The 214,803-nt window shown below is 38.0% G+C and overlaps 2 protein-coding genes and 1 long non-coding RNA gene across 20 annotated transcripts; 2 read left to right on the top strand and 1 right to left on the bottom strand.

The window, feature by feature from the left end:
• Positions 1-103,566: 103,566 nt before the first annotated feature.
• Positions 103,567-146,266, bottom strand: ARL6IP6 (ARF like GTPase 6 interacting protein 6). Of its 5 annotated transcripts, none has more exons than XR_012421109.1 (5): positions 145,862-146,266; positions 144,922-145,003; positions 143,986-144,039; positions 129,917-130,049; positions 103,567-104,576 (listed from the first exon to the last, which is right to left on the bottom strand). XR_012421109.1 is itself a non-coding variant. In XM_005573195.4 (4 exons), exons 1-4 carry the CDS (start codon positions 146,259-146,261, stop codon positions 104,483-104,485), a joined length of 681 nt encoding a protein of 226 aa, XP_005573252.3. In that variant the 5' UTR covers positions 146,262-146,266; the 3' UTR covers positions 103,567-104,482. The 5 variants fall into 5 exon arrangements, 2 of the variants coding, with proteins under 2 accessions (XP_005573252.3, XP_045224192.1); XR_010579870.1 differs by lacking the exon at positions 144,922-145,003 and adding an exon at positions 130,406-130,523; XM_005573195.4 differs by lacking the exon at positions 144,922-145,003.
• Positions 146,267-147,072: 806 nt separating this feature from the next.
• Positions 147,073-211,499, top strand: PRPF40A (pre-mRNA processing factor 40 homolog A). Of its 14 annotated transcripts, none has more exons than XM_065525493.2 (27): positions 147,452-147,531; positions 148,755-148,886; positions 150,229-150,308; positions 171,687-171,767; positions 173,216-173,246; positions 175,288-175,304; positions 184,672-184,782; positions 186,240-186,360; positions 186,609-186,662; positions 188,249-188,273; positions 188,948-189,322; positions 191,996-192,104; positions 192,651-192,715; positions 193,063-193,227; positions 194,261-194,369; positions 195,254-195,404; positions 196,347-196,480; positions 202,559-202,673; positions 202,843-202,934; positions 203,038-203,154; positions 203,668-203,805; positions 204,142-204,237; positions 207,479-207,565; positions 207,666-207,762; positions 207,848-207,909; positions 208,829-208,960; positions 210,430-211,499. In XM_065525493.2, exons 3-27 carry the CDS (start codon positions 150,261-150,263, stop codon positions 210,520-210,522), a joined length of 2,625 nt encoding a protein of 874 aa, XP_065381565.1. In that variant the 5' UTR covers positions 147,452-147,531; positions 148,755-148,886; positions 150,229-150,260; the 3' UTR covers positions 210,523-211,499. The 14 variants fall into 14 exon arrangements, with proteins under 14 accessions (XP_005573258.2, XP_005573257.3, XP_005573254.3 ...); XM_065525492.2 differs by having other exon boundaries at positions 147,452-147,657; XM_065525491.2 differs by having other exon boundaries at positions 147,452-147,657; positions 202,831-202,934.
• A 124-nt stretch (positions 211,500-211,623) lies between these two features.
• Positions 211,624-212,870, top strand: LOC141408175 (uncharacterized). The gene is made up of 2 exons (XR_012421111.1): positions 211,624-211,753; positions 212,685-212,870. It is a non-coding gene; the product is annotated as an uncharacterized lncRNA (long non-coding RNA).
• The last annotated feature ends 1,933 nt before the right edge of the window (positions 212,871-214,803 follow it).

Here is a 214,803-nt window from a genome sequence, read left to right as displayed (position 1 = left end):
TGTAGTAACAGAAGCAGAAAACGTGGCAAAGAATTAAAGTAAAATATGATAGGGGAAATACAGAATGAAAGAAAGAACAAGAATCTCAAACTTGGCAGTGGTATAGGAAAGAAAAAAAACTTCCCCCCCAAAAAAATGAACTGCAAAGCAATTCTTAAATAAATTGGTGGTCTGAATCACACTATCAGTGTGAGCCAAAAATCCTCAGGCAGAGAATTTTAAGGAAAGGACAAAAGAGACACTGCAGAGATGGAATTTACACAATTTGGCAGACAACTGGATGTGGTGAGGGATGAAGGAGATAACGAGGTCAAGAGACCAAGCATTTGATCCTCAAGGACTGGGATAACGACAGCATCTGTGGCAGGCAGAAGAAGCCAGGAGGAGATGCTAGTTTGGGAAGGAATATGAGTATACTATTGTAAAGTCGCACTTTAACCTTCTATTGGTACATCCAAATGAAGTTTTATAACAGAAAAAAATGAAAATACAGATTCACAGTTTAGGATTAGATTATTTGAAAAAGTCAAATCCTATATGCTGTGCTGTTGTTTTTGCTGCTGGATACAAACGCATGGGAAAAGCTGTACAACAATGCTTTCCACCCCTGCTCCCGAGAAATAGCAGATAGTGTAAACTAGATGTTAGGGAGAAGAATTTTCAAGTTTTACTCCATACGTATTTATATCGTTTGAATTTTTATAATGATGTTTTCAGGTATGTAATTTTAAAAGCTTTGACTGTAAATATTTGACACTGGAAACATCATGGAGATATCATTGGCGTAAAGGTGATAGTAGCAGATGCAGGAAAGGATGTAGTTGGACAAAAACACAAATACAAAGATGCGAAATAGGTGGTCTAAGGATTGAACCTGGCAACATATTCTTAGAGAATGAGAGGAAGCCAAGGCCACAAAAAGAGGAAAACGTTTGTTTAAAAGGTAAGTAAAGGCCGGGCGCAGTGGCTCATGCCTGTAATCCCAGCACTTTGGGAGGTCGAGGTGGGTGGATCACGAGGTCAGGAGATCGAGACCATCCTGGCTAACACAGTGAAACCCCGCCTCTACTAAAAATACAAAAAATTAGCTGGGCATGGTGGCGGGCACCTGTAGTCACAGCTACCTGGGAGGCGGAGGCAAGATAATGGTGTGAACCCGGGAGGCGGAGCTTGCAGTGAGCCAAGATCACGCCACTGCACTCCAGCCTGGGTGACAGAGCAAGACTCCGTCTCAAAAAAAAAACAGAAACAAGTAAGTGAAAAGCCAATAATATAAACATACATAAAATAAAAGAGAAGTTAGTGGAGGAAGATAAACAGAAACAAATTATTATGTGCTAGATAATGTGTTAGTAACTATATATATAATATATATATAGTATATATAGTAGACATAACAGAGAGAATTGCCATTTATTGAGGATTTGTTATAAATCAGAAACACATTGATAATTTTACAGAAATAATTTTATTTTACCCTCCAAGGTAGCCTAAAGGTATGTATAAAAGTCCTCTTTTTGGAGATGCGGAAACTGAGGCTCAGAGAGGTTAATTTAAAATCTCACAGCTAGTTTAACTGAAGAGCCCAAGTTCAAAGCCAGTTCTGAATTCAGAGACTTTGGTCAGAGTTCTGACCACCTTCTTTTACCCAGTAAGGAGGAGGAGAGTGTCAAGTGATACAGTGATTTAATGAAGATGACAACTAATAGAAAGGGATTATACCAGTGTTTAGAAAATATCTACTGATTTTTTTGAGATCAGCATTTCAGTGAGTGAAAGAAATGAATGCCAAATGCAAGAAATTAAAATGCAACAAAAACCTTGGTAGTTATAGGAGTAAGCATAATTTTTGACATGTCATGAAAGACAGGATTATTTCTTATTGAATAAATAAGAGAGGTGGCACAGGTAATGGAGTAATGTCCTGGAAGTGGCACAGCCAAGACCAAAGATGCAAGTCCCAGTCTTGGAAAGATACCACATCCTGAGAGAAAGGGGTTTATTTTTAAAAAAGAAAGAGAAAAAAAGAAAAGAAAGAGAAAAAAGAGAAAGAGAGAGAGAGAGAGAGATAGCCTCAGTGTAATGAACTGAGAGAGATTCTACTGAGAGGCTTCAACCAAATGTAGATATCATAGGGTTGGGGGTTTGAGATTCTACAGAACAAATTGAAAACCAACAAAATGCAATCAAAAGCTTGTTGAGCAGCAGAATGGATCTTAAAAATTGCATGGATTTTATAGATACATTTTTCCATATTTTGAGCTTTATTTGGCAATATGCAATAGTCCAGTTTTCTAGGAAGTAGCCTAGGGTAGTTAAAAAGTTCATCACTATAAAATGGATAGTGGAGCCAGAGATCGCGTAGAGAACTGAAGTTTATCCAGCCTTACATCAAGCTCTGGTTCTGCACCTGCTACCTTGTAGCCTTGGGAATGTTATGTTATCTCTAAGCTTCAAATCCTTAATCAAGATAATAACAGCACCTATTCCCATAATTTGCTTTGAGGAATAAATTTTTACATAGCACAGTATTTAGCACATTCCAAGTTCACAATACATAATATTAAGTAATAAGGCAACTGAGAAAAGTAAATCAAAGCACTGAAACAAAAGGTGAGGGAAAAAAGCTAGTTAAGAATGGGTACAAACATAAAATTTGATAAAAGAGATAAGACCTAGTAGTGTTTCATAAATCAGGAGGGTGTTTGATAAATCAGTAGGGTAACTACAGGTTACAATAATCTGTTATGTATTTCAATATAGCTTGAAGAGAATAATTTGAATGTCTCTAGCATAAGTAAAACACCAATATTTAAGACAACACAAACATTTTTAAAAACACAAATATTTAAGATGATGAATAGCCCAATTATACTGATTTGATCCTTACAAATTATAAATATAAACATAAATATAAATACATTAAGCTTACATTTACTCCCAAAATATATATGTCTATTATGTATCAATTTTAAAAATAAAAAAAGGAGGGTTAAAGCAAAAGAAACTTCAGAAATTGAGGTCTTGCAGGCAAAACAATTTTGACCAATTAAGTGTAAGTTCAAACCAGGTAATCAAGCAATTTTAAAAATTAGAGGCCACTGGAACTGAGGCATCTGGGAATCCGGGAAAGAAATAGAAAGATATTCCCAACGAAGGTGTCTCAGGATGGACAGTGAAGAAGACAGAGAGTTTCATAGGCAATGCATGAAATTATTAATAATGGTAGGAGAATGTCTGTGTATTGTTTATACATGACTGATACAAGGAATAAGGTATAAAAGAACTTCAAAATAAGACATTGTTAATCAAGAGCAAAGAAAATGTATGCAACTCTCTGAGAATAAAATGTGGGAAAAGCATTGTCAAGAATCGTGAGTCATGTGCACACATTATTTATACTTTAAAAAGAAGTAAAAGAGAAAAAGTTAAGAAAGACAAGACCTAGAAAAGGCCATAAATAGAAGAGACAGGCTGGAGAGATTATGGGTGGAAAGGATTGTGTTCTATTTAGAGTCTGACGGTCTGCTTTCACATTGCTGTGTCAAAAAAAAAAGGGAGGGAGGGAGGGAGGGAGGAGGGAGGAAGGGAGGGAGGGTGGGAGGGAGGGAGGGAAGGAAGGAAAGAAGGAAGGAAGGAAGGAAGGAAGGAAGGAAGGAAGGAAGGAAGGAAGGAAGGAAGGAAGGAAGGAAGGAAGGAAGGAAGGAAGGAAGGAAGGAGTGGTGTCAATTCAGATCCTATTTGTACCTGGTGCTGGGCTGGATGAAGACTGGCTCGACTATCCCACCCTGCCCTACTCTCACGGTCCACAGACAGAGCCCTACATTCAGTCCCTTTCCAGACTCTCAGAGGGGTGTGTAGCAAATATGGTCACGGGGTTGCATAGTTTTGTAAAATTTGCAAAAGAAAGTATTTACCACAGTTAAGATCACTGTCTCTTTCCACTCTGGTTTGCTTGTCTGCACACTTATCCTCACATGGACTGGGATGCAGTTGCCAAAGTTGATCAGGGGATCCAGCTCAGGGGAAATTGAGTCAGAGACTCATTTGGTTGGGGCTTAGCAGATATGTGTTCATGGCTCAGAGTCATTTCCACAGGCCATGATGGCATAGGAGTGATATGCAGGGGTTCTCCTCCCGCCCACTGTACTGGCTGTCTTGGCAACACCACACAAAATCCTGGCATCACACATCAATCTCATTACAAATGTGCCCTAGATGCCTGCACATCTAGATGTATGCAGTAGTGGGGAAGATATAAACTTGGAAATGGATGGAGCCAGAAAATAGTCTGTGGAAAATTCTTCCAATCACCGGATGTGTAAAACTAAGTAGAGGACTTAATTTTCATTCCTATCTTGTTAGAAATATACTAACTATAAACAGCACATACGATTATAACTCTCATGCATATATATTTAGATATTTATTATATTTCATATGTATTTTTGATGGGAATCTTGTGAAATAGAATTTTCAGAATTCATCTGCTCTTAAAACACAAACCTACAGTAGGCTTACAAACCAGGAGTAATCTGTGAGTCAGAGGTTATACATCCCAATTATTAACACTGAAAAAAATTAATTTCCATCAACCATGCTAGAAATTTTCACAACCAAGTGAAATTTTCTATTCTTTCTATAGAAAGTAATACTATAAAATCTTAATCAAAAGAAAAAATAATCAAAGATTTCTCATCAAAAATATGAGGGGTCTTCAAACTGTTTGCAGAAAATGCATATTATGAAAACACCATGCATGGATTTAAATTTTTTGCATCAAAATAAACATACCAACTTGTTATCACCTCTCTGCACAGGATCTAGTTTGTGGCACCAAGGATAAGCCATCAGTTTGAAAGGAGTCCCTATCAGAGCAACATGAATGCTGCTAAAATTGAAGCAAGAACAAAAATCTAATTTATAGTCAAGACTGGGTGGAACAATGGTGAAAAGTTTTTGATTTATGAAAAGTTCAGGAGAACCATGCCTGAAAGAAACCAGAAGTTTACAAGTAGATAACTTATTTTAAGAAGGGACAAGACAACGTTGAAAATGAAGCCTGAAGCAGCAACCATCCACATCAATTTCAAGGAAAAAATTCATATTGTTCGTGCCCTAATTGAAGAGGACCAATGGTTAACAGCACAAACAATAGCCAACACCATAGACATCTCAGTTGGTTCCGTTTACGTAATTCTGACTGAAAAAATTAAGTAGAGCAAACTTTCCACTCAATGGCTGCCAAAACCATTGCACCCAGATCTACAGACAAGAGCGGAGCTTTCAATGGAATTTTTTAATAAGTAGGATCAAGATCCTGAAGAATTTCTTCAAAGTATTGTGACAGAAGATGAAGCATGGCTTTGCCAATACAATCCTGAAGACAAAGCACAATCAAAGCAATGGCTACCAAAAAGTGGAAGTGGTCCAATCCACGCAAAAGCAAATTGATCAAGAGGAAAGTTCATGGAAACCATGTCTTGAGATCTTTTGCTTTTGGACTCTCTAGAGGACCAAAGGATGATAATATTTGGCCATTATGAGAGTAGTTTGAGATAGTCATCGCTTTAGCAGAAAAACACCCAGGAAAACTTTATCAGGGAGTCTTCCACCATGACAATGCTTCTGCTCATTTCTCTTATCAAACATAGCCAATATTGCAAAAGTTTTGATAGCAAATCATTAGGCATTCATCTTACAGACCTGATTTGACTCCTTCTGACTGGTTTTTGTTTCCTAATCTTAAAGGGGTATCCATTTTTCTTCAGTTAATAATGTAAAACAAACTGCATTGACATGGTTAAATTCTCAGGATCCTCAGTTCTTTATAGATGGACTAAATGAAAAAAAATGGACTAAATGGCTGGTGTCATTACTTACAAAAGTGTCTTGACCTTGATGGAGCTTATGTTGAGAAATAAAGTTCACATCTTTTATTTGCAGCTCTTAATTCCATTTTTCCTCAGACTTTTTCAACTCCCCTCATGTGTAGGAAAAGACATATTTTAGAGGCGTATCAGACAGTTAATAAAAAATATAATGTAACTTTTGTGAGTAAAAGATGAATCTTGAAGGGTCTGAGATTTTACCCTATTTGCAAATAGGAAATTGGCCTAGCACAGTTTCATGGATACTGGCAGAAGACATAACCTCCTAGGTCAGAGACAATGGCCTTTATTACTCACAGTGATAACAGTAGCCAGAGTGTTATCATTTCTTTTCTTGTGTCACTTTGGGTGACCCAACTTCCCCAGAGGGATGTGAAAAGGGCTAGAGAACACCTGCGCATGCAGTGAGTTGAATTATAGGAGAGGGACCCTGAGCTTCAGGAAGTCAAATATTTTATAATGTGCAATAAGTCATCAGGGCAGTAAAATGCCTGCCCTTTGCTCTGAAGTAAAAATTCATCTCTACCTTCCCAAACTGTAAGCAAATTTGCCCTTTTCCTTGCAGGCAGATACTGTCTTTATTGCTGTTTTTCAAGGCTGTCTGCTATACAAACATCCTTGAAAAAAAAACAAAAATCTGAAACAAAGGCAGCCAGTGCCACTACTCACCAGATACACAGAAATGCAAGAGACCCATGGAGAGTTATCTCCTGACAAAGAGACAATCTTCCAAGATTATCTTTTATAATGTCAGGAGATAACTCTCCATGAGTCTCTATTTTCCAATCTTCTCCCATTAGACAAAGATGGAAAAGAAATATTATTAGAGGAAAAAAGCTTTCCATTAGCGCAAGGAGATTAAAATAGCGTTACCATTTTTGTACAAGTTTAACCTTGTTTAAATGACAATCCCTTCTAGAGATTGTTATTTCTCTAGGCTAGCAGGCTAGAACTTGGAGCTTGATATTGTTTGGATGTTTGTCCCCTCCAAATCTCATGTTGAAATGCGACCCCCAGTGTTTGAGGTGGGGCCTAGTGGGAGGTTTTGGGTCATAGTGACCAACTCCTCATGAATAGCTAGGTGCCCTCCCTCCAGTAATGAGTGGTAATGTGTTCACATGAGATCTGATTGTTTAAAAGAGTGTGGCACCCTCCCCCCCATGTGCTGCCTCTCTTATCTTGTGACATGCCTGCTCCCCTTCCCTTCCACATAACTAAAAGCTTCCTGAGGCCTCACCAGAAGCCAAGCAGATGCTGGTGCCATGCTTGTACAACCTACACAACTGTAAGCTGAATAAACTTTTCTTTATAAATTGCCCAGCCTCAGGTATTAAACAGCAACACATAATGTCCTAACACAGGGATTATCCAGCTCTTTGGGGATTTGTACTCTCCGTGGCTCCCCTCCCACACTCATCCTCCCCTGTGGGACCCAGGGTTTTTCAGTGTCCCTGTTTATCGGTGACTGTCATCATAAATCATGCAGCTTCTAATTGTAGAAAAGTTACTTGCTACTTACAGAATTATGGCATTGTCATGACTCCCTTCCGTTATCTGTTCATTTGTGTATTAAACTGCCCCAAGCTGTGCTCTTAGCCTCTCAGAAGAAACACCATTTCCTGGAAACTTCCAAAACTGACACGGAAATTGTTTCTCTGAGAGTTAAAGGATTAGAACTAAGTTATGTATATTTCTTCATGCAGTGTAAAATGAGGAATAGTGAAAAATCAGAAAAAGAAACCTTTATTATAAATCTGAAAAATCACATATTAAAAGCAACCCGCCAGCATCTCCTCTGATCATACACAACCTTAAAAATGATTCCACAGCAACTTTGTAAATAATTATTCTCATGTGAGCCCATAACTTCGCAAGGCACAGCAGTATTTTTCTGTGTGCACAATATGCAGAAAATCCCTGAAGAAGTGAAGGTTTAGTCACAAATCCATATTTAATCTGTCTTGAGAAGAAGTCTGGATTTTTATGATCATCTGCTCTTAAGCACTGAAGGGGCCCAATGTCTGAAAGAATGACAGTGGCTGTTTGCTGCTGTTGTTTTCTGTTTTACCAGCTTTATCGTGGTGGGATTCACAAATAAAAATTGTATATATTTATGGCATTCAATGTGATGTTTTGATGTACTAAATATGGACATCAATATACATTATACACAAATCATAAAGTGATTACCACTATCAAGGTAATTAACATATTTATCACCTCAACTCACATAATTGTCTTCCTTTTTTATGGTCAGAACATTTAAGATCTACTCTCTTGGCAAATTTCAAGTATTCAATATAGTATTCTTAGCTATAGAAGAGTGGCAGTGTTTCACTTTTTATCTGGAATAACACTTTCAACTCTCGTTCTCTTTTTTACCCTTCCAAAAAGAAAATAAGAATGAAAGATAAGCATTATTCTCCCCTTTAGAGAGGGACAATGTCCGTGTTATGCAAGGCAATAATAATGCTTACTGTTCCCACGGTCCTCTAAGCACTTCATATACATTCACTCAACCCTCACAACCTTAAAGTATATTCTACTGACACACAGGCAGGTCCTGGGTTCATGGAATCATGTGTGTGTGTACGTGTACACACGTGCATGCGCATGTGCCCACACATGCATAAACATGTGTCTTTGAGGAAGTAGAGCCAATATGACCACTTGTGGGCCATACACTTAGCTTCATTGAGCCCCTTTCTTCCTGTTCCATTAGCACCTCCAAGTCTCCTCTACCAGACCCAGGCCTGGATTCAGCTGCCTGAAAGAGCTATTATGCTTTCATTCCCTGACTGTCATTTCCAACTTCCCAGCCTTACACTCAGGCTGTCTTTCCCCATTTGCTTCCTCCAGAAAAATCTCATTCTCTCCTCTTCTGCATCAGTCTCCATTGGGCTGCTCCAGAGCATCTCAATTCCTGTCCAGAGAGCTGAGTCTTATCTCCTCCTTCAGAAAGGGAAACAGGCATCTTCCTCTTTGTCCTTGGAGTCCTAACAGAGCCCATGAAACAGTGCTGTATGTAGTGACCAGAATAGGGGCTGAGGAGCCTGTTTCACTTGCCCTTCCTTCAGAGTGTGAATTCCACCACTGATTAGGCTGAGGGGCGGGTGGGCGGTGAGACGAGGTACGGACAGAGGAAGAAGAAAGTTACCAAAATTAAACATGAGATAAACAAAACCCTACCTAGTTGTACAGATGGAAGACGCTGTTTCAGAAAGCTAGATAGTTGGTTCCTTCTTTGATTGTGCACTGCCACTGAGAAGTTTGAAGACTGCAAAAGGTGGTGTGGGACAAGGATGCAGGAACAATCAAAAGTGTGAAAAATTTTTAAATAGCTCTGCTCAGAGAGGACGAGGAGAGAAGATTCTGTTAGAGGCGCACAGTAAAACCAAAATTCTCAGACCTACAGGGTTGGGGCTCATGCCTCTAAAGTCACTTCAGCTGTTTGGAGAGGACAAAAGGAAAGAGAGAAGGGACAGAAAGCTGCAGAGGATAAGGTTTGACAGAGGAACCAAATGCTAGCATAAAGGGAGGGAGAGGCAGAAGGCACAGACCAAGGGAGTAAGAGAGCTGGGAGCTCAGGAGTCTCTCAATAGCTGAGTTGCTGTCTTCTCCTATGGCAATCAGAGCCTACAGGTTGGCCCCACCATTGAGCTCATGTTATTGAGCTGCTCCAGTTGCAGTGCTGCTAAAATCTCACTTCTGACTAATTTAACTCCTGTGAGTTTCCATGTCCAGCCAAAAGCTGGGTCATCTACTTCATTAACTACTGCTGGGCATCAGAAAACCCTGTTTGAGAAGTTGTGCCTGGCATGGCTGGGAAAGAGGTGGCAGACTTGGGCACAGACCTGATGCTGCCGCCTGCCAAGGGTGCTGGAGTCTGAAACATCCCAAAGGAGTCAAGGCTGGGTACCAGCCAGAAGCCTCAGTCCACAGTCTCCAGTCCCTGCTAGATCTACAACAACACCTGCAAGAATTGATAAAAAGTGAGAGTGACTCCACATTCTGCATCTGTTACAAGACTGACAGCTGCAGGCAGAGCTGCTCCTGCACCTAGGGGTTCCTCAAAAGTAGCCTCTAAACATCAAAGTTAAGGTTTTGGGTAAGCATCTGCATCATGCTATGCATGTAGGGGGCTGAGATCACATTCTACATAGTCTGGGAGTTCTCGACGATCTGCTAGAGGGTCTGTATTCCTGGGCCATTGAACATCCCTAACCACAGACTAACTGCGTTAATTGCAAAGGGGTTTGACACTGTCAAGTGCATCTGGCTGGCCCCCAATCTTCCAGTGCCCTCCCCACCAGACCCAGGAACCTGGGAGATATGGAGTGAGGGATTCCACAGGTTGCAACCTGAGGGATTCCACAGGCTGTAAACAATTCTGTTTGTAGAGGCTGGGAGGATGAGCTAAGTCCCTAGACAAGGAAAGGAAGGGATTGTTCCTGTTCAACACTAAACGTGGGCCCCTGTATGTCTGTATACATGCAGTAGAGAGCATTGCAGCCTCTGGGGGCACTCTCAAAGTTGCTCAGGCCCTGGTCTGGTTCTGCATTATCTCCTGCATTATGCTGGATTCCAAACAAGCTCCATCACCTGCCTCGTAAACTTGAGTTGGGGAATATAGTAGCTTATCTTGGGGTCCTTCCCCATCAGTTGCTGCATCTGGGTATTGGCCATGATCTGTGGCACATCGGGCCAGGGATAGACATCATGTCCTGGAGCAGAAGGCTTTCTAAGATCTGCAACAGCATCTCAAGTTTGGACATCAGCTGCCTCTGCATCTGCTGTAGCTCTATGAAGTTGGTAAAGCCCAAGTCGTGCCGCTGAGCCCCAGCATACCCCAAAAGCCAGAGAGTATGGATGTGGTAGCACTAAAGGGCCCCTCCCCAACCCCTAAAAAGGCACCTCCCTCCACACTGCTGTTCTGGCTTCTACCACCAGCATCTGAAGTGGTACAGCCAGAGGTGCAGGGCTTGCAGGATGGTGGGTAGTCATGGTGGAGGATTCTGAGGCAGGGTCTGGAGTTGAGGGGGAGGAAGCAGTAGCAGCAGCCACATCTTGAGCCTTTTGAGGGGTCTGGGTGAACAGATGGCTGGTGAGCCTGTCCTTGATCCCATGCTGGTTCAGTGTGTCCCCATCCTTGAGGGCCTTGTTTGCAAAGATCAGGATCAGCTGATCCTGCTGACCCTTAAACCTCCAGGAGATTTTTGTCTTTGCATTCTTTGAACCAAGGTTTGGTCAAAAAGCACAATTCCTTCTTGTCCTTGGGAGTCCTGGCAGTGATCCAAATGGGGAGCCTTCATCCCAGCCCTGCTCAGCTCTGGCATGCTGCCATGCTGCCTGCCAGCTCACCCTGGTTCCTCCTCTTTGCAAAGCCAGGATTTAAACCCAAAGTATTTTTTCACCCCTCAAACCCATGTTCCTTTCTGTTCTTTCATTTTAAATCAACAAATATTTATAGCTTATACCAGGCATTGTGCAAGACACTGGGGCAATAATGGTGAAAAAGATCAATCCTCCCTGCCTTCATAGAGCTGAGTCTCTGAGACAGACCAGCTACCTACTGGCAATTGCAACATAGTGTGATAAATGCTGCTATGACTAGAATGCAATGAGAGGAGACAGGAGGCACCTAACCCTGGACTGGGGAACTGTGGGAGGTTTCCAGAAGTCACAGAAGGTTTTACAAAGGAAACAACATCTGAGCACAAATCTGTATCCCTGCAGAAACCTGTAGAATGGGCAAGTGTTAGCCAAGAGGACAAAGGGTGAGAAAAAAAGTGTTCCAAGCTAAGGGAAGAGCATGTGGAAAGGCTCCAGGGCCAGGCAGAGTGGGTGACTCAGCATGACCAGGGCCCAGAGCAGAGAAGAACACTCAGTGATGTGCCTGGAGAGGTCTGAGTGGTCAGAATCATGAAGGGTCTTGTTGACTAGCTGAAGAAATTCATACTTAATTCCAAGAGCAGCAAGGAACCCCTGAAGAATTTTATGCAGAATAACATGATTCAATTTGTATACTAGGAACACCACTTGGGCTGTTTTGTAAGACCTAGTATCTGGAAGGAGAACCAGGCTGACTGAAGGAGAAGGCCAATTATGAGGTGATTGCAGAAATATAAGCAAGAAGGCAAGTGGCAGTCGGGAGCATGAGCAGTGGGTGGATTTGAAAGTGATTCCCAATGTATTTCAAAATTTGCAGGAGTTGGTAATTGGTAGGGCTGTCAGAGGAGGAAATGGATGACATGCAGATTTCTGGCTTGGAAACCTATTCAAAGAGGAAGGGAATATAAGAGAAACAGCAGGCTTCAGAGGGAAAATAATTATTTATGCTTAAGAAATGCTGAGCTGTATTTGCTCATGAGACACACAGGTGGACAAATTGCTTAAGCAGTTGGTAAGACTGGAGTTCAGAAAGTTCCAGGATAAGGATGTGGGATCAATCTTCACGTAAAGAGTAGTGAAAGCCCTTGGCCTGATGCTATCACCCAGAGAAAGTATGTAGGGTAAGAAGAAAAATAAGTCTGGGAGCGAGCTGTCTTTAAAGGTCAAAAAGAGAAAGCTCAAAGGAGTTTGAGAAAGACTGGCCTGAAGGCAGCAGGAAAGTCAAATGTGGGCACAGGGATCAGAAGAAAAAAAGGTTTCAAGGAGAAATGAGTGGCCATCATATCAAATGCTGCCAAGAGGACAGGTAGAAGACTACTGAGATTGTGTCCAGTGGATTTGCCAAAAAGAATGGATTTGTTCAGCATGGAAGAAGCTGCTAGAAGACAACTGCTCTCCCTGTCTTTCGTAAAGCATTGAAGATGTATGCTAATATCCTGGGCTTAGGAGGTGGGTGTGAGTGAAGGGAGAGAAGTGGAGTCTCTGGGAGCAATAGAAGAAGAGAGGAAGAGTTTTCAGATTAAAAAATAATTTAGAGAATAGAAGTTGGGAGACAGAACACAGGCACTGCCTTGAAGCAAGTTCATGGTGTAGTGACTAATATTGTCTAGGTTTGATTCACCGCTTCGCCACTTACAAGTGACGTGACCTTGGCCAGGTTGCTAAGCTTCTTAACTCAGTTTCCTCATTAGTAAAGCGAGGTTAGTATGAGGTTTAAATGAGTTATTCAGTGTAACAGTCTTAAACAATGCCTAGCATACGATAAGCATTTTGTGATAGCACTTCTTAATATTTTCTTATTTCCTGGGAACTATGTAAGTCTCAGAGTTCTTACGAAATCTTTGAGAATAGGGACCCTCAGTACCAACTGTAATCAGATTCCCTCCAATCTGACAAAAAGAGTGCTTAGAGATAGATTTACTTTGATCTAAAAAAGGAGGGAAGAGGCAGCAGTGACTGACTGTGTTACCACAGACTGTGAACACAGACCAGGTGCTATGGTCTGAATGTTTGTGTGCCCCCAGAATTTATACGCTGAGAGTGAACTCTTATGAATGGAATTAGGGCCCTCATAAAAGAGGTCCCAGAGAGCTGCCTTACCCCTTCCATCATGTAAGGACTCAAGGAAAAAATGGCCCTCAACAGACACCAAATCTACCTTGATGTTGGACTTCTCAGTCTCCAGATCCATGAGAAATAAGCCTGAGCTGTTTATAAGTGGCCCAGTTTATGATATTCTGTTATAGCAGTCTAAAGGGTCTAAGACACCAGAGATCAGAAAATACTGCCCACAGCCTGGTTTTGTAAACAACACAGCCATGCCAATTTCTTTACATGGTGTCTGTGGCTGCTTTCATGCATATGGTTGTTTTTTAGCAACACTGAGTAGCTGTAACAGAGACTGGAGGACATGAAAAGCCTAAAATATTTAGTATCTGGTCCTTGACAGAAAAAGTTGCCAACCCTTGACATTATACTTTCAAGTATTATGAAAGGACCTAGAGAAAAAAATTAATACTCTTGGGAATTTTAATTGATCTTAGGTTCAATATGAATTAATGTTATGATTTTGACTGCCAAGAAGTAAAATTTAACCAAGTTGAATTGCTAGAAATATAAGATCTAGAATGATAGATGAAGTAGCTGACCAAGCTGGTAATATTGTGCTGAGTTTGGAGCAGTACTATTACAATCTAGAGTAGCTCAGTCTGAAAAAACTTTCTGCAATGATGAATATGTTCTGTCTGCACCATATAATACAATAACTAGCCACTAGCCTGTGGCTGATATTGTTTGACTGAGGAACTGCATTTTTTTTTTTGAGAGACAGTTTCTCACTATGTTGCCCAGGCTGGTCTTAAACTTCCAGACTCAAGCAACCGTCCTGCTTCAGCTTCCCAATTAGCTGGGACTACAGGTGGGCACCACCATGACCAACTTTATTTAATTTTAATTAATTTAAACATAACTAGCTACATGTGACTATTGGCCACGATACAGGACACCATCAGTATGTAGATAGCATCAGATTTCTCAGCATCACAGAGGTAGCTGCATAATAAATAGAAAACAAATAATTCAATAAATCTGTTTAGTGGTTTATTACAGGTATACAAAAGTAAGATTCAATTGAAATTTAACAAGTAGACACCCACAAAACTTAAATACAAGGATATAAATGCCATAATGATAGATAAAAATATTAAGTGTCCACTGTATGTCAGCCTTTCAGGAATGTTCTTGACATTTACTATTTTATTAAACCCTTCGAGAAGTCAGCAAAGTAAATACCCTAAACTTCATATTTTTTTTAAAACTGAGCCATAAAAACACTAAGTAAATTGACCAAGGCAAGTGATAATTGAGCTAGCTTCAACCACAAATCTACCTAACTCCAAAACCAAAGGTTCCTTCTACATAACAAATTTCTAGGGAAGCCCAGAGAAAGACAGAGAGGATAAGTGATATTTGAGTTGATTTTTTTTTTTTTTTTTTTTTTTCGGAAACTCGCTCTGTCACCCAGGCTGGAGTGCAGTAGTGCAATCTTGGCTCATTTGCAACCTACGCCTCCCGAGTTCAAGCGATTCTCCTGCCTCAGCCTCCTGAGTACCTGGGATTACAGGTACCTGCTACCACGCCTGGCTAATTTTTGTATTTTTAGAGACAGGGTTTCACCATGTTGGCGAGGCTGGTCTTGAACTCCTGACCTCAGGTATCCACCTGCCTTGGCCTCCCAAAGTGCTGGGATTTTGAGTTGAATCTTGAAGAAAGGAGTTCTCCATAAAGATAAAAACAACAGAACAGTCTAGGCGAGGTGAAACAGCATGAGGAAAGATGTGGACCTGTGGAAGGGTACAAGAATTGGTGGCAGAGCATCAGGTCAGGATCTTCAATAGGTTACTTTTCATGTTCCTTCTATATGTGACACACTGCTACAATACTATTAATACTCATACACATTGTCCTAAGCATTGTAGAAGGTAAAATAAAATAAATGATCAAGACACAATCCCTGCTCATACATACAATTCAGTGGAGAAGGCTAACGATATACAACCAGCCTGGTTGAAATAATAGTGTTACAAATCGGCCCCAAGAGATCAGGGACTGGGCTTCTAATTAACTGGGGATCGTGATAAAGCCCTCATAGAATAGGTAAACTTTAAGTTTGTATTAAGTATCTGCTAGTATCTACTAGTGTCTCACTAGTAGAGATAGAAGGAAAACCAACCAGAATCATCAACGGAACTCTAATAAAATGAATCTGTGAAGACTCTAGGGATGTTTAAACTGAAAAAGGTCAGAATGATGGGACTTTCATCTTTTAACACTTGAAGGAATGTCACAGGGCAAAGGGATTAATCTTGCTGTAGGACACAAAATAGCAGAACTCAGACCAATGGAGGAAAACTCCAGAAGGCAGATTTTGGTTCAACAAAGGGAAATATTTGCTTACAGAGCACTTTGAAAATGGTATGGGTTGCCTCAGGATGACATCACCTCTAGAACAGTTCAAGGAAAGGCTAGATAAAGATGATGATCATATAGGTTGTCCAAAAATGCTGCTCTAGACTCCAAGTTGATATTCTGACCCTGACATTCTGAGATTCTAGCAAAGAGCTGGCATTAACATTCTGCTAGCTTTTCTTATCGTTCAACTTTGATCACTTTTCTGATCAGATGTCATTTTTTGTTTTTGGGGGGTTTTTTTTGAGAAGGAGTCTCACTCTGTCACTCAGGCTGGAGTGCAGTGGCACAATCTTGGCTCACTGCAACCTCTGCCTCCCGGGTTCAAGCGATTCTCCTGCCTCAGCCTCCCAAGTACCTGGGATCACAGGCATATGCCACCATACCTGGTTAATTTTTGCATTTTTAGTATAGACGGGGTTTCACCATGTTGGCCAGGCTGGTCTGATCAGTTCTTAAAATTGAGTTGAAACTTGTATTTTAGGGGGGAATAATTTAGACATACAATTAGTTATTCTGGGAAGAAATCCATTCTATTCTCCAAATTTATTATCCTGGCAAATCTCATTTTGATGCTAAACAAGAGTTGCCCTAACTTGAATGCTATCTTTGATGTCATAGATCATATACTACAGAAAGCAGCACCTAGAGTCTCTGGGCATCAGATCCAAAGTCCTGACCTTTCTTCTTAGGACAACCTCAGAACCCTAAACAAAATGTCTAATATGGTATGCACTTTCAAATAATAAATCCACATTCCTTTTCAAGTATTCTACAATTCTTCAGACTTTTCACTAGTCCATAATGCTAGGCTTCTCTCACGTTCCCACGCTCTTTCATTTGTCTCTGAGATCCATTCAACACCCTCTTCTATTCTGAATTACAGGAAACTGATCCATGCAACTATTTCCCAGGCTCCATTGACAACTGGCTTCTTCTTAGGTTTGGTCAATAGGAGGCACTGATAGAAAACTGGAAAACAAAGGATTAGAGAGTAGAAGGGGAAAAACAGGACATGTGAGTGTGTGTGCATGTGTGAGCATGTGTGTGTGTGCACGCACATATGTGTTAAAATATGTAACATAATATTCCCTTTATTATTTAGCTTTTCCAGTGCCTTTGAAAAATTCCCTGTAACTCTTAAACTACCTCTTTGGTTCCATTTTCCTTACTGGGCCTGACTGATACCATCCCATTCTCTATTTTAACAGAGATCTTATGTAATTCTAAAGTGTGGGTTCAAAAAGCAGGTGGAAATCATCAAAAGAAGCTGTATTAATTTAAAGAAAACCTGTTCTTATACTTGGTCTAAATCTTAAGTGACTGCTTTTGTGGCCTCCTTCTCTCCCCTTCACAATGTAGTTTCAAGTCCCTCTCCACATAGAAAATAGGCCATTGTGTCATCTTGTACTTGAACACTCATTATACTTCCAAGTGTCAGAGATTTCATTTTGGATTCTCTTATTAGACTTTAAATCCAATTAAATTAATATGAATTCTTCGATAACAAAATCTGTTTGGAAAATCACTCATGGAAATCCCTTTATCTCTTTTACTGTATTTTCTCTTCCTATTTTTTCTTCCTACCTATTGCCCTCTTCTCTTTTCCCCCACGGAAATAAAAGATATGATCAGAGCAACATTTAAACAGCCCACTAACATGACCTCTATCTTCCTTCATGTCATAAGAGGCAGATGTTGCCGTGGCAACTATGGAATAGACATTCGTGACTTCCTGGACTGCAATCTCCAAAAAGAACTGTCTTTGAGATATTATCCATTCTCAGGTGGAAGGCCTGATATTGTTTTATATAGAATTTTTTTTAATGTGAGACCCACATTTGAAGGACAACAATTATGGCTAGTCTTCAGGCCACAGGCATTTGTCAGACAGACACTATTCACCTGCAGACCATTTTGTGCTCAGTTGCTTCTCATTCTGCTAATGCTGAGATCATTCTACTGCCTCAAAATTGTGAATTGACAATCATCAATTGTTGAGCCTTTGATATGTAAAATGCTGAGAAATAGTGGCCAGTCCAAGGCCCTTCTCCCCAAATGGATGTTATTCTCTCATCATTTCCTCTTCTCTGGCATTGATTTTTTTCTGCATTATTTTTTCCACTTTATATTTTCCTAATACTAGACCCCTGTCTCCATGAACTCAACTTTCTGACCTGAATTGAAGTATAGTCATTCATTGGCTCCTGTGTCTAGCAGTTGTATACAGCAGGGAGAACTGAATACAGCCAAAGTCAAAGGTCACCAATTTTGGAAATGAAGAAACCAAGAAGAAAGAACAATTCATTTCCTGGCCGAGAAATTATAGCAGCTTCTACAATGGACATACCTGACCCCTCCTTCAAGACTGCTACTATTTCAGGACTCAGAAAGAAACAAGGCAGAAAGGGCAACATCTTTCTTAATGCAACACTGTTTTGGGGGTTGACCTCCCTAGCAGGTTATAAATCCTACATATACCATGTGGTGGACCCATATCCTGGCATCTGCTCAGCTCCTGTGTAATTTCTCATTCTTCCTTTAGTTCTAGACTGGGAGCTGAGAGATTACACTAGTGTGAACGAGCATTATTCTTTGTCTTCCACATATTCTATATCCTCTCATCTTTACAAAATCCCTATGATATAAATAGTGGTCTAATATTGTAGCCATATTACTAATAAGGGCAAGTAACTTGCCTAAGGCCCCTCAAGCAGAAAATGGCAGAGGCAGTATTTGAACACTGGTAGGGCTGATCCAAAGAAAGATTCTTTCATCTACACTTCATTGCATCCCCAAGAGAGAAACTTGGAAACACAATATGAAAAGAACCCATTCTAATTTCCCACTGACCTATAAGAAACACAAGTGAAGGGACAATCCATATTCACTTCAGTATCCCCCATACATTGCATATTGTAAATACTCAATAAGGATTTGTTGAAGGATGAATGAGTGTGTTAATTAATGCCCATCTCTCTCCTCTATCCTGCACCGGAATTACTGCCAAGACCTCTAAAATGGCCTTTTCACCTCTACTCTTAACCACCTCTAATCAATCTTCCATAGCCAACCTTGTACGTGAGGCCTGGAACATTTCCAGACATAACTAACCTGAGGACTATGTGACAATAACAACAATTAGGAAGGTAGAAAATTAGGGAAGAGTAGAAGCAGCGAAACTAATTTATATATGCAACTTTATCCCAAGCTATCCCTGTCTGAAAGAATCATTCCCAAACCCAATACTATGGCAACTCTTCTGAAATCATTAAATTTATTTGTTTTGTACAAGTTCAAAAGTTTTGAGATATAAAATTATTCCTGTTACACAGAGTGCACTAATGTGTTGTCAATTGGTCTTTCTCATGCCACTAATCAAAGAACTCAAGTATATATTTCAAGTATATATATATCTCCCATTTATAATGTTTAATATTAAAATAAGTTATAGTATGTATATAACATTAGCAGAAATCTAGTTATACTGAGTATAGACAACTTATAACAGTGGTAAAAGGGGCTTGCTGTGGTAACATCCAGGCTCTGAGACATTTTTTATGACTGACATTTTTAAGACCAATAATAAAAACTAGAAAATGTAATAAATGCAAATTCCTCAATTCCAAAGAAGGGAGAAAGAATATGTGATATCATGAAGGATTTATTACTACTAATTGGATAATAAATATCCTTTGGTCTTGATCAATATTTTAACATGGACATTTATATGGATAATGTTTATACTGAAGGTATTAACACAAGGCTTTTTTTCCTCTTAGTGCTCTGGTCTTTTGGATTTTTTTTTTCTTTTGGTGGGAAGGGAATATTGATTACAGCATTTAGTAGAATAGAGGGTACTGTTTTTGGGTTAGATGATTATTGTACTTGTGTGTTAAGAGTCTACTGTGTACCAGTCACTTTCCCAATACTATCACCATGACAGTTCTTAAAGGGAATTGTTCTGATCATCATCACAATTCCTAAAGGGAAGTACCATCACAGCTCTATGCCATAGATGCGGAAATCAAGGTTCAAGCAGAGTAAGTAATTTGCCCATGGTGCCAGAACTCATAAGGAAAGACTTGGAGCTCAATGTCTCTGACTCTAAGTCCCATGCCTGTCCCATTGCTATTCACTCTGCAATGCTGCCACTGCTCTGAATATAGAAGAGTGTGGTACCTGCTCAGGAAAATGTGTTTGGAGACAAAAGCCCTTTTGCCTCAGGGAATTGGGTTGCAGAAGCCCATTTTGCAAGTCCAAACAGCTTTTCAAGGAGGAAAAAAGCACTAAAGGTAAGACAAGCTATGTGACATAATTGCTTTATAAACACTACTTTTTTTATTTTCATGAATATGAACAAAAGAATGATGAAAGAGACCAAAAAGGTTCCCTTGAAACTAGGCACAATCAATGACCCTTTGTAATTAGATCTTGCTTGGACAGGAATGATTGGCACCAAGCTTGCCTTGGATAACTTTAAAACTAAGAAAGAATATGATGTCTTCTGATATGTCACTTTGCTTTGCTACAGTCCCCAGTTTTTTGGTCCAACAGCAATCTAGATGTTGCTGTGAAGGTATTTTGTGAATATGATTAAAGTCCATAACTAGTTTAAGCAAGAAAGAGTATCCTTGATACATGAGTGGGCTTGATTCAATCGAAAGGCCTAACAGCAGAACTGAGGCTTCTCTGAGAAAGAAGAAATTGCACCTGTGAACAGCAGCTTCACCCCCTTGCTAGAAAGTTTCATCCTGCAAATTCCTGACCTCCTGACTTACAGATTTCAGACTTGCCTAGCCAGACCCCAAAATCACTCAAGCCAATTCCTTGCGATAAATCTTTTAATATATATCTCCTGCAGGTCTCTTTCTCCTACTGAACCCTGATGATACAAGGGGATTCAGGGATTAGAGCACAGCAAAACTGAGTATAAAAAAAATTGTTTCCAAGGGGTCACTCATTTCATCATGAACAACTTTTAGGCTCTTCATGATAGGTGAGAGTAGTCTACAAAAGTCTAGGTAGGCAAAATATAGTTATATCACCACCACCCTCACTAATCTAGTTTTGATGAAAGTAAACCTCAGGTCAAATTGTGCCACATTATAAGCTTTGACTAAACAACATCAATTAGCAAAATACAGGCAAAACTTTTTACACAGTCTGTGCTGTAAACATAATGAACTTCAGTTCTCTGTCTTTTTAGGTGCTTCATCATCTTGCATGCAAGTTCACTCAAGGCAGATGTGATTCCAGTGGCACAGGATTTGGTTATCCCTATCATCAGTATCAGGCTACAGAACTCTCTAACCCAATGGCTGGACACAAACTGTGTAAAGATCAGCCTCAAGTACCATGCCCAGGGCTAAAAGGCTTGGCAGTTTTCTTATACCTTCTTCATGCAATAGTGGCAATTGTCTCTAAAATTGTCAAACAATCCTAAGCCCCACTAATTTTTCTTTTTTTTTTTTTTTTTTTTTTTTTTGAGACGGAGTCTCGCTCTGTCGCCCAGGCTGGAGTGCAGTGGCGCAATCTCGGCTCACTGCAAGCTCCGCCTCCCGGGTCCACGCCATTCTCCTGCCTCAGCCTCCCGAGTAGCTGGGACTACAGGCGCCCACAACCGCGCCCGGCTAATTTTTTGTATTTTTAGTAGAGACGGGGTTTCACCGTGGTCTCGATCTCCCGACCTTGTGATCCGCCCGCCTCGGCCTCCCAAAGTGCTGGGATTACAGGCGTGAGCCACCGCGCCCGGCCTAATTTTTCTAATTAGGGACTAATCAGTCAATCCATTATGCCTATTAACTAAATATTAACTCACCCTATGAAAACTGATTTCCAGCATTCATAACACTTGTTAGGAAAATGTCTCATGTTGACCAAAGGTAGTTGCAGTGCTTGCAGTAGCCATTTATGGAGTGGTCATTTCTATTAAATGTTAACTCAGTTCCCCTGCCCTTAGAACATAGCCCAAACTAACTTAAACCCAAAATCACATTACTATGCTAAAGTATTTTGTAGTAAATTGCAGACATCAAAACAAGTATTATAACCAAATATCTTTCGAAGCAAAAAAAACTAGGTTTTCTGTAAGTTATAATGCTGCTTTTGGTATTTTTCAGGTTGTAAAACACATTACTAACCATCAAGTTGGCACGATCTGGTTAAGCCTATATCTATGTCTAATTTATGTTTTTAATTACTGCTTCTGAACCTTGATAGGCTAAGATAAGCAAGGATAACCCAAATCTCTCCCTGAACAATTCAGATGGTCATTTTGGTGGAATTTTTCTTACATTATTAAGTTTGTGAACATTTAAATTTGTGCTTTTTGAGAGAATCCCTTAAAATAATAATTTTCATTTGGGCATATACAAACCACTTAAAATTATGTATTAAATTAGATTCATCTCACATTCTTAGAGAAATATACATATTTAGGATACTCAAAACATATAGTTAATGTGACAACCCTGACCAACAGAAACGGGAATTTCTAGAGAAAATGAAAGAAGTATGGGAGCATCCTTTTTGTTCTTAAGAGTGAAAGTGAGATGGATGAAAAAGGGTCAAGCTATACTACTGTGGGTACTGGCAATCTTCCCCTAAATCCTCCATCAAATGCCTCGTTTCTTATCTTTACAAAAGCAAACTTCACAACTGCAGAGTGGGGTTATTCATCAGGCAGAGAGCACAGAATGTGTTACATTTTGGCCAAATGTCTACAAAGCATAATGTTAAATCATGAGCTTCGACACTGTGTAGTCAAACAGCTGACCCTCCTCACTTTCTTTTCATCTGATCATCAAACACCTAATAGGGGCCTACCTGAGTGGGAAATTCCCTGGGGTTAATGACACAGACACTGCAGCCATTATTTTCACCAGGCTCAAGAACTGCAACCACAATATTCTGGGTAAATATGCAAAGGCCCTGAAGATTTGTTTGCTAATTTTTTTAGTTGACATTTTTTGAGCATCTGCTATTTGGCAAACTCAGAACTTATAGGTGGGAGTTCAAGCATGTATAAGACTAATTATAGCTACCCTCAAGGATTTCACAGTCAGTCGTGAAAGATAAGCACAAAATGGCATTAAACTAAATGAACAAGCACATTATATGTACATATACAAAGGGGGTGTTTGTGAATGTCAGGCAAAACAGGGCTGGTAAAAGTGACTTCTTTCCTAGTTTGGAGAATATGGCCCAAAGAATGCGACTTTCAGTGCCCACAGCCTGTAAAAAATGTGTCTTTGACACCCATTCATCTTTGTGGTCCCCTTTTGTCCCTCTCCTCCAACACTCAATGCCCTGAGGCCATCTCTCTGGCTTCCCAATGCATTAATCCAACCCATATCACCATTGCGTCAAAACCTCTAAGATCTTAGGGAAACTAACATCAACCAGTTAAAACAAATCTTCTTACACCAATTCTCATTGAAAAATGTTAGTGATGTGGCACGCTAATCCTCCCAGGAAATGAGGAAGCACCAAGGCAGAAGTATGTTTTAAAATCAATGGAAATACACTCAAGATTTGATTTAGGAAATATTGGTCACCCCATAATTTGAGAGTTTAACATAAATCTTGAGTACCAACAATTTAGTTTTTTCAAAAGCTTGATACACATCTCTCTTTATGTACACTAGATGTTGCATAAATTTATGTCAGGTTTCACATATAAACATTTTAATAGTTGTGTGTCTCTTTGTATATGGGGATGTGTGTGTGTGTGTATGCTTCCATAGTGTAATTATGTTGAAAATAAAGGTGGCATACCAAATAATACTAGATTTGCATTTAAGGGAAACAAAATTGAAAAACTGAATATACAAATAGACATATATAAAAATACAACTCTGACCCACAAATTGTAGCAACCAGCCCCGAAGCCAACTCATTATCTACAGGAACCAGCCCAAGAGGTTAAACTACTATCTATAAATCAGACTTGTAGGAAGTCAGACCACTATCTCTATCAACCAGTCCAGGAAGTCAAACAACAACTGCTGTAAACACTATTCACAATAGCAGAGACATGGAATCAACCTAAATGCCCATCAGTGATAGGCTGGATAAAGAAAAGGTGATATATATACACAATGGAATACTATGCAGTCATTAAAAGGAACAATATCATGTCCTTTGCAGGGACATGGATGGAGTGGGAGGCCATTATCCTCAGCAAACTAATGCAGAAACAGAGAACCAAACGTAACATGCTGTCATTTATAAGTGGGAGTTAAACGATGAGATCACATGGACACATAGAAGGGAACAACACACACTGGGGCCTATCAGAGCATGGAAGTTGGGAGGAGGGAGAGGATCAGGAAAAATTTCTAATGGGTACTAGGCTTAATACCTCGTGATGAAATAATCTGTATGACAAACCCACATGACACAAGTTTACCTATGTAATAAACCTGCACATGTACCCTGGAACTTAAAGTTTAAAAAGTTGATTTATGATATCTCATCTCCTTTTCTCCCAAGGTCTCTGTATAGAGAAAATAATTGAGCATATGGCCAGGTGCAGTGGTTCACACCTATAATCTTAGCACTTTGGGAGGCCTGTAATCCTAGCACTTTGGGAGGCCGAGATTGCTTGAGGCCAGGAGTTTGAGACCACCCTGGTCTGAGACCCCATCTCCATTAGAAAAAAAAATTTTTTTTGAGACAGAGGCTTACTCTGTTGCCCAGGCTGGAGTGCAGTGGCATGATCTCAGGTCGCTGCAACCTCCACCTCCCAGGATCAGGTGATTCTCCAGCCTTAGCCTCAAGTAGCTGGGATTACAGGCATCCACCACCATGCCCAGCTAACAGAAAAAAAAAAAAATTTTAATCAAATAATAATAATTGAGCATGTGTAAGAATTGTGTGCAAATTTAAAAAAACAAAAGGAAAGCACTACACAAAAAATAATAAAGAAATAACTGTTGTAAACAATGTCCCCTAAATAGCCAAGACTTGATTAGTAACAGATTAATCAAGTCTTGGTTAATAACTTCTCGATTTTTTGTCTCCACTTCCAACTTAGGACTAACCAGAGAAAGCCAAATATGCACCCCTAACCAGTCATATAGGATGCTCCACTTCTAGTTAACACACCTTCAGCTTCCCTACTCCAACAGCCTCCAATCAGGGCATACCCAAGTCCTCCTTTTTTTCTACTGTAAAGCTTTCCCACTTCTCTGCCTGCCTTGAAGCCAAACACAAGTGATGGTGGCTGACTCCTTTACTATAATAAGCTCTGAATAAATAGCCTTTGTGTTTTCTCATTTGGGTGGTCTTTGTTTATTTTCACAAAGTCTCCTAAAATAAATGTACTTAAATATGAAAAGGGTATTTAACATAAAATCTAATTAAATAATAGTATGGATGGTACATGAATATTACAAAAATTATCACAATGGTACATAAATGAGTGAAGTTTGGAAATACTGTATTCTCCACAAGGCCTGTGCTAGATGTGCTATGCACAAAATCTCGTACAGGAATGCTATGACAAGCATACACTAGGTGTTCTCCAACCTCAGGCTTTTGTACTGGCTGTTTTCTCAGCTTGGAATGATTCCTCGACATGCATAAGATATGCTTCCTCTCCTCTTCGGCTCTTTGCTCAAATGCCCTCTCCTTTCTCAGTATTTCTCTGACTAGTCTGGTTGGTTTGGTGTGGTGTGGTGTGGTGTGGTGTGGTGTGGTGTGGTGTGGTGTGGTGTGGTTTGGTTTGGTTTGGTTTGGTTTGAGACAGGGTCTCACTCTGATGCCCAGGCTGGAGTGTAATGGTACGATCACTCCTCACTGCAGCCTTGACCTCCAGGCTCAAGTGATCCTCCCACCTCAGCCTCTCGAGTAGCTGGGACTACAGGCAGGAGCCATCATGCTCAGTTAATTTTTTCACTTTTTGTAGAGACTGGATCTCACTATGTTGCCCAGGTTGTTTTCAAAACTATTTGACTATTGACTATTCTGTTTTCAAAAACGATACCCTCTATCCTGTCCTCCCTCCTACACTCACACAATCCTTTCCACCTTTCGTATTTTATTTTCCCTATAGAACTTACCACCAACAAACATACTGTTGTATTTTACTTCTTTATTGATGTGTTATCTCCCCCAATACTGCTACAATGTAATTCCCTAAGGACAGGGATTTTTTTCCCTTGTTTTTCTTTTCCACTCAATACCGAATCCTTAACACCTAAAATAATGCCTGGCACTAAGAAAGTCTTCAAAGATATTTACTAACGGAAGAAAAGAAGGAATATCATCAGTTTTGGAATGAGTAGAACCCAAGCTCAATTTCAGCTCTGTCACTTACTAGCTGTGCTAGACGTGGAGATGTGTCACCCAGACTCCCTTCTAGGGGTGACCCGTTGCCCCAGCTGTCAGCATTCAGGGTTTGCCTCAGCTGCAGAGTCACCTTACTGAGGACACACCCTGTAAAGGCAGCCAACAGCCAGTTGCTGACTGAGACGTTATTGATACAGGGGCATCGCAATTTACTCTGATCAACAGAATGTACTCGAGAGCTCCCCCTGGTGTTGGCTATAGCTGGTGGCGCCTGTGTCACATTTCACCTTCTTCCTCCGCCCAATCCTGCTTCCTACCTCTTTTCTTCCACAGGTGTTAATCCTTGATAAGTATCCTGTACACCAAATCCCATCTCAGCATTGCTGTGGGAAAATCAACCTGTAACACCAGCTAAGTTCCCAGAATCCAAGATGCAACATCAACTAAAACTTCAAGTTTCCTCAACTTCCCTCTTCCCCAAATCTTAGAGGTGCCTCTGAATGGTTATGACATGTAATTAGCAGCCAACTCAGGAGCAACTTGAACCTGTCAGGGCATCCACACTCTCCTGCAGATCTGTATGTGGGCAGGGCTGAAAAATGGTTCAATGTAGCACAAATTTCTGAGATGAGGCCTGGCATGCCCCAAGGATCCTGCCTTGGGGGGCTCTTAGCAAAGTTTTCTTTCCACCACAGTGAAATAAGGGATCTTTGTTCTGCTGTTATTTATCCTCCTTCTCCATTCCCACACTTCATAGAAACACGTTTGTTTTAATTCATTGTTCGTCTCCATGTCGTAGCCCCCAGAGGCACTCTAATGACTTTATAGCTAACACAACTCTGAGCCTGGATCAGGACTCTTCAAATAAACAATAGAAAATTGATAACAATAATTACAGCAACCAAACACTGGCTTTCCAATGTATTCCAACCATTAGTAATACCACAGACATCATGCTATTACACTGCAGTTAGTCATTTTCCCGTATCTAGTTAGCTACACTGAGCTGGGAGGCCAATTTCTAATGACCACTGAACGAGTACAGTATGCAAATGTTGTAGAATCCCAGTTCACGACTGTGTACCCAGTGCATAGCTGGAGCCGAACACTGAGATACTGGTGCTCAGAGATACAGAGGTGTGTTCAAGTTGGCCAAAGCAAGAAGGCAGGAGAGCAAGATGTCTCAATTTTGTTTTTGGTTTTTTGTTTTTGTTTTTGTTTTTTTTTTTGAGATGGAGTTTTATACTTGTTGCCCAGGCTGGAGTGCAGTGGCACGATCTCGGCTCACCGCAATCTTGGCCTCCTGGGTTCAAGCAGTTCTCCTGCCACAAGCCTCCCGAGTAGCTGGGATAACAGGCATGTGCCACCACGCCCAGCTAATTTTTGTATTTTTTTTAGTAGAGACAGGGTTTCTCCATGTTGGTCAGGCTGATCTCGAACTCCCGACCTCAGGTGATCCACCTGCCTTGGCCTCCCAAAGTGCTGGGATTACAGGCGTGAGCCACCGTGCCCGGCCTCAAATTTGTCTTAACAGAAAGATGAAACAAAGAGTTTTTATACAGCTAGAGAAAAGGGTGAAGAAGTTTCAGGGAACTAAGCATAAAAGTCTGTGTTTCCTCCGTCTCAGATAACACCTTGTACAGCCAGACTTCAGGGTGTCAGCAGCTGGTCGCAACATTTTTAAAGTCATACAATCCTCCTCCCAAAATTGTTTGTGACCCTGAAGTTATCTCCTGCTTGAAAAAGAAACAGTACACTGGCAATTTACAATTATATTGTGGGAACAAGGGATATTTGGCAAAAACTGAGCAGTTAACAAGTGCAAGCAGGCAAGGGCCTAATGAGAATTTTCATTATTTCAGCCACTAAAAATGCTGGGGTACTGAAATCTCAAGGGGTGCACTTACACATTCAGTACAGATTTCTGCCAGGTTCTGTTTAGGTTTAAGTCCAGGTTCAGTATTACCTAGGAGTAAGAGACTTAAATTCCTATTAATGAAACCTCTTAGATATAAAAAATAGCATAGAAAACATAATTTTCTCCATTCAAGGAGACGATTCGATTTTAAAATATCTAGTTAGCGGGTACTAAGCTAAATAGAGAAAGGAAAGTACATTTTTTCAATTAAAGTCAAATAATACAAGTGATGACTTTACAGATAAATTGATTACCTGACATATTATGACCTGTCTTGTCACTAAAGAGAAAAGATCTGAATAAATCACAAGGTCTAAACAAGTAAATCTCATAGCAGAAATTTTTTAAAAGAAAAAGAGGCTAAATTACCTGTAAACAAACATTGTGTCTTCTCAGAACTCTTTCTTTTTTTGTGCTTTGTATCAAGGTATTAATAGCAGCTTTGTATGTCCACGAACCTCTGAGCTAACACTGGTAAGTTTTCAGAAAACCCATTAGGTTAACCACAGTGTTAAGTATTCTATAAGTAAGAAATGGGAAACATTGTTTCCGTCATAAGTATGCACGTTTGGATGTAATCTGTGAGAGAGAGAGAGAGAGTACAGTATTGGGTAACAATGTAAAATGTATTTATTTCTCTGGGTCTTGATTTGTTTAAGTCTGAAAGCCACTACTCTAAATCAACTGGGAAAAACTACTCACCCTCACTCCTTTCCCTCCACACAGATATCAGCTCTCCTCCACAATTTCCAGGGGCAGCCAGCCTCTGTCCCAGCTGGGGACAGCCCAGTGGCAATTAATTTGCTGACATTAATGGGCAGAATAGTGTTCCCATGGCACTGTCATCACTCCTTGAGTTCCTTTATTCATTTCTGTCCCCAAGATAGAGAACCTCCTTTTCAGGCACAATTCAACTGCCAGCAGCTGCCTGCCCAACACAGCTCTAGTGTGGCACAGCCTTGCAGCACCAGCAGGGCGATGTAGCCATGAGCAGGATGTGACTTGACTGTCTAGGGCAGTGACTGAAAGGAATAGGACCCTGATCCACAAAAGACAAGTCGTGGCATCCTAGGACAAGTGACTCTTACATTCTGGAAGCTGTGAGATGACAACCTGGCACACAACAGCAAGAGGACAAAGGATTTAAGGAGTCTATAGTGATGCAAAAACACATACAAGCATCTGAAGAGCCACTCACCACCAGGAGGCACAAAAGACCTATTTAATCAAAATGCAGATTCAGAAAAAGCAAAGACTCTTTGTGTAGAAGTCATGGTAACATTCTAAATACTTAATTAAGACACAGATGGCCTGGTATGGTGGCTCACGCCTGTAATCCCAACACTTTGGGAAGCTGAGGAGGGTGGATTGCTTGAGGCCAGGAGTTTGAAACCAGCCTGGCCAACATGACAAAATCCCATCTCTACTAAAAATACAAAAATTAGCCAGATGTGGTGGTGTGTGCCTGTAGTACCAGCTACTCAGGAAGCTGAGGGAGGACAATTGCTTGAACTGAGGCGGATGTTGCAGTGAGCTGCTGAGATCACACCACTGCACTCCAGCCTAGGCCACAGAGTGAGACAGTCAAAAAGAAAAAAAAAGGCACAAATAAACTACAAAGAAGAGATCTTGAGGTCAATGGGAAAGGAGGAATACTGAATTTCCCATCCAGCTCCCTTTTATCACATGGGACTAATAATTTTCATTTTGTCAAAAAAAAAAAAAAAGGAATATAGTGCATTTGCAATGTAATCCATTTACTTTCAAAGCCTCAGAGTCTGTGCTTTTCAAACTGAGGACTCTAACCCATTATTGGGTCATGAAATCAATTAAGTATATTTTAATGAAAGAACAGAATTGAATCGAACAGGATAGAATAGAATAGAAAATATCAGAAGGTGTTGGGCATAGTATTGGAACACTGTTTCAGTCATAAGTATGCATGTATGGGTGTAATCTGTGAGTATGTGTGTGTGTATACAGTATTGGGTAACAATGTAAAATGTATTTATTTCTCTGGGTCTTGATTTTATTTTTTTAACTTTGAAAACCACTACTCTAAATCAATTTGGAAAAGCCAATAACCCTCACTCCTTTCCCTCCACACAGATATCAGAGGTTGGATTGCGTTGTCACCGTTCGCACACAGAGCCCATCAATAAGTGAATTGAGAGCCCCTTGTGGTTTGCACACCTCACAAGGGACAGTGGAGGAAAGGCCTGTGACCAAATCATTGGAAGACATGGTTCCCCATATTGACATGCTTATTTTAAGCATGTCAATTAAAATAAGAAAATAAAATTTCTGTAAGACACCAGACACTCCCCATGACACACCTGATACTTCAAATACATTAAATTACTCACTGTGTATCTAATATCTGTTTTGACACGAACTGCTCTTGTACAAATTGTATTTATCCTGTTTAATACACATAAATCCTCTAAATCCTATTTAATACACATAACAGCACACGTGGAACTGGGGCAATTATCAGGACTTTGTAAAGTTTGTCTGATTTTTAGCCATGTATCCATATGAAGAAAAAAATATCTGTATAAGTACTTCGACCAGAACAGAGCCTGGGTGCAGGGGCTCATGCCTATAATCCCAGCACTTTGGGAGCCTGAGACAGGAAGGCTGTTTGAGCCCAGGAGTTTGAGATTAGTTTGGGCAATGTAGCAGGAATCTGTCTCTACAAAAAATTTAAAAGTTAGGTGGGCATAGTGGCACACACCTGTATTACCAACTACTAGAGAGACTGAGATAAGATGATCACTTGAGCCCAGAAGTTTGAGGTTACAGTCAGGTACGATTGTGCCACTGCACTCCAGACTCCAGCCTGGGTGACAGAGACTCTGTCTTTAAAAATAAAATAAAATATGGCCGGGCGCGGTGGCTCAAGCCTGTAATCCCAGCACTTTGGGAGGCCGAGACGGGCGGATCACGAGGTCAGGAGATCGAGACCATCCTGGCTAACACGGTGAAACCCCGTCTCTACTAAAAAATACAAAAAACTAGCCGGGCGAGGTGGCGGGCGCCTGTAGTCCCAGCTACTCGGGAGGCTGAGGCAGGAGAATGGTCTAAACCCGGGAGGCGGAGCTTGCAGTGAGCTGAGATCCGGCCACTGCACCCCAGCCTGGGCGACAGAGCAAGACTCTGTCTCAAAAAAATAAATAAATAAATAAATAAATAAATAAATAAATAAATTAAAATAAAATAATAAATTAAAACACAAAGTTTTAAAAAGAATTCAGGGTCCACAAACTTGGATGGGGAAAAAAATAATCTTTATTTGCATGGATATCTGATTATTTAGCATGTGGCTTCACTCTGAAAGTAGGCAACAAACCACAGTAAAATTAAGAGTACTGTGACTTTGTCAACAACATAAATCATATATTTTCACAGTATATTACACATATTGTGGCTATCTGGAAATACTCTATTTGTTGCTACTTTAAAATTAGAGTACATATTAGAATTTATGCTACATCTTATTAATGTGTTAATTTAAAAGGACATGCATTGTAATCTCTTAATTTTGATAACTGCATTTCAGTGTAATTGGCTTCCTTTGTAATTTTAGGTATTTTATTTTATGTATTTTATAGCATTATTCTGAGGAGTCTAGAGGTTTTTCCAGCAACCAAAGGGGTCCATGGCATCAAAATGGTTAAGTGGTTGGCGAGGCAAAGAACAAAGCAGAAAGGAACGTAATTATCCAGAACAATCAGTCATAGAAGCTGAACTGGTGTAACTTATTGGTGCTATTTACACTGGAAACACTTGGCTGTCTGGAAGTTCTTAAGAACACCCCTAATTGTCCCTATTTGTAACCATGGGGGAGACCATGGGGAAGAAACCAATATTTAGAGTGACGTTAGCTATTTGAGACAGTTCTTGGCACTCACGCACTAGGAGAAGGGGCAAACATCCTAGAGAACAAGACTTGCATCCTGGTTGGCAAACATGCTCCCAAATTGCTACCTCTACAGGGCAACAGCCACAAACAGGGTAGCTATGATCAACCTGTAAAGTGAGCCAATACCTAGTGAACTGCAGTTTATATGGGACAGACCCAGAGGCTGCTAGAAACTCAGAGACTGGGGATTCCCTCGGCCACATGATGGGGACTATGCTTCATGTAGATTATTATTTAATTCTCTAAACCATCCTATAAGGAAGTGTCTATGATTAGAGCTTCTGTTTTCTGACTTTTCCCAGGCAAAATTTACTTAGCTGAATTTCCAGCATGAGTATAGTTTGCAAGAAATGCCCACAGCCATATGAAAAAGATACGCAATTTTTCTTTCTTTAAAAAATATTTTAACTTTTATTTTAGGTTCAGGGTGACATGTGCAGCTTTGTTATATAGGGAAACTCATGACTTGGGGGTTTTGTGCATAGATTATTTTGTCACTTGGGTCCTAACCATAGTACCCAACAGTTTTTTGGGTTTTTTTTTCCTAAACCTCTCCGTCCTCCCACCCTTCTCCCTCAAGTAGGCTCCAGTGTCTGATGTCTCCCTCATTCTGTCCATGTGTTCTCATTATTTAGCTCCCACTTATAAGTGAGAACATACAATATTTGCTTTTCTGTTTCTGCGTTAGTTTGCTAAGGATAGTGGCCTCCAGTTACATCCATGTTCCTGCAAAGGACATGATCTCATTCTTTTTATGGCTGCATAGTATTCCATGGTGTATATGTACTATATTTTCTTTATTCAGTCTACCATTGATGGACATTTAGGTTGATTCCATGTCTTTGCTATTGTGAACAGTGCTGCAATGAATATACAAGTGCATGTGTCTTTATAATAGAATGATTTCTATTCTTTTGGGTATATATCCAGTAATGGGATTGCTGGGTCAAATGGTAGTTCTGTTTTTAGTTCTTTGAGGAATCATCACGCTGCTTTCCACAATAGTTGAACTAATTTACACTCCCATCAGCAACGTATAAGCTTTCCCTTTTCTCTGCAACCCTGCCAGCATCTGTTTTTTTTGACTTTGTAATAATGGCCATTCCGAATGGTGTAACATAGTATCTCATTGTGGTTTTGATTTGCATTTATCAAATAAGTAGTTATACTGAGCATTTTTCATGTTTGTTAGTTGCATGTATGTCTTCTTTCAGAAAGTGTCTTTGTCCTTTGCCCACTTTTTAAGATTAAAAAAAAAATTTTTATTTTTATTTTAAGTTCTGGGGTTGCCCACTTTTTATTGGGGTTATTTCTTTTGTGCCTTTAAGTTACTTGTAGATTCTCGATATTAGACGTTTGTCAGATGTATAGTTTGCAAATATTTTATCCCATTATTTAGGTTGCCTGTTTACTCTGTTGCTAGTTTCTTTTGCTAGGTAGAAGTTCTTTAGTTTAATTAGATCCCATTGATCAATTTTTGCTATTGTTGCCATTGCTTTTGACATTTTTATCATGAAATCTTTGCCAGTTTCTATGTTCAAAATGGTATTTCCTAGGTTATCTTCTAGAGTTTGTATACTTTTAGGGGTTTACATTTAGGTCTTTAATCCATCTGGAGTTGATTTTTGTATAGCTTTTGGCTACAGGTGGGGATGATGAACTGATACACTCTGAAGATGAGTGGGACTTGTTTCATGATGAGCTGGAAGATTTTCATGACTTCAGTCTATAGCAACCTTGAGTGGCATGTGAACTGGTCTGTCAACCCAGACGGCAGCTGTCCCCTGTGGTGGTGTGGCAGTGCCTGTGTTCTCTCCTAGGCAGGCCTATCAACTCTAGGTGCTGTCATAAGAATTTTTACTCAGAGCCTGTCTTCTCAACCCCTCGCCTTTCCCCGAGGAGTGTGTTGTTTTCCCTTTTGAAAAAAGTTACAAAAATTAATCTTAAAGTTAGTTTTTTGTAACATGAAAAATTTTTTTTTTAAATCGAAATCATATCAAGTATCTTCTCAGACTACAGAATAAAACTAGAAATCAACTCCAAAAGGAACCCTCAAAACTATGCAAATACATGGAAATTAAGTAATCTGCTCTTGAATGATATCTGGGTTCACAATGAAATTAAGATGGAAATTTAAAAATTTTTTAAATTGCATGTTAATAATGAGACAAGTTATCAAAAATTTCTGGAATACAACAAAAGTAGTGTGAGGAGGAAAGTTTATAGCATTAAATGTCTACATCAAAAAGTCTAAAAGAACACAAATTGACAATCTAATGTCACAACTCAACGACCTGGAGAAACAAGAACAAACTAAACCTAACGCTGGAAGAAGGAAAGACATAACAAAGATCGAACAGAGCTAAATGAAATTCAAAGAAAAATAAATACAGAAGGTCTATAAAACAAAAAACTGGCTATTTGAAAAAATAAATAGAATCGATAGACCACCAGCTATATTAATCAAGAACAGAAGAGAAAAGACCCAAATAAGCTAATTTAGAAATGAAACTAGAAAGGCTGGGCATGGTGACTCACTTGCAATCCCAGCACTTTGGGAAGCCAAGGCAGGTGGATCATTTGAGGTCAGGAGTTAGAGATCAGCCTGGCAAACACAGTAAACCCTGTCTCTACTTAAAAAAATAATAATAATACAAAAATTAGCCAGGTGTGGTGGTACGTGCCTATAATCCCAGCTAATCCCAGCTATTTGGGAGGCTGACACATGAGAATTGCTTGAACCCAAGCAATTTCATTTAGTTCTGTTTCAGTGACCCAAAATCACACCACTGCACTCCAGCCTGGGTGACAGTGAGACTCTGAATAAAAAAAACAAAAACAAAACAACAACAACAAAAAACAAGCAACAAAGAAAATGAAACTGGAGACATTACATACAACTGACGCCATAGAAATACAAAGATCATTTGAAACCAGAAAAACCCAGAGAAAATGGACAAATTCCTGGAAACATACCACCCTCCTAGATTAAATCAAGAAGAAATAGAAACCTTCAAAAAACCAGTAACAAGCAGCAAGATTGAATCAGTAATTTTAAAATTGCCAATCAAAAAAAAAGCGCAGGACCAGATAGATTCACAGTTGAATTCTACCAGATATTCAAAGAAAAATTGGTATGAATCCTACTAAAACTATTCCAAAAGATTGAGAAAGAAGGATTCCTACCTAAATTATTCTATGAAGCTAGTATCACCCTATTACCAAAACCAGAAAAGGACACAAAAAAAGAAAACTACAGACCAATTTCCCTGATGAATACAGATGCAAAAAAAAATGTTCAACAAAATATTAGCTAACCCAATCCAACAGCACATCAAAAAGATAATTCACCACAATCAAGTGGATTTCATCCCAGGGATGCAGGGATGGTTTAACATACGCAAGTCAATAAATGTGATACATCATATGAACAGAATTAAAAAGAAAAACCATATGATCATCTCAATAGATGCAGAAAAAGCATTTGACAAAATTCAGCACCCCAGTATGATTAAAAACTCTCAACAAACTAGGCATAGAAGGGACCTACCTAAAAATAATAAAAGCCATATATGACAAACTCACAGCCAACATTATACTGAATGGGGAAAAGTTGAAAGCATTTCCCCTGAGAACAGGAGCAAGACAAGGATGTCCACTATCAACACTCCTATTCAACAGAGTTCTGGAATTACCAGCCAGAGCAATTAGGCAAAAAAAAGAAATAAAGGACATCCAAATTAGAAAAGAGGAAGTAAAACTATTGGTGTTTGTAGATGATATGATTGTATACCTAGAAAATCCTAAAGACTCCTCCAAAAGTCTTTTGTCTTATCTTAGATTTGATAAATGAATTAAATAAAGTCTCAGGTTTCAAAATCAGTATACACAAATTAGTAGCACTACTATCCACCAACAATGACCAAACTGAGAATCCAATCAAGAATTCATTCCCTTTTACAACAGCTGCAAAAAATAAAATAAAATACCTAGAAATATATTTAACCAAGGAGGTGAAAGGTCTCTACAAGGAGAACTACAAAATACTGCTGAAAGAAATCAAAGGTGACACAAACAAATGGAAACACATCCCATCCTCATGGGTTGGAAAAGTCAATATTGTGAAAAAGGCCATACTGTGCAAAAAAAAAATCTACAGATTGAATGCAATTTCCCTCAAAATATCAACATCATTTTTCACAGAATTAGAAAAAACAATTCTATAATTCATATGGAACCCAAAAAGAGCCCAAACAGCCAAAGCAGTCCTAAGCAAAAAAGAACAAATCTGAAGCCATCACATTACCAGACTTCAAATTATACTACAAGGCTATAGTTACCAAAACAGTATGATACTGGTATAAAAATGGGACATAGACCAATGGAACAGAACAGAGAACCCAGAAATAAAGCCAAATACTATGTATAGCCAACTGATCTTCAACAAAGCAAACAAAACATAAACTGGGGAATGGATACCCTATTTAATAAATGGTGGCTTGCCAATTTTCCCAGCACAATTTATTAAATAGGGTGTCCATTCCATCATGAAATACTACTGGGCCATTAAAAGGAACAAAATAATGGCCTTTGTGGCAACCTGGATGGAGCTGGATGCCATTATTCTAAGTGAAGTAACACAGGAGTGAAAAAAAACAAAAAGTGTATGTGCTCACTTATAAGGGTGAGCTAAGCTACGAGTATGCATAGGCATACAGAGCGATATAGTGGACTGTACAGACTCAGAAGTGGAAGAGTGGGGGGTGGCAGGGATTTTTTAAAAAATACACATTAGGTATGATGTACACTACTCAGGTGATGGGTACATTAAAATCTCAGAATTCACCACTGTGTAAGTCTTCCATGTAACCAAAACCACTGGTACCCCAAAAGCTATTGAAATAAAAATAAATAAATTGCTTTAAATTGTGGTTAATAAGACTTTCTCACTACATATCCTTACATTAAGCTTCCATTACTTCAAATAACCTAAGCAAATGTTTAACATCGTAGGAATTAAGAAACTGTCACAGGCTGGTGGGGAATACACACAGCCAGGAATTTTTGCGTGCTTGAATCACACTAATTGCATGCACCAGGGTTCAGGAAGGATGACAAATGAAAGAAGAGTAACTCCAAATGGAATATTCCAGCAGTCCACAGGTCTTAACTACTAGCACAAGCTGAGTCATGCAGGCTCACTTTCTCCTTTCAAGGCAGTGGGATTCTATCAGAACAGATACATCTACTTACTTACCAGGGATGCTGAGAAGACTGATCTGGATCAATTAATTCAGTGCTTTTGGAAAGTGCTATATTCTTGCTACATTATGAAAATTACCTAGAAATCACACTAATGATCTGATGTTGAATTCAGAAAATGAGAATGTCAACAAACAACATAAAAATGAAAGATACTCCTTTGTAAAATGTATCACATCCGTTTATTTTGTCAGGCAAACTTGGGTTCCTCTCATTTAGGACAGACTGCTTTGTGGCAAACTGGCAGAGTATATATTTTATGGTTAGCAATAAAATCTTATTAGTATAAAATCTCATTACAGCTAATGATCCTTAAATCTCTCTTTTGGAGCAGGTCTTGCTTTGAAGGGAGGTGGCGGGTAGATGAATGGATCAAGTGAGGAGAATTCAAAAGGTTAATCACATCAGCAGGCCCTGCCTGGTTCCCGGTCCCTGCAGCCACTCTCCTCAAATCTGCCACCACTGGACCCTTGACCTCAGGTCCCTTCTCTCTTCAGGTCAGTGGTTTTCAAACAGGGCCCCAGTGAGCAGCCTCAGCTGCATCTAGGAATTTGTTAGAAATGCAAATTCTCAGGTCCCACCACAGAGCCACAGAGTCACAAACTCTGAGGTTGGATCCCAGTAATCTGTTTTAACAAGCCCTCTAAGTGATTCTGATGCTCGTGGAAGTTTAAGAACTGCTGCTCTGCCACATCATCTTCTTATGTTTGACAGTTATCACAATTTAACTATCATGTTTCTTGATCTATTTACCGTTTATTATCTTCCACTCTGGCTACCTATTAGAAACACCTATGGAGCAATTTAAAAATCCCTATTCCCAAGATGAGAATGAGGCCTAATAAATACAAATGAGGACAAGGAACAAGTATCAGTACTTTTTTAACCTTTTTTTTTTTTTTTTTTTTTTTTTTTTTTTTTTTTTGAGACAGGGTCTTACTTTGTCACTGAGGCTGGAGTGGAGTGAAACAATCATAGCTCATATAACCTTGAACTCCCAGGTTCAAGTGATCCTCCCACCTCAGCCTCCCAAGTAACTGGAACTACAGGTGTGCACCACCACACCTGGCTATTTTTTGTCTTTTGTAGAAACAGGTTCTCGCTATGTTGCCCAGGCTGGTCTCAAACTTCTGACCTCAGGCAATCCTCCTGCCTCGGGCTCTGAATGGGCTGGGATTCCAGGCACTAGCAACTGTGCCCAGCCATCAGTATTTTCTCACTCTTCCTGCAGATTCCTAGGGGTGTAGCCATGAGTAGAAGTAGAACTACTGCCTAAAAGAGGCTTGACCTTCAGCCAACTGTAGGTAAGTGACCCTATCCTGCATGCAGGGACTCAGCTACACTGAGTTCTTAGAGACAGACTTTTGGGTCCCAGTTCTGACAACTAGACTACTGCCTTCTTCCTCCATCCAGGTCCCAGTCTGTGCCTCTATTCTGGGTAATGAGTTTCTGCTTATATCCCTGTCTTGGTAACTGACCATTGCTGTAGTCCTATGGGAAGAGGTACACTGTATGTAAAAGTAGACCGACTTTGAGGTCAAATACGTTGAATCCTGGCTCTGCCACTTACCAGCCATGTGACATTTGCTAAGATACTAAGGGAGAAAGAGTAAAATCACCTGAAGTCTCAACACCTTCAGATAACCACTATTAATATTTTATAACCAAACTTAATGCATCTCTTTGTACATGTCTATACAGGTATGTACATACACATGTATTAAGTTTCACATAAATGAAATTCTGCAACATGTGTTGTTTTTGTTAGTGTGGAAAACTCCCCTAGTCCTTCATTTTTCATCACTTCATCCTCTAAATTCCATTTCTTCCCTCTCCTCCAGCCAGGAAACTAGTGCAATTGTTAACAACCTAGTGTAATCTTTCATTGCTTTTCCAGGTTCACAGAACATTCATACACACATAAGGGTTTTCCCTCAATTTTTGGCTTTTTAATAGGAATATATATATATATATACACACACACACACACACAAACACACACACTCACTTTCTGGCATCTTTTATTTCATGCTTAAAAATACATTAGATGCTAGGTGCAGCGGCTCACACTTGTAATCCCAGCACTTTGGGAGGTGAAGGCAGGAGGAGTGCTTGAGTCCACGAGTTCAAGACCAGCCTGGGCAACAGACGGAGACCCTGTGTCTATTTTTTTTAAAAGTTTAAGATAGAAAAAAATGCATTATAGAACTCTTTCAAAGCAAAACTAGTATAAATCTGTACAGAACTAATACATTCTTTTTATTGGTTACATGCCGTTCCATCCTATGAATTGGCAAACTATATTAATAGGCATTAACTTATTTCCAGAAAAATATCACAATAAACATTCTTGGGGGTGGTATATACATACATGTCCTTACACACTGAAGCTTGATTTCTACTACAGTTCCTGGAGTAGGATTTCTGGGTCAAATCATGTGTTTAATTTGCTTATTGTGGATATTGCCAGATTATTTTCCAAAAAGGCTGTAACAACACCCAACACACATGTCCAGAAACAGTGCGTGACAGTGCCTTTTCCCACATCCCTGCCAGCAGTAAGTATTATCCATCTTTTTAAGTTTTTGCCAATTCAATAGATGGTTGAGAAAGGAGAACTCAGTATTTAATTTGCATTTTTCTTATTAGTACTAACGTTTAAAAACTGTTTTATATGTTCATTACTCATTTTGGATTTGCTCTTCTGTGAGTTACCTACTACAACTTTTGAAAGTTTTTCTATTAGAGAGTTTGCTATTTGTTTTCTATTTATAACAGTTCTTTGCCCATCATTGATATTTATTCTTTGTCTGTTTTATAGAATGCATATTTTTCCCAGTGTCTCATTTGTCCTGATTTTGTTTATGAAATTTTTATCCTATAATTTTGTAATGTAATCATACATGTCTATTTTTTATGGCTTTTGACCTCCATGTCTTGCTTAAAGGCCCTCCTTAATCTGGATTTCATTAATTTTCATCTAAGATTTTTATTTTAAAAAAAATTTTAAGTACTTGATGCAGCTATTATTTAGATTTATTATATAAAATAAGGTGTCTTATAGACACTATCAGTACTTCCCTTCCCCTATATCCTTCAGAATATTCCATGTGCCCTGGTAGATTTCTAGCTGCCAGTGTCTGAATCCCTAAGACCTGAAAGCTTTATATCAGACCTATGAAAGGCCATTAGTACCAAGCCCCACAGGTACATAGTACCAGGGAATTAGCAACATCACCATCATCACCAAGCAACCCTCCAAAATGAGTCTCCAGAATTGGAATAAAAATATCCAGTTCCTTGACTAGAGCCAGCTAAATAATTCGCAGGGCCCAGTGCAAAATGAAAATGTGAGGCCTGCCCTGGGAAAGTGGAAGTCAATACCTCTTTCCCATATACCCACTGCCCTAACCAGTGATAGATGAGCTACACTCAAGGGATTGCAACCTCTACATCAAGAGGCACTCAACCTAGATCAAGGGTGGGTGAAAGACTCTCACTAAATTGCCCACCAAAAGTTCCAATGATGCTGCTAACCCAAGGCAGAGACTCTCAAGCCCAAGTGCCACCACCGCACACCCAACACATTCACCCAGGCCCCTGCTAGTGGTAAAAAGAGACAGCAGAACATGCTCCCCCTTCTTATCCCACCCCAACCCATACAACCAGGTTACCACTATAGAGAGAGGGTGGCAGGCATTGCAGGGCAGCCTCTGAGCCCCCAGGTGGTAGAGAGCTAGCAGACAAGAAACTTCCAGAGGAGATAAGGAGGCAGCAGAGGTGGGGTCTGTGAGCTAAGACTGTAAGCCCCTGGGGTATGCTCTATTGTCCCAGCAGACTTCACTTACTAAAACACAAATTCAAAGATAAAGAATTAAAAATTTCAAGAGGCTACTAGAATATTAAATACCAACAGCAACACCCTTTTGTATATCAGCACAGTGACATTAAACTTACTGAAACAAACAAAAAAGGAGATACAACATATTAAAGCCTTTGGGAAGTAGCAAAAGGAACTCCAAAAGGGAAGTTTATAGTCATAAATGCCTACATTTAAAAAAATCTGAAATAAACAATCTAACCTTATACTGCAAGGAACTAGGAAAAGAAAAGCACACTAAACCCAAAGTTAACAGAAGAAAGGAAGTAATAAAGGTCATAGCAGAAATAGAGAATGTAAAAATTATAGAAAAATACAGCAAAACAATTGAGGTTTTTAATAAACAAAATGGACAAATCCTTAGCTAGACAAACTAAGAAAAAAAGGTTTAAGTAAATAAAATAAAAACTAAAAGTGGAGACATTATAATGAATACTTCAGAAATAAACAGTATCATAAGGGACTATTATGAATAACTATATGCCAAGAAATTGGATAACCTAGAGGAAATGGGTAAATTCCTAGAAACATACAACTTGCCAAAATTAAATCAAGATAAAATAGAAAGTCTGAACAGGCCAATAACAAATAAAGTGATTGAAATCATATTTAAAAGCCTCCAAAAAAAGAAGAACCCAGGAGCAGATGGCTTCACAGCTGAATTTTACCAAACATTCAAAAAAGAATGAATACCAATCCCTCTTAAACACTTACAAAAAATAGAATTAGAAAGAATGCTTCCAAACTCATTTTATGAGGCCAGCATCACCCTAATAATACCAAAGCCAGGCAAAGACACCACAAGAAAACTATAGAACAGGCCGGGCGCGGTGGCTCAAGCCTGTAATCCCAGCACTTTGGGAGGCCGAGACGGGCGGATCACGAGGTCAGGAGATCGAGACCATCCTGGCTAACACGGTGAAACCCCGTCTCTACTAAAAAATACAAAAAAACTAGCCGGGCGAGGTGGCGGGCGCCTGTAGTCCCAGCTACTCGGGAGGCTGAGGCAGGAGAATGGCGTGAACCCAGGAGGCGGAGCTTGCAGTGAGCCGAGATCGGGCCACTGCACTCCAGTATGGGCAAGAGTGCCAGACTCCGCCTCAAAAAAAAAAAAAAAAAAAAAGAAAGAAAACTATAGAACAATACCTCGGATGATCATAGATGCAAAAATCCTCAATAAAATACTAGCAAACTGGAGCCAACAACACATCAAAAAGATTATATATCCTGATCAAGTAAGATTTATCCCTAGGGTGCAAGGTTGATTTAACACATGCAAATAAACTAATGTGATACAGAACATTAACAAAATGAATGAGACAAACTACTTGATCATCTGAATAGATGCAAAAAAAGTATTGACAAAGTTCAGCATAATTTCATGATTAAAAACTCTCAACAAATAAGGTATAGAAAGAAATTTCCTCAACAAAATAAAAGCCATTTGTCCAAAACTCACAGCTAATCAAAGGGGAAAAACTGAATATTTAAGATCTTTCTTTAAGATCTGGTACAATGCAAGATTACTCACTTTTGCCACTTACATTCAACATTTTAGTGCTGGAAATACTAGCAAGGGCAATCAGACAAGAAAAAGAAATGAACGGGATTCGCATTGGAAAGGAAGAAGTAAAACTATCCATATTTACGGACAACATGATTCTATACATAGAAAACCCAAAAAGACTTCTCAAAAAATCTGTTGGAACCAATAAGTGAATTCAGTAAAGTTGCAGAGTACAAAATTAACATAGAAAAATTAATTACATTTCTTTACACCAATAACCTTATCCAAAAAAAGGAATTTTTTTTTAAATACCATTTACAACGCCATCAAAAACAATAAAATATGTAGGAATAAATTTAACCAAGGAGATGAAAGATCTCTACACTAAAAGCTATAAAACATAATGAAAGAAATCAAAGATACAAACAAATGGAAAGATATACCATGTTCATGAATTGGAAGAGTTGATATTATTAAAAGGTTCCCACTACCCAAAGCAATATACAGATTCAACACAATCCTTACCAAAATTCCAATGGTATTTTTGGTATTTTTCATGGAAGTAGAAAAAAAAATTCAAAAATTCATGGGGAAACACAAAAGATCCCAAATAGCCAAAGCAATCCTGAGAAAGGAAAACAAAGTTGTAGGTACCACATTTACTGACTTCAAATTACACTACAAAGCTACAGTATTCAAAACAGTATGGCACTGTCATAAAAACGCATAGAAAAATGGAACAGAAAAGCTCAAAAATAAATCCAAACACATACAGACAAAAAATTTTTGACAAGAGCACCAAGAAGACACAATGAGGAAAGGATAGTCTCTTTCACAAATGGTATTAGGGAAGCCGAATGTCCACATGCAAAAGAACAAAATTGGACCCTTATCTTACATCACACACAAAAATAAACTCAAAGGGAATTAAAGACATAAATATAAGACCTGACACCATAAAACTCCTGAAAGAAAACATTGGGGAAAATTTTAGATGGGACACCAAAAGCACAGGCAACAAAAGCAAAAACAAACAAATGGGACAACATCAAACTAAAACATTTCTACATGGTAAAGAAAACAATCAACAAAAAGAAAAGGCAGCCTAAAGATTGGGAGAAAATATTTGTTAACTATATATCTGGTAAGGGGTCAAAATCCAAAACATCTAAGGAACACACACAGCTCAATGGCAAAAAAAAAAAAAAAAAAAAAAAAAAAAAACATATAACACTATTTTAAAATGCTCTAATGACCTGAATAGACATTTCTCCAAAGAAAACATAAAAATGGCCAACAGGTATATGAAAAGACATTTAACATCATCCATCATTAAGGAAATGCAAATCAAAACCACAATGAAATATCACCTAATACCTGTTAGAATAACTATTATAAATTTAAAAAAAAAAAAAAAAGACAAGAGATAGCAAGTGTTGGCAAGGGTGTAGGATTTTTTTCTGAAATGCAAGGGTAATAAGTAATAACCCTTTCACAAGGTTAACAGGAGACTATGGGGAGATAATACGCGTGTTAGCTAAAAATCTTAGAAACACCATCCAAGGAATAAAAGGGGCGCCAATAAAAACTGCTGGACCTAGAGGTGTAAATGACATCATTATGTCTTCTATACACTTTTTTGCCTCTGATTCTCTGGGCACTAACCTCATTTTCTCTTAATATAGAAGAGCCTCCCTCGTCCACCTAGAAAACATAGCCACAGGCAGCTGAAGACTTAAATCATTTTTACTCAGCAACCCTAGTAAAAATAGAGATTATCTTACTCAAGAATTTCTAAATAAATCCCAGGAAAGACGTTTAATTGGCCCTTCAGGGATTGCACGTCCACCTTTCAAGAATCACTAACAACATGGGATATTGTTTAATGTGCCCATATCTGTGGCTTGGAGAGGTGAGGAAAAAGCGTGTGTATGAGAGGAACATTTCCCCAAAGGAAAGTTTCCAAGAAGGGAAAGAAACGGTCAAATAAAAAAAAAAAAAGATTTCCATTACACTTTGTAAAGCCCTTACCACCGTGCACAGATATATTAAGGACTTAATTCTAATTATCCATCTCATCATTACCACATATTGAAACTTCCTGATGCTATTGGATGCCATGTAATGCCTGTGGCTGCAGATTAAACTTCCCACAGTACCAAAGCTAGGGTTGTTCCCCTGCCCATGGCCAACTTGTCCCTGAGTCTGGTTCTGGTTCTGATTCCCTTTCAAACTGCTCCGACCCATGCAGCTGAGCCCAGCTGAAAGCATGTGCACTGTTTTTCAAACTGTGCATCTAACAAAAGACTAATATCAAGAATCTACAAGGAATTCAAATCAGCAAGAAAAAAGCAAACAATCCCATCAAAAAGTGGGCAAATGATATGAATAGACATTTCTCAAAAGAAGATATACAAATGGCCAAAAACATATGGAAAAGTGCTCAACATCACTAATCATCAGAGAAATGTAAATTAAAACCACCAATGAGATACCACCTTACCCCAGCCAGAATGGCCATTATTAGAAAACCAAAAAACAATAGATGTTTGTGTGGATGTGGGGAAAAGGGAATGCTTATACACTGCTGGTGGATGCAAGTTAGTACAGCCTCCAGGGAAAATAGTATGGAGATTTCTTAAAGAACAAAAAATTTATCTACCATTCAATCCAGAAATCCTACTGCTGGGTATCTACCCAAAGAAAAAGAAATCATTATATCAAAAAGACACCTGCAGACATATGTTTATCACAGCACAGTTGACAATTGCAAAGATACGAAACCAACCTAAGTACCAATCAACCAATGAGTGGATAAGGAAAATGTGGTACATATACAAAATGGAACTACTCAACTATAAAAAAGAATGAAATAATATCTCTTGCAGCAACTTGGATGGAGCTGGAGGCCAATATTCTAAATGAAGTAACTCAGAAATGGAAAAACAGACTGTATATTCTCACTTATAAGTAGGAGCTAAGCTGTGAGTACGCAAAGGCATACAGAGTGGTATAAAGGGTTTTGGAGACTCAGAAGTGGGGACGGTGGGAGGGGAATGAGGGATTTAAAAAACTACATATTAGGTATAATGTACACTACTGGGGTGATGGGTACACTAAAATCTCAGACTTAACTGCTCTATAATTCATCCACATAACCAAAAACCGCTTGTACCCCAAAAGCTATGGAAATTAAAAATACATATACTTTTTAAAAATAATAAAAAGTAAAAGAAAGCCTGTCCACTGTTTTTCAAATGCTGCAGGCAGTGTTTTTTTAAAAAGTTTCAAACACACTCTTCTCAAGGCTAAAGGGACATGATGACTAAATGCAATGTGGTATCCTAGATATATAGGAAAAAAAAAAAACAGTGTAAAAACTGTGAAATCTTCTCTTTTTTTTAAGTTCTGGGATACATGTGCAGAACGTGCAGGTTTGTTTCATAGGTATATACGTGCCATGGTGGTTTGCTGCACCCATCAACCTGTCACCTAGGTTTTAAGCCCACATGCATTAGGTATTTGTCCTAATGCTCTCCCTCCCCTTCCCCCCTGCCCCCGACACGCCCCAGTGTATGATGCTCCCTGTGTCCATGTGTTCTCATTGTTCAACTCCCACTTATGAGTGAGAACATGCAGTCTTTGGTTTTTTGTTCCTGTGTTAGTTTGCTGACAATGATAGCTTTCAGCCTCATCCATGTCCCTGCAAAGGACATGAACTCATTCTTTTTATGGCTGCATAGTATTCTATGGTGTATATGTGCCACATTTTCCTTATCCAATCTATCATTGATGGGCATTTGGGTTGGTTCCAATTCTTTGCTATTTTAAATAGTATTGCAATAAACATATATGTTCATGTCTCTTTATAGTAGAATGATTTGTAATCCTTTGGGTATATGCCCAGTAATGGGATTGCTGGGTCAAATGGTATTTCTGGCTCTAGATCCTTGAGGAACCATCACACTGTCTTCCACAATGGTTGAACTAATTTACACTCCCACCAATAGTGTAAAAGTAGAACTGTGAAATCTTAATGAAGACTATAGTTTGGTTAATAGTATACGAATGTTCATTTCTTAGTTTTGGTAAGTGTATCAAGGTTACACAAGAAATTAACATTAGAGGAAGCTCGGTGAAGTGTATACAGAAACACTCTGTACTATCTTTGCAACTCTTCTATAGACGTATTTTTATAGACATAAAATTATTTCAAAATAAAACATTTATTTAAAAATAAAAAAAGTTACTAATAATTCTCACCCTAATTCTACTCCAATTCATATTAGACTTAATTATTAAAATTAAATTTAATTCTATCCATGTTAGAATAACTGGTACTAGATTTGTCCTTCCACCATAAAGAATTAGAAAACTGAGCAGAAATAGAAAAAGCAGCTGTTTCAGATATTTAAAATAGGCAGCACAGGACTGAGATCATTGATTAAAAAGAAGCAAATAGGTAAGGATCATCCTGGCCTTCTAAAAGTACCTTTCAAATCATTACACAGAAAGGGAAAACCCAAGCAGATCATGGTGGTCATACCAAATTGCAAATTGCTAAGACAGAGTTTGAACTTAAGATAACCAACACAGCTGAAATATTAGGGACAGAGTACACTGTATAGTGGGGAGGAATGCAAACAAAGTGTCCCAGAAATCTCCATAGGAATCGTAGTCTGTTGCTGAATACAAACTCCATCACATCAGGGAAAGGGCTGCAGGGAAAGGACTGCAGGAAACTGACCCATTCCCAGAACTTACACAGGACTGAGGGACGATCAAGTCACATCAGCCAGAGTGGAAAAACCTTGCTGAACACCTGACATATAAATTAGAAGTTTCTGGAGAGTCATGACTGAGTGCCAAGGAAATCCAGCCCTAATGTAAAAGCTACTCAGACTTATCCTTAAAAAAAAAAAAAAAAAAAGACTAGAAAATATAATCTGCCAGCTAAAGTTCAACATTCTTTAAAGGAAGACAAAATTCAAACACTCAGCACTGACACTACAATGTCCAGGCTCCAATAAAAAATGACTGGAGATTTAAAAAAATAAAACAGTTATAACAAAGACACAAATCAGCAAATAATAACAAGCCTCATAATGGCGGAGATGATGGAATGCCAGACCAAGACATTAAAACAGTTATATAAACATACAAAAGGAGTTAGAGAAAAACATGAAAATAAGAAAAAAAAATAGAAGTTATTAAAAAGTAAATGGAGTATTTAAAGATGAAAAATATAATATCTGAAAAGAAAAATTCACTGAATGAGCTTAACAACAGATTAGATACTGTGGAAGAAAAAATCAGCAAACTTGGGTCCATAAAAATAGAAACTATTTGAAAGGAAGCATAGAGTAAAAAAAAATTTTTTTAATGAACAAAACCAGCTGTGCGCGGTGGCTCACGCCTGTAATCCCAGCACTTTAGAAGGCCGAGGCAGGCCGATCACCTGAGGTCGGGAGTTCCAGAGCAGCCTGACCAACATGGAGAAACCCTGTCTCTACTAAATATACAAAATTAGCCAGGCATGGTGGCGCCTGCTTGTAATCCCAGCTACTCGGGAGGCTGAGGCAGCAGAATCGCTTGAACCAGGAGGCAGAGGTTGCAGTGAGCCGAGATTGCACCATTGCACTCCAGCCTGGGCAACAAGAGCAAAACTCCATCTCAAAAAAAAAAAAAAAAAAACCAATGAACACAACCTCTATTACCTATGCGACAAAATCAAAGGGTCTAACAGGGATTTAATTAAAATCCCAGAATGGGGGAAGCAAAAGAGAGAGTAAAAGAAATATTTAATGACATAAGAAGCAAAAATTTTCCAATCTTGATGACAACTATAAATCCCCAGATCCAAGAAGCTCAATGAACTATCAGCAAAAACACAGTAAACCACATCAAGGCACACGATCATCACATTACTAAATCAAGGATGAACAGAGATTATTAAGAGTAGCTGGGGAGGAAAATAGGCATACAACATACAGAAACAAAGATAAGAGTTACAACAGGTTTTTCATCAGAAAATATGTGTGCTCCCACCTGGGCCACAGAGTGAGACCCTGTCTCTGAAAGTTTTTTTTTTAAACGACATTAAATAAAGACATTTTATTTTCATGTTGAAAAAAAATTCAGTCAGCTCCTGCACTACAGGAAGTATGCAGATAGTAGGAAAACAATATCCTATGGAAACACAGATGTACAAAGAACAATAAAGAGTGCTGGAAATGACTAATAAATAAATATAAAATTTAGTTTTCTCAGTTTTTCACTTTTTTCATTTTTATTTATTGATTTTGAGATAGTCTTCCTCTGTCACCCAGGCTGGAGTACAGTGGTACAGTCTTGGCTCACTGCAACATCCACCTCCCAAGTTCAAGTGATTCTCATGCCTCAGCCCCCTGAGTAGCTGGAATTATAGGCCAGCACCACCACGCCCAGCTAATTTTTGTATTTTTAGTAAAGAACAGGTTTTGCCATGTTGGCCAGGCTGGTCTCAAACTGCTGACCTCAAGTGATCCTCCCACCTCAGCCTCTCAAAGTATTGGGATTACAGGCGAGCCACCATTCCCAGCCTAGTTTTTCACTTTTAAAAAGGTTATTTGTTAACTTTAGTAGCAATAATAATAACAAGGTATTTGGGGATGTATAACACATAGAAGAAAAATGTAAAGAAACAATAATGGAAAGGATGGGAGAGGGAAAATCGAATTATACCTTTGTAAGATTCTTACATTATATATTAAGTGGCATAATATAATTCGAAGGTAAAATGTGACAAGGTGAAGTGGATACTATACATCTTAATTGCCACTAAAAATAATAGAAAAAATATAGCTAATACATTAGCTATAAATAGGGCAAATATAAAACAGTATCAAGATTATAGATTTAAACCCAGCTACATTGATAAGTATAATATATGTAAATGGCTAAACACTGCCTTAAAAGACAGATTGTCAGGCAGGATTTTGTAAAGCAGTATCTAATTATACATTATCTATAATAAACTTACTTTAAACATAAAAACATAGGTTCAACATAAAAAGATCATAAAAGAGATACCATTTTCTCCTAATCATAAGATAATTAAAGTGACCATATTAACTTTAGAAAATTAGGCTCCAGACACAAAATGTTACCAGAAATAAAGAGGGCTGTTTCATAATGATAAAACAGTTAATTTTTCAAAAAGACATAATAATCCTAACTTTCTTTGCACGTAATTACAGAATTTCAAAACACGTGGAGCAAAACTCACATAACTGAAAGGAGGAGCAAACTAATCTATAATTACAGCTGAAAAATCTCACCACTCCTCTCTCATAAGTGATAAAACAAGTAGGCAGAAAATCAGCAAGAATACAGAAAGCTTGAGCAAGACTGTCAATCAGCCTAACTTAATTGACAGCCATGGAACACTACATTCAACAACTGGAAAAAAGACTCTTTTTTTTTTTCCAGACTTCACCATTCATCCAAATGGCTATATATAGGCCATTATACAAATCCCAATAAGTTTTAAAAGATTGATATAATAAAAGTATGTTTCCTAACCATAGCAGAATTAAATGTAAAAACAGACTGGGTGAGGTAGGTCACACCTGTAATCCCAGCACTTTGGGAAGCCAAGGAGAACAAATCACTTGAGCTCAGGAGTTTGAGACCAGTATGGGCAACATGACAAAAACTCGTTTCTACAAAAAATATAAAAATTAGCCAGGCAACGTGGTGCGCGCCTGTAGTCCCAGCTACTCAGGAGGCTGAGGTTGGAGGCCTGCTTGAGCCCAGGAGGTTGAGGCTGCAGTGAGCTGAGACTGTACCACTGCACTTCAGCCTGGATGACACAGCAAGACTCTGTCTCAAAAATAAATTAATTAATTAATCTAAAAACAATGGTACATAAAACACCCAACAAACTAGGAATAGAAGGGAATTTTCTCAACATAATGAAGGGCATGTATGAAAAATCCACAGCGGACATTATACTCAATGATGGAAGACTAAAAGTTCCCCCAACTAAGATTACGAACTAGTGAAGAATTCCCACTGTCGTCAATTCTGTTCAATATTCTACAAAAGTCCTACCCAAAGAAATTAGCCAAATAAATAAATAAATAAAAGCCATCCAAATTGGAAATGAATAAATAAGATTATCTCTATGCTGTGGTCTGAAGGTTTATGTTCTCCCAAAATTCATGTTGAAATTCTAACCCCAAGGTGATGGTACTAGAAGGTGGGGCCATTAGGAGGTAATTTGTTCATGAGGATGATGCCCTTGTGAACCATAAAAGGGGCCTCCTTATAAAAGAGACCCCAGAGTTCTTCTCATCCCTTCCATCATGCAAGAATAGACAAGAAGGTACTGTTTGTGAACCAAAAAGAAGATCTTCACCAGACATCAAATCTGCTGGTGCCTTAATCTCAGACTTCCAAGTTTCCAGAACTGTGTTTTTGTTGTTTATAAGCTACCTACCTTACAGTATTTTATTATAGCAACCCAAACAGAATAAGACATCTTATATGTAGAAAATCTTAAAGACCCTATAAAAAACCTATCAGAGTTAATGAACATATTTATCAAAGTTGCAGAATGTGGTAATTAAAGAAGATCTAAATAAATAGAAAGACACATGGCCGGCCATGGTGGCTCACACCTGTAATTCCAGCACTTGGGGAGGCCAAGGAGCTCAAGACCAGCCTGGCCAACACAGTGAAAACTCATCTCTACTACAAATACAAAATTTAGCCAGTTGTGGTGGCTCACGCCTGTAGTCCCAGCTACTCGGGTGGCTGAGACACGAGAATCACCTGAACCTGGGAGGCAGAGGCTGTAGTGAGCCAAAATTATGCCACCACACTCAAGCCTGGGTGACAGAGCGAGACTCCATCTCTAAATAAATAAATAGAAAGACATTCATTCATGTTCATGGATTAGAAGACCTAATATAGTTAAGATGGTAATACTCCTCAAAGCAATCTACAAGTTCAGTGTAATCTCTATCGAAATCCTAATGGCCTTTTTGCAGAAATGGAAAAGCAGATCCTAAAATTCATATGGAATTTCAAGCGACTCGTAATAGCCAAAACAATTTTGAAAAAGAATAACAGAGTTGGAGAAGTAACACTTCTGAATTTCAAAACTTATTACAGAACTATAGTAATAATCAAAACAGTATGATGCTGGTACAAAGATAGATACATAGACCAATGGAATTGAATTAAGAGTCCAGAAATAAACCCATACCCATGTCAATAGATTTTCAACAGTGTCAAGACCATACAATAGGGAAAGAACAGCCTCTTCAACAAGAATAAAATATATGGTAAATCTTTGTGATGGTGGATTTGGCAATGGATTCTTAGATAAGGCACCAAAAGGACAACAAAAGAAAACAGATCAATGAACTTTGACAAAATTAGAAAACATTTCTGCATCCAGGGATACTATCAAGATAGTGAAAAGACAACCCACAGAGAGGGAGAAAACATTTACAAATTGTATATCTCACAAGGTTCTAGTATCCAAAATACATAAAGGACTCTTACAACTCAATGCAAAGAGACCAAAAACATTTTTTCAACAGGCAAAGAATACAAATAGATATTTTTCCTAAGAAGATATACAAATGGCCAACCAGCACATGAAAAGATGCTCAACATCATTAGTTAGTAGGGAAAATGCAAATCAAAACACAGTGAGATGCCACTCACTCAAATCCACTGGGATGGCTATAATTTTTAAAAATAGAAAATAAATATTAGCAAGGATGTGAAAAAAATTGGAACTCTCATACATTGCTGGTGGAAACATAAAAAAACAGTGTAGCCATTACGGAAAACAGTTTGGTGGTTCTTAACAAAGGTAATCATTGAATTATCATATGATCCAGCGATTCCACTGCTAGGTACATGCCCAAAATAATTGAAAACAGGTCTTCGAACAAAAACTTGTACATATATGTTCATAGCAGCCTTATTCACAATAGCCAAAAGTTGGAAATAACACGAATGTCCATCAACTGATGAATAGGTAAACAAAATATAGTATATTCATACAATAGAATATGATTCATTCATAAGAAGAAATGAAGTACTGATACATTCTACAACATACATAAGCCTCAAAAAACCTTATGCTAAATCACAGAAGCCAGACATAAAATGCTACATATTTTAGTACCCAATTTTCATATGAAATATCCAGAATAGACAAATCCATACAAACAGAAAAATATTAGTGGCTGTCAGAAGAAAGAATGTAGAGTGATTGCTTAAAGAGTACAGGCTTTCCCTTCAGGGTGATGAAAATATTTTGGAACTAAATAGAGGTGATAGTTGCACAACATTCTGCATGTACTTCAGATGCCAGTGAATTTTACATTTTAAAATGGTTAGTTTTATGTTACATGAGTCTTACCTCAATAATAAATCCATAGCAAAAAGTGGAAAAATCCCCAGTTATTTGGAAATTAAACAAAACATCTCTAAATAACTCTTGGGTCAAATAATTCAATAGGAAAATCAGAAGATATTTTAACAGAGTGATAGTAATATCAACATGTATGACATATTAAAATTTATGAGATACATCTATAACATTGCTTAGATTAATATTTATGATTTTAAGTGCTCATATTTAAAAATAAGAATCTAAACCAATGATCTAAGCTTCTCTCTTAATAAGCAAGGTAAGAATAATAATTAATAAAAAGAATATATTAAATCCAGAGTAAGGAGAATAAAGGAAATTACAAAGACAAGAATGGAACTCAATAAAATAAAAAGTGAAAAAATGGAGAAAATCAGTGAAATCTTAGCCTGGTTTTTCAGGGAAAAAAATCAATAAATTTATAAACCTCTAACTAGTCTAATAAAGAAAAAAAAGAGAAGACACAAATAACCATTAACTAAGAATGAAAGAAGGGACATTATTACAGATCCTACTAACATTTTTAAAGTACTAAGAGACTGTCACGAAAAACTTCATGCCAATAAATCTATTAGATGAAATGGACACATTTTGGGAAAGATGTCAGCAGACTGTATTTTTTAAAATTGTTTCAACAATAATTCTCATATCAAATGCTGTTTCAGAACCTTCCTCTGCCCCATTAAGAGATGAAGTCTGTATCTCATACCCTTGAAACTCAACAGGGTTTTGCAACTGTTTCTACTGCTAGAGGACCACAGGAGTGACACTATGTAACTTCAGAAACAAAATTATAAAAGGTAAAAACAGCTTCCAGCTGACTCTATCAAAATTTAAAAACTCTGCTCATCAAATCATTCCATTAATCAAACAAAAAGATAAACCACAAACTCAGAAAAAATATTCACAATACATATATTTGACAAAGGCCTTGTATCCAGAATATTTACAGAACTCTTACAACTCCGTAAGGAGGCAATCAACTCTAAAAAATGCGCAAAAGATTTTAACAAACACTACACAAAATAAGATATATAAATGACCAATAAGCACATGAAACAATGCCTACAAAAGGATATTGTATTATTCCATGTATATGAAGTTCTAGAAAAAACTAAAGTCATCTATAATTTCAGAAAACAGATGAGTTATCGCCTGAGGCCATGAGCAGAGTCATAATGGCAATTAACTAGAATATGGTGTAAGTAAACTTTTGCAGAGAATGAAAATTTTATATATCTTAAATTCAATATGTGTACATTTTAAAGTGATGCATTTTATATTAAATTTACCTCAGTAAAATTATTTGAAAATGTACATCATTAAAGTCATTTAAAATATTAATTTAGATATCTGATGTTGAATTTTAAAATCTAGTGAACTACTATGTTAAAATATAGCATTTACTACATATTAATAAAGGTTCACAATGTCCAAACTATTTTTTTCTTACTGCAAAGTCTGTATTTTCCCATAAAATGAAATGGAAAATAATTATCTACAAAGAAATTAAAGACTTTAATTGTGTCCCTGATTCTTCCTTTACGTAAAAAAATTGGCACACAACCTAAATTAGGAGTTGGGGAGGAAGTAACTTTCTGTTCCAAGCAGTGAGACATATTTGGTGTCTCCCCCTGACAGTGCAGTACTTTAGATCTCTGAGTAATTGAAGGACTGGCAGGCAGCACGGGTTTCCATTAGGTTCATGTGTCACAAACTTCTAATGCCACTTAAAATCCACTCCTTTCCTTCTTCCACTTTCTTAGAATCTTCCTAGTGGTGCTGACCACTGACATAAGCCAGCCTTACGTCAAGCCCAGCAATGTGAGAAAGCTGTGCACTGACTCAAGAACAGTGGCTTTGCATTATTTATGTTATTAAATGTAGAGGCAACCAAAAAGGGAATGTCACTAAACTTTTTTTATTTGAATATTGAAAGTATCAAGCATAGTGATTATAGTGTTTTAATAATAACAATTGCTAATTCTAATATGAAACTCATGAGGAAGGCATTATTCTAAGTACTTTATGTATGTTAACTCAGTAATTCTCACAATAACCATAGAAGGCAGATACACTCTTCTTATTCCTATTTTAGAGATGAGCAAACTGAGACACACAAAGATTAAGTAATTTTCCCAAGGTTATACAGCTAATAAATAGCATAGCTGAGATTTATACCCAGAAAATGTGGTCCAAAATCTGAGCCCTTAACCTCTACTGTACATTGCCTATCCAGTGATTGTCATACAAGCACTTGACATCTATTAAAAGCAAGGATCTGGATTCTGACCTGTATAATTTTAACCCTTTAAAAAAAGTGACAAGGTCTCATTGTGTTGCCTAGGCTGGCCTTGAAATCCTGGGTTCAAGCAATCTTCCTGTATAGCTGGGACTACAGGTGCGCACCACTCTACTTGGTTCTACTGTCTTGTATAATTTTGAGATGAGTTTTAGATCACTGTTCTGGCCCATTCCCTGTATTTAACTATGTATAAACAAATATATCTCTATGTCAGTACACACACAAACACATTTGGAAATATATACATATACTTTAGCTGACTTTACGTACATATATAATACATATAATCTTAAATGCAAATAGGTGTACATTTTAAAGTGATGCATTTTATTACGTTAAATTTACCTCAATAAAGCTATTTGAAAGTTTATATCATTAAAGTCATTTAAAATACTAATTTAGGTATTTGATGTTCAGTTTTTAAGATCTAATGAACTATTATAATGCTAACACATAGCATTTACTACATATTAATATATTTACCACATATTATATATATATATATATAACCCGAAAATATGGGAAGAAAAAGCATAAAGATAAAAGCTGATGACCACATAGAAGCCGCACATTGTAACAGATTTCTTCTTTCTCTCATCTCCTATAGTACTTTCTTCCTACCATGCTCATTGTACATCCACATACTGCATTTAGATTGTAGTTATTTGTGTATTTATCTTAATGCTTCTATTCCAGCATAAACTGAGACCATGTCTAAAGCACATATCTAATTCATTTCCTTTCATACAACAGCTGCTAATAAACATTTATTTTTGTTTCCTCTGACATTCATAGACCTGATATAGCAGACAGACACCTGAAAATAAAGCTCACTGCCAAAAACAGTCAGTATAGAAAGACAAATATGTGAGTACAAGAGTCCAAGGGCACAATTTTTACTCTATGATCATAGAATAGCAGAAAAGGCCAAAGTAGACCTTGACTTGCTCCCTCCTCTGCCATGAGCTGTGTGACCTTGGTGGGGTTACTCATCCTCTCTGAACCTCAGCATTTCTATCTAGTAAATGTGCTTTGACAGTTTTGGGGGGTTTTTTTGTTGTTGTTCGTTTTTGGTTTTTTGTTTGTTTTTGAGATGAAGTCTCACTCTTGTCACCCAGGCTGGAGTGCAATGGCATGATCTTGGCTCACTGCAACCTCCACCTCCCGGGTTCAAGCAATTCTCCTGCCTCAGCCTCCCAAGTAGCTGGGATTACAGGTGCCTGCCACCACGCCTGGCTAGTTTTTGTATTTTTAGTAGAGACAAGGTTTCACCACGTTGGCCAGACTGGTCGCGAACTCCTGACCTTGTGATCCACCCACCTCGGCCTCTCAAATGCTGGAATTACAGGCATAAGCCACTGCACCCAGCCCTGACAGTTTTAAATAAATAGGAGTATAAAAGTTTCAGCATAGAATAAGCACCTGATAAAGTCAGCCCTCCCACACCTCACTCCTTCATTTTATCCTTCTAGGGTAGGTGTCACAAATTAAATGCAAGTAAATGAGTTAAAATAACTTGAGAATAAGAGATAGTACAGAATGCCATTTAAGAATATAGACCCAATACTACTATATCTTCTAGTGAGAGAGGTGAAGCAGAAATCTGGAATTTTATGTAGAATCTCTCCATATTTAAATGTTGACAGAGAAATCAAAATTATTAAAACACCGTATATGCCAATGCTGTAAGGTCAAACAAAATTTGTCTCCTGTCCTGTGCCATCCAATAAACCACAGCTTTGCTGCCTTTACTTGTGGAGAAAGACAAAATACGCTAACAACTGCAATACAGCTTGAATTTAGGTACATGTAGATAAATACATCTCTATAGCTATACAAACACACTTTGTTGCATGCATACAGTTCTTGGGACATATTGTCAGAAGTCACGTACTTCATTTTCTTTCTTCAAACTGATTATTTCCCAACATGATGACATGAATTTAATTCCAGCAGGGGACGTTATCATATTAGGTTTCTCTTCCATTTACTTAGACAACAATTCTGCAACACAAGGTCAGAGTCATTCTGCCTTAGCCATTTTCCTGTGTTTGTAACAACTGCCTTTGTGCCCAGATGGTCTGAGTCATGGCCTTTGTCAACACACACGTGCTTTGCCATTTCTTTTGGCTCCTTTCTTCTTAATATTTGAAGTCATAAGGTAAGTGACAATTTTTAAAGGCTAATTAAGAACCTTTCTGCATATGTCCTACTTAATTAGCTTCTGTCAACCTTGATTATACTCATTTTTAAAATTATATTTTATTTATGTGTCTTCTGCTTGTATGAATAATGTGAAATAACAGAGGACAGCTATTGTTCTGAGACTTTCCAGTGAATCACTACTATATTGCAATAACAGAATGATCAAAATAATATAAAAGCTAACCTAGAGACTCTTTAATATGAATTTATTTCATACTGATAAACTCCTATAATTGCTGTGCATGTTTAAGAGTGGGAAGGTATTTTTCTTTGGCGTGATAGCTCCCAGTGACTACTTTGTAATTTCATAATTTGAAGGTGACCAATAAAGAGGCAAGGCTCTCAAATTCTAATGCTTCGCAAATTCTCGTGTGTATAAGACTTGCCTTTGGAACTTGTTAAAAATTCAGGTCCCCCGTACTCACCTGAACCTGTGTCGCCCTTATCCTGAATGAATCCTTATCTTATTCTCTCTGACCCTCAGTATTCTCATGTATAAAATGGGAAATCAATCTACACTAAAGGTAGTCCAGTGCAAAAGTCTTAGCACAATACCCAACCTAGAGTACCTACGTAGTCCCAAGATTCTGATTCTTTTTTTTTCTCTTGAAAACTTTTATGAAGTAAAAGATTCTGATTTAGTGAATCTGGTGCTGGCCCTGGCAATCTGTATTTTAAAAGCTGGGAGCTGTTTGCCCTGGTAATCCTGTTGCAGGTGGTCTAGGAACTCTGGGAATTAAGCATCTATTGAGAAATTCTTACCCTTGACTCTAGAGATTGCATCCGAGTCCTGGCTCTACATCAATTACCTGTGGAGTTTTTAAGACTATGAATTTCTAGGCTTTACTCCCAGACATTGTAACACTGCATGTCTGGCAAGGAGCTCAAGAATTATGAGAGCTTTTAAAATTCCACAAGTGACTCTGGTATTAGCCAGAGTTGGGAATCATTACTTAAAAGTCGTCAAATATTTTTGTCCATCTTCATAGTAGAAAAAAATTCAGCATGTATCTATAGGATATGAATATCTATTTGATATAGTTTGGACATGTGTCCCCTCTAAGTCTCATGCTGAACTGCAATCCCCAGTGTAGGAGGTGGGGCCTCGAGGAAGGTGATTGGATCATAGGGGCAGATTTCTCATAAATGGTTTAGCACCATCCTCTTGGTACTGTCCTTGTGAGAGTGATTTCTCATGAGATCTGGTCACTTAAAAGTGTGTAGCACTTCCCGCCACCCCCACCCTTTCTCCTCCTCCTGCTTCCACCATGTGAGATGCCTGCTTCCCCTTCACCTTCCACCATGATTGGAAGCTTTCTGAGGCCTCCCTAGAAACTGAGCAGATGCTTCCTGTACAGCATACAGAACCATGAGCCAGTTAAATCTCCTTTATCTATAATTCACCCAGTCTCAGGTATTTCTTTACAGCAATGCAAGAACAGCCTATTATTTATAAAATATTAGGATGGTGAAAAAGTAATTGCAGTTTGCCATTGAAAGTAATGAGGCATAGCTTCCAGGTTCCCATTAAAAGTAATGGCAAAACCACAGTTACTTTTGCATCAACCTGGCCGGGTGCGGTGGCTCAAGCCTATAATCCCAGCACTTTGGGAGGCCGAGGCAGGTGGATCACGAGGTCAGGAGATCGAGACTATCCTGGCTAATATGGTGAAACCCCGTCTCTACTAAAAATACAAAAAACTAGCAGGGCGTGGTGGCGGGCGCCTGTAGTCCCAGCTACTTGGGAGGGTGAGGCAGGAGAATGGCGTAAACCCGGGAGGCGGAGCTTGCAGTGAGCCGAGATCACGCCACTGCACTCCAGCCTGGGAGACACAGCGAGACTCCGTCTCAAAAAAAAAAAAAAAACTTTCGCACCAACCTAATATAAGCCATCTTTACTATATTATGTACTATAGATTTAGAAAACACACAAAAATGGAAAGTCTTAAAATATAAAACAAAAATAAACTTATTAAAAATTTTTTTGTTTCTAAATGGAATCAAAATCTCTCTTGTCAGTGAAAATATTATTCTTAATAAAATTCCAGAAGCTTAGTTCTTAAATGTTTGCTAACCTCATAAGATGACTTCATCATGCCTCTAGTTACACTCTCATGGCATAATATACACACTTTACATCTCAAAATAGTTCAAGGTACCATACATTTAATATGTAGCCATGTATTTGAAAACATGCATTATCACTTTTTTTTTTTTTTGAGATGGAATCTTGCTGTGCCGCCCAGGCTGGAGTGCAGTGGTGCCATCTGGCTCGCTGCAAGCTCTGCCTTCCGGGTTCACGCCATTCTCCTGCCTCAACCTCCTGAGTAGCTAGGACTACAGGCACCCGCCACCACACCCAGCTAATTTTTTTGTATTTTTAGTAGAGGTGGGGTTTCACCGTGTTAGCCAGGATGGTCTTGATCTCCTGACCTCATGATCCACCCACCTCGGCCTCCCAAAGTGCTGGGATTACAGGCGTGAGCCACCGCGCCTAGCCAGAAACACGCATTATTAATGATAGTGGATATAAAGTCGTATTTCAAAGACCTTTCTTGATCATTGTAAGCTTTTTGGCTGACTGCTTATTAGATCTCATTAGATTGTCATTGTTTGTATCTTGCAATGCACCCGATGAAGAGCCTGTACTAGGATTCAAAGAGGTGTTGACTCTGACATTTTCTTCTTGTCTCCTTGTGTTTGTATTATCAGTATTATTTCTAACTGGCAAGTTTTTTGCAGGAATCTTTTGGAGGCCATTATGATGCCTACCAGAGGGTCTTCTTAAGGTTCTATGAAATATTCAGACTCTTGGACCATCTTAGGCCACACTTGGCTTCAGATTCATTCAGATAGACATAGGCTAGGAATCACAGCCTGCCAGAGGACAGAGCTAGGCTTTGCTCTCCTGGAGTCCTCGAGCAGTCCTTGCGTCAGTTGCGGGGATGGCCTCTGTCCTCCCTGTGTGATAGCTCAGCTTCAAGAATATAACATCCTCCACAGTGGCTCATTTCAGAATCTGCCCTGGTAGCCAACATCTCATCCAACAACTCTGTATGCACAGCTTCCAGGTTCCCACGGAGACATACTCAGCTCCAAGAGTCACCACACTCAACCAAAAGCTGAGAACGTATTGTTCCTTGGGTCCAGTTGTAGCCTTTTACTCAGTCATTTTCACAATAAGCAATGTTGCCTAGCAACATATTTGACACATTACCTTTCTAGGCATTCTGAAGAAAGAGCTTGAAAGCTAACAAAAGGTCAAGTTTTTATGCAGAGGGAGAAAGAGTTTGATAACCCTTTATTCATACCAATTTTGTGGCGATTGGTTTAGTTAAAACCAGAAGCCATAGTCTTTAAATTCATTTAACTGGCACAGGTAGCATATGTCAGACTGCAGTTTTCTGAAAGCAAACAAACAAGTAAGAGTGTCACAGTCACTTAGCACCTTAATCCTTATGTCATTGTTCTCATCAGCATTACAATTCAATAACAAAAGGTGTAAATTTATTTTTCCTTTCTGCTCCAATTTCCTATAGAGCAGGGATCACGCCTATCTTGTTCATTGTTCTTGTTCACTATCCCCAGTGCCTAGCATTGTGCCCTGCACATAAGAACTCAATTAACATTATCAACATTATTACATTTATTAAAAATTACATTAATAATTTAACATTATTACATTTGTTAAAAATCATACATTAAGCACCTATTTTATCAGTCAACAGACAATGGAGAAGATAGATAGGATCCGAGACCTAACAAAGACTGTAGTCTAGCAGGCAAGACAGATATTCAATTTATTTTATTTTATTTTATTTTATTGAGACAGAGTCTCGCTCTGTCACCCACGCTGGAGTGCAGTGGCACGATCTCCGCTCACTGCAAGCTCCGCCTCCCGGGTTCACACCATTCTCCTGCCTCAGGCTCCCGAGTAGCTGGGACTACAGGTGCCCGCCACCACGCCCAGCTAATTTTTTTTGTATTGTTAGTGGAGACGGGATTTCACCGTGTTAGCCAGGATGGTCTCGATCTCCCGACCTCATGATCTGCCCTTCTCGGCCTCCCAAAGTGCTGGGATTACAGGCGTGAGCCACCACGCCCGGCCTAGGCAAGACAGATATTCAAAGGTTTGGAGTATAAACATACCCTCAAATCAAAGGAGACCAATGTCAAGAATCCCTCTCTTCTCCATAATGAAGGAGGTTGAAAATGACAAGTGTTGCACATTGATCTAAGCCAATTCATATAAATAATTACATCCATTAAATCAAATAATTTCAAATAGGCTAAACAGGGTGTTGTGAAAGCATATGACGAGGGCCCTAAAACCTAGTCTGGGGAGGTAGGAAGTCTTCCCTGAGAAGGACATTAAGACAGATCTAAGCAACCGGTTAGCCAGGCAAAGGGTGAGAGGTCTGGAGGTCTCAGGCAGAGGGAACAGCACGTTCAAAGACCTTAAGTCAGGAGCCTAAGGAAAAATACCAGAGAACAGAGTCTAGTGGGGCTGGAGCAGACATATGAGATAAGGCTGGAGAAAGAAGTAGGAAGTAGGTCTTGCAAGGCTCTGTAGAAAATTTTGAACTTTTCTTGGAGTTCAATGGAAGGTCCCTAAGAAGGGGAATTATCTGTTTTGACAGCAGTGCTTCCTGGCTCTAGTAACTAAATTACTTTGGAATAAACCACGTAAGCCTTTCCTTCTCCAAATGGTTTTTATTTGTTATTTGTTTTGCAGTTTTCTGAACCATAAAATATCTCTGTCCTTTGTAAATTACTGAGTGATTCTTCCTGAACCTTGTAATGTTTAGCTGGAGGCATTCTGATCCTTGTGTTCATCAGATTTTCCCTGAATCTAATCAAAAAGCCATAATTCAATGTCTGATTGTTCTCAGTAGGGTGTATTACCTTAAAATATTATTTACTCCTTTTGGTAGCAATTTTTTAATCAAATGTTAAAGTTACAGAAATTAAAACTATACTTATATATCAAAAGATCTAGAAAAAGTATCTTAGTACCAGGGAAGTAATACAAATGCCTATTAGGTTTGAGAAAAGAAAACTTACTTAACGTCAACACTAGAAAATATTAGAACATTCAGGTGTTTTATGTCATCAATGCTGTCTGTACACCCCTTGCTATGGTCTGCATATTTGTGTTGCTCCAAAATTTATATGTTGAGGTCCTAATCCTCAATGTGGTATTAGGAAGTGAGGCCACTGGGTGGTGATTAGGTCATGGGCGGAGCCCTCATGAATAGCATTAGTGCCTTTATAAAAGAGACCTCAGAGAGGTCTCTCATCCCTTCTACCATGTAAGGACGCAGCAAGAAGGCGCCATCTATGAACCAGAAAAAAACAGGCCCTTACCGGGCACGAAATCTGCCAGAGACCTGATCTTAGTGTTCCAGGGTCCAGAATTGTGAAGTCAAGAACTGTGAGAAATAAACTTCTGTTGCTTTTAACCAGTTTGATTTATAGTACTTTGTTACAGCAACCCAAATGTACTAGGACACCCTTTTCTCTCCAGGGAATCTGTACTAAATCTGGATTTAATTGTAACAAAATAAAGAAATTCTCTTTCTTATCATTGTAATTCTTCCCAAGGAAGATATTTTTTTAATTGGGAGAATATCTGTTAAACCATTTGTGTGAGTAGGAATGAGGGTGGGAAGTGTGAGACCCTTTGTCCAAGGAGTATGCTTGTAGGCAGTAGGTAGTTCCTCCTTTGCTACATCTGTTTTGCACTAAACCAGTGGTTTTAAATTCAATCTAACCCCATCAACTTCTTCTTAGGATAATTATTAGCTAATACTCCTTTAACATCAAGAAATTAAATTATTGGATATTTTCTATCCCCACACATTTCAAACAATTCAATAAAATTCCCTAAATGTACTATAAATAGAATTGCCAGATAAAATAGAAAGACATTATTCAGAACATATTTATACTAAAAATTTATTGATTATCTGAAATGCAAATTTTTTTTTTTTCTGAGACAGAGTCTTGCTCTGTCACCCAGGCTGGAGTGCAGTGGTATGATCTTGGCTCACTGCAACGTCAGCCTCTTGGGTTCAAGGGATTCTCCTGCCTCAGGCTTCAGAGTAGCTGGGATTACAGGTGCACGCCACCACACCCAGATAATTTTTGTATTTTTAGTAGAGACGGGATTTCACCTTGTTGGCCAGGCTGGTCACAAACCATGAACTCCTGACTTCAAGTGATAATCCCGCCTCAGCCTCCCAAAGTGCTGGGATTACAGGTGTGAGCCACCACACCCAGCCCCGAAATGCAAATTTAACTAGATTTCCTATCTTGTTATTTGCGAACCTTGTCAACCCTAAATATAGAGGAGAAATAAAATAAAAGCTATGTACAATAATATAATAGGCATTTGAATGTATAACTGCTCAGCCATGTGGCCCTAATGAGGTAGTCAGATGCTTATATCTACAATGGAGTCACCATGATTGTAATAGCTACAAATGCAGATGGATGTTGGTAGGTTTCATTAGCCACTCAAATACCATTAAGTGGTATGACCACTTCTGATACAATTTTCTGAAATAACCATTCTCAGAAAATTTTCAGACAAAATAAGCCACCACCTTCTTAATTTGCATAGCAGCTGAATTCCTAGAAAATCTAGTGTATAATAAAACCATGCCAACCACACAGAGACACATAAGTAAATATGTTCTAGGCCCAGAATAACCACAAACAGAATTTCTCTCTCACATGAATATCCAGCAGGATATTCAAGAAACATGGAGAACATGGCACAATTCTTGCTATGTGGGACTTTGCTACACATTGTAGGACATTAGCTTCTCTGGCTCCAGCTCATGAAAACCAGTAGTATCCTCCCTCTGTGGTAACAATCAAAAGAGCGCGGCCACAGATTTCCCCCAATGGGTGGTAGTAGTTTAATTGAAGATTTTAGTTTAAACCACACATAAAGGGAGAGTTTTCTAGGACAAATGAGGGAAGAGTTCAAAGAAAAAGAAAACTTTCTTCTTTTGATATGTCATGAAACCACTGGTCGGCCTGTAAAATCTTTGGTGGAACATTTGTTTCTGTTTCTGAGAACTTGGAGTGGGGAAGGAGAAATAGGCTCTGACACATATATTCCCTTTCCTCTTCTAGGACCTGTAACCCAGAGTATGAGGACAGGAGGACAGATAGGAAGGCAGAGGTCATGAGGAGACTCCTTTAAGTATTAGTGTTATGGACCGAATGTTTCTGTCCCTTCCAAAATTCATAGGTGAAGCCCTAACTCCCACTGTGATGGTATTTGGAGATGGGGCCCTTGGGAGGTAATGAGGTTCCAATGAGGTCATGAGGGTGGAGACCCATGATGGGATTAGTATCCCTACAGGAAGAGGAAGAGGCACCAGATGTATGTGTGTGTGTGTGTGTATGCACACCAAGGAAGCCTATGTGAGCACACAGAGAGAGAGTAGGCTCTACAAAGCCAGAAGAGGTCACACACCCAAATCTGACCACATTGGCACCCTGATCTCAGCCTCCAGAACTGTGAGAAAATAAGTGTCTGCTTTTCAAGTCATCCAGTTTATGGTATTTTGTTATAATAACCAGAGCATATGAAGACAATTAGGAGGGGTTCCCTACCCTGCTGTGGTTCTGCCAGGCAGTCCTGATAGCCTTGGATGATACAGCTGCTACTGAATAAACATTGTATATGGTTTTCTTGGAAGGGCATAAAACTTCACTCTGGCCCCCTCTGCCATGGAGGCCCCTTTTGAAATGACAGCTGAATGGGCCGGGCACAATGGCTCATGCCTGGAATTCCAACATTTTGTGGGGCCGAGGTTGGTGGATCACTTGAGGTCAAGAGTTCAAGACCAGCCTGGCCAACTTGGTGAAACCCCATCTCTACTAAAAATACAAACAATTATCTTGGCATGGTGGTAGGTGTCTGTAATCCCAGCTACTCAGGAGGCTGAGGCAGGAGAACAGTTTGAACCCAGGAGGTGGAAGTTGCAATGAGCCAAGATCGTGCCACTGTACTCCAGCCTGGGCGACAAAGTGAGACTCCACCTTTAAAAAAAAAAAAAAGAAAGAAAGAAAAAGAAAAAAGGAATGGCAGCTATGTCCAAAAAAAGGTCTCTCTTGGACCTTCTAGTGATACAATGTCCACCCCTTCTCTAGCATACAGCCTTGAACTCCTTCCCTTCCTGTAATTTTTGGATTCCTTCATGTGGAATCCTCTTCCACACCCTCCAAAGACCTTGGAAAATGGATGTCTTAGCAATTCTTCCCTTGCTCCCACTTGTCAGATACTATAGCATGTTTTTTTTTTTTCAGGCTTTGGAAGCATTTGTTACTCTACTGGCATCCCTGTTTCAGAAATCTCCAGGCCCTAGCTGGACACCTGTCTTTAAGTTCAAACATACCCCCAAATCACAAAGGACGAACATCAAGCATCCCTTCTTCTCCATGGTGGGGAGTGGGCTGAAAATGATGTGTCATACACTAGTCCAAGCCAATTCAGAACTTTTTGGAAGATATCTATAGCCCCCTGCAGTTAGAGGTAGATAAGGACTACATAGCTCCTTCCCCTCATCCTTGCTATCATGTGGTGTACTACGATAAATTTGCCTCCCATACTAGCAAGTACTGTAGAAGGTAGGCAAATAGTCCTACAACTCACAGGCTTCAAACAGTCTTACAACCTATAGGCTTAATAAAATTCTAGCTCTATGCTCAGTCGTGCTTGAAAGGATCTCTTGAATCAGACGCAATGATGTTCAGTTAGTCTTCTGGTCAGAATCAGGAAACAAAATCTTCCATTGGGAAACTGAAAACAGTCTCACAATTTCCTTGCAATCCTAAACCAAGAAGTCTATTCCAAATAGTGTAGGCACTTGAGTTCCCTAAATACTTATATACACTGTTAATGTAAGAGGGGAAATGCCTGTACAATATTTCTGGCCTATCCATGCATTTGAATAACACTGACTGCACTAATGAAAAATTTCTTATATTTGTGATGCTAATTAACAAAGATAACTGAAGCCAATGTCACCTTAGAAGAGTGGGCTTCTGATTAGTCATTCAAATGTTAACTACTTTGAGAGCATGCATTTCAATTAGGGTACTTTGAATATTAACTAACCACTTATAGAGTTTGTAGATTAAAACTAACATGCATACATCACACTCTCTGTAATAAAGTATATCAGACTAAATTTGAGATAGAGTAATCGGACAACCTGGTTATCCTTGGAGAGTCCCATTTTGCACTTATTATCCAGAGAAAATTATAGTGTCCCCTTTTACTCTCAAAGAAGCTAAGTTTGGGTGAAAACCGTGTAATCACCTCATAATAAAAGGGAATATCTAGGTTCACAGTACATTCTCCAGAAATTCTCTCTTCTTACAACTCTGAAGACATTCAAGTTATGCCTGTAGGTTATACTGCTCATCAAGCAACCTGTAGATAACAAAATTCAGACTCTAAGTCTGCTCCTAGATTCCCTAGCATTACTGTCTCTAAGGTGATAACCAAGTGTGGCAAAGGGGCCTGTCTCGAGGTGGGAAAAGGCAGAAAAGAGACATGATGACCTTTTGTCTTTGGAAATCACTGCCCTGCCATCAGGCAAGCAGAAGAAGGGGCAGAGTGTCCACCCCTGCATTTCAACCTTCTTTAGCCCAACAATCCTCATATTTTAGAGAGGAATATTTTGGTTTCCTCCAACAGCATCTTGCAGAGGCCTCAACATATACTAGGTGCTGAAGTGCTTATTGCATAATGACTCACTTGACTACGACACACCTTCCCATCATTCAGGAAATTCTTCCCATCATTCAGGAAAGAAAGAGGCCTTCATATTTTATTCTGTTAATCTCATAGTTGGCAGCTATGAGATTAACAGAAGACTCAGTTCTATACTTCACAGAATAGGATCTGACCTATGGAAAAGGAAAAGCAGTTGCAGTGCAGAATGAACCGTTAGCATGCAGTTACCAAGATTACACTTGGGTAAACCCTACTTCCCTGCATGCCCTGCAGAGAAGATAATCAGACTGAAAATGATTGATTAGTGAGAAACTAATTAGAGCAGAAACTTCTTTAACATATTCACTAAGCAGAAAATATGTTTAATCAGTGTGGGAAAATACAGCATACCATTGAAATAGATGTTCTCTTCACTCATTTCAACTAATTGAGTATAGAAGGAATGTTTCCTAAGTAATGTTAAAGAACAATTTTTTTTAAATAGTAAAACTGTGACTTTCACACAGATATAAAAATGAACACATGTTAAAAACTTCCTTTAACTCATCAATGAGAGAATTCATAAGATGTTATAATCAGTTAAAGAAGAATTCAAAAAAACAGACATTTATAGATAAGAAATCTCGAAATAAATGTGCAAATGGAGGCAAAACTAACTAAATTCCTCAGTGAGGGGAGGAAAGTCAATTAAATCCTCTACAGAATAGAGTTTGCAGGTCTATAGACAACTATTGTACATTGCTATCAGTTATGCACGCATTTCAGAATAGTAAAATAGCTCCCATAGAATCAGATTTGCCAGCATTTTAAATTTGAAACAGTTAGAAGGATCACCCTGCCCAAAGCACTAACAACTTGTCATGGGTGGCAATTTGGCCTTTACATCTCCTTCTAAAAGCCACATGGAGATGGGCTACATCAAGCATGTTTACCTTTGAGTAAAGCCCTGTTAAGATAATGAGCCTAATCAGTATGGCTTCCCAGTGAGCTCAGTGATCTATTCCATTTCATAACTATCTCCTAAAAATAAACTCTTGAATACTTACAAGAAGGTGTTTCATTGTTCCTATCCTGAGTATTGAATATCACTTGATGAGTCATCTTTATAAACATTTTCTTAATTTTAACCTTATGGCCTATTTTGTAGTGTTTAATGTTATACTCTCTCTCCAATTTATATTTTGTTTATATTTGTTTCAAACCAAGTTTATAGAAAACAGTTGGATCCAAATTATAAACCTTGTCTTCTCCGCTTCATCATCTCTCAATGTTACGAATTCTAAATAAAATCCCCTCAAAGATAAGTTTACTCCTTATTTTAAACAACCTTCAAGTGTTATTTTTCACTCAATTTTTATTCATTTGCTCTCAGACTACCCTTTATGTTATTTTGTTAGTATGTAATCACATTTTTTGGATATATTGATAAAACTTTACTATCAATACATTTTCAGTTATCATTCAATTGCAGTTTCTCAGTTTAATTCTCTTCAAATTATTTGAAACTAAAAGTATCTATTGGGATGCCTTAAAAGATGAAGAAAGTTAGGCACTGGTTTTTTAATATTTCTTCAGGTTATTTATCTCAAATCAAATCTTAGGTTTAATTGACTCACTGTGGGTACCAGCTAAATCTCAATATGGGAGGACAAATCCAGATGTTAGCACATGGAGAAAAAAAAGAAAATCCTATTTCTCTTAACAGAATTTCCTCCCTTTTTCCTCCCCCATCCTCACCATATATCTTTTTGGATGTTAATATAGTGATGCGCCACGTAACGAGATGTTTCAGTTATGACAGACTACATATATGATGGTGGTCTCATAAGATTATAATACCAAGGCCGGGCGCAGTGGCTCACACCTGTAATCCCAGCACTTTGGTAAGCCGAGGCGGGCCGATCATGAGGTCAGGAGTTCGAGACCAGCCTGGCCAACATGGTGAAACCCCATCTCTACTAAAAATACAAAAATCAGCCTGGCGTGGTGGCGCACACCTGTAATCCCAGCTACTCAGGAGGCTGAGGCAGGAGAAACGCTTGAACCCGGGAGGCAGAGGTTGCAGTGAGCTGAAATCGTGCCACTGCACTCCAGCCTTGGCGACAGAGGGACACTCCGTCTCAAAAAAACAATAATAAAAAATAAAAAAAGATTATAATACCGTATTTTTACTGTATTTTCTCTATGTTTAGAACTGTTTAAATACACAAATACCATTGTGTTACAATTGCCTATAGTACTCTGGTACCATGCTTTATGGGTGTGTAGCCTAGGAGTACTGGACTAAAGCTTCAAGGACAGGCTTGAGAAATAATAGATAGTCCCTGAACCTGAATTGATTTCTCAAGGGCATAAGGCTGGCTAGCTGTCATGCTTTGTTCTGCAAAATGAGGTATGGAAAGAGCTGAAGGACTCCAGAAGATAGATGAGGTTTTGAAGGCTATGGGAAAGATAAGGGTATGGGCATGAGGATCTGTCAACCAGAAAGCAACTCTGGGAATAGATCAGAGATGTAATATATTTTACTAAGCATTGCTGCAGTATATGTAATTTAAACTCCCTTCTCCATTCCCCATTAAATCTTCAGGAAAAATCGACAGTATTTTGGGGAGCTGGCCAGTTTTTGCTAACGTAACATCATGCTAAGAACAATTAGGTGAGCATGAGCAACAGCTGCCCATGAGTCTCAAGGTTTTATACCAGTAAGAAGCTAAACTCGGAGGGGACTCGCAGGAAGAGTGATACCCTGCAGACTTTTCTAAAATGCTGGCAAGCCTGACAGGATGCACTGATGTGCACCTGACGTCTATTTTGGGCTTTTGATCAGGTCCTTTGTCATATTCATTTTGCCTACTTAAGAAGATTTACAAGAGATTGATTCATGTCACTACCCAATAACTCTACACTCTACTGAATAATCACAGTGCTTCTGCCTCTTAAAAAAACTTTATAAATATTAATCCCCATATCACTCCCATAAATTCCACTTTGTAAATAAAAGAGAAGAGACAGCTGCTTCCCATTAATTATCATACCAGGAAACGGATTGGACCCTTTCTGAAGTGTTTAATTACAAAAACAGTTTTGACCTCTGGGGGTCAGGATTCCAAAAGCTGAAAAGCTGCAGAGGTCCAAGCCTTAAGGCATGGTCCTGGGTTCCATTTGGCATGTGGAATTATGAATGAGTTACGGGGTCTAGTCCTGCCTCAGGCACTTGTCTAGTTATGAAATCCTGGGGATGTTGTCTCACTTCTCTAGATGTCAGTCTGTTCCCAGACCAAACCGAGGGTCGGGCTGCTTATTCTGGTGGCCCAATAATGAGATGCAGGTGAACTGGGAAAGGAGGGAGTTTTTCTTTCTGTAACCGGTTATAGGGAGAAGGCCTGAAAAATATCACCAGACCAACCCAAAATTACAAAGTTTTCCAGAGCTTATACACCTTCTAAGTTATATGTCTATGTGTAAGTGTGCATTAACTTCTTTTAACCTATAACTAAGATCTGAATCCTGAAGACCTTCCTCTGGAGTCTCAGTAAATATACTTCATCTAAATGGGTTCAGGTGCTGGGGGGATTACCCTTGCCTCCTGTGAAATCATGGAGGTTTGGGGAGTTCCTTCAGACCCCTAATGAACTTGTTTGTGGAGGCCTGGAGAGTCTCTTCAGACCCCCCAATAAAACTTGTTTAATCCTAAATAGGTCCCGTTAAGATTTCCTTCATTATCTTGTCATACTTTAAGGCCTGGGCTAAAACTCTTGGTGGGCTTTTGTTACATTCCAGCCTTTGTATAAGGATACTGACTTCCTCAGCTTTTAATATTTAACTTAACTACTCGGTCAGTGCTGAAACAGTTGTTATGGAGGCCTGCATTCGTGAGACCTGGCCTAACACAAGTCGTCTCATCTTAAATGACCACATCAGATCAATCTCTGGGTCCCAAACGTAACCTGAGGAGATCCTGCAATCCAAGAGCCTCCCTCAAAGGGATGCTCCCTACACTCTCCTGCAGCAGCGACTTTCCTGTATATCGCTTTCCATTTCAGCTAGGCAACAAGGTGTAGAACAGTGAAACTCACTGAACTTCCTCTCACAGAGGGAAGTATTTTAATGCTTGAAGTGGGAGTGAGATTCTAAAGTGCACATTTAGGGAATTAGGAGTTTCCTCTGCATAACAGGAGAAAGAAAAGGGCAAGTTCCCCAGATAAAATTCACAGGAAGGGGACAGAAGCTCAGGGTCTGAATATTCTCAGGGAAAGGGAAGATAAAAAGGTAGAAGACTGTGATGGTTAAACAACTGAACCCCTAAGAGTCTGAGTCGCAAGCCCAGCTCTGCTTCTTACTACTTGTGTGATCTTGGGCCACTTACCCTCTCTGGGCCTTGGCTTCCTCATTTGTAAAATGAGAATAGTAATGATGTTAGCAGTGGAAGAGATCCAAGTTACCCCAAGTTACTGGCAGCATATCGTTTCGGTCCGTAGCCACTTCGGTCCTTGCCTCCTCAGCAGAAAGAATTTGACTGAAGGACATAAACAGAAAAAGAGACCAAGGAGGCCGGGCGCGGTGGCTCAAGCCTGTAATCCCAGCACTTTGGGAGGCCGAGACGGGCGGATCACGAGGTCAGGAGATCGAGACCATCCTGGCTAACACAGTGAAACCCCCTCTCTACTAACGAATACAAAAAAACTAGCCGGGCGAGGTGGCAGGCGCCTGTAGTCCCAGCTACTCGGGAGGCTGAGGTAGGAGAATGGCGGGAACCCGGGAGGCGGAGCTTGCAGTGAGCCGAGATCGCGCCACTGCACTCCAGCCTGAGCGACAGAGCAAGACTCTGTCTCAAAAAAAAAAAAAAAAAAAAGAGACCAAAGGAAGTTTCAGAGCAGAAAGAAAAAGGCCTTATAACAGGAAAAAAAGTAAGGTGAGCTTGAAAAAGACCTAAGCGGGCATGTGAAGGTTAAAGAGAGAATGTCAAGTGCCCCGTTTTAACTGTGAGCTCACCTCTTTTTCAAATGCAAAGCCCTCCTTACCCTTGGGAGGTGAGCACGCACAGTGTGCTTGGTGAGTTATATGCACGCCCATCTGAGGCTCTCTTTCGTTTTCCAGTAGTGTACCCAGAAGATCATACTTCACCATGTTTGTCTCTCAACACGCATGCCCACGAAGTTGCTTCTCCCTGAGGCCTGCATTCAATTAACATTTTGATGTTAACAGGTGCGGACCATCAGGAAATGGACTCTCCCTGGCACCGCCAAATTATTATTTTCAGAGAGAATCGCTGAACCATCACCTGACATTCCTAGTGGGTGTGAGGAGAGCCTTTTCCTGCCCAGCTCATGCCTAACTACCTGTAACAATGAATTTATCTAGTAGAAGGAATTTAATTAGTTAAAAAATACAAAGACCTTAATATGTGCCATATAAACCTCTCTGTACATAAACCTCCCTTTTGAGGCCAAACTTAAGTGAGGCCTGAGAGAATAAAATTTTGAAGACAAATTATAAATGTATTAGCTGAGAGGACACCCAAATAAGCCTTCTTTCTGTCTCCTCTGTGCAATCCTCTGTGGAGTCTACATAATTCACTCATGTTTTTGTGCATGCTTATTTTATGTTTGTTTTTAAAAACAACAGTTATTGTATCACTTCTGAATGTATAGGCCATATTTACTTCATCTTAACACATCTGCTTATGGAAAATTTCTTCATTAAAGATAAATATATAATAAAGTACAAGAGATGACAACTAAGACTAAGTTTCACAGGGTGTCTTTTGCTTTAAAAGTAAAAAATAAATAAATAAATTTTAAAAATTACATTTTAAAAGCCGTGAATAGGTCTGAGAAATGATTCCTACTAACTACATTCATAAAAAGCCAATTTAAGAATTACAAAGGCCAGTCTGGGCAACATGGCAGTGAAACGGGAAAAGTTCCCTTGTCCCCCTCGCAGGGTGTGTGGCTCGCTTCCCCAGAGCACCGCTGCTCCACCCTCTAAGGGAGCATACAGACAGGCAGGCTGTACGGCTCCGACCCCACGGCAGTGTCCAGGGGTGAATGTTTACAGCTGAAGCCCCAGTGAGCCTGTGTTACAGGGTGCTCTTTTAGTTTAGCTGTCTGTAGGTGGCTTGTGTTAACTAGCTCAATTACACCCCTGCCTTATCGCAAGGACAGAGGGCTTTCCACATCCCGGGGTTCTTGCCTTGGTGTACTGGAAGAATTGGATCACACGTGAGCTTGGAGAATGAGTGCAAGGTTTTATTGAGTGGAAGTAGCTCTCAGCAGATGGGGGAGCCAGAAGAGAGACGGTTTTCCCCTGGGCTCCCCTCCAACTTACCCAACCAAACTCCACCTCATTCCTCCAGTAGATGGCCTGCCTGCGTGCTGGTGTGCTCCTCCCAACGTCCTCTCCACATCCAGCTGCCTGCTAGGGTCTTCCGGTTTTTATAGGCACAGGATGGGGACGTAACCGGCCAGGGTGGTCTTGGGAAACACAACATTTGGCCAGAGAAACAAAAAATGTCTGTCCTCACCTAGGCCCATGGGCGCAGGTGTGGGGCGGCAGCGGATGGAGACCTAGCCAGGGACCACGCCCTCTCCCTTTCAATTAAAGGGATCATGCCCTTCCCTTCCCAGCACTTCCCTTCCGTATCAGCAGGACCTTTGCTTGTACAAAAAATACAAAGAATTAGCCGGGCATGGTGGCACACACCTGTAGTCCCAGCTACTTGGGAGGCTGAGGTAGGAGGATCGCTTGAGCCTCAGAGGCTGGGGCTGCAGTGAGCTGTGCTTGTGCCACTATACTCCAGCCTAGGTGATAGAGGGAGATGTTGTCTCAAAAAAAAAAAAAAAAAAAAATTACAAAGGGAAGTAAATCTGTTAGAAAAGCCAGCAGTCATATTCACAGGATCCAAGTACACTCAAAAAATCACATTAAAGATCAAAAACCAATATATTGATTGAGAGTCCAGAATTAAAGACAAGAAAACTGAATTACCAAAAGGGGTATTTTCAGCAAAGTACAGCAGCCTGCCTAGTGAACTGTTTTATAGGCTCAAAAAATATAATTTCTTTCTCCACTGGTTGTCAGAACATCCTGCTTCTCCCAAAACTATGCCAGAGACACAAGAATGTGTGCGCTTCCCTTTTTTTTTTTTTTTTTTGAGACAGAGTCTCCTTCTGTTGCCCAGGCTGGAGTGCAGTGGCACGATCTCGGCTCACTGCAAGCTCCGCCCCCCGGGTTCACGCCATTCTCCTGCCTCAGCCTCCGGAGTAGCTGGGACTACAGGCACCGGCCACCATGCCCGGCTAATTTTGTTTTTGTATTTTTAGTAGAGACAGGGTTTCACCGTGTTAGCCAGGATGGTCTCGATTTCCCGACCTCATGATCCGCCCACCTCAGTCTCCCAAAGTGCTGCGATTGCAGGGGTGAACCACCATACCGGCCACACTTCTTCGACTCTCAAGACTCCAGGTTAGAGGAGTATGGGGTAGAGGATACTAATTCACTGCAGTCAGAAATACTTGTATTTGAATCCTGACTCAGCTACTTACTAGCTTTGTGAATGGGCAAATATGTAACTATTCTGCCTCTCCATTTTTCATGCATAAAATGGGAGAGGCAGAGAAGCTACTTTACGTTTTTATTTTATTTTATTTATTTTTGAGATAGGGTCCCGCTTGGTCACCCAGGCTGGAGTGCAATAACATGATCACAGATCACTGCAGCCTCGGACTCCTGGGCCCAAGTTATCCTCCTACCTCAGCCTCCAGAAGAGAAGCTACGTTATAGGGACTGAATGAGACAATAAATGTAGTGCTTAGCACAGTGCATGGTACACATGTTAAAAAAAAAATGTTCGTTGCTATCAATCCACTGCACTCATATTATGACATATCCTTGGTTGTAATGAAATTAATTGTATTGTGGTCATTATTCTATTATTTACACTTGACTTTTCTTACTGGAATTTGGAAGACTCCTTAGTTCCTTGATGATCACTGGACAACATAAGTAGCTTATTTACAATTCATCTATCTCACCGAGATAACTTCAAAGAAGTGAACACTCTCATCAATTACACTTTTTTTTACTTTTGAGCTTCATTCTCTTTTAAAATTTAATTATTACATCATTTTTTCAGAACAGTCTTCTCTGACCGCCCCTTTTGTCTTTCTCAAGTCTTTTGGCTTCAGGAAGGCAAAATCATGATTTTTCTTGTTGCCATTTATCCTCAGTACTTAGCACAGTGCCAAGCACATAGTAGAGTCTCAGTATATTTTTTCAAGATGAAAATATAGGTGTATCGTTCTTTCCTGATTATATAAGTAGCCATCCCTTCCTACAAGTCACATATTGAATTTTTTATTTGGAGTATGCTTTTTTATTTCTAGGAAGTCTAATTTGTGATTTATTCAAAGCCTTTAAGTGTTCTAATTACTGCTTTGGTCAAGTTCTTGTCTATCTCATCCAGTACCTCTATGTCATTGGAGACCTATTCTGATTGATTATCCCCTTTATCTCTTTCCACTGTTAGGCCTGCTTTAGATATGCTGTGATTTTTTTTCCTCTGTCCATTGGGACTTTGGTATAACTGCTGATACCTTAAATGAGGACAGTCACAGTAAGTGGAAGGTCCTGTATAGCAACAGGCAGGTTTTCAGTCCTTCTTCAAAGCATAAGCATGAAACCATTTGCTCCCTATTCTCCACCCTCCACTACAATGCAGAGAGGAATCAGCCCACCACTTAGTTCCTCCTCCATTTCCTGGAGGCCAAGAAGAATGAGCACAATTCCATAACCAATGTTGACCTTTCCATTGAAGGTCAAGGACCTTTAAGGCCAACTGTCCCCAGGATCTCAACATACAGTATGCAATGCTAGTCTCCAGGCTCTCATTGGCCTCAGAAGTTAAAGAGCACCGTAACGTTTTCTAGCTGGCACCCTCTGGACCCCACGACCCCTGCCCTGGAAATAGCTAGGCTCAGGGAATTGGATAAGACAGAGTTAGAGGTTGATACGGTTTGCCTCTGTGTTTCCACCCAAATCTCATCTCAAAATGTAATCCCCACATGTCAAGGTAAGACCCGTAATCCACCTATGTTGAGGGAGAGAGGCTATTGGATCATGGGGGCGGTTTCCTTCATGCTGTTCTCATGATAGTGAGTGAGTTCTGATGGTTTTATAAGTGTTTGGAAGTTCCTCCTTCACTCTTCTCTTCCCTGCTGACTTGTGAAGAAGGTGCCTGCTTCCCCTTCCATAGTAATTGTAAGCTTCCTGAGGCCTCCTCAGCCAGGCAGAACTGTTAGTAAATTAAACCTTTTTCCTTTATAAATTACCCAGTCTCAGAAAGTTCTTTATAGCAGTGTGAAAACAGACTAATACAGTAAATTGGTACTACAGAGGGTGGGGCACTGCTATAAAGATACCAAAAATGTGGATGTGCCTCTGGAACTGGATAACAGGCAGAGGTTGGAACAGTTTGGAGGACTCAGAAGAAGACAGGAAGATGTGGGAAAGTTTGAAACTTCCTAGATACTTGTTGAATGGTTTTGACCAAAATGCTGATAGTGATATGGACAATGAAGTCCAGGTGGAAGTGGTCTAAGATGGAGGTGAGGAACTTATTGGGAGTAAAGGTCATTCTTGCTATGCTTTAGCAAAGAGAATGACCACATTGTGCCCCTACCCTAGAGATCTGTGAAACTTTGAACTTTTGAAAGATAATGTAGGGTATCTGGCAGAAGAAATTTTAAGCGGCAAAGCATTCAAGAGGAAGCAGAGCATAAAAGTTTGGAAAATATTCAGCCTGGCCATGAGATAGAAAATAAAAACAAATTTCGGGGAAGGAATTCAACCTGGCTGCAGAAATTTCCACAAGTAATGTGAAAGGAAAATAAATATTTGGGCCCCAAAATCACTAAGCTAAAGGGAAAAGTCAAACTGGGAACTGCTTGGGGCAAACCTGCCTCTGGTTCTATTTAAGTCATCCCTCTGCTCACTGAAATAGATGCATATCTGATTGCCTCCTTTGGAAAGACTAATCAGAAATGCAAAAGAATGCAACCATTTGTCTCTCACATACCTGTAATCTGGAAGCCCCCTCCCTGCTTCCAGTTGTCCTGCCTTTCTGGACAAAACCAATGTATACCTTACATATATAAATTGAAGTCTGATGTCTCCCTAAAATGTATAAAACCAAGCTATGCCCCAACCACATTAAGCACATGTTGTCATGTGCTGTGTTATGTCCTGAGGCTGTGTTATGGGTACATGTCCTCAACCTTGGCAAAATAAACTTTCTAAATTAACTGATACTTGTCTCAGATATCTGGAGTTCACAGTAATGAAGAGCTGAATGTTAATCGCCAAGATGATGGGGAAAGTGTCTCCAGAGCATGTCAGAGATCTTCATGGCACCCCCCATCATCACAGGTCTGGAGGCCTAGGAGGAAAAAGTGGTTTCTTGGGCCAGGCCCAGGACCCTCGCTGTTCTGTGCAGCCTTAGGACATAGCACCCTGTGTCCAGGCTACTTTGGCTCCAACCATGGCTAAAAGGAGCCAAGGTACACCTCCAGCCTTGCTTCTGAGGGTGCAAGTCCCAAGCCTTGACAGTTTCCACGTGGTGTTGGTTTTGCAGGTGCACAGAAGTCAAGAATTGAGGTTTGGGAACCTCTGCCTAAATTTCAGAGGAGGTATGGAAATGCCTGGATGCCCAGGCAGAAGTCTGCTGCAGGGGTGGAGTCCTCATGGAGAACCTCTGCCAGAGCAGTATAGAAGGCAGGGAAATGTGGGGTTGGAGCCCCCACACAGAGTCCCCACTAGGGCACTGCCTAGTGGAGCTGTGAGAAGAGGGTCACCATCCTGCAAACCCCAGAATGGTAGATCCACTGACAGCTTGCACCATGCACCTGGAAAAGCCACAGACACTCAGTGCCAGCCTGTGAAGGGAGCCAGGAGGAGTGAAGCTGTCCAAGACTGTGGGAGCCCATCTGTTGCATCAGTGTGACCTGGATGTGAGACATGGAATCAAAGGAGATCATTGTGGAGCTGTAAGATTTAATGACTGCCCTGTTTGAATTTGGACTTGCATGGGGCCTGTAGCCCCTTTGTTTTGGCCAATTTCTTCCATTTTAAATGGGAACATTTAGCCAATGCCTTTACCCCCATTGCATCTAGGAAGTAACTAACTTGCTTTTGGTTTTACAAGGTCATAGGCAGAACACACTTGACTTGTCTCAGCTGAAACTTTGGACTTGGACTTTTAAGTTAATGCTAGAATGAGTTAAGACTTTGGGGGACTGTTGGGAAGGCATGACTGGTTTTGAAATGTATAAAAGACATGAGATTTTGGAGGTACCAGGAGTGGAATGATATGGTTTGGCTCTGTATTCCTACCTAAATCTCATCTCAAAATGTAATCCCTTCATCTCAAGGGAGGGACCTGTAATCCTCACGTGTCAAGGGAGGGAGGTGATTGGATCAGGGGGCAGTTTCCTCCATGCTCTTCTCGTGATAGTGAGTGAGTTCTCACAAGATCTGATGGTTTTATAAGTGTTTGGAAGTTCCTCCTTTGCTCAACTCTTTCCTACTGTCTTGTGGAGAAGGTGACTACTTCCCCTTCCACAATGATTGCTAGGTTTCCTGAGGCTTCCCCAGCTATGTGGAACTGTGAGTCAATTAAACCTCTTTCCTTTATAAATTACCCAGTCTCAGGGAAGTATCTTTATAGCAGTGTGAAAGCAAACTAATGCAGAGGTCAATTTTAATTTTGAAGGGTGACATTTTCTTATATCTTAGCCAAATTCTGGACATTAACCGTATTTTATTTTACTGTTATTGTGACTGCAAACTTGCCAAAAATTAATTATTTTCATTTACTTTGTTATCTCAAGAACAAGGGAAAAGAAACTGTATAAGCTGGAATAAGAGAATAAGAAAGAAACCTTGCAAACTGTCTTTGTTTTCTATCACTAGGCATAAATTATTGCATCCACAACAACTAACTGTTGATGCTCTTGAGGAGAGAGACTTCTCTTTAGAGTCTAAATTATTACTTAGCACATATATTGCTCTAAAATTTTTGTTGAACAAATTAATAAATGAAAGAGTGGATGAATGAATAATGATACATTTAAGAACTAAGAAGACTTTGGTCATATTTATGCAATTGGCAGATAATTTTCAAAATTTGTTTTTAGTCTGAAAAGCTATTGCTCAAACAGTACCTTATGAGGAATCTTAGTAGGTAAAAGAGATTAATGACTCTAGTTGAAATGAGAACAGAGGTCCCAGACCCTCGGTTTTTGGGTGTCCCTGGCCCCTAAGAGGGCTTCCCAGAAACACCTTTATTCTGAGGATCACAACACTGCAGTATACAAACCAGTCTCTGGAATGATTGTTATACTTCTTTCTGCTATATTTACTTTCCGTATCAATCACACCAGTTGAACCACTGGGTTCAATGAACTGCATCAGTTATTGAGATGGATAAAATAAATGAATGGGCCATTACTTTTATGGCAGCCCAAGCCTGTCATTAAGATTAAATGGTTAAAAAGTTAGAAGACCTAATGTAAAATAGGGCAACAATTTAAAAAGAAGTTTAATGTATGACAAGATATCAATTACTATAATTTAACTAATTAGAATCCTTAATAAACCAAATTTTTACCCACTTATTTATTAGGAATGAGGCAGATGTTGAGGAGATGTGTTAAAAGCAGTCAAAAGTACTTACATATTGTGTCTAACTGTTCAGCACAGTGCTTAAAACTATGAAGGATACAAAGTTGTATAAATATATGGTCCTTAGACTTAACCTGCCTATAATTTAGCTGGGAACACATACTATTTTCAAGTTTCATCCATTTTGTAGCATGTATCAGTACTTTTTCACTTTTTACAACTTAATATTACTCAATTGTATGAATATAACATATTTTCTTTATCCAATTATCATTTACTAGGCATTTAAGTTGTTTCCATTTTGGCCTAGCACTCCAAAATTTTTAAGTCTCACAATAAATAACAACGTTGTCAAAAATAGAAAAGAGATGGAAACTTTCATGCATGACTAGTGAGAGGGAAAATTGACACTACCACTATGCTGAGCAAGTTGCAATACCTAGTAGAGAACATGCATATAATTTTGACTCATCAATTCCTCTTAGGAATGTACACCAAAGAAACCCTTGCACATGTGCACCAGATGCGCACAAGGACATTCCATGCAATGGCTTTTTTAATAAATAAAAAATTTGAAGCAATGAGGAAATGGATAAATGAGTTGTGGTACATTTATATAATGAAACAGTATGCAGCAGTTAAAATGGAAGACCTGGGAGTACATGTAACAACATAGATAAATCTCAAAAATACAATGTAGAGTTTTTTTAAAAAAAAAAAAAAAAAAGAAAAGCAAACTGAAAATAAAATTGGTGATTCAGAGCCTGTGAGAAGCAGATGCCAAGATGGGATTAGACATGCAAGAGATTTTATAAGGTTTAATGAATGAAAGGTAATACCTGTGAGGGAAAATAGGGCTGAAGCTCGAGGAGGCCAGTAGTTGTCAAACTATGCTGTAGATCTGACACTTGTAAAGCAGAGAGGGAAGGAGGAAAGCTCTGGTGGAAGGTTCTTAGGCTACAGTGCAATTCTAAGACAGTTTGGCAAAGAAGACAGGGCATCCTCAAGTCAATGTCACCTGTCACAGGAGTCTTTCAAAAATAGGCCCACTTGTCTTTCAAAAATAGGCCCACTTCAGTATTCCTGCCATGATCATCACTGGTTAAGCATAGCCCTCAGCAAATGTGGCCTCGATATGAATATGGTTATGGATTTCTGAGCATAGTAGCTGGGGTACTCAGTCAGTTATACTCTTCATAATCAGAGACCCAGAGGTATACTTTTATGGCTGCTACATGCTATAATATGATCCCATTTATATTTTAAAAACATACAAAATTATACTATGTATTTGCCAGGCTCATGCCTGTAATCCCAGCCAGCACTTTGGGAGGCCAAGGCAGGCGGATCACCTCAGGTCAGGAGTTCGAGACCAGCCTGTACAACATAGCAAAACCATGCCTCTACTAAAAATACAAAAATTAGCTGGGCATGGGGGCACATGCCTCTAGTCCCAGCTACTCAGGAGGTGGAGGCTGCAGTGAGCTGAGATCACACCATTGCACTTCAGCCTGAGCAACACAGTGAGACTGTGTCTCAAAAAAATAAAATTTATACTATGTATTATTTATAAATGCACACATATGAATTAAAAATGTAAAAAACAGCCAGGCATGGTGGTTTGTGCCTGAAGTCCCAGCTACTCAAGAGGCTAGGCTGGGAGGATCCCTTGACTCCAGCAGTTTCAGTCCAGCTTGGGCAAACATTGTGAGACCCCATCTCTTAAAAAAATAATACATTCATATTTATAACTGTATATACACACACATATATGAAACAGAAACAAAAGTACTCACAAACCTCAGAATTGTAGCTACTTCTGGACTAGGAGGAAGGGAATGAAATCAAGAGGAGAAATATTGGGATCTTCAACTGTTTCTGTAACATATATATATATATTTTTTTTGAAACTGAGTCTCAGTCTTACTGGTGCAATAACTCACTGCAATCTCCGCCTCCCAGGTTCAAGCGATTCTCCTGCCTCAGCTTCCCGAGTAGCTGGGATTACAGGCGTGTTCTACCACACCCAGCTAATTTTTGTATTTTTAGTACAGATGGGTTTTCACCATGTTGGCCAGGCTGCTCTCGAACTTCTGACCTCGGTGGTCCACCCACCTCGGCCTCCCAAAGTGCTGGGATTACAGGCATAAGCCACTGTGTCTGGCCAATATATTTCTTTAAACAAAAAAAGATTGGAAGCATAATATATGACAAATGTTAACATCTGTGTTGGGAATCCATAAAACTACTCTGAGGTTCAATGATTCATAAGGGTTCACAAAAGCTGTTATACTCATGGTTATGATTTATTACAGCAATAGGACACCTAATCAAAGCATCAAACATAATAAACATATAGGGCAAAGTCTAGGAGAGACCAGACACGTCCTTCCAGTTGGCCTCTTCCAGTGGAGTCATACAGAAAATGCTTAACTCTCCCAGAAACAGTGTGTAACAGAGTTCCCTTTGTCAACAAAGCCTTGGTGCCTAGGGGCACTCACATAGGCATAGAACAACCACATGATCAACCTTAACTATTCAGTCTCTAGCCTGCCTCCCCAGAAGTCAAACTGATACAGCCATAACACAGGTGAACACAAGCTAGCATTTATCATAAATCACATTGTTAGCATAAACGATTTGACATGGCCCAAAGCCCCTGGTATACAGATACTTTTATCAGGCAGAATATTCCACAAGTTTATAGGTTATCTCCCAGGAATCAATTAAGGGCCTGGCCTTTCTTTGGAATGTGCAGAGTTTAAACACCACAAGTCCTCTGAGTTAATCCTTTTTCAAAAATCTGGATGGCAGGAATTTATATTATTCTGTTTATTTTTCGTTGTTCAAAATACTTTATAATAAAAAAGAAAGGGAAGGAAGAAGGAAAGAAAGAGGAAGGCAGGCTGAATTTATTGATATGGGCTCATAAGAAGAGATTCTAGACTCAGTGAGTTTGCTTGAGGGGTTAGAAAGGGCTCTGACTGTTTGGTTGACTGAAACATGGACCAAAAGATGCCCTACACTAAATAAATTGAAATGCCAGAACTGCCTTGGTATATTGTACAGGAAGATAGCAAAAGGCTTAAGGGGATTGGAATGTCAGAGTGGATTTATCAAGTAAGACCTGCTCATTCACACTGGGAGGGTTCAGAGGAGAATTTTAATAATCCAGAGGCTATTATGACCCATTTTATGGCTACCAGCCAGCCTCTTTCCCTAGCCACTACTGTCATTGTCCAGTGGGCTCATGAAGAAAATGGCCATCCTGTCAGGGACGGAGATTATTCAGGGCTCAGCAGCATGGACTTCCACCCACCAAGGCTGACCTGGCTGCAGCCACTGCTGAGTATCCAACTCCTGCAGCAGAGAACAACACTGAGTCCCTAATATGGCACCATTCCCTGGAGGGACCCGCCAGCTGCCTGGTGGCAGATTGATTACATTGGACCGCTTCCATCACTAAAGGGACAGGCAATGTTTTGTTCTTACTGGAATAGATACTTACCTTGAATACAAATTTGCCGTCTCTGCACACAATGCTTTTGCCAAAACTACCATCCATGAACTTAGAGAATGCCTTAGCAGCATCATGGTATTCCACATAGCATTGCTTCTAACTAAGGAACTCATTTCACAGCAAATGAAATGTGGCAATGGGCTCATTCTCCTGAAATTCACCGATCTCACCATGTTTCCCCATCATCCTGAAGCACCTGAGGTGCTTGCTAAGGGCAAAGAGAATGTAAAATGGGTAGAGAAAAAGGTAGTTATATATCAGGTACAGCCATGTGACCACTTGCTGAAATGAGAACTGTAATAGTTACAAGTATTTCTTGCTTATTTTGTTATGAATATAATTGTGTATACATAAAGCAAACATTCCCTCTCATAACCCCATCATCTAATACAATATGCATTAATACTAGTGAACTTTACATCATTGTATTTAAGTTACAGGATATCAAGGAGGAGAGTGAACATCACCCAAAACAGTATGGAGATGCCATTAAAAATTAAAAATAGAACTACCATACAATCCAGCAATCCCACTTCTGAGTATATATCCAAAGGAAATGAAATCAGTATCTCAAAGAGATATCTGTACCCCTATGTTCACTGTAGAATTATTCACAATAGCCAAGATATGAAAACAACCTTGGTGTCTGATATGGTTTGGCTCTGTGTCCCCACCCAAATCTCACACCTAAATGTAATCCCCATAATCCCCACATGTGAAGGGAGGGACCTGGTGGAAGGTGATTGGACCATAGAGGTAGTTTATTCCATGCTGTTCTTGTGATAGTGAGTGAGTTCTCATGAGATCTGCTGGTTTTATAAGTGTTTGACAGTTCCTCCTACATACACTCACATTCTCTCCTACTGCCTTGTGATGAAGATGCCTGCTTCCCCTTTCTCCACGATTGTAATTTTCCTGAGGCCTCCCCAGCCATGTGGAACTGTGAGTCAATTAAACCTTCTTCATTAATAAATTACCCAGTCTCGGGTATTTCCTTATAGCAGTGTGAGAACAAACTAATACAGTGTCCATCAATGGATGAATTAATAAAGAAAATGTGTGTGTGTGTGTGTGTGTGTGTGTGTGTGTGTGTGTGTGTGATGGAATATTATTCAGTCACAAAAAAAGAAGAAAATCCTGCCATTTGCAGCAACATGGTGAACCTGGAGGACATTATGCTAAGTGAAATAAGCCACACACAAAAAGTGATGTATGATCTCACTTATATGTGGAATCTAAAAAAGTCCATCTCATAGAAACAGGATGTGGAACAGGGACTGGAGGAAATGGGAAGATACTGGTCAAAGTATATAAAGCTTTCTGTTATAAGAAGAATGAGTTCTGGGGACCTAAGATACAGCATGATGACTACAGTTAATAATACAGTATTGTTTATTGAAATTTGTGGAAAGAGAAAAATTTAAGCATTCTCAACCCTGCTCCCTGATACACACAAATAGGATAACTATGTGTGGTGATAGGCGTCTTGATTAATTTGATTGTAGTAATCATTACAACAATGTATATGTAAATCAAGCCATCATGTTGTATACCTTGACTATATGTAATTTTTATTTGTCAGTTATATCTCAATAAAGCTGAAAAAAGTTACACATAGGATAGGATACATGAGATTCTGTAAGGTAGAAGTAATCTTCCAGAAGTATAGGTTAACCTAACAGAAGTATAACCTTCCACCTAACAGAATTTAAAGAAGTGTTGTATTATTTTGAAGTTAAGTATGGTTTAAGGAGATGTGCATGGGTACCAAGTTGATGAAGGGTGGACTGTGAAGTCAGTGTTATACAGCAACTTGCCTAGGCTATAGTCCCAATTATTCAGACACTAATCTAGGTGTTGCTGTGAAGACATTTTGCAGATATGATTAACATCTACAAATCAGTTGACCACCAGTAAAGGAGATTACCTTTGATAATCTGGGTGGGCCTGATCCAATCAGTTGAAAGATAGAAGTGAGATTTCCCTGAGCAAGAAGAAATTCTACTGCATCAGCTGCTGCCCAAGAGTTTCCAGCTTGCCCCTCCTGACAGCATGCCTGTAGATTTGAACTTGCCTATAGATTTGAACGGCCCCAGAATGGCAAAGTCAATTATTTTCTGAGAGAAATGTTTGTTCTTAGGTTGCTACAAATTAGATTTATATGCCTCTATTGTAAATAAGTTAACCTTTTTTTTTTGTTTTTTTTTTTGTTTTTGTTTTTGTTTTTTTTTTGAGACGGAATCTCACTCCTCTCACAGGCTGGAGTGTAGTGGCGGGATCTCCGCTCACCGCAAGCTCCGCCCCCTGGGTTCACGCCCTTCTCCTGCCTCAGCCTCCCGAGTAGCTGGGACTACAGGCGCCCGCCACCAAACCTGGCTACTTTTTTGTATATTTAGTAGAGACGGGGTTTCACTGTGTCAGCCAGAATGGTCTCGATCTTCTGACCTCGTGATCCGTCCGTCTCGGCCTCCCAAAGTGCTGGGATTACAGGCGTGAGCCACCGCGCCAGGCCAAGAAGTTAACTTTTTTTTTTTTTTTTTTTTTTTTTTTGAGACGGAGTCTCGCTCTGCCGCCCAGGCTGGAGTGCAGTGGCCAGATCTCCGCTCACTGCAAGCTTCGCCTCCCGGGTTCACGCCATTCTCCTGCCTCAGCCTCCCGAGTAGCTGGGACTACAGGCGCCTGCCACCTCGCCCGGCTAGTTTTTTGTATTTTTTTAGTAGAGAGGGGGTTTCACCGTGTTAGCCAGGATGGTCTTGATCTCCTGACCTCGTGATCCGCCCGTCTCGGCCTCCCAAAGTGCTGGGATTACAGGCTTGAGCCACCGCGCCCGGCCGAAGTTAACTTTTTTAAAGTTTAGATTCACTATTTCGAACCAAAGCAGGGATACCAGGAAAGAGATATTAAATGTTATCTGTATATACGTATATTTTTCAACTTCTTTTACTACTGGGAAAGCAGGAAAACATCTTTGAATTTATTGGCAAAGACGTTTTAAAACATCTTGAGATTATTTCTCAGTTCCTTAAATTAACCTCTTTCTTTTACATCTTTTTAATTTCAAAACTACCAGAAAACTCCATGTCTACAGTCACTTATCACACTGTTCTTTAAAAAGAAAAGTTATATAAAAATGTGAAAGACTCCTCATGCTTGCTTCAACCCTCTCGCCATTTATAACTACTATTGTGTGTGAATGCTTTAAAAATTTTAAGTATGTTTATAAACACACACTATTTTAAATAAAATATTTTTTAAAACAAACAAACTACAAATATCTAAAAGCATTATAATGATAAAATTTCCAGGGTCATAAGTGTGTATCTGATGTACTCTTTGGAAGTTAGAGTCGTATCTATTGTAAGAATGTTCCATAAATTAGTCAACCACCTCCATATTGGTAGACTCAACCTGTTTTATTTATCTTTGTAATGTTCCCAAGTCCAGTGCCCACTACACAGTGGGCCCACAATAAATACCTGTCACCTGAAGGAAGATCAATGAATATGAGTGTGTTTTTTTCTGATAGCAGTGATCTTGTGCTAGATAGCATAAAACTGAACAAGTCCCATCTAAAACTGTCCAACGTTGCTTTAAAAGCTACTTTGACTCAGCTGTTCCGCCAGAACTACTGCTCCAACCTCATAAAAGCATTATAGAAATCAACTCTATCCCAAAAACATCAAAAATTTCATTGTTATTGAAAAATAACTTCCCTTTAAACACAAAACAGTAAGAAATAATAATGTAATGGGTAAGGAGAGAAGAACTGAGTTATGAATATGTTGCATGGTAGACTCAGAAATGACAAACAATGGGAGATAGTAAGAACTTTACTTTTATGTTGCAGCCCTTATTTAATAAAAGTTGTGCCTTCTATTTCTAATTCAAAAAGCAAGCAAGAGAAATAGCCGTATCTCTTAAAAAAAAGAAAAAAAATTAAAAAGAAAAAAAAGAAGAAAGAAAAGAAAAGGGCTGAGAGCGGCGGCTAACGCCTGCAATCCCAGCACTTTGGGAGGCTGAAGGGGGAAGGTTACTTGAGCCCAGGAGTTCAAGACCAGCCTGGCCAACATAGTGAAACCCTATCTCTACTAAAATGCAAAAATTAGCTGGGCATGATGGCAAGCTCCTGTGGTTCCAGCTACACAGGAGGCTGAGGCAGAAGGATCACCTGAGCCTGGGAGGCAGAGGTTGCAGTGAGCCAAGATTGCACCACTGCACTCCAGCCTGGGTAACAGAGCCAGACCCTGTCTCAAAAAACACAAAATTACAAAAGAAAGAAAGAAAAGAATATACTGCTGCTGGTGCTGGTTTTTGTTTTGTTTTGTTGTTTTTATTAATTTAGCCTATGCATCTCTTTTCCCCTGAGCTGTGATCCTCAGCAGCAGTGCTAACCTTGCCAGCCCATTGGATCATCTGCAGAGCCCTAAAATATATTTATACCTGGTCCCACCCTGAAAGATTCTGATTTACTGTGTCTGGGGCATGTCCTGGATATTGGACATTTTTTAAGCTCCCAGATGATTCTAACATACAGCCAAGGTTGGGAAGCACTCCTTTACAAAGGAAAGATAAAATGATGCTGCCAGCCCTCACAGGATTCCCTATCATATCACTAGTAGAAGAAAAGAAAGTGGTAAATGGAGGTTTCAGAGTGACAGGCTAGAAGGAGCATGAAAGAGAAGAAAAATAAATCTACATCACCCAGGAGGGAGCAGGTTGAAGCAAGCAGGGACACTCACAACACAGCTTCCTAGCAAACCTGGCCTATGGTGCTCTAATTGAGACACTGATTCTCTCTCTCTCTCTCTCTCTCTCTCTCTCTCTCTCTCTCTCTCTCTCTTTCTGTGTCTTATATTCCTCTCTCTCTATGGAATGAAAAGGAGGAATCATCATAATCCTGGAATTTTAGATCTTGGAATGGTAGTAGTCCTAGAGGTGTGCCATTCAGTTCTTTCTTCAAGATAGAACCTGTTGTGAGATTTGTAGTAAGTTAACTGGTTCCCACCAGCTAACTTGGAGATCAATCAGTAGCTGAGGCTACTCTTCCTGAGCTGCTCCTAGCTCATAATATTAAATACATCAGGGCAAGAGGTGAAGTCCAGAAGAAACCAGGTGCAAGCTTCCAGGTGTCCCCTCCCAGTAGAGTCCCATGAGGACACACTTAATTCTTCCAGCAATGATGTGTGACAACGTGTGAAATGTTGCCAAACAGGGAAACTTACCTGAGCCTTGAGATCCAGGGTTTTTATTGGGAATCAGTCACATAGGCTCCAGCCCTTCTCACCCCAGAACAAAGGCAGATATTCACCATAAATCACATCCTTGGTATGAACTTACCTTGTCAAATTGGTACAGCATGATCCAAAATTTCAGGCATACAAAAAGACTGCATTTCAGCCTTTGTTTCTGAGAGATTACACAGCATCTATATAATAAAGTATCCCAAGCACATTTCTTTCATCTGAATCCATATTGTCTTGACAGATACTTTATTATTCTTTTTAAATTTTTTATTTAATAATTCTTTTTATAGAGACAGGGTCTCACTTTTTTGCCCTGGCTGGTCTCAAACTCCTGGGCTCAAGCAATCCTCTGACCTTGACCTCCCAAAGTGCCGACATTACAGGTATGAGCCACCCTGTCCAGCTCAGATACTTTATTACTCTTAAAAAATTATTGGTGTCTTGCAATAATAGAGGTAAAAACATCTGAGGCCGGGCACGGTGGCTCAAGCCTGTAATCCCAGCACTTTGGGAGGCTGAGACGGGCGGATCACGAGGTCAGGAGATCGAGACCAGCCTGGCTAACACGGTGAAACCCCGTCTCTACTAAAAATACAAAAAACTAGCCAGGCGAGGTGGCGGGCGCCTGTAGTCCCAGCTATTTGGGAGGCTGAGGCAGGAGAATGGCGTAAACCTGGGAGGCAGAGCTTGTAGTGAGCTGAGATCCGGCCACTGCACTCCAGCCTGGGTGACAGAGCGAGACTCTGTCTCAAAAAAAAAAAAAAACAAAAAAAACAAACGGTATTGTATCAGACCCATGTATATAACACACAAGAATTTGTCTTTATTCTGTCTTTGACAAAGCCGGGATTATACAATACATTCTTTTTTAGCAACTTAGCTTTCACGTACAGCTAAATCATGGATGTTTCTTTTCGATACCTACAGATATACCTCATTCTTTTGAATGCTGTCTAGTATTCCACCGTGTAGATGAACAAAATCGGTTTAACCAGTCCTCTGCTGTGATCATTTAGGTTGTTTCCTGCTGTTTGCTATTAAAACAATTCTTCAATGAATACCCCTGAAAATGTGTATAAACAGAGCTATAGAATTTGATTATACGCAGCATGCAGGGTTTAATTTTTGTTACTTTCTTCTGACAGTAATAAAAGCAACTCTGATTGCTAGATAGGGGAGCCACCCGTTCTCTTATTGTTCCTAAGGTAACAGCATGTGCTAGACAATTTCATGTTCAGGATCTTATTTAATCCTCACAAGAATTATAAGTAACTAATTATTATTCCTAATTTTTAAAAATAATTTTTCTATTTATAGAATATACATTTACAGCAAATTTAGAAGATGTAGAAATCTGTAAAGAAGAAAATTAACATCACCTATAATTTAATGGCTCAGAGAAAACCTATATTTCAATGAATCTTCTTTTTATCTTCTTTCTTTTTTTTTTCCTTTTTTCTTTTTTTTTTTTTTTTTTGAGACGGAGTCTCACTCTGTCGCCCAGGCTGGAGTGCAGTGGCCGGATCTCAGCTCACTGCAAGCTCCGCCTCCCGGGTTTACGCCATTCTCCTGCCTCAGCTTCCCGAGTAGCTGGGACTACAGGTGCCTGCCACCTCGTCCGGCTAGTGTTTTTGTATTTTTTAGTAGAGACGGGGTTTCACCGTGTTAGCCAGGATGGTCTCGATCTCCTGACCTCGTGATCCGCCCGTCTTGGCCTCCCAAAGTGCTGGGATTACAGGCTTGAGCCACCGTGCCCGGCCTATATCTTCTTTCTATGCAGTTATTTTACATGGTTGAAATATAGCTTCATTCTGTATCTTTCTTTTATTTAATGTTATAACATTTCCTATATTATTCCTCTTGACAGCCATTTTTTAAAATGCTGTGCAGTATTCCATTGTGTTTCTATACTATGTATTGGTTTTTTAGTTCACTTTCATTATTTTCTACCACAATAAATTATATGCTATGAAGGATATATCTGGTATATAGAATTTTTTTGTGCTTTATATTATTTAGGATAAAGCCCTAGAAGTGAAGTTAGAAGATCAAAGCTCTTAACACATATTGCCAAACCAAAAGAAATTTTCATTAGTCATTCATTGAATTGTTCCTACAAAGCCTTCAGATATTTAACCAGGAAAGAGCATGTGCTAAACTATGGTTTATGACTCTTACATTCCCCTAGCTTCATGGTATCAACATCAGCCATTTGCTACACATTTTTTCCTTTTTCCTGTATTATAAAAAATATTCTTAATATAGGAGTACATGAATAAATATATTTTAAGAGACTTGCTATAGTTACTTTTAAAAATTTTCCTTTTATTTCTCAGTTCATATTGCATTGGGGGGCCTGGGAGAGCATATTCCTTATTATATTACCTAAATCATTAAGATTTTTTCTTTAAATACTAAGAAATTTCCAATTGCTTAAAATCTTCATTGTTGATTTGAGGTGTATCTGCCCGTTTTTGGTAGCAATAAGTTACCAAAATAAAATTTCTTTTCTAAGATTATTTTTCAGCTGGGCACAGTGGCTCATGCCTATAATCCCAACATTTTGGGAGGTCAAAGTGGGAGAACCACTTGAGCCTAGGGGTTTGAGACCAGCTCTGTCAACATAGCAAGACCCCATCTCCACAAAATAAAAAAAAATTAGCCAGGCGTGGTGACACACACCTGTAGTCCTAGCTACTCAGGAGGCTGAGGTGGGAGGATCAGTGGATCCTGGAGGTCGAGGCTGCAGTGAACTGTGGTCATGCCACTGCACTCTATTCTGGGTGACAGAGCAGGACCCTGTCTCAAAAAAAATAAGATTTTTTTTCTATGGAAAACTGCTTATTTTCTTTTATATGTATATGTTTATGGTACTAAAATAAGCTTTTTTTTTTCACTGACGTTATTTCTGAGACATTTCTACAAAATAAAAACTCAGTTCTTACTGGGAGACAGAGAAATAGGATCTACTAATAGTTTTGATTTATACCTGCCATGAGACTAAGCATAAAAATTTGTTTATCAAGAAAGGTTTTCAGGAAATTCACTCTAGTAGGTCTTTCAGTTTAAAATAATTTATTCTATTCTATTGATAGCGAGAAACAGGTAAAAAATTATTCTATCAATTATATAAAATGTTTCTTATTGGATGCCTACACTATACTTAAGTAGGACTCTTACTTTGTTTCTGTGAACCTAATTTGCTCAATTTGTATTTGCTCAATTTGAAAGTACAATTTTATATAAAAACTGCTCAATTTGAAATTTGCTCAATTTGAAAGTACAATTTTATATAAAAACTTATGTAGAATAAATGTCATGCACTTTATATTTTATATCAATAGGAACTTATAACATCCAACAGTGTAAGCACTACCTGTATTTAATGCAAAATGGAAAATTATGCTGTCATTCCACTTTTAGAGTCAGCGTACTAACTTTTGCTTTGGACAGCTTTGCATAGCACTAAGAATTATAACTGATTATAACTCACCTAGAAGTAGTAATTATTTTTTTGGTATCTAGCTCAAATACAGATTTTAAAAGTTTTATTTTTTAAAATATAAATTATGCTCACAGATTTTAAGATAGTAGTTTTTGCTTTTTGTTTTTTGTTTTTGTTTGAGATGGAGTCTCACTCTGTCACCCACGCTGGAGTGCAGTGGCATGATCTTGGCTCACTGCAACCTCTGCCCTCCGAGTTCAACGATTCTCTTGCCTCAGCCTCCTGAGTAGCCAGGATTACAGGCACCTGCCACCGCACCCAGCTAATTTTTTGTATTTTTAGTAGAGACGGGGTTTCACCATCTTGGCCAGGCTGTTCTTGAACTCCTGACATTGTGATCCACCTGCCTGGGCCTCCCAAAATGCTGGGGACTACAGGCATGGTGAGCCACTGTGCCTGGCTGGTAGGTTTTTTTTAAGGTTAAAATTTCAGCAGCAATGCGAACACCTACAAAAATTTCGGGGGCATCGGGATTTTGTTTTTAATATTAAACCGCTCTTAGGGATTCCTGTTTTCCCCTCCATATTACACTGAACTGAATATCCAGGTCCATTCTGGAGCTGACCCAAAGCCACCAAGTGGCTGGTCTTTAGTCTTCTCTAAAGAGAAGGAAAAGAAGAGTTCAGTGAGTCCAGAATGGGCCCAACTCCACAGTTAATTTCAATAAGTAAGTGTAAAACACAGTTGATTCCTGGGAATAGAGGGAGGGGCAAGGAGTACCATGCTGAAAGAAGTGTCAAGAAAACAGCGTTATTAAGTTTTGTTGGAAAGAAAAGGCTACTAGGGTAAATGTCGGAAACTAATCATTCATCCATTTCAGTGTTCTTCATAGTGGTAACACAAAACAATTCTTCATTACTTTCCAGAACTTTTTTCCTGTAACATTAATTTTATCTCTGAAACATTCTGCCTTCAAAAGCTGCAGCATTTATTATATAAACCTTTATCAGAACTATCTAGACTTTTATAATAACTCATTCTACCTCTAGATAGAAACTATATTTTGTGAGTTTGCAATGTGCTGAGAATTTTTTTCTTCTAAAACTATCACTTAGGAGCTCTGAGGACCCCTTATTATTATATTTTGGGAATATGTAATATTTTATATTGGGAATATATAATATTTGCACAAGCCTATTTTAATTCTACTTATGCCCTTTATGATTGAATAAACCACTAATTACTGTGGCCCACCCTCCACATCTGGCAGATACATACAGTTGACCCTCCAGAACCCGAAGATTCAACCACCTACCAATGGAAAATAGTCAAAAAGTTAAAAAAAAAAAAACTCAAATAGCAATACAACAATAAAAATAATACAAATAAAATATAGTATGACAACTATTTATATAGCATGACAACTATTTATATGGCATCTACACTGTGTTAGGTATTATAGGTAATCTAGAGATTATTTAAAGCCTATGGAAGGATATGCATAGGTTATATACAAATACTACACCATTTTTATAAGAGGAACTTGAGCATCCACAGATTTTGGTATCTGTGGGGTTGGGGTTGAGGTTGGGGGAGTGGAGTCCTGGAATTGAGAATTCTTAAATTTGGTAAATCTTTTCAGCAGGGATTTGAAATGTTTCTTTTTCTTGAGTACTGGAAGCCAGAACTTTAGTTCAAAGTTATGTATTTCAATTGTTTCTAATGCTTTCCCTGGTGGTTCCTGATATACAAATTTAGGGGCTTTTTTCCTCATTATGTTACCAGGGTTTGTCCACTCTCAAACATCTGTCATTTTCCTGCCCATTTGTATGACTTTCTGGGGTATTCTTATACAATTTTTCCAAATTCCAATAACTAGGAGAGTTTAGTGTCATTTGTAAATTTGGATGTTTGGTTGTGTACAACCTTTTCAGGTTATAAATAAAATTATCATTCTAAGCATTAGTTTTTAATGGACTTTCTCATATTGCTGGATATGTCTTTACACAGAGAAGTGACCTGTAATTTTTTATAATTTAGGCATTTATTCCAAGGACTCAGTATTTAAAAATACTTTACTGTGGAGACTTGCTCTGATATATTAATTTATAAAAATATGGATAAATCACATTATCTGTTCCTTAATCACATCACTTATCTGCTCAGTCCAATGAAATTGCAAATGGTCAGATCTTAAGAAAATCCAGAAATACACTTTATTTTTAAAACCATACTTATTACTTTTACTTTTTCGGTTTTTGTTTTTTTTTTTTTTTTGGAGATGGAGTCTCACTCTCTCACCTAGGCTGGAGTGCAGTTGGCTCACTGCAACCTCCACCTCCCAGGTTCAAGTGATTCTCATGCCTCAGCCTCCCAAGTAGCTGAGATTACAGGTGTGAGCCACCACGCCTGGCTAATTTTTGTACTTTTAGTAGAGACTGGGATTTCACCATGTTGGCCAGGCTGGTCTCAAACTCCTGACCTCAGGTGATCTACCCGCCTCAGCCTCCCAAACTGCTCGAATTACAGGCATGAGCCACTGCACCTGGTCCCTTTTTTGTGTTTTTGAAAAAAATTTAGTATTGTATAATGATATTTGTACTACCATAGGAAATACTTGCTTATGTGCTTGTAGTAAGTTTTCTTATTTTCTATTTGTGCATTTATAAGATGCTCAAAAAGTGAAGTCATATCTTCCAAAAATTTTTTTCACTTTTTCCTTATATGACTTTGTAATTGTATGCACAGACTAGTTCAGTAAATGTCATAAACAGTTACTGAGGGCCAGGCACAGTGGCAGTAACTCATGCCTGTCATTCCAACAATTTGGAAGATGGAAGCAGGAGGACCGCTTGAGCCCAGGAGTTCAAGACTAGCCTGGGCAACATAACAAAACCCTGTCTCTATAACAAAATTTAAAAATTGGCTGGGCATTGTGGTGCATGCCTGCAGTCCTAGCTACTCAGCAGGCGGAGGCGGGAGGATCACTCGAGCTTCACAGGTTGAGGCTGCAGTGAGCACTAACCGTACCACTACACTCCAGCCTGAGTGACAGAACAAGACTCCAGCTGAAAACAAACAAAAACAATTACTGAGCACTTGTTGTGTATAAGCTCCAGCCTAGGTATTATGCACATAAAAAAGGAGTCTAAAAGACTTTAAAAAGATGAGTCATTATAAAATAATAAGAGTAGATAGCATATTATAATTTTAAAAATTAGTGTTATAAGAAATGAGTCCAGATGGCACAAATCATGGTGAAACAAAGTTTTTTTTTCATGAGGCTTTGTGGATAGGTAGTGGTGGAGAGTTGAGATATAATGAATGTTTGGTTCTTGGTTTTAAACGTGGAAATCTAACTTTGGCTAGCTTTGGAAGAAAATAATTTTGTTATAAGGTTAGGGAATTGCTCACAGAATTGAAGGAAAGGCCAGAGAACCAGGATCATAAAATGACAGACACCAAGGAAAGGCTGGTAACAGAGATAACAGCTAAGGTTTTGCTTCAAAATAGTTTGATTAGGATTCAATTAGTAGCCCAACCGCTGGTAAAGACAGCTAGAAGCCATTGTCACTACCACTGAATGGTACAACTGTGACTGAATTCTCAACTTTTTGTCAGTTACTGTACCATTCATTCACAATTCAAAGACTTAGGCAGGAGAATAAAATTGGTGGCACCAAGGTTAAATACACTAGCAATCAAGTTGGGAGAAAGCAAATATCCACTATTTAGCCTTCTCTAATGCATCTTCAAGACTTGTCTCCCACAAACACTCATATAACAAGGAATTCTCTCAAAATAGAACTGGATTTTGGGGTTGAGTAGTCAAAAAATGATAAAATATCCAATAGAGTCCACTTGTTTGCCTGTCCAATATTGATATAGTTTGGCTGCATCCCCACCTAAGTCTCATCTTGAATTGTAGTTCCCATAATCCCCATGTGTCATGGGAAGGACCAAGTGAGAGGTAACTGAATCATGAGAGTGGTTCCCCCATGCTGTTCTTGTGATAGTGAGAGAGTTTTCATGAGATCTGATGGTTTTATCAGGGGCTTTCCCCTACTTTTGCTCTGCACTTCTTCTTGCTGCTGCCATGTGAAGAAAGATGTGTTTGCTTCCCCTTCCACCATGATTGTAAGTTTCCTGAGGCCTTCACAACCCTGCGGAACTATGAGTCAATTAAACTTCTTTCCTTTATAAATTACCCAGTTTCAGATATTTCTTCATAGTAGTGTGAGAACGGACTAATACAAATATACACAAACTTGCAGGCCGGGTGCAGTGACTCCCACCTGTAATCCTAGCACTTTGGGAAGCTGAGGTGGGCAGATCACTTGAGGTCAGGAGTTCAAGACCAGCCTGGCCAACATGGTGAAACCCCGTCCCTGCTAAAAATACAAAAATTAGCCAGGCATGGTGGCACACACTTGTAATCCCAGCTACTTGGGAGGCTGAGGTGAGAGGATTGCTTGAACCTGGGAGGCGGAGGTTGCAGTTAACTGAGATCATGCTGCTGCACTCCAGCCTGGGTGACAAAGTGAGACTTCATCATATATATATATATATGTATACACACACACATACACACACACACAAACACACACACACACACAAACTACTACTTCCCATGAGAACTCCTTCTCCAAAAAACTATTCCACCTTATATCATACAACAATTTCTTGTTCATTTGGCCCCTTCCTTATAGGAAGACAATCAAGAGCCTCATACGTTACTATTGTATTCAGTGCCATATCCAGGATCTCAGGAATTGTCCACTGCCCCCCTGTTCTATAGTAATTTCATCACAATATTCTGTAACCTTATGCCCTACATAAAGTTATAGAGTTAGCCAAATGTTTAAAATCCTACATACAATAATGGAAGAGATGAAGAAAAAAAGCAGGAACACACATGCCATAGGAAGGAAATGAGTAGAGGTTATGGTTCTTCATTTCTGAAATTGATAAGGCTCCAGTCTAGTATTTGACTTATTTTGTTCAATATTTATTCCATGTTCCCTTGGCTTTCAGCCAGAAATCTAATAAATATAGGGTTTTTTAAATCAAGTAGGCTAACCGAAACTTCATTCCTGAAGGATTTGAGCCTCTGCCAATGTCAGGTGTTGTAATCTTCCTCTAAGTAAACATGAGAGTCTAACATGGACGCAGCTTGGACCTTTGTCCATATTCCTTCTGGCTTCCACTGCATTGCAGTAACTGGATTTCCCATTGGTGGATGGATTATTAATCACTGCAATCAGTACCAGAATACTCATTTTGCCTATTGTCTAGTAATATAAGGAACTTTAAATGGCCAAATGTAGTTTCAGCTTCAGTTCAATAACAGCACTGTGTATAACCGTATAGAAGTATTTTTCCTTTGAGTACAAAAATAGGCTGCCTATGGAGATGGGAAGAAAATTTTTTATGGGTATGTTTTTGTGAGAATTCTTTGGCTAGAGGCTATATTACATGGGGAACTTTAATAACATACAAGGCCATAGTAGTTAAAAACCAGTGTCTTTGGCAGACCTTGCGAGGCAGAGGTCCGCAGGGTACTGGCAGAGAGAAACCTTGTTTAGCTAATAACTCTTTCCTTTTGAGAAACAGCTGTTTCTACTGGGGCATTTTCGAGAATAAACACCACATCTTAGAACTCCCAGTAACCCTGTGACCTCAGCTGTCCATTCTGGACCAGATGTTATCTGATTCACTTTTGTCATTAACATAGATGAGGGTTTTTCAACCTTAGCACTATTGATATTTTGGACTGAATTATTCTCTCTCCTGGGGAACTGTCCTCTCTGCTGGGGAACTGTAGAATCTTTAGCAATCTGGCCTGTTGACTAGTTGCCAGTAGCATCCCCCGATTGTAACAATCAAAAACATCTCAAAACATTGCTAAGTAATTAGCTACATTTCTATGTTTTGCCCTGGAAGGCAAAATTGCCCTTAGTTAAGAACCACTGACATAGATGCATCCTTTAATTTTCCTGAAGTCCTGAGCAAGTTGTATGATCAGATTCCCATCCTGCTTCCTACTGTCCTGCAGCCTCTTTTCATTCAGCCCCAGTCTGGCCTCATGAGGGTTTGGTATAGATAATTGACTGATGTTGAAACTCAAGCCCAATTTACAGATGATTCAGTGTAATATGTTACTACCAGCTAAAAATGAAGTGGCGGGGGGCATAAACCCCCACTCATAGGTGGCAGCAACGTGCAGTGAAAAAGAAAATTTTCCTAGGGAGTTCAATATGAATTTCAAGCAGTCCATATTGTTGTCTCCTTGGCTAGAAAAAATATGGTATGAAATAAGGATTATGTATATTCAAGGAGAGCAAACTAGTAGTTTGGCTGGATTGCCAGGGACTTGACAAAGGACTGTGCCAACTTAAGAAAGGTTGGGAAGAGATATATAGATGGATCTCTTTAAATGGACCCAGAATTGAGAATATTTCTGAGCTATGTGAATGCTAACAACAAAGCCTTCATTGTGAAAGAGGCTCTAAATAAGCAGGTGGACAGCATAACCTATACTGTAGATGGTCGTCTCAGTCAAGCCAATGCTTAATGGGAGCATAAAAGCTAGGATGGCGGGGTAGTTTTCAGATGGACCCACATTTTCAAAGGCTTTCCTGGCTGCTGCTGCCTTTCTATGTCTGCTGCCCCATTCCCACCCCACCATCTTCTCTACCTCTCCCTCTTTGTGGCATCATATCTTGGGGAATGAGCCAGCTACCTGATAGCCAATTAATTGCATTAGATGAGGTAGCACTTAGCAGTTTTGTCCCCACTGGTAGATATACTATGGTCTTAGATTTGCTTTCCCTGCCTCTGGCAGCCCTACTGTTTACTGCATAATTTATACATTATCATGGATTCCCACTGCATTGCTCAGGCCAAGGAACTTAATACCCTGAGGAGGTAAGACAATGTGCTCAATTGCTCACTTCCTTTTTTTTTGAGAGTCTCACTCTGTTGCCCAGGCTGGAGTGCAGTAGTGTGATCTCGGCTCACTGCAACTTCCACTTCCCAGGTTCAGATGATTCTGTCTCAGCCTTCCAAGTAGCTGGGATTACAGGCATGTACCACCACAACTGGTTTTTGTATCTTTAGTAGGGACGGAGTTTCACCATGTTGCCCAGGCTGCTGCTGAACTTTTGGCCTCAAGTAATCTGCCCACCTCAGCCTCCCAAAATGCTGGGATTACAGGTGTGAGCCACCACACCTGGCCACACTCAATTCTTATTTTGTTGACTTCTCTCTTATAATGCACCTTAAACACTGAAATAATCTATTCAATAGTTATTAAGCTAGCTGAGAGTTAACACTAAAATGGCATCTTTCTGGATGCAATGTATGTTTTTATCCAAGAGCTGATTTTTGCTCGTTTCTCCCATGCCCATATTACATGGGTTCAAGAACCAAGACATTGCCAGATGTTTCTATTACACCCAGTGACCCAATAATAAAGTTTTTGCTTTCTGTTCCTCTGACTCTGAACTCTGTTTTAAAGGTTTTAGTACTTAAGGAAGGAGTTCAAAAGGAAAACTGGTTCAGAAGAAATGGAAGTTCAAACTGCCATCTGGTAATTTTAGATTTTGTATGCCATGAATAATCATACAAAAAAGAGGGTCACTGTATTAGTTGGCGTGTTTTAACATTATAATACAAATGATGCCACAAAATAAACAAGGAAGAATATAGAAGGAAAATATATTTGTTCTTATACTGCCATATACAGTGGCAAAAGATGAACTAAGAGCTGAAATGTGTCAGAAATAAAGCTTTGGTCACCATATCAGGGAAGAAATTTAGCCAAGGTAGTAGCCAAAGGAAAGATAAAATAGAATACATGTGTATAGAAGGGAAGGTGTCATGACCAAGTGCTTAATTTTAATAAGATAGTAACTTCAATCTGTATTTTCTTGCTCTCGTATATAAAGTGTATTTTTAACCAATTTCCCATTTTTGTCCTTTTTAAAAATACTGTTCTAGTTCACATAAAAAAACAATGTCTTGTCTTAATAAGTATTAAAATGACTAAGTAATTTGTAGAATATCAGCAAGATAATGTGGCAAAACTAGAAGGGACACAATCTGAAGGTCCTGGCTTTGGTATTGGATATAGTATATAATGGCTACATTGTTACATATGAGTACTGTTGTAAGTTTAAGGGTGAAAAGAGAAGCTGACCAGCAGAGTGTACAGTGATTATTTCTATCTGTGGTTGTTCAATATCCATTCGACCATCCCAAAATAATTTCAGATGCTGCCTTCAACTAGAGAAGCCAAAGGAGTAGGCACACAGTCTAGTCTTGGCCAACTGGGCACTCTCTGCAAGGATCCATCTATATACATTATCCGGACCAGGATATCCCCACTATCAGACAGTCCCTTTGCTTCATTCTCCTTGACTCTCTGGCACTTTCTAGGTTCCTGCCCACCGGTCCTGATTCCCTTTTCCTTAGTCAGATGGTGTGATAGTTAATATTGTCGACTTCATTGAAGGATGCAAAAGTATTGTTCCCAAGTGTGTCTGTGAGAGTGTTGCCAAAGGAGATTAACATTTGAGTTGGTGCACTGGGAGACACAGACCCACCCGCAATGTGGGTGAGCACCATCCCCTCAACTGCCAGAGAGGCAATAATAAAGCAGGCAGAAGATGGGAGAAGTGGACTTGGTGAGTCTTCTGGCCTTCTTCTCTCTCCCATGCTGGGTGCTTCCTGCCCTCGAACATGACTCCAAGTTCTTCGGCTTTTGGACTCCTGGACTTACACCAGTGGTTCTCGGGCCATTGGCCACAGACTGCAGGCTGCACTGTTGGCTTCCCTTCCTTTGAGGTTTTGGGACTCGGACTGAACCAGTACTGGCTTCCTTGCTCAACTTGCATACGGCCTATTGTGGGACTTCACCTGTGGTTGTGTGAATCAATTCTTCTTAATAAACTCCCTTTCACGTATACGTATATCCTATTCTGTCCGTCTACAGAACCCTAATACAGATGGTTTCTGGCACTTGACATAATCAAGAGAATGGGCAGAAATGGGAAAATAGAAATCTTTTTAAATCTGACTTACCAGAAGTCTCTCAATCACACCTTTTCAAGGAAACTACTTTTCATTTTGGATATTGTCCCTGCTTCTTTGGTGTGAGTCTCCATTGATTGTATCCTTATCTTTCCTATTTCCAGTCTTTCTTATGTGTGTGGTGGGGGCGGGGGTGCTACTCTGCTGCTTCTGCTTTTTATTTGCATTCTTAGCTCTTTAGTTTTCAATCTTATGTCCTGATAAATGTACTTGAAGTTACAAATTACTTTTACAGTGTTTTCTCTAGGTCCTACAAATTCTGACATCTAGTATTTTCACTGTAGTTTAAGTATTTTGTTAAGTATTATTCTTCCCATTTGACAGGTAAGGAAACTGGGAAATGCTAAGATATTAAGTAACAGCTGTAGTTAAAACTCATTACGTTATATAACTAAAGAATCATATCTTGGTAACTACAGTAATATTCTTTCTGATAACACTTGAACAAGGTAGAACTGAATTTGGGGACATAATAAATTCTTGATGAAACAGCAAGATTAATAATAACTAGTTTAATTTATTCTAAAATGTCTTTTCAAGTCCCTGAGACTAATCACTAGCCACAACAATACTTACATGCTGTGGATCTTTCACAAGTAATTAAATGGAATGCTGTAAGCTACATATAAAGAGATGAGATCACCTGAGTCAGTTTCATAGTAGAGATGGATTCCAGCTGCTAGATAAGCTCATTTTGACTTGTTTTGTTGCAAATGACAAAAGCCAATGTTAACAGCAAAGGCCAAAAGAGACAAATTTATTGATTCATGTATCAAGAATGGCAGGATTGCCACCGGGCATCATGGACCAGGGTAATGCCATTAGCAATATCCCTATCAGCCTTATTCTTTCCCACTGAACCTGGCTGAACTACAGCTGCCAGCATTTCCGGGGCTTGTATTTTCCCAGCTTCGTCACATCTTAATTTCAAGTTGAAAAATCCTGGGAAGAGACTTACTTCATTTAAGTCATTTCTCTATTCTATTCATTGTAGCCAGGCAAAATGAGATTAGGATTAGCTCAGCCACAGTTAGGTAACTATCCTTCCCTCATCATTCTGGATGATTTATATTTGGACTCTATGTCAGACGGGAGAGAGGAGGGTCATTTTCCAAAAAAGGGGAGTAACAGTCCAGAAGAAATAGGATTCCACAAAAATATCTTACAGATACATATCTCTCTATATGTATCTATATTAATACATATTTTGTAGGTATATATAGTCATGTTTGGCTTAATGACAGGGATATATTCTGAAAAAAGTGTCATTAGGCAATTTCATCATTGTGTGAACATCAGAGTGTACTTACACAAACCTAGATGGTATAGCCTACTAGACACCTAGGCTATATGGTATAGCTTATTGTTCCTAGACTATAAGCCTGTACTGCATGTTACTGTACTGAAAATTGCAGGCAACTGTAACACGATGGTAAATATTTGTGTATCTAAACAGAGAAAAGGTATAGTAATAAAATGCAGTGTTATAATCTTACTGAGGAATTCACTGTCATAAGCACAGTTTGTTGTGACCAAAATGCTGTTATATGGCACATGACTGTCTAGGGTCTACGTATCTCTGGGGTCTACTGTTAATAACTTTCTTAGTCATTAGACACAAAGAATCTGGAGGGAGCCACTCACATTGGTGGTGGGTGGGAATACAGAGGGGTGGAGAAAAGATAAATTACTTGCATACATCTTTGCAATGAAAAGGCCCTTTGGAGTCAAAGGGTGAGGAGTTTAAGGGTGCAGGAAGGAAGGCAGGGAGTGAAAACAGATTCACTGCAACCACCACTCTGGTAGGAATACTTAAGCCATGGGATTGATATTTAGATACCCCCACACACACACACTTCAGATAATTTAAATTGGAGCAGTATTAGTCATTTGCAACCAAAGAGTTTTGAATAGTAAAAGAAATGCTAGACTTTTAGAAATCTTGTTTAGTCAGTAAGAACATTCAGTAGATAATAAGGGAACACACTGCACAAATTCATTCCCACTTAGCCTGAATAAGCAGTCTGACTACACAATGCTTTCTTATTGTAAGTTTTCCTATGGCCAGGGAAAACAGCTTTGGAAATAGCCCATCTTTCTAAAATTGAGGTAACTTTCTAAATATCAAAGGTGTTTAATAACAGAGGGGAAAAATTAAGGCTTCATTACTTAGAAAACAAAATATCACAATTACAGAAGCGCATTTAAAGAGGAAAATTATAAAATTATATGAACTATATGTAGTTTTTAATATCTAGTATCAAAACACCTCTTCTACTTTGGTAACTAAATTTTTGAGATTAAGAACAAACTAGTTCAATCATTCTCACATACAAAAATTTCATGTTTATATTTATTAAAAACAAAATAATGCAAGTTCTGTTAAAGAACAATATATACACCAAGATAAATATTTGGAATTGTGGAAATAGAAATAGTAAAAATTTCAAATTTCTCAATATTTTAATGACTTAAATAATTTACCTGTTTTCAGGCATTTTTTGTTAAAAATAAACTTATTTAATTTTAAACTTAGGTCAATGTGCTTTTTTGCTTTTTTTAAAGAAAAAATTAGTAAAAATGGCAGGTACTAGGTTTGCACTAGCTAAAAAAATAATATTTACAGTTGTCTAGATGTAATAATTTTAAAAACATACAAATTCAATGTGTAGTATGAAAATACATTAAAAAACACATAAGGAACTATGCCCCATAAAAATATAAATGCAACTTCTATTAATTATATGAATATCAAAAATTAAATATTCTGATTTAAAAGTAGCTTCTATGAAAGTCGGAGTAGTAGGCATTATTTGCTTTCCTAAATGTATAAATAAGAAGTATTTCTACCTTAACTAAACAGAAATATCAGTATTTCTTAGCAAAAAATGTAGTACGTACATGAAAAGGCAAGCATTGTCCTGTATTCAAGTTTTTGAGTTTAAATTACATTAAAATGTTTTCTACAACTTGAAAGAACTACACACACAAAAGTAAAAAGATGAGGTAAACATCTTATACTCTGAAGAAAGTACTTAATACTCAGATATTGCCAATTAATCTGTATCTTAATACTCAGACATTCTAAAACAATGCTTTAAAAGGTCTTCCACAATGATGATGATTGTGATAAATATCTGAACTACATAATGAACAGCAGGTTTCTCAGTCTTCTGAGTAGACAATGATGCTCCTTCTTGTTATTAGAAAACAATCATGATTAAGTTTTGCCAACAATATTGCTCCAGTGTGGGTTTACATGAGGCACCATGCTACAGTAAGAGCAGCTACGATGCCATTCAAAATCGCCATGCTATAGCCCATGTGGAAAGAATGTCCAGTCAGTTTCCTAGAAAAAAAGAAAAACACAAATCAAAAAAGGAAAAATGTAATGTGGTATAAAAAAGACACCAAAAGTTTTCATCAAAAATACTTATGACCTTGGAGTGTATTTCCCAAATGTTCACATATGAATACAAAACTTAAAAAAAGAATATTGGACATCTGCAGGATAAATAGTAGATAGCTCTTATTAAGTTCTATGTCAAAACTGTACTGGTTAACAAATATAGTTGTTTCGATTTCATTACTGATGAGTAATGCTGAGTTTCATTCCTATATTTCTTTACTGTGTTTCATTGTCACTGTGTGTAGCCATAACCTAATTCTAAGGTATAAGTTTTGTTATTTTACAAACAGTTCTTTCATTAATTAGCAGTGTGTTTCCCTGCTGTCTGTTCTTACTTTAACTTAAAATACATATTATTTCAAGTATTTGTTCTGTTTGCACCACTTTTAGGTTATATGAAGGAACTCCCTATGTCATTTATAGATATTTCAGCTATAAATCTAACAGGTTACTTAACTGAAGTGGTTTTCAATGAGTTCTTAAGAATCAGCAAAGACATATCTCTTTTATGATTGCTAGGAGTGCCGACGAGTTTAGTAACTTTTATGTGCATGATATGCCCTGACATTTGTTTCCTTTATCTTGTAACAATCTTACAACAGTTTTTCCCACTAACTGTATTGCAATAATGCTATTTGCTTATCCTAATAAGAATGAGACATATTAAAAAGAAAACAAGGTAGTATCCCACTGGGACTCTCTAGAAGGCAGAACAGAATACTCCCCCTTCTGGAGCATAACAAATTGAGGACATACAGGAAGATGTACTAGCAGAAGTAAAAGCCAAAAGACAAAAGCAGTAAGGGCCCCGGACTGAGAGGGTCATAATACCCATATCCTGTCCTCCTTTCCTAAGGAGTAGCCAAAGCCAGAGAAGCACTTAGCTCTGAATTAACACTTGAAGAGCACCTCATAGTGATTCCAGTCACACAGTATCTGTGACAGAGACTGAAGAAGGTACATTCTTCAAAGGACAGCCCTTTGCATTCATCTTAAGCTACACAGACCCTGATGCTTCCTGACGGTCCCCTGCTCTGTTCCAAAGGAGTTATTATTTACTCTTTTGACTCAACCTTTCTTTACCCAACTAGGGCTAGTCTAAGACGCTTCTCATGTGCTATTAAGGGTTAATCTACCTAGCTATATTACCTATCTATGTCGTAAACGTTATAATGCTTTGTCCCTTTAAAAAAGAAAGTCCTCAAATATATACTGATGACTAGTGAACAGAAACCTAATCATAAAATTGAACAATCAGCATTATCATTCATCATAAAATATTTAGTGATGATCCGAAAAACTTTTAAATTAATACAGTTCAGTCTTCCATATCAGCTGGTTCCACATCCGCAAAATGAACCAAGCAGGTAGAATATATTTGGAAAAAACAAATGCATCAGCACAGAACACGTATAGACTTTTTACCCTTGTCAAACCCTGAACAATACAACAACTATTTATAAAACATTTACATTGTATTAGGTATATTATAAATAATCCAGAGATGTTTTAAAGTATATGAGAGGATAGGCTTAGGTTATACGCAAATACTAAGCCATTTTGTATGAGACTTTGAGTATCCTCAGATGTTGACACCTGTGTGGAATCCTGGAACCAATCCATTACAGATAAAGGGGGATGACTGTACTCACCAGATAAAGTTAATCATCAAAAGGTTCCCAGAGTTAATTGTTCTATTTTAGTAGTTTGTGATCCTCACAATCCCACAAAAATAGAAAAAACTTTAAAGTTCAGTTTACTAAGCCGACAACTACAATGTTGGTATAATTGAATTTCACTGAGATGTATATGCTCAAATGTTCAGTGACTTCCTTACTAAGCAGGCAGAGCAATGCATTTTAATGGCAATGAAAAAATGCTTGGGAGTAGTGGTTCCTAGTTTTTCTGTCATCTCAAATGTACCATATTCCCACTGGGAACACTGTAGCAATTGTCGCAGACTACTGCTAGGCAAAGGACTTAAATCTTTGAAAAATCACTTAATTTAAAGCTTCTTTTCAAAATATTCACCATGATTTTCCTCTTTGGAGGAAGACACAGACAGTCCCTGCAGGCTTTCTCTCTTGTGACTCTAATTTGTGATCTCTAAAGTCTGTTAATAAAGACTGAAGAAATTATGGTTCTCCTTTGTCAAAACTCTATAGAAGACTTGTTTAAAAGTGACTCAAGTAAAATGAAAATATTATCTTTAATTAATGAGTTTAATATCTTCAACAAATGATAATTAAATACTATGTCTACCTCATCCAATCTATATCTATACATGCATTTCACTTTTTTAATCAAAGCATACTAGTAAAATACAAATGTCTAACATTTGTATACAGTTCAATGAATTTTTACTGTGGTAGACTCTCATGTACTCACCAACCACATAAAGATAGAGAACATTTCTGGCACCGCAAAAAGCTCCCTTTTAAATATTCAACTTAATCTCCTGCAGATCTTGAGGTAACTGCAAAACTGAGGGCTGTCACCAGGATTAGTTTCACTTGCTCTTGAAACTACATCTACACGGCATCATACAATATATATTTTTCTGTGTCTGGCTTCTTTTGCTCAGTACTGTCTTTGTGAGATTCGTCCATGTTGTACGCAGTATTAGTTTGTTCTTTTTTACTGCAGTATATAGCAACATGTATTTACTGATTTTACTACTGATGGGTGTTTCCAGTTTGGGGCTCCTACATATAGAGACACTGTGAACATGTTTTCGGTGGGTGGTGGGCATCTGCACTTATTTCTCTTGGATAGATCCTAGGAGTAAAACTGCTGAGTTATAAGGTAGATAAAAATTAGGCTTTAGTAGAAAGCATGAAACATTTTCCCCAAATAGTTGTACCAATTTACATTCCACTAGCAATGTATGAGTTTAAGTTGTTCCACATCATCATGAACACTTCATATTATCAGTGTTTTAAATTTTAACCATTTTAGTGGGTCTGCAGAGTATGTTGTAGTGGTTTCAATATTTATTTTTCTGACAACTAATGTACTTACTGACCATTCAGAAAGCCTCTTTTTTGATGTTTGTGTTCAAAACTTTTTCTCATTTTTTCTATTGGTTTATAGAGTTCTTTACATATTCTAGATACCAATCTTTTGTTAAAGATATATATTGTGAATAATGTTTATGGTGTGTCTTTTTTTACTCTCTTAATAAGATCTTTTGATAAACAGAAGTTCTTAATTTGAATAAAGTCCCAGTTAGTATTTTGAAAAAATGGCTAGTGCTTTTGGTGGCTTTTTCATTAAATTTTTGACTACTCCAAGGTTATGAAGATACTTGGTATCTTAATAAGGTTTTACTTTTCTTCTTTTGATATTTAGCTCTATAATTCATCTCAAATTAATGTGTATTTTTTGTGTTACAGGACAACTGAACACAAAAGAATGAATTTGGTCCTCTACCTTACACAATATACAAAATATACTCAAAATGGACCAAAGACCTAAATACAAGAACTAAGACTATAAAAGTCTTAGAAGGAAACATAGGTATAAATCTTCATGACCTTGAATTAAGCAACAGATTCTTAGATATGACAACAAAAGCACAAGAAACTAAAGAAAAAACATAAATTAGACATCATCTAATTAAAAACCTTTGTGATTCCGAGGACATCACTAAATGAAAACCCACAAAATGGAGGTAAATATTTGCAAATCATATATCTGATAGGGTCTACTATCTAAGATATAAAATAACTCTTATAAGTAAAAAATAAAAAGACAAAGAGTCAAATTTTTAAAAGGATTTGAATTTTTAACTTCAAATTTTTAAAAGGATTTTAAGAGGATTTGGATAGACAATTATCCAAAGACGATATACATACAAATAGCCAACAAGGACATGAAAAGCTGATGATGCTCAATGTCATCAGTTATATGGAAATGGAAATCAAAACCACAAGAGATACTATGCATCATACTCACTACTTGGATGGTTATAATTTAAAAAAAGAAAAAGAAAACAAGTGTTGGTGAGGATGTGGGGAAATCAGAAGTCTTTTTTTTTTTTTTTTTTTCCAGAAATAAAACCTTATGTTTATGGTCAACTGGTTTTCAACAAGTGCTAAGACAATTCAATGGGTAAAGAATAGTCATTTCAACAGATGGTGCCATGACAAATGGATATTCACATGCAAAAGAATTAAGTTGGACCCCAACATCACACCATATAAAAATTTTTTTTATTATTATTATTAGTATTATACTTTAAGTTCCACAATGAGATACCATCTCACATCAGTTAGAATGGCAATCATTAAAAAGTCAGGAAACAACAGGTGCTGGAGAGGATGTGGAGAAATAGGAACACTTTTACACTGTTGGTGGGATTGTAAACTAGTTCAACCATTATGGAAAACAGTATGGCGATTCCTCAAGGATCTAGAACTAGATGTACCATATGACCCAGCCATCCCATTACTGGGGATATACCCAAAGGATTATAAATCTTGCTGCTATAAAGACACATGCACACGTATGTTCATTGCAGCACTATTCACAATAGCAAAGACTTGGAATCAACCCAAATGTCCATCAGTGACAGACTGGATTAAGAAAATGTGGCACATATACACCATGGAATACTATGCAGCCATCAAAAAGGATGAGTTTGTGTCCTTTGTAGGGACATGGATGCAGCTGGAAACCATCATTCTTAGCAAACTATCACAAGAACAGAAAACCAAACACCGCATGTTCTCACTCATAGGTGGGAACTGAACAATGAGATCACTTGGACTCGGGAAGGGGGACATCACACACCGGGGCCTATCACGGGGAGGGGGGAGGGGAGAGGGATTGCATTGGGAGTTATACCTGATGTAAATGATGAGTTGTTGGGTGCTGACGAGTTGATGGGTGCAGCACAGCAACATGGCACAAGTATACATATGTAACAAACCTGCACATTATGCACATGTACCCAGAAGTCTTATACATCGCTGGTGGGAATGTAAAATGATACAGCTGCTGTAGGAAACAGTTTGGAGGTTTCTTAAACCCAACATATGACCCAACAATTCCACTCTAGGCATATATCCAAGAAAACTGAAAACAAGTTCACACAAAAACTTGTACCTCAGTGTTCATAGCAACATTATTCCTAATAGTCAAAAAGTAGAACTACCCAAATGTCTATCAACTGATGAATGGATAAAAAAATGGTATACCCATATGGAAAATAATTCAGCCTTAAAAAGGAATGAAGTACTGACATATGCCACAATGTGGATGAACCTTGAAAACAGTATGCTAAGTGAAAGGAGTAAACAAAAAAGAATACATTAAAAAAAAAAATCTGTATGATTCCATTTATATGAAATGTCCAGAATAAGCAAATCCATAGACAAAAAGTAGACAATGGGTTTCCAGGGGATAGAGGGAGGGGGAAATGGTGGAGTGATTGCTAATGGGTATGGGGTTTTCATTTTGGAGTGACAGAAATGTTCTAGAATTAGAAAGCAGTGATGGTTGCTGAATATTGTTATTCAGTAGTTTTTAGTGAAAATATTAAAAACTACTGAATCATTTTAAAAGAGTAAAGTTTTATCCTATGTAAATTATATCTCAATAAAAAAAAAACCACTTTACTGTCAGACATTAAAAGAGAACCTGGGCCGGGCGCGGTGGCTCACACCTGTAATCCCAGCACTTTGGGAGGCCGAGGCGGGCATATCACGAGGTCAGGAGATCTAGACCATCCTGGCTAACACAGTGAAACCCCGTACCTACTAAAAATACAAACAATTAGCCAGGCATTGTGGCGGGTGCCTGTAGTCCCAGCTACTCAGGAGGCTGAGGCAGGAGAATGGTGTGAACCCGGGAGGTGGAGCTTACAGTGAGCCAAGATCAAGTCACTGCACTCCAGCCTGGAGACAGAGCGAGACTCTGTCTAGGAAAAAAAAATAAAAAAAAAAGAAAGAGGACCTGAATGAAGGGAGGTATCTATCATAACGTGGGAATACTCAGCACTGTCAAGGTGTCAATTTCTTTCTTTCTTTTTTAAATAAACACCTATAAATTCAATGAGATCTCAGTAGTAGTTCAATAGGATTCTTCTTGGTAGAAAATTGACATTTTGTGTTCTCACTCACAGGTGGGAATTGAACAATGAGAACACTTGGACACAAGAAGGAGAACATCACACACCAGGGCCTGTTGTGGGGTGGGTGGAGGGGGGAGGGATAGCATTAGGAGATATTCCTGATGTAAATAACGAGTTAATGGGTGCAGCACACCAACATGGCCATGTATACGTTTGTAACAAACCTGCATGTTGTGCACATGTACTCTAGAACTTAAATTAAAAAAAAAAAAAAAGGAAATTGACATTTTGATACTCAGTTCACCGATACAATAAATGTGCAAAAAGAATAAATATTCTAAAAATTCAAATCATAACCTACAATCAAAGTAGTTTTAAAAAGAAGTAAACTGATGCAGAAATAAAAAAGACATTTGAATAGACTACAGACTACAGGATCTAAAAACAGATCTATGTTTCTGAGTGTATGTATGTGGGTGGTGGTGAGGAGATGTTTTACCAATAAGGCATTTTTAAGTCAGAGGAACAAAACCTACAATTATTTCTTTACAGGTTCTTTCCTCCTTATTCCTAAGAATCAGTTTTTTATTTAGCAGTATAGAAATAATCAAGATTCAGCTTATTTTCAAAAGAGGTGTCATATCTACATGGAGTAAAAAGAATGGTGGCTTCCTTTCAGTCTTCTGCTTTTATTTTTTTTCTTTTTGAGACAGGGTCTCACTCTGTTACCCAGGCGGGACTGCAGAGGCATGATCATGGCTCATTGCAGCCTCCACCTCTAGGGGCTCTGGTGATCCTCCCACTTCAGCCTCCCAAGTGACTGGTGAGGCAGGAGAATAGGGTCTAGGGGCAGGGAATTCGAGGCCAGTCTGTGCTAACTTCCTAAAAGAGAAACACCAAGGTCTGGGGGCAGGGAATCTAAGGCCAATTTGTGATAATTTCCTAAAGTTCAGTCAAAGGGAAAACACCTGGGTCCAGGACAGGGAACTAAAGCCAATTAATGCACACTTCTTAAAGCTAAACCGAAAGGAAAAACCCCATCTCCCCACGCCAGAGTAACAAAGGATCAAAGACTATTACTCTCCCTACAACCTTCCCGCTTCCACTACATCTCAGATGGAAAGGGCAAACGTCCTGCACAGGATGCCAATTCACCTCAGCCTTTAATTAGCAAAAGACCAAATCCTTCATCCAGATGAGAGGCAGCCAATAGGGACCTCAAAAGGAGTACTTAAAACCCAGAGAACTTTGTAACCAGACCCTTGAGCCGCTTACTCGGGCCCGATTCCACCCTGTGGAGCGCTTTCTCGCTTTAACAAATCCCTGCTGTTGCTGCTTCATTCATGCATTTTGTTCCTTTGTTACTTTGAGGGTTTTGTTCATTTCTTTGTTCAAAACACCAAGGACCTGGACAACTCACTCAAGGCCTTCCTTCAAGTAACCCTGGCACTACAGGCATGCGCCACCAAACCTGGCTAATTTTTTGTAGAGATATGGTTTTGCCATGTTGCCCAGGCTTGGTTTCAGTTTTGTTCAGTTTCATCATGGAGTCTACTATGGATTCCAGAATGGTTCTTATTATTGCAAGTCATGACCTTTTATTTCCATACTCTGAAGCAGGAAAACACTGTTATGGTAACAGAAGGGTAGAGGGGTTTGAAAAGACTGAGTGGAGAATATGTAATTTTTGTTCATTGGTTCTTCTACAATTTCATGAAGAGAAACATAAGGGAAAGGAAAGGACCTAATCCCAGAAGAATAAGCCTGATCAGGAGAAGCAACTTACCTTTATTATGTAATTTAGATCAATAAAGCAAAATGACTATAATTTCTGAAATCCTGTGTAACAGTCTAACATGGTGATGGGAATATAAATTAATATAGCCATTATGGAAAACAGTATGAAGTTTCTAAAAAATCTAAAAATGGAACTACCATATAATCCAGCAATTCCACTACTGGGTATTTATCCAAAAGAATGACAATCAGCATATTGAAGAGATACGTGTACCCCACATTTACTGCAGCACCATTCACAATAGTCAAGATATGGACTCAATCTAAGCGTCCATCAACGGATGAATGGATAAAGAAAATGTGGTACATATACATAACAGAATACTATTCAGCCATTAAAAAGAATGAAATACTATAATTCCTGGCAACATGGATGAGTCTGGGGGACATTAAGTGAAATAAGTCAGGCATAAGATGATAAATATCACAAGTTCTCACTCACATGTGGAAGCTTAAAAAAAAAACGAGCTCATAGAAGTACAAAGTAGAATTGTGGTTATTAGAGGTTGAGAACGGTGGTGGGGTAGTAGGGGAAGAAACAGCAGTGGGTGGGGTGGGGGAGGATAGCAGGAGGTTAGTTAATGGATACAAAATTACGATCAGACAGGAGGAATGATTTCTACTGTTCTATAGCACTTTAGAGTAAATATGGTTAACAATAACTTACTGCATATTTTCAAAAAGCTTTAAGAGAAGATTTTGAATGCTCACAATACAAAGAAATGATAAATGTTTTCAGTGACAGATACGTTAATTAGCCTGATTTGATCATTATACATTGTATCAAACTATCATTCATTCTGTATTCCACTAATGAATATGATTATTATGTGTCAACTAAAAATAAAAAAAAAGTCAAGCATGGGAAAATTGATCAGATAAAAATTAAAAAATTTCCATTCAAGTAAAACTATAGCATTATTTATTATTAATACTGCCAAACTTCAAAAGTGGGTAGTGGATAAGATTGCATTACTGAATGAGGTAAAAGATAAAAACAAGAAAAAAAATCCCATGGTTTCAATGGCAACATAATAGAAATGTTGCACTTTGAAGACCTTCCATTTTACTTCAAAATTTACAAGGCTTATATATTTTTTGAAAATGGCATGACTATTTGTGGAGATGTTACTACAATTATTATTTGCATATATAAATGTGACAGGTTAAAACAAATTCACAAAGAAATTCTAAGTTGCTGACATTCTCTCCATATACTTAAATACACTGAATTTTCCTAAAACATTCCTTTGCTTAAATGTGTTAACTGGATATAAAATGTAAACGAGCAGAGCAAACAATATTATTAACAAGGCTAAGTTTCCTTAACGATACAAGTTTTGACCCAGGTTTTAACAGGTACAGCAATGGACTGACAGACAAAAGAGGTATCATCATGTAAAGGGAAAATAAAAGAACCAGAAGTGGAACTCCAACTTAAGATTTTGTGCTTATCAGGAGAAAAACTGGATCAGATGAACCTAAGGTCACTTCTATTTCCTTCCTTCCTCCCTCCCTTTCTCTTTTTTTCTTTCTTTTTTTCTTTTCTTTTTTTTTTTTTTTGATAGTCTTGCTCTGTCACCTGGTCTGGAGTGCAGCGGTGTGATCTTGGCTCACTACAACCTCCGCCTTTCAGGTTCAAACGATTCTCGTGCCTCAGCCTCCCAAGTAGCTGGGATCACAAGCGCAGGTGCCACCATGCCCAGCTAATTTTTGTATTTTTAGTAGAGATGGGGTTTCAACATGTTGGCGAGCCTGGTCTGGAACTCCTAACCTCAGGTGATCCACCCAGCACTCCCAAAGTGCTGGGATACAGATGTGAGACACTGTGCCCAGTCTTAGTTCTACATTTTTGTAAGTATTCCAGGTAGCAAGAAATAATCCTAAAAAATACCTCAAAGAGATTATGTACAGTTTTTTACCTATTAAAACAGGTTATTGGTCAACATTACCTGTACTTAAAACTAGAACAATGATGCAGAGGATATAACTACATAAATATTTTAGTCCCAGAGAGTCAATTAAGGAAACCTATCTATGATGAAAATTAGTGGATATAATTTAACCTGCTACTTCAACACTGTAAGATGTGACTGTTCATTTGACCATATGAAAGAATAAGTAGCAAAATAAATAGAGTACTCAATGGCAAAACCGGAATGTTTCTTCAAGTAAAAGTTAGGATTCCTAAATGTGGATTTTATTATGCTGAGATAAAGTTCTTTTATACTGCAAAACATTTCTGAAATAAAAATGAAAATAAATAAAAAATATTATTCAATAAGTCTAAAACGTGAGTGGAGATGTAGTTACAAAGAAAGGCTCATTACAACAGATCTACTTCCAAATCCTGAAAGATAAGCTATATAGAAGGTATGACCTTTTTCTGATTCTAGAGAATTCCTTTCAATAATAAAAAATTCTACAATGAAGTACTTATGTGGTCCCTGATAGTGGTTAAGAGTTCAAGCTCTATGATTAGATAAACACGGGTCTGAGTGCCAGCCTTGCCTCTTACAAGGAGTATGAAGAGAGCAACATTGTTTGACCTCTTTGACCTTCAATTTCCTTCTCCACACAATGGAAACAAAAATAGAATCTACCCTTACAAAGCTGTTGTGAATACCAGGTGTCTGGCACATAGTAAATGATCAATACATCTTAGCTATATAGGAAAGAAACTTAGCTGCAGAAGAGATTTTAAAAAATTCTCCTGACCATCGACTTAGATTCTCCCTTCCAAGTAAAACACCTAAACCTAAACTTGCTTTAAAACCAAAACAAAAACACAAACAATCGTAGTATAAAGGCAAACCCAGGAAGTAGATGGAAGAAAGAAATGGGAGAATTACAGGTCTCTCTCTCTCTCTCTCTCGTGTGTGTGTGTGTGTGTGTGTGTGTGTGTTTTCTGCTTGATATTACCCTCTTCCTACATAACAACTTCTCCTTTTATAATTCACTGGAGAACCCAGACTTCCATTATTTATATCTAGATTTTATTCTGTGGAAATATGTCTAGCAATATATTTACATTACTATTAAATAGTAACTTGCAAAGTGAATATATTATAAAAGAATTATATTTTAATTATTTTCATTTTTCAGGAATGGAATACATTTAAAATATAAGATTCAAATGAATTCAATGACTTTGGCAATTTAAGTGGCTATATTCTTACATCTTGAAGCATAAATTAAAGTACTGAATAAGCAACTTCCAAAAATTCCAAATAAATTACCTTAAAAAGAAAAAGAGACAGAATAACAGAACTGAGCAGGTCTCTTGTCATGTTTCAGTTTGTTTTTATGCTAGTTTTGGTTGATCTGAACTGAATCTCTATACCACAGTACTAAACACCAGACTCCACTCTGTTAGAATAATTGTTCCATGCCCTATTTATTCCTGTATTTTCTTTCCCTCGCAGGTATTCCCACATGTCAGAGATGCTTTTATGACAGAACTCTTGTAATTTAAAATAATAACTTCATTTCCAGCTGATATTGCTTTAAGCAGAAAGCTCTCTGTGCTTGCCAGAATAAGAAGTTATGTTAAAGGCTCATATATAGACCCAACTGGCTATTCGTTTCCGTGTCTGACTGGCTCAGAGGGAGAAGGCATGAGCAAGATGGTACTAATCTATTCCCCTTTCACACATCTGAGCTGCCTTTGATTTCTCATTCTGTCCCTAGCCCAGGAATCTCTAATTCCTGAAAGTTTTTAAGCTGTATATAAGCTTTGTTTGGAGTAACTACCAGTTAGTTCTTTATCTGGAATCAAAAGATCTTAACACTAAACCTGAAGCTTGAAAAACAAACAAACAAAAACAAGCAACACTATATTTTATTAACTTAAAAAGCATTTCCTTTTTAGAAACATAAAACTACATTAACTTTATTGTATCCTTTTGTCCTAAAAATTACTTGTTAGAAATTGCTGAAGAGCAGACAAAGTTGTGTGTATTTCAATGAACTTGACCATTGTTATTTAAGAAATTGGGGTTAGAATTTTAAAGAGAATGCTTCCCTAATTTCACCTCTTTGCTATGTCTCTCATTAAGGAAATAGTAACACACATGACTTTGCCTCTTACTTTTTACTCTAAAGTTCTTTATAACTTCCTCAATTCCCTTTTCATTCACCAAGATTTACAGAATACTCGGTATCAGGTATTAAATTACATATGGGAGATACAGAAATGAGTAGGGCTGGATGCGGTGGCTCATGCCAGTAATCCCAACACCTTGGAAGGCTGAGGCAGGAGGATGGCTTGAGGTCAGGGGTTCCAGACCATCCTGAGCATATAGGGAGATTTTGTCTACAAAAAAAATTTTGGCCAGGCATGGTGGCTCACGCCTGCCATCCCAGCACTTTGGGAGGCCAAGGTGGGTGGATCACTTGAGGCCAGGAGTTTGAGACCAGCCTGGTCAACACGGTGAAACTCCAACTCTACTAAAAATACAAAAACTTAGCTGGGTGTGGTGGCCTGTAATCCTAGCTCCTCTGGAGGCTGAGTCAGGAGAAGCGCTTGAACCCCAGGGGGCAGAAGTTGCAGTGAGCCAAGATCATGCCACTGCACTCCAGCCTGGGTGACAGAGTGAGACTATCTCAAACCAACAACAAAAAATAAAAATTAAAAAAAAAGAGAGAGAAAGGAGTAGGAGTCAGTATTGCCTTCGAAGATAACAGAATCTAGTGACATAGTACACTAACTTTTGCAGGCAGTATTACTGGAACATAAAGGAGCCATTCAGCTTGTAGAAGGGGAGAAAAAATTTCAAGGAAGAGCTAATCCCTAAACTAAAATTGAATATGAGGGATTTAGTGTTCTAAACACCTAACAGTATGCCCAGAAGCAAGAGACAATGGAGAGTACAGGAAGGTCAACAGTTTAATATGATCAGAATGAAAGACCTGGAAAGCTAGCTCTCTCCTCACTGGAGTTTAGTCATGGCTATACTATTCACAGGACTATTTTAACCTACCAGAAAATCTAATTCTCAATCTTTAAAATGAAGACAATAATTCTTTTCATTAGTGTTCTTATAAAAACTAAATGAGATAATATTAACAAGTACTTCTTGGTTGGGCGTGGTGGCTCATGCCTGTAATCCCAGTGCCTTGGGAGACTAGGGCAGGAGGATTGCTTGAGCTCAGGAGTTCCAAGACTGGCCTGGGCAACTTAGTGAGACCCTATCTCTACAAAATAAAAATAAAAATAAAAGACTTAGCCAGGCATAGCAGCACTCGCCTGTAGTCCCAGCTACTTGGGAGGTGGAGGCAGCAGGGTTGCTTGAGCCCAGGCAGTTGAGGCTACAGTGAGCCATGATTGTGCCACTCTGCACTTCAGCCTAGGGCAACAAAGCAAGACCCTGTCTCAAAAAAAAAATAAAATAAAATAAAATAAAATAAAATCTCAGGATAAATAACAATTATCCAAGAAAAGATAACTGGCAACTTGTGGTAGTCCATGGTCACACTTCTAGCTCAAAAAACCTTAAGAAAAGAAAACCTCTGACACTCTATTTGCTTTATCATCAGACATATCTGTTGCTTTAGTAAACTTACACTTATTGCCTATGGGGTACCATTGTTTTTACTCCATTTTAGAGATGAGGAAGTTATAGCTTGGATGCACTAACTGACTTGTTCAAATGTCCTTCTGCTAGGGTAGGGCTGGATTTGGAAGCTACGTCTCCTGACTTCAATACCCTTTTTAATTGTATCAAGCTGCCTCTGGTAATTTATAGGTTATTAAACAAAAAGGGTTCCAAGTACAAAACTGGCAAGCACTGTCTCTCAAGTATTTCTTATCAGTATTGCTCTGGGCATAGGGATACTTGTGCCTTTTCAGCTACTCATTTATAACACTGTAAATAGCACAAGCAAGAGCAGTCTGGCAAGGTGGCTCATGCCTGTAATCCCAGCACTTTGGGAGGCTGAAGAAGGTGGATCACTTGAACCCAGGAGTTTGAGACCAGCTTGGGCAACATGGCGAAACCCTGTCTCTATAAAAAATACAATACAAAAATTAGCCAGATGTGGTGGCGCATGTCTGTGGTCCCAGCTACTCAGGAGTCTGAGGTGGGAGGATCGCTTCAGCCCAGGAAGCAAAGGTTGTAGTCAGCCAAGATCATGCCACTGCAATCTAGCCTGGGCAACAAAGTGAGAACCTGTCTTTAAAAAAAAAAAAAAAAAAAAAAGCTACAAAGCAAACACTTATTAGCTGTATCACTTTATGAAAACAAAACCAATAGTTAATACAATTTCTTAGAGGATTTTGTTACATCTATGTACATCTCCATTCAGAACAGTAATGAAATATATCTTACAAGATATGCATGTACTTTAACCCTTTACTTCAAGAAGTTGCAGTGCAATGCCATCAATATATTCATTAATAGTGACAGCACTGTAACTGATGGCTCTGAATAGTCCCCAGATAATGAGATTTCATGATACTCAAGTATCAAGGCCAAGTTCCTGATCCATCTCTTTTGTCAGTAGCTTTTCTCTCCTACTGCAATTAGCCATCTGACATCTGTTTCATTAGTTCATGGCAATAAAGAATCTGATTTGACAAAGAGGCAGCTCTCCAGAATCTGTTATCAAAGTAGTAGAGTCACTTCATTGTGCTCAATGTTAAATCTAGTCTGTGTGGAAAAGAAATTTCTAATTTGAATACTAACTAACCCACTGTTTTTGATCTCCAAGGCTTATATATCTGCCCGTCAAGAACCTGTAACACTTGTATATTATTTTATGCTAAAGATGTCCACAGATACTTATTTCCAAGGAGGAAAAGTCAATGCTTATATTTAGTTATGAGGATAGGCTAACTGTATTAAAGAAAATCGAGTGCTGCTGGAAATTTCAAATTTCAAGCAATTCAAGCAAAAATCAACTTGTTCCCTTTTCTTGAATTGCATATTATGATTTAACTGTTTTATTTGTTCTCTATCTTCATAACCCTCAATGTGAAGAAGTCAGAGAAAACTCTAATAATAATGTTTTAAAGACCCAAATTAATGTTGAATAGAAAAGTAATATTATAATACAGGATGCCAATCCTGAATACTGAATGCTCCAGGAAATTCGCGTGTCAAAGTATTTTACTATCTGTGGCTCCCTACTACAGTTAACAACATGCTCTCACACACAAATGTTAGCATCTAATTACATACAGAACACTTTACATAGAAAGTAACACATGTAAAAGATTAACAGATCACGTTACTCTCTAAAATAGTTAATAAAAACAATTTACCAAAAATTAATTCAAACTAAAATTAACTTGTTCCCTTTTCTTTCTCACTTATAATTTATTTTGCAGATTCCAGATTGCATTGTAAGGCAATACAATTTTTTTAAACAAGGATGCACATAATGTTACATTAAATAAAAATTAAATTAAAAGCATATTTTCTAAAATTGAGTGTATGGTACTTATCAAATGTTATTTGTGGTTGGAAGAAGAAGAAATAGACGGATAATTCATAGTGATCAGACAATAAAGACTGATAGCATGAGGAAGGTAGCAGATACCCTTTGATTTGTATATTGACTGTGAAATAATGCAAACTGCCAATCTAATCTCATGGATTATATTTTAAGCAGGCATTTGTGAAAAAAAGACACCACTCTTTACCTTGGCATATGCCTAAAAATCATGATATAACACTAGTAACTGTGAAGTTTCCCTGCATTTTGACCATGAACTCTGTATCAAATAAGCCATACAGGGTTATTTGATAAACACAACCAATAATACATCGAAAGAGGAGATACCAAACTTCAAACTTCTCTAAAAATGTAAGAGTAAATTTATGCTGACGTCTATAAAATAGACATTCAACAGTGTCTTCCAATCTGCCTAGGAAATGCACAAATGTAATTATTCAAAGGACACCTGAAGAACAAATACTGTAACTTAAAACTGAGTCTAGTTATAATAAAAATATAATAATTTTGCTTGACTTCTAATAATTCAAAATGACTATCTGTGAGATGACTTTGAAGGCTTTGGTCTCTAAAAGAGCTATGTAGGAACATTTTAAATGATGCCTTTAAAAAAACATTTTTAGCATAAACATAGATATTTAAGGTCATTAAACTGAACAAAGAGTTGTACTCAAGGTATAGATTTATTTTCTTTTTCTTTCTTTTTTTTTTTTTTTTTGAGACAGAATCTCGCTCTGTTGCCCAGGCTGGAGTGCAGTGGCCGGATCTCGGCTCACTGCAAGCTCCACCTCCTGGGTTTATGCCATTCTCCTGCCTCAGCCTCCTGAGTAGCTGGGACTACAGGCGCCCGCCACCACGCCTGGCTATTTTTTTTGTATTTTTTTTAAGTAGAGACGGGGTTTCACCGTGTTAGCCAGGATGGTCTCGATCTCCTGACCTCGTGATCCGCCCGTCTCGGCCTCCCAAAGTGCTGGGATTACAGGCTTGAGCCACCGCGCCCGGCCGAGATTTATTTTCAAAACAATTCAGTCTATGCCTCAAAAAGACTCATATTCAGTTATAAGATTCAGGATAAGAAATCTCTTAGCACAGAAGTCAATTGAAGATTTAAGAACTGAGACATGCTCCAAAAACTACAATGCTGTGTCTGCAAGACATGTTATTTCTATAGCATATCTCAAAAGAGAGAGAAAATCATTTAAAATCAGTTTCTCACTAGATGATTCAACAATCCAAGCTTTGGATTCAGATATCCAACTCACCAGAAATCTTACTTTTATATACCTTTGATCAGCATAAGCTTGTAATTTGAAATTTTCAGCAGTACTTTATTTCCATTTACAGAGTTGGCCTATCCTCATAACTTTAAACACAAGCATTGATTTTTTTTCCTCCTTGGAAAGAAATATCTGTGGATATCTTTAGCATAAAATAATAGACCTATTAAGGAGCTTCCTTGGCATAGTAACTCCCATCACAATGATTTCAGCTACAGAAATCATTACATGCTAGGGGTGCTTGCCACTGTATTCTGTATACTTAGGTTATGCAAATTAACTAGATTTAAAATTAATAAACCAACTTTACTTGCCAAGAATGACTTATTTTGGAATCCCCAGGTTGTTTTGTATTCCTACAATGTTAATGTCCTACTGTGAAGGTTCAGTATGTGCTGTTAAATTTGACGTTTGATCAAAATTGTGAATGTTTTTTCATGTCAGCAATAAGACGCATCACTCATGTTATCATTTTTCCACTAAACTTACTACTATAGAGTAACATTTCTATCCTAGATGTGACATTTATTATCAGAGTGGTTTTTATTTCTAGCACACTGAATAACTATGAACCTGCAGCTACATACTTTCACCACTAGATGAAGCTTGAACATAGGTGATGTGAAATGTGGAGTGCAGTCTTAAAAGTGGAATACAGGTACTACGAGAAGACAATGGAGAAGACAGAGAAAGTTTGATGTTAAGAACAGATTTTGATTTAGCAATATTGTGGGGGCAAAACTGCCACATAGCAAAAGCTCAGAATGCCTGTTAATCGTCAATAAAATGATGCTATTTCAATTAGTGAAATTCCTCTTACTGATGATTAATTTCATAATGCAGAGGAGATAAGTTAGCTAGTACGGTGAATAAAAATAAACACAGAGTCAGTTGCAAACTATGTTACTTGCAAATTACTTGACTTTGTGCAAGTGGCTTAAACTTCTGAGACTTGATTTCTTTATTAAAAAATGGAAACACCAGACTAATAGTAAAACCTAAGAGATGGGTGGCTTAGGAGGGCATTAGTTCCCCCATAATGTTTAATAGGACTCTCTTAAAACACCCCTAGAAATCCTAGAATATTAGCTTAAAAGGTATACTTGTTCAGGAAAACACACTGTAAGGCACAGCTAGTATCCACAACTAGTATTTTCCCAATCAAAAGGACTTAAAAGTTCTGCTGCCACTGGCCAAGCCTAGAACAATCCCCAAAGTTCTTTTTTTTTTTTTTTTTTTAAAGAGCGTATCTTGCTCTGTCACCGAGGCTAGAATGCAGTGGCATGATCATAGCTCACTGCAACCTTGAACTCCTGGGATCAAACAATCCTGCCTCAGTCTCCGAGTGGCTAGGAATACAGGCGCATTTCACCACACCTGGATAATTTTAAAAATTTTTTGTAGAGGCAGTGTCTCACTATGTTGCCCAGGATGGTCTCAAAGTTCTAGGCTCAAGCCATCCTCCCACCTTGGCCTACCAGAGTGCTGGGATTACAGGCATGAGCCACCATGCCCAGCCCATGATTCTTTAAAGTTCTAGTTTTTCCTTGTATGCAGTATTTTTCCATGGGTAGGTAACATAGTGAGATGCATTAACTCCTGAAAACTATAATTAAAGTTGATAACCAAAATGTTAAATACTGACTATACACATACTGTTATATTTGTCTCTTGGAAATCACTCACAAAACCCAGACAATGAACAAGGAAAAGTGATGAGAAATGAACTGGAGATGTTGAGTAGGTAGTGTAGAAGAAGCAGGATAATGAATTATAACATAGTCAAAAATGGGAATGCCTATTTAGATATTCCCCAAAATCTAAACTTACTGCCTCTGCCTCTTGTTCTTTAACACTGTTAACAAACCTTTAATAACAACCAAGACAAGACTTTCTATCGAGTCTACTGGAATAAATACACAAAGAAAAGGACAGCTTACTAATTGGCAAGTTTATATATGTGATATTGCAGTATATCTTTTAACTTAGCAAAGTGGAATACATGGAACCATCTTTCCAAAAAACATACCTGTTGAAGTCCATTAACTACCTATCCGGAAATATATCTTGCAAAGTTCTCTATCTTGTATTTCCTAAACATCTTGTGCTTATGTAAAAGTGAAAGTTGCTGAGATTTATCTAATAAATAAATAACAGTAAACATAAAAAGATTTTAATATAAGAAAATGCTTTTATTTCTAATCTCAACCTCTTCTTATGAATTATTGATCCAAACTGATGATTTCATTAAATATGTCACCTAATATTTACTAAACAGTAATGAATGTTACTTTTATTCTTCCTCTGAGGGGTTTGTTTCTAGGGAAACACAATTGATAGTCACAGTAAATATGGTCTTCTCAAATGGTTTTCCCACTTCCACTATTCTGTTTAAAAAAACAAAACAAAACAAAACCCAGGTACTTAAGTCTGCAGAGATAGCAAAATACTACTATTTTAACAAACCAGTTAGATATGATTTATTTTACTCTCTTACAAAAAACTATATACATTGTGATCCCAATTTCGATTTTTAAAATATGCATAAAGAATGGAAAAATATACATTAAAATGTCAGCAGTAATTTTCCTTATTTCCATTTTTCTTTTTCTTTTTTTGGAATTTTCAACAAAGAATGTGAATTACTTTTATATAATTAGGAAAAATGCTTTCATTAATATTATTGCTTATTTTAGGTGAGAAAACACATAACCTGTCACAAAGATATTTTTATAAAAGTATGATGTTGCACATTGATAAAATATATCAATTTGATTTCAAAGAAAATATTAAGTCTGAAGATTTCAACTTTCTCAAAATGCGGAGTTGTTTCCCTGTACAAGGACTCACTCTACTGGTGACATAGAGAATATACTTAATCTGACATTTCTGAAGTAACTGCATATTTTCCATGAACACTAGAGGGCAGGGTTTTGACGATAAAACTCAACTTCGTTTGTATTTGTGTGTGTGTAAATATTTCACTTATATTTGGGTATATATATAATTTATATTTGTATATACGTACACATTATTTTGTACAAATACAAAATGTATATACACATTATTTTGTATAATAAACTCTTGGGCTCAAGCAATCCTTTTGCCTCAGCTTCCCAGTAGCCAGGACTACATTATATATATACACACACACACGCATTATTTTGTATTTATACATATTTTTGTGTATATATATTCTGTATTTATATGCAAATATATACACATATACAAACAAAAATATAAATACACATCTTTTATATTTTGTATTTATAGACATGAATGTGTATATTTTGTATTTATTTATATTTTGTATTCATTTGTGCACATACAACATATATTTTGTATACATTTCAAAACCATTTTCAGAGATTAATAAGTACATAATCTAAGGCTCTAATATGACACCATTTCATATTAAAACTGGATCCACTAGGCTGGGTGCAGTGGCTCATGCCTGTAATCCCAGCACTTTGAGAGGTCAAGGTGGGCAGGCTGCTTGAACTCAGGGGTTTGGGACCAGCCGGGGCACATGGCAAAATCCTGCCTCTACAAAAACGCAAAAATTATTTGGCATGGTGACACGCCTATAGTCCCAGCTCATTAGGGGAGGAGGCAGGAGGATCACTTGAGCCTGGGAGGTGGAGGTTGCAATGAGCTGAGATCACGCCACTGTACTCCAGCCTGGATAACAGAACCAGACCAGACCTTGTCTCAAAAAACCCAAAAACAAAAAAACATAATTACTAACTGATATGGTTTGGCTGTGTCCCCACCCAAATCTCATCCTGAACTGCAGTTCCCATAATCCCCACATGCCATGGGAGGGACCTGGTGGAAGGTAACTGAATCATGGGGGTGGTTACTCCCATGTGGCTGTTCCACTAATAGTATGTGAGTCTCTTGAGACCTGATGGTTTCATAAAGGGCAGTTCCCCTGCACATGCTCTCTTGCCTGCTGCCACATAAGATGTGCCTTTGCTCCTCCTTCATCTTTTGCCATCATTATGAGGCTTCCGCCTCCATATGGAACTGTGAGTCAATTAAACCTCTTTCCTTTATAAATACCCAGTCTCAGGTATATCTCTATTAGCAGTGTGAGAACAGATTAATACAGTAAATTGGTACTGGTAGAGTGGGGTGCTGCTGTAAACATACCTGAAAATGACTTTGGAACTAGGTAACAGGGAGAGGCTGGAATAGTTTGGAGGGTGCAGAAGACAAGAAAATGCGGGAAAGTTTGCAACCTCCTAGAGACCTGTTGAATAGCTTTGACCAAAATGCTGATATTGATATGGACAATGAAGTCCAGATTGAGGTGGTCTCCAACAGAGATGAAGAACTTATTGGGAACTGGAACAGAAAAGATGATTTCTGCTATGCTTTAGCATAGAGACTGGGAGCATTTTGCCCCTGCCCTAGAGATGTAAACTTTGAACTTGAGAGATGATTCAGGGTATCTGGTGGAAGAAATTTCAAAGCAGCAAAGTGCTTAAGAGTTGACTTAGGTGCTCTTAAAACCATTCAGTTTTGGCTGGGCGCGGTGGCTCACGCCTATAATCCCAGCACTTTGGGAGGCCGAGATGGGTGGATCACGAGGTCAGGAGATCAAGACTATCCTGGCTAACATGGTGAAACCCTGTCTCTACCAAGAATACAAGAATTAGCTGGGCGTGGTGGTGGGTGCCCATAGTCCCAGCTACTCAGGAGGCTGAGGCAGGAGAATGGCATGAACCTGGGAGGTGGAGCTTGCAGTGAGCCAAGATCGTGCCACTGCACTCCAGCCTGGATGACACAGCGAGACTGTGTCTCAAAAAAAAAAAAAGCATTCAGTTTTATTCATTCACAAAGACATGGTTTGGAATTGGAACTTACGTTTAAAAGGGAGCAAAGCATAAAATCTCGGAAAATTTGCAGCCTGACAATGTGACAGAAAAGAAAAAACAATTTTCTGAGGTGAAATTCAAGCCAGCTACAGCAATTTGCAGAAATAATGAGGAGCCAAATGTTAATTGCCAAGACAATGGGGAAAATGTCTCCAGGGCATGTCAGAGGTCTTCATAGCAGCCCTTCCCATCACAAGCTGGGAGGCCTAGGAGAAAAAAATGGTTTCACAGGCCTTGCTGCTTTGTGCAGTCTCAGGAGTTGGTACCCTGTGTCCCAGGCGTGGCTAAAAGGGGTCACTGTACGTCCCAGGCTGTTGCTTCAAAGGGTGCAAACCCCACGCCTTGGTGGCTTACATGTGTTGTTGGGACTGCAGGTGCACAAAGTCAAGAACTGAGGTTTGGGAACTTCCACCTATGTTTCAGAGGATGTATGGAAATGCCTAGATGTTCATGTAGAGGTGTGCTGCAGGGGTGGAGTCCTCATGGAGAACCTCTTTGCTAGGCAGTGCAGAAGGCAAATGTGGGGTGGGAGCTCCCACACAAAGTCTCCACTGGGGCACTACCAAGTGGAGATGTGAGAAGAGGGCCACCAGAATGGTAGATCCACTGACAGCTTGTACCATGTGCCTGAAAAAGCTGCAGACTCTCAATGCCAGCCTGTGAAAGCAGCCAGGAGGGAGACTGTACCCTGCAAAGCCACAGGGGCGGAGCTGTCCAACATCATGGAAACCAAACTCTTGCTTCAGTATGACCTGGATGTGAGATATGGAGTCAAAGGAGATCATTTTGGAGCTTTAAGATTTGACTACCCTAATGAATTTCAGACTTGCATGGGCCTGTAGCCCCTTCGTTTTGGCCAATTTCTCCCATTTGGAATGGGTGTATTTATAATGCTTGAACCGCCACTGCATCTTGGAAGTAATTAACTTGCTTTTGATTTTACAGGTTCATAGGCAGAAAGGACTTTCCTTGTCTCAGATGAGACTTTGGACTGTGGACTTACGAGTTAATGCTGAAATCTGGGGGACTGTTGGGAAGGCATGATTGGTTTTGAAAGGTGAGGACATGAGATTTGGGAGGGGTCAGGGGCATAATAACATGGTTTGGCTGTGGCCCACCCAAATCTCATCTTGAATTGCAGTTCCCATAATTCCCATGTGTTGTGGGAGGGACCCTGCGGGAGGTAATTAAATTATGGGGGTGGTTACCCCCATGCTGCTGTTCTCATAATAGTGAGTGAGTCTCACAAGATCTGACAGTTTTATAAAGAGCAGTCCCCTGCACATCGTCTCTTGCCTGCCATCATTTAAGGTGTGCCTTTGTTCCTCCTTGGCCTTCCACCACAATTGTGAGGCCTCCCCAGCCATGTGGAACTGTGAGTCAATTAAAACTCTTTCTTTTATAAATTACCCAGTCTTGGGTATGTCTTTATTAGACAGCATGAGAACAGACTAATACACTAATAAATACATTGAAAATTGAGGCCTTTTACTAAATTGATTCTAATTTAATACAAAAAGCAAAGATAATTTTTTAAAAAATTAACTGTTAAATGCCCTCAGAATAGCAGATCTTTAAGAGAATACTAAAACCTTCTCTAACCCCAAAGGCTTCTTACATTTACAAGGTTAATGAATCGTGATGGTGGTAAAAGAGAAGGTGAAAGGGAAAATGATACTCCAGGAAGAGAGAATAGCAAGAGTAAAATCATGACATCTCAAAATTGCATAGTTTATGTGGGGGATGTCAAGCTAATCTGGTATGTGACTACAATATAGGGTGCAGTAGGGAAATAGCTGAGGTTGGAAAAGTAGGGTAGAGTCATTTGGGGAAGGACTATTCTGCTATACTGAAGAGTTGGACTTTATTCTAAAGGCAATAGGAAAGCTACTGGCTTTTAACCAACAGAGGGCTAGATCTCTTTTTGTTAATGGAAATACAGCAGTTCAGTTATACCTTGGTATCCACTGGGAGATTGGTTCCAGGATTCCCACAAATACCAAAATCCATGGATGTTCAAGTCCCTTATATAAAATGGCATGGCAGTTGCCTACAGCATATGCACATCCTCCCCTCTACTTTAAATCATCTCTAGATTACTTATAATGCCTAATACAAAGTAAATGCTGTGTAAATACTTGTTATACTGTTTTTTATGTGTATTGCTTTTTATTGTTGTATTTTAATTTTTTTTCCCAAATATTTTTTATCCATGGTTGGTTGAATTAAAGGATGTGGAGCCCATGGATACAGAGGGCTGACGGTATATAGGGTGAATTAGAAGAGTGAAAACTTAGAGGAAAGAAGGCCAAGAAGTCAAGTATACTAGCCTTAAATAGTACAAAAACAGTGAAAATGCTAACAGGAAGCTTTCTAACAACATTTAAAAAGTCAGGAAGGAATGGACTTCATGAATGGACAAATATAATGAATAAGAATTTCAAGCCCTGGTGAGTGAAATGGGTGGATACTGATGGCTTCAAAGCAAAGACTAGAGTTTTAATCACTCTAAGTGCAAAATGCTTTCTGAAATCCAGGTAGCAAGGTCTATTAAACAGCAAGAAATGTGTGGCTAGAATTCAGGGAAGTGAGATATAAACATAAGGAAAAAATATGATTTATTTTTGGTGATTTTTGAAATGAGTCTCATTACCTTAGACTTATACCTGTTATTAAAGTAAACTTCTAATTGAGTGGTACCCATGTAAACTACGGGATGGCATTGTAATGTTAGGCTTAACTCTTAGTCAATTTAGATTATTATTTATCCACCTAAAAAACACAGAACTAAAATTTGTTGGAAAGCATATGATTTTATGTTTCACATACAGATAGGGATTAAAACATTAAAAATATATATATACACATAACATACATATATACAAATTCACATTTCATCTGAAGTCAAGCCAAAATTTTAAAAGATATATTTATAAGACAAAAAAAATTGGGAGTTTACTAATAATGAAGGCCAGTAGTACCAATGATTATTAATAACTGTAACTGGTATAACTTCACATTTATAAAGTCTCTCAAGTAAATGTTTTTATCTCTACAACCTGTCCATGAGGTAGGCTAGAGGTGGTAGTAACAACAATAGTATTAGAATAACATACATAAATTTAATTTAGTTTCCTGTCTTCATGTCCCCCCCAAATTTCTAGAATAAACTAGAGATCTTAGATGTTCTTATTTTGGAATTTATATTTAAAATCGTAACTTTCCTGGCATGAATAAACTAGATTAGAACACTACTGAATTTTCTAAAATTCTCTGAAACATGGAAAATATAGACCAAAGAAATTTAATACTGTTCCACTATGAAAAGCATCCATTCTGGTCCAGACATATAAAGTGGGTGCCATAAATGCTTGCTAATTATAACACAAAGTTAAAATCCTAAGGAAAAGTCCAATCCAATTATTATGTTCTTGTAAGTCTGACCATGTATGAACCTAGTAAAACTTTCAAATTGTTAGCATTAATTTTGCCTTTATAAACGGTTTTAAATCAAATTCCATTCCAAAGGACAAATACCCATCAAAGATTCTTAGTTCTAAGATAATCCCCTGAATTTCAGTTTTCAGAAAACAAAGCATTACCTAGATATAGAATTTTAAATATTATTCTCATGTATCTAAAGGCTGGGCCTACAAGCTGAAAAGTCCTATGTTTTATAAAGACTGGAGCCTCAACATATTTCGCAATCTGCCTCTTGCTTCTACGTATTTCAGTATTTTCAAGTGTTGAAATGCATTTAAAAAATAAACAGGAAACAGGAATACTTACTTGAACCTGGCAGGTGAGAGAGGAGTAGGAGGAAACATTCCTGGTTCAAAAGAATCAAAGTAAGTCACTGTCCAAGAAAAGCTGCAACAGGAGAATCCAGCAGTTAGGGATATTATAAGTAGAGTCCAGAATCCTTAACAGGAAAAGAGAGGGGGAAAAAGTAAATTATTAACACCAAAACAATTTAAATTAAACCAGTATTCTCATGTTCATATCATGTATATTTCTCATCTTCTAAATTATATGGACCTGATATAAGATTTGAACTTACTGCAAGCTAACTTATGTAGAAATAAGTGTACATTACTAAGGCACAACTAGAAGTCATATCATTGAATATTTTAATTAAATGATAATATGTGGGAAAAAAGGGTAAATTCAACAAGAACATAACATCTTCAGTTTTATGAAATTCAACTACAGAAAACACGGTTATAACATTTCACTAGACTCTTAAGATGTCTTGAGGCCAGAAAAGGTGGCTCATGCCTGCAATCACAATGCTTTGGGAGACTGAGGTGGGAGGATGGTTTGGGGCCAGGAGTTTGAGGTTGCAATGTGCCTCGACTGCACCACGGCACTCCAGCCTGGGAAACAGAATGAAACCCTGTTTCAAAAAAGAAAAAAAGGTCATCAGATTTTTCATTTAATTTCACAAATCATACCTTGCTATCTTTATTATTTACTACTAAGTGATTCCTTTCATTCCACACCAAGCACTTTTGAAACATGCCTCAATTTGGGGGTATCTCCTCTTTACAGTTTTCTTATGAACATTATAAACCTATTCTGATTCTTTAACCTTGCTCAGTATATGAACAAAAGTTGCCTCCTGATTTACAAATGTGTGGGACCCTAGATTTTATTTGCACTGAGTTTGGAACTGTATTTTCTCACAGAAGTCAAGTCAAAAGAACAATAGTATAATGGACTTAAGGAAAAAGCGTTGAGAAGAAGAATAGGAGACATAAAGGAAAAAGAAAGGAGTAAGTTAAAGGTTTTCAGATACTATTCATAACCCATTAAGAATAAAAAAAGAACAATGAATGTTCTTGTGGTTATAGGAAGACAGGAAATACTGATATTTAAGTGGCCAACTCCTTTTAGTAAGAAGTACAGTTTTATTTTGATGTCAAGTTTTAAAAAATTTTATAAATTAACTCACTTATTCATCCACTCAATCTATATTGAGGGGCTACTATGTGTTGGTTATTGTGCTAGGTGATGTGGATATAGTGGTGAGCAAAATAAAAAAGATAGCTGTCTTCATGAAGTAATTCTAGTGGGACAGAAAGATAATAAAACATGTAACTAAATTAACGAGATAACCATATACTGTGATAACTATTTTGAATAAATAAGATGTTACCACTTTAAGGAGGTAACATCAGAATTCAAATTGAAAATGTGAGCATATTTTTCTTGGAAGAATCAGTTAATTCTAAAATTCACATGAAATAATAAGCAAAAATAGAGACTATTCCAACCAGATATTGAAATATTATAGGAACTGAATACGTAAAACAGTGTGTACCGATACACAAATAGATGACAGGGCCGGGCGTGGTGGCTCATGCCTCTAATCCCAGCACTTTGGGAGGCCGAAGCAAGAGGATTACTTGAGGCCAAGAGTTTGAGACCAATCTGGCCAACATGGCGAAACCACCTCTACCAAAACTACAAAAATTAGCTGGGCATGGTGGTATATGACTGTAACCCCAGCTACTCGGGAGACTGAGGCAGGTGAATCACTTAAACCCAGAGGCAGAGGTTACAGTGAGCCGAGATAGCACCACTGCACTCCAGCCTGGGCGACAGAGTGAAACTCTTTCTCAAAAACAAACAACAGAACGAAGCAGAATACAAGATTTGGAAGAAGGCGGAAGAAGGCCCAAATAGATTAATAAAAAATGTTACTAATTCAATGGGGTGACCACTTACAAAAAGGAAAAGAAACTGGATCCATACCAGGTACCCTATACCAGACTAAATTCTAAAATGTACCAAATAATCTAAATATAAAATTGTAGAGGGAATCCCTGGAAAAGTCATTTATAGCCTTGGAGGGATAAAGGCCTTTCTAATCACGATACAAAAATTCATGACCCATATAAGACACAGAATTTCTACTATATACAGTCAGCCCTTCCTATCCACAAGTTCCATATCTGGAATTCAACCAACCTTGGATGAAAAGTATTTGGAAAAAAAAAAAAGTAACAATACAACAATAAAAATAATGTCAATCAAAACCAATACAGCATAACAACTATTTACATAACATTTACATATATTAGGTATTACAGAGAGTAAATGGGAGGATGTGCATAGGTCATATACATACAAATATTATCCAATTTCATATAAAGGACTTGAGGATCCAGATTTTGTTATCCACAGGGGGTCCTGGAACCAATTCCTCACAGATGCTCAGGGACAACTGTATACAGGTAAACACACATACTACTATATATGCATAGCAACATAAAATGTCAAATTGAATGACAAAAAATTTTTAAATAAAACATACCTTTGCAACTTACAGCACAAGGAAAAATTTCCTGTTAATACAAGTAATTCCTAGAAACCAATAAAAAAAAAAGACCAGCAATCCAAAACCCAAATATAAAAAGTTAAATGCAATTGCAGAATAAAAATTATAAATGTTAAAACATGAACAGATGCTCAATTCAATACCATTAATAATCAGAGAAATTAGGTCTTTTTTCATCATCAACTGACAAAAATCAAAAAGTTGTATAACATTCTCTGATGCTGAGGCTGTGAATAAACAGAAACTCTTCATGCATGGCTGTTTTGGAGAGTAAATTGTTATAATTTCTATGGAGAACAGTTTGGCAGTATCTGCTAAAATGATGCACGTATATGTTCTTTACTCCAGTAATTTTGTATGTCTTTAGGACAACATATCTCTGTATAATATACAATTATACATATATATCTTTGTATATTATAATATACAAACCTCTATAAAATGACATATATACAAGATTGTTCTCTATAGCTTTGTTTGTAATAACATAGATTGGAAACAACGTAAATAATCAGTAATGAAGGTAAAGAATTGGTTAATTAGGTACATCCATACAATAGAATAATATGCAGCTAGAAAAATGAATGAGGAAGCTCTTTAGGTACTGATATGGAAAGATCTTGAAAATATACTGGTGAGCTCAAAACTGAAAGTTCAGAACAGCTCTATGCATTTGTATAAATAAGGGGAAAATATGCATTATACACATACATATATGCATATGTTGTATATATGAAGAAATGTATGTTGTACTTAGATATTTTAAAAACTTTCTAGAAGGATGTAAGAATTTAACATTGGTTCTCTGTGGAGGGAGGAAAGAGTGGTTGGGAGAAAAGAGTAAGCCTTTTCAGTCTATATTCTTTTATACTTTTTGAATTTTGACCCATATGACTATTCTACCTATTCAAAATAGAACTAAGTAAACTTGTAAAAAAATTTTCAGTCGGGTAGTCCTTTTTGAACAGAGGAGCAGCAGGGCAGTTGTATCAGAATCTTTGTAGACTCGTTTTTAAACTGTGTCTGTAAAACAGGTTTCTGAAGAGTGTGTTCCATGCCTCAAGAATACAGCAGTAGTTGAGAACACTAGCGGATGACTTACGAATTATCTTATTTCCCGACTACACAAAATTATCCACCAGTCTTATTTTAGCAAGAAGCAGGTAAAAAGTACATGCAGTGGCCTGTTTGCAAATCTTGTTAAGCTCAGTTAACAGACTGAAAAAACTGTTAAAGTACAGACTCAGAAGAATTACTAATGGCAAGTGTGGCAAATTATTTCTCCTGATGGTTCCCTCCTCCCACCTCCCACCTGTTAAAGAGCTAACAGGCTCTGTGTTCATTTCCCCAGAAGAGGGATGTGGCAAAGCAGAAAGAAGAAACAGCCTGTTTTTCTAATTCTACATTGCACAATATTTACGGAAACTAGTGTACAGATATAATCAGGGATAGGAGTGTGGATAAACAGAAAATGTCTTGAATGCACAGCAAAGACAATGAGTTGACTGAAGTACAGATAAAATGTTCGTGGGGAACAGGGAAAAAGAGAGTGAGGGGCTTACCAACAAGTGAGAACGATTTCCTTAGTTTAAATAAAGCATGTTGTATGCATGTTTGCACTTATGTGTGTAAATGGGGAAAGGGAGTAGTGCTACAGCGGCTTCCCGACAAAGCATCTAGAAAAGCCCAAGCAAAACCATACATAGAGCATAGCTGTGTACAGTATCTTGGTAGGTAAGTACAGAGCCACGCTTACGGATGCCTCTGCCCTAAGCCTGGCATAGAAACACCACATGGTCATGTGGCTGGAAGTTGCTACATCTGAAAGACCATCCTGACCACAATAAAAGATATTTCAATAGTCACTTTAGCAAATGTCTTGAGGATTAGTCTGCATCTTCACCCCAATATCCTGGCACAGTGTCCACCTCTAGCACCTCAACCCAAGCTGGAATTGGGTGAACACAACCTTAGAATAACCCTCCTACCAACCCATCAGGATAGAGGGTCAAAAAAAATTGTAAGATTTAGTCTACAACTTATGGGTTGCTATATTGCCAAATAGCTCTTATTTGCTATTATTTAGATGACTATGTCTAAAGAGGGGAGAAAATAATTGACAAGTCTAAAGAGGGGAGAAAATAATTAAGTTTACTCAAAGTTTAACATACTTCTCCAGAACAAAGATGGTAGTTAAGAAAAATAAAGTGTTTCGGGACTGCTATAGAATGATGAAACTTGAGGTAAGTGAGGAAAGACACAAAGTAGCATAATCAAATGTGAGGCTTTCTAAAGCCTGTTAAACTTTTTCACTTGAGTGCTTTAATAGGGTACCTGTCAAATTTAATACAAGAATATTCGTTTTTCCAAAATTACTATTCCACAATCTAAGTACTTACTTCGCATTGAGCATTTTAACTATTTTATGTTCATTTTAAACTAATCAAAAGCCACATCATGGGTAAATCAGGTCACAATGATGGGGTAAAAAAAGTACATTGCAACATTGTGGTCTAGAAGTGTTTATGATTCAGGCAATTATCCAATTCATCTGCAAATAAGCAGAAAAGCCACAGAAATTGGTAACTCCCAACAACTAAATTTGTTACAAGTCAGTACCTGCAAAATCCTCATGCTAAAATGTTGACGTTTTATAAGCTCATTTTAGAAAGAATTCACAACTTTAAAAAGGGTATAAAAATGAAAGTGTATTAAATGAAATTCTTCCTTCCTCAGTTTGCCAATTTCACTCCTAAAAGCGATCAGGTTAAGAGTCTGTTATGCATCTTTCCAAAAATTATATACATATCTAGGTAATATAGATACATATATGGAGCTAGTTATATATAAAACATATATATATATATATTCTCAGTTTATTTTCCACAAGTGGGATTCTCACCAGAAAAATGGTTCTGCATTTTGCTTTTTTCACATATTCTGGAGACCTTTTGTATCAGTACCCATAGCCACAGTACTGTTGTATATTTTTATTCTAGTTTTTCTCTATTACAAACAATGCTATGGGGAACATTCTTGTATTTAGGGGTACAGTTGTATAAGGAGATAGATGTTACAAATTTCCAGAAGAACTGCTGCCAAAGGTTGCAGGCTTTTAAAGAAATACACACATCCTTTGTTCTTCTCTACAGCTCAATATTCATCAGTTGATGAAATGATGTGTGTGCATATATATACCTGTTTAGATATACGTGTATATACAGATACATATATACCTCTTTAGACATAGTCATCTAAGTAACAGCAAATACATATATGTATACACATAAACGTATATATATACACACACACATACATATAGACGGAGTCTGGCTCTGTCACCCAGGCTGGAGCGCAGTGGCGCGACCTCAGCTCACTGCAACCTCGGCCTCCCAGGTTCAAGCAATTATCTGGCTCAGCCTGCCAAGTAGATGGGACTACAGGTGCCTGCCAACACACCTGGCTAATTTTTGTATTTTTAATACAGACGGGGTTTCATCATCTTGACCAGGCTGGTCTTGAACTCCTGACTTCGTGTTCCACCCGCCTTGGCCTCTCAAAGTCCTGGGATTACAGGCGTGAGCCACTGCACTCGGCCGAAGTGATGTATATTAATTTTTTTTTTGAGAAGGAATCTTGCTCTGTTGCCAGGCTGAGTGCAGTGGCACGATCTCGGCTCACTGCAACCTCCGCCTCCCAGGTTTAAGCAGTTCTTCTGCCTCAATCTCCAGAGTAGCTGGAATTAAGGTGCAAGCCACCGCACTCAGTTAATTTTTGTATTTTTAGTAGAGACGAGGTTTCACCATGTTGGCCAGTCTGGTCTCGATCTCTTGACCTCATGATCCGCCTGCCTTGTGCTCCCAAAGTTTTGGGATTACAAGCATGAGCCACTGCGTCTGGCCAATGAAATGATGTATATTAATCTTTCCCATTAATTGAAACCTCTTAGACTGTTCTCACCCAAAGCAAAAACGGGGATGGGTAGGAATTTCCTATCCCAATCCCTTTGTGGTAATTTTATATACACTTATCTAAGGGTATATTTGTTTTGGCTTATTTTTCAAAATAAGCTATTCTGGTTTCAGGGAATAGTTACTCCTCTAAAAATATGCTGGCAACTTTATTTCTATAAAACCTTCCAGCAAAAAAGGCTGTTATATGCTCTAAATATTTTCATTTTGTTTAACAGTTTAAGCTTACAGGGATGAGGCAACTTTCAAGAAGTTTTATGAAGTTAGATGCAGAGGCACCAACTTGCACATATTATATATAATCAGAATACACCAGAAAAAACAAAACAAAACAAAACTCTCATGGTTCCTATACTAGGGAAAGGTTTCTTATTAAAGAAGTGTTAGGCAATCAATTGCACATACTTCATAAAACTTCATAATGATGGGATTAAATGTGACTGTATACTAGTAATTTCCAAGTCCTGTGAAAGAGCTTCTGACATTTGAAATATTTCAATAAACTGGTATACTTATATTATGAAATACAACGCAGTCATGAAGAAAATGAGGTAGATCTACATATACTGATACAGAATATACTCCAAAACGCATTTTAACAAGGCTGCAAAATATACATGATTCCAATTATATTTTTTCTCTAACAGTGAAAAAAACATGTATTTTAAGTGACTATACATACGTAAATAAACAGAAAAATATGTAAAAAGACACACAGGTAGATCGGTGAAAGCCTTTGCTTTAATTGTTGGAATTTTTCCTAGTGAGATTAAATTACTTATGTAACTAATACATTTTATGATACTAAAAATGAAAATACAATACAATTATGCACTGTTTGATGACAGGGATATGTTCTGAGAAATGCATCATTAGGTGATTTTGTCATTGGTCATACATCGTAAGAGTGTACTTACAAAAACCTAGGTGTACAGCCTACTACACACCTATAAGCTAAAAGTTATTCCAATGCTACAAACCTGTGTGGCATGTTACTATACCAAATACTGTAGGCAACTGTAACACAACAATAAGTATTTGTGTATCTAAACATATTTAAATATAGAAAAGGTACAGTAAAAATACTGTATAAAATATAGTACACCTGTATAGGGAACTTACATGAATGGAGCTTACAGGACAGGGAGTTGCTCTGGGTCCATCAGTGAGTAAGTGACTGATGAGTGAAGGTGAAGGCCAAGGACAGTACTATCCACTACTACAGACTCTATAAGCATTGTACACTTAGGCTACACTAAGTTTATTTAAAAAATTTTCCCTCTTCATTAATAAATTAACCTTAGCTTACTATAACTTTACTTTATAAACTTTAAAATTTAACTTTTTTACCCTTTTCTACTAACAGTTTAAAACAAAAGCGCACTGTACAGCTGTGCAAAAATGTTTTTCCTTTATACCATTACTCTATAAGCTTCTATTTTTAATTTTTTAATTTTTAAACTTCTTTGTTGAAATCTAAAACACATACACATTAGCCTAGGCCTACACAGGGTCAAGATCATCAATATCACTGTTTTTCACTGTCACATCTTTTTCCACCAAAAGGTCTTCAAGGGCAACGACATGCATGAAACTGTCATCTCCTATGATAACAATGCCTTCTTCTGGGTAACTCCTGAAGGACCTGCCTGAGGCTGTTTTACAGTTAACTTTTTTTAAGCAGAAGGAATATAATCTAAAACAATAAGAAGCATAGTAAATACATAAACCAGTAACATAATTGTTTATCAAGTATTATGTACTGTACATAATTGTGTGTGCGTTTTTTTTTATGACTGGAAGGTTATATAAAACCAGATTGGTAATAGGCTGGTTTATATCAGCATCAAAACCAACAAGTGAGTAATATATTGTATTACCATGTCAGGACAGCTGCAATGCCACTAAATAGGAATTTTTCAGCTCCACTGTAATCTTATGGGACCACCATCATACAGGCATATATGCAGACCACTGTTGACCAAAATGGTAGGTGTTATATGGCTGTACTTAGGTAACTTTAAAAGTTGTAAAAACTATTACCAGTTGGCTACTAATAAAACTTAGATGTATGATAAGCATGAAACTAACCAACACCTTTTAAATGTTTATGTAAGCAAATGTTTCCAACTTTATTAGATTCTATAGTTTTCTAACTTGAGAGGATGACCATTATTTTAAATAATTTGGTATCCTCACTAAATCACATTCTATAGATAGCTCAAGTCTTTAAATCCTAGAGCAAAATGTCTCTCTACATGTAAAGGCACAAGTGCAGGAGCAGAGCAAAGTGGTCTCCCCTCTCCTGCCAATGCAACATGAGCACAGTGCGTGCAGAGTGCATAGTAGCTATAGTAGTTACACTGGTTAAGGCCTTCACCCAATCACCCGACCACCTGCAACCCAGCCTGTAGCATTTCTACTCTTCCTGTTGAAACAGATGAGGAAGGTGACCCGCTGAGAGATGAATTGACTGAAATTTGAAAAATAAATAACACCTGTAGTTCCCAATGCTGGTAAATCATTAGATTCACATGGGAAAGTTAAAAAACAAAAAACAACAACAACAAAAAGCCCCAACACTTTTATTACAGGTTATTTCAAACACAGAAAAAAAGTTGAGAGAAGTATATGATAAAACTCATATGCCCATCATCCAGCTTTAAACAATTAACTCAAGAGCAATCCTGTTAAATTTATATTCTCCTCTGAAGCTTGTAATCTTCAGTATAACAGGGAAAACACTCATCACTATTTTTATTTACCATATAAGTCCAACAAGGCTTTTTTATTTCCTTTATTTTCTGACACTTGAAGAATAATTTAGAGAGCAAAAAGACAGCAGGAAAAAAAACTTTGTTAAAAATTTTCATAAGAAACACAGTAAATCTGAATTTCAATTCCCAGTTTCCCTAAAGTTACGTACACCAAAAATGGGCATGACCTGAATACAAATAATTGCTTATTAACTTCATATATGAATCTACAACATATCCGTCTTGTAAATACCACTTCCAGATTTCAGATACATCTCAAATTGGTTACAGCTTGTCATTATTCCTGCTTTTTTCTTTTTGCATTTGCATCACCAAAACACAATGTTTGAAGGAATGTTTAAGCCTTTCATGACTTATTTTGATGAAAAGAGGACAACAATCTTCTTTGCTCCATAATTTGTAACACATTTTCATTTTTAGATTACAAACAATTCAAATGGTCAACCCAATAATTCCTTTTTTGCATTTTCTTCCAAATCACCTTTGTATACACATCTGCCCTGTCCGCTTTTATGTGTTAAGAAGAGTCCTGTAATGATTTCATGACTAATAATTTAGCTGCACATGGCTAATTCTTGCTGATAACCCATTCTTTTTCTGCCTTGCTATGCTACTTAGACTATCTATGGCATAAAAATTATAACATATACTTCCTTGAGTTTTAGTTTAGAAGAAAATAACACTGATGGATACACTGTAGTTGAGAATACTAGAGGAAATAACACACAAATTAATGGTTTTTGGCATACTGTAAAAGTGCAATAAAAGGTGTTATTGTTAATTATTGAAATATACTGTTCTCTAAACTTAAATTTGTGCTTTCCCTTCATCAAAGTTTTTCTCATTGCAAGTTACACTTACACATTGTAGAAAATAAAAATAATAAAAACAACCAATCAATTTGGAAACCCAGATAAACTAACATTTTGATTATATCCTTCCAGTCCTTTTTGGCTTTTTTTTTTTCTTTTTTTTTGGTCTCAGCCATTATTTCTTAAATAATACAAATACATAATACAATTTTACAAAAATTGTGCTACAGGATATTTGTGACTTTCTAGATGAAATATTAGAGCTACCCCACCCAGCCGCAGATAGCACTCTAGCATTCCCTTAATAGAGTATAGATTCAAATAATAAAGTCCACACACTGGCTAAAAAGTTCAAGTTCAGAGTTTCAATCAATTTTCATCGTAAGGATGAAACTGAGTTTTACTTAACCTGTGTCTTTTTAAGAGAATGGGCCACCTCCAATACATCCTCTCTTGGACATTTTTTTAACACTTCTAACGTTCTGTATCATGAAATCATGATGGCTGAAACAAAATCTACAGGTGCTTTTTAAAAAGCAAGTCCCTAAGTGATTGTTACCCATACCAAAATGAGAACTGTGCTGCTATAATCTGTTCTTACTGAGTGCTATGCCAACCTTGGACTAGGATTAAATTGCAATTAAATTCTAGAGTGTACAAAATTTTTATCAGTCTGTCTAGAAATATAAAGAGAACTCTTTCATGGTAGAGCAGTTACTGTGCTCACATTGCTTTTTCTAAAAACCAAACTACTTGCAAACAAAGAATTGAGGCAATTTGCAGTAAGTTTTAAATATGAGTTATGGAAATATTAAGATAACAGCATGTATAGGCAATAATAAACATGCCATAAAATAAAGAGCAATATACAAAACAATCAAACATTATTACATTTGGCTATGAGGTTCCTAATAAACAGGGCAAAATAAATAGTGAAATATAATAAAATCATTATCATCTGATAAAAGGCTGCATGGTACTTTTCCCAAACGTAATGGATGACTTCAACAACATTTTCTTTTTTTTTGAGATGGAGTCTGGCTCTGTCTCCCAGGCTGGAGTGCAGTGGCTGGATCTCAGCTCACTGCAAGCTCCGCCTTCCGGGTTTACGCCATTCTCCTGCCTCAGCCTCCCGAGTAGCTGGGACTACAGGCGCCCGCCACCTCGCCCGGCTGGTTTTTTTGTATTTTTTAGTAGAGACGGGGTTTCACCGTGTTCGCCAGGATGGTCTCGATCTCCTGACCTCGTGATCCGCCCGTCTCGGCCTCCCAAAGTGCTGGGATTACAGGCTTGAGCCACCGCGCCCGGCTCAACAACATTTTATTAAATATTTCAAATTGTTTCTTCAAGTGAAAACTTTCTTATTAACTGTAAAAAGGATATAACTTCATAGGCATCTCCTCAGGGGTAAACTAATGAGGCAATTTTTCTTGATATCTAAGTTAATCAACTCAGTGTTGATTTAGATGGAAGTCAAGTTTGAGAGAACCATCCTACCTTTTCAGCTATCAATTATCTCAAGACGGGTTTTAACCAGAGGACAGTAGTCAATTCAAAACATTCTGTAAATAGGCTAACTTGTATTTTTCTTGAAAACGGTAGAGAATTGCAGCTTAGAAAAAAAGCAGGTGTTACCACAATCACCTCCATCTTTTGTTTTGAGTTGGAGTCTTGCTCTGTCTCAGAGGATGGAATGCAGTGGCACGATGTTGGCTCACTGCAACCTCCACCTCCCCAGTTCAAGTGGTTCTCCTGCCTCAGCCTCCTGAGTAGCTGGGATTACAGGCCTGTGCCACCATGCCCAGCTAATTTTTTTTTGGTATTTTTAGTAGAGGCGGGGTTTCACCATGTTGTCCAGGCAGGTCTCCAACTCCTGACCTCAAGTGATCCACCCGCCTCGGCCTCCTAAAATGTTGGGATTACAGGTGTCAGCCACCACACCCAGCCAATCACCTCAATCTTATAAGAGCTTAATCATCTTGGCCCTGTTTCACTGAAACAGATTTTTAAGAATCCTCTTCTGGTAGAGACGACTATTCTCTATCCACATGTTATAACACATACATCTGCTATAACTATTCTTTAAAATTAACCCCCACGAAACTCATTGAATTAGCCCATTAAATGATATTAACTATTTTTATTCTCCATCTGACCACTGGAACACTGGCTCAAAATAATGAGCTTTGTTTTGGCATAGCTATTGGGTTTTTTTTCACCATAAAGATACAACGCTTTCTGCTCATTCCTGACCCTTGATAGTAAATTCATGCCATTAGCAAAATCTTAATGATTTTCCTATTTGCTGTAAAAAATATTAAGTATCTATCACGCATACCTAAAAGCAATATGGGATTATTTAATCCTAAGTGGAAAAGGAAGCAGGACCATGTCAAAAGACCTATCACATTCCTTTTGATATTGAGCAAGCCATTCCTTCAGACAACAACTGCCACTCGTTCTATTCCTAAATGAGAAATCAGGACAACTTTTAAACAGCAAAAGATTTAGAATTCATGCCTAGTTCATAAGACTCTGTTTCCACTGCATCAAGAGGTGACAGATCAATAAAAGCTCTGAGAAACCTAATAATCTTGGTTTATTTTCAGAAATAAAACAATGTAAAAACGTACACTGATAAAATGAGTAACTAAAAAGTATGTTTTCTCATGCAAGAAGTTGACACGAACAGACAAAAGTTTCCATGCAATATCTAGGGAACCAACTTCTTTGCAATTTGAAGATAAAGGGTTCATGTTTCTTTCCCCTTCTGCCAAAATAAGGTACACTATACTTAGTGTCACCATAAGGGTGATTAGCCATAAAGTGGTAGATTAGAGGGTTTAGGAAAGATTGGGAGAGGGGAGGACATGTGTCATAGTATCTCAACCACCTATCTACAGTGACAAAATCAAATGATTTAAAGTGATCATATCAAATGACTTACTTGACTCATTTGATCGAATGTAGAGTGATTAAGTTTGATCTCCCCTCCCCAATTTAGAGTGATCAAAGCAAATTGGAGTAAAATATGCTGGACAGGTAAAGTTTTTAACTCTTCAGAATCATTTTGGTGGAGAGAAATATAGAATAACCTTTTTCTCTGGAAACCTGTGAACTATAGCATTCTACAGACACTGTAGAAACTGAGGTCTGACTCATTAACCTGTGCAAGGATGGTCAATGCTTAAAAAAAAGGTGCACATAAAAATATTTGAACTTAAATTCCTCCTGAAGCCTACGTAAGACATTATTTACCTTCGCTAAGTTAGTGAAGAAGTTCTTTTGTTTTTAAATTCCTGAGAAGAGTTGTGGGAAGCCTCTTCCAGAAGGTAATTAGAAAATGTTAAATATTCCTTGGACCTGAGTCACATGCAGTTGCGTTAAAAATGTATTACTAGTGTGTGTGGTATATACACACACCAGTACCCATTAAAAAATTATTATTGTTTTAGACAGGGTCTCACTCTGTCACCCAGGCTGGAGTGCAGTGTAACAATCATGTTTCACTGCAGCCTTGAACTTTCAAGCTTAAGTGATCTTCCCACATCAGCCTCCCAAGTAGCTGGGACTATAAGCATGAGTGAAACCACACCTGCTAATTTTATTTTTTGTAGAGACAGGGTCTCACTATGTTGCCCAGACTGGTCTCGAACTCCTGGGCTCAAGTGATTCTACTGCCTCAGTTTCCCAAAGTGTTGGGATTACAGATGTGAACCACTGCACCTGGTCCATTAAAAAACTATACCAAATATACCATATATGTATACACATACTTCACATATATAAAGGAAATCTAGTAACATTTATCACCAACATATGCAAATGAAAAACATAAGACTGAATGACTGCACATAGAAATATATTAAGTATTTTATCCCAAATTTAGTTCAAACACGATCTGGAAACACAAAAGTGAACTGAAAACCAAGGCAAACAACAATTAATTCCATACCTAATAATCCAGTGTCTATAACATCTTCATTTTTCAAATTGTCAGCATGCAACTCTGCAAATACAAAGAGGGACTTAGGTAGGAAAGTAATATTGTAATTTGAAAAGTACCTCAAGGGCTGTGAAGGCATTGAGAAGCTGTGGAAAGTGCTCTGGAGTCACATAAAGAACTGGGTTCAAATTCTGATTCAATTTACCAACTATATGACCTTCAGCAAGCAAGTGAATGTGTTGACCACTAAGGGAGCTAACAGCCATATACTGTACATAGAATGAGAGTACTGTTTATTCCCGAAGGTAGTTGTAAACACTAAAGGGCATACTAGGCAGAGTTCACTTCCTTTCTCCATTCTTCAAAATAAGCACGGTACAATGTCCTCTGCAATGGAATTCCACTTATCATGGTTTTGTGACTTTATGATACAAAGGCAAGGTCTCCGAGCAAAAGAGAAACAAACCACCTAGGAGACAAAACTATCAGGATTGCAAAAAAAAGGTAAAAAACGGGGGAGGGGAATGATAAAGAAATGAAACATTGGTAGTCAACCATTTAAGACTGACAGTTTGCGCCGGGCGCGGTGGCTCACGCCTGTAATCCCAGCACTTTGGGAGGCCGAGACGGGCGGATCACGAGGTCAGGAGATCGAGACCATCCTGGCGAACACGGTGAAACCCCGTCTCTACTAAAAAATACAAAAAACTAGCCGGGCGCGGTGGCGGGCGCCTGTAGTCCCAGCTACTCGGGAGGCTGAGGCAGGAGAATGGCGTGAACCCGGGAGGCGGAGCTTGCAGTGAGCTGAGATCCGGCCACTGCACTCCAGCCTGGGCGACAGAGCGAGACTCCGTCTCAAAAAAAAAAAAAAAAAAAAAAAAAGACTGACAGTTTGCATTTTATGCACATTCACAGCTTACTATTTTATGAAGAGGTAAAACCTACATCAACTGGCCAATGTGTCTCCTGCATGAAAATCAAGCATTGTAAGGTTTCGGATGCCATGCCATCTGCAGCCCACTAAACTCTGGGAAGCAATGAAGACAAAAAATGGAGTTAAATAGATTTAATTATATTTAATGAAGTACAAATATAACACTTCATTGACAATGTTTTGGGTGCTTTTCATACAAGAAAGTTCTTTTGTTTTTTTTTTCAGTAACTTGGCAAACGTCACAAACTAGTAAGAATGGAAATTTAAACTTAACTCTGCTTCCTTCCACTATAACATACACTAGCCAACTAAATTATACAACCGTACGCCTTGCAATAAACTTTCAACCGGCCAGTATTTCAACTTTTATTATTTTCCTCTAATAAAATTATCAGAGGAAGAGTGGACTATGCTTCCTGCAACAGAACTCTGTGCACTACACCTGGACACAAACTTAAAAACTGAAAGGCTAATTATTTTACGTATAAAAGTAGAAATTTGGACTATGCGATAAAAATCTTTGTCCCTCAGGATTCTGTGTAGAGGAATTGGTGGACAGCACATCTTTATTTGTGGATGAAGGCCACTGAACATAGATAGCCTATTTTAATTATATGCACTTTTCACAGTCTCCTTTTAATGGTGGGTGTTTCGCCTTTTGTTTAATCTTGACAGTATTTCATCCCCCGTGTTTAAGGACTTGAAGATATTTCTTCAAGAGTACCCATTTAATCAAAAGATCTTTTTTAAAAATGGGTCTCCTGATCACGGATCAGGACGCTCCACTTACAAAAGGGCTGGAAAGCAAAGTAAGATGCAAATGAGGACTCTGGGTGAAAGCAGCTGCCACCCTGCGGGCTTAGGCAGCACGAAGGGAGAAGGGTGGTGGCAAGAGCCACACCCTGACTCAACTTTACTCTGGACAGACTTTCAAGGCCTCGGCTTCAATACCTTTCACGATCAAGTAGGCGATGGCGAGGAGGAAGGCGAGAAGGATGGCGAAGAGCAGCGAGCAGAGAATAGAAAGGACCTGGACCGGCCACCGCCGAGGCTGGGTTCTGCTGCCCGCGGCCGCGGGAAAGATACCATTGCGCTTATCTGGCAGGACAGGCGACCCGTCCCCGTCCGGCGGGAGCAGCGAGCCCTTTCTGGGCTCTGACCACGCCCCAGCCGAGAACTCCGCCCGCAGGTCGCGGGCCACTTGGTCGCATCCCTCCTCCTCGTCGACTTCGCCTTCACCCCAACTGTCCCCCTGAGTAAAGGAGGAATATGTTGGCCCAGCCACAGGGCCCGGGGTCCCGGGACGGCGGCGCCGCAGAGCCGACCGCCACCCGCTCTCCGCTAACGACATGGCGCGAAGCACAGCGAAACCCGCGGAGTATGAGCCTCTCCCACCTGCCCCGCCCCGGGTCCGCAACAGCCAATCCGCGGCCGTGGCCGCTACCACCATGCCTCAGAACCCAGGGGTAAACCACGGAGAGCAAGGTTGGGCGGCGGGTTGCAAAGGAAGTCGTAGGGCCTGAGGAGAGGTGGGATGCGCTTGGACCAGAGCTCGACCCCAGGGCTGTAGCCGGAAGGGGGAGCAGGAAAGCGCGCAGCGAGAAGTGGGCGGAGGCCGAAGGCGGCCGAGTATCCACTCCCTGCGGCGCTTCATCCCTGCCGGAGACCTCCGCCACTGCCGCGTCACCAACGGGAGCGCGAGACCCGACAGCCCCAAAGCCGCATCTTTTCGACGCCGGGTCCTAGCGCCCGCCCGCGCCTTCGACACATTCACGAACCTATTTGCCTTCTCCCTTCTTCCCCTCTACGCTCACACTCTTCTCCAGGTTCCCCTATTAAGAAAGGGCAGCTCTCTGCCTGGTACTCTCGCGGTGCCTTCACTGCTCACCCCATCTCCCTTTAGTGTGGTTCTCCCCACCCGTACCACAACTTCCCTCACGCTACTCGACACGCCTCCTTCCTCCTCCACCCAGGCGCGCGCTCTCCACCTGGTGCGTACCGAGCTCGCACCCTCTCCTCGGAACCCCTCCTTTCGCCTTCCCCGCCCCCTCCCCTCCGCCTCGAGCACTGCGCGCGCGCATTCGGTCCCAGCCACCGCTAACACTAGAGGCTGCTTACCCCCGCCCCCTCCACCCTACCCCTGGCGGCCTCAGGTTTGTGGGGCGTACGTAACTCGGGCGGGGAGGGGGAAGGTGGCAGACCCCACTGCCCCACCCCCTACGGGGTGAGGCGGTCTAAGCTCGGGAAGCTGGGACACGGTTGTCTTCCCTTCCCCTGGGGAAGTTGGTAGAGTTTTCCCGACGGAGGACTCGGCGCAGAAACTTCCTCCGTCCTCCCCCCGCCCCATGCAGGCGACGCCGAGTGAGGCTGAGGCTGCGGGCGAATCGCCGCAGAGTTGCGTGTCGGCCGCGCATTCTGATTGGACAGCGGGGAAGCCCGTCAGCCTGTTGGCCTCGCTGATCCCGCCCCGTAGCGCAGGGCAGCCTTTAACCTTTAGCCCCAGTGGGCGCCAGCCACTCAGATCGCTTCTTGTTGGTATGTGTAGCGGCAGTGGCCGCCGGCGGAGCAGTCTGAGCCCGACGATGAGGCCGGGGACGGGAGCTGAACGTGGAGGCCTCATGGTGAGTGAAATGGAGAGCCATCCTCCCTCGCAGGGTCCTGGGGACGGGGAGCGGAGATTGTCCGGCTCAAGCCTCTGCTCCGGCTCTTGGGTCTCTGCTGACGGCTTCCTGAGGAGACGGCCCTCGGTAAGGGATCAGTGGGGCAGGGGGAAGGCGGCACAATGAAAAACGGAGTGAGAGAAACAGGAAGCTTTCTCCGAAAGGAGAAGAAGATAAGAGTGGACGAAGGAAGAACTCGAGATGGTGGGATATGTTGTGAGGGAGAGAAGTGGAGGGTGGGGATGCACAAAGAAGGATGTGAGACCCTGGAAGTACCCCGTAGGCTTGGCCTAGACAGATGCGTGGTGAAGGTGCTGGCTCTTGGGCGGGGTGAGCGTCTTGGAGCTTTAGGCCCGATTTAGCTGGAAGGGGGAGGGAGGGGCTTGATTCTGTAAGACTTTAACAGCGGCTGCCAAAATTTGTTTTCATTACTTGTGGGGTCGTCTGCATGGGGAACTGTTAGGACAATTGACAGGAGATAATTAGCTGGTTTTAATTTAAAACATGGAACAATGGACTCATCGGTAAAGAAAGTAGTTGTCTTTTTAAATTGCGTTGAAAGGGATGAATTAGTTGTTTGCATTTAGTGTCCGTGAGTAACAGAACCTCAGTCTTTAAAAATGTATTTTTGACAGAAGGAATTTTACCTGTCTTAAAGGTTATGTTAGGAAATAAGTTTGTTAGGAGTGAATTGTCCCTGGGTGGCACTACTGTTTGTGTTTTATAAGACTGACTTTCACCTGAGTTAATATGATAGAGCATTTTAAAGTTTAAAATCAGTAGTGTTATAAAATAACAATAGCTGGCTATTTTTTATATTTGCATGAAATAGAAGAATTGTTGTTTTCACTGTAACAGTTTTAAGATTAGTATTCAATATGTATCCTTCAAGCTTAGCAAGCCAGTTAGTAGCTGATTAAGTCAATGCTTAAAAAAAAGAGAAAACCTATGATCCAGCTGTCCAGTAATCATCTTAACTTTTCCCGTTTTGTTGCGGAATTTGCAAGCTCGTTTTAAATACTAGCAGAATGCATTTTGTTTAAAACAAGGTATAGATTAATCCAGTGACATTATTATGCATAAGCTTAATATTAGGTTGCTTCAGATAACTGATTTGTTGAAATGAGATTTTTGAGAAGCGTTTAGTATTATTTGCTCATTTAAAAACGTTCGCTGTTTTTCAGATGGGGCACCCTGGCATGCATTATGCCCCAATGGGAATGCACCCTATGGGTCAGAGAGCGAATATGCCTCCTGTACCTCATGGAATGATGCCACAGATGATGCCCCCTATGGGAGGGCCACCAATGGGACAAGTAAGAATGCTTTTATTTTATTTTGCATTTATTTATTTGTTTTTGCCTCAGGTATTCTGTCAAGATTTCAAAATCTAGGTCAATAGTTATAGCTGTTTAAGGATTAGTTTATGCCCGAATAATTTTAAATAAGCCAAATGTTGAATCATGACTGTAATGGAAATTTGAATGTAATGAAAAAGTCTCCTGAGAAATTTACTGATTACCTCAAAACTAAGAATTTTTTTTTTATTATTACTTAAAAGTAAAGTGTGCGTCCAGGCTTTTATTTTTAATAATTATTTTTTCAACCATGCCAATTGAAGTTAATGGTCTAAAAGTAAATATTATCTGATACAGCAACATAACTGATTTTGGTAGACCATGTAAATAAATAGAATCTGAAAATAGCAATTGTTTTGGTTTAGAGCGAATTTTATTCCTGAAATATCTTCCTCTGTGTGTGTTGGAGGAGAGTGAGGGAGGGTGGGGGGTTTGTGCTCTATAATTCTGATTCTTCATAGGACAGTGCCAGTAGGTACTTCATTTTCCACTTACACTATTTTTTTTTAATGCTTATTGCTTCTACACTCCTGCTTATGAGCTGTCCCTTCCATCTCTAGCATAAATTGTAAATGGACATTTTGTAGAAGTGATTTGGATCAAAAGGTTTTAATGCTGATTCAGTGATTTCGGTAGAACTGAGTTTCTAGAGAAGCATCTAAGAAAGGTAACAGGTTCAGTTACCATGAGTAATTTTGTGCTCCATGTTAAGTTCTATATAGATCTTTAGGTGGCTGGGTTATTTCCATTTGAGTATTTCCATAAATCATCAAAAATTTAGGCTAACAAAATATTTTGGAAGCCAATTTCATGTGATCTTTTGCTAATTAGTACTGTTTGATAATTGTTTAAGCTTTCATGGTTAAAGTTATTGGTGAAATTGCAGTGGGAAAAGGAGCTTGCTATGTGTCTGTCTCTTTTTACTTAACCTTAAGAGTAGAAGGGCTTAATGTCAAGTGATTTTCCTCTTTTTTTTTTAATTTGGAATGTTGCCCTTAATTTTGTTTAAAAAAAAAAAAAAAAACCTTTATTCAAAGACACCAGCCCCAAAAGATTCTGCTTGCAGGAGTTCTTTAAATAAAAGAGCCTTTTATTCTGTGACTTTAGAATAACACAAATTTTAAAACTCTCTAGGTGATGGAGAAACAACTTTGATTCCTCTTCTGTTTCTTTCCATCTCTAAGCAGCAAGGAGCTCTTCTTGTTTTCTTGGTAGAGCTGCTCTAACTAGATAATGAGCTTTAAAAATATTTATTCTTTAAATGCTCTGGTTCTTATTTAAAATTAGTTTCTTTCCACAGAAAGATAAAATAAAACAATTTGCTACTGCCAGATGCTTCTCTCTTTTCTGGGGCCTTCTGTTTCCATTGGGCCAATCAAGGTAAGTTTTGCAAGGGATTGACCTGCTTACCCTTGCTGTAATGGTGCTATTGCACTACCAAAACCAAGATACCAGCTAGTCATATTTCTAGTAAAAAAAAAAAAAAAAAAAATGCAGATTTTATTTTTTAAAAGTACTTTCATGTATCTCATTGACATAAGCTGGTCACAGTTTGCTTTATGGCCCTTTCTCTGTAGCTATATCAGTGACCATCTTTCTAGTAAGTTTACTTGGTATACATCCATTCAAATAACTGATTTTTTTTGTGTTGTTTCCTTCTACTTTTTCCTAGGCTAATAATACGCCATGTGCCTTTAAGTAGACCTAATTATTTAGATGTTTAGAATTCTTCTCCCTCTGAAGGCTCCTGTTAGTATAATAAATAAATGTTTTAGTAGGAGTTATGCTCTGAAAGTCCCAAAAGAATCTCCACTGTTTTTGTAAGATTTATATAATTCCCTTTTGCTAACAAATATGGGGCCCAAATCTTGGGGAAAAAAAAATTCTTACTTTAGCTTTAAAACGGACTGGGAGAGCATGGATAATTTGAATTCTCAAATCGGAAATCTTACTTGAAACTCTGTAAACATTGCTTTAAAAATTAAAGGTGATAATAAATAGCACAATTGGTCTTTTTCCTGCATTATTTCTTCTGCCACTCTCAGAAGTACTCAGAAGTAGTAAGTGGTCAGAAGATAATTGAGATGAAGCAGGATGTCTGTCTGTATCATTTACAGTTGTGACAGTTGGGAGGGTTCTGCCATGCAATTTTAAAAAGTCAGTTCACAAATTCTTTAGACTTTGGGACTGAAGGTTATGAAATCCTTCATGTATTGAGTGGTTTTCATGAACATCTCATGCTGGGACTAGCTAAAGACTAAAATTGGTGGCAGTCTTACTTGCCAAATAATTGTGGTCTTTGGAATGTTACCAATATGACATGAAATTATAAAACTTGTTTGTAAAATAATATGCAGACTGGATAGCTTAATGATGTACGGAAGCCAGGGTTCATAATTTCTCAAATGCATCAAGCTATTTAGCTTAAAGAAGTAGTGTGTTCAAATTTTTTTTTTCTTATTCATGAGATGACCTAGAGTGCCATCTCATGCATTTAGGCTGACTCTTAGTAGTAATAAATATTTGATGATTATCAGATTGAGCTTAATATTCTTTCGGGTTTATTTCAGTTTTCTATCTTGTAGATTAAATTTGCCTCTTACTCTATAGAACTTTATAGGAAAGTCATAATTTTAGAGTTATAGGATCTTATAGCTGAAAGAGACCTTACAGATTGTTTAAAGCTTTAAATAATATGTGATTTAAGATGCTTTGAGGGATCACTGGTTAAAAAAAAAACCATCATGTTAGTAAAGAAAGATAAAGAATTTTCCCTGCTGAATGACAGTACTCAAAAATTTCCCATTGGGAGACGGAGGCAGGTGCATCCCTTGAGCTCAGGAGTTGGAGACCAGCCTGGGCAACATGGTGAAACCCCGTCTCTACAAAAAATATTAAAAAATTAGCTGGGTGTGGTGGAGTGCGTCTGTCGTCCCAGCTACTTGCGGGGCTGAGGCAGAAGGATTGCTTGAACCTGGGAGGTCGAGGCTGCAGTGAGCCAAGATTGCACCGTACACTCCATCCTGGGTGACAAAGTGAGACCCTATCTCAAAAAAATAAAGATTTTCTGTAGCGATTTCTATCAAAATAAAATTATATCTGAGGCTGTCTTCTTCCTCAGTGTCCACAGTAAATAATGTTTTCATGTCTTACTCTTTTGTCTTTTCTACACAAAGGACGTGCAAGTCCTGCCATCTTTATCACAGATGATTATGCCTTTGCCCCAGAGAGTCCTGCTAGCTGGCCCTTTTTTTTCCTCCCTATTTTGAGTCTTCATTTTCCTTTATCAATGAGAAGAGTACAGTAATTGAGTTAAGGTCCCTTTCAGCTCTAACAGCCTATGATTCAGTTCAGATCATTTGATAAGAGTAGATGATATCAGATTTTATGGGAAGATATGGAAATAAAAGAACAGAAAATTCCTTTAGTACTGCCTCCCTAATTCTATTTATTCAGTACCTTTTTTTTTTTTTTTTGGTCTTGGGTCGGTAAACTGATAAATGAATAATTGCTTTTTACAAATGAGTTTGATTTTCTTGTTCTTATATTGAGTAAGCCTGGCTCTAACAGATCTTATTTTATTTCTGTTCCTGATACCACATGAGCCCAAGTCGTCACTCTCCCATGCCTAGGTTATTCAACAGGTTTCGAGTTCAGTTGGTTTTCTTCCTTCAAGGATGCCCCCCTGCCCCCACAAATTTTAGATTTTAGCGTGTGATCTCTTTGCCCTAGAATCTCCAGTGCTTTTCAGTGCCTTGTAACATAGTATCTAAATTCCACAGCTTAACTTTAAAGAACCTCCCCATAGTACATGTCAAAGCAGGATTCAAGGCTGCATGTCTTCACACTCCCTAATTTGAATTTAGGCTGGTCTTTGCAGAGTGTCTTGAGTGATTATATTAGTTCAGAACTTCAAACTTAGGCTGTTCTTACCCTCCTGCCCCCAGCTCAGTATCACTATGAACTTTACTTTGCTTACCTATGTTGTACTATTTCAAATCCTGCCTTCTCCAAAAGTTTCTCAAAAATAACTTTTGCCAACATATACCTCCCCTTCAGATTATTAAAGAAAATATATGTAATCTACCCATAACTCTTACTGTTTCATTTATTTTGGCACTTAGTTATTGACTTGTTTCATGGTGTCTTATTTGCTTTAATTTTCCAACAAGTAATAGATTGTAAGCTCTTAGAGGGCAGGGGCTACGTTCTGTACTTTTTAAGAAGCCTATAGGTGCTGAGCACAGTTCTTGGCACATCATGGGTGCTCAGTAAAATACTTGTTGAATGAATGAAACAAATACACAGGTATTCTTTCCTGCAGTATAAGCCCATTAGTCAGTTAGTGTTAAATGTGACTGTTTCCAGTGGTTACTTGTGACTTTATGTTGTTACTACTTAATGCTTGTTTTTAGTGTCTGCCTCTTTATTCTTAACTTTTTCATTGACAAAAATGGAAGATAAATAAGATGAAATAAATAATTTTTGTTTGGAGAATAAAACTAAAATACTTGCATTTACAGTCGACCCTCTGTATCCAGAGATTCAAGCAACTGCAATGGAAAATAGTCTTTTAAAAGACCAACAACAAAAAAATACAAATTTTTAAAAATATAGTATAATAACTATATAGCATTTACATTGTATAAGGTATTGTAAGTAATGCAGAGGAAAAATGATAGAGTAGAATATAGGCCTTGCAGAGAAATTCAGTGTATTGGTACCTTAGACTTACCTGACTGATTTGACAAATTTATTTGTTGCTGTTCCTTCTGAATTACCCTTACTTTTGATTAGCTACAGGATCCATGCCATTGAATTGGGCATTAGCCAGTGACAAAAAAGAGAGAGAATTTTTGTTTTTTAGGTCATCTGCTCATAATTCTTGAATCTGGGTACATGTGGATGACTCAGGCAAGTGCTTTTAAAAAATATCTTAGACCTAATATGTGTAAATTCTTGACTGAATATGGTTAGATTTTTGACTAGTGAGACTATAGATACGTTTATTTTCATTATATTTAGAGAGCAGTTCATTTAGATATGAGCTCATCCATTCACAAACTAAGTGTGGAAAGATCTAAGGAGGACCACATCAGTTGAAAAGAATGACCTGCATCCCCCCTGTCCCCTTTTGAAATTCAGAAGGCATAATATTTACTAAGATACTGAGAAGTCTTGCAGAAGGCTTTTACAATTTTTACTCAGTATTTCTGTTTTATTTGACCAACTCCCCCAACACCCCCTTCCCTAGTTTCTCTGACTCCCTGGTACCTGTTTGTTTTGCTTTATGTAGCACATTGTATGAAATTAGCATTTTGTGAGAAATGCTGAATTAGGGCCCTTTATTCTTTTAGTTTGCTTTTTAGGAGAAAAAGGCAACATCAAAATAAGTTAGTAGTAACACATACACATAAATGAAGCAGCTTGTAGAGTGCAATGAATGTATTCATTAGTGGATCAAAAGAGGGAACAAATCAATGATTAACCTTTGATTTTTAAATTAGGCTTGTTGAATATTGATGACAAAACTAATAGTAGTATTAATAGATATTGAAGATTTGAAGCTGGGCACAGTGGCTCACACCTGTAATTCCAGCACTTTGGGAGCCCAAGGTGGATGGATCACGTTAGGTCAGGAGTTCGAGACCAGCCTGAATGACATGGTGAAACCCCGTCTCTACTAAAAATACAAAAATTAGCAGGACGTGGCGGCGCACACCTGTAATCTCCGCTACTTGAGAGGCTGAGGCAGCAGAATTGCTTGAACCTGGAAGGCGGAGGTTGCAGTGACCCGAGATCGCGCTATTGCACTCCAGCCTAGGCAACAATAGCAAAACTCTGTCTCAAAAAAAAAAAAAAAAAAAAGATTCGGTACATGTGTGTAAACCATAGCAGTGTACTAGGGATTTTGGGGGGTTTTTTTGTTTGTTTTGAGACTGTGTCTGTCACCCAGACTGGAGTGCAGTGGTGCAATCTCCACTTATTGCAACCTCATCCTCCCAGGTTCTCCAAGTAGTAGGAATCACAGGTGCGTGCCACCATGTCTAGCTAGGTTTTGTATTTTTAGTAGAGTCAGGGTTTCGCCCTATTGGCCAGGCTGGTCTTGAACTCCAAGTCTCAAGTGACCCTCCCGCCTTGGCCTCCTAAAGTACTGGGATTACAGGCATGAGCTGCCTTGCCCAACCTGTTTTTAACCTAGAGAAATAGGTCTGTGTTGTGAAGGTTTATAAGTAGGAATTAATAGATTACATTCCTGTAGAAATTATTAGTCTTTCGTTCTCATTTTTTTTCCTTACCTTTGTTTTTGTTTTAGTCAGTACACATTTAAGTCTCTTGGGTGTGGTACCTAGTGTACAGGTGATGTATGCCCTGCTGTCAAGGAGGTCATTCCTGAGATGCCATTCTGAACTCGTTTTTGTCTTCTAATTGCTGATTTGGTTGTTATGGTATTTCTGTACGTTTGGAAATCTAGTGACTATGAATATTTTATACAGGTTGAATATCTGTAATCTGGAAACCAGAAATGCTCCAAAATCTAAAACTTTGAGTGCCAACATGACACTCAAAATAAATGCTCATTGGAACATTACGGATTTTTTAATTAGGGATGCTCAACCAGTAGGTAAAAAGGCAAATATCTGCAAATCTGAAAAAATCCAAAATAATCTGGTCTCAAGCATTCTATATAAAGGCTACTAAACGTGTATTTGCTTTCTTTCGTTGTCTGGTCAAGTACTCGTACTTTATATATCACTTATTAAACAAGTTAGTCGTACTTAGCAGTTATTAAAGATGTGATTGTCGGAAGTAAATGTTCGGTGTCACGAAGTGAAAATAGCACTCAGGCCAAAGTTTTCTCAGTAAGGCAATTTACTTCTGTAGAAGGGTGCGTCTTGTAGACAGAGCCTTCCTGAGATGGACAAGGGAGGGGAAGGGATACTTAACTCCTGACGCAGCTGGTCCCCACTGTTGTGTCTTTCCCCTACTGGCTAGGATTGGACCGCACAATCTAAACTGACCCAGTTGGCTAATGTTTGAAATTGAACCCAGCTATCTAGGCGGGAAGGGGAAGGCTATCCATTATGGCACAAAGCATGTCTAGGCTTGTCAGGGTGCAGCAAGGGCAGGAAGTGTTGTTTACAGTAGGGGTAACTATAGAAACTAGAGAAACAACCAGAAACACTGGGAGTTAAAACCTTTTGAAGAGGAATTTATCATCTCTGTCAGTTTCACCCTCTTGATTTTATAGTTTTTTTTCTCTTCAAAATGTCTCAGTATATCTTGTTCTTTTGGGTGTCTAGAGGGAAGAGTTTATCTGAATAAAGTGGAGGAGAGCTCAGGAAGGTTTTGGTGAGAGCTGTTTTTATAAGTCTGCACTAAACTACGAGTACAGCATCCTGTAAGAAAGAGCACACCTATAACGGCTGTAAGCGAAGTAAGGATCGAGGCTGTGATTCTTTTTCATTTACTGAACCACCTCTCTAGCCATCTTGAGAAAGGGTTATCGACTCCAGAATTTTTAGTTAGTTCATTGGATAAAGCAGTAAGTCCTTGTAAGGCCCTTGTTATGTTCCTAGTGAGGTCAGTGTTGTTTGGAATAAAGGTACAACAGTGAGTTTTAATCGTAACACAAACACCCCCTTTTTTGACTAATATCATATCTAGGGCCATTCTGTTTTCCCAGGCCATCTGGCTAGTGGGCCCCAATTGTTCTGTTATCCCTCTGGCAGCATCCCTGGTATAATTAATAAACCGCTGGTGATTATAATAAATGTGATTTATCCAATCTACATATTTATTAGTTGTCACAAAAATATTGACTCAAATCCTGCAGCTATTTGATCTCCAGTTTTTTTTGTCTTTTTGGTTTTTTTTTGAGACGGAGTGTTGCTCTTTCCCTCAGGCTGGAGTGCCGTGGCGCGATCTCGGCTCACAGCAAGCTCTGCCTCCTGGGTTCACGCCATTCTCCTGCCTCAGCCTCCTGAGTAGCTGGGACTACAGGCGCCCGCCACCACACCCGGCTAATATTTTTGTATTTTTAGTAGAGACGGGGTTTCACCGTGTTAGCCAGGATGGTGTCGATCTCCTGACCTTGTGATCCGCCCACCTCGGCTTTTGATCTCGAATTTTAAATTTTTCTGGTACTCCTTGTGGGACTCCAGTTGCATCTAAATAAATGTGGGAGTTGAAATACCCATAAGGAGCTTCCCTTGCTTTACGATGTTGTTTTTTCTTTTTCTGGTGGATGAAATGCCAGGGTAAAAGGGGTAGCCAATTGGACTAGAGCACAAGTGCTGCTCCAGTTACTTGGCAGAGTGTCTAGTAGAGGTCCACCGCAATACCACCATACATCTACTCAGGGGCGAATGAGGGCTGACTGATTGGTAAGCTCTTGGAAAATTTTAAGTTCACTGCATCCTTTTAGGTCTCCAAGGAACAGAACGCTAAGTTTCCTCCCTGTCGTGAGAGACAGGAAGTGAACTTAGTGTCGGGAGATGGAAGCTGGATGGCCCTCGGGCTGACCCATAGGGTGTTGAACTCCGGGATATAGCAGAGAGAGAGCTTGACGCAACTTGTTACCCCAAGCTGTGGAATCCTGGAAAAGAGCTACCATACAGCGCATCCCTGGTCAACTGAAGGACCATCCTAGTGAAAAGGGGACAATCTGGACCTCTGGTCTGCCTTGTGAAGAAGTATAACAAGTGCTTTTGTTTAAAGTGTGGACAGAATATTTGATCCATTCCAACCAGGCATTCGCACCTTGATATCCTGTCTCAGGGGCCAAAGTTTGTTTTAGGTTTTTAACTTCTACAATAGCTACCTTGGTCTTTTCATTAGATGGAGGAGGAACAATAGTTTTGTTGTGAGGTTTTGGAAGAAGGCTTAAGGGTGTAGGCGGTAGGGGATCAATGAAGCATATTTCAAAGGATCTGATAGGTTCTGTTCCTGACACCTCAGCCCCCATACCATAAAACCGGCTTAAAGAAGTGAACCGGCTTAGGGAAGGGGAAGAACTTTGAGGGTTTGAGATAATAACCTGTATTGGATAGTACTGGTTTAGCTCACAGCTAGAGGAAGCTGTTTCTTTAGTAAAATGAATATATGACTTTAGGAAATTACAACTACTGGTTGGGACAGTCCATCCGTGCGTGCTCTTTAGTGGTCTACAGAACACTAGAACAACTGTGGCAATAAAAGCTGTCTTAGCAGGGTGTGGGGGACAATACTCCCAGTTGACATTGGAGTCTTTATTGAAACCTTTCCAGACTAAATGATCCTGATTCACTAATGTCCAGTCTGAGCAGAGTCAGGAAGGACAGAGGTACTTTTTTGGGGTGGAGAGCTGTCTTTGACTTGACAAGTCTCCACAGGGTATAACAAGACAAGCATCAGATGTAGTAGTTTGAGGCGAAATTGACTCGGTTATATTAATAACGAGGTGGTCAGCAATAGAGAGAGGAAAGAAGGAGTAATAGAATAGATGCAAGAGAGTTAAATTTTCCTTAGCTTTAGTTTGGTAGGGTTTTCCCCTGGGACTATGGCCCATGACTCTGGAGGGGGGGCGGCACTTTTTTGACTCGGGTGTGATGGGTCCGTCCTTTTTTTGCTGTCTGCACTGTGGTTTCAGTAGTTAAGTGCACTAGGTGTGGTCCTTTCCAGGCCAGTTTGAGCTTTTCCTCTTTCTAGTTTTTGTTGAGGATGTGATCCCCAGGCTGATGTTGATGTACTAGGAACTCCGGGGGCAGTGCCTGTGCTAGGAGACTTTTGGTTTTAAGAGAAGAGTAAGTAGAAGATAGACCAAGTATATAATTTTTAAGGAATTGGTCTTTAGTTTCAGAGGTAGGAATGTCAGCAATGGAGTGTAAATAAGGCATTCCATAGAGCATCTCATAAGGGGAAAGACCAATATCTTTCCGAGGGGCAGTTTGGATTCATAACAGGGCAACAGGAAGACATTTGGTCCGTGGTAACCGATTCTCCAGGACCAGCTTGGTTAAGTGGTTCTTCAGAGTTTGATTCATTCTTTTTACCTTCCATGATGAAGGTGGGTGTCAAGGAGTATGACATTCCCATTTAATGTCTATTGTTTGGAATAGCTTTTTAATGATGTATGTGCTAAAATGGGTTCCACTGTCTGAGTCAGTATTTTCTATTAACCCAAACCTGGGCACTATATTTTTAATAAAGGCTTTAACTACATTATTGGCCATTGCATTTGAAAAGGGGATAGCTTTGACCCAGTGAGTGGGGTGATCTATCACAAGTATGTATTTTAGACGCCCTATTGAGGCATCTCAGTGTAATCAATCTGGATACTTTGGAATGGCCTTAAGCCTGGACCGCTTCCCACAAGGGGTAATCTTTTTATTGTTTATTAGTTTTCTTACAAACTAAGCAATTGTCTGTAACCTGTTTGGCCAGGGTATAAATTTCTGTGCATCCGTAAACTCTTGAGGACTGCGTCCTCAATTGACCCCAGTGGATCTCTTGATGTAGTTGGGATAAGATTTCCCTCATAAGGGGTTTGGATGACATTTCTCTGTGGTTTGGAAACATCCATTTTCCTTCTGAATTCTCTTCAGCACCTATTTTTATTAGGGTTTTTTTTTTTTTCAGTAGAAGAAAAAATGGGGATCACGTTAGAACAAGGAAGGGAAGGAGTTAAGTGAAAAACAGGCATTTTAGAGGAAACGGCAGCCTGTTTGGCTATCTGATCTGTTAGGTTATTTCCTCAACTTTTCAAAAGAAAGGCTTTTCTGGTGTCTGGGGACGTGGACAATAGCTATTTCTTTTGACAACTGAAGGTTATTCAATACTTGGGTGGTATAGATCCTGATGAGCAAGGTCTTGACCTTTACTGTTAATGAGGCCTCGTTCAGTCCAAATTTTTCCAAATGTATGAGCCACTCAAAAAGGCCTACTTAGAATCGATATAGATGGTTCTTCAAGTACTTTAAGGCTTAGCTGAGTGCAAACAGCTTGCAAGTTTGGGCAGACCAATTACTGGGCAATTTTTTTTGACTCTCTTTGAGTTTGTTTTCATCAATTACTGAATACCCATTGTGTCTTTTTCCCTCAATCACCTGGGAGGAACCATTTATAAGTGTCGTCCTGTCCTGAAGGGAGCTTCTCCTAGGTCTGGTCAGACCTTTGTGTGGTAATCGATTAAATCTAAACATGTGTGCTTTTTTTGTAGATTTGGATCCCCTGTTAGGAAACCTGCTGGGTTAAGCAAATTATCAGTGGCTACTTTTAAATCATCTTTTTTTTTTTAACAGAATAACCTTATACTTTAAGATTCTTGAGTCAGCAAGCTACCTCCTTGCTTACTGGTTTAAGATAGTTCTAACTTTAGTGGGGCGTGCTTACTGTCAATTTTTCTCCAAAGGTTAAGTTTTTGGTTTCTTGGACCAATACTGCGGTAGCTATAATGGATTGGATGTATTGAGGCCATCCACAAGTAACTGGATCTAAGACTTTTGACAGGAAGGCCACAGGCTGCTGAGTGCCACTGTGTTCTTGAGTAAGCACTCCCAAAGCTACCCCATTATCCATGTTCACAAAATGTGGTACAGCTTTTCCAGGGAAGGTAAGGCTAAGACAGGGGTGGTTATGAGTCTTTCATTCAGCTCTTTGACCTGATCAACTTCCTTAGAAGTCCACAGATGGTCAGGCTTCCCCTGGGCAAGTTTTTGATACGAAAATTTGCTGTGCATATGAGTCAATCTATAAGTGGCAGTATCCAGCTAACCCTAAAAATTTCTTGAGTTAGGCCGGGCGAGGTGGCTCAAGCCTGTAGTCCCAGCACTTTGGGAGGCCGAGACGGGCGGATCACGAGGTCAGGAGATCGAGACCATCCTGGCTAACACGGTGAAACCCCGTCTCTACTAAAAATACAAAAACTTAGCCGGGCGAGGTGGCAGGCGCCTGTAGTCCCAGCTACTCGGGAGGCTGAGGCAGGAGAATGGCGTGAACCCGGGAGGCGGAGCTTGCAGTGAGCTGAGATCCGGCCACTGCACTCCAGCCTGGGTGACAGAGCGAGACTCCGTCTCAAAAAAAAAAAAAAAAAAAAAAAAAATTTCTTGAGTTCTTGTTTAGTTTGAGGCAAGGGTAGGGACACAATTCTCTCAACTCCTTCAGGCCTTAGTCTGCATTTATCAAGTGGCCTAAATATTTAACTTCAGGCTCCACATACTGAAACTTTTCCTTTGAAACTCCTAACCCCTCAAACTGCAGATGGTTAAGAATATGCGTAGAGAAGCCAGTTACTTTCTCTATATCCTCACCAGATATAAGAATATCATTGACATATTAGAGTAGGCATATTTGTTTTGGGATGACAACTTTTTATAATAATTGTTCTAAAATTTGACCAAAAAGGTTAGAGGAGTCTGTCTACCCTTAGGGTAAGACTGTCCATCAATACTGTTGTTTCCACCCTGAATGGGGATCCTCCCACTCAAAAGCAAATATATCTTGACTATCTTCAGCCAGGGGACATGCCCAGAAAGCATCTTTTAAATCTATTACAGTAAACCATTGAAGATTATATGGAATGTTGCTGAGAATGGTGTAAGGATTGGGGACAACGGGGTGGGTAGTTTGGACTATTTGGTTAATAGCTCTAAGGTGCTGTACCAGCCGGTATGACCCGTCTGATTTCTTGACTGGCAATATTGGGGTGTTATAAGGGGACGTACAGGGCTCAAAAAGCCTGTCTTTAATAAGACCTTTAATTTTAGGTTTCAACCCTATCCTGCAGTCTATGGGAATGGGGTATTGTTTTCTCCTTAGGGGGGGCATTAAGCTTGATGTGGATTGGAGAGACTTGGAGTTTCCCTGGGTTCTCCTCTTTGGACCAGGCATTAGGATTAATGTATTTTTCATCTGCAGTGATGAGTAGGTTTAATGAGGTGAGGAATCCTCTTGGGCTGACTTGTAGGCCTATGCCTAACTTCAACATTAACTCCCTCCCTAATAAGTTAGTCCCTGCCTCAAGGATTAACAAAAACTGAATATGAGCTGATCGATCCTGGTATCTGACCTCTGTGTTTTTTAAAATTTTTCTTTAAATCTTTCTCCTTTTACCTGAGATGAAAAGTTCCTCCAAAGAGTAGGCAATATTAGATGGAGGGAAACAAACAGGCACGAGCCGCCCCTGAATTGACCAAAAAGGTGATAAGCTCATGCTTAGGGCCCACTTCTGAATTTATCAAGGGCTCCTGGTGGGACTCAAGATAAAAGAGACAGAGCCCCTGACCCCCCTATTCTTCCTCAAAAGTCATGAGTGGAAGGGCTTCTTTCTCCTTTTTAAATTTGGGACGTCTGTCTTCAAGTGGCCTGTTCTACATTTGTAGCACCTATCTTACCCTTACCCCCTCTCGGTTCTGAGATTCTTTGACTTTGCTCCCCCATACTCTTTAGAGGGCCTGGTAAATGAGAGCCTTGGTTCTTTAAAGGAGAGTTTGGACCCTTTATGGGTTCTGGCCCCTTGAAGCTCTGTTTAGAAGTATATGGGTTTGGAGTCATGTGTTGGAAGGTGGATAATACAAGTTTTGTCTTTCGTTTTTGCCTTTCTTCATCTGTCCTCACATACACCTTTTGAGCTTTCCTGAGAAGTTCACTTAGGGGATGGTCTTCCCAGTTTTGTACTTTTGTAATTTTTTTGAGATGTCTGGCCATCTTCTAGTGACAAATTGGAGTTTTAATATTCTTTGCCCAAGGGGATCTTCTAAATTGAGGCCTGCGTATTGTCTCATTTGCTCTTTCAGTCTATCTAGGAATCTCATAAGCCCTTCATCCTTTTTTTGTTGTATATCAAATGCTTTAGAGAGATTTTGGGTTCGGGTACTGATACCTGAATTCCTTTTATTATTATCTCCCTTAGGTCCTGCATGTTTTCCCAGTGAGCCAGGTTTTTATTGTCCCACTGGGGGTCTTGGGCGGGGTTTTCTGGTCCACGGTAGGAGCTTTTTGACTGGGAGGACGCTCACGTTCCCAAATTACCATAGCAGCCCTACGAATCATACTCCTTTCTTTTCCTGAAGGATGTCCAAGATGTACATTAACTGTACCCAAGTGTATAACCGAGGTCCTAAAAATTGATCAGTTTTAAGGGAAAGAGAGCAGGGGCTGACTCTTGAGTTGTAGAGGGGAAAGGGAAGTTCTGGATATACTTTTTACATTGCTCTATTTCATGTTGGAGTCCCTTTAAGGAGGGGTCCTTAGGCTAATAAGGGACAGGCTCCTGGGATGATAATTTCTAAGAGTCAGGATTGTAAGGAGGAGGAGTAACGTGAGTAGGTGAAGGATCTAGAGCGGGACTTGGGGTGGCAACAGCTGCCTGAGGAGAGGGGTTGGGAACACTGAGCCGGGGAGGATGGTCTAGGGGATCCCATGTGCTGGAGTCTTTGAGCATTGGAACTAACTTATCTAATTTTTCCTTTTGTGATGCTAGATCAGGTTCTTTCCTAGTTGTCTCTAAGGGAAAAAGGAGGACAGGTACCTGCCTCCAATAAAGAGCATAGTCCAGTTCCTCTTGAGAAACTGGGCTTTTGTCATTGACATATTGAATCAAAAACTGACACATCGCACCCTCATTCGACCCAAACTGTGGCCAGAAGATTGAGGGTTTGAGGATGAGTCCCCGAGTCCAAATAAAACAGTAATATTTTATCATTTGTTGCTGTTTCTTAAGTTTAGTCTTCTCGTTATCTTTCCAGTATTTTAATACGAGACCTAGGGGACTATCGGCGGGAATATCTTTACTGCCATCTTTATCCTTTTTACTCTGTCTTGCTTGGGGTATTTCCCATGTCAGGTCCTAGTTAGACTCAATGCCTCGTATTAGAGACTTCTTGCCTGAAAATTCTTCTCTGGAGACTTGTTAAGTCTCAGTCCCTCGTATTAGAGATTTCTTGCCTATCCTTTAGCCCCACTTCCTGGAGGCTCCTTGCACCCTTCTTTTGCTTCATCCACTCTGGCCACTTCCCTCATGCGAATTTAGGCCCCTCTTGGCATTGGCGTGCCGGTATGAGCCCCACAGCAGGATCTGCCCTAAGCTGTATGAAGTGACCACAGAACTACAGATAGGACCCCCTCACTCTGCACAGCAGTAGTGCTTAGTACCATTCACACAAGCAGCACTGAAAGCAGTAGTGCTTGTGATCATTCACACACACTTTCATCCTTCAGAATATCCCGACCACCAAGGAAATACTTTGTCACCCCTGCAACGTTTCTTACCTTGGTCTGTGTACAGAGTTACCTGGTTGTCGCGGTATGTGAGAATCCTTTCCCCAAGCTGCTGGCCTGTATCTTTCCCTGTTGCTGAGAGTCTGGGTGTATTTGTCGGTGGGTTCCAGTCTCTACACTGAGGCCACTTCAACGAGGCAGTGGGTCACGCCTTCCCATGAGAAGTGACCAGAGACCTGTTCACCGAAGGAGAATGGGATCCTGGGTGGGCCCCCAAATTGTTGGAAGTAAATGCTTGGTGTTGCAAAGTGAAAATATACTCAGGCAAAGGTTTTCTCAGCAAGGCAATTTACTTCTGTAGAAGGGTGCGTCTTGCGGATAGAGCAATGGCAAGAGCACACCGGACAAGGGAGGGGAAGAGGTTCTTATTCATTACACAGCTGGTCCCTACTGTTGTGTCTTTCCCCTATTTGCTAGGGTTGGACCGCACAATCTAAACTGACTCGATTGGCTAATGTTTGTAATTGAACACAGCTATCTAGGCGGGAAGGGGAAGGCTATCTGTTATGGAGTAAGGCATGTCTAGACTTGTCAGGGCATGTCAGGGTGCTGCAAGGGCAGGAAGGGTTAGTTATAGCACGGATAACTATAGAAACTAGAGAAACAAAGAACTTGAGGAACTGGGAATTAAAACCTTTTGAAGAGGAATTTATCATCTCTGTCATGATATTTTGCACTGGTGGATTTAAAAGGAAATCCACTTCTGCTTCTTTCTTACTTAGTGAACTCAAAGTGGAAATCTGTATCTTCTCCCAGTCTGAATGGTTCTGTTAGTCATGAAGGACTAGTGAAGACTGTCTTGAGTTGAAATTCAGTTTGCTTTGTCTTAGGCTTTGTTTTTTGTTATTTAATGAAATTCTTGTATTTATCTTAGACTTTGATTGCTTTTTTTTTTTTTGAGACAGAGTCTTGCTCTGTCGCCAGGCTGGAGTGCAGTCGTGCGATCTCAGCTCACTGCAGCCTCCATCTCCCGAGTTCAAGCAATTCCTTTGCCTCAGCCTCTGGAGTAGCTGGGACTACAGGTGTGTGTCACCACGCCCGGCTGATTTTTTGTATTTTTGTAGAGATGGGGTTTCACCATGTTGGCCAGGACGGTCTTGATTTGTTGACCTCATGACCCACCCCCCTTGGCCTCCCAAAGTGCTGGGATTACAGGCGTGAGCCACTGCGCCTGGCCAGCTTTGATCTTTTTAAACAAAATCACATTACGTTGTGAATGGGATCCTTATCATTAGGTCTTGATCTTAGATTTAGGCTAAGACTTTTAAAACTAGCTTTTGATAAATGAATGAGCATTAAGTTCTTGTTTGCAAACACCCATTTGGCCATGTGGAATCAAGAAAGTTGTTACTTCTTTGAAAGATGATTTTAAAGTAATCTAAGTCATCGTGTATTTATGATCATGTATTTGTTAGGTATAGAAAATTAGACCCTTACGGCCGGGCGCGGTGGCTCAAGCCTGTAATCCCAGCACTTTGGGAGGCCGAGACGGGCGGATCACGAGGTCAGGAGATCGAGACCATCCTGGCTAACACGGTGAAACCCCGTCTCTACTAAAAAATACAAAAAACTAGCTGGGCGAGGTGGCGGGCACCTGTAGTCCCAGCTACTCGGGAGGCTGAGGCAGGAGAATGACGTGAACCCGGGAGGCAGAGCTTGCAGTGAGCTGAGATCCGGCCACTGCACTCCAGCTCGGGTGACAGAGCGAGACTCCCTCTCAAAAAAAAAAAAAAAGAAAATTAGACCCTTACTTATACTGAAATGAAGTATAAAGATTTAGCTTGATATACTGCTGAGTCTAGCTTGAAAGACTTGGGGCAGGGGGTAATAATGGTCTTATGTCCTTGTATACTTTTGTCTAAAAGAAGGCTTTGATGACTTTTTAGAGTAAGTTTTAAAGTCATTAATTCTATATGACTTAGTTGAGGCAATGCAATTTTTGTGTATCCCCAGTTATGATTAGAGCTTTTTAAAAAAAGTGTCAGTTCGTTGTCATTTAGTGCTATTTCTAAATTGTGTCACATAATTTGTGTCAAGAATTCTGTCACCATGCTTATATAAGCTTGGAGAGATTATAGCCTATTGAATTTGATCTTCCTGATTGAAAAGTAGATTGGCTAGATGGATTGGATGTCCAATTTACAAATGGGAATAGTAAGGCCCAGAGAATTTAGTGAGTTACTCAGTGACATTGCAGAGCCAGCACTAACCATGATCTTAATCTGAGATTGACTTCTTATTAATGTGTATTGGTTCCTATTGAATATTACTGTGGTTTTACAATATTTTCCCTAGATAACTTAACTGAAGTACTTGAGAGCTAGATAAAGAATAGATGAAGGAAGGGGTGACATAAGATATACCTTGATTAAATGGAGACCATTGGTAATACCTATTATTATTTATTAAGCCTGTTTCTAAGTGCCGTATCTGTATTATCACATTTGTTCTCTATAATAATCCTATCAGACAGTTAATGTTTTTTCTCATTGATGAAGAGTTTGTGGTCCAGAGAGGTCAAATAAATTAGCCCAAGTTAAATGGGATAGGAATTCTGTCAGTCTGACTTCAGACTGCATTATCTGTATATATCAGTATAAGACTATATAATTGAGTTAATTTGCTTAGACCCTGAAGGGGTTGCTATACTTCAGCAGTTCTAAATTCTGTAGGTTGAGAGAGTTTCGCAAATTTTGAATACTGGCACTTGTCTTGTTACATGGTAAAGTTCTATTCTGCATGATAACAATTTGTACAAATATTGCCTACCCTTTATTTATCTAAATATTTCTTATCAAAAAATGATGTTTTGAATTTATGTTGCTCTGGATCAGGGGTATCCAGTCTTTTGGCTCCCCTGGGCCACTCATAAAAAAAAAATAACATTAACAGTAGCTGATGAGCTTAAAAAAAAAAGCCAAAAAAATCTGAACGTTTTAAGAAAGCTTACAAATTTGTGTTGACACATTCAAAGCTGTCCTGGGCCACATGTGGCCCATGGCCCACAGATTGAACAGGCTTGCTTTAGATGAAGAGGAAGTAGGTTAAATGATTTCCACAAAAAAAGCCACCAGTTTACTTTTGGTTGCTAAGGGTATGCTTTAAACATAGATATTTCCATTTATCTCCAATTGAATGAACGTTTAGTTCTATTTAAAGATTCAGTTTGCATTTATTCAAGATTTTTGGCATTTATTTGTATATTCATAAAATAATTTAGTGGTATATGAGATAGTTGTTCCAAAATATTAAAACCGCCTTTATAGGTTGTACTTACCTTATGGAATTTTACTTTAGCACACTTAAGAAGAACCCCAAGTAAAAAGGCAGACATGAAACTTATTTAGGTTATGAATTTGCTGCTACAGGTTTGCAGCAAGAATGGTTTTTAAAAAACCACCAGATTTAGGAGTTAATATTTTTTTCAGGTGATTTTTTTTTTTTTTTGTAATACTAGACAAAAGATAGGTCCAATTGTTTGTCATTTCTTTCCAGCAGGAAAAACTTTAGAAATAACTATGAAGGAAAGAACTTGTGAAGTCCCCATGTGAAGTTCTTCACTTTTAAAGTGCTTTCTTTTCATGTCATGGTAAAATTGGACCAATTGAATTTACACTTTGTAAAATTCACTCACCGTAGCATTGATATTGCTTTCATTACTACCGCTTTTTATTTTCATTTTTAAAAATATGTAGAGTGATAAATGAAATATGTTTGTTTATATGTAACATTAGAAACTTTCTGGGATGCTAAGAATGACTGAACAGGATGTGTGGCGCTCCCTAGTGTTTTGTTCATGTATTTTTTATTTTCCTCAAACTGATGATTCTTCTGAGAACATCTTGATAATTAGTTTTATACTTATTAAAAGAATAGGAAATAGAAATGATTTACATAGTGTAAATATACATATGGTTGGCCACTCATGAATTGTATAAAATATATCAGCTACGTTTTTTAAAGGTGCCAAATTGTTCATAATATTCAGATGTTTAACATTTTAGGAAATTTATGTCTCATACAACTAAAAATTTTGAATTATAGCACTTTTACATATTTACCAAAGTAGTTTAAATGGGAATTTGCAAAGCAGTATATGGTTTTGATTTTATAGTATGCTTCAGATTAAGTAAATATGAACTACCACTTTGTAGCCTTAAGAATGGTGTGGCTCATGGAATTCATTGTGGCGTTATTGTAGCAACTAAGTTAAGAATTTTTCCCCTTTATTATTTTGACGCAACATCCCATTTTCATTGAACTTAAATGTTGAGACACGGTATTAGATTTGTGGGCCACATAGTGACATATTGGTAAATGACAGACTACATACACAATGGTGGTCCTGTTAAATCATATACTACCTCTATGTTTAGATATACAAATACTTAGCATTGTGTTACAGTTGCCTACAGTATTCAGTACAGTAACATGTTATAAGAGTTTCTAGCCTAGGAGCAATAGGCTGTGTATACCATAATAGCCTAGATGTGTAGTAGACTATAACCATCTAGGTTTGTGTAAGTGCATTCTGTGATACACAATGATGATATCTCCTGATGACACAACTCTCAGAACATACGGTCATTAAATGACACATGACTGTGTTTTATGTGCCCTTAAGAGTGAAAAGGAAAAAAAATCTAAATGGTAAATCTGAAACACTCAACAGATAACGTTGTCACCTCTTCATGGAAAGAAGAAGTATACCTACCGTGACAGAGGAGAGAGCAAAGACATTTGAATGTTTTAACTCTTTTATTATTGGGATGAGGGAGGAAAAAATCACTTTTGAGGATTTGAGCCATAGCCAATTCTCCTAAGTTTGCATCTTGTATTCCCATTAACAGTAAGTGTTAATAGATAGCTTAGAAACTTTTAATGGTCTCAGATTGATGGTGCTGCCAAAGTGACTGGCATAAATCAACACAATTTCTTTAAAAGATTTAGCTTCAAAGAAAGAGATTATAAAAAGTATCTCTATGTTATGTATATCCTAGAATTAGTAGAGAATGAGAATCATAACATCGCCACAAAGTAGATTTTTTAGACTTGGAAAAACAGACTTAGGGATTCTCAGTCCTCTAAAGGAACTCTAAATTTCTTAAATTCTTACAGTAGTTTTTCCTACAGAATACAGTATTTTGCATGTTTATTGTTTTGTTCTTTGGTTTTATGTTGACATCACAGTTTTGGTTTAAATTACATTAATGATTGATTTACTTTCAGGATATTCAGTTGTATGTAATTTAGGACTTGCAGATTGTCAGGTAAAACAAGATTAACTAGTCTTCACCCCCAGAATTTACGGAGATACGAAGGGAGAATGTAGCTTTTTGACATTAAATTTCATTCTATAGTAAATACCATGATTTCCATTCTAAAAGAACATTTCTGAGGTGTTTAAACATTTTAGGTATGGGAAGAAGGTCAATTAAAGAGAGAACTATGTCAAACTCTGTATGTTCTTTAGTGATTTTCAAATACTGCCTGCTGTAAGTCTCATTGGCCTGGTCTACTAAACTCTTATATATTGGTTTTTATGTGGCTTTGTTTTTAAGTAAGATTTTATCTTTATATGTGTGATAAAGTCAGGATATTTCAATTTGAAATTACATTTATTTGTACAGTCTGCTACTGCCATGAGAGAATGTTCTTTTTTTGAGACGGAGTCTCTCTCTGTTGCCCAGGCTGGAGTGCAGTGGCGCCATCTCAGCTCACTGCAGCCTCCACCTCTCATCCTCAGCCTCCCAAGTAGCTGGGACTACAGGCACGTGCCACCATGCCTGGCTAATTTTTTGTATTTTTAGTAGAGATGGGGTTTCACAGTAGCCAGGAAGATCTTGGTCTCCTGACATCGTGTTCCGCCTGCATTGGCCTCCCAAAGTGCTGGGATTACAGGAGTGAGCCACCGTGCCCAGCGAGAGAATGTTCTGTTGCTTTATGCAGATTTTACTCTACTTTAAAAAAAATACCTTTAATTCTTAGAAGTTACTTTGATTGGTTTTTCTCTTTAAGTTTTCAGGCCTTGATCTGTCAATTTAGCTTAGAATTCTAGTGTTGGTTATGTTACTAGCTTTTGATTTTATATATAGGTTACTTAAAGTAGCAGGCTGTTTCTATGTTGCCTGTCATGTATCTTGGTTGTTTTCCAATGCAACCAGTTACCTGATTCAGCGTATTTTACATTGGCCTAAAGCAAAATTACGAAGATATATCTATTGGCTGGAGATGTATGGGCTGGGAGTAAGCCTAGTTATAGTTCTTTCTAATTTGATTGTTGTGTTTTTTCTCCTTACCTTGTAAATTATTTTTCTGATTCTCAGTCTGGATGATGGAGGCTTGCCAGTGCTTCGGTTTTCAAATTCTGTACCTTAAAAAAAATACGTACTATTTGGATCATATTCCAAGTCAGCCACCACATTCTTATAGTCACAATTTTTGTCAAAAAGTTTTGTTTAATGATGTTTAGACAGTTTATTGGTTGTTTTTAACCCGTTAACTCCATGCTACTTTATTTTAATAGGTACCTTAGCCTCATTTAGCTTCATGGGTCACTTTCACAAGGAATACAATTCAGTGTGTGAATGTTCTTACATAACTTTAGAAGGCTTGAATCTGTATGTTCCTGCTGACCATATGCTTATTTTCTGTTGTTCCTATTTCTCAAAATGTTCATTTACTTTGAAATTGTTTAATAACTGGTTACCTTGTTCCAGTACCTGTGATTATTGTATGTAATTTTTGTCCCCTTCTGAATTTCCTTAGATCTTTTTAATGGTCATTAAAATCAAAATTGTGATGTGGGATTATACTAATATAGAGGAGCATTGGGTCAAATTCTTCAGAAACTTGTGTTAATCTTCAGGATTTATATTCAGACTTAATAGAATTGATTCATAGATTTGAATGGTAGTTGTTGATAAACTAAATTGAGCTCCCAAACTAATATCTTCAGATATTTATGTATGTGCCTTAAGTTTTCTGTACATGAGAGGGGATAGATGACTTGTGATTTAAAAAGGGTTTTTTTAAATGTATTTTTTTAGGTCATTGTTTGGATATTAGCACCTTTGATCTAGGATTTTGAAATGTGCCACATTATAAAATTTATTCAGTACATGTATTAAAAATCAAAGGTGAAAAATACTGAAAAAATTTTATGTTAAATTCTCTTGCTCCAAAGAAGTGAGAAAAATATGACTGTTGTGTTACAACTAAAAGGAAATTAATGTTTTTTTAAATTCAGGCTAGAAATAACGTAATAGTCCAAACTTATTAAATTTACTTGTTAAAATAATTTTGACCGTATATATAAAAACTGTGACATAAGTATTAAAATAGATTATTGATAAAGTACTTCATTCATTCAACAAGCACTTACTAAGCATACTATTCACATGGTATAGTGTTTAGTGGTTTTTAATCTTAAGTTATGGGATTCTTGAAGTCATATTAAGTGCTTTGGTTTTATAGTAACCTTTTTTACTTTTATTTTAGATGCCTGGAATGATGTCGTCAGTAATGCCTGGAATGATGATGTCTCATATGTCTCAGGCTTCCATGCAGCCTGCCTTACCGGTAATCATGTGAAAATAACTATTTTCTGTGAAGTAATGTTTTGATTGATTGCTTTTATATATGGAATAATAATACCTATATACTTGATAGGCAATCATGTTAGCCGTTGAAGTGCCTGTGTAGTACTGTAATAAAATACAAGAATTACTGTGGACTTTCAGTTTCTTTTCTTTTCTTTGTATTTTTGAGACAGAGTCTTGCTCTGTCAACCAGTCTGGAGTGCAGTGAGTGACATGATAACAGCTCACTACAGCCTCAACCTTCCGGGCTCAAGCAATCCTCCAACCTCAGCCTTCTGAGTAGCTGAGACCACAGGCACGTGCCACCACGCCGAGCTAATTTTAAATTTTTTTTATAGAGATGAGGTCTCCCTGTGTTGCCCAAGCTGGTCTCAAACTCCTGAGCTCAAATTATCCTCCTGCCTCGGCCTCCCACAGGGATGACAGGCATGAGCCACTGCTTGTCCTGGATTTAGTTTCTGTAACTTCAATGATAGGCATTTAGATTTTTTCCTATATTGATATTATATGTACATTCTTAATTATTAGGTTAATTCTGTATTAAGACCAGAATACTGAAAAGTATACAATGTGAGCCAGAAACATTTTATTGGTCTGATAACATGTAAGTTTTAAAGGGTAAACATTTACTTCACTGAGTGCTAATTAAAAGTTGGTATAATATGATTTAATACTAGATTTAGAAATCAAGGTTTAATTGGAAATCCACATTCTGAGACTTCAGCTGTGGCAAATTAATTAGAAAATCTATTAAACAGCCTTACCACCTCTATCGGGTAGTATAGTAATATAAATTATTACGAAATTCAAGTTTAACTTCTTTATTCTTTATGTGGTTGTAATGAACAGATGTGACATACTCCCTTGAGGTGGTAAGTTTGCAATGTCTTTCCCAAAATCCTAAGACGAGATATATTTCAAAAATTCTTTATAATACTGGAAAGTAACACATTGCATATAATATGTAAACATTTCCTGCGAGGTCCAGGGCAATGCCGTCCAACTTAATAATGTTAGTATTTTTGCAGCTAAACTAAACTGAAGTGGGATAAATGAAGTTTGTGGAGTTTCATGTTCATTTAGGGCAGGTTTTGCCACTGTAGTGAGTTTTGGTACCATACTTGAAAAAAGTTGGTTTTCAGAGGGTTTTGGTTTCCAGAATTGTGGGTAAAGCATTGAGGACCTTGTGTACACTTGGTGACCATATAACATTTAAACTACTCCCGTAGCCTCAGTTTGCTGATCTCCTTTACAATTTATAGCAAGCTCGGGGAACTGAGACCACTAAAAGTTTTGCTAAGAATCTTTGAGTCACAGGCTTGAGGATTATACATAGCAGGTACTGATTTCACTATACTTTATGAGGAACTTATATAAAATATACTTTAAAAGAGATGAATAACACTAATTTCATTTTTCTTCTTACAGCCAGGAGTAAATAGTATGGATGTAGCAGCAGGTATGTATACTATGTATGGTGGTATGTGTTAGACCTCATTTGGACAGTAGCAGCCCTATTATAATGAGGAGTAAAAAAAGCAGGATCTCTTGGACTTTATATAACCTCCTTTTTCTTTTTTCCGCAATAGGAAACTGGGATAGCGTTGACAATTGAAGTCTTTTTGTTGTTGTTGTTTTGAGATGGAGTCTCGCTCTGTCACCCAGGCTGGAGTAAGTGGCAATCTCGGCTCACTGCAGCCTCCGCCTCCTGGGTTCAAGCGATTCTCCTGCCTTAGCCTCTCAAGTAACTGGGACTACAGGTGCATGTCTGGCTAATTTTTGTATTTTGGTAGAGACCGGGTTTCATCATATTGGCAAGACTGGTCTCGAACTCCTGACCTTGTGATCCGCCCACTTCGGTCTCCCAAAGTGCTGGGATTACAGGCGTGAGCCACCGCGCCCGGCGATAATTGAATTCTTAGGAAATTTTTACAGTTTTAGGTCAGGAGTTCTGGACCCAATTAGGTCTGCAGATATTCTTTGGCCCACACAATGTTCTTCAATTTTGTAATTATTGCTAACATTTGTAGTCTGCAGATTTTGAGTTTGAATTTATTTTGAAAAGTTGGATGATCTGACTATTCAATACTTAACAGTAGTCCTGTCAACACAGTAAGTGCTCAGAGAGTATATGTTAAATGAACTCTGGTTGAGTTCATATTTGTACTCAGCAAGCATTAGAATGACGTAGTGACTCCATTCTGTAGTATGAGCTCTCCTTGGCATTCTAGACTACTTCAGAGTTAGTTTTCTGTCATCTCCTTGGCCCTTGTATTGATAGCCATTGGAGTAAATATCAGTTCCCAATAACTGGCCATTTTGACTCATAAGATTTTAATATATATTAATAATGCCTCCAGTATCATGAATACATAGCTGTCCACATAAATTAATATTCCGGATGCCGAACTTCATCCCACGATTATGACAAGATTGTGTTCTGTTATAAACAGTATTGGTTGAAAGGTGTTGAAAATGTACTGTGTGCTTTTCTCTGGGTTCAAATGGGACTTAATTGATTTTTTGAAGATGTTTCACAGATTTCATTATTTAAACTAAAATGTTCTGAAATACCTAATACAATTATTTTCTTTTATTTAGATATCTAGAGCTGGGTACTGTTACCCTCAGTAATCCTGGAAAATTACATAATTTTTGTTTTTAGTTACTTTTAAAATGCTTTGGCTCTACAGTGATTTTCTATACTAGCTTCTTTTGAGTGTACTCAGTATATACAAACTTAGTTTTGTTTTGTTTTACATACAATCTCCGTTTTTATTTTATTTACATGTTTAAATTACTAGTTTCTAAAGTTTAAGATTATTATTAGGAGTTTTGTGACTAACATGCATTTCAAAATCTCTTAAGGAGTTTTCTGTAGTAGTATAGAGGACAGTAACATCTAATAGAACTTTCTGCAGTGATGGAAATGTTCTGTAATCTGTACTGCTTAATACAGTAGCCACTAGACACATGTAATTATTGTGTATTTGAAATGTGGCTGGTGCAACTGAGGAACTGAATTTTCTAAATTTTATTTAATCTTAAATTTTAATTTAAAGGGATGTCTGGTGTCTGATCGCTGTTGTGTTGTACAGCACAAATCTGGAATTCAGATAAAGTTATCAGGAATCTAAAGCTGTAGAATCAGTGGTAGAGGCATTATTGTGCTTTGGTAATATACTTAGTAGAGAAAGAGGAATAAGAAACATAGTCACCTATTATAGTAAGGAAAGGAGAAATAAAAGGCAATGTTGAATACTTCTCAGACTGCCTCCAAGTGAGTTTGTAGATTGAAAGTTCAAACTCTGAGAATGTTTTGTACTATAGATGTTTATTTTGTGGGAAAGATAGCTAGCACATAGTTCATATGAGATAGTCTCAAAATCTTGAGGATGAGGAGGAATAAGTACTATGAATATATGAATAAATATCAAAACTTATGAAGGAGAGCATGATTTATCATGGTGTAAATACTTTGCCTGTTTTTTATTTTTTAGGTACAGCATCTGGTGCAGTAAGTACTCTTTAAACGTTTGTAATATTTTAATTTTAGTATACTTTAACCTACTTTACAATTATTCTTTTTTCTGCTCTAAGGATTATCTGCTAAGTCTTTGCATTAATCCATAGTTTTCCCTTTTCCCTTTTTTTCTATGATAAGGATTGAAAAATTTATTTATTTTAAAATCTAGTTTCGGTGGGGCTTACTGAGAGATGAGAATCATACGTATCAACTTTTAAAAGGATTTAAATTCTTCCCATCACATTTAGAAGGGAAGCAGAACTTGTAGGTGCACAGTACTTAACCTAGTAATTACAAATTAAGCATTACATTAGGAGATAATCTTTTTTTTTTTTTTTTTTGAGACAGAGTCTCGCTCTGTCACTAAGACTGGAGTGCAGTGGTGCGATCTTAGCTCGCTGCAGTCTCCGCCTCCTGGGTTCAAGTGATTTTCATGTCTCAGCCTCCTGAGTAGCTGGGCCTACAGGCACCTGCCAGCATCCCTGACTAATTTTTGTATTTTTAGTAGAGGCGGGGTTTTGCCATGTTGGCCCGGCTGATCTTGAACTCCTGGCCTCAAGTGATCTGACTGCCTTAGCTTCCCAAAGTGCTGGGATTACAGGCGTGAGCCACAGTGCCCGAGAGATGTTAGGCGATAATTTTATTTTTTTAATGTGTATATATATGGATAGGAAAATTTATGTACCTTAATTTAAAAACATTTTTGCTATTTTGCTATTCCTTAAAGATCAATGAAAGGAAGAGTTTTGTTTATAATCTCATTTAATCATAATGTTCCTGAGAGGTAGCTGCTATGCTACTGTTACAGTTAACAGAATTGATTGCAAATGTTGTTTTTCGCATTTGGAGAGAAGATTTTAAATTAAGAATTTTATTTAAATGCTTTAAAAACATTCTTGTGTCTTTTGCCTTAAAAGTTGAATGGTTGCAAAATATCCTTTTGGGTTTTTTTTGTTTGTTTGTTTTTCTGAGACAGAGTCTCACTCTGTTGCCCAGGCTGGAGTGCAGTGGCTCAATCTTGGCTAACTGCAACCTCCACCTCCCGGGTTCAAGCGATTCTCCTGCCTCAGCCTCTTGAGTAGCTGGGACAACAGGCATGTGCCACCATGTCCGGCTAATTTTTGTATTTTGTAGAGATGGGGTTTCACCATGTTGCCCAGGATGGTCTTGAACTCCTGTCCTCAAGTGATCCGCCACCTCGACCTCCCAAAGTGCTGGGATTTCAGGCATGAGCCACTACGCCCAGACCATTTGGTATTATTCTACTATAAGTACCTGCTTTTATTTTTGAAAAAGGATAACTTAATGGTTTTTTTTTTCTTATTTAAATAATGCAGGCTCATTGGGAGGAAAACAAAGCAGACATGAGTTAAAAAGGAAGTAAAATTCATCCTTAATTTTTGGACCATGAGGGAACCACCACCATTAATACCTTAGCTGAAGATCTTTTTGTGTGTTACTTAAGCATAGACAAATACATACACATTTTACATAATTGGTTCACGTTATATGTGCTTAAGTTATTTGTTAAATACACTTTTTCTTGTTTAAAAGTTTTTTGTGAAAATCTGTGTAAGTTCCTTAATGTAGGTGTAATTTTTTAAATGACTTTATAAAGTATTCTTTGGCATAGAGACACATTAAACCATTCACTTATTAATGGAAATTCTGTTTACATCTAGGATCCCCTCCCAATTATGAACAATTTTTTTTTTTACACCTAAGAAAGATTCCAGGAATAACATATTCGGGACGGATCGTGTGTAACTAGTCATGTTGTTTTTCAAGAATATAAAAAGACATATCTAATAATGGTGTAGTACCATGTCTTTTTCTTCAAGAATCTCTAGCAGCAATAGCCAGTATCACTCATTTGAATTTTAGTGAGTGGACATGGGTTTAAAGTGATAGTTTTTCTTTGATTCTTAATGAGATTGAACATTTTATTTGGTATTTGGATTTCTCTTCTGTTAACCTGTCCTGTCCTTTCCTGTTTTTAGGTTGGATTATTTTTTATTTTTTCCTGTAAAATTCGTTTTAAGAGTTTTTCAAATGTTATTGATGTTAACCCTTTAATAATCATGAATTTCAGATATTTTTCTTAGTCATTGGTCTGTTGATTTTGCTTTTAATGATCTTGCCACATAACCTTTTAGTATGTTAATGTAGTAATTAGATAGGTTATCTCTTTTAGCTGATGAGTTTATTGAAATTTTTACAAAAGTTTCCTCATTGTATTTTCTTGGAAGATTCTCATTGCTTTTTTTTTAATCATTAAGTGTTTGATTCATCTGGAATATCTGTCTATAAGATGGATAGCCAGTTGTGTCAGCTATCAAACCAGTTTTTCTGACTTTAATTGAAAGCTCTTTATTGTCATATTTAAATTCTCACGTGTTCTGGGATTTATCTCTGTGTTTCCTTTTCCACTGTTTATTTCTATTTGTGTATTTCTAAACCAATATTAATACTTTTCCTGGCCAGATGCAGTGGCTCATGCCTGTAATCTTAGCACTTTAGGAGGCTGAAGTGGTAGGATTTCTTGAGCCCAGGAGTTTGAGACCAGCCTGGGTAACATGGTGAAACCCCATCTCTACAAAAATACAAAAATTAGCCAGGCATGGTGGCACACTCCTGTAGTCCCAGCTCCTTGGGAGGCTAAGGTGGGAGAATTGCGTGAGCCCAGGAAGATTGAGCCTGCAGTGAGCCGAAATCATGCCACCACCACACATTAGCAGGGAGACCCCATCTCAAAATAAAAAACCCACAAATTTCTTTATTAAGGGATATGTTTTTCTTGGTTTCCAGACATGAGACTTTGTTTAAAAAATAGATACTGTTTTTTTAGAGCAGTTTTTGGTTTATAGCAAAATTGAGTGGATAGTAGAGTTCCCAGATTATTACCCCCCACAAAGAACTTGCTGTCTGGCACTGTCAGCATGTCACACCAGATTGGTACATATGTTACAATTGATGAATATACAATGACAAATTGTTACCATCCAAAGTACAGTTTATATCAGGGTTCACTGTTAATATTGTACATCCTATATATTTTGACAAATGTATAATGAATATGTATGTATCAGCCATTGCAGTATCACACAGAATAGTTTCATTACCCTAAAAATCAGTGCTCTGCCTATTCATTTCTTGTTGCTCTACTCCAGCAACCGTTTTTTTTCTGCCTTCATAGTTTTGCTTTTCTAAGAATTTCATATAGTTGGAATCATACAGTATTTAGCCTTTTCAGATTGGCTTCTTAGTAATATGCATTTAAGGTTCCTCCATTGTCTTTTTATGGCTTGATACTTCGTTTGTTTTTCTCACTGAATTATACTCCATTATCTGGGTGTACCACACTTTATCCATTCATGTACTGAAGAACATTTTGGTTGTTCCCCAGATTTGGTCATTATGAGTAAAGCTGCTATAAACATACATGTACAGATTTTCTGTGTGTACATAAGTTTTCAACTAATTTGGGTAGATATTAATGAGGAGCACTGTTGCTGGATTGTGTAGTAAGAGTGTGTTTAGTTTCGTTAAGAAACCTTGAAATCGTCTTCCAAAGTGGCTGTACCACTCTGACTTCCTAACAGCAATGAATGAGAATTCCTGTTGTACCACACCTTCACCAGCATTTGATATCAGCGTTTTGGATTTTTCATTTTAATAGGTGTATAATGTATCTGGCTTTAATTTGTGGCTAATTGTATGTGATGTGGAGCATCTTTATTGGCTATCTTTACATTTTTGGGAAAGTGTTTCTTTGGATCTTTTGCCTATTTTTTAATCCGATTGTTTTTTTATTGTAGAGTTTTAAGATAACTGGTTTTTATCAGATAAGTCTTTTGCAACTATTTTCTCCCAGTTTGTGGCTTATCTTCTCATTCTTCAGATTAACAGAGCAGAAGTTTCTAATATTAATGAAAACTAAATTTGTTATTTCAGCCCATCAATTATTTCATGGATTGTACCTTTGGGGAACTTTTTTTTATGAGCTATCCTTATTGCATTATGATCAGAAAGTACAGTCTCTAAGATGTAAAGTTCTTTACAGTTTATTAAAGCTTCATATATGTTGTCGTTCAGGGCTAGTTTTTAAGAATATTCTGTGTGCTATATAAAGTTACTTTGTTATTCCTGCATCTTGGCATGTCTTTCATCTGCTTGGATCTACATAAGAATATAGCGAATTAAAATCTTTAGCTAGAAAAGATGAGTCATCTCTTTCTCCCTGTATTTTTCTGTTGCTTCTCTCTGAATTTCAAGGTTAAATTGCCATATGCCTATGTGTTTAGGTAATTTTTGATCTGTTACTTTTTACCAGTATATAGTCTCCCACTTTTCCATTATGATTTTTGTTTTAACTTCTGCTTAGATAAGGTAAATAGGTACCCTATTTTTAAAGTTTGTTTGCTTTGTAAAAATGTGTTACAAGCCTGGGCAACAAAATGAGACCCTGTCTCTACAAAAAAATAAAAAATTAGCTGAGCATAGTGGTGTGTGTCTGTAGTCCCAGCTACTCAGGAGGCTCAGGAGGGAGGATCTTTTGAGCCCAGAAGCTTGAGGCTGCAGTGAGCTGTGATCATGCCACTACACTCCTGCCTGGGCAACAGAGTGAGACCCTTTCTCAAAAAAAAGAAAAAAAATGTTACATTGTGAGTACAGAATTTTTCCTATGTTTATTTTAACCTAGTTATCATCTATGCAGATTATTTTGTGTATTTGTCTTGTGACCAATGACATTACCAGATTTCCTTATCAGTTCAAATAGTATTTAAAAACTGTAATTAGATTTCACTGGAATTTTATATATATAAAAATAGCAGTAAAGGCAAGAGAACTTTACTTCTCCAAAATTTGCACCAGTAATTTCATTTTATTGCTGTGGTATATTTGCCAGAATTTTAGTGATTCCAGGTGTGCTTTTGTGATTTTAATGGAAGTGGCTTTAGGGTGATAACTGATTGCCTTTTATCATTTAGGTTTTTTATTTCTTAAATTATTTCATTTGAGCATTTTGTTTTTTTTTATTTTTTGAATACTTGTGAACTTAGTTTTCTGGGTGTGATTTGATCATACCATAGTGGAATCACATACTTGTTTTTTTATTTGATTAGATAATGGAAATAATTTCTTCTGTAGATTTTCTAATATTGAACTACTCTTGTACTACAGTAAATTCTGCTTGGTCAGAGTGTATATGTTGTTAAATTTACATTCATGATGCTCTTCTGGTATCTTTTCTGTTTCTTTTTAATTAATGGAGAGCTTTTCATCTTTTTCCCCCTAAAATCTGAAATCCCGATATAACATTGCAATTCTGTGTTCTTTAAAGGTTGTATAACATTCTGCTGTGAAACCATCTGGTTTTGTATCTTTCTCTTGTTTCTGTGTTGTTGGGATGTTCAAGTGTGATGTGCTTTTTCTGGGGTGAATTTTGGTAAAGTGGTTTGCTTGGAAATCATTTTCTCTAGGTTTTGATTGTTTTTAAATCTGTATCTGTGATTCTATTTTTCCTCAATTCTGATTATTATTTGGCTTTTTCTTTTTCTTTGCTTTTTTTTTTTTTGAGACAGAGTTTTGCTCTTGGTGCCCAAGCTGGAGTGCAATGGCACAATCTTGGCTTACTGCAACCTCCGCCTCCCGGGTTCAAGTGATTCTCCTGCCTCAGCCTCCCGAGCAGCTGGGATTACAGGCGTGCGCCACCACACTTGGCAAATTTTTTATATTTTCAGTACAGTAGAAATGGAGTTTCACCATGTTAGCCAGGCTGGTCTCGAACTCCTGACCTCAGGTGATTTTCCCGCCTCGGCCTCCCAAAATGCTGAGATTACAGGCAGAAGCCACCAAGCCTAGCCAGCTTTTTAATATTTTCCTTATTTAGAGTAGTAAGGGGATTTTTCTATTTATTCAGTGTTTGGAATTTAGCCATTTTTTCCTAGTTTTCATAAATTCAGCTTATACATTGTACAAATGTGTGTGTATATGTGTTTGTCTCCATGACACATAGAAGGTTGAGTTTGAATATATTTATTGAATTTCTTTAAAACCTTCTTTGTGTCTTATTGACTAGCTTTTTCTGAACCTGAAGAGCTTATTACTTGTGATAGTTATATGTGCATGCTTTTTTCCTTATGCCCAGTTTTCTTTGCATTTCAAATGATTTTTCTGTATATATTTTTGCCACTGTATCATTTGGCACTGCATTTTAGACATTTTCTATTTTATTATAAATAAGATAATCAGTAATATGAATGGACCATAATTGACCTGTTTTCCTATGGGTGGACATTGAGTTAACTGTAATTCTTCACCATTACACGTAATGATCTTGTAAACAACGTCCTTGTACGTATTTGCAACAATATGAATGGAAGTTTTCAGAGTGAAATTTCAGGTTCAAGTGGTGATGTTTGCATTTTTAATATCTGTAAGAACTGCTGAGTTGCCTTTATGCTAATTTCATTCCCAGCGGTAGCACGTGAAAATACCCTTTTTCTCACACTTCTTTCACATTGTATATTAATGGTCTTTGTCATTTATCTGATGAGCAGAAAGTTTTCATTAATGTGTGGTTTTTTGATTGGCTATTGAAGTTGAACATCTAATATATTAACTGTATTCTGTCTATGGCCATGTTTATTTTTCCAGTAGACTGTGTTTTCATATTGATTGTCGATATAGTAAGGATAATTTTATCCCTTATTTTGCTGATATACTCTCAATTTATCTACCTACTCGCCCAAAAATCTTGTTTTAATTGATTTCCCAGAACTGTTGTTTCATATCTAATTTTTTATTAGCACAATAACTGTTGGTAATAAAATAATTGTGGTTTTGAAAAGCAGTTCGATGTTCTAGTGTCATTTCCCAAGTCCCTATGAGCAAGTTACTAGCCTTACTAAACCTTGGTTTTCTTATCTATAGAAAGATAGTAATTATATTTGCGTTGTAGTGTAGTTAGTTATAAGGCTTAAATAAATAGGTAAAGAATATTAAGTTGATTTCTGTTTGTTTTATTAGCTTGTGTCTCCTCTCCCTCCTCATCATTTGGTCAGCTATACAGTGTCCTTTTCTTTTTTATTCTTTTATTTCCTCATGGTTTTGCTGATTTTGCTCTTTCCTTGATGCTCCTTAGCAGATGTGACTTGGAAAGTTGAAAGTAGTCTACACAATTTTGCGGCTTATGGTAGAACTCTGTTTAGGTAGTGCAGTTTTGAGATGCTACTGAGATCATTAGTTGTTTTTAAAAGAAAAATAAACCCCTTTATCTGTCTTAACACCATTTAATTTGTGAAATAAAGCATTACCATATAGTTGAAGTTTCCACACTTGTGTTTCTAATCGCACCAACTTTTGATGAAAATAAATTAAAGCAGGCTAATAGCAGAAAGCCAGATTATTTTTCCAGCACCTGTTTTATATTTGCTTAAGAGATATTGTGGTGGTTTTATCCAGTATAAAGTGCTAGAATTTAACACAGCTTTGGAATTATCTAATAATCCTGCTACAACATGCAGAAATTTATTGCAGACGGGACTGTCTAGTTGGGAGACAGTGACAGATCATCAGGCATTACATTCTCATAGGGAGCATGCAGCCTCACATGCACAGGTCACGATAAGGTTTGCACTCCTATGAGAAACTAATGCCACCGCTGATAGGACAGGAGGCAGAGCTCACGAGGTGATGTGAGTGATGGAGAGCGACTGCAAATACAGATGAAGCTTTGTTTGCTCGCCCACTGCTCACCTCCTGCTGTGCAGCCCTGTTCCCAACAGGCCACGGACTGGAACTGCCCCATGGTCCATGGCCTGGGGTTGGAGACCCCTGCTGTAATCCATAGTATCTGTGACCTCCATTGTCAGGGTAGCAGTTGTGCATGAGTAAACAGCAAAAGTGCCCACATCAAAAGAATGGATGTCATTGGTTTCAAAGAAAATCATAAAAGTGACGTCACTCCCTTAGTAGCTAGGAATAAAATGATTATGGTGAGAAAATCGGTAAAGAAATGAATCACATATGTTCAGTCACATTCCCAAAACAGAAATCAAAACTAAGTGAGCTCTTACTCTAAAGTTGATAAGAAAAAATTAAAAAATCAGCCTTTTAAATAAGGTACAAAAGGCATTAAGAACCTGTACCAGTGACTTTTCACTTGTTTTATGATTTTTTAAAAGATATACTATATTACCAATATATTTGATGCTAAAGAGCTTATATTTGGAATATAATGGATATCAGCCACTCTGACACAGAAAGTCTCAGTGTGAGGAAATTTAAGGGATCTCTTAAGTACTTTATTTGCCTATTTTTCTTGTTATGTTTGCATAAAAGTGGTATATGGTAAAATTAATGTGCTAGTAAGACTGTAACTTTAAATAAGTTTGAAGTAGAATCCAAGTGATAAAAAAGCATATGATCGTTTGATAGCGATTTTATTTTTTCTTAAGAGGTTTGTACAATAATATGTCTTAGATTTGAGGAAATACTATATAAATCATTTTTGTTACCCTCCTTCAAGTATAGTTAAATTTGTCACCATCTGAAAAATCTGGTGCTTGGAACTAGATTTACTACCTTTGATATCATCTAGTGAATCATTCATTCATGATGCCTTTTAAAACTTTTAATCAACTTTTATCTGAGGGATGTCTAGTGTTTCCTGAAGTATCATTAGCAACTTCTAGTAGGTTCTTAGTGTGTTCTGTTGACCTTAATAGTGGATTTATATTCTATAGTTTCATTCATGTAAAATTTTATCTCATCTATCTTGTTTTGAGGCATTCACATACAAGTTTTATCCCTGTCAAATTTCATCTTGTTGATAGTTAAATTCTGATTGTTGTCCAGAAGAAGCTGTGTTTTCCAGTTTTGACAGCTGTGTCTGTCTTTATGGCATGTCAATTAGAACTTTGTCTAAGTTGATACAAGGATTCCTTGGACTACAGTAGATGAATAAATGATCACATGGTCAGTTCAACTATATTAACATCTAGTTCCTATGTTTTCTTTATCCACTAGGCACAGATTTGTATTCTGAAAGATTGTCTTGTGTATGTAAGCTATAAAGTTACTGTTCTTTGGAGAGTAGTCTTATCTTTGTAATTCAGAGAGATCCTGAAACTTGAATTTACCCATGCTGCTTTTGAAGTACTCTAAAAACATTGTCAGTTCCTTTCCTACTTGTATTGATGAATTATTCTAGATTACTTAAACTGTCGAAATATGCCCAGTTTATACTTTTAATTGATTTATTAATATATTTATTGCCTTGAAACTAATCATACTGATATCGTCAATGACATTATTACATAATTTACATCTTTTTATAATCTTTGTTCTTTAGAAATCAATGTGGACTGAACATAAATCACCGGATGGAAGGACTTATTACTACAACACTGAAACCAAACAATCTACCTGGGAGAAACCAGATGATCTCAAAACACCTGCTGAGGTAAAAGTTTGAGGGCTGGAATTTAGGGACTGTCAAGTAGACTGGGGCATATTTTTTAGGATTTTGTAAGTAGTTGATTATGAAAGAGCAGTACTACTTAAATGTCAGAAGAGGATCTGTAAAGACATTCAGAAACAAAGAGGGTTAGTATAGTTACACCAATCGGGAAGAAGAATAAAACTCATCAGAATAATTTTATTTACTGATTTTGTCCCACCTTAGGAAACCTAGTAGAGTGGGATCAATTTTAAAAAGGTGATTTAAATAATAAATTGGAAGTGGGGAAGACTGTTTCTTTCCCTGCCTCCCCCCCTTTTTTTTGTTTCTATTTATAGCAAAACTGGGTGATTTTAAATGACTTCTGCTGAGTTCTTAAATTTCCACTAGGGTTAAGAGTAGTGGAGATGAAATTAAGTTACCTACAAATACTTCCTTCTCTTAGAGTGGGAATTTTTCTCTTTGTAGGAAATGCCCTTTTAAAAAGTGTGTTTTTATTTCATTTTGTGCTGTAAGTTTTACCATTCAAAATATACAGATATTGAAGAAAAAGTTAAGATTGAAGGAATAAACTGAATTAAGCAGTGTCCATGTTGTTTAATTAGAAACTCTGGGGTGCTAAGTAAGTAAGAGTTGATCTGGCATTCCAGGCTATGCTTAAGTTTCATCCTAGCTGGTGGTATACCTTTTTGTTTTCTTCTCTTCCTAATTAAGGAATTTGAGAAGGTAAAAGTATTTTCCAGGTTGCCATACTAATATGCACAGCAGTGCTTGGGAGAGGAGGTTGGTCGATTTTTAAAAATGTGTATTCCAATACTGATTTATAGTCAGTGATATTAATTATATACTTTGTCCAAGACACTGTTTGTCTGGATTCAAGCTTTTGAATAGATTTCTCATACTACCCTAACAGGTTTTGTTTATTCGATTTTAAGTATATTATACCTATGTGTTTTCTTACATAAGTTAATTCATTCATAAACTACGAAACTGAAATCTAAGCATGACTAAACTAGATTTTGGTTTTTTCCAACTTTCATGGTTTTCCAACTAGTATTAGTATTTGAGAAGTCTGTTAAATATGGATGATAATCTTGACCTACAATGGGGTGTGAATGGTAAGAGTAAATAGGATTTGAAATTCATGTAGAACTGGTTTTGAATCTTGTCTTTGCTTTTTAACGAGTATATTACCTTAAACAAGTTACTTTCTGACTTCAAGTAACAGTCCCTAGATATAGAATTATGTTATATATCTTGCAGTGTTACAAAGATTAAATAATGTATTCAAATTACATCACTCAGTGCGTATTCAATAATTGATAGTTTATATTATTACCATCATCTCACAAGTTTTAGAATTGTATCAATTGGTAATTTCTAGTGGAAACAGCCATGCCATGCAATTGATCAGTGATGTTAAATATATTATTATTAACAATGAAGTTTTTCCTCTTTAGCAACTCTTATCTAAATGCCCCTGGAAGGAATACAAATCAGATTCTGGAAAGCCTTACTATTATAATTCTCAAACAAAAGAATCTCGCTGGGCCAAACCTAAAGAACTTGAGGATCTTGAAGGTAAAATGGGGAAAAGTAGTTTTTAATGTATGTGTTTTATATGTATATGCCATTCACTTTGAAACAATTCCCCCAGAATAGGATTGTTCAAACAAAGACCCCCTTTTTTTTTTTTTTTAATTAATTAAATGACTAGAACATTTAAAATGGCGTAACAGTTTTTTGGGCTCTTATTTTCTTGTTGCTTTAGATCTCAGTTCTATAGATTTTAAATAGATTTTTATTTGATTTGATTCCACTGAAACTAGGATACCAGAATACCATTGTTGCTGGAAGTCTTATTACAAAATCAAACCTGCATGGTGAGCTGCTTTGATAATTCATTTTCTGTCATACTTAACATTTTTATTAGAGTGTGTCACTAATATTCACTAACCATGATTGGATAAATCTGCAGTGAAAAATCTCTAAGAATTCTTTTCATTAAAGGGTTATATTATAAATGAGCTTGTAGCTTTTAAAGTTGTACTTTGGTTTTTAGAAAAAAGATTGTTTATCATTCAGTTGAACAAGGAGTTCACATACAAAATTTCCAAATCCTACTGAGTGTTGGTGCATACATATAACCTGTGTTTTAACTCATTTTATGGTAATAGATAGTAGAGTACCTTGAATCTATATCCATTTATATTTTGTTAGTATATTGTCAGACTATATATGTAATGCTGGTTTTGTTTAGCATACTGTTGCAAAATAGCCTTGATATGTTCATTATGGAAGAATTAAGGTAAACCAAGTATCATGCCTCACTTACAAAGGGAAAATTTTTCAACATTTGGAACTAATCAGAATAACCCTTAAAAATCTAGAAATACTTAATACTAAATGTAAAACCTAAAACTTAAAATAGAGATAATCAGTAGGGATTGAAAATCTAGTTTTTATACTCACTTCTAATAGAATCTAGTGTCATAAATTATATAAAATTAGAAGTAGCAGATTGTAGGAGAATGGGGCTAATAAAGTAGATAGTGATGTGGAATGACATCTGGCAGGAAAAGAGAATAAAAATTTCCTAAAAGACTCTGTCATATTAAGCCCCTTTACCTTTTCCTTGTGCCACCTCATTAGTTAGATCATCACTGTATCAGAAAAATGTTAATTTACATTAGTAATGATAACTTTTTAAGTACCTTTTTTCAGCCGTCCTAAACAGATTTTCAGAAATATTTTTCTTTAAAGGGTGAAAAGTTTTAAAAATATTTTTGTAAAGAGTTAGGCTTGTGTTATTACTTAATGTGGAGAACCTCATTCCCTTCATAATGTCAAATAGAAGATATTTTTGTTACATCCAATGGAAAATGTACTGGAATGAAAACTGAAATTGTGCAGATCTTTAAAGCTCAGTTTAAGTTACCTATACTAGCATTGGCTAATAATAATATGTAGATAGGTAGATTCCCAGTTGATCATTTACAAAGTATCAAGCTCATTTCTGATATAACCCTACTACAAATAGTTGGTGTGCATAACTATCTATCTACTTGTCAATGCTAGTATATATGTGCTGGAATTTTATAATAAATTTGATCCCATTTTGAATTTAGTATCTTAAAAATAAATCGAACGAGTCTCATCCCTGGAGAAAATACTGTTTTCTTCCAGAATTATGCAGATACTTTCATAAAGTTGTTATAGCAGCCTCTGGGAAAGCAGCAGCATGGAATAAGCTTTCCTAGTAATTACTCTTATTTAAATTTGTTTTATTCTTTATTTGCTATACTAGACTTTTAGAGCAAGAATTTGTTCTGTAAAAGTGATTTTTTATTTTTTAGGATGGAAAATGAAATCCTTTTGTATGATACTTTTAAAGTTTAAATCTTTTAAAGTTTGTTTTCAGTGATTATATTTTAAAACTAGTAGATGACTTTTTTTCTCTCTTTAATAGCAATGATCAAAGCTGAAGAAAGCAGGTAAGCAATTTTGGACATCAATTTTTATTGACGAATTTGGTCTCTCCTATAATATCCTTGTGTTTGCTCAATTTTCTTTGTAATACAAGTAATGATTTAACATGTTAGGCTTGATATTTTGATGTCCTTGTAGCATTTTGTTGAGGAAAAATTAGGGAGGGGGATATTTACTCAATTTGATGCTTTGCTATACAGTGATTATTAGAATTTGTACTGTATGCCTTACAAATTAAGAAGACTGTGTTACAGAATAGTCCAAAATTCAGTTTGAGTTGATGAGGGAATGGACGAAATATATCTGTGTATCTCTTCCTTTACACAGGGTTTTCTCTAAATGGGTGAATTGGAGAAAATTCAAAGTTCTTAGAGAACTTTTTAATATGGGTCATATTTCATGGTGTAATACAATCTGATAGATTGGGTATTTTATAAATGTGAATGCTTACTGAACTTTTGAGTGCCTGTAATACGTTACCATGAGTGTTAATGGAATTAAAGTAGTACAGTTATATTCTGTGGTTTTAAAATCTTTTTTAATGGGTTTGGCATTTCTTGCTGTTTTTTCCTTCAATTATTTCTTATTATTTGATTTTATGCCAATTTTAAAGCTAGCTTTATTTAGCTTTCTGATTACAATAATGAAATGACCAGTGTTCTCTTTTTTTAATGTATAGTAAGCAAGAAGAGTGCACCACAACATCAACAGCCCCAGTCCCTACAACAGAAATTCCGACCACAATGAGCACCATGGCTGCTGCAGAAGCAGCAGCTGCTGTTGTTGCAGCTGCAGCAGCAGCAGCAGCTGCAGCAGCTGCAGCCAATGCTAATGCTTCCACTTCTACTTCTAATACTGTCAGTGGAACTGTTCCAGTTGTTCCTGAGCCTGAAGTTACTTCCATTGTTGCTACTGTTGTAGATAATGAGAATACAGTAACTATTTCAACTGAGGAACAAGCACAACTTACTAGTACCCCTGCTATTCAGGATCAAAGTGTGGAAGTATCCAGTAATACTGGAGAAGAAACATCTAAGCAAGAAACTGTAGCTGAGTAAGTTTAGTAACTTGTCTTCTAAAAATCAGTACCAGATTTCATTAATAAAAGTAGTTGCCAGTTTAGTGGCCATAAATTGTTTAAATAAATTTTTTTGAGAATCGTAATATCAAGCCGTTAAGATAGTTGATCAGTTTTCAGGCTGAATTTTGGAGGGTTATGCCAGCAAACTTGAAATTTTTAGTTCGCTGAAATTTTAACAAGTAGAGCCAAGGCTGGGGAGTTGGGGCACAAATCTGAAAGATTGCCAAAAACCTTAGTAAGCAAGATACATCATATCTTGATGCAATATTTTACATGAGAGCAGTGCAGAAATTCATGATTAACAGACTCAATATTTTCAGTTAAGATAGGTGTACTGTTTCTTCTTTGGTTATTGGTGTTTTGGGTTTCAGCCTCCTATAAATCAGTTTTAAAAATACAGCTTTGTAGAAAAAGGAATTATGGGGGGGGAAAAAGCAGTTTATGGCTAGGCATGGTGGCTCACACCTGTAATCCCAGCACTTTGGGAGGACCAGGCAGGAGGATCATTTGAGGCCAAGAGTTTAATGTCAACTTGGGCAACATAGCAAGACCCTCTCTCTACAAAAAATTTAAAAATCAGCCAGCACTTTTAACCTCAACTACTGGGGAGGCTGAGGCAGGAGGGTCACTGAGCCTAGGAGTTCAAGGCTGCAGTGAGCTATGATTATACCGCCGCACTCCAGCCTGGGTGAGAGAGCAAGGCCACCCTTTTTTTTTCTTTTTTTTGACACAGGGTCTCCCTCTGTCATCCAGGCTGGAATGCAGTGGCGTGATCAGGGCTCACTGCATCCTCGACCTCCTGGGCTCAAGCGATTCTGCCACCTCAGTCTCCTCCTGAGTAGCTGGGACTGCAGGCACATGCACCATGCCTAGCTCATTGGCCTGCCTCAGCCTCCCAGAATGCTGGGATTTTTCTACCTGGCCAAGGAAAAAAGGCAATTTACAGAGAAAGAAAGTTGTCTAGGAAGTATATGAAAAGCCATTCAGCCATAATAATAAAGAAATACAAGTTAAAATAATATTGTGATTATTTTTCTAAGTGAAAATCAAGTAGAGAAACATTTAAAAGATAACACCAGATATAAGAAAACTCTCATTTCACTCTTAGACTAAAGTAATACAACTTTTTAATAAAACAAAGCTGTATCTGTCAAGAGTTCACAGTTTGTGTGTACTTGCATAACCTGTAGTCTAGTACAGTTTATATGGCTGTGCTTTATAGAGCTTTAGAAAGTGAGATCAAGCTAAATTTCTTGACTTTAAGGGTGCCCTCATGTTTTTTTAAAAAAAATAGTTAACCGTAAGCTCATTATCCAAACATGATTATCCATCTTAATATTTAAGCGTGTTGCCTTCATCCATCCATCCCTTATTTTAAGTGTTCTTTTGTTGTTCGTATGTTAGTTTCCCAAAGTCAAAATAGATTGATAACCTTTTCTGATGCTTAAAACGTTTTAAAAGAAATCCGTATGGCGTATTTGAAGGCATGAAAATGAAATTAACATTTTCTCTACATTTAAGATACATGAATATATATCTAATATATCAGAGACATCTTCCACATTGATAGAAATGTGGACCCATCATGTCTAGTGATGGGTTACTATCATTTGATTGTGCATGAATGGAAGTGCTCCCCTATCCGTAGATACTTAGGCTTTTTGGAATAATTTTATTTTGCATCTTGTCGTACTGAAACGTTTCATCAATAATGTTTTCCATAAGTTTAACATTAAATAGTTGTTCCCTGCTTTTTTCATTCCGACATTTCCTTGCTATAGTGCCTGAGTCATTATAATATGCTTTTGATTTTAATTACTATAATAGAGATCATTTTTTGTCAGTATCTACTACAGTGTCTGTTTGCGTCAGCATTCTACTTAAAGTATTTTTTTTTCATCCCCCGACCCCCACCCCATACATTCCCTTATTATGTAGAAAGAAATGTAAGGCTTATACAATTTTTTCTTGTCAGGAAGACCCCCAATTATTAAACAAGTTAGTGATTCTGGGTAGTATTAATTTTTGTTTGACATCAGTATTCAGCACACTTTTTCATGAAATATCAGATTGGAAATATTTTTGGGTTATTTGTGTCATATAGTCTTTATATAGTGACTCAAATCAGCTGTGGTAGCACAGTCAGCGATAAACAATCTGTAAACAAATGAACATGGGCATTTTCAAGTAAAACTAGAATTACAAAAATTAATAGGCTGAATTTGACTAGTGGGTTGTAGTTTGTCAATCCTGATTTAGATTGATCCTTACATCTTATTAATCTTCACCCTTGCCCAAATCCTTAGAGTTATTGCAGCACTAATGTGGAACCAGTGAATGAGTTTAATAAGCCATTTAAAACTATTAACCTGTGGGCCAGAGGAGCTAGTGTCTTAAGTCAGTTAAACGTTTATTTTGTCATTTGTCCAGGGTCTTAAAAACTGATTTAATAACTGAAGTTTTATGAAACTATTATCTTTATTTCTTTGTCTTCAGATAAGTGTGTTTTTTAGAGTTCATATAGCTTTTATCCTAAATGTCAAATTTTAATTCAACATCAAACATTTAAACAGTTTAGGCATTATTTTTCTAAATGAAACAAAAATTTATTTAATTCATAAATACCACATTTGAATTTCTCTCTAGTTTTACTCCCAAAAAGGAAGAGGAGGAGAGCCAACCAGCAAAGAAAACATACACTTGGAATACAAAGGAGGAGGCAAAGCAAGCTTTTAAAGAATTATTGAAAGAAAAGGTATTAATATTGCAGATTTTTATTGTTTAACTTTTTGACATCACGTATATATTACAGATTTTTATGTGATGCATAATATTTACCCAATAAATGACGTTACTCTTTAAACTTTGATGGTATTGATAATACCAGTCTCATGAACTGTTGAACTGAAAAGCAACTAAATGTGTCTTGTTTTTTTTTTTTGAAGAACACTTGTGAAACTGACTTTCAACACAAAAACTATTGTGTACAAGGTATTACACAAGCACATTTCTACCCAATATTTAATGTAAGGGGTTTTAAAATTCATAATAATTATCTTTTATCAGTAGTCTAAGAAAAAAGCATTTATGCTCTATTTAAATTTCAGTTAAAGTTTTCATTTTAGTTCATAGGTGTATTACACAGATTTGCCTTCAATAAAAAACTATTTTTTTAAAACTTGTTCAAACTCCTGCAAATGGAAATGCTTGATATTTGCAGTGAGTATTATACTTGGTTCCTGTTATGTGACTTAAACTCTTCTTGTGTGAAATTTTAATTTTTCATTTAAATGATTTTCAGCGGGTACCATCAAATGCTTCATGGGAGCAAGCCATGAAAATGATTATTAATGATCCACGATACAGGTAATACTTCAGCTTTTTTTTACTTTTCAGTTTGAGCATAGCAAGCCTAACACATTTAAAGTTGTATAGAAAGAGAAAACATTTAACTCTGTTGACATCTGTTTAGGATACCAAGTATAGAGTTGTTTTATGTCTAATAACCAAAAAGTCAGTCAAACAATTTACCCTGCTACATATAAAATAATAATTATTTTAAAAGTAGAAATTACTTTCTCCAATCATTTCTTGTCTTTAATAAATTTTTGAAATTTTTAAAATTTATATATGTAAACAATTTTATTTTTATCAAATCACTAATATTTGATTCTTCTGCCTGTGTCTACTCTTATATGGTATTTTTATATTAGTGCTTTGGCAAAGTTAAGTGAAAAAAAGCAAGCCTTTAATGCCTATAAAGTCCAGACAGAAAAAGAAGAAAAAGAAGAAGCAAGATCAAAGTACAAAGAGGCTAAGGAATCCTTTCAGCGTTTTCTTGAAAATCATGAGAAAATGACTTCTACAACCAGATACAAGTAAGATGTTGAATGTTGCATGGCCTATATTTACTACATTGTTGTTTGTGTCGTACTTTTTTGCCATGTGCAGTAGCTGATCCAGAGCTCATTAAATAAAACTAGATAATTATGAATGTGGAAGCTTCATGAGGTACCAAATAAATCTGTAGTTAAATGTAGAATTTAACTTGTAGACTTACTAAGTTTTTTAGAGACTGGAAGAAGGGGAGAAAGATTGAATTCAATAATCAAGTTGGAGGCTAGACGTGGTGGCTCACACCTATAATCCCTACTATTTGTGAGGCCAAGGCAAGCAGATGGCTTGAGCCCAGGAGTTCAAGACCAGCCTTGGCAACATAGTAAAACCTTGTTTATAGGGGAAAAAAAGAAAAATACAAAAATTAGCCAAGCATGGTGGCACGTGCCTGTAGTCCCAGCTCCTTGGGAGGCTGAGGTAGAAAAATCACTTGAGCCTGGGAAGGCTACAGTGAGCCATAATTGCACCACTGCACTCCAGGGTGACAGCGAGACCCTGTCTCAAAAAACAAACAAACAAAAAACAGAAAAGAAAAATCAAATTTGATTGCCTTTTACTTAAAAACATTGACATTATTGATCTTTGTGGAGTAAAAAGAGGCGGTTTTCATTACGTAGGCATAGCATTTTGGATAATTGTTTTATATAGCATTCTTCATTTTAGATTGCTTATGTAAAATTGTGGATAATGTTAAAAGTTTTTCGATATGTTATTAAGCCTATTTTCTGTATGTACTTCTTTGTTTTCCTCAGTATTCCAGAGAAGTCTGTAATTTAGTTCTGTCAGCAGTTTGGTAGTCTTGTGTGGCTGCCACTAGATACAGAGGTAGTCTAGACTATAAGCAGTGCCTAATGTGAATTATCCCCTCTATCTCTAACGAGAGAGGGAGGCATGTGCTATGCCTTTAATATTTTTATGAACTTCGAATAGAAAGTATTCATTTTGTAGTTTTAAATTTAGTTTAAAAATTGGTTAAGATTAATTTTTATTGTATAATATAATTTTTTAACATAGAAAAGCAGAGCAAATGTTTGGAGAGATGGAAGTTTGGAATGCAATATCAGAACGTGATCGTCTTGAAATCTACGAAGATGTTTTGTTCTTTCTTTCAAAAAAAGAAAAGGTATTCTTAGTTACTGGTATTTATAGATAACACAAGATGTTTCCTCATTCTCAGGAAGATTGGTTTTAAAATGTGTACGTTTTTGTGGCTTAGTTTATCCAGTTTATGTGGTATAGCAGATTATTTATTGGAAGTAACATTTAAAGATGGAATGTGTAACTTCTATAATAAGCTTCTTTATCATTCATGTAGCGTATTAAGTACTGATGTAGACTCAGTGGGTAATTCAGCTATTTGTATTGTCATTAATTGGCTATCTTAAACACTCACTTTGAAAAAGAAGGTACCTTTTTTGCTCATTAGGTTTAAAAATGCTGGGTTTTTTTGCTTATAACAAACATGATTGGTACAAGAATGACAGCAGTGTGCAGTTGTTTCTACAAAACTTATAACATTTTAAAATACCTATTTCACTCCTGTCTCTTTTTCATTGTGCACTATTATATTTTATGCTTTTTAGTTTTCAAGGAACACATAGATGCAAGTATTATCAAATTTAAACATAGCTGAAGGTCATTGAAGACTTTAGCATTTACCTGCAATGTGACTTGTCCATGGTAACCTTAGTTTTTGTCTGTAATGCTTAGTGGTAGAAAGGTTTATGTAGTGGGGAATGTATGGGGGAAAAGCTGAAAACATGGTTTCCAGATTCTAGCTTTTAGAAGGAGGTGGAAAATGTGAAGCTAAGTACCAAAGCCAAGTGCTTAGGCAAGAGCAAGCAAAGTCAGCAGTGTGGCCATTTAAAGTAAATGAAATTTACTTGAAATTTGATTTAACCTTTGAAATTTGGTCATCCATTAGAATATAAAGCCTTCACTAATTGCAATTTAAGTATCTTAATTTCTTGGAACTTTGAAACATATATATTCATACTTCTGCTATAGGAACAAGCAAAGCAGTTGCGAAAGAGAAATTGGGAAGCCTTAAAAAACATACTTGACAACATGGCTAATGTAACGTACTCTACCACTTGGTCTGAAGCCCAGCAGTATCTGATGGATAATCCAACTTTTGCAGAAGATGAGGAGTTACAAAGTAAGAATAATGGCTAAGAGAAATAGTTTTAAATAGTGTCCTCCAGCAGCGAAGAATTATTTTCACTTTTTATATGAGATAACTAACTGAATTTTATGCAGTTGTTGGTTCATTTCTGAAAAAGTGTTTTATTTATTTCCAAATAGGATATTTCTTTCTGATTGAGTTTGTGATTCATGACAAAATGTTTTTTCAAATTTAAAGTAGCTTTATCAGGTAATACTTGAAATATTTAAATTATAGGTCAAATTTGAAATCATGCTTAGCCATTTGTATGTAACTTGGTAAGAACTAAATGAATTACCGCATTTTACTCGTGTTTTTTTGAGGTAATAACATTACAGATTTGTAAAAAGAAGAAAATGTATTAGAATTATCTTACATTAGGCTTCCCTAAGTATTCTTTCTGAGTTAACCAATTGCTTTTTAAATTATAGCTTTCTCAGCTACCTCTCTAAAAGTCATGCTTCAGTAGATTTTTTTTATAGGGTGCACAGTTCTATACTAAGCTCTTGGAATAATTATGATATTGCAAACAGATTTTATCATAACACTTTTATTTTCATTAGTTTTGCCATATGCACGTCCTTTGTTTTATCCTATGACATGTTTCAGTGTGCCTTTTATTGAGTTCTTTGTGAAATTTTCCTTAAAACTTTCCTATGCAGATGATTACAAATCATATTGAGTTTAAATACAAGTTTGTTTGTTTGTTTAGAGACGGGGTCTTGCTGTGTTGCCTAGGCTAGTCTTGAACTCCTGGGCTCAAGCAGTCCTCCCACCTCAGCCTTCCAAAGTGTTGAGATTACAGGCATGAGCCACCTCACCCTAGCCTAGCTAAAAGTATTTTTGACAGGTGATTTTGAAATTTTGGGGGATCTAATGCAAATAAACTACTTGTTGACATTTGACACTTTAAATTTTAACTGGCAAATACTTTAGATATGGACAAAGAAGATGCATTAATTTGCTTTGAAGAACACATTCGGGCTTTAGAAAAGGAAGAAGAAGAAGAAAAACAGAAGAGTTTGCTAAGAGAAAGGAGACGACAGCGAAAAAATAGGGAATCTTTCCAGGTAAAAGAAAAAGCTCTTTTCTAGCTTAGTTTTATATTATACTTACAGAACTTGAACAGTAATATAAAGAATTTTGAGACAACTGTTCCCAGATCATAGACTTAGGCTTTGTGAGGACTCATACACATTTAACTCTTTAAGTTCTACAGATGAACATTGATAAATGAGGTTTCGGTTGGGGAAAACAACAGGAGAGATGACTGGAAACAAGATATGTGTGGTGAGTCAGTAGTAGATGATACTTAGTTTCTAGAGGACAAAGGGACTGCTAGGGTATAGTTTGGGGATGGGCCATAATTTCTTAAACACTAAAAAAAGGACCTGGGATTGCATGTTTTTCAGCTAGTAGTTTATTTTCATCTTCAAGTATCATTTTTATTTTCAGAGATAGAAAATATCATGGAGCAATGAATTTTTTGCATTTCATATCTCACCCATTTCAATAATAATTGTAATAGCTAATGTTCTTTGATTGCTTACTGTCAATACAATTTATGTTTACAATCTCAATTTTTATGACAGTCTTATCTTATAAGGGTACTTACTGTTTTTGTTACATAAGTTTATATAACTAAGGAAATGAAGAGGTGAAGTGACTTGCCCAAGTTCAACAGTTGCTGAATAGTGAAGCCAGAATTTGAATCTATGCAGTTTTGATTACAGGGTCTCTTCCATTAACCATTGTATTAGGGTGAATGCTAGGTTACAATGGCTTAAATTTTAAGTTTTTTTCTTGAAATAACAGTCTTTTTGGTCTAGGGCAGGGCATATTGCCATCCCCTAAGGCAGAGGTTCTCAAAATTCAGTGTGTATTAGAATGACGTAGAGGACTTTTTAAAAATTTCTTCTGGCTGGGCACAGTGGCTCATGCCCATAATCCCAGCACTTTGGGAGGCTGAGGCTGGCAATTGCTTGAGTCCAGAAGTTCAAGACCAGCCTGGGCAACATGATGAAACCCGCTCCCTACTAAAAATACAAAAATAATAATAATAATTAGCTGGGTGTGGTGGTGCACGCCTGTAGCCCCAGCTACTCAGGAGGCTGAGATGGGAGAACCTGAGCCCAGGAGGTCAAGACTGCAGTGAGCTGTGATGGCGCCATTGCACTCTAGACTGTGCGAAAGAGCGAGATCCTGTCTCAAAAAAAAAAAAAAAAATTATTCCCACTATGCCAAAGGTTACTAACCATCTTAAACGCCACAGCCAGTAGAATGATTTCGGTCCTTATTCAATGAAAACTTAACATTTACTACTCTTGATGGGTTTCTTTATCTTAGTGACTTCCTAGACTATCATATTCTACAATGGTTAAAAACACAAATTGTTTGGCCTTACCTGAAGAATTTGAATTAGTAAGTCTGGGTTGTAGTCTGAAAATTTACATTTCTAAATTTCCAGGTGGTATCGATACTGTTGGACCATACTTTGAGAAGCATTGCCCTAGCGTGTTAACCTTCTCTGCAGAGTTAGGGGTATGCTGCCCCCATTTCACATTTTAACTTGGAAAAAGTCGAAAGAACAGTTCTTTTTTAAAGCTAATGGTTTAGAAGCTCTGCTCACCTCCTTCATTTGGGTTCAGTTGCTGAGAATTTAGTCACATGGCCACAACTAGCTACACAAAGGAGGCTAGAAAACTTAGCTTTTAGCTAAGCAGCCATGTGCCCAGGAAGAAGGGGAGGACAGATATTTAGGAGGACTATTATACACTCTTCCACAACCTAAGCTTTAACGTCTCTGGTGAAGGTTTTGCAGTGGTTTAAAATAAGGAGACATATGTGAAAAAATAATAATACAGTGAAAATAAGATGGAAATCTGGGTCATAGAAAATATGAGACTATAACGTAAACAATACTGAAGGTGGAGACTATGAGGCGAAATTTTGATGTAAAGTCTGCACGGTTCCGCAAATAAGCCTAAATGTGGCTTTGAATCAGATTGCTATGTGTCTAGCATAGTTTCTGATTACTACTAATAAAATTGGTGTTAAGTATGTTATATTAATATTCTTTCAGATATTCAGCCTGGTAATTTTCCTGTTCTGCTACTTCAAAAGATTTATTTAAGACTTTAGTGAAATGAATTAAAAGAGAAGATTGGCATTAGACAATAAAATATAATTAATGGAGAGCATCTCAGTACTTATGGTTATGATGATGACTATTTTTATTTAGTGTTCATTTGCTAATCAGAAAATTCATCACGTCTATGACGAGGAAACTATGACTTTGTTTTTCTTATGTCTTAAAACTGGTATTTGAAGTCAATGTCGTCTGGAAAGGATTGATCTGAGGCTTTCAAGGAGAACCAGAGGAATGTATAGTGTCTCAGAAGCCAAGAGTTTGGAGTTTTAAGATAAAGCATGATCCCCAGATGCACAGAATCAGTATCACCTGGGAAATTATGAAAATGTATATTCTGAAACCTGGGAAATTATGAAAATACATATTCTGAAACCCCACGTCAGACTTAAAGAATCAGATTCTGGAAATGGGACCTAACAATCTGATTTTTTTTAAACAGTCCTTCAAATAAGTCTTTGAGAAACCCCTGAGGTAAAGGAATCCATCTAAAGTAACATGTTAAGAAATTTTTATGGAATGAGGACTGAAAGAATACTGTTAAGAGTGGCATTTAAGGTGTTTAGTGACCATTGGCATGGTAGGGAAAGTTAAAGGTCTGCCAAATAGTCAAAAGGTAACTAGAGGTATAGTTATACCTTTCAGATATTCAGTAAGGTGAAATTGAAATAAGCTTGGGGTTAAGAGAAAGGCTTTTCTTGGGTAAGAGAAAACCAGTTAAGAGGGAAAGAATGAAGGAAGAATTGAAAAATAAGGGTGACTCTTATTAAACAAAATCTCATAAGGTTTGGAATTCAAGCATATATGTGAATACAGTTACACTGAGAGCAGTTTATAAAGGAACAAAAAGAAGGATGAAGATGGAGAAAAATTAATACCGATTAGGATCTAAGACAGTGGTGCTCAACCAGGAAAGCTTTTGTGATTGTCACTATTTGTGGGGAACATGCTACTGGCATCTAGTGTGTAGAGGCAAGAGATGCTGCTAAACATCCTGCAATGTGTACAGGACTCAAACATACCCCGCCCTCAACCAAGAGAAAGAAAGAAAAAAAAGTATTACGTCATCCAAAATGTCATTAGTGCCAAGGGAAGAAGAAACATCAAGCCCAGCCATCTTTGAAGCAACTTGCTTTCCATAATGTAAAAGACAAGGCTTTTTCACCCCTAAAATGGGGCAAGTAAATAGAGAATAAGAACCATACAGTTTTGTCAAAGTGGTTTTCAAACCTGAATTCACATCGGTCATTGAATATTCTAAATACCTGAATATTAATATTGCTTTAAAAAAATAGTCCTCAGGTGATTCTTTCAGGTTAGGGATCCACTATAGAAATAATTTTAGTGTCACAGTTCTTTGACTTTATCAGACGGATCTCACCAGTCTGGAAGTGTAAGAAACACTAGCAAAACAGGTATGATAGAGTGAGGTAAGTTCTAAGATACTAGAGCATCACTGAAGATGGTTTCCAAACTATTTTAGAGACTCAAGAGGGAGCAAGTGAGGAACCTGGTGAGCACAACAAGGGTGGTTAAGACAAAATTCCATTTATGTTGAAGGGTAAGGGTAGTTGACAAAAGGGTAGATACAGGCAGGGTTTGAGAAAAGAATTTCAGAGTTGCAAGGGAGTATGGACATATTTAGTCTCATCTGAAGAGGAATGAGTGGAGTTGTAAGTGCCTGATGTTGGTTTAGGACAGCTCTATCCAATAAAAATGTGAATGCCACAAATGCGATTTTAATTTATTATTTATTTTAGTAATTTAACCCAGTGTAACCAAATATTATTTTAACACATAATCAGTATTTTTTAAAATTGCTAATATTTGTGTGTAGGGTCTAGCCCCACAGGGTCGGTGGGTTTTTCTCCCCATGTGTGGAGACAAGAGATTGTAGAAATAAAGACACAAAACAAAGAGATAAAAGGCAGCTGGCCAGCTACTCGGGAGGCTGAGGCAGGAGAATGGCGTGAACCCGGGAGGCGGAGCTTGCAGTGAGCTGAGATCCGGCCACTGCACTCCAGCCTGGGCGACAGAGCGAGACTCCGTCTCAAAAAAAAAAAAAAAAAAAAAAAAAAGGCAGCTGGGCCCAGGGGACCACTACCACCAAGACACGGAGACCGGTAGTGGCCCCAAATGCCAGGCTGCGCTGATATTTATTGGATACAAGACAAAGGGGCAGGGTAAGGAGTGTGATCCATCTCCAATGATAGGTAAGGTCACGTGGGTCACGTGTCCACTGGACAGGGGGCCCTTCCCTGCCTGGCAGCCGAGGCAAAGAGAAAGAAAGGAGAGACAGCTTACGCCATTATTTCTGCATATCAGAGACTTTTAGTACTTTCACTAATTTGTTACTGCTATCAAGAAGGCAGAGCCCGGTGTAACAGGACGGACCGTGAAGGTGGACTAGGAGTGTGACCACTGAAGCACAGCATGACAGGGAGACGTTAGGCCTCTGGATAACTGCGGGTGGACCTGACTGATGTCAGGCCCTCCACAAGAGGTGGAGGAGTAGAGTCTTCTCTAAACTCCCCCGGGGAAAGAGAGACTCCCTTTCCCGGTCTGCTAAGTAGCAGGTGTTTTTCCTTGACACTGACGCTACCGCTAGACCACGGTCCACTTGGCAACGGGTGGTCCACTTGGCAACGGGCGTCTTCCCAGACGCTGGCGTTACCACTAGACCAAGGAGCCCTCTGGTGGCCTACCCGGGCATAACAGAAGGTTCGCACTCTTGTCTTCTGGTCACTTCTCACTGTGTCACCTCAGCTCCTATCACTGTATGGCCTGATTTTTCCTAGGTTATGATTGTAGAGCGAGGATTATTATTATATTGAAATAAAGGGTAATTGCTACAAACTAATGAATAATGATATTCATATATAATCATATCTGTGATCTATATCTAACTATTCTCATTTTATATATTTTATTATACTGGAACAGCTCGTGCCCTCAGTCTCTTGCCTTGGCACCCGGGTGGCTTGCTGCCCACATTTGTGGTACTAAATCTTCAAGATCATTGTATGTTTTATACTTAACAGCACATCACAACTCAGAATAGCTACATTTCATGTACCCAGAAGCTATGTTAGGTCAGTGGCTACCTTATTGAACAGTGCAGGTATAGGAATTGTGGCAACAGAATATAGGGTTACAGTTTCTTTTAGTCACATTTGTGTATAGCAGTGGAAGACAGTTTTTCCTGTTGGGGTGGGGTGGGGGGGTTGGTATCATCAGGCATTAGATTATCATGAGGACCACACAACCTAGATTGCTGGCATGCTCAGTTCACAATATGGTTTGCAGTCCTATGAGAATCTGATGCCCCCACTGATCTGACAGGAGGCGGAGCTCGGGCGGTAATGCTTGTTCCACCACTCACTCCCTGCTGTGTGGCTCGGTTCCAGTTCTGTGGCCGGGGGTTGGGATCCGCTGATGTACAGGATTAAACTCCCTAAGGATTGGGTTGGAAGCAGGAAGTGTGGAAATTGAAACTAGATATGGGTTTGAATCCTAGGTCTCCAAACTACTTTGGGAAAATTATACATCCTCCTCTTAAGGCCCCTTGTTTTTTAAAGAATAAATAAAAATACCTAGAACACATCAGGCACTATTTTTAAAGACAGAGTATACGTTTAAGGAAACATGCGTATACATTCTTTAGCCTCATCATTTGAGGTGGATACCCAATATTGTAAGTTAAGTTCTACCTTTTTTTAAAGCTAAAAATTAGGTTCTATCTGAAAGGGTAGGAAATAGAACCTTAGGAGGATAATGCGGTGTTGTAAAAGTTATTTTCTCTAAAGGACAAAATATTTTTCTGCCTAAAGGCAGTTGTTACTTTGCCCAAATAGGAAATAGTCTTTATACCCAAACAGGTTTGGGATAACATTGGTAGAAGAGTTTTAACTATGTCAAAGTTTTTGTGTGTTTTCATGTTAGAAAGTACATTATTTCTCATGTACTTAGATGACTTTTCAAATATAATTTTTCTCCCTAGATATTTTTAGATGAATTACATGAACATGGACAACTACATTCTATGTCATCTTGGATGGAATTGTATCCAACTATTAGTTCTGATATTAGATTCACTAATATGCTTGGTCAGCCTGGTAAGATTATTTTCTTTCCTAATTTACCGTTATGGTAGTAGTTGGAATGGGCCAAATGCAAAGGTGATTATGTTGGGGGAAGGGTGCTTTATTTTTGTTTTTTAAACAAAAAAGTAATTGCAGCTCTTTGGTTAGAGCTAGCTTTTGACTTCTTTAGTTTTTTCATTAGGATCAACTGCACTTGATCTTTTCAAGTTTTATGTTGAGGATCTTAAAGCACGTTATCATGATGAGAAGAAGATAATAAAAGACATTCTAAAGGTAAATAACTATTTATTCTTACCTTTTAACCTATAGTATATCTTAAAAGTACTGTATTCCTTTGATTTATGCATTATTGATACTAAGATTTCTTTTTTTTTAGGATAAAGGGTTTGTAGTTGAAGTAAATACCACTTTTGAAGATTTTGTGGCGATAATCAGTTCAACTAAAAGATCAACTACATTAGATGCTGGAAATATCAAATTGGCTTTCAATAGTGTAAGTTATTTTTTCTCTTGTAAATAACTAATTTAATGGTATAGTTTTTAATTTATTCAGATAAAAGCAGCTAAGTTGCAGCGCATTGGAAACGGAATATGAATAGAATTTTACAGAGTAGTAGCCAGTCTTTCAGGTAAGGTAAAAGAAAAAATTTTATTTAGACGATGGATTGACATTAAACTTCCTTTGCTCAAATTAACTGTTATTATTATACATAATATGGCCGTTATAAACCAGGCCTTGGGCCACACATGAAATACACCGACACTAACAACAGCTGATGAGCTAAAAACAAAAGACAAAACATTTGCAAAAACCTTATAATGTTTTAAGAAAGTTTACAAATTTGTGCTGGGCCACATTCAAAGCTTTCCTGGGCCACATGTGGCCCATGGGCCACAGGTTGAACAAGCTTATTTTAAACAATGTGTGATTCCTAAATTAACAATAAATTATTTCAGCTAATAGTTATGATACTATTATAACTGATTAAGTATGATTTTCTAATAGTTACTAGAAAAGGCAGAAGCCCGTGAACGCGAAAGAGAAAAAGAAGAGGCTCGGAAGATGAAACGAAAAGAGTCTGCATTTAAGAGTATGTTAAAACAAGCTGCTCCCCCGATAGAATTGGATGCTGTCTGGGAAGATGTATGTATACTTGTTAATTTTTTCTAATGGAATTATTTTCTTTACAGTTGAGAAAGAAATTTAAAATATTTTTATTTTTCATTTTATAGCCACAAAAGCTAAATTTATTTGTAGAATATATTAAATATATTTAGAATATAATAAAAGCATTAAATCAGCTGTGAGTCTGTGTTTAGGAATATTTGTAAAGAATGGTTTGGACTTTTGAAGGGAGGAAATAATGGACTTTAAAGGGACTGGTTCATCACAGTTTTTACTTGCTGTTATGATTTATTTTAGATGTATTGGTGTACTTTCTTGGTATTCATATATTTATTTTATATCTGAATTTTTCAGATCCGTGAGAGATTTGTAAAAGAGCCAGCATTTGAGGACATAACTCTAGAATCTGAAAGAAAACGAATATTTAAAGATTTTATGCATGTGCTTGAGGTAATTTTAGAATTCTCATATATAAAATATATAAAAATGTAAACAAATTGAAGAACTTAGAATGATGAAAGTATTTTACTTAATGTTCACTGCTTTCATACAAATGTACTTACCTGGGACAGTTAGAGAATGGTATTTTTCCTATAAAAACTGCTTTTAAGTGAGAGAAATTATAAGTTTCCATAGGAATATAAAGATTTGTATGTGAAAACTGTTTTGTATTTTTAGAAAGTTTTAGAAATTGAGCAGTTTGGCAGCCACATGGATTGACTAGTAAACTTAAAACTGAAAAATTTTTCTTGTAAAGCAGATAGAAAACAGCTTTTAGGCACATTTGAGGTATTATACCACATTAGCTGTGTAGAAAACCCAGAGAGTTTCTGGAATAAATGGTAAGATTTTGTTGAAATAAGCAATGAAACATTAACATCTCAGGTCACTTTAATAAGGTTCACTGGGCACGGTGGCTCACGCGTGTAATCCCAGCACTTTGGGAGGCTGAGGTGCATGCTGATCACCAGAGGTCAGGAGTTTGAGACCAGCTGGGCAACATGGCAAAACCCTGTGTCTACTAAAAATACAAAGAAATTAGCAGGGAGTGATGGCGCCCAGCCACTCAGGAGGCTGAGGCAAGAGAATTGCTTGAACCCAGGAGGTGGAAGTTGTAGTGAGCCAAGATCATGCCACTGTACTCCAGCCTGGGCAACAGAGTGGGACTCCTTCTCAAAAAAAAAAAAAGTTAAGTAAGAGTATTTTGATGACAGTTTCAGGTAGGCCTTTGTAAGTATGCTGAATTGACCAATAATTATTGAATAATAGTGGGCCAGTGTTCTGATTGCTTTATGTATATTATAAGCCTATGAAGTTAATAGGTGAACAAACTGAGGCAAAGAGAAGTAAAGTGAGTTACAGGGTTGGAAGCCAGGCATGTTGACCTTGGTCAGTGCTTTTAACAAGTATGCCATACTGTCAGTTTTAGAGTAACTAATACTTCATAAGCTAAAAACTAGTATGTGTTTAATATTATAGTGTTGCATTGTAAATGGGCATAGCAGGACACTAAATTGACTGTTTCCTATTCCTTGATTTCCTATTTCTTGATTTATTGTTCTTGATTAATATAATGTTAACCACCGTTTTTGTGTAACATGTATTCACATAGGCCCTATATTGTTTCACAGCTGCCTCTAGATGTGGTCCTGTTGGCCTTTTTTTTAATTCTTTTTTTAAAGCAGAGTCTCTCTCTGTATTTTTTTTTTTTTAAAGCAGAGTCTCTCTCTGTCATCCACTCCTAGGCCAGAGTGCAGCAGTGCAGTTATGGCTCACTGCAACCTTGAACTGTTGGGTTCAAATGATCCTCCTGAGTAGCTGGAACTGCAGTCACGTGCCATCACGCTTGGCTTTTTGTGGGGTTTTTTTGGTTTTTGTTTTTATAAAGATGGGATCTTGCTATGTTGGGCAGGCTGGCCTCAAGCAAGTCTCCTGCCTTGACCTTCTGAAGTGCTGTGATTATAGGCATGAGCAACCATGCTGGGCCTCTAGATCTTTTCTGTGCCAAATGTAGTGCAGACCAGAAGCATCTACATTACCTAGAAGCTTCTTAGGAATGCAGAACCTTAGGCCCCATGGGGCAGAAATCCTGCATCTGACTCTGCATTTTAACCAGATTCCCAAGCATTAAAATATACATTTAATTTTGAGAAGCTTTGCTCTAGATAGTGTCTTACCTATTTTCCCCCAGTTCAAGAATCTCCAGATTCTTTTGTGATCTGTACTGGGGATAAAGTAGTTAGGTGGTAAATGGAGTAAAAATGGTACCATAGGGAAGGGCTGAACACATTTAGATTTTGGGGCCTTAATAATCTGAGGCTTGAAGTATTAAAGGTAGGTTAGCATTCAGTGAGATCAAAAGGAGAATAGTCCATTCTGAGATCCAGATTTTCCATTTCCACATCTGTAACTGAGGTAGAATTTATTCTCAAAGCCATAGAAATGTTTAGGGGCAAAGAGCTTGTACTCTAGCACCCCCCATCACTGCTAACCTAATAATTGTTTTAATGAGTAGAAATCCACAAAGACAACATATGGATGTCTAAGGATGTCTTGTTTGAGGAGGAAGGAAATGGCTCCTTGGGGGAAATGAAAAAGGGGTAATAGATTTTGGATTTATTCTGACATCAACTTTATATATCTCAATTCAAGGATGGCTCTCAGGTTGTTTTTTATCTTAGTGCTTGGCCTAAGTTGCTGATCAAAGCCAAATTGATCACAAAAACCATGCCTGAATGTCATTGTATTTCACTGTCATTAAAAGCAGACTGCATATTACACTTTTCTTCTAAACCACACCATTCTCATTCTTCTAAAAAAAACTACTTTTTCAGGCCAGGCGCAGTGGCTCACGCCTGTAATCCCAGCATTTTGGGAGGCTGAGGCAGGCGGATCACGAGGTCAGGAGATCAAGACCATCCTGGCTAACACGGTGAAACCCCGTCTCTACTAAAAATACAAAAAAGTAGCCGGGCATGGTGGCAGGCACCTGTAGTCCCAGCTACTTGGGAGGCTGAGGCAGGAGAATGGCGTGAATCCGGGAGGCGGAGCTTGCAGTGAGCCGAGAGCGTGCCACTGCACTCCAGCCTGGGCGACAGAGTGAGATTCTGTCTTAAAAATAAATAAATAAATAACTTTTTCAGCTGGGTGCAGTGGCTCATTGCTGTAATCCCAGCCCAGCACTTTGAGAGGCCGAGGTGCATGGATCACCTGAGGTCAGGAGTTCAAGACCAGCCTGGCCAACATGGTGAAACCCTGTCTCTACCAAAAATAGAAAAAATTAGCCAGGCGTGGTGGTGCGCGCCTGTAGTCCCAGCTACTTGGGAGGCTGAGGCAGGAGAATTGCTTGAACCTGGGAAGCAGAGGTTGCATTGAGCCAAAATCGCACCACTGCACTCCAGCCTGGGTGATAGAGCGAGACTTTGTCTCAAAACAAAAATAAAAGAAACCTACTTTTTTTACTAATGGTTTTTAACATTGTTTTGTTTAGATGTCTAAATGAGTGGGTATAGGATGGGCAAGAAAGAACAGAAAAAAAATTTAAGTGACAATTCTTTGCAGTTTCAAGGAATTACATTTCTATATATTGTGGAGTTTTACTCTAAGAACTTACTTCCGTGGCTTTTTAAAGATTCTTTGCAGTCTGTCTACAGTAAGTGTAAATTCTTGAAATTTTTTTTTGTCCCCGTAGCATGAATGTCAGCATCATCATTCAAAGAACAAGAAACATTCTAAGAAATCTAAAAAACATCATAGGAAACGTTCCCGCTCTCGATCGGTAAAGGAATTTATTGTACCAAGAGTGTATTAAAGTTATGGCACCATGAGTGTATTAAAATGTTAGCATTATTATGAATGAAATTATTTGTGTTTTTTAGGGGTCAGATTCAGATGATGATGATAGCCATTCAAAGAAAAAAAGACAACGATCAGAGTCTCGTTCTGCTTCAGAACATTCTTCTAGTGCAGAGTCTGGTGAGCATTTCTGTTTATTTGATTAAATCATTTATACTGATATACTCAAATTCTGACACTTTTGTTTTCCTTTTATGCTGCTCAGAGAGAAGTTACAAAAAGTCAAAAAAGCATAAGAAGAAAAGTAAGAAGAGGAGACATAAATCTGTAAGCAAGCTTCTAATTTTTACATTTCACCTAGGCGTTTGCCCTTAACTTCCTCAGAGATCATAGAACCTTTTTCTATCTAATTCTCTGCAGCCCAGGACAGTTCAGGTGGGCACATTGTTGTTGCTCTTAACCTTGATCTTCCATTAAAATCATTTGGTGAGCTTTGAAAAAATACACACACCAGTGTTAGGATCCCCATCCCGGTCTTTAAAATTAATCTTCTAGAAAAGAGACTCTTGTGCGTGCATGTGTCTCTGTGTATGTATGTATATTTGTGTGTATATGTAGACTGAAGCTGTTGTTGAGAACCACAAGTTTAAAACAACCACTCCTCTACGCTTGTAGGTCTTAATCTTAGGTGTACATTAGGATCCACCTAAGGAGCTTTTTCAAAATGTGAAGGCGTGGGTATCACCACAAACCTGTTGAGTTACATTTTTTTTTATTTGAATTTGTGTGTATCTAATGAAGAGCCATTCATTTAAGCACTGACATTAAATTTTAAATAATTCCTACTCAGCAATTTCAAGAAAATTTTATTAATACAGCTGTCTGCCTTATGTGTTAAAGCTAACAGCAATATCCTAGGTACATGTATAAACCAGTATTATACTGAGTTGGTGAAAAATGTAATATGTCTCTGTATTTACATAATAGATATTACACATCTGATGTGGTAGTAAGTCTCATGGGTGGTATTTTATCCTGTTAGAATATTATCCTTCCCAAGGGAAGGCTGTCCCCCATGGATCTTGGGTAAATTTTACTTAATCCTTGAGGTTAACAATTCACATTCGCTCTAAGAACACATAGTCTGTTATACGTAGATGTTCTTAAGTATTACTTATATAAGAATTACCTATATAAGAATGGTATCTTCATCAAAATGCTAACCTGTTATTTTCTATTCATTCAGGACTCTCCAGAATCTGATGCTGAGCGAGAGAAGGATAAAAAAGAAAAAGATCGGGAAAGTGAAAAAGACAGAACTAGACAAAGATCAGAATCAAAACACAAATCGCCTAAGAAAAAGACTGGAAAGGATTCTGTAAGTATTTAGAATTGTTTCCTTACCTGTATTTTCAAAATGCAAAAGTGGATTCTTTGGTTAAACCATGGTGGTGTTGAAAGAATAGACTTTTCCAAGTGTGCTACAATTGAAGAAAACAGTGAAAATTCAGTTAACTACATTTCACACAATGTGATAGTTTTTGGTCATGAATGATCCTAGATTTGATTCTCCTAAATTTGACATTTTTAAAATATAGCATTTCATAACTGTAGCCTTAACTCACTAAGAAAGGATATGGTCACTAAGAAGTGCCACTGGACATGTTTTACCTAATTCTCAAATTTTTTTTTAAGTGAGAGACTAAATCTGGGATTCTACAGATGTCCGCAGTTGTCACTGTCATTAAATCCTTTGTTTCAAAAAGTAGCAATTCAGTAACTTTTAGAAATACTGATTTGGGTTGGAGAAAGGGCAAAAAAATAGGAGAGGAGAATATAAGCCAAAGTTAATTATTTCAATAACAGATTACATAATTAGTTGTTTTCAAAAATATGTATATATGAATGACAGAGCCTAATAATGCAAATACTGTGGGTTTAGCAAGGGCAAATGCCTATGAATCATCACTGGAGAGCATAAACTATGTAGATAAAACCCTATTAGGGATCTCTGGATATTCTGATTCGTTGGTATAGGGTGGGTTTTTTTTAGAGCTGAAACAGGTGAGTCTGAGTCACATCGTAAGTGAAGAGTGAATGCTTCCTTTGTACTTTTTAGCAGCTTATGGTGGGTTAAATGAAATCCCTGGAGTGAAAGAGGACAATATGTGAACTATCCACTTTTCAAAGGTTGTGTCTCACATATAGTGCAGTATTGTTTTTGTTTGTTCAGCCTAAATCTTGTCCTGTTCATAAGTCTTGTGTATTTATTTGGCACAGGAATTCATATGCTTAAAGCATACTACTTCTGTTTCTGTGATAATACTTCTGGAACCAGGGGGAAGCTACAAAATTAGCAAGGAATAGGCCGGGCGCGGTGGCTCATGCCTGTAATCCTAGCACTTTGGGAGGCTGAGGTGGGCAGATCACGAGGTCAGGAGTTGAGACCAGCCTGGCCAACATGGTGAAACCCTGTCTCTACTAAAAATACAAAAATTAGCTGGGCGTGGTGGCGGACGCTTGTAATCCCAGCTACTCGGGAGGCTGAGGCAGGAGAATTGCTTGAACTGTGAGGCAGAGGTTGCAGTGAGCTGAGATGAGCCTGAGTAACAAGAACAAGACTTGGTCTCCAAAAAAAAAATTAGCAAGGAATATATTCTCTAGGAAATGAATACCTGGCTTCCATTAAATGGAAATACTGTTTCATATTCACACAGTCTTTATACTCTGTGAAATGTGTTTCTTTGGAAGAGAATTTATATAGATACTGGATTCTCTTTTCACAGGCTCAGCCCTTAAACCTCTGAGTACTGATGTCAACTATAATTGTAATCAATGTCTTTTCAGGGTAATTGGGATACTTCTGGCAGTGAACTGAGTGAAGGGGAATTGGAAAAGCGCAGAAGAACCCTTTTGGAGCAACTGGATGATGATCAATAAATTATACCAAATATATGTTTACAGTATGATTTAAAGTCTGATTCAGACCAGGGACTCTATTTTAAGTTCAACTGAAGTAACACTGGGTTTTAATTATATCACAGGAAAAAAAAAAGTGCATTTAAGTATTGTTATCGTGGACTTTATAAAAGCAAAGGAAATTGAAAATAACTTTTGATTCTGTATCAAGAATCATATTTTCATACAGTCATAACTGTCTTTCTGTGACCCTTTCACAGGGCACTGTAGGATGGATTAAAGGTGGCAATTTACTGATAACTGCAGATGTCTCTACTTTGTTCTAAAATCTAAGTCATGAGGTGATTTGATTTACTTTATAGAAGCTGGATTTTGAAGATATAATGAAAAATTTTTTGATAATATAGTAGTACAAAAAAAGCACCAGCAACTGATAAAACTGCTTTTTTGTGCACTACCCAACTGGTTACAGCCAATGTGATCTTTTATGGTGAAACTCCTAAGAAATAGGTGGTTTTGCTGGAAACTTGGTAGACCCTTAATTATAGTGGTGCTAATGAGCACTACTGTAATATAAAGCCACCATTATTTTTTATCAAACATCTGAATACATTTTACAAAGGCTATTGTGAGGGCATTATTTTGAGCATCTATTTTGAGGTGATGTTTAAAAAAAACTTTAACATCAAATTGTAAATTAATTTAAATATATTGCCTTAAGGACCTACTAAAGAATGTGCCACCAGACTTTAAGTGATAGTTGCAATATCCTTGTCTAAAAAAAAAAAAAAAAAAGTTGACTTAAACATTTTCTTTAACAGTTGTCTTTTTTTTCTAAATTCAGTCTTTCTCTTGCTTTTTTCCCCCGCTATTGAGGAAGTATTTTGCCTTCCCTACTCACTGAGAAGTATTGACTTCGTGGTACACATTCTAAAGCATTTCTGATTTGAATATTTTTGTACATTTTTATCAATTATTAAACCTTCTCTTCTAGTGTGTACTAGTATTTATTTCTACTTAAACTGCTCAGCTCTAAAGAAATTGTATGATCATTTTAAAGGTACTAAATCCCTGAAATTTTGCTTCATCTTACCCACACAGCTAGTTTACTTTCCTTTTTTAATATTTAAGAATATTATAAATCAGTGCATTTGAGGTCCCTAGATTTGTTTTTCACCTATGAATTTTTTACAGACTATTTTAGAGAGGCAATGGTTTGAAGACAGAATACTCTACATGCTAACTTCTGAAGGTTGGTAATGTAATTTATACTATTTTCCTTCAGTGCAGGAGATTTTTTAAGTAAATAAGTAAATTTTAGCACCTATTCTTTGGTATTATCTGTGTTATTCTTTTAATGTGTACACTTGAAGAGATTCTATTTCAAGTTGGGATTTAGAAGAACAAAAAGTTTTTTTTCTTAACTATCCTAGTGAGTTTTGAAAGTGGACTTGACCAGAATGTGTCTTTCCCATTTTGCCCCCGTTTGAATTAAATATAATGTCTACTTTTTAAAGGCTGAAGGGGTGGGCGAGGGGATTGTTTCTCATTTTGTCTCCCAAGTCATTTTTCTGCTAAGAAATATGACCAGGCTTTGAATAGGAAGACTCATCTTGGAGAAAATGTGAAGTAATCAAATTGCTTGCTTGAGATTAATCTCCTATTTGTATATTAGAGCCAAAACACATAACAACTTTGGCAACAGGGAATGGTCTAGACTCAATTTTCAGAGGTCCCGTTGTAGTGAGTTAATACTGCTAATCATGTCAGTCACTTGACATGGAAGTCAGTGGCAAATCTTTAAAGTATGCATTTGATATTGGCAAATATATACTAGTGATGTTTCACAAAAGAATTTTAGAATATGTAAAAAACATTGTTTTAATTACATCCATGAATGATTTCTAAAGTACAGCTTTAAAGTTTTGATTTTTCTATTTAAATAAAAAGCTATTGATGTGTTTTAGCATGTCCTCAAAATAGATTCCTGTATTTCTTACAGAGATAATCTTACTATAACCGCAAATCCCTACAACATAATATAAAGTTTCCCTGTAGTTCACCCATGAAAATTATTTGACTTAAAAACAACCATAGTAGTAAACAAATTGCAATTCAAAATGCAACATCCTTGCCATAAAAGATGTAATTTAAGTGACTGTGATCCTTTGTCTCCCTTTCAGGATCCCATCAAATGGGATTTAGTTGCCAGAAAGATACTTGACAGTCTGAAGGTACAGGTGATAAGATTTTGTTCTCTGTGAATATTTTTAAACTAATAGGTTAAGTTTTTAAATCTTCAGTTTGGTAAAAACTGAAACGTCTTGGAATATTGGTTCTATTAGAGTTAAATATGTTAAAACAGGAAAGTGTGTTTATTTTCAGATAAGGGGAATTTATACTTTTCATTAAAGCCTCAGATTCTTAGGAAAATGTTGAGGGTTTATCTTCCCTCAGTGTCATTAATACTAATGAACTATTAGATCAAATTCACGTATACATTTAATATCATACTTACTCAATATCCGGAATTTAAATATTTTTTTCTCCCAGTTCATATTTCTTTGTGGGAAAATTGAATTTGTATGAAAAGTTAGATAATTTAGCTAATCAAGTGTGAAGTATACACTCTTCCTAACTGAATTAAAACAATGTAATGCTTTTAAATAAAAGCAGTGGTCCCACCACATTTTTTTCAACCTAGTAGCTGGCATTTTATTATCATTAGCCAGAGTAGCTTCAGCATATAAATTATTGATGTTTTCCAACTTTAAAAGTGCATTTTATGCCTCCCAGTAAATTTGATAATGATTTGTCACAGCTTTGTCATCTTTTGACTTTTGCTTAACTGGGCCTCATTTCGTACAACTATAATATGAAAAAGGATTGTCCTAAAGTAAGGGAATCAGTTAATGGTAGGATGAAGAAACTGTAAAAACTCCTAAAAAATAAAAATCTGTGTGCATTTTTCTGGAAAGTTTTCAGTTTCAAACTGTGTAATTCAGTTTTCATTCAATTATGTAATTTGATTATATGCTTTAAAAAACATTTGTCTAAATGTTCCCGGTTTTCTTCTGGTCTTACAGTCAGCTGAGTCCTGGCTATGCAGCCACTCATTTTTGCATCCAGAAGGGAGTAACCCCTTTATATGAAGATTGGATTTTTTTTTTTTTAAGCTTAGATGCTATGTAAGATAAAACTATTTGTAATCACAATAGTACCCAGGGAGGAGTGATGAATGCTTGCTTAAAAAAGGGATATTTAAGTATATTATGTAACTTAAATATAAATTATAAAACTAAAAAACTTCAGCTTTTAAAACGGTTTCTAAACAAAATGAAGCAAAGTACATTAATGCCTTCTATCTTAAATCTGAGACTTTTTATTTTCCCTTGGGTATATATTTCTCTCAGTGTTAGGTAGATTTTAATTCAACCATTCTACATTCTCTACATAAAGTTACACTCATTTTACATGAAAGCAAAATAATGTCTTTACTTTCATGGAACTGTGTTCTAACAGGCTTATAATCTCATTCTGTGCTTTTGGTAATGGCGTATACCAGTCTGATGATTCTTACCATCTTTATTCTTACATTACTCTTCCAATTGTTTCGACTTAACTGGTGGTCATGTAAGTTCCTCGGTGGCAGGGATTTGTCTGGTTCACTTACTGTTATATATCCTTGTGGAATAGGACAGTGCCTGGCACATAATAGGCACTTTGGGAATGAATGTAAAATACTAGTTGAAATATGTATTCATCTGGCATCCATGGTACCCATCATCTGTATTAAAGGGCTTATAAAAGCATCATTGCAATAAACCATACTAACCCAGCACTAAAGTCACGGTCATAATTGAAGTGCACCTAAAATAAGGTCCTGTGACTGTACCTTAGCTTTTACTTCAGACATGTCCAAAACTTGTGAGAACATACAATTTAAAGCTGAAAATAATCATTTTGGGCTATTTTTGAATAGGGCTGAAATATGGTGACATGTCAGGCGCTCAGTTTTTTGGAGCTGTCTTTAAGGTGAGGTGGAAAGTGAGAGATGATTTTGCTCTAATTACCCATACATTCTCCCTAACCCTCCATTTTAAGAAACTTAGGTATAATAGCTTCTCTGCTTTTTAAACTTGCCATATAAAGACTATCAAAACTGTTCTGTGATTCTCAGTAGGATCTAGTTCAAGGCCATCTCAGTGCTAGTGATTGGTAATTGTTAATTTGATGGTAATTACCCTACTTGTAAAGTTGACATTCATACTGGCTAATCCTCCCTGCCCCTAGTCATGGCCA

Source organism: Macaca fascicularis, chromosome 12 (genome assembly GCF_037993035.2).
Source record: "Macaca fascicularis isolate 582-1 chromosome 12, T2T-MFA8v1.1".
NCBI classification, from domain to species: Eukaryota; Metazoa; Chordata; class Mammalia; order Primates; family Cercopithecidae; genus Macaca; species Macaca fascicularis.
This window is presented reverse-complemented; position numbering and strand designations above follow the sequence as displayed.

Coding starts and splice junctions, on each gene's coding strand:
- ARL6IP6 (XM_005573195.4), bottom strand. CDS start 146,261: ATGTCGTTAGCGGAGAGCGGGTGGCGGTCGGCTCTGCGGCGCCGCCGT. Junction 144,040..145,861: donor CGCCTACTTGATCGTGAAAG/GTATTGAAGCCG, acceptor TTGTATTTGCAG/AGTTGCATGCTGACAATTTG. Junction 104,577..129,916: donor CTCTCACCTGCCAGGTTCAA/GTAAGTATTCCT, acceptor CTTTTTTTCTAG/GAAACTGACTGGACATTCTT.
- PRPF40A (XM_005573201.5), top strand. CDS start 147,256: ATGCAGGCGACGCCGAGTGAGGCTGAGGCTGCGGGCGAATCGCCGCAG. Junction 204,238..207,478: donor ATTTTATGCATGTGCTTGAG/GTAATTTTAGAA, acceptor TTGTCCCCGTAG/CATGAATGTCAGCATCATCA. Junction 208,961..210,429: donor AAAAGACTGGAAAGGATTCT/GTAAGTATTTAG, acceptor ATGTCTTTTCAG/GGTAATTGGGATACTTCTGG.